This window comes from Microtus oregoni, unplaced genomic scaffold (assembly GCF_018167655.1).
Source record: "Microtus oregoni isolate MIOR12 unplaced genomic scaffold, Mior012 000018F_ref0000195, whole genome shotgun sequence".
Classification (NCBI taxonomy): domain Eukaryota; kingdom Metazoa; phylum Chordata; class Mammalia; order Rodentia; family Cricetidae; genus Microtus; species Microtus oregoni.
In genome coordinates this window covers 18,413,529-18,691,638 of record NW_024543077.1, presented here as the reverse complement: position 1 = coordinate 18,691,638, position 278,110 = coordinate 18,413,529, and the positions used below count along the sequence as shown (strand labels likewise).

At 40.4% G+C, this 278,110-nt stretch overlaps 2 protein-coding genes and 2 pseudogenes across 3 annotated transcripts; 2 read left to right on the top strand and 2 right to left on the bottom strand.

The window, feature by feature from the left end:
- Window positions 1–24,692: 24,692 nt before the first annotated feature.
- LOC121458881 (ATP-dependent translocase ABCB1-like) lies at window positions 24,693–102,684 on the bottom strand. Its single transcript, XM_041668241.1, has 28 exons — window positions 102,531–102,684; window positions 102,016–102,083; window positions 99,039–99,087; window positions 87,483–87,642; window positions 79,178–79,229; window positions 76,963–77,154; window positions 76,011–76,182; window positions 67,651–67,775; window positions 64,754–64,925; window positions 61,684–61,797; window positions 61,028–61,138; window positions 60,738–60,863; window positions 60,445–60,648; window positions 59,995–60,165; window positions 58,777–58,938; window positions 56,874–57,050; window positions 55,951–56,097; window positions 52,652–52,759; window positions 50,968–51,045; window positions 47,612–47,695; window positions 42,611–42,814; window positions 38,017–38,117; window positions 36,302–36,442; window positions 34,129–34,285; window positions 33,492–33,689; window positions 30,867–31,073; window positions 27,583–27,729; window positions 24,693–25,358 (listed from the first exon to the last, which is right to left on the bottom strand). Exons 2-28 carry the CDS (start codon window positions 102,075–102,077, stop codon window positions 25,152–25,154), a joined length of 3,828 nt encoding a protein of 1,275 aa, XP_041524175.1. The 5' UTR covers window positions 102,078–102,083; window positions 102,531–102,684; the 3' UTR covers window positions 24,693–25,151.
- A 21,341-nt stretch (window positions 102,685–124,025) lies between these two features.
- Window positions 124,026–277,681, top strand: LOC121459019 (RUN domain-containing protein 3B). Of its 2 annotated transcripts, XM_041668505.1 has the most exons (11): window positions 124,026–124,532; window positions 143,315–143,430; window positions 168,008–168,141; window positions 176,009–176,094; window positions 196,642–196,731; window positions 201,604–201,684; window positions 226,368–226,536; window positions 245,711–245,868; window positions 260,000–260,146; window positions 272,093–272,214; window positions 275,168–277,681. In XM_041668505.1, exons 1-11 carry the CDS (start codon window positions 124,411–124,413, stop codon window positions 275,311–275,313), a joined length of 1,371 nt encoding a protein of 456 aa, XP_041524439.1. In that variant the 5' UTR covers window positions 124,026–124,410; the 3' UTR covers window positions 275,314–277,681. The 2 variants fall into 2 exon arrangements, with proteins under 2 accessions (XP_041524439.1, XP_041524440.1); XM_041668506.1 differs by lacking the exon at window positions 260,000–260,146.
- Window positions 206,866–207,329, top strand: LOC121459020 (annotated as a pseudogene).
- Window positions 246,964–249,376, bottom strand: LOC121458626 (annotated as a pseudogene).
- Window positions 277,682–278,110: the final 429 nt, after the last annotated feature.

Below are 278,110 nucleotides of genomic sequence, written 5' to 3'. Positions count from 1 at the left end.
AGCCAGCAATTTCAGTGGAAGCAGCCTCAAGCAAGTGACCCTCTTGGGAACAGGCCCAAATGACTTCAGAGGTTGCAGTACACTGAGCAAGCTCCAGGATTGAACTCTGGGGTGATTGGAACCATGGCCCTGACTGAACCATGAGGAACAACTATCTGAGCCTTGGATTCACTGGCACCTGGAGAACTAGTCACCAGAGACACAGCCCCAACTACACCAATCAGAGGAAAAGATGGGTAGACAAGGTAAGAACACAATACCACAAAGAGCAATACGACATCAACAAAAAAACAGTGACTCTATAACAGCAAGACTTGAACAGCTCAGTGTAGATGAAACAGAAGAAATGATGTAAAATAACTTTAAGAGAATGTTTGAGGCCCTTAAAGGGGGAATGAAAGATTCCCTCAAAGGAATAAAGCAAAAGAAAAACAAAAAGTTGGAAGACATCAATAAATCCCTTAAAGAAAACCAAGAAAAAGCAGTCAAACATAAGAAAGAAACTATTCAAGCCTTGAAAACTGAAATAGAGACAATAAAGAAAACACAAACCAAAAAAAATTCTGGGAACAGAAAATATGAGAAAATGATCAGGACCGACAAATGCAAGCATAAACAACAGAATATAAGAGATGGAAGAATCTCAAGTACTGAAGATAAGATAGAAGAAATAGACTTATCAATCAAAGAAAACATTAAACCAAGCAAAAGCTTAGCCAAAATTTCTAGGAAATATGGGACATCATGAAAAGACCAAACCAAAGAATAATGGAAATAGAAGAAGGAGAAGTCCAGCTCAAAATTACAGAAAATATATTAAACAATATCATAGAAGAAAACTTTCCCAACCTAAAGAAAGATATACATATGAAGATACAAGAGGTTTACAGAACACCAAATAGACTGGATGAAAAAGAAAAAGTCCCCTTATCACATAATAATCAAAACACTAAACATACAGAACTAAGAAAGAATATTAAGAGCTGCAAAAATAGGCCAAAAGAAAAAAAAGGTCAAGTGACATATAAAGGCAGACCTATCAGAATTACAACTGACTTCTCAATGGAAACAATAAAAGCCATAAGTCCCTGGTCAAGCATTATGCAGACATTAAGAGACCATGGATGCCAGTCTAGTCTACCATACCAAGCAAAACTTTTAATCACCAGAGATGAACAAAATAAGATATACCATGACAGAACCAGGTTTTACCAATACCTAGCCATAAACCAAGCCCCTCACAAAATACTAGAAGGAAAACTCCAACCCAAAGAAGTTAGCTACATCCACAAAACATAGGCAATAGATGATCTCACAGCAGCAATCCCAAAGAAAGGGAAAACACACACAATAACATCACCACCACCAAAAACTAATTTAACAGGAACTAGCAATCACTGGCCATAAATATTCATTAATATAAATGGACTCAACTCACCTATAAAAAGAAAACAGAATCCATCCTTCTGTTGCATTCAAGAAACACACCTCAACCTCGAAGACAGACATCATCTCAGAGTAAAGGGTTGTGAAAAAAATTTCTAATCAAATGGACCTAAGAAACAAGCTGGTGTAGCAATTCTAATATCTGACAAAATAAACTTCTAACTAAAATCAATCAAAAGAGAGAAAAAAGGACGTTTTGTATTAGTCACAGGAAAAATCAATCAAGAGGAAATCTCAATAGTGAACATCTATGCCCCAAATACAATGTAAAAGCAAGATTTCTAAAGCTTAAATCACACATCAAACCAAAGACTAATAGTAGGAGACTTCAACCCCCCACTCGCACCACTGGACAGGTCTGCAAGACAGAAAATTAACAGAGAAATAAGGGAACTAACAGACGTCATGGTTAAAATTGACTTAACAGACATCTATAGAACATTCCATCCAAACGCAAAAGAATATAGCTTCTTCTCAGCACCTCGTGGAACCTTCTCAAAAACTGACCACATACTAGGTAACAAAGCAAACCTCAATAGATACAAAAACTTGGAGTAACCCCATGTATCTTATCAGATTACCATGGCTTAAAATTAGAATTCAACAGCAACACTAATTTCAGTAAGCCCACAAACACATGGAAATTAAACAATGCTCACCTGGATTATCAATGGGTGAAGGAAGAAATAAAGGGAGAAATTAAAGACTTCTTAAAACTCAATGAAAATGACCACACAACATACCCAAATTTATGGGACACAATGGAAGCGGTGATAAGAGGAAAGTTCATAGTACTAAATGCCTACATAAAGAAGCTGGAAAAACCCACACAAGTGAATTAAGAGAACACGTGAAAACTCTAGAACAAAGAGAAACAAACTCACCAAGGAGGGTTAGATGGCAGGAAATAATCAAATTGAGAGCTGAAATTAACAAAATAGAAACAAAGAAAACAATACAAAGAATCAATGAAATACAGAGTTGGTTCTTCGAGAAAATCAATAAAATAGACAAGCTTTTATCCAAACTAACCAAAAGGCAGAGAGAATATCCAAATTAACAAAATCAGAAATGAAAATGGGGACATAACAACAGACATGGAGGAAAGCCAGGAAAACATCAGGTTATACTTCGAAAACCTGTACGCCACAAAATTTGAATACTTGAAGGAAGCGTATAATTTTCTGGATAAATATCACTTACCAAAATTAAATCAAGACTGGATAATCAAATTAAATAGACCTATAACTGCTAAAGAAATAGAAACAATATAATCAAATTAAATAGACCTATAACTGCTAAAGAAATAGAAACAGTAATCAAAAATCTCCCAACCAAAAAAAAAAAAGCCCAGTACCAGATGGTTTCAGTAAAAAATTCTCTTAAGATTTTCAAAGAAGAACTAATACCAATACTCTTCAAAGTGTTCCACACAATAAAACAAAAGGAACATTGCCAAACTCTTTTTATGAGGCTACAAATACCCTGATAACCAAACCACACAAAGATATTACTACAAGAGAATTACAGACCAATCTCCTTCATGGACATTGATACAAAAATACTCAATGAAATACTGGCAAATCAAATCAAAGAACACATCAGAAAAATCATTCATTATGATAAAGTCAGCTTCATCTGACTGAAGAAAAAAACACCACATGATCATCTCATTGGATGCTGAAAAAGTCTTTGACAAAATACAATACCCCTTTATGATAAAGGTCTTGGAGAGAGCAGAAATACAAGGAACATACCTAAATATAATAAAGGCAATATACAGTACCCAACATAAAACTAAATTGAGAGAAACTCAAAGTGATCCCACTGAAATCATGAACAAGACAAGGTTGTCCACTCTCTCCATATCTATTCAATATAGTTCTTGATGTCCTAGCTAGAGCAATAAGACAACAAAAAAAGATCAAGAGGGATACAATTCAAAAAAGAAGAAGTCAAACCCTCACTATTTGTTGATGATATGATATCTTACATATATGACTCCAAAAATTCTACCAAGGAACTTCTACAACTCATACACACCTTCAGTAATGTATCAGAATACAAGATTAACTCAAAAAAATCAGTAGCCCTTCTTTATACAGATGATAAATGGGTCGAGAAAGAAATCAGAGAAATATCACCCTATGCAATAGCCACAAATAACATAAAATATCTCAGAGTAACTCTAACCAGAAAAGTAAAAGACCTGTAAGATAAGAGTTTTAAATCTTTGAAGAAAGAAATTGAAGAAGACATCAGAAAATTGAAAGATCTCCCAGGCTCTTGGGTAGGCAGAATTAACATAGTAAAAATGTCAATCTGACCAAAATCAAACTACATATTCAATGCAACGCTCATCAAACTCCCAGCAAAATTCTTCACAGACCTTGAAAGAACAATACTCAACTTCATATGGAAAAGGAAAAAAAAAACTAGGATAGCCAAAACAATCCTGTGCAATACAGGAACTTCTGGAGGGATCATGTTCCCTGACTTCAAACTCTACTACAGAGCTATAGTACTGAAAACAACCTGGTATTGGCATAAAAACAGACAGGAGGACCAATGGAACCAAATCAAAGACCCATATATCAATCCACACACCTAAATGGCTGATTTTTGAAAAGGAACAAAAAGTGTAAAATGGAAAAAAGACAGCATCTTCAACAAGTGGTGCTGATATAACTGGATATCAACATGCAGAAGAATGAAAATGATCCATATCTAACACCATGCACAAAATTCAAGTCCAAATGGATCAAAGACCTCAACATCAATCTGACCACACTGAAACTCATAGAAGAGAAAGTGGGAAGTACACTTGAGTGCATTGGCACAGGAGACCACATATTTCCTAAATATAACCTCAGTAGTACAGACACTGAGAGAAACAATTAATAAATGGGACCTCCTGAAACTGAGAAGCTTTTGTAAAGCAAAGGACATGGCCAAAAGACAAAGCAGCAGCCTATAGAATGGGAAAAGATCTTCACCAACCCCACATGGGACAGAGGACTATCTCCAAAATATACAAAGAACTTAAGAAGTTGGTCATCAAAAGAAAAAATAATCAAATAAAAAAATGGGGTACATACCTAAACAGAGAACTCTCAACAGATGAATGTAAAATGGCTGAAAGACTCTTAAGGAAATGCTCAACATCTTTAGCCATCAGAGAAATGCAAATTAAAACAACTCTGAGATTCCATCTTATACCTGTAAGAATGACCAAGATAAAAAATACTGATGACAACTTATGCTGGAGAGGTTGTGTGGTAAAGGGAACACTCCAGCATTGCTGGGGAGTGCAAACCGGTTCACCCTCTTTGTATATTAGTATGGTGATGTCTCAGAAAATTGGGAACAACCTTCCTCAAGACCCAGCAATACAACTTTTGGGTGTATACCCAAAGGATGCTCAATCATACCACAAGGACATGTACTCAACTATGTTCATAGCAGCATTATTTGTCATAGGCAGAACCTGGAAACAACCTAAATGCCCTTCTACTGAAAAATGGATAAAGAAAATGTGGTACATTTACACAATAGAGTACTATACAGCAGAAAAAAATAATGGCATCTTGAAATTTGAAGGCAAATGGATGGATCTAGAAAACATCATATTGAGTGTGGTAACCCAGAACTAGAAAGACAGATATAATATGTACTTGCTCATAAGTGGCTTTTAGACATATAGCAAAAATAAAAAATAAAAAAAACCCAGCCTACCACTCACAATGCCAGAGAACCTAGACAACAATGAGGACCCTAAGAGAGACATATCTGGATCTAATCTACATGGAAAGTAGAAAAAGATCTCCTGAGTAAATTTGAATCATGGGGATCATGGGAGAGAGTAGAGGGGAAAGGGAGTGGAAGGGAGGGGAGCAGAAAAAACTATATAGCTCAATAAAAACAATTTTTTTTAAAAAAGAAGAAAGTCAATGAAATGATTCCTAATGATACTCTGCTATACTGGTAGACCACAGGCTAGGATAATTGCCATCAGAGGCCTCATCCAGCAACTAAGAAGAGCAGAGACAGAGACTCACAGCCAAACATTAGGTGGAGCTCAGAAAATCCTGCTAAAGAGAGGAAGGAAGGATTGTAGGAGCCAGAGGGGTCAAGGATGCCACTAGAAAACAGTCAGCAGAATCAACTAACCTGGGCATGTAGGAGATCCCAGGATCTGTGCCAGAAATCAGAAAGCCTGTAGGGATCTCACGCGTGTGCTCTGGATTTATGTTATGATTATGTAGTTTGAACTTCTTGTGGGCCTCCTAAAAGTATGAGTGGAGGGGGGCTGTCTCTGACTCTTTTGCCTGCTCTTGGGACCCTTTCTTCCTACTGGGTTGCCTCATCCAGCCATAATATGAAGGAATGTGCACAGTGTTATCATAACAAGAAAAAAGAGAGAAACTGTCACTATGTAAAGTGAACATACGATGTGTTTGTCCATTTTCAATTAAAATAAAAGAAAAAGAAAAGGTTGTTCTAGTGGTTATATCTTTATTTGCACATGCAGGGTACATGTGAGGGCCAGGCCAGTCCTGTTCTCTAGCTGGGTCTTATCTTTCAGCTGGTTTCTCTGGGCATCAGGACTCCCCAGAGAAGTACTTTGTGATTCTATCAAATACTTGATTAGACTGTTTCTGGTGTTCAGCATAGGGTGCCATGAACTTGTGCTTAGGTGTCCCTGCTAATTCCCAGAGTGTGTTATTGTCTTCTTAGCTGACCTGCTTTGGGCTACAATGTCCATTTTTAATGTAAAATAGTAACTTTAAATGATATACATTATTTTATTCTGAGTCGAATATGAGTGACTATGGCTGGGGATGCTAATTCAAGTTACTCTGAATGACATATCCCACTGTGAGAGAAATTATGTGGACTTTTATTGGCAAAGAACAAAAGAAAGTCATAAATCAATGTATGTACAAATTCTACCAGAATGTTAGTGGGGTGAGCCACATTAAACCATGGTAACCTCTTTTGTAAGTTTTAGGTGTTAATTATAGCATTCTTAGCTTCAGGGATGTGGAAGCTAGAGGTCTGCTAAGTTTAATGATGCATTCTGAAAACTACATAATAGTTACAAGACTATCAGTTTAGACAAAAATGTTGTAGTGATGATGAAGGACCTGGGTGGCTCCCGGCAATTTTGGATTTTACCCTAGATTTTCTTTATCCACATTCATGATGTTCCAGTCAGCTATGGTCAAACTGTCTGCAGGAACTATAGCTGTAACTTCTTTAGAGAACTTCACTCTATGACTCCCATTGGCGAAGCACCACACTGTGTATGTGGAGGTCAAATGTTTACTTCCATGGAGTTGGAAAACTCATGTCTAGGATCCACAAATGAGGCCGTGTAGGCAGGGAGATGAGTGAAGATGTTAAAGTCAATTAAAATTTCCCAGAGCCTACTAATGTTATTAGCCTTTATGATCTGGTTCTTTCTTTTCTTCTTTTTCCAATCTTTACATCTGGTCTATCATTTACATGAGCCACATAGTGGCAGATTACCTAAAGTTCTGATAATAAAGAGCTTAATGTGACCCATGAGGAGAAAGTGGTGGATGAAGGACATAGGCATCCTCGCCACCCACGCATCCTCTGCATGAATCATCATATGCTTGAAACCTACAATTAAGAAAATTTCCTGGGGCTGGAGAGATGGCTCAGTGGTTAAGAGCACTGCCTGCTCTTCCAAAGGTCCTGAGTTCAATTCCCGGCAACCACATGGTGGCTCACAACCATCTGTAGTGAGGTCTGGTGACCTCTTCTGGCCTGCAGACATACACACAGACAGAATATTGTATACATAATAAATAAATAAATAAATAGAAAATTTCCTGTTTATCTTGTCATATATGATTTATGAAATGTTTTATCTCCTATAAATTCTACTTTGATAACAGAGGTATGATGTAATGGAAAGAGGCTAGAAGTAACTTTATGAAAGATGTGTGTGTGAGAGAGAAGGGAGGTGTGGGTACCTGGAGAGTCCAGTAGATGCCATTGGTTACCTAGGGAACTGGCGTTAAAGATAGCTGTGAGCCACCAAAGTGGCTGCTACGAAGCAAACTCAGATTCTCTGGAAGAGCAGAAAGTGTTTTTGACCACTGAGCCATCTCTCCAACCCTCAAAGTTTTTTTTTATTGACTTCATTATTGTAACTTGTATCTATTATTAGTACTTTTGGTTTGCTCTATTGTTTGCTATTATACCAGATCCTAAAATGTGGAGATAAATTGATAGTTCCATTATAGAAGTTAGAAAAATACACAGTCATAGACTGAATTATTTTTTCCATATGCCAAATATTATTAGTAAGAGCAAATAGAGGCACCAGGTCAGACTTCTGAGAAATTGTTTGTATAGACTTTGTGTAGATAGTCATACTTCTTTAAAAAAAAACTATAGTTAGAAGAGGAAATGAAATTCTATTTACTGTGGGTTTTGGTAACATTTTCCATGTCCTCTCTAGTGGGAGAGCAGTATTTTTCTAGGGCTGGATAACTGTGCCTGAGATAGCTTAAAGACCTTCTTACCAGGTGTGCTGGTTTAAAAGAAAATGGTCCCCAATGTGAGTGGCACTATTAGGTATGGCCTTGTTACTGGAAGTGTGTCACTGTGGTGGTAGGCTTTGAGGTCTCCTATGCTCAAGCTACACCCAGTAAGACAGATCACTTCCTGTTGCCTGCTCATTAAGATGAAAGACCCTCAGCACCAGCACCATGTCTGGCAGCACACTGGCGTGTCCCACTATGATGATAATGGACTAAACTTCTGAACTGTAAACAAGCCATTCCATCAAATGTTTTCCTTTATAAGAGTTGCTGTGGTCATGGTGTCTCTTCATAGCAATAGATACCCTAACTAAGACACCAGGGAACCCTGAGAACTAAAGTGATGTATTTTAGTTAACAAGTCCCATGTGTTATTTTCCCAACTGATGCTTTCCATAGCTTGCGTAGACCCTTACCCCATTTTTTCTTTCAGAAATTTATATATATACATATAAGTAATATAAATTAAATATATAATACATATTTAATTTTTAAAATTTTTACATACTAGCCCTAGTTTTGCTTCCCTCCCCTTCCTTTGCCCCCTCCCCCATCCATTCCTCAGAGAAGGTAAGGCTTCCCTTGGAGAGTTAATAAAGTATGGTATGCCAAGTTCAGGTAGGACCAAACTCCTCCTCCTCGTATCAAGGCTGAGCAAGTTTTCCCAGCATAGTGAATGGGCTCCAAAAAGCCAGTTCATGCACCCAGAATAAGTCCTGGTCCCACTACCGGGGCCCCCCAACCGATCAAGCCACATAACTGTCACCCACATTCAGAGGGCTTAGTTCAGTCCCATGTAGGGTTCCCAACTGTCAGCCTTTCCCCAATTTTTACATAAAGAAGAAATGACCATTGTTTCATAACCACTAGATTTTTCTGTATTGAAAAGTTTCTGTATCTCAATAAGCCTCTCCACTGACACAGCAATCCAAATCAAACCAAATCAAACTGAATTAGAAAAAGCCCAGGTTTAATGGATACAACACTCCAGAATGATTTTCCAGCCTCCAGAGAGGAGATGGGAAAGGAAGATGGGAAAACCATGCATCTGTTTTCTAGGGTGCAGTTTAAGTACCGTGGGAGTGGTCTTGAGCATCTCTGGGGGAGGGGTCATGATTTGGTGGACTTTCTGAGGTGCAGCAGGATTCAGAGAGAGATGGGGGAGGGGTTTGGTGTGAAACTTCCACCAGAACATCCCATGCCAGAGGCTGGGGTGAAGCTTCCACCAGAACCTGTATCACCATTGCCAATAGCTACTGAGTTTAAAGCGAAGGCGCTGCCACTGTTTAGTTCAGAAGTCGTCCTGTATAATTTGTTCCATACCCATGCATGCACATATATTCTCTGCGCGTAATCTTGAGTTCACAAGCATGTGTTCATACAAGTACACAAATGTACCTTGGTCATGCCTCCTACCCTCCTATTGTCTTATTTCTCCTACCTCATGTTAGTGTTCTTAGAGCCCCTAGACAGTTTGCCTTTACTTTCATGCATATGTACATATAGAGTTTTATGTATCTACATAAAACCTAGGATATACAAACAAATCATGTAATATCTTTCAGAATCAGGATTTTTTTTAACAAATGTCCCATTTTTTTCTTTTCCCCAAATAGCATTCCCTTAGATGTCCTACTGTTTGCAAAGTGAATTCTTCCTTAAAGAATATCCTTATAATTTTGGTTGTGAGCCTGCCTTTAATTGCTAACTCATAAGGGGATTTTAGGAGTAAAGTATAGAATAACCAACCTACAAGCCACAGCCATAAAGATGCTCGATAACAAGGGGAGCCCCAAAGAGGGATGCATGGATTTCCCTGGGAAGCAGATATAGAAGAGATTTCCTGGGCAAAATAAGGCTGGGGAAATGGGATATGGTGGGATGCAAATGTGAGGGAGAAGACTGGTCTGGGTGGGCTGGGGGCAAAAGTTGCATTGGTGCAGGACAGAAGGGGAGAATAACGAAAGAGACGTCTTGATGGGGGAAGGCCATTTGGAGAAACATGTTGCTAGAGAAACCCCCAAGAATCCACAAGGATAACACCAGCTAAGACTCCTAGCAATAGTGGAGAGGCTGCCAGAAATAGTTATCTACTGTAATCAGGTTGATAACTACCCTAATTGTCATCAAAGATACTGTTTCCAGGAATTGATAGAAGCAGATGTAGAGATTCACAGCCATGCACTGGGCAGAGCTCCAGGGGTCTTGCTAAAGAAAGGAAGGAGGGATTATACAAGCCAGGGGTGTCATGACAGGGAAATCCACAGAGATAGCTGACCTGAGCTCTTGGGAGCTCATGGCCTCTGGACCAACAGGTGGGAAGCCTCCGTGGAACCAGCCTAGGCCCTATGCATATGCATGACAGTTGCGTTGCTTGGTCTCTTTGTAGGGCTCCTAGCAATGGGATCACGACCTGTCCATGGGACTGAGCTGGCTTTTGTGAACCTATTCCCCATGCTGGATTACTTTGCCCAGGCTTAACACACCGGAAGGAGCTTTGTTCTGCCTTAACTTGATGAGCCAGGCTTTGTTCAGGCCCATGGGAGGCCCTCCCCTTTCAGAATGGAGACAGAGGAAGAGTGGAAGGCAAGGGGTAGATGGGAAGCAGGAGTGAGGGACTGGGAGGAGGGGAGAGAGGGGAAAATGTTACTTAAAATAAAATAAAAAATGAATGTTACTCTTCAAAAAAAGAATATCTTTATTACAAGAAACTTAAATTTCCTGTCCTAAAATTTCTAGTCCAAACTTACTATCTACAGTGAACTTTTTAGTTCTACTATTTGATCAAGAAATGATATGAATATTGTTGCCACTTGAAACTAAGTGATGGTTTTGTTAGTTTAAAATCTAGAAATTTTATCTAAAGAATACCAAATAGTGATAGAATTACGTGGAATTAGTTGTTTAAAATGTGAAGCTTTCCAAGTATAGAGACTGTTTAAGTAAGGTATAAGGTTTGGGTAAGGGAAACAATCATAATAAATTATATTTAGTGAGAAGATAAGATATTATCAGTGTTTGTAGTTTCATTAAGATCATCAACTTAATACTAGTTCATAAGAGAAATTACACAAAGCAAATCTGAAATATGTGAGGTAAGTTCTTTAAGTTTCAGATAAAGATGTTGCAGGCATCTGAAGAATGGGTCAGAAGCCAAGAGGGCTAGAATTTGACTTGGTTTCCTCTCCTTCAAATGTGTTATCTTGTCGGACATTAGTCCTATTGTCTTATTTAGTGTACGTGTTTATGTGTGTGCACATGTTCATATGCACACATGAACACATGCTCATGTCTGGCATGTGTAGATATGAGACAGCACATAGGCCCGCCCAAGTGTAGTGTGTGTTGGTGTCACAAGACAACTTTCAGAAATTGGTTCTCTCTTTCTTCTGTAGATTCCGGGGATCCGACGAGTTTGTCACACTCAAGACATGTCCTCAGAAGGCATTGGTACACGTTTGGGGTGGGAAATGAGAATTCAGGAGCTGTCCTATGAAGAGTTGTGAACACAGGTGCTCAGCTGTGCTGATTAGGATTCTTTTAACCAGGGCTGTGAAGAATCTTTGATGCCATGTCTCTTCCAACAGGCCAAGAAAAATCTCCTTTAAAGTTCCTTTAATCCTATGTCTTTTGAGTGTTGGCTTTGTAGAAATTCTGTAGTCTGCTGTTAAATTCAATTTGTGCAGTGGGTATTGACTCAAAGGCTTATATGAGCCTTATTGACAGGAGTTGTACTTTTGCAGAATTTTGACAGGCATTGGGTAAAAAGTTTTTAAAAATGAAATGTAAAACAAAACTAACAGGATCAAAACTATATACAATTTTGTAACAATTTTAAACCAAGAAATATTTTTGTATAACAGCAACAAACAAACTCGGTTATTTATAAAATAAATTTTATTTTAGAAGCTGCATAAGAAATGACTTAGAATAACTGTAGTTAAAGGCAGGATGACATTCATAATCAGGAAAGGAGTTTAATACTGGTAGCACACAACAATTTAATATTAGAATATAACTCATACACTAACACAGCTTTGATTTTTTTTTTTAGGAATCCACATCCATACAACTCCAGAACACTGAGTAGGTGCATCACACTGATGAAGGTCTGCTCAGTGTCTTTTGGATTTCTAGGAACCCTCTGGAAAACTCAAAGTCAGTTTAGACAAAAAGACCCAACTTTAGAGTTTTAAACCATAGCAACATGTTAAGCATTTGGTTAATGGGATCAGTATGCTTGAGTTAAGGTGATAAATGAACAACCACAGTTAAGGCATAGGTGCTAGCTTATCAGTGTGGCAGGCCATGGGGAAATTTCTATACTGACTCACCTTCAGCGTGGCCTTTCCTTTGGTAGCCACTACAGTTTTGGCAGGAAAGAAGTCTCTGAGGAGATTCTAGATGCTTTATTCGTGGATCCCACAAGGCAGACAAGAGCGGGCAGAGAATGCTAGCCACCACACATCCAGCAGCCTGGTCTGGCAAGAGCTGCAAACTTCATCAGGGAGGCTTAGCATAGCCGGAACTGCTCCAACCCGCCATCTTGAGGAAGATAGCTGTGCTGCACACAATCTACCATCGTCCCTTTTGGAATCATGACTGCAAGCTGAGCATGCTCAATAGTATATTCTTTGAATTGGGTATGTGGAGCAATGTGCTAACCCCAAACACGTCCCCATATGGCTGTGAAGGATACAGCTCTTGTAATAGTCACAGGGCTGTTTCTACTTACTGGTAGCTAGCAAATCTTCCTCCTCTTTTTATGTTGAAACTCTGCTGGTTTGGGCCTCATCGAGATGTAAACCCCCGAATTCAGTTACAGAAGACTTAAGTAGAAAGTGAAATCATTCATGGCTTCCTAAGAATAGCTAAAACAGGAATGCTCTTTTCAATTACTATTTAGCTCCATAGAAACATGCCTTTGATATTTGAAAATCTTTTTAAAAATTATAAGTAACTTTCATCTGTTTTTGTCACACAGAATCATTCTGGAGTTTCTTTTCAAAATACTTACACAGTTTTTTTCAAACCTCTCCCAAATTATCCAACCCCTTTAATTCTTCAGTAGACTTTTTTTTTTTTTTTCCTATTTGAGAACCATGGAACAAACTGAAGTTCCCAGCAGGGGGAGAAACAGAAAAACAGGCCACGTGTGTGTGAAAGATTCTACAAGGCTCATTGAATAATTAGAACTCAGTGACCTGAAGAGCTGGAATGTTCCAGATCTAGGAGCAATTACCCTGGGCTGCCTTTAAGTCCTTAATCCTCATTCTTTGGCCACTTCTGCGTGTGACCTAACATCCTTTTGACTATCAGGTGAAACCTTCTTCAATGTATTAATTTAGCTGCTCACTGGCTTCTACCAAAGCAAATACTGAGAATGTCACCAGATGGTCTCTGAGACCCATAGAGATTGTGCCTCTTTGTGGCAACTCAGCTTCTCAATGTCTCCACCAATGCTTGTGAAAATTGCCTCACTTGAAGTCTTGTTCAGTGAGTGTTAAAACTTCATGTGACCATTTCCATGTTAGAACATGTCATTCAGGCAATCACTCCCAGGTGGCTGAAGAGGAAACCGTTTCTTATTTTTATCAATGTGTAGGTTTTTATTTTTATTTTTTTACTTTTTAAGATATATTTAGCTTTTTAAGAAATTCCTGTTCATTCATGATTGTGTGTCTGTATGTGTATTAGGCATGAGTATATGACCTGTTTAAAGAGCACAAGGATAACCTAGGGGTTTCAGCTCTTTCTTCCTACCCTGGAGGCTCTGGAGGTCCTTGAACTCAGGTGGCCACCAGATTCTGTGACAGGCAACCTCACCTACTGAGCCATCTTGCTGGGCCCATATGTTTTAATTTTTTTAAAAAATTCAACTCTCAGAGCACACTATGACTTCCAATTTCAGGGAGAAATTTTCTGCTACAGCTCCGCCCAGGTAACTGTATATTTCTTCTCTAGTTTAAGTTTGGTCCTTTGATGATTTATTTATCAGATGTAGATGATTATCTTATTAAAAACATCTTTCCTTAGATATAAGTCTTGGACTTTGCTCTCTCCCCTTTTTCATCTGCTCCCTGCCTCCTTCTTTTTCTTTTCCCTCCTTCTCTTATTTGCTTGAGAGGGTGGTTCCTGTAGCCAAAGTTGGCCTCAAAATTAAACTCTATAGATGGATGAGTGACTTTGAACTTCTAGTCTTCCTGCTCCCAACTAGTGTCTAGATTACATGCGAACACCACCATGCCTGAATAAACCTATATTTCTTTAGTTAAGAGAAAAAATAGACCCAGCACTCAAGAAGCAGAGGCACGCAGATCTCTGTGAGTTTGACGCCAGCCTGGTCTACAGAACTAGTTCCAGGACAGGCTCCAAAGCTACAGAGAAACCCTGTCTCGAAAAAAATCAGAAAGTGGGGGAAGGTTAGATATAGTAAAATAAATTATCAGTATTAGAGCCATGTTCTTTTTTGTTTCAACTTTTACTTATTTTCATTTTATATGCTTTGTCTGCATGTGTGTCTGTGGACCACATGTGTGCAGTGCCCAGAAAAGGGTGTTAGATCCCCTGGGACTGAAGTTACAAATGGCTGTGAGCCACCATGTGGGTGCTGGGCATTGAGCTGGCATCCACTGGAAGCGCAGCCAGGCTCCTAACCTTGGGGCACTGTGGCTTCAGAGCCTTTGTTCTTTTTGACTGATCTCTACAAAACTAGCTTCTGTTCAACTATTCCTGGGGTTGATTACTATACCTAATAACCTTTCTTTGCTTTGATCAAACAATTCTAAGTGATCTTTGCTACCCCCAAACAAAAGCAATACAGCGGATAAGAGGAAGTCTTCACTGATAAAGACTGCAACATTTCTTAAATTATGACACTTGGAGTTCACGAGCAACCTTGATCACGAAGCATCAAAGTGAACAGTGGTATATTCAAGATGGATGGGTTTCTTTTGAGTGAGCAGTGCTGTGGTCTCACACGAGGCAACCTGCATTGCTTGATAGGCTGTTCAGGGATTCATACTCACCGCTGTTGGTTTTGTCTTGTCGTTTTTTTACTTCCATTTTCGTCTCTTCCCTTACACTCTGCCGTTTACTAAGGAAAAAGTTCTGAGCACCTGTCCACTTTACAGTCCCCCACAGGCTGGGTAAACTCATGAAGGAATAAGGTTGCAAGGTGTCTAGCCCACCGAGAATCTCCTTCTTGGAGAATAAGAAGGAAAAATGAGGCTTGTAAAACAGGCCAGGCGGGCTGGAGAGATGGCTCAGTGGTTAAGAGCATTGCGTGCCCTTCCAAAGGACCCGAGTTCGATTCCCAGCAACCACATGGTGGCTCACAACCATCTGTAATGAGGTCTGGTGTCCTCTTCTGGCCTACAGGTATATATGCAAACAGAATAGTGTGTCCATAATAAATAAATATTAAAAAAAAAAACAGGCCAGGCGCTTGGCTTTTGCCTCTGATCTCAATCCCTCTCGTTCACATTCCGAATTTCCAGACAGCCTCCTTCTGAACGTTGCCAGAAATATATTTGAGCAGGATGCCTTTCTGTGACGCTCAGCTGCCTGGACGGTGGCATCCTAGCACTTCTGCCTGATACGACAGCTCTGGAGCCTGACCCCACTACGTGTCGCAAGCCTCTTCTCTAGTTTTGTATCTGCAGCTCCAGGGTCTTCTGTCCTGCGCAGGACTTTGCTTGTCCTCCAGTCTGCGGGGAGTGCTCCTCTCCCACGTCCTCCTCCTAGAGATCTACCCACCCAGTCTTTTCCCGCTTCTGGGCTCGAGTGGAATTAATTACCATGAGCGCCAGGTAAGAAACGTTAGCGGTCATGGTGGCATCCATCATGGCAGAAATGACTAAGTAATAGCAAATTCACCGCCACATAAATTCGATGGCTTTAGTTTACTGAATATGCCTGGTTTCACGTGGTATTCATAGCATCCACAGGTTCTGTTGTTCTAATCTTAATTACTAATATTTATTATCAATGTCTGTCTGGGCAACAGGCAGTTTGGTGTCTGTTTAAATGTCCTGCATGGACTGAAGAAAACATGTTCGAGCCAGCACCTGTGCACGCGTCCTCACTTCTGGTGGGTGTGTCTGTCACATCTCAGCCTTAGGTGCTGTCTCCTTTAGTCCCAGCTGAAGAGGTTACATTCAGTGGGACTTGTGTGATGCTTTTTTTTTTGTTTTTGTTTTTGTTTTTTTGGACACAGTTGGTGCTGGCAGATGATGGCTGTTTACTTGCAAAAACAAATGGCCCTTTTTTCTTTTCTTTCTTTTTCTCTTTTTGTTCTTTGAGATGTAGCCCTGTCTGTCCTGCAACTCACTATGTAGACCAGGCTGCCCTTGAACTCAGACAGACCCAACTCTCTCATATGCTGTGGAATAGTCCTTCTGTACACTGTGAATACCCATCTCTCTCACATGCTGTGGAATAGTCCTTCTGTACACTGTGAATACCCATCTCTCTCACATGCTGTGGAATCGTCCTTCTGTACACTGTGAAGACCCATCTCTCTCACATGTTGTGGAATCGTCCTTCTGTACACTGTGAAGACCCATCTCTCTCACATGCTGTGGAATCGTCCTTCTGTACACTGTGAAGACCCATCTCTCTCACATGCTGTGGAATAATCCTTCTGTACACTGTGAAGACCCATCTCTCTCACATGCTGTGGAATCGTCCTTCTGTACACTGTGAAGACCCATCTCTCTCACATGCTGTGGAATCGTCCTTCTGTACACTGTGAAGACCCATCTCTCTCACATGCTGTGGAATCGTCCTTCTGTACACTGGGAAGACCCATCTCTCTCACATGTTGTGGAATCGTCCTTCTGTACACTGGGAAGATGTGTTGCTCTCATTGTTAATAAAAAGTGTATTTCTCGAAAGCTAGGCAGAATTTTCAGGACAAAGAAAATGCTGAGAAGAAGAGGAGTGGAGTTTCAGGTGTCAGGAGAAGTCTTGAGCCAGATACAGAAGAAGCAACATGGGCAGTTCATAGAGGAGGTAAATGAGCCTCGGGGCAGCACATAAAAGAATAGAAATGGGTTAATTTAAGTTATAAAAGCTAGTTAAAAGTAAGTCTAAGCTGTTGGCCGAGCATTCTGAAACAGAGCAAATAGAGAATATTAGGTCCATTAAGTAGGAAAGAGGTATATGAGACTTTAGTCAGTACTTACTAGCTCACAAATGATAAATCAGGAGACCTCTCAGCACACTCAAATATATATGTCTTAGGGTTTCTATTGCTGTGAAGACACACCTTGACCAAAGCAACTGTTATAAAGAAAAACATTTAATTGGGGTGGCTTACAGTTTCAGAAGTTTAGTCCATTCTCATCATGGTGGGAATGGTAGCCTATAGGCAGACGTGGTGCTAGGGAAGCAGCTGAGTGTCCTATGTCTTTGCCTGCAGGCAACAGGTAGTGAAGGGGGGAGGGGCATTGTGTGTGGCTTAAGCATAGATGAGACTGAAAAGCCCACCCCTGCAGTGACAGGCTTCCTCCAACAAGGCCACACCTACTCCAATAAAGCCACACCCCCTAATAGTGCCACTCCCTTTGAGGACTTTTCCCCAAACTACCACAATATACACATATTACTATCTGATAAATCAATGTCAAAATCCTATTTAGCGCTAGTATCACTATTGGCCATTTGCATCAATTAGACTTTTGTCAGCTGACTCTCACATGAAGTTCTATAAAATTCAAATATGAAAGTGTCGAAAAGAAAATAAACATACTAGAGATAAACAGAAGGGTGTTCATCACTCAGGGCTACAGAAAGCTTTCCCAGGTACTCTATAAAACTAGCAACAATACGTGTGAAAAAAATACCTTGACTACATACAAACCCAAAGTTTTTACAGGGAAGAATACATTATAAAGAGATGCAAATGAATAGTAACAAACTGATGAAGAGTATGTTGACCATATGTCACAAACATGCTAGAAAAACCAAGTACATATATCTCTCTTGTGTGTCTACAGAAATATCTTGAAAAGTATTGTCGCGAATCCTTGTGTTGTTGGGATCAAGGACAACCCCAGGGTTTCTAATGGTCCTGATGAAAGGACAAAGGGAACATTAAATTTTGTGTCCTTGTCCTGGAGCAGATGTGCAAGGTCCTCTCTGTGGCTGGAGCCAGGGCCTTGAAGTCAAAGTTGTAGTTTCCGGTGATCCAGCTCTTTCCCCCTGGGCTGTGGTTATCAAAGCTGTGTCTGAAGCATCCTGTGTTCTTTTTGCCAAAATTGTCTGACCTGGTTGTCTGCCGAACTTGGCGATTTCTCCCCTTCAAATAGTTTGTTAGAAACTGTGCACCTAGTAAACATACTTGGCATATTCTTTTGAGCAGAAGAAATCTTTTGTTTGTTTGTTTTGTTTTTTGAGACAGGGTTTCTTTGTGTTTCTTTGAAGCCTGTCCTAGAACTTGTTCTAGAGACCAGGCTGGCCTCAAACTTATAGAGATTAAACTATCTCTGCCTCCCGAGTGCTGCAATTAAAGGTGTGCGCCACCACCACCTGACTAAGAAATTATTTTTATAAGCCCAACTGTTTTATTAGAACAGTCAACAAACATCAAATTATTGCAGGTTTCTACAAAATTTTGCAAAGAATTGCCGTGGGCATCTGTACTGACCTCATAGAAGACTGAAAACGAGCATCCTGAGACCAGCAAGGGCGTGAGAAGCACTTTGAGTAAAGACACCACCACCTTACCATTCAGGAGAGTTTAAGGCAACACAGCTCAAAGCCTGAACTACTCTTTGTTGACTAGGGATACTGAAGCTACCAGGTAGCACCCGTTTAAAGACACCAAAAGTCAGTTGCATTAACCTTCACAGTTACTGCCCCAAACAATGTCCCAACTCCCTCCAAGACTTGCAGCTTCTGAGAGAGAGGCACAAGTCAAAGGCTCCGAGGGAGGAGGATTCTGATGGCCACTTAGCAGTTCTGGTTTCTTTTTCCATTTTATTTATACTTAGCTTTTGAGTAGGCGGCGCTTGGCTCATCATTCTGGAGCTTTCCGTCTTCGTCTCTATCCAGGAAGACTAAGCGGTTGTGACTCTAAGTGAAACTGGAGTGTTGGGAAATGCTTTACAGACTCTTTGTTGCTTTTGTTAGCCACACATTTTGTCACCCTTGAAGTGGGTAATAGTGGAGAGAAGTCAAATAGATGCAAAGAGGAACCAACTAGTTGAGATTTATAACTTTCTTTATTTGTTTTATTTCTTTGTGTATGTTCATGAACGCAGGGTAAATGTGGAAGCCGGAGGACAACCACAAATGTCATTTCTCAGGGGTCACCCATCTTGTTTTCTGACACTTTCTCTTTGTTACCTAGGGCTCACTGAGTAGATGACGTTGGCTGCTCAGCGTCTACCTCTCTGTACCTCCCAGTGCTGGGAGTATAGCGCATCCCTCATCTCTGCCTTCCACGAGGGTGCTGAGGGCTGACCTCAAGACTTTTCTACTGTTAGGTCATTTTTGGGTCTTCTCTAAAGTTCCCACATCCTATGCCCTGGTGCTGACCACTGGCATTAATCTCTCTTTGCTTCTTGATGGTAGGTTCCATGTGACCCTTGCTGCATGCCGCCAAGCAACAATGGCCTGTATTACCATGAATGAAAATAATCTACTTCCTTTGGTGGATTTTGCCAGGTATTTTTTTCACAACAATGAGAAAAGTAACTAAGGTATGTGCTGAATCACTCCCTTTGGATATATGCCCAGGAATGATAGCGGAACCAAATAGCAATTGTATTTTTAAAGATTTATTTATTTTATTCTATGTCTATGAGTGTTTTGTCCACCTGTATGTAAGTGCACCACATGCATGCCTGCTGTCCTCAGAAATTATAAGAGAGGGTCGAATCCTCTGGACCTGGAGCTATGGATGGTTGTGAGTCAACACACTGGTGCTGGGAACTGAACCCACGTCCTCTGCGAGAGCACCAAGTGATCTTAACCATTGAACCATCTCTCTAGCTCTAGTAATTGTATTTTTAATGTTTTCATGAAGCTATATACTGTTTTCCATGGTTGTTACATTTTCCCCAGCAGTGTATAAAGGTTTCTTACTTTCCGTAGCCTTGACAGCATCTACTCTACTCTTCTTATTTATTATAGAAAATGGTAGTCCTTTGAGCATGCGTGAGGTGGAGTCTCGGTGTAGTCTTCACTTACTGTTTTCTGGTGGATTGAGGATGGTCAGCATTTTTCATCTATTCTTCAGCCAATTTTCAGTTTTACTTTTATTAGCTTTTCAGTTGAGTTACAGAATAATGGGCTCCATGAAGATATTTCATACGTGTGTCCTCCTTTCCGCCACACAGAAGCCACACATGAGCTTCCATACATCTGCTTGTGTGAGCAACACCCCGTCTGCTTTCTCCTTTCTACCTATTACCTTATCTGGTCCTCTCTCCCTCTTTTTAGACCCCTCCTTCCCTCTCATTGCCCCTTTATCATCTCCCCCATAGTTTCATTCTGTATCTATTCTGAATCTGGTCTAGTTTGTATGACCTGCAGGTCTCCACATCCACTTTCCAGAAAATGAGATCATGTCATTCTTTTTAAATTTTTATTTGTTTTTAGAATTTCATACGAGTACTATGTCCTTTCCTCTCCCTTCCCATCCTCTAAATCCTTCTATATCCCTCCTTCTTGACTTCATATTTAATTATTGTTACTTATATATGTATACACACACACACACACACACACACACAGAGAGAGAGAGAGAGAGAGAGAGAGAGAGAGAGAGAGAGAGGAGTTCATTTTGTATTACTTTTATGTTTGCGTATGTATTAGAGCTGACTGCTTGGGGTTGGTCAACCTACTGGGGCCTCATCCCTAGAGAAGACTGTTTCCCCTTTCTCAGCTCCAATTAATTGCGTGAAGCTCTTGATCTAAAAGTGGGGCCATGTGAGATTTCCCCCATCCATGTTGGTATGTCAACTGGTGTTGTCATTGTCCAGGTTTTGGTTAAGAGAACATAATGGTGAGGTTTCATGGGTATACCTTCCCTGTCATCTCACAGCAGAAGTCTCTGGCTCCTACATTCTTTCTTCCCCTTGTCCAAGATCTCCCCTGGACTTAACACATAGGACTGTGTTGTAGATGTATCAGTTGGACTTGCACAGCCCACAGTCAGCTGCTGGCTGCATTGTGGCCAGTTGTAGAGACCAGCACTCACTGTTTCTGAAGGTGCTAATGCATGCTGCCAAGAAAGAGAGCAATCACCAGTCCTAACCAGCTGTGAATTCTGTAAATCACAAGGACAAGCCTGGCAAGCTACTCCCATACATAGGAGTCTTGCATATGGTTGTTTGGTTTTGGTTTGGGTTTTTAGAAATCACTATTTAGATTATTTTTCAATTTTTGAAATGGATTTAGATTATTTTTCAATTTTGAAATTGGATTGCTTGGTGTGTTGTTATTGCTTTTTAATGATTTATTTAATCTGGATTAGTAACCATTTGTAAAATAGCTAGAAAAGACTTTGTTCCCACTGTGTATTGTTTCTTTTTTAAAAAATTTATTAGATTTTTAAAAAATACCAATCCAAGTTCCTCCTCCTCCCCTCCTCCCATTCCCTCCACATACCCTCCCGCCCAGCCCCCTCCAGAGGGTAAGGCACACAGCTTTGGGGAAGATCTGCCTTAGCTTGCTTCTGAACTGGGTTATTTCTTTTGATGTGCAAAAGCCTTTGCATTGGATAGAATAGTACTCGCTTAGCTTTGGTTTATTTCCTGAGCTACGGGCATCAGAAAGCCAGGAGGCTGCTACTTGTGTCCACATCTCAAAGCACTTCTCCTATGCTCTCTTCAAGTAGACTCAAAGTTTGAGGTGTTTGTTATATGAAATAGTCTTTGACCTATTTGGAATGGATTTTGATATGTGAGAGATAGGGGTATAGCGTCTGTCTTTCACATGTAGGTATCCATTTGCTGCAAAGTCTCCTCCCCCCCCTTGTATGTTTTGCTTAAGAATCAGTTGGCTGGCTTTATTCCTGAGACCTCTTTTCTGCTCCAATGGTCTATGTGTTTGTTTTTATGCTGGTAACCGTGTGTTTTTGTTACTATAGTTCTGTACTATGCCATGTAGTCAATTATTATAATACTTTCAGTTTTATTATTTTTGTTCAAGATCATTATGGTTATTTCATGTCTTTTGAGCTTACATATGAGCTTTATATATGTTGCATATTTTGTATTTATTTGTGCTTCTTTTGAGAATTGTTTATTTTGTGTACTTATTTCTTGACTGATATTTTGTGTATAATTTTGTATTCATTCATCCTGTAGGATGTCTTGTCACTTTGCTGATGCTTTTTTTCCAGTGAAGAAACTTTTTAATTCCATGTAACCCTGCTTATCAATTCTTTTGATGATTATCTGTACTGCTGGAGTCTATTTCAGCATGTCCTTGCCTATGCTTATATCTTGAAGTGTTTTATGTGTATTTTCCTTTAGCAATTTCAAACTCTCAGGTTTTTACATTCAAGCCTTTGATGTGTTTTAAGTTACGTTGGTACAGAGCATCAGAGAGCCATCCACTGTCATTGTACATGAGGAAATCCACTTATTGGAGAGACTGTCTTTTGCCTAACTTGTGTTTTCTGACACCTACATGAAAAGTCACACAGGGTACCTGCATGAGTTTATTTCTGGATAGTCCATTACACTGATCCACATGCCTGTATTTGCATCAATGCGTGCAGTTTTGTTAGAATTTTCCTGTAGTATAACTTGAAATGAGGGATTATGAAACTGCAGCACTGTTATTTCTGCTCAGGATTGTTTTGGCTACTTAGGATCTCTGGGCTTCCATAGGAATTTTAGGATTCATTTTCACAGTTTCACGAAGTATTTCACTGACTCCATGATTTGGATCGTATTGAAGCTGTGGGTCACTTTTGGTAAGACAGCCAACCTTCACCAGATGAGCTCTGAGGATCTGTGCGTATGGGACGTCTTTGCTCTTCTGGTATCATCATCCAGGGCTTTCTTTAGTGTTTCAGAGTTCATTGACCAGGGTTATTCTTAGGTATTACATGTTACTGATTTATTTATTTTGAGGCTGCTATAAATAAGACTGTTTCCCTGATTTTTCTCAGCATGTTCCTAATATTGGTGTATAGAGAAGCTACTGATTGCTGAAACTACTTAGCTAAGCATTTTCCAATAGAGTCCTTAGGGTCCTTTAATAAGATCCCCCTGTTTACAGTTAGGGATATTTTCATTTTCCCTTTCACTCTGGTGGTTTCGTTCATGGCCATAACATCCTTCAATCATATTTATCCAGGTGCCCTCTTTCGTCCCATTCCCTGACCTTGTTAATCCCCTTCATCTTCTTGGCTAGTCCTCCTTTAATGTTTTGGGGATTTATTTGTGTTAGAGAGAGACAGAGAAAGAAAATGAAGGAGAGAGAGATAAACTGAATAATTTCCATTGGGGTTGCTTACAGAAACACAGGTGAGGGTCTGTAATTGGGACATGATACATTACTAGTGACTGGACCAATGAGGAAAGTGTCTTTCTCTTCCCAGCCACCCGCTAACTGCATACAAGCCCGTTGAGCGAAATGGAGCCTCATGAGCCCCTTCCCAGCCACCCGCTAACGGCATACAAGCCCGTTGAGGGAAATGGAGCCTCATGAGCCCCTTCCCAGCCACCCGCTAACGGCATACAAGCCCGTTGAGCGAAATGGAGCCTCATGAGCCCCTTCCCAGCCACCCGCTAACGGCATACAAGCCCGTTGAGGGAAATGGAGCCTCATGAGCCCCTTCCCAGCCACCCGCTAACGGCATACAAGCCCGTTGAGGGAAATGGAGCCTCATGAGCCCATTCCCAGCCACCCGCTAACGGCATACAAGCCCGTTGAGGGAAATGGAGCCTCATGAGCCCCTTCCCTCTGATGGCAGCGTGCTGACTGATCCAGCCTTCTGTAGATCTTGTGCAGACAGACAATCACAGCTACTATGAGTTCAAGAACGTAGCACTCATGTCAGGATGCTATACGTCTCCTCGCGCCTTCCTCGGCCCTTACATTCTTTCTGCCCCCTTTGCTGTAACGTTCCTTGATCTTTGGAGGCAGTGGTATCTCGTTTATGGCTGCCCATTCAACAGTTAAGTATGAGTCTGCAGTCACCGCCGATCGCTGCAAAATGAATCTTCTCTGGGCAAAACTGGTGGAAGCACTATTTGATGAATTTGATGGGCACCTCTTCTTCCTTTCTTATTTTATCTCTTTAATTTCAAACAGCCAGCATGTGTGTGTCTGTCTGTTTGTACATACACATGCATGTTATGTGTTTGCATGAGTGCACATTTGTGTATACTAGTCCATATAGGAGTGTAGGGGCCAGACATCAATATCAACATGTTCTCATTTTCCTTTCTCCTCTTATTTTTGAGACAAGGTCTCTCACTGAACCTGCATCTCCCTATTTTAGCAAGCCTGCAGGATCTGCCTGCTTCTGCCTCTAGCACTGGCATTACAAATGCATGCCACCATACCTGCTTCTGTAAGTGCTAGGGATGTGAGCTCAGGTGCGCATGTCTATGCATCAGGCACTCTTCCCATAGAGTGACAGCCCCCCCATAATAGACTACTTCTTAAGAGCTAAAGAATCGACAATATTCCAACTGATAGATATATAATTTCACATGTATTTTGGACAAGATAATTCAAAGGATATAAAAGTTTAGTTTTACTATATATACTTTATACAAGTATATAGTATACATTTACTTGTATACATATACAATACATTCCAGTAATTTTTGATACATACAATTTGTTTAGCAAGGAAATCAATTATAGTTACAAATGAGAAAGTATAAATAAAAGTATATATTATCAAACATGTACTTTTAATTCTTTTATGTATTTTATAGTGCAATTTAAATGATTACTCTCCATTTGGTGATATATCTATTTCTGTCCCTTTGATACATAGTCTCTGAAGACTCCACTCTGGACGAAATGCTTTTCATTGTGACAGGAAATAGATAACTAGCTATTCTAGTAAATGCTTTTTGACTTTGATTAAATGCTGTTTATTAATTCAAATATTAAAAAATATTTAACATCTTACATGGTCACAGTTCACGAGCGCTTTGCCCCAGTCTGCACACTAACCATTGAGAAATAGATGCCTTTCTGCGCCAGCAGCTGCTGGTGGGTGCCCTGCTCCTTGACCTTGCCGTTCTGAATCACCACGATCAAGTCCGCGTTCTGGATGGTGGACAGGCGGTGAGCGATCACGATGCAGGTGCGGCCTTCCCTGGCTTTGTCCAGGGCTTCCTGGACCACCTGTTGATATAGATATGAATAATTTGTAATACTATAGATTTTGCTTTATTGATAGAGATTTAAGGTCAATTTTGTTATATGTATATGTATTTCTGATCTTTATTAAGGTATTGTGATTGTGTAGTTCACTTAAAAATGTAATGTATATAGGTTGTTAATGGATAATAATAGTCAAGCTTGTAATCATGTTAGTTAAGATTTTCTAGAGGTACATAGATATATTTTAGATAGGCATTCTTCATATCTTTCAAAGATTATAGAATATGGCATTTTTTTTTTTTTTTTTTTTTTGGTTTTTCGAGACAGGGTTTCTCTGTGGTTTTGGAGCCTGTCCTGGAACTAGCTCTTGTAGACCAGGCTGGTCTCGAACTCACAGAGATCCGCCTGCCTCTGCCTCCCGAGTGCTGGGATTAAAGGCGTGCGCCACCACCGCCCGGCCTAGAATATGGCATTTTAAATGTTTTAATAACTTAGGACTTTTCATGACAATGAGACACTCTGCTCCTGGCAGCACCAATCTACTTCAAGAGGAAGATGGGCATCGAAGAGGCTCCTTATGGAATTTGATAGCCATGTGGGCAAAAAACTGCTCTTGCCTGGACTATTGCATAAACTGGACACAGAGAACCCATAGAGAGAGGACTACTGAACTTGCCTAAGGTGAGATGATCTTTCGGGGTTCTTGATTCATGAAAGAGTCTGCGAGACATTCTGCAGGACACAACAGATAGTGACTGAACTGATTTTGAATTTTCCTGCTTTATGGAAATGTCTGCTGGATACCATGGGCCTGAAGGCTGAAGATGGATGCCCCAACGGTACAAAAGAACTTTGGGTGACTGTCCAGGCAGCGAGATGTCTCTGTCATTTCTAGAGTCTTAAAAGTTGCTTTTTTCTTGTTTGCTTAGGTAGTATTATATCTTTCTGGAGTCTTTGATGGAGTTAAGAATAGTTAGCTATAGTTATAGTTTTCCTTAGTTATGATAAAGATTATTATAACTTTTACTTGATAACTGTTTCGTTATATGTAATTTTGCTATGTTAAAGTTAAAGCCTTTTTTTTTTTGTTTAAACCGAAAAAGGGGAAATGATGGAGGAAGGTCATTGGTTAAATAAAAAGAAACTGCTTGGCCCTCATTGGTTAGAAGATAGGTGGGAGGAGTAAACAGAACAGAACTCTGGGAGGAAGAGGAACTGAGCTCAGACTCCACAGCTCTCCTCTCGGGAGCAGACGCCTCAGCAGAGACGCCATGCCCCGCTCCCAGGCAGACGCACGCGATGAGGCTCCGACCCAGGATGGACATAGGCTAGAATCTTCCTGGTAAGCGCACCTAGGGGCGCTACACAGATGATTAGAAATGGGCTAAATTAATATGTGAGAATTAGCCTAGAAGAGGCTAGATAGAAATGGGCCAAACAGTGATTAAAAGAATACAGTTTGTGTGTTGTTATTTCGGACATAAGCTAGCCAGGCAGCCGGGGTGCTGGGGATGCAGCCCCGCCGCCCTTATTACTACAACCTGTTGACCAGTCACACAAGAGAGTTAGGATAAAGGCCATCCTCTTCCTATCGTCCCCTCCATAACCAGCCCCAGGGTTTGTACACTCTGGCCTTCAACAGTAGAGGTGGAGGTGAAAGCACAGATTGAAACCAAGGTATCAGTCTCACCACCAGAGAAGTGAACCCCAGTTTGGACGAGTTCTGAGACAAGAGAAGTCTGACATAAGGTAAGGGCAGTCAACAGAGTCCATCCGACCATTTACAAAAACTCTCTGCCCTCGCCACACAGCAGCCCTCAAGCTGGCCTCCAGTCGGCTCCACAGCTCATCAGGAAGCTGGAGCACAGGGCAAAGCCATTCGCAGCAGCAGAAACGTCCTCTGAGCATCTGCCTTTCAGACAGCGGACTCTTAACCTTTCTCAAGCTGGAAGCAGCTGTGTCCAGGGCACGGCCAGACCTCGGCCCTGTCTCCCTGCAGCTCCTCACAGGCTGCCGCAGAGACGCAGGCTGCAGGAACAGCCTGCTGCCAGCATGCAGCTTGCAGGCAGACTTCACAGAACACAGAGGGCCCAGGACTACTCTTCCTTTTATCACTTCAGGCAGGGCTCCTAAATCTCAGCTGCAGACAGATTTTAACTCCACGGGGAGCCCACACAGGCAACCATCAGCTATCTGGCTCAGCGTTCTCTACTGTAGCAGAGAAAGACTCAACTCAAATCCTTACCTTTTCGCTCTCCGTATCCAGAGCCGAGGTTGCTTCATCCAGAAGCAAAATGTGAGGCTGTCTGACAAGGGCGCGCGCTATGGCGATGCGCTGCTTCTGCCCACCCGACAGCTGAGTGCCTTTGTCTCCTACTCTGGTGCTGTATTTCTGTGAATGAAAACAGAGCTGACGACCAAGTGCAAACACAGTGTGATACAGAATATGTAATTTTCTAATATACATAATATATAATATAAAACGTGGATTTAACAGTCAAAATCCAAGTATGAAAACAAAATCTATAGCTCACTCATTATATATATATACATATGCGTGTACATATGTATACACATATTTATATGTATATATAATAACTAGAAAATTTAGTCCTACAAGTTAAAATGGTTCATTGAAGAGAACAACAAAACAGTTTTAAAATGGTGAATTTAATATCCCTGTTATTTTTATGTGTTTTTACATTGTGTTTCTGTGTGTGTGTGTGTGTGTGTGTGTGTCTGGGATCACAGGACAATTTGTAATGGTTAGATCCTCCCTGGGGATCAAAATCATGTGTCCAGCATGGCAGCAGACTCCTTTCCTTCCAAAGCGATCGTGGGAACTCTCTGTCTCCTTTCCTAGGGTCCCACTCCGTATCCCAGGGAAGTCTCACGCTACACAGACCAGCCTGTCCGTGAACTCTTCCTGTCTCTTACGAGTGTTGAGAGGACAGATGTGTGACCTTATACCTTATTTTATCCTGGCTAAAACTAGATACCTTAAAACCGTGTGCTTTATGTGAGCTGACCAAAATTTCTAAGTCTAGGAATTTTGCAGTGATGCTATCTTTCACCTTTTGGTCCCATTACGTTTAAGGACAAGATTTATGGGAAATTCAAACAGCTGTATGATATTATCAAAGCTTGTCTTATTCAGAATCTGTACTTGATGCCCTGTGAAGTATTATAAAGTAAAAAAAAAGAGAGAGAGAGATTTTTAGGATGTTAGCATTTGGATCTTTGTTTTTATGAACTGTCACCAACAAGTAAATAATGTTAATTAATTGATATTAAAGAATTATACTTTAATATTTTACCTTGAAAAGTCATTCAAAATTCTTCCTATACTGTTTCCCACCATAGGCAATCACCACTAGTCAATATGACGTAAGAGACAGAAGTTATAGGGTATTCAGAGGATGTGGCATCGTGTTCAACTAGAAAACATTCTTTTCCTATATCTGAACCCTGAATATGCTGAGATTATAATAAAAATGTGGGTTCTAATTTTTATACCTGAATTTTGACTCTTGAGTTCATGTTCTATATGTGTACTCCTTTCTTATTGGTGTGCGTGTGTGCGTGTTTGTGCGTGTGTGTGCGTGTGTGTGCATGCGTGTGCGTGCATGTGCATGTGTGTGTGCGTGCCTGTGCTGCGTTCCTTGGAAACTGTTCACTCTTTTCTTGAGACAGGGCTTCTCACCGGGATCTAGGGCTCACTGACTAGGCTAGGCTGGCTGGATGTGACCTCTGAGGGATCCTCCTCTATGTGCCTCTCCAGGGCTGGGATAAGAAGTTTGTACCCCACCTTTCTCTTTGCCTGGGTGCTGGGGATTAAACTCGGGGCCTCAGGTTTGACTGCAAGCACTTTAATGACAGAACAATCTCTCCAGCCTCTGGAGAGAAGGACCCCAGTAAGGTCTGGGCAGATGCTTGATAGGGTCCCACCCCTGAGCTGTGTCTGCCTCAGAATCGAGGTGCTCTGATGTGACTGTGGAGTCACCAGACTGCAGGAACTCAGCTGTGACTCTTGTGGGGTCCATAAAGACAGTACTGTGACCACAGGAAGGGGGAAACAGACGGGCAGAGTAAGCCAGATTCCAGTCTAATCACTGACAGAGGGGCGCTTAGAGAACAGGTTGGTCTTGAACACTGAGAATAAAAACCATGATGTCCACAGAGATGATCTGAGTAACAGAGAGAGAAAGATCCAAGGCCAGAGGTGGGGCCTTGCAGTTGTCAAATACCAGAGGACAAAATCATTTTAAGAGATTATAGCTATAGTGGTTCTGTGTTTTAGCCTGCATCAGTATTATCGCGGCTTTAAGTCCCAGAGCCTTCAGCCCCACAGCCAGAATATTCTTCTTCACCAGAGATAGGGTGGCGCCTGGTACTTCGTACTTTTAATAACTTCCTCGGTGATATTAATCCACATTCAGGCTTTGAGAGTTGGTGACTCTTATATTACTGGATTCTGTACTTTGACCTCACACTGTTAATAATTCATGACTAGACAGCACTGAGGAGAGGAAGGGGCAGGCCTCTTCCCAGGCAATGTGTTTGAGGATAGCAGTTATTTGTGAGAAGACCAAAGGACAAAAGTTTAGGGAAGTGTTTGGGCCACCTTGTGTCATACTTGTCTGGCTGGTTTGAGGCTACCAAGCCTTATTTTATCATGAGCACTTCCTGTAATGACAAACATAACTAGTGAGGATATGCGAGTGTATAATATTTATGTCAGATCTAAGAAGATATACAAGAAGGTGAGAGGGTCAATTTATCTAACTTACAGGAAGAAATGAGAGAAGTCCATAAGATAATAGCCCAGGAAAGATGTTGAGAGTCAATTCTAAGATTGTGGCTCAGGACCCTACAATGGATGGTACAGCAATTATAAATTATATAATACCACAGCCATCCCAGTGACTCAGCTCTATCCGGAGACCCTTCTTTCCGGCATGGGCAGGCGTCTCTTGTCTGGCCTAACTCCATACTGTCCATGGATCACTGAGGGGAGCTACAGAATGACTGTGCCTGTTTTCTCTGCAGAAACAGTGCAGCGTCCATGGAAACTAGATGCGGCCTGTCTACCCTTTACCTGGGAGGGGATGCTCACGTGTATTCCCAGACCAGAAACTGCTGGATCCAAAGCTAAGAAACTAAAGGACTGTTCCAACGTGTATTCTCGAGCTTATGGCCCTAAGGGTTGTCCCAGTTCTCAAAGTTCCTGTCTCTTCTGCTTGAATACATCTAATATTGTGTTGCCTCCTCACAATGACAGGTAAGAGATTGGGCAAACATAACCTCTAACTCGGATAAGAAGTATGAGTAGATGTCTCTCTACTGGTAAGATATATTTTGATTTCTAATTTCTCTTTACCTTTAGGCAGCCAGACTTCTGGGTTTCTGATGACAGGCCTAGGGGTGCCTGCAATGTGCAATGCCCTGGGTTTCATCCCCAGGATGGGGAGGGGGAGCAACAAAGAACAACTGAGAGGAGCCGCTAACTGCCAGGCCCAAGGTACATACGTTAGGCAGCGACTCGATGAACTGGTGGATGTTGGCCTCCTTGGCCGCCCTCTCAATCTCATCCTGGGACACGACCCGGCTGTTGTCTCCATAGGCGATGTTCTCGGCGATGCTGCAGTCAAATAGGATGGGCTCCTGGGACACAATGCCTAGGTGTGCTCGGAGCCACTGCACGTTCAGTTGCTTTGCTTCTTTGCCGTCTACAAACTGAGAGCGAGGGTTCACAGACCAACTTCAGGATCAGCACAATTCAGATTTAGACAATTAGCTACCATTATTTCATAGTACAAAACTCTTGGGTTGCTGCAAGATTAAGGAAAAGGCTTTCTGGTTGATTTTTTAGTTGACATGCAAAATAATGAGTTAATTATTATACTTTCATGTGTATGTATCAAGGTACTTTGATTTGTTTCTCACTACCTCTGCAACTTTACAGAGTGGGATAAGGTCTCACTCTGTAGCCCAGGCTGGCCTGGCACTCACACAGTGGTTCAGGCTAGCAATGACTCCATGGGAATTCTCCTGCCTCAGCCTCTCAAATACAGAGACTATAGGCATAAACTATCAACAGCCGGGCCTTACAACTCTTTACAAAAATATTTAATAATATGTTTAACAAAATAAATTGTTTATATTTGAGAATTTAATCAGAGTTTGAGAGCCAACATTTCACTAATTTTGAATGTAGTAATAGCATTATTTAGTCCTGTGTTCCAACATCAGTGATAAAACTGAAACCTGAAATCAGAACTCTCAGAAAATAGTTTATAGAAAGGGCAGTAAGGAAAGAACAGCGATCTTGTAACCAGTAAAGAACTGATGCAGTAAAGTCATGATGTGTGTGTGTGTTTATTTTTGTTTTTACACCCGAACCACACACACCCTCCCATCCACTTTTCTGCCTCCATTTCTCTACAGAAATGGGCAGGCCTCCATGGATATACACCAGCCTTGGCATATCAAGTTGCAGTGAGTCTAGGTACTTCCTCTCCTATTAAGGCTGGATGATGCAACCCAGTAGGAGGATAGGGTCCCAAAGTAGGTAACAGAGTCAGAGACGGCCCCTGTTCCGACTGTTAGGTGTCCCACAAGAAGACCATGCTACATAGCCGTAACACATATGCAGAGGGCCTACGTCCCATGCAGGCTCCCGGGTTTTCAGTTCAGTCTCTGTGAGCCCCCATGAGCCCAGCTTAGTTGGTTCTGTGGTGTCCTTGACCTGTCTGGCTCCTACAATCCTTCATCCTATCATAACTCTGTTGGAATAGAATAGAAAAGAGGCCAGCCTGGTCTACAAAGAGAATTTCAGGACAGCGAGAGCTGTTACCCAGAGAAACCCTGTTTCAAAAAAAAGCAAAGTAGGGATGGAGAGATGGCTCAGTGGTTAAGAGCATTGCCTGCTCTTCCAAAGGTCCTGAGTTCAATTCCCAGCAACCACATGGTGGCTCACAACCATCCGTAATGAGGCCTGCAGGAAGAATACTGTATACATAATAAGCAAATAAATAAATATTAACAAAGATTTAAAAAAAAAAAAAAGCAAAGTAGCAGTGAATACTTATTGTGGGGAAATTGAAAGAACCATGGACAGCAGGTGAAAAAATTCTCTTTTCGTCTCAGTCACTAGTGCTGCCAAGCCCTGGTCATTGCTAATGCATCTGCGATGTTCCAAGTACTCATAGCTAAACGCATACATAGTAACAGTTCGCTGCTCTGAATTCTGTTTCTTTGGCTCTTTTCCTATTTCTCGCTCATTGTAATCATTAAAATTCATTACTCCCTGTAAGATTTCTTACTCTTGCCCAGCACCTAGGATGGTTTTCCCAAAGGCTCTCAGAGTTTTGTTGGATATGGAATCCTGATTTCTCCCTCACCATTTTAGTCGAGAAGTCAAAAGGGCATTCCTCCATACTCCTAGCCACTCTGCATCTTACTATGGGAGCCCTGTACGTTTTGTTGTGCCATGGAAGATGTCCTCTGTATGGTCAGTAGTATTGTCTTATCCTGGCCTTGAAGATGCTAGGGACTCATCTTCACCAGTCCGCTGACTGCCTCCCATTCCTGCTGCTGTGCTTCCTTGCCTCTTTTACCCTGATTTTCTTCATCCCCACATCCTTCTCTAAGCATCCTTCATCCCTGCCGACCTGTTTACACTACCAACTCTTCACTGAGAGCAGAGTGAGAGGTGGAAGTCGCCCACAAATGGCCATGTTGTATCGTGACTTCTCAGTCCTCACCTTTCCATATCCTGGGTCCTTGCAAGCCACATTTTCATTGAAATACATCCTACTCTCGACTTTCACCCCATTTCCACCTCTTGCAACTCTTTATTTTTCTGGCTACTTCAGGTCTTGCCAGCTCTTACACTGTCAGATGAAATCTCACCATGGCAAGGGAGAGAGGTGGTCAGATGTTGCTTGCAACAGAGGACAGGGGACAGCGTGTTGAGGGTGAAGATGGGTAAACTGGCCAGTGTAGTTGGCATAGATTGGCCACTTGGGCTGTCAGATTATCTAACAAAGGCTCCGCTTAAAGGTTCAAAAAACCCGTGGCCAATGGTTAAACACTTCCAGCCATTTAGATGATTAAAAACCTGAAACGTTCTGAACACAAAAGTGTGCTCACCACTGTCCCGGCCCTGGGGTCGTAGAATCGCTCCAGCAGCTGGACCACTGTGCTCTTCCCGCAGCCGCTGCTGCCCACCAGGGCCAGCGTCTGGCCCTTCTTCACCTCCAGGCTCAGCCCCTGAAGCACTGGGATGTCGGGTCGGGTGGGATAGTTGAACATGACGTCTCTAAATTGCACATTTCCTTCCAATGTACTCTAAAATGAGAACAGTAACACACAGTTTGATCGCCACAATCTTGAAAACACAGGCTACCATGGGAACTCCTAGTTCCGGGTGTTGGAAGGGAGCTTCTGTCATAGTCAAGCTTCATTTTGATTCTGGAACTAAATCTAAAGAGGTAATGGTTTTACAGCATGAATTATCAATACAGCACTGATACACTCTCCCAGACTGGAATAGCTACATACAAAAAAGCCTATGAACTGGATTTCTATAGTATTATCTCTCTGTAATTTTGTATTATAAAAGCAATTACTATTAATACAAAGTATTAACATTTATTCAAATCAGCCCATCTAGGTCTTAGCAAAAACATGAAATTTTTAAAATTAAAGCCAATTTTACTATATTTCCCCTTTGCGTCTTTTCATTGAGAAGTTAGGGCTGGATCATCCACCGAGAGGACAGACTCACCGGCTTCAGGCCTTCCGTGCTATAGCTGTCAATCTCAGGAACTTTCTCAATGATCATGATGATATGCGATGCCGACACTTTGGCTTTGGCGTAGTCAGGAGCGAATGAACTGACCTGTCCAACTGCCATGGCACCGAAGACAATAGCTGAGAATACTCTGGAAAAGAAAAGACAGGCATGTGCAGACAGTGATAGCCACAGTGTGGTCAACGTGGCACTCTGTAACCAGGGAGCCATTGCAGTTTTAAAGGTGAAAGATAAAAAGCCCTTTCATTCCCTTACATGCTGTCATCGGCAGGACAGCCCCCTTCACCTCCCCTGTTACCCTCAGCTTTTTACGTGACCTTTGCTCCTTCCTTCTGAGAGTTACGAATTTGTTTATCCCTTTTTGAACCTGGGGTGGCCTTGTGCGCGGTTTCCCAGACAGGATGTGGTGGAAATCCCTGCTGCCAGCTCCAGTCCTATGACTCAGCATGTTTTCTTCCTCTATTTTTCTCTCCTTCACTGGATCTGGCTACTGAGCTCACTGCAGACAGCATCCATCACAATAGGATCTACTACGCCCTGCTCAGCTAAGGAGAACTGACCCAGAGACTCCAAGCAGAATAAATGTTTATAGTTCCATGTCACTGAAGTTTAGTTTCCGGTTATTGCACACTGTAACTGTGGCAATGCATACTGTTGCCACTATCCATTCCTAGATATCATGTGAGCCAAGCAATAAAGACAACGTTATTTCCAAATACACGGCTATGATGCCACTTTCACGAAACCACTGCATTCTTGACCTATGATGTGGGACTCATGCAAGCAACTTCAAAAATCTTGGAATAAACAATAATCAAAAGCATGATCAAATTAATGTCCCAGTTCCAGGAGTATCTGGCTTTGGTCTTTGGTCATAATCACACAAACCCCCAGGATGCATGTATGTTAGGTGAACAATTTAAATCTTGACTTAACTACAATGTATGACTAACTCAATGCTTAAGCAGGGCAGAAACGGTGTGTTAACACACTATAATACCAGGCTTATCTGTTTTGGGGTGCAATGCAAACTCTTAACAGCACTAACCATGTTGAACTATTTATTAGGGAGAAGAGTCTGGCCTGGCCTGCCGCCACTTGGAAGCTCAGGAAGTTCATCTATCATTTTGACAACCAAGCGACATATTTGGTGACATCACTAGTGCGATTTCTCTCAGGCTTCTCTTCCCATGACCAAAGTATAATGTTCAATGTATGCAGAGACACAGAAGAAAAATTCTAGTTTAGATCTTCCATTGTCATTGAAAAATTCCTTCAGCTTCTGAGGGATGAAGAGTTAGTCAGACCCCTGACCAGTAAACAAACAAGGAAAAGGGCCACTGATAAATAATAACAGTGGTAACTTCTGGATTTTCCCTTAGCCTCCTTCCCAAGACAAAAGGCTGGCAGACTTCCTCTCCTCCTGCAGGCTCCCTTCCAGCTGACCAGTGCCAGCTGGTCAGATATGGTCAAGGCTGGTCCTGGTGTGTTTAGGTAAGGCTGTGGACTTCAGCAACCCTTTGTCTAAGCTGACTAATCGGAAGTGACAAACTGTTACAAGGCCACCCATAACACTTAAAAACAAACAAACAAACAAAAACACCCAGCCCTTTTGGGGAAAGGAGGGTTTCAGCTTCTGAGTAATCTTCCCACTTTATGGGGAAACTTTCTATGCTCTCTTATTCTCTGTCTCTCTCTCTCTCTCTCTCTCTCTCTGTGCGCGCATGCACACGCATGTGGATGCATGCATATGTCTGTATCAGTATATCTGAATGTGTTTCTTTATCTTTAATGTTTCATGTTTAATAACAGTTGGCACATCACCCACCTCTTAGCTGCCCTGTCTGAAAGGTTCATCTCCTTGCTGAACATACATAAGACCTTTGTGCAAAGGCATGGCCTTCTGGAGAGCCCTGACTGAATCTACACGTCTAGGCACAGATCTGGAATGATCAGATATGTGTGAATCAACCAGGATAGAAGAGTGTCTGATGAAATGTGGGGTGTCCGCAGTGTCACACGGACTCTCAGGGGCAAAATGCCACTTTCTTCACCACCAGATGTTCTCCCTGATACTTCACCATACAATTTCTCAATCCCAGATTTACTTTCAGGGTTAAATTATAATTATGAGCATAATACTTACAACAGAACATTATCAAAAGTCATCAGTTCATGAGCCACCAAGTAGGCACCAAACCGGAAACATGCAGCATAGGAAAAATACATCATGGCCTGGGTGAAGGAGAACGTGATTCCAAAGATGTGGGCTTTCCTCAAAGAGTTTCTGGAAAGAAGAGAACCCAAATTCACCCCACTTCATTTCTCAGTCTTTCAAGTAACTTCCTGTGGGCTGGCGGAGGGACACACAAGAGGGACAGATACAATGGATTCCATTCCTAAAGAATTGGGCTTGAGCCCTTTGACTGAACCGGTTTCGTCTCTGAGATGCAGAGGTGAATCTGTCTTTAGTGTAGGACTATTACATCTTATTGGGTTTATAACCAGACCTGTAACCCTGAGAAGAGCTTGTTTTACATTAACAAATGAATGGTCCTCCCCCCCTCCCCCTACTTGGGGATCAACACTTCTACCCAACACCCTCCAGCTGTGGGTGGCAGAGCAGCAGGCCTGTCCTTGCCTGTGGGGATCTAGAGGAGGTGTACAGCAACAAAGCAGCCAGGAAGTTTAGGGGGAAGCAAAAGGCACTGAAGTGCCTGGAGCCAGCGAGGCTTTACAAAGCATTAACATTCCAGGAATGTCTGAACAAGGATCTTGGGTGTGAGGTGAGGACAGGAACAGGGTGGGGATGGGCAGCCCTTTGACCTTCCTATTCTGCTAAAACCACCAACTTTCTTCTTGTCTTTGCCTCTTACTGGATTTTTTTAATTTATTTTTTTAAAAGAAAACAAACTATTGTTTTTCATTTTACATACCAATCCCAGTTCCTTTCACCTCCCACCACCACCACCACTACCCCACCCCATCCACTCCTCAGAGAGGGTAAGGCACGTTGCTTTGGGGAAGGTCCAAGACCCTCCCTACTGTATCTAGGCTGAGCAAAGTACCCATTCAAAGAGAATGAATTCTCAAAAAGCCAGTACAAGCAGTAGGGATAAATCCTGGTGCCACTGCTAGTGGTGGCCCTTCAGTTTGCCCAAGTCATACAACTGTCATTCACATTCAGAGGGTCTAGTTTGATCCTATGCTGGTTCCTTCCCTGACCGGCTGGGGTTGGTGAGCTCCCATTAGCTCAGATAAACTGTTTCAGTGGGTCCCCATCATGGTCTTGACCTCTTTGCTCATATTCTCTTTCCTCAGAAAAAGAGGGCCTGCCATGATCATGACAAAGGTGCCTGGAAACCTTCAGAGAGGTTTAGTTCTCTCCTTGTCCTAGAGGAGGAGCTGAGACTCTGAGGCTGGGCTCGCTAGTGTCCTGGTCACCTTTCCTTCAGAGCTGTCATAGGTACTTACTGCTGGGGTACAGGGAGAAGAGAAGGTCTCCCCAGGAAAGGAAGGAGCAGAAAGTATCCTGGAGAGATCCCCTTAGTGTCCCACAACACCTCCATAGAGAACCCTCCCCCGAATACGGCAAACAGCAGGGTCATCATCCCGACTGGACACCAGAGGCGTTACCCGTGGTCCTCTTCTCTGACCTCCCCAGTGTCACCAGCCCTCACTGCTCTACCTCACAGATGCCCCTGCCTAAGCTCAGGTCTCTTCCTCTCTCTTGATAGTCTCAGGCGTTCCTTCTAGTACTTTCTTCTGTTCACTCTACCTTTTGGCAAAAGCGATCCTGAGAACGGAAGTCCTCACTAGAAAACCCCCCAGAGCCCTGGCCCACTCTTCAGGGCTTCTTACTTGTATGGTATCTGCAAGCTCTGAGCATACATGTCTTCAAACTTCTGCTCCCGAGTCAAAGAGACGACAGTGCGGAAGTTCTCTATGGCTTCAGTAGCGATCTGTAAAAGTTCACCCATTACCAGGCACAAAGTCAAATACAGGAAATGAATTCTACAACTAATAGCATTAACCTATTACATATGTACCATTTATCGATATATGTCCCATTTATCGATATGTGTACTATTTATTGATAGCCATCTTCTGTATGAAAAAGAATGATGACTTATGAAACTGAATTTTGCATCCTTAAGAGAGACCTAGTAATTTAGTCTGGCCCTTCATACAAAAAGAGAAGCTGGGGCACCAAAGCAAGAAGGATTTGTCTGAAGACACATGGCAGCTTTCAAATGAGTCTGTCTTCTGTGAATGTGATATTTAAAAAACAATTTATTGTTACTTTTTTAAAAATGTGATATTTATACATGACTTTTTCTCTGTGAAACTGTTACTCATGACAACTCCATAAAGCTTAAAAGATGTTCAGAGAGTGATGAAAATAATAATTACATACTAATATATTTTTCAAAGTAGCTTATACACGCTTTTCCTAAACACATATATCTTTAACAAAATGAGACTGAATTCTCCATTTTGCCTAACCAATCTCAACAATATTTTTCAAGCTCTTTCAATATACATTAATAATGAGTTGGGGTTTTGGTTTTTTGTTTTTTTGAGACAGGATTTTTCTGTGTAATAGCACTGACTGCCCTGGAACTTGCTGGCCTCAAGCTCACAGAACTCTTCCTAACTCTGCCTCAAAGTGCTGGGATTAAAGGTGTGAGCACCACAGCAGGCTTAATAATGAGTGTTTAATGGCTACTTAACCTTGTGGGCAGTTAGTCATTACTAACAATGGCTTCAGTTCTTTTATTAAAAATAGCATTGTAATAAATATATCCTTATATATAAACATAGTGATAAGAGGTCAAAAGCAATAAATTGCCTTTTAATAAGTATCAGATTTTTTTTTTCTTTTGGTTTTTGGTTTTTGGAGACAGGGTTTCTCTGTATACCAGCTTTAGCTATGCTGGAACTAGCTCTTGTAGACCAGGCTAGCTTCGAACTCACAGAGATCTGCCTGCCTCTGCCTCCCGATTGCTGAGATCAAAGGCATGCTAAATACCATCTTTTGATGAGCATGATATATAATTTTTTTCAAGAGTGTGTCTAATATTTAGTTGTGTTTTAATTGCATTTACTGCCCCAAGGCTATTTAGTTAGGAAAATACAGCTGTCACCGCTGTTTAAATTCTCTGTGAAGAGAAATGGAGACTCATCAAGAACATCTGGCAATGGGGAGGAATTTTTGCCTGCACCACTAGTGGACCTCACATCACCATTGCCTCTCATTTGCTTCTCTGAAAAGGGGATATGGACCAGAAGGTCTCTAAACTTCTTGTCTCAGAAATGCAAGTCTGGTTCGGATTCTGTGCCTCTGTCTGGTGGTTTCACTCATCTGAACGGATCCTAGAAAAGACACATTCTAGTAACCTAGCAATTTGCTACTTAAAAGCCATCTGTGGGGATTCTCATTTACACCTCACTGAATCTTACACAAATTATCAATAATAACAGCAAATATTTCATAATAAATTAAGTCAGTTTTGAAGACCAGAACAAAAAACTACTAGGAAAAAAATGAACAAATTTCTTAGAACACTTACTTGAAAAATTAAAATATTTTTCTCTGATCTTGACCCACCAAGAAGGTAATTAGGAAGAAAATTATTTTATAAGCTTTGCTCATTTCAAACATAATACATACTGACTTTAGAAAATCCCTGAAGTACTGATGGTAAGATGTTGGAAGAAATTATGAACTTCAATGAAACTCCCCAAAGACAATCTTCATTTATACATATTAGAAACATTTTGAATTATAATGGTTCCAAGAAAGAGAAGAGGTTTTCTGAATCAGTAATAATATTATAAAACATTATAGCTAGGCTGGGGAGATCGCTCAGTGGGTAAGGATGCTTGCTTTATAGTCTTGAGGACCTGAGTTTGAATTGCCACCACACACATAAAAAACACAACAAGGTCATGCATGCCTGTAATCTCAGGGCTGGGGCAGAGTTTGCAGTGTGAAGACAGTAGTGGCTGCACAGCACAGTCTTCTCATCCGATGCACAGTGAGACAATTAGGAAACGCCTGAAGAAGCAGCCACGTCCTGTCCTCACAACTTCAATAGAGACCCCATCATCACTAGCAAGAAGGAAGTTCAAGTTCAAAGAAGAGTAAACAGCAGTATCCTTTGAAGGGGTGGTTTACTGAGTTGTTCTGAAGACAGGAAAATGTGTGTCTCAGAAACAAACTTGTGCTTCTCTTTCTCCCCCAAATAGACTGAGGTTAAATTTGAATTCCATATTAAAATGATAAATGTGTATATTACACAAAACTGCTCAGTATCCCATGTAAATGAATTAGAACAATATCAAACCCTAGTCATAGGCACAGCGGAGCTTATCTGCATGTTCTGACATTGCACCACAAAGACAGGCTATGAGTGGGGTCTCCCATTACCCTGATCTGCTCCGGGATCCCACACACATGCACTACCAAGTGCATGGCATGGATTCCTCAGTCAGGGCCAGTACTGAGTCAGACCACAGACAGACCCCAAGATTAGCTAGTTCCCCATGGCAGACTGATGGGACCTCTCCAGAGGGTGAACTCCATAGACCCTGGCTGGAAAACACTAAAGGTAGTCTGAGCATTTCCATGAAAGAACCGATGGAAATAGAGCAACAGGTCTCAACATGCAGAGAAACCAAGTGTCTTTAGTGTCTCTGGGACCTTCCTCACCTTTCCCATCAGTGGGGTGCCTGGCTCACAGGCACCTGGTCTGGAAACCACAGCCCTCTCACCTGCCTGAACTCCTGCTCTGTTTCTTGGTACCTGGAATGCCAGGGGTCAATCCTGTTCTGACCTCTCATTTCTGCAGAAGGCATATGCCATCTCACTATGCTCCACCATAACAGAACTTGGATTTCTAGCTAATAGGTGCACCATTGTCTGAGTTTGAATCCTGGTTCCAGGAGTGACTGGCTCTAAGGCAGCGTGTGCTGTGTGTGTGTCCCTCAGCCTCACCTGAAAAAATGAGGTAATAATAGAATATATCTGACAGAGTCCATGTAAGGAGTAAAACATTTTCCAGGGAACCAAGTGAATGACACACAAATCTTTGTTGAGCTATGAAAAAATAAAATAGCTGGGTGTGCAGAACAACAGGATGAGGGGAAAGAACACAGACGTGAGACAAAGGGAGGACGCACGATAAAGAAGAAAGCGAGGGTGGCAAAGGATCTGGGCTGTTTGCGGAGAAAGCAGCTCTGGGGCCAGAGCAGGGATATAACATGGGATGAGGTTCCAGAGGAATTCTGAACTAACTATATTAAATAATCTAAAATGGAGAGAAAAAATACACTTGGGACTTTTCCACTTTGAATCTCCCCAGTCATTCAGAATACAAGGATAGTTTTAAGCCTGGTTGAAAGGAAGACAGAAGAATAGAGGGGAATGTGTGCGGACTAATTTATGTCAACTTGACACAAGCTGGAGTGATCAGAGGGGCAGCCTCAGTAAAGGGAAAGCTTCCATATGACTGGACTGTAGGCAGGCTTGCGAGGCATCTTCTTAATTACTGATTGACAGGGGAAGCCCAGCCCATGGTGGATGGTGCCATCCCTGGGATGATGTGTCCTGGGTTCTATAAGAAAGAAGGCTGAACAATTCATAAAGAAGTAAGCCAGTAAGCAGCACCCCTCCATGGCTTCTGCATCAGCTCCTACCTACAGAATCCTCCTTTGTTTGAGTTCCTCCTCTCAATGCTTTTCATAATGAACTGTGAGTAAAATAAATCCTTTCCTACCCAAACCGCTTTGGTCATGAGTCTTTCATCGCAGCAATAGAAACACTAGCTAAGAGAGAGAGAGGAAAGAGGTGGGAAAAAATGATATAAAGAAGAAAAGGAGTGGATGAGAAGGGAGGAATATGAAGACAAGACACTGGCCACTAGCTTCAAACAAACAAAACCCTGAAAAACAGGTGTCAGAATTTGAAACTTAAGATATGTTTCTAACTGTTCTTCAAATTCTAATCTTGAGATAAGTATAATAAATGTTGTCCAAATGGTAGCTATTAAAATACTATCGTAGACTGAGGAGATGGCTCTGTTGGTAAAGAACTTGCCTGGCAAACACAAAGACCTGAGTGTGACATCTAGAACTTGGGTTAAAAACATCTCAGCTATGCATGGTGGCATATGCTTGTAATCCTGGCGCAGGAGGCATAGGGGTGGTCGGAGAGACCCTATCTCCAACAGCGAGAGACCATATCTCAAAATGCAAAGTGGTCCATACCTGGGAAATAATGCCCAGGGTGTCTCTGATCTCCACACAACATGCACATACATGTTCACCCACAGGAACCCCCCCCCCCCACACACACAGACATTGTTAGAACATACTAACAGAGAGTAACAACACATCACTGGAAAGTATATTATTTCTACTTAGGTAACCAATCATACTTAGTTTAACTGACCTTCCCAGAACCTTCTAGTTCCTTCTTATCTTTCAGTGCTTGTCCAGACAACATTTTCATCTCTACCACTCCTGCTATGGCAATGATGGGTACAATTGCTAAAAGCAGAAGAGTCAACTGCCAGCCGTAGATCAGGGATATAATAATTCCTGTGCCAAGATTTGCTATATTCTGGGTAATGATAGCGAGTCTGGATCCTGTAGCCTGAAAAAGAAGAGAAAATCAGGGACACGTTTTATATTCTAAAATATGTTCTAGTACATTTTTAAGGATAGTAACTCATCTTCATGAAAATCTTCTCACCTATGAAATAAAAGGAAAGATGATGTACTTGTAGGAAGGTTTTGGTTTCTAGAATGAAGATTTCCATGATTTAAGAATACTGAATGTAGAGCGATAATTCAAAATGCAAGTACATATTTCTATCTATTTTAATCTCTCAGTACCAAGAAAATGTTTCTGTACTGAAGCAGATGACTAAACCAAACCCAGCAATCAGAATGGTAAGAATCTGGCAATTCTATTAAACTGGTACTGGTGGTAGGTATAGCTTAGGTATAAAACTGCTTATAATTTAAGGAAGGTATGTGTCAATAAAGGTGTTCAAATATATTTGGGCCTATTTTTTCCTTTTGTTTTGTTTTGTTTTTTCGTGACAGGGTTTCTCTGTGCAGCCCTGGCTGTCCTGGAAGTCAATCTGTAGACCAGGCTGGTCTATATACTCAGAGATCCATCTGACTCTTATTTGGGCCTGTTTGGAACACTGATTTTCTTGGGGGGAAAATGAACATTTGAAAGTTAGAAACCATGGTGTAGAGGAAGCAGAACCTTTGGTAGAATACGGGGAGGGTCGTGATGCGTGGCTTTCATAACTATGTAGCAGTTTCCAGCTCTAAACCAGCAGTTAATCTAGTCAGGTAAGCACAAGTGCAAGTGGTGTAGTCTGTATCTACTCTACTTGGAAGTTCTCTGGTAACACATACAATCTCACGTCCCTGCTGTGGCTTCCACTCCCAGTTTCTCTGCAAATAGCACACATCCTTTACTAGTCCTAATTTTTTTTCCCCACTTCAGAAGCATGGCTGACTAGTCTCAGTAAAGATTGGCCCTCTCTGTCACTTTTGACAAATATCTTCCAATTCCAAAACTGTGCAGATTCTTTGATTAATAACCACAGCCTCTTCTCCATTCTGAATTCTGGCACCACCCTTCCCATATCATTTAATACCTACCTGACATAATCAGTAGATGGGACTACAACTCCCATGAGCATTTATAAATTTTTAGTAGGAAATGGAAAGCAGGCTGAAAGTGATAACATGGATAACACAGCATAATCCAGCATCTACAATCCCACACAGAAGCTACTGAAGGACTGAAGTACTCAGAACATCGACCCTGGACTCGGTAGAGACAGTAGAGACAGTTCCCTGGGCTTGTAAGTTTTTAGGCATATGCAGGCCTTGCTTTGGAACACACACACACACACAAAAAAAATCAAAATAGTTCCAGAGATGATAAATTCCTTGATGTATAGGCAAAGTGAACTAAATGTTTTAATCAAACAATTTTGACAATTTAAAGTATACAAAAAGTAGAAAGTAAACTTTTCATGTCTTCTTCTGTTAATATGTAAATATGGCTCTTTCATATTTTGCCCAAAGTCTTCCAGCCATATGTCCAGCTGTGATCGTTGTCTTTGCCTTTCTCTGAAGACCGGCCTATCAGGCTTCTACTCCCACCAGTCCTTGGGTCAAGCAGCAGTGCCCCGTGTACCGCCTGTCAGCTCTCTCCTTACCACACTGTCTTGGTTTCACTTCCAGAACACCTATCTTATCTTCTCTTTTTGTTTTGTTTGTTGAGACAGGGTTTCTTTGTGTAGCCCTGGCTGTCCTGTAACTTGCTCTGTAAACCAGGTTGGCCTCAAACTCTGAGATCCTCCTGCCTCTTCCTTCCCTACTGTTGGATTAAGGCGTGTGCCACCACCACCAGTGACATAATTCTTCTATGTCCTTGTGTCCTGATAGTCTCTGCTCATCTTCAAGTCCCTGAGACTTAAGAACTCAAGACTTGCTCTTCACATGATTTATTTGCCATCTTTTCATGTCTTTAAAAGCTATCGTCTCACTGGAAAACAATCTCCAAGTGAGTATTGGCAGACCAGACTTCTCTGCTAAACTCTAAACACACAAACGTCCCATCTTACTGACATGTCCAATGGGCCATCCAATGTGAACATCACAACTAATCAAGTCACACATAAACCTCTGTTCTTCCCCAACCCTCATGCTCCAATTTCTTTAAAGAACAACTTTGTGGGGTTTTTTTTTTCAGTTGTGTAGGTCAAACATTTTACCTCTCGAATCCATCATCCAATCTAATCAACAAATTCTGTAGGTTGTACCTTTAAAATATATCTGGAATCAGCTACGGCCGCTCTAGGAGACTTCTAGATGACCTCAATAGCGCCTCTCTTCCTCTTCTTGTCTCCTTTGGCTGTTAGCCACACGACAGCCACATAACTCCCACTTTTAAACCTTAACCAGTGCCTTCTTATCCAATTCCTGATGCGATGCTGACCACAAACTAGGGCTCTTCCTCACACTTCCATCTGGTGTTTTTATGCTGTGAGTTGTAGGAATGGTCTAACCTCAGGTCCTTTATCCTTACTCTTCTGATTGCAATGCTCCTTTAGAGGCAGGAATGCTTCCTTTCTTCCTTGCTTGATTATACCACATCACTGAAGGCTTTCTTCCTTAAAGGAGGCTGCCTTTGGTCCTATAGCCTCCCTCCAACCCGTACCAAGTTACCTTTTGATAATATGACCTAATGTGTAGATTCTACAAGAGCAAAACAATTGTCTGTTTAAGGAAGTTCTAAATTCATTCAGTGTCCAGTTTGTTTTCTTAAGTTTATACACCTGTATCTATAGCATGGGTTTGTCAGTTGTTTGCTTTAAGTGAAAAGAGCTGCACAGAACAGTAATTCTTAAGATTTGTGCTGCAATTCCACAGTTATGTGTGCTTTCAAATATCATATTCAATTTCAAATGAGACCTGCAATTAGGTCCCATCTATTAGACAGAGGAATCTGTATAGTTCTGCTTTTCAGGAAGGCTGAAACAAAAGGGGGACAGGGCTCAAGCCAGATTCACACAGTGGAGACCAACACCATGTTACAGACTTTTGCATGAAAACTGTAGCTAGAGGAGAACCTGTCACTTCATCCAACAATCAAAACCTCATTGTTCAACAGTTTGTATTTTCATCTACTGGGCCTGAGTTAACAGCACGTTTTCAGGTCTATAATTTTTGCAAGTTTCTTTCTGCCCATGCTAGTTTTAAAGTGATTTACATTTTCTTTGATGGATTTTCAGAATTTTTTTTTGTTTCCTACTGAACTGTAATGTCCCCTAAGCTTAAGATAACAACTACACTATCCCTTTTCCTTCCAACATCAAATCAAACATTAATTGAGCATGAAAAACAGAGATCCTGGTAGGAATGCCAAGAATTTTTCCTTCCCTAAGTAAGTATTCTCTAGTATTCATCTATACACTATATGGTATATAATCATCTATACACTTTATGGTATATCATCTATACCCTATATAGTATATGATCTACACACTATATGGTATATGATCTATATACTATATGGTATACAATCTACACACTATATGGTATATAATCACCTTATACTACATGGTATATGATCCACTCACTGTATGGCATATGATCTATACAATATATGATATATAATCTATACACTATATGGCACATAATCTTTATGCTATATGGTATATAATCTACACACTATATGGTATGCAATCTATATACTATATGGTGTATAATCTATGCACTACATGGTATATAACCCCCATACTATATGGTATATATAATCTATATACTATATGGCATATAATCTTGACACTATATGGTATATAATCTATAAACTATATGGTGTATAATTTTTGAATTTTAACATATTTACTGTAAAGAATTTGATACAATTGTGGGATAGAACTTATGGGGGGTTGAATGAGAAATGTCCCCCAAAGGCTCAGGCATTTTAACACTTGGTCCCCAGCTGGTGGTACTTGAAGGGTTTTTAAAGAAAATAAATCTCTCTGCCAGACACAATAATCCAAATCAGACTAAATCAAACCAAATTAGAAAAACCCCATCTTTAATGGATGCTAGCCCTCCCAGGTGGCCTTCCAGTCCCCAGAGAGGAGATGGGAAGAAAGACAGAAAAACCATAGAGAGGAAAAAGGAAGACTGGGAAAACCACGGAGAGGGGAAAGGAAGACCAGAAGGCCACGTGTTTGTTCTCTGGGGGACAGTTTAAATAGCCTGTGGGAGTGGTCTTCACCCTCTCTGCGGAGGGGTCACTGTTGGGCTTTCTCAGAGGTGGAGTCTGGATTGAGGCAACTCCCAGAGGAGGAGGCTGCAATGGAACTTTTTTACCAAATATTTCAAGACTCCTTGGATATAGAGGTGCCCAGGGGCTGGGGTGAAGCTGGACCCAAACATTCCAGACTTTTTTGGGTATAAGTATGTTAGGGGCTGAGGTGATACTTCCAACCAAACGGTACTGTTGGGAGAGCATTATGGGAGGGAGGCACAGCCTTCCTGGATGAAGTTTATCACTGGAGGGGGGCTGCGAGAGTTTAAATCCTCCTACCAGTTCTAGGTCACTGTCTCTGCTTGTGTCTGCAGTTAAAGATGTGATCTCCCAGGTCCTGTTCCTGCTGCCATGCCTACCACTTGCTGCCACCCTTCTCTGCCATGATTTATTCTTATCCCTCTGGAACTTTAAATCCAAATACACTCTTTCTTCTATAAGTTGGTTTTAGTAATGGTGTTTTACCACAGCAATAGAAAAGTAATTAATACAAATATCTAGTAACAGTATCTTAAAAATGGTTACCAGGAAGCCAGTTTCATGCTAAGCCTAAAACAGCATCAAGAGGAACACCCACAGAAAGGAAGTACGCACCCCTTTAACTTGAGCAGCGTCATTGGCGAGCCTGGTGGTCAGCGCTCCAGTGGTGTTTTTAGGATTATCAAACCAGCTCACATCCTGCAACACAAAGAGATTTGTAATCTTAAAGTCCTACTTATGAGACTTTAGCTCTAGGAGGAAGGTGACAGGGACACTTTTGTTTAACATTCATATCCTCTTCATTTGGCATTCAGGATGTAACAGTAAATAGACAAGAAAGGGATTTAAAAAACAAACAAAAAGGGGCTCAGTGGTTAAGAGTATTGCCTGCTCTTCCAAAGGTCCTGAGTTCAATTCCCAGCAACCACATGGTGGCTCACAACCATCTGTAATGGGGTCTGGTGCCCTCTTCTGGCCTGCAGGCATACAGACAGAACATTGTATACATAATAATATTTAAAAAAAAAAAACAAAAATAGGTTATTCCAACTGCCCAAAGTATGTCTTAGTCTCAACGTTGTTTAAAGCCTGAGCAATGAACACTAACGGCAAAGTTGCTGGTGTCTTCAAGACTTCCTTCTAGGGCTGGAAGGCACACAGAAATAAGCATACACTATCTCAGACAGTAATGAACAAGGTGGAGAAAAAGAATGGGGTGAGAAAGGTGCTGCTTTACAGAGTAGGGAAGAGACAGGGAAGTTCTTTCCAAAACCATGAACAGAGACCATAATGAAGGAAGGGATGAAAGCATCAAAGAGAAGGAAGATTCAACACTTGCAAAGGCCTTGAGGCCGAGGCATTCTTGATCTGCTCCCACAAGTGAATTTCATCCTGCGGGTAGTCTAATTTGTCCTGCTGGGATTCCCCTAAGTCTCTCCTCCCCAACCTTTGTGCAGTTACCTATGGTGCCCTGAAGATGACCTCTGTGATGTGGGTAGGGGATGCATACCATGCATGGCCTTTGGCAACTATAGAGACTCTCCCCTGGAAGACCCAGGCTGCCTCTAGACTGGGATGAGGAAGGAGTTAACGAAACCAGCTAGGAGGCTGACGCAGAATGAAACAAAGAGGAGAGTCATCAAGATCTGAGTCTGAACAACTGGCAGAGAGACATAAAGAGTAAGGAGGTATGGCACTGGGTGTTGGTGGCGCACGCCTTTAATCCCAACGCTCTGGAGGCAGAGGCAGGCGAATCTCTGTACAAGGCCAGCCTGGTTTATAGATTGAGTTCCAGAACAGCCAGGTCTACACAAAGAAACGATGTCTTGAGAAAAAGAGAGAGAGAGAGAGAGAAGACATGAAGTGGTGAGCCTTTCAGGGCAAGAAGAATAAAAAGTTCAAGTTGGAAAATATTAAAGTGTGAAGCATTTATTAGTATGAGAAGAGAAAAGGTAAACCTGATAGGTATCACTAGTCAGGGCAGAATACATCAACTGATTTAAAAACAAATCAAAAGCAATCTAGGTTTTAAAATGCACATACAACAAGAAGAGGAATTTTATTTGTAAAACGTCATATATTTTCATTTTTTACATTTATTAATGACTGATTGTATGTCACGAACTTGCCATGACACATGTATGGAGGTCAGAGGACAGTTTATGGGAGACGGTTCTGTCCTTCCAAATCACATGGGCCGTGGGGATCAAATTCAGGTCAAGCACCTTTAATGGCTAAGCTTTCTCACATCCTCATATATTTTAAAATAAACATTGTGATCTTCAATTATGAATTTATGTCTGTCACAACTAGCTTTAGATTCTAAGATGTTACCTGAATTCACAATTTGTATTAAGGAAGTTACTACCTTTTTATTTTGAAAACCTAGAAAATGGCCCATTATAGTCTGTATCAACTGACTTTTTAGTACTCAGGTACTTAGGCGTTCCACCACTGGAATGTGATATCCTTGAAGAAAGAGGCCATTTAGATTTGAATGCCTTGCAAAATTTAGTGCCATACTTCATAAGCAGAGGCTGTGATATGCCTGCTCCTCTGAGTAGTCTGTACTGTTCCTACACACCAACTGCTCAGCTCTCAACACATAATGAACCTGACTGACAGCTAGCCTGAAGGCTGATGGGGTAATAGGGCATTTGGTGCTGTAGCGAGGTCAGCTTTGAGATTGTTTAAGTAGAATCTAGGTTATAAATACAGCTTGAAAGCTTGTGATTCCAGAACTTGGGAGATGGAGTTCAATATTATGCTCAGCTACATTGTGAGTTTGAGGCAAATTTTGAAAAAAAAATGAGAGGATATATATGACCTGACAGAAGAGTCCAGGGGAGGGACTCCCATAAAACGGTGCTCTCTCACCCATCAGATTCTGCTTCAGCTGTGACTATCACTAGCTAGCTATTTGAATAAAGACTTATTTCTAGAAATACGTAAGTGGTTGCAGATGAGGTAAAAAAGACTGTCTTCTAGAAAGTTGAACACACAAAAAAAACCCTGGCATTTTTCATTCTTGGTTTCTTTCTTTCTTTCTTTCTTTCTTTCTTTCTTTCTATTTTTCTAGTGCTGGGACTGAGTGAGCATGACAGATTCAGGTTCAACCTCTGTGTTACATTTTAGTCTCGTGGGACGGCTTGTGGATATATCCAGTCTATAGCCCACGAGTCTCATGCATCTTAGGATGCTATTAATGTGGTCCAACAAGTTTGTAGATAACAATACCACATTTTAGTGTAAAAATGTTGGACACCTTTATATCAAGAGCATGTTTTATGGAGGTAACCAGTCATTTTGAAAAAGAAAATTTAAGGTCACATATAACATTTTCATGATGGCTAAGGTTTCAAAGGGACTACTAACAATATTGTCGGTTGTTGGGGAACTGAATGTACAGAGCAATAGGCACTCATACTAAGTCATAACCAGCTAATAACAGTGTAACTCACTCAAATTATTCTTCTGTCTTGCCTCAGCAAAGAATCTCAACAGAGAGGGATGGGCCCTGAAAACAAATCTGAATTTGGGCAAGAGGAGTGCAAACTATCTCCAGGTTCAGAGAGTCATGACAGGATGTTCTGAGTGTGCAAGAAAGAGAAGGTGGCAGAGGGGCACAAAGCATAGAAGATCCTTCCTAACACTTCTCAGCCTTCGGGCTAAGACAAGGTATAGAGGACCATCTTGACTCCTGCTGCCTCTCACTGCTGAGATAAGAGCTGATGGAGAGTTATTAGGAGACACAATAGACTCAACTCCTGGTTCCTTGTGCCTGCCTGCACCAAACTGCAGCGCCACAGCCTGCATCTGCAAATGGCTCAACAGCACCTCCAGAGGAGGCTGAGGGAGACCCATGCAGGATCTCTAAGGAACTTGACAGCACTCCTATAATCTGTGTCCATGGAGCACAAGAGAGAATTCCTACTCCCCCGACCCCAGGGTGCAAGCCACAGCAGCTGTACCTGTCTCAGCATGGACTTGAACACGTGGTATCGGAGTCGCTTGGTGAGGATCTCTCCAGCTTTGCCAAACGTGAAGCCCTAAGAAGAATGAGAAGGCGTCACACAGAAGGCTGGCCAAATACACAGTGGGAATCAAGGCCTGTGAGAGTGTGGAGCAGGATGGGACCCAGTCTGAGCTCCTGTTCTCACTCAGCTCCCTGCCTGTCTCTCAGATGACCAGCTGGGCAGTCTCTGCTTTCCAGCTGTATTTACACGTTGGAAGTCCGCGAATCCTCTGCCTGCTCTTAATATGTTTGCAGTCATCGGAGACAGTCTCAGCACCATAGCCAGAGCGGATGGAGCTGCTCTCTCTCCTGTATTTCACCATCCCAATTGTCAAAGCAGAAGTGACCAACTTAAAGCTGCCCCACTTCCAATCTCTTACCACAGTCACGTGGAGCAACTGTTCATTTTTACACACCCGCGACACTCTTACTGGCACTGTCGCTCTTAAGTATTTGGTGACGGAATACTATTTTTCTTTTGTATTCCTATGTTAAGAATAGTGTTTTCTTTTTCTGTTAAAATAGTAATATATCAGAATGTATTAAATAAAGTAACTTATTTAGTTCCAGCTGAGCTTATTTTACATGTGTGTTGTTAAAATACTAATATAAGCCAGCTGGTGCTGGTGCACACATTTAACCCCAGCACTTGAGGCAGAGATAAGTGGATCTCTGTGAGTTCAAGGCCAGTGTGGTCTACAGAGCAAGTTCCAGGACAGCTAAGACTGTTACACAGAGAAACCCTGTCTCAAAAAACCAAAACCAATCAACCAAACAAAACCCCAATAACCCTAATAATATTTAGAATGCGTTTAATAAGGAAATCTATTTAGTTTCAGCTAAAAATATACATGTGGACTAATTATTGATGCATTAAGTGATTACTTAGATTTTTACTTAATAAGTAGTAACATAGTATCTCAAATCAATCTGAACACTTGGTCACATGAGTTCTCTTAGTTATCAAGAGGCAACATTGCCCCCATTTACAGATAAGGAAACGGAGGCTTAGACAGTCTAAATTACTAGACTGTGTTTATGTGCAAAACATGTCTGTAAACATGTGTCTAACACTGAAGTCCATACTTTATGCTTTTCCATGATACACTCCAAGAACATTTGGTTCATTTACAATTATATTTGAGCCAAATGGTCTACAGGCTGCAAAATACCTTGTACGCATTTCTTAGGATTTTTAAGACCATAATTTTTCCATTCTGCTCTTGCTTTTCCTTTTGTGAGTTTGAAAAGCTTTTGAAACAGTTTTAAATCAGTGTGACCAGCTTAGGGAGTTTCATTTGTTTCTTTGTTTTGGAATACAGGAAGACATTTCTCCAACTATTCAAACTGACCAGCAGAATGTACTTAATGTACTTCCAAACTCATATTCAGGGCTTACCCCAAAGTCTGTACTTGGGTCCTCACCTTCCATTTCCATACTAGACAGAAGAACCTGTGCAATATATTACATCCCTGTTTCCATTTGGGCCATGGTTGGTTGGGAAAGAGTAAGTGAGGGCGCAGTCAAAGGCTAAAGACAATCTGGCTATCATTGGCCATGGTAAAAAAGGAATAATCTTATGATAAGGACAATTCATGTTTCTAAACATGAGTGGATGAAGTGAGAATAACACACTTACCTGAAGAAAAAATGTAATAAAAGAAATGATCCCAAGGACCAGAAACAATAAGGAAAACAAGTTGCTTTCCTGCCGTTTGGTTTCATCATCACTTGGTTTTGTAAAAACCTGTAAAAAGTATTTGAAGGGTGGTTAGTTCCACACTAAGAAGACATTCCACATCTGCCCCCATTTCACAGATTGTTCAGTGTAGAAGCTGGGACAGTCTTTGGACACTGGGATAGCGCCGGCTTCTGACATAAAGCAGCCTCCAGCGCACCTGCACTCGGCTGCTATTCACAAATTCACCCAGCAGTCTTTGCACTCGTGTTCCTCTTAGAGAAACAGGTGCTTTGTAAGAAGACATCAAGCACATACTCCCCTCCTGACTTTCCTGTAACAGATTGTATGTAAGTCATGTCTGTCAGGGTTAGCAGCTGTGTATGGAGGACGAGGGTCAAGCTGGTACGCGGCTGCTGAGGATTTTCCACTTTGTGTTTCAGATTTTCTTATTTTATTTTTCTGTGCATGAGTTTTTGTCAGCATGTATGTATGTGCACCATGCATGTGCCTGGATCCCATGGAGATCAGAAGAGGGTTCAGATCCCCTTGAACTGGAGTCACAGATGATTGTGAATCACCAGTTGAGCATTGGGAACTGTGGGTCCTTTGGAAGAGGGGTCATGGCTCCTAACCAAATCTCCAGACCTTCCACGTTGTTTTGTATGATGGTATTTCTCACTGAACTAAGGGCTAGAATGACTGGCCTGCTTGTCCTGGGATCCTCTTGTCTCCCAGCACTGGAATCCAAGTGTGTGCATCACCGCCCCTGGCTTCTAGGATGTTGGTGCTGGGGAGCAAACACAGGTCTGTGTGGTTGCACAGCAAGTGTTTTACTGAGTCATCTCTACAGCCCCAGCTCAACTATGTGGACACTTCATAGTATTTCGAGGTATCTGGAGAGAATATATTTGTGTGTTCTTGCTAATGAAAGGGTGTCATCCGTCCATTCAGCCTTTCAGAGAGAAAGGTACCGTTCCCAGTATATCTTGTAGGAGATATAGTCACAAAGTCAGGTGTCAGTGGCAGCCAACTGACTGGGGCCTCACACGGACCTTTCAAGAGATGGTTAGAAGTGCAAAAAAGATGTTTGGAGCTGAAAGCATTTATAGCACAGTCACTCAACAGGGAAAGAAAATATATCATTCCTTCTAAGGGTCAAGTCAGTTTTTTGAGAGTGACATTCCTAAACCAATTCAGAAAACTTTATGCTTAAAAAAAAAAAGGACAAAATAGTTTCGGAAGACATTAACTCAATTATTCTTGATTAGTCATTCAGACATTGTACTATGCTAGGCACATGTACTGATCCTTCCAACTGGGGGCATCTGTTATATTACTTTCACCATTTTACAGAGAGAAAGTGAAGCAGAGACATATATTAACTTACTCAAGAGAGCCAGGAAAAGATGGGCCAAACACAGACACCCAGGCCTTATGACCCAAAGGCCACTGTTTGCAGTGAGGCAGATGGCTGCCTGCCTAGCTACTGTCCTAGAGCTAATGTGCTGGCCATCAGTCACCAGATAGATCTCTGCAGGAAGAATGAGGAAACCCAAGCACCACTGTTGGTTGCTTTTTTGGGTTGTTTTGTTTGTCAAAAACGGGCAAAGCCATTTTTAACTTACCTTTATTTGCAGTAGAAATCACATGACCAGCAAAGGCTAGAAATGTTTTCTCTTCTTACACTTTACAGAACATGTTTGCTGGCCTGTGTTCTACAATGTATTCCATAGAATCAGATGTTTTTCCTTCTTTGTAGTATTTTCATAGCACATGAAAATACCTCACACAAACTGGACAGTGAGCAAACACTTCTCGAGTGACATGTTAAACATGAGTGTTAATCTAGAAAGGCACAGGTAGACTAGAAGAGTTATGGATTTTTGGTTGTACAATGAATAGTGCTTGTTTTATCCTTCTTATGACGATGTTTCTTTCTGCAAAAGATTCTTAGCAGTAAGGCAAATGTGTCTTCAGTACAATGTCTCACGATTTGCATCTGTCACTAAACCAAGAACATGACCGTTTGGACTTTACTGCTATTTGAATGCTGCTGTTAAGATTAGCTAGAGCCAGCCTGTGAGCTTCTACCTCAAGGATCCTGTTAGAGTTTGCATATGAAGTCTCCCCACAAAAGGCTCATTTGGTCAATATTATTCCTTAGCTGGCGGGTCTAGTCATTGATGGGTGATTAGATCATGAGTGCTCAGGCCTCATCAATGGCTGGAATAACTGGATGTGCATTATGGGAAGATAGGACCTGGTTAGAGAAAGCAGATCACAGCACAGGGAGGGAAGGAGTCCTGGGAAAATATGCCTTGTTCCTTGCTCATTCCTATCTTCCTTTGGTTTCCTGGATGCCATAAGAGGGGCAGCTTCTGCCACATGCTCCTGCCCCTACAGTGCACTGCCTCGGGCTCACAACAATGGATCCAGATGACTTTAGCCTGAAACCTAGGAAATGGTGAGCAAACTAAAACTCCCTTTCTCTTGTACTTCTTCTCTAAGAATCCAGCATAGTAACACATGTCTGAAACTCTAGGACTGAAGCAGCAAATCTGAGGTTCAAATTCTGCCTGGGCTACACTCAAGCTTGGTAGCTTAGAAAGACCTTGTCTCCAAATAAAAACAAGAAATGGCAAGGGTGCGCTCAGTGGTGCAGCACATGTTTAAAATATGTGGATCGTGGGTTCAGTCCCCTGTGGTATGAAGAAAGAAAAAGCCCTCACCTGTGCTCCAGAGATGAAAAGCTAACTAGCGTTGAGCTGCTTCCTTCTGTTTCAGTCTGAGGAAGTAAGTGTAGTCTAAGGGCCTGCTCATGTCCTGGCATGTGTGGATCTTACACAACAGGTCATTGTCTGCCCAGTTTGTTGCCCATTGGCAACCTGGATCAATCAGTTAAGTTCATCAGATCAGTTCATGACTTTGGCTCAGAGCTCAGTGTTGGCAAGCATGGGCGATTAAGTTCCCTGGTTCCATTGATTATGTCAGTGAGTGGGTGCCCAGGGCACTAGAATAGAAACAATTAGGGACCCTAGATAGAAATTCATATAAAAGATGTTTACAACATTGTCCTTATAAACCAAACTTCAATTATACTTTCATCCGAGTTTGTTTCATGTAAAGGGAAATGCTTCTATGACATGAGTGTGTCTGTGTGTGTGAGAGAGAGATGTGTGTAGATGTGTGTGCATTGAAAATAGTTCATTCACTTGTCTAGAGTCATAAGTAATGTAAAAATGAATATAATCACTTACCCCTACAACCTTTGAGAATATTACAGCAAATGCTGGCTGCAAGCCTCCATTTATTATGGCACAAAGTGTACCAACCACAAAATAAGGCCATTCGGTTGAATTCAACTTTAGGATCCGCCAGAAGGAAACCGGAGGCACATCTTCGTCCTAGAAGACACATGCATTACAACAAGATAGTTTTATGTTTTTAAAAGACATCCTCACTGATTTCTCACTGTGGAGGGTTCTGGTGAGGCAGAGTCTCATGGATTTTAGGCTGGCTTCAATGTCTAATCTTGCCTTCACCGTCCAAGGGTTGGGCTTACAAGAAGATGGGTACAAGTTTTTAAAATAACTTTCACCCTATTTTTATTCCTTAACAGTTGATGGATATTTGCCATCAAACACAATAACACATTATAGTGCCTATTTATTTATTTATTTATTTATTTATTGCTTTTCGAGACAAGGTTTCTCTGTAGTTTTTGGAACCTGTCCTGGAACTAGCTCTTGTAGACCAGGCTGGCCTCAAACTCACAGAGATCTGCCTGCCTCTGCCTCCTGATTGCTGGGATTAAAGATGTGTCACCAATGTCTGGGTCCTCTTTATTTTTTAAGAAATGAATGATGCTTCCACAAAAATTTAATTCTTGGCATTCAGCAGATGATAAGAATATTGACCAATAAGGATAACCATAATAGAAACAGTAATACTTAAACACCTCTCATAGTCTCTATTTCTAAACATCTTGGTATTAAATTTTAATCTTACACCTAAACTAACTATAAAACATCACCATTTCAGGTTTTTAGAACACCGTGGAGAACAAATCAAAAAGATTATAAAAAATATGTTGTTTTTCCCACTCCTTCAGCTTAAGCACAGTCAACTAGGAGGGCTCAAGAGGAGGATTTGTAACATAGCATTGCATCTTGGTCCATACCGGGGTCTCTTTGATACTGAGTTTCCTGTCTTGGTCCTGCTGTGCACGAACACTTCTGCGAGTTGATCTTCTTCTTATCAGACTGGATCCCGAATCTTTTGAAGACATGTCTAAATTATCAGTTTCATTTTTAGATTCACAAACTTCATTTCCTAGTTCAATTTCATTTCCTGCTGTCTAAAATAAATAAGAGATATGAATAGTTTAACCTCGAATAATGGAAATTAACCATTGAAAATAACTATCAAGAAAATACTGAATTATTTAAATCAAAGGAAAAGATGAAATTAAACTACTAGCCCTTCATGTATGATATGTTAGGAGAAAAAAAAACCCTAACATTAATGATTTTTTGTGAATATGCTGAATTAAAAATGGCAAGCCTTCTGCGTATTTTCTCTGGTCATCTCTTCTCTGGGAATACATGGCTCAATCAACTTCGCATTTGAACCAGTGTGCGAATAGAAACTCAAAAGAGATCGAAACGTTTTAGACTATTAATAAAACGTTATTTTTTAAATTTATCATTTTTTGTACTAAGCCTTCAAAATTTGGTGTACATTTTCATTGTTCAATGTTTACAATCACAGTGGCTATTAAGGTTAAATAGCTATCACATGTGGCTAATAAAGTTCATAGGTCAACTTAAATTTTTTTCCCCACTTTTCCTTAATTATGCTTCTTTGGTTCCTCTCTTTTGCAAAAGAGAAAAATTAAAGTAGTTCTGGATAGTGTTATATAAAAATAGTAAGGCAGCAGCATTCCATTCAGAAAGAAAACTGAAACATTCCAAGGGTCCTCAAGGCTATGCTTAGCCCTCAGGGTGGGAGGAAGAGAATTAGACAGAACAATGCAGTTCATGGAGATCTAAGTATAACCGGGCACTAAGAGAATCTTCCCTTTAAAGTATAGAGGGGAGCTTCATTGTGAATGAAATTGAGAGAGAGGGGAAGAGGAAAGAAGAGGGGGGGAGAGAACTCACATTCAAAGTACCACCCCCTGAGGAGTCTTGGACAGGTCCAAAAGGCGAAAAAAGGATGGAGTTTTCAGACCCTTTAGAAGTGGCAAGGACTTTATATGACAAGACTTAGTTCAGCACAGTGTATGGGATAAGGTGCGCGGAGGAACCTTGCACCATAACTTGAGAATCATCAAGTTACAGTACAGTGCTTCTTTGTTTTTATTTGTTTACATGGTTTTAAATGTAAGGCCCTTTATCAAAAGAGAAAAGCCACAAGATGAAAATGAAGGCAATGGAAAAATTCAACTTCTCACGACCCAAACAATTATCACATCCTTAAAAAATAATTTTCAAAAGTATTGTATAAGGTATGTTGCAGGTTTGCATTACATTAACCAAGATTGTGCCAATTAATAATTCTGAATAAATTTATTTAGACGTGAGGCTTTAAAAATAATTTTTAATATAAATATATTTATCCCCTACATATGTTTATTCTTGCACTTTGGGGTCCCGAAACAAGACTAGAGTATAGCTTACAGACTTATATTGCCATTGAAGTCTTTGCTGCCATAGTTATTTTAGGTTTTATGTGTAAAAGAGTCATTGACAAAAAAAATTTAAAAAAGAGTCCTTGATTTGTTCAGGGCTGGGGAAATGTCTGCAAAGTGTCTTGAGTTTGTTTATTAGAAAGGGATGCCTTGAAGATCTAGAAGTACAGCACTTCCTAACACTGTCCTCAAGACAGCGAGGGGGTAATGTGGCCTGGGTTAAGCTATGGGATCAGACCTAAGGTGCAGGCCCATGTTCTAACAAATCCCAAAGTACTCTTCTCCTATGTCCCAAGATTATACAATAAAGTAACACTTATCTATAAATTGAAAATACTGACACCAGTGAATGAACAAAATAAATTAGTGCGTTTCCAGAGTTCCATTGTACCTGTGTCATGACAAGTTTGAAGTAAATGCCCTTCTCTTTCATGAGCTCATCGTGATTTCCTTGCTCCACAATGACACCACCATCAAAGCCAGCAATGACATCAGCGTTGCGAACTGTAGACAAGCGGTGAGCTATCACAATGGTGGTCCGGCCTTCCCGAGCCTGGAGACACAGAAACCTGGTTTTCGAATCATGAATAATTACAACAGAAAGCACTGCCTTTAATTCCAGCATTGAGGAGGCAGAGGCAGACAGATCTCTGCATTTGAGGACAGTCTGGGGTTTAGGGCAAGTTTCAGGACAGCCAGGGCTACACAGAGAAACTGTGTCTCGAAAAACCAAAGTCTGGCCATTGTCACTGATATTGCATGGACCAGAAGGTCTCCAGCCCCATCACACAGTGCACCCTCTCCTGGAGAAAGGGGCTTTGCAATTCCATAGTCTTCAAGTGGCATTAAGCGACTTCTATTTGTATCTTTCTTTTGGTTGACACTGAAAAACCAGATTAATAGGGCTATTTCTCTTTTCAGTTCCATAGTCTTCAAATGACATTAACTGACTGCTACTCATATTTTCCTTTGGTTAACAAAACTGTAAATTCTCAAAACCAGATTAGTAGGGTTATTTCTCTAAATTTTCATGATCAAAACAAAGACTAATTTTTACTTGAGCCTCCATTTTCCGTTTTTATTAATTTTCTGTTTTTCATTTTTAATTAAAAGATATTGACATGCCTTTTGATGACAATTTATTTATTGTATTTCAGAAAGAGAGAGAGAGAGAGAGAGAGAGAGAGAGAGGGAGAGAGAGAGAGAGAGAGAGAGAGAGAGAGAAAGACATGAAGTGGGGCTGGAAAGATGGCAGTAGTTAAGAGTGCTTCTTGCTCTTGCAGAGGTTCAGACCCAGCACTCCCATTTGGTGACTCATAACCGCCACTGACTCTATGCTCAGAAGATTTAACATCCTCTTCTCATGTTTTCACACACATGAAAACACACACAGTGACACAAACATATAAATTATAAAATAAATATTTTTTAAAAGATATAGAAGAAGCAGAAATTGGACAACAACCAAAACATTTAGGAAGTCTGGTGCTTTTCCTTAGTAACAGGTATAGAAGCTATCAAAAGTTTCTGTTCTAAGGCAAGATTAAGAAGAATGAACAATGGAATACTATTATTCTTATAATTCAACCTTTAATTATAGCTGACCCACCTTATCCAGAGCAGCCTGAACCACAGCTTCACTTTCTGTGTCCAAGGCTGACGTCGCCTCATCCAACAAAAGGATCTTGGGGTTGCGGACCAGGGCACGAGCAATGGCAATTCTCTGTTTCTGTCCCCCACTCAGCTGCGCCCCTCTCTCACCAACCAGGGTGTCAAATTTCTACAATTAAAATGATAAAGAAACAATTAAAGTAACAGGAAATGTAGTAAGGCAATAAACTACCTCAGCTCTCATTTCAAATTGGGACGTAATCATCAATGGAGCCTGGCCAGCAACACAGTCCAGTTCTTGGCAAGAAGTACCTACCACTAGTCGATAGGGTGAGCGATGGAAAATCCACAGTAAACTGGAATTCCCCTCTAAGGAAGTTCATCCAACTCACAGGAGTTTCCTGAGTTCACATGAGCCTCGGGGTGACAGAGGGCAGGCACAACTCACGTGGGGCAGTTTCATGATGAAGTCATAGGCGTTGGCTTCCTTGACTGCTCTCTCGATCTCATCCATGGTGACGTTCTCTCGGCCATAGCGAATGTTTTCAGCGATCGTGGTGGCAAACAACACAGGTTCCTGACTCACCACGCCAATGATTTCCCGCAGGTACCTCACATTGATGGTCCTGATGTCCTGGCCGTCGATACTGACCTGAAACGGAATGTGTGGTTGTCACACTTTAGAACCACGGAGTCAGAACGATGGGCAAGGGTAGCGCTGCTGGCTGCACGACCACTCACCACGCCCTCCGTGGGGTCGTAGAGCCTCTGCAGCAGCTGGACAGTGGTGCTCTTCCCACAGCCACTGTTGCCGACCAGGGCCACGGTCTGTCCACTCTGCACCTTCAGGTTGAGGCCCTTCAAGATCTGCCAAGACAGACGAGAAGCTAGTGTTAGGGCAATTCCCAGGCAGAGAAGCATGTAGATTCTATTTGCTGGCATTTCAATTCGGTAGCATGCAGATTTTACAGACACGCTTTTCTCTACAACCGGTTAGAAACTTTCCACGCAACAGAAAACTGTCACCATACCTGAACTTCTTTTCGAGACGGATAACTGAAGTGAATATTTCTGAATTCCAAATTTCCTTTAATGTTGTCTGGTTTGTGCCCATTCGCTGAGAAGCTGTCAATATTGGGTTTCTATAGAGATGAAAATTGGCAGAGGTTATCACGGCTCACCTAGGCCAGCAAGGATGACACAACACCAGAGCTCTTCCTGCTGCAGTTTATTCAGGACCTTTTTTACAATGCCTTCTCTCTCTCTCCTTTTCCCTCTCTCTCCTTTTCCCTCTCTCTCTCCTCTCTCTCCTTTTCCCTCTTTTTTCCCGGGCAAGCCTCTCCCAGCCCTTAAATAGTCATGGGCTACCAACCCTGGATTGCCAGGTGGGCACTGCCCATAGGTCCACGCATATGCAAGCAGCTGACAATCATTGTGTGATAATAGCGTAAGTCAGGCCTTATCCATAATGGAAGTTGATTATCAAAGAGAACACTCGCTTTCAGGATCGCGGAGGGTGGGAGCCAGTACCATCAGGTGTGGCTCCACGCAGCTCGCTACAAGGGGTCACTGAGTGACAGTAATGGCTTCATAAAGAACTTTTTGATGAGCTAAGATAAAGTGATAGAGGAACTATCTCAGCTGGAAACTCCTTTCTTAGCAGGCTAAGCTGGCAGGCCAGACTCACATTGTCAATTATCTTGAAGACTTCATAGGCAGCTCCTCTTGCACTGGCGAAGGCCTCGATATTCGGGGACGCCTGGCCAATGCTGAATGCCCCAATCAATACCGAAAAGAAGACCTGAACGTGTGAAGAAAAACCATCCTGTCACTTCGTTTACCACAGTCCTCTCCTATTTCCTCTCTCCTCCAGTACAGCTAATTCCACTTCTAAATGTCAACGCAACGTAAGAATACCAGGTGTTAAGAAAAATCTTAAAATTTCATCATTGTAAATTTCAAATATATCACCACCAAAATGTAAAGTGAAGAAACTGAGATTATTTAGCTTCATGTGATCACTTCACATTGTACACATGTCAAAACCTCACACTATATTCCTGAAAGATAATACATATTTTCAACTGAAAAATATAAACATTGACAATGTGAAAAAGTTTTTAAACTTTCCATAATTTCATTAAGCCTACAATGCAGAATTAATCTCACCTTTTCAGTGAGGCAGCAACATACAAGCTCTGAGTATTACAATAAAACATTTTTCTACTTTTTCAATGACTAACAATTTTTATTTAGGTCATAAGGGCTGTGAAATGGAAACCAACACTGAAGAGCAAGTGAAGAGACCAAGGTGCACACCCTAAGTTAGTATTACCAGTTACACATCTGCAGGACATTCTCTCGGAAAATTCAGTCTTCCATTTCATGGACAAAAACAGAAAAGACTATTTGTTCTCTCCACAGTTGTATCAGATGACACCGGCTGTGACAATACTTTGTAAGTTACAAAGCACAGGCCAAGGGCTGATTCTTTATGGGGTCTCATCTCCCAAGTTTTGGAGTTACTTTAATAAAAATATTTGTCTGTAAGGGCTTAGCATTATTTACCTCTGTTGGAAGACGATGGGAACTAACATCATCCATTATTTCTAGATCATTCAGGAATTATTTTGCTCAATAATTTGGAGGAAAGAGGCTTTTGCTAAGTGAGTCTGTATTCGTTACTCTTTATAGCACTAACAAGCAGGCCACATGAATCCTGTCACACATGTGGCAGAAGGCGTAACAGAGATTTGAAGAGTGTTAATGATTGTTCAAACCTTACAGTTGGTAGGTAGTGTAGTTGGAATTTGAACCCATTGGGTCTGATATCAAATCCTGCAGTCTCCGTTCTAAACGCTGTTTGTGAAACAGCTTTAGACTCCATGAATATGAGATTGAAAGTACTGTTCCTAGAGTCAAGGCTACAGACCCGTGGTACAAACGTATGTTAGGCAATATTCAGTAAAATAAAGTAAAATCAGATTCTTTATATCAAAATTAAGCAGTTTATATCTTATTGCAATTTAGGTTTATCCAGGTTCAGTATCACAAACAAAACAAAAACTATCTTGGTGAAATCTGTCCATATCTAAAAAGCTTCACATATAAAGCACAGTTCAAACAACAATAAGAAAAACAACAACAACAAAAAAATAAGGAGTAACTATGAAATTCATGTTACATATCTGAATCCCAAGAAAGGGAACTACTTTAAGGGATTCAAAGAATTATGGTTTGTCGTTAACTCTGTCTCTTTGTGGTTAGCCTGAGACAAAGAAATAGAATGAATTTTCTAATAAGATACATATTCAGTTTGGTTGCAAATAATTTCAACACCTTAAAATAAAATAATGTCAAGGGTAAAGTCTTTTACACTTGCTTAAATTCTAAAATGCAGAAAATAATTGTGATGGTTAATACTGATTGTCAGCTTGATAGAATCTAGAATTACCTAAAAGACCCTGCCCACTGAAGGCCTCAATCCATTTGAAAGGAGAAAGCATGAACGGAAAATGCCACTGAGGGGTTCCCTGCTTGAAACCAACCTCCTAGGAGAGTGTGTCTCTACAAACAGCCTGAAAGGTATGCGGAGGTCAGTAAGTGCAACTGTGGTCCAAAGATGCTGAGTAAACCGTGAACTGGGAACAGACTTGATAGCATCATCCACAGGGTGATGGATTGAGGGGTGTGAAGGTTTCAGAAAGTCACTAAGACAAAGCAGTGTGGAGCAAGTTTGGGTTCCTAGCGAGGAGGCCCTGAAAGATCGCGTGTAAAGCTGTAAGTGAAGCCTGACTTGAAATGGAGACTCCAAGACATTGAAGATGGTAGGACTGTTACACAGAGAGGGTGCAAGAGATAGGTTATGAGTACCACAGAGAAGAAACCGGAAGGATGGGACGACCCAAGGCTTCGGGGTCAAGATGATTTCATCAGAAGGCCCAGATGCCTCACATAGCAATGTGGGCTTTGATATTTTCTCTATTTGGGTTCAGGCATGTGATCTTTCTTTGCTATCTCCATGCTTTCCTTTTGGAATATGAACATTTATTCTGTGCCAATGTATATGGAATATGTAACTTAAAATATGATGTAATAGGGGCTCAGATAAAAGACTGCCTGAGTCTCAGAAGAGACTATATTTATACTTTTGAACAGATATTGCTGGGACTAACAAAGACTATTGAGACTTTCAGACTGAATGTCTTTTGTATATGGGACAGCTCTGAGCCTATAAAGACAAGGAAGGGAATGTTGTGGCTTAAAAAATTATATATTTGGGTATCAAGTTGGCAAGGGGTAGAACTGTGATGGTTAATTTTGCCAAATTGATGGGATTTAGAACTCTTACAGAGTTTGAGTATAAATTCAACCTATGCTTTTCTATGTGTGAATAGTGAATTAGAAAAAAGGTAAAAAACTTTAGTAGCAAGTTTGATACAAAGAAAAAAATTTCATCAAATGAAAATTCAAGCTGCAGAAGTTGGTAATGTTGATATTTAGGGGTTGCAATTCCAAAGCCTACATTGCTATGTAAGAGATCTGGAACTCCAGATGGAAATGGCACTAAGGTTAATATTTAGGCCATAGTAGAAATTGTACAACAGATCTACAGGCAAAATTGGTGCATTTACTTTCCTTTCAACTCTTTAACCTAAAATGTATATCTCTAGCATTTAACACTTATTCAAAGTATACTTTTTTCAATACCACCCAGTTGCATTAGAACTTCTTTTTTTGATTCATGTGTAACTTACAGTGAGCACTTGTCCAATAGAGTATTCTTTTGAGATGACCAAGGAAGTCCCGTACCAGAAGGCCAGAGCATATGATGCGTAGATAAGCAGGAAAGCTGCGCCTATGGAAATGTTGGCCGTGATGGCTTTCTTTATCCCAAGCTTTTTAGCTTCTTCTAAATTGTTATTGTACCTGGCAGAAAGAAGGGAAGTAATTATGTAGACTTATAAACCTTATGGAAATGTGTTAGTGTAACATGATTGCTATTGGTCAGTTGGAATGTGCCCAACCCTATAGGACACATGTATTTTCTCCACGTACTAACATTATGATATGTTATTCCTATTTTATCCTCTTCTTGTAGAAAGTGATATTGGGGTGTGTAGAGAGTTTTTTCTTGTGGAAGTCTTCTAAAAGTTTCTTCCTTCCTTCCTTCCTTCCTTCCTTCCTTCCTTCCGTCTTTCTTTCCTTGGTTTTTAGAGACAGAGTTTCTCAGTGTAGCCTTGGCTGTCCTGGAACTCACTCTGTAGACCAGACTGTCCTGGAACTCACAGAGATTCACCTGCCTCTGCCTCCAGAGTACTAGGATTAAAGGTGTGCACCACCACTGCCTAGCCTAAAAGTTCTTTTTATGTGAGCCTTAGAAACAGTGCAACCAATGAAGTGTTTAGCTAGCTTCTAGAATGTGTATTATTTCATAAATAAGAGAGAAGACACAAAAAGCAATTATTTTTCATTCAAAATATAAATTTTTAAAAATTAATTAATAGAAAAGATTGAATGTTAGAAAATCCTAAACACAAGAAGATCATTTAAGTTTCTACAATTTTGGGAAGCTTTTGGACAGATTGCTTCCTAAATTGTCTCCTTCTGGAATTATTGAAATGATTGATCACAGGATAATACATGTAAGGGCATATTTAAAGCTATGAAATGCTCTACAATATTTTTACATTTAAATAACCTATAGAAATTTTCTTTCTCCCATAGCTGTTTTTACTAGCAGCCTCATCTTTTATACTTTGTACATATTGCTTATAATCCTTCCTATGGATGTCCCCTGTTGTGTAAGGAAATGTAGGATGGTAGACTATAACAGGCATCAAAGACAGAAAAAAAAGCCTGTCAATAGCTCTGTAACCTATTTATGGGTCAAATCTTAGAGAATACCTTAAGACAGTGTTTCTCAACCTTCCTAATGCTGTGATTTAGGGAACACATACAGATACCAGGTAGATACAAATACCAGATAGATACAGATAAATGAAAATAAAGGGATAGAAGAAGAAATAAACAAGCATTACTGTGTTTACATGGGTCTTTTTAAAGATTAGCTTGTAAATGAACATGTCACTGATGTGAAGCCAGGCATAAAAACCATCCATTCATTAGAGGCTCTAGCAGGGAAATGATAATTAAAAATGAATGTGTAATTAACAAAACAGTGCCTAGAAAACATTCTCAATTATCATGAAGAAAGTGTTAATTATGCAAGGAGCTATTTATATAACTGTGCAAGTAGCACTTTTGGTTAAGCAAACAAATCAGTACCAATGGAAAAACATTTATAAGAAACAAGTGAGGAAAAAAACATGCAAACAAATTTTGGGTGTGGGAGCATTCTTTGTCAAGGTCTTATTTACAGCTCAGGGTGGCCTGGAACTCGGGGTCTTCTCGCCTCAACTCCCCAAGTGCTAGGGTGATAGGCACAGGCCACCATACCCAGAAAGAAAGCACTTTTTGAGAACAACACTGTGCTATTGAATTAAAGGCCTTCACAATTATAGTTAAATCTTTATTACAAAAGAGGTAAATTCCTCATCACCAGCTATTTTGAAGAGAAAGTCAGACAAAGACTGATGCTGAACTAGAAAGAAAATCTAAAGATATATATGTTTGCTTTAATAATAATCGGTGGCCAGCAGGATGGCTGCTGCCTACAAACTTGCCAACCTGAGTTTGATTCATGCAACCCCACGGTAGAAGGAGAGAAGCAACTCCTGCAAGCTGTCCTGTGACTCTGGTGTGCACCCGTGTGTATGTTCAAGCACATACCAGCTCACTCTGACATGCGCACCCCACAGCGAATGAATTGAAATGTAAAATTTTAAAAGTTTACAAAATCTTGTCAGTTCTAATTCTGAGTTCAATTCCAACTCCCAGAGCTTTCCATCACCGTCTTGTCCCTACCGCTAGGCCAGGTTAATAACCATTGTTGTCTGTGATCCCACCCTTTGAATGTTCTCATCTACTCACCAGGACCCGTCCAGACAGAGGAACAGATGTATAAACTCCTCAGATTCACACCTTAGGACAAGCCCATACCCTTGGTTGTGGGTGCCACAACTGCCCGGCAACACTCATTTACTCTTAAGAGACTCCAGATTTAGTATAAAGGGACAAATAATGATCATCAGAGACATAAAACACATTTCAGCCTTAGGCACTATTTTATGGCACTAACCATCTAGAAAATGTTAGAATATTCTTTGAATAGCAGCTATAAGAAGAATATAAGTACAATGGTGAGTTTTCCAGAATTTTACTGATGCATATATATATATATATATATATATATATATATATATTGACTTAAGAAGATGATGAGGCTGGAGAGATGGCTCAGTGATTAAGAATCATGGCAGCTCTTCCAGAGGACCTGGGGTTCAATTCCAGCATCCACATGGCTCACAATTGTCTATAACTCTAGTTCCCAGGGATCAGACACCCTCACACAGATATACATGCAGGCAATACACCAATGCACATAAAATTAAAACATAAATAAGTAAAATGAAAAAATTCTAGAGACTTTAAAAAAGAAAGTAAGAAAAATATCATATTTAACACTGCCATCCTAAATGGCATGTGGAATCACAAAATTAATATTTCTATCAACTTGAAAAAAACTTCAAACCTTTCAAGTTCTTTCTTTTGTCCTCCAAATGCAATCACAGTTCTGATGGCCGCTAAGACTTCTTCGGCAACTGCTCCCGCTTTCGCATATGCTTGAAGCTCTTTATCAGTAAATGAAGATAATATCTGTTTAAAAATGCAACTTCAGATTATTAAAATATTAGCAGTTATAAATAAACAAATGCTGGTTGAATATTAATACTTGTAAATAATTAAAATCTTTCAGTTGTCTTTGGCCATGATATTCTATTAGTGCATATGTGTGAGTGTGTGTGTGTATGTGTATACATCACCATTAAGGTATCCCAAGTTCCTTTTTCTTCCATTATTTTTTTTTTTGACAATGAAGATATAAAACAAATTAGATGAACCACAAAATTTCCTACTGAGTATTTCATGGATAATCATCAAAGCAACAATTGAAACTTTGGGAGATGTTAAATTTCAGAAAAGAAAACATTTACCATTTACCACAATATAATCATAAGCCATTATAGAAAATGGTTTTATAGCTAGGACATGTGTTATTCCCAGCAACTCTTAGCAATACCCTGTTTCAGAAGTGTTAGGGTGGGAGACTAGAAGAATGTAGAGAACCAAGCTACAGTTTCCTCTGCTGGTGATGCCTGGAGAAAGAGCACATTGTCATCTACCAGGAACGTTTTTTTCTTTGTTTTTTTGTTTTGTTTTGTTTGAACGATGCTCTTTGATCTGTCTGTTTGATTCCTGAGCACTTAGAAACACACTCCTACTTGCCTCAGAACATAGGATCTCATTTAGTCTTTGCAATTATAAAGGGAGATGGGTTTTCCTAGCTTATATAGAAGGAAATGGAAACTTGACAGGTTAAGTAATTAGATAGCAAGTGGAATGTCCAGGATTCAAGTCTGAGTGCATGTGGTCAAAGCTTGAATTAACATCTGAACTATTACAACAGCTTAATCAGTTTGTATGGGGAAAGGACCAAGGTTACCATCTGGACAGGAAGGACAAAGTTATCAGCCATCTAAATAAGTATTGTGCACAACTACTTCACCAAGTTCTGACTTAACAGCATTACACCCTTTGGGTATGCAATTTGTTCTCACTATTTAAGTAATAGGAATCAATTCTTTCTTGTCGGCAAAAGACTCAAAGCCTTTTTATTTTCATAGTGCATATCTTCTTTTCTTGTGTGTTGAAACAAGGAGCAACCATAGACATAGGAGCAGGGTGATGAAGGGAAATGCACATTTAGCAATAATGTCTATATGTAGATATTATCCTAAAACAAGACGAGCAACCATAGACACAGGAGCAGGGTGATGAAGGGAAATGCACATTTATCAATAATGTCTATATGTAGATATTATCCTGAAGGTATCTGTCTTCATCGATGCCTGAAACAAATCCCCCTGATTATCCAGACCTTGAAGATGTCCCAAAGTCATCCTGTTAGGGCTGCCCCACACTGTTGAATCTTTGGAAGTTCTGGATCCGAGGTAGGCTGGTGAGCACTGTCCCCGAGCAAGCAGGTTTGTAGAATGCATGGGCTCACATGACATGCTTTAGGGATGCTTCTCCCTTTCTCTTTACTCCCTGTGGCACTCACAGCAGAGGCCGCCACCAACAGCGTTACTAATATTTTTGAATTAGGCATTAAATTGAGCTATTTTAATTTATTAATCTTTCTAAGATATTTCTTGATTCAAGAAACCTTTTTCCACCTATGCCCTTCCTTAATTATATGGAGACATGAATATAAAAAAATTAGTATAAATCTTTTTCCTCATAAGAGATCATATCTGTTAAGAAAAGAAAACATTTTCTTGGGGAACCCCATAGAAGAGGAGGCAAAAAGAGTTTAGGAGACAGAGGGGATGGAGCGCACCAGGAGAAGAAGACCCTCTGAACCAGTGTGGCCAAAGCTGATCTGAGCTCACAGAGACTAAAGCAGCATCCACAGTGCTGGCCCAAGACTGCGCCAGGTCCTTTGCATATATATGATGGCTTCCAGTTCAGTGTTTTTATGGGAATCCTGAATCTGTGAACAAGTGGGTCTCTGCTTCTTGTGCCTTCTCTTGGACACGTCTTCAGTTTGTCTGCTTTGTCCAATTCCAATGTGTTAGATTTTATCTTATTACATTTTATTATTATCCCTTGGAAGCTTGTTTATTTTCTAATGACAGTCAGAAGCTAGGAGGAGTCAAAGGAGGGGAAACTGTAATCAAGATATTACGTGAGGAGAAAAGCTATTTTCAGTGAAAGTCAGAAAACTTTTAATCTTTTCTCAGGAATACAAAAATCCACCTTCAATTAACTTCTAACATAAAGCAATGGAAAGTTAAAAGGTGTCTAATATAGGTAATTTTATATTCAATTTAATACATTCAAAAACAATATTTTAAACTATTACAGGTGCTCTGACCACATTTAAATCCAGTATTTCCATTTCTTAATGTACTCTTTTGTTTTACTGTTTTACAAATACCTTGGGCTCTTTAATGACTCTAAGACACTTATGGGGTCACATGTAGAAAGCAATACATTGACATTACATATGTCCTCTATCCAGTGTCCCCAATAGTAACATTTTGAAAATTACAGGAATACTATCACAACCAGACTTTTTTTTTTTTTAAGACAGGGTTTCTCTGTAGCTTTCGAGCCTGCTCTGGAACTTGCTCTGTAGACCAGGCTGGCCTCGAACTCATGAAGATCTGCTTATCTCTGCCTCTCAAGTGCTGGGATTAAAGGTGTGAGCCACCACTGCCCAGCCACAACTAGGAATGTAACACTAATATACTTCAAAATTATTCACACTAACCAATTTATACACATGTGACTTTATTCCTAGGAAACATTGTGACCTACATAGATCAGAGTGACTGTCATTTAAGTCAGCTGCTTTTATAGCCCCCACCACCTCTGTCCTTCCTCTCCTCTTCCTAACATCTCTAATTTACAGAATCCACTAATTTGTAGTCATCTTTATATCATTTAAGAATGTTGTAGGTGGTATGTGCCTTAAATCCACACACTCAGGAGGCAGAGGCAGGCAAATCCCTGAGTTCAAGGCTAGCCTGGTTTCCAGAGGGAGTTCTAGAATAACCAGGGTTACACAGAAAAACCATGTCTCAAAAAAAAAAAAAAACCAAAAACAAAAAGAATGTTCTATAAATGCAATCAAATAGTATGTTACTCTTGGGGCTAGGATCAACTCACGTGACATAATTCTTTGGACTACACAGCTTGCTGCATGTATGAGAAATACTTTGTTGGTGGCATTGCACAGTAGACACGCACTGTTTGTCTAATTCATCCAGGCAGGGTTAATATGAATATAGTAGCTACAAACTATAATGTCTAGGTTTTATGTCAGCATCCCTTCCTTTCCTTGCAGATAAACGCGTGGGAGTGTGGTTGCTAGGTCAAACGATAGCGGAGTGTTTGGTTTGATAAGAAGCAGTTGAGGGGCTGAGGAAATGCTCCATGGTTAAGAATATGTACTGTTCTTTCAGAGGCCCGAGTTAGATTTCTAGCATCCACACCAGGTAGCTCACAACCAACTGTAACTCTAGCTCCAAAGACTTTTGCATCCTTTTCTGGCCTCTGCCGGTATCAAACATGGTGTATTTACCTTGTGGTGGTTTGGATGAAAATGGCCCCCTTGGGCCATAGGGCGTGGCGCTTTAGGAGGTGTGGCCTTGTTGGTGGAAGTGTGTCAATGGGGATGGGCTTTGAGGGTTCAAAGGCTCAAGTCAGTCCCAGTGTCTCTCTCTTCCTGCTGCCTGCTAATCCAGATGCAGAGCTCAGTGCCTTGTCCTGCACCATGTCTCCATGCAGGTCACCATGCTTCCTGCTATGACTATACTAGACTAAACCTTTGAATCCATAGGGCAGCCCCAATTAAATGTCTGCTTTTAAAAGAGTTGCTGTGGTCATGGTGTCTCTTCACAGCAACAGGACTAAGACACACATTCAAGCAAAGCACTTACACACAATGGTTTTTTTTTAGGTCTTAAACAATAACAAGATTAGCTTTTAAAGTTGTGCCACCACTCTTTGAGTGATCCAGTACTTGGCATTACACATTTCTGTTTCAGCCACTCTGGGATAAGTTCAATGATATGTCATTGTGGTTTAATGATGCTTAGCAATTTTCCATCTGATATCCCTTTCTCTGTCTCTGTCTATATATAATACATACAATGTTTACAGAAAGCATAATATATACATTGTCTTCTACAATACATATATGATCTCAGAGGCTTGGGCATGGGGGTGTAGCTCACTGGTAAAGCACTTGCATAGCTTGTGTTAATCCCTGCACTCAATCCTAAGCATCAGGAAGCAAAATTAGCTGGATATTTACACAGGTCTGTTTCTTGGTTTCCTATGCTCTGTGATCTGCTTGTCTAGTCTACCATTGATTTTAGTAATGGCAGAGTAATTTGCAATATCAGGTGGACTTCTTTCTGCAATTTTATCCTTGTCAATGTCATTTTATCTCTTTTACTGCCCATGAATTTACTTGTAATTTTTATGATACACTCACTTGCATATGGCTACAAAAGTCCTTAGTGAAATTTATAGAAATTGCCAACTTATAAGTTGGTTTAGAAAAAAACTGATAACTTTTTTACACTGAGTTTTAAATCATGACTACACTATGCCTCTTTGTTCAGTCATCCTTGATTTCCTATAAACATTTAATAATTTTCAATATGCAGATCCTTTTTTGTTTTTTGTGACCGGGTTTCTGCGTAGAAGCCCTAAGACATTGCTGTCCTGAAACTAGCAGACCAGGCTGCCCTCAAACTCACAGAGATCTTCCCACCTCTGCCTTCTGAGTGCTGGGATTACAGATGTGCACCACCATCACTGCCCAGCTCAGGATGCAGATCTTATATTTTCAAGAAATTACCTAAGTTTTATATTATACCAGAATGATTGTGAAAGGTATTATTTCAGCATCAATTTCTACACGTTCATCACTGTCTGTGAAAAAAATGCAGTTGATATGGTATTCTGTGACCTTTCTATACAGTTTTTATGTAGGTTACTTTGTAGACTCCTTGGAATTCTATGGAAAATCATGTTATCCATAGTTTTATTTCTTCCTCAGCAATCTATATGTCTTTTTACTTCTCTTGCCTGATGGCAACAGCTAGAATTCCTGTATTGAAAATCTGTATAATCTGCCCTACTATATGCTAAAGAAAATAAGTGATCATATCATCTAGCAGAACATTTGACATTATCCCTCCCTCTGCCTCCCGAGTGCTGGGATTAAAGGCGTGCGCCACCATCGCCAGGCTCCTTTTGGTTTCTATTGTAAGATAACTTTTGGTTATGATGTAGTCTGTTACGGATTTCTTTGATTTTATCCTTCTTAGGATCAGATTAATTTCTTACATCTGATTATTCCAGGGTTTCAATGAAAAAGAAGTCAGAATAGATTCCCTTGTTTTATTCCCAATCTGGTGGCAAAGATGTCCTTTTACCATTCAGGTATCTATGGGGGTTGCCTAAGTGGCCTCTACAGGACTGAAGTGACATTCTTCTATTCTTACCTGCTGAGAGTTAACATCAGGGAGTGCTAGATAATGTCAAATGTTCTGCTAGATGATATGATCACTTATTTTCTTTAGCATATAGTAGGGCAGATTATACAGATTTTCAAGTGCCATATTATTATTATATAGCTGAAATAAATCTCATGCGGTCATAATACATAATTATTTTTATATACAGCTGGATTTACCTTGCTATCAGTCAAATTCCTCAATGCAGGATTATTTTTTTCCTTCTTTGATTTATCAAAAAACATTCTTATTCCTTTTGATTTTATTGTTTTGTTGTTGTTGTTGTTGGTTTTTTTTGTTTTGTTTTTGTTTTTTTTGTTTTTCGAGACAGGATTTCTCTGTGGCTTTGGAGCCTGTCCTGGAACTAGCTCTTGTAGACCAGGCTGGTCTCGAACTCACAGAGATCCGCCTCCCTCTGCCTCCCGAGTGCTGGGATTAAAGGCGTGCGCCACCATCGCCCGGCTCCTTTTGGTTTCTATTGTAAGATAACTTTTGGTTATGATGTAGTCTGTTACGGATTTCTTTGATTTTATCCTTCTTAGGATCAGATTAATTTCTTACATCTGATTATTGTGTTTGTCAGTCACTGTGTCTGCAATTCTTCCTAAAGCTCTACGCTTTTCCATTTCTTGTGAGACTCATGGTGATGATATGAATATTTTGTCTCACATGACCCTGAGGCTCTCTTCATTTTCTGTCTTTCAGACTCACTTATTCCAATATTCTATACTCTATAATTTCCTTTTGCATAGATTGAACCAATTCTACAGCATAACTCTTTTTGCTGTTATCTCTCTCAGTTCACTAACTTTTTTATCTTTTAAATATTTTCCTATTTTTTAGCTGGTGAGTTTTGGCTGCTGCCTTAAAGGAATTTAAACAAATGAAACATTTTTATGGTAGTTATTTTAAAATCACACTCTGATAATTCAAGTATCTTATTCACCTCAGTGTGTGGCTCAGTAAAGTGTGTGGGCGGGGGGTGTTTATGTGCATTCCCTGGTTGAGGGCATGACAGGGGCCTTTCTATCACATTCTAGACATTTTGTCATATTAGGGAAGCAGGACACATATACTTTTTAATATGGTCAAAACCCAAGATTAAAAAAAATGCAGAAAATCATATCAAAAGATTATCAAAGAGCATAGATAAAAATAAAAGTCTCAACAGATAACCAAGGGCTCCTTTTATTAAATAAATAGTATCAGAAGCAATGCAAGATTAATTATTAAAAACTAAGTAATGGTCTGCTTTCCCAACTAAGAGTAGATATCAGTATACTTTAGTTTTTCATTAAGTTCTGTTGTGAAGAATTTGCACCTAATTTGATCAATGTTCTACTAAACAGAAAAATCAATTAAGACAAAGCAGCTTTGCCAGCTTTCGGCTGATAACTATCGGTAACACCGTTTCCATCGTGTTCCCGAGTAGGAAATCAGCAGCATTCAGGACTTCAGTTACTCTGTCTGCTAAATGAGCAAATGCCTATGCTTCAGCTGTATCTGGTGAACCTAGAAAATGCCTAATAAAGGGAGCTACTGTTTGCAATAACAAAGCAGCACCCGTTAGAAAGGGGGTTGATCCAAAAACTCACCAGTTACACCCTGACTTACTATGTGTAAGGTATCATTTTGGTTGGATTTTCATTTCTTATAATTTTTATTACATGTAACCTCACGAAAATCTAAATACTGAGCCAATCTCTCCATCACATAGCTACACTTACATCCACTGATTTCATAAAATAAATTACATGCTGACCCAGACATGGAAGATGAACCACAAAATTATGAGAGGCATGTGAATGGAGTGAAGAGAACGTCTGTGTCTTCATGATGGAAAGAGATAATTAGAGGCGAAAGATTTACATGTTTCCATGGCTGGACAGTACTTCCACCAACTAGTTGTACTGCAATGGATTTAAATATATATATATATGTAATTTATATATATATATAATTTTATATATATTTACACACATGCATATGTATACACAATCATTTGTACCTATGACAAAAAGATAAAATCCGTTTACAGAATAAACAAATCTATATACATACAAATTCTAAAACTGAAAACTGAATGAGGCATTTAGTCTTCCCTGAATTTGAACCTCTATTTTCTGAGGAAAATGGCACTATGATACTTCATGATGGTGGTGGTTTAACTGAGAATGACCCTAATAGGCTCATATATTTGAAACCGTGGTACCCAGTTGATGGAACTGTTTGGGAAGGGTTAGAAGGGGTGTTCTTGTTGGAGGAGATGCGTCACTGGGGGTAGATTTTGAGGTTTAAACAAACCATACTATTCCCAGTTAGGGCTCCACACCCCACTTTGCCTTGTGTTTGCAGATAAACATGGAACCCTCAGCTCCAGCTCCAGCACCCAGCTCCAGCGCCATGCCTACCTGGCCACTGCCAGGTACTCCGCCATGATGGTGATGGACTAACCCTTGGAAACTGTAAGAAAGCCCCCAACTCTTCCTTATATAAGTTCCTTTGGTTATAGTGTCTCTTCATAGCAATAGAAAAGAGACCAAGATTGGTGTTTACAGACTTTATGGGGTCACATCTTTTCCCATGAAGGTCAAGGATAAGCTTAAAATTTCCTTCCCTCTTTTTCATTTCTTTTTACAAATATTCTCATGGCCAAGGGCAGCATGAAGCACTATGGGGCTATATCAGCTTAGTCTGCTGATGTTTTAACAGAAAGTGCAAAATCACATATAAAATTCACAGCCATGGGTATTATGGAAAGAGCTTAAAATCTGGACTCACAGACTTCACCTACCTTTGCCCAAATGCCAGCTGACAGTCCAAGAACAGGGCTAATGGCCAAAATCACAAGAGTTAACTTCCAGCCACGAGTAAATCCTATTATAAAACCACCAAAAAATGTTGCCATTGCCTGAAAGAACATTCCAATTTTGTCACCAATGCCTTCATTAATTTTGGAGACATCACTAAAAGAAGAAAGATTGTGTTACAAGTAATGTCAGAACTGCAAACACAGGATTTTTCTTCTGAGACTAGTGTTGTTTTGTTGGGAAGGACCACATTAACTTGTGCCTAGGATCTTTGTATTTGCCTGGCCCTGGGCAAATACATCTGGGGAGCCGTGATGAAGGAAAGCTGTCATTTCCAGTGGGAGGTTTGTCCTTAATAGTATTTTGTGCCCAACGTGACCTCAGAATATAGACATGGGATGTCTAAGACAATTCACTGTGAGATTTCAAACTGCTCAGAGATGTGTGTATATGGCACTGTTCTCTATGAACACAAATCGTTCAGTTCATTGTGTCTTCTGTGAAGCAGAGGCTGACTGACAAGAGCTCCCTCCTTCTTTCCAATGTCTTCCAAGGACACCATGGAGCCCCAGCAGGATGGTACTCAGTGGGGCTGGACAGGCCACACTGCTGCTCCCTGCAACCACTGCTCTGCTCACCATGGAGCCCCAGCAGGATGGTACTCAGTGGAGCTGGACAGACCACACTGCTGCTCCCTGCAATCACTGCTCTGCTCACTCTGCATTTGACTCTGCCAGTCTGGTCCCTCATTGAGTGCCAGGCAAGCAGCAGCTCCGCCCCCCATCTCTGCCAGTGCACTGGGAACAAGAAGCTGTGTAAGACACAAGGCTTTACTCTGCTCACTGACACACTGACACTTCTAACAGTAGCTGGTATCTACTTCACAGCATTGAGAACAAAAGTGTATCTGACTTCAGCATAAAACTAGGTACTCACTCTGTGAGCCGGGTGTTGAGCTCCCCAACGTCATGCACGTCAAACCAGCCTATCTCCTGACTCATTATCGCATGGAAAAACTTCTGTCTAATTTTGTGTATTTGTCTTCCAGCCGCCAGGCACCAAAATGAAACCTGAATGTAGGCAACTATGAGCACACCAAAACCAATCCCCGTGTAATAGTAGGCGTACCTGAAAAACAAGAACACCGTAGTGCTGTTTGATGACCAGTTCCTCTCTCAGAACACAACTGAGCCTTACTTCTTTAGCTCTCTGGGGATCCCACCATCCTTAACAGACAGGAAGGGGCTGTAAGGAGCAGAACTGTTATGTCAGCGTGCAACTACGTCTGTACTAATGTAGAGGAATGGTTAACAGTTGTCGCTGCACTGGGGAAAATCCCAGCTCTTCACTTAACTACAATGTTAACTTAGGCTGGCTGCTTAATAACTCCAGCTTCCATTATATTATGAAAAAAAATAGAAGAAATACAATATGTCTGAAATGTACTTTGGCCAGGGTCTGGTGCACTGTAACTACTCAGAGGATGCCAGTGATTTGGAAAGATCGCCAGTGTACAGGCGCATAATTTAACATGAACAGTTGGAGTCTTGTCTGCTTTTATTACATCAGTATCAACTGATGAAGCCTTTAGGGTGGTCTTTGCACCTTGGGAGATGGAAAGGTGTGATGGACTTGTCAGAAAGTGGAATCAAGAGGTGGAGATGGTGTCCTGATCTTTCGAACTATAAGTTTAGCAGAACTTGGAAGACGACAGACAAATAAAATTGATAGTGATCCTGTGTTATCTACTCAACTGGCTATTGAGAGCTAATCTAAAATGTTCAATATATCAAATGGCTTCCCTCCCACTTGAAACATTTAACCAGGTCTTCTAGAAAAGCTGAGCAAGAGTTTTCTTGCTGTGTTTCTATAGCTAAAGATCCCATGGCTTCACTAAGCACTCTGAATGTAGGTTAAATAGAAACCCTGTGTCTTGTAATTGTTTTTCTGGTGCTTGTGATGGAAGCTCACATCTCATCCATGCTAGGAAAATGCTCTACCATCAAACCACACCTCTTTCAAAGCAAATATCCTAAAATTAACTAAAGGATGCCATTTGGCATATTTTAAAATGTTCTTTACTTGCCATCTTTGAATAAGAATGCTTACACCAAGTACTAGGTTTAAAAATAGATGTATAACACACAACTAGCCTTTTATGTTATGTTCGCAATTTCAAGAGCAACCTATCAGAATGTTGCTAAGCAAGTCATCATTCAAGCTGTATCTTATAAACTATACTTATTAAAGATGTTATTGGAACATTAAATTTTAGTTAATAGTTAACTGTATAATTAATTACTGTGCAAATGATAATGCAAGAAAGAGTTCAAAGCAAGTTCCATTTAACAAGTAGAACTTATACATGATGAAATACTGATGTGCTTTACTGTAATGCATTTTAAGACTCGTAAATTTTACTATTTAAGAGAGTAGACTTTCCCCTATTTAATAAAATAGACTTTCCCCATATTTAATAAAAATATGCCTCATTATAGTAAATATTTATAAGTATTTCATTTTCATCTTTCCAAATGCTATTGTATCTCGACTTTCTTTACAACTATCAAAGAAATCATAGTAAAGTACAGAGCCATTATCATCTGATTCACCAACACATACCTTTGTACATCTGTTACACGCTAGCCCACAGAATAAAAGTCAATGTGCATAAATCATTAACAAAATAAAAAGTCTGCCCATGTCATTTAAGGCCAGAGTGACTCTATTTCTTCTGGGATGTTGTTTTTTCCTATTTAGCATGAGTTTAAAGAATTTCTGTTTACTTATCTTACTTATCATTATATCATGACTGGAAACAGCCAGGAAGCAAACTACTCACTAGGGAACGATTGAAAACAATTATTGTGAATTCAAATATAGCTAAGGGGCTTTCCACTCCTCTAATTCCCCTGCATATGTTATTTCATCTTTGCAAGTGCATACGTAAGTCTAATTGAAGTTCAAACTTAACTTAGAACATTTTATGTTATGAACACTTTGCTTTAAAAAATATTTATAATGGATCTTCCAAGAAAACTAATAGTCTCAAAACTTCTAATCGTACTATTATAATGGAAACTGTATCTACATTACAGTAACTATAGCAATGCAGAAAAGAGTAATAGCAATAAGGATAATGTATAATTACGTGGTCATCTCATCCTCCAGGCCGCTAAGCATGTCTGAAAGGTTGTATGCAACTGGAACGACAGAAAACAAACACAAACACTTGATGTTTCGTCGGTTCCTATTAAAACCCAGCATACAGAAATAAACTATGATACGATAGTTTACATAAGCAACCCCAACAATTCTACCAAGGAACCTCTACAACCCATAAACACTTTCAGTAATGTAGCAGGATACAAGATTAACTAAAAAAATCAGTACCCCCCCTTGCACAGATGATAAATGGGCTGAAAAAGAAATCAGAGAAATATCACCCTTCACAATATCCACAAAGACCATGAAATATTTCTGAGTAACTCTAACTAAACAAGTGGAAGACTTGTATGACAAGAACTTTAAATCTTTGAAAAAAGAAATTGAAGAAGACACCAGAAAGTGGAAAGAAAGATCTCTCATGCTCTTGGGTAGGTAGAGTTAACATAGTAAAAACGGTGATCTTACCAAAAGCAATCTACAGATTCAATGCAATGCCCATCAAAATCCCAGCAAAATTCTTTACAGACCTCGAAAGAATGGTACTCAACTTCATATGGAAAAGCAAAAAAGCCAGGATAGCCAAAACAATCCTGTACCATAAAGAAACTTCTAGCCGGGCAGTGGTGGCACATGCCTTTAATCCCAGCACTCAGGAGGCAGAGGCAGGTGGATCTTTGTGAGTTCGAGGTCAGCCTGGTCTCCAAGAGCTAGTTCCAGGGCAGGCTCCAAAGCTACAGAGAAACCCTGTCCCAAAAAACAAAACAAACAAACAAAAAGAACAGACTCAGAATATCCAGGAAAGAGAAGCCAGTATCTGGCTACCTACGCAGACCCCAGAGTGAGACCTCAGAAATGGACAGCACCCAGAGCCTCTTGGACCTGGGGAAATTCAGATTCTAGTGCTCACAAGGGAGGGGAACAAAAAAAGCTTGAGTCAGTTCCTGTGTGGATGGTGTCAAACATCATTTGGCCTTCTTATCTGCAGTTATGTTGTGGGCTGGAGTGTACCTCAGTGGTAGAGACCGCCCATGTGCTAAGCCTTGGTTCAATCCCCATCAGTCTAGAAAACACAGATATGCTGGTCTCAGGTGAGAGCTACACTAAAACATCTAAGCTATCCTAAACAATTGCCACTTTAGATAAAGAGGGACTCAAAATTTAAATTATGTTGTATAAAATAAAAGGGTTTTTTTTTTTTTTTGCACACTTGGGTTCTGAAATATCACATTCATTATGCGAATTTCCAGACTCAACTCACAGCCCTTTGCCATTCCCACCTTCCGGAACTCTCATTCCATAGAGCCGACTTCTGAGCACACCAAGGAATTTATTGTTCTCCAATTCTGTCTACGTTATCTACTCTTTCCTCAGCACTTTTTTCATTTTCTTTCTTAACCTGATTATTGTTTACTATTTTTCCCTCCAGGAAAATACACCTCCTTCACAAAAAAGCCAAAACATGACCCCTTCTCAAATGACTTCGCCATAGCATAGTGGCTCACCCTGTCACAGAATTCCATAGCAACTGACACATGATTAAAATTTCTAAGTCAATGAAGAATGAAAGCAGGACCGCTTCTAGCTGGCCCCGCTCATTCCTCTGGGTGGAAACTGAGGAAAAACTGGGCGATGTTTGCTCTTTGTGTCCCCATGCTCAGCTAGTTGTATCACTATGACCCAGCCTGTTCCAAAGATGGGAAAGCAGTCTCAGAAAGCCACCACCACGGATGCCTTTAATCCCAGCACTGGGGAGACAGAGGCAGGAGGATCTCTGTGAGCTAGAGGCCAGCCTGGTCTACAGAGCGAGTTCCAGGATTGGCTCCAGAGCTATTAAAAAACCCTCTCTTGAAAAACCAAAATAATAAATAAATAAATAAAGTCACCACCCATGCCAGACAATTTATCAAAAATAGCTAATCCAAGAATTCTTCTCCTTGTATTGTTAAGAGTCACATAATATAAACATGATAATAATCTACCAGATTCTATGTGGTGAAGACAGCCTTTTGTAAACTCAAGTCAGACCCCAGAGAAACTTCACCGTGTACACAGCATGACTAAATGACATTTAGGGATTACATCATGTTACAGTTTTATCCAAATGAAGCACCTCAGAATGTTTAGAAATGTCAATTACTGAGCACTTAGGAAAAGTATAAATGAAAAATATGCGACTTGAATGTATATATTTAGGAATATTTATGTCTGTATGTAATAATTTATGAGATGGAGACTATAAATTTGAAAGAGAAAAAGAATGGGTCTTCCCCCCTCCATATGGGGGGAAGAGGAAAGGGAGAAATGATATAATTACATTATAATCTTAAAAATAAATATTTTAAAAATTGTAAAGAACTAAAAAGGTGGGGAAATGTGACATGAATACATTAGTAATTTTTCCTTACTGAGAAGTTGAAGTTATAGTGGAAGTATTATCCTTTTTTATTTTTGTTACTAACCATTTCATTTTTTAAATAATGAAACAATTCTCCTATTCCAGAAGCAATTTCTGAGGAGGAAAAGCTTTCCTATAAACACAAATTCAAAGGGTGTTTTTCAAGCCATCTTTCACATGGCCTAGTTTCCAGGCACTAGGGACGCCTAGAATGAGAGCCGCCCTTTCTAATCCCACCGGTCACTGTTCTAGCAGGGAGTTCGTCCTCCTTTAAGTCCCAAATTTCATGAGACAGGGTTATACTGCTGAAAACTCTAGCCAAGGTTGTCTATAAACTTCCTTTTTATCCCTTGTGTTTTTCCCACCCAAGAAGTCACAGTAGGCAAGCAGAGCGACCTCTGAACCAGGTGATCAGAGTAACGACTCCCATAAGCACAGCAGTGACGTAACTATACCACCGCTGTGAGAAGATAGATGTGCACAAACAGGTGGGTTTGGAACCACCCCAAGTCAGCCACGAGCTGAAGTCCAGGAGAGGGAGGTTTATGGGACAGGTGGGGCTGAGCGGGGCATGTCACAAGAGCCAATGAATGCAAAGTGAACGTATTACACGTTATGGGAAAACACTGGGACTGAAGTGCTTTCTGCTTTTGAAAAACTCACTGTGACACCATGCAGAGAATTGGGTAAAGGCAGGCAAGAATTAGAACATGGCAAGGCAGACAGAGCTGTGGGTGAGGAAGACGGCAGACACAGGCTGTAGCTGGGGCACGAGAAGGCTGGATTCTCACAGGGAGCTCAGCGTCGTGGAAGGTGCCAGAAGAACAGGCCAACAGAGGAGAACCCAGCTCTGGATTCCACTCTATTACTTTAAGTTTGGGCTGTCTCTTTGAGATCTTTTTCCTGGTGCGTTTTCGTGACAGATGTCACTTAAGATGTCACTGGAGAGTTTGCTGATTGAAAAGGCATGTATGATCCACAGGCCTCTTTTATCTCTCAGACATTATGATTCCGGATTTCAGGACGCTCCATCAGCCACAAGCAGGAGAAACTGGACCTTTAGCCTAGGAGATCCATTTCCCACACATCTGTCCTGAGGGGAGCCTGTCCTCAGCCCAGTGGGCTAAGTGCCAGCGACACAGATGAAATAGCAGCTACAATCTCCCACCTCTGCTCTTCTCCCCTCTGGAGAGCTTGGCTGCTGACTGGGTGCTGATCCTCTCGCCCGAGACCTAACCACCTTCCAAAGCCTCTGCCCTGCAACACGCTTACAGCAAGAGTCATGATGACCCAGTTGATGTTGAAGGACGTAAGCGCTCAGACCATAGCACTGTCCGTCCTTATACATAGGTCACTTGTGTCCTTAAAGAGGTCAGGAACAATTCATGTCTAGGTGATGGAGAAATGAAGCAATACGAGACATGATAGAGTTAGAAAAAGGACCACTACATAAAATATGACATAACATATGGCGTTCCTGAAAAAAAAAAAAAAAAAAACCTCATGTTTTGCTGGTGGAAATGAATGGGTCATGATAGCCCTAACCTGAGCTGTGGGTTAATCCACAGATGGACTCACACTTTGAAGACATTCTTGGGGAGGATGGGAATCTTAACGGGTTGGGACTAATGGAAAGAAACGGAAGGTGAGGGAAGTAAAGTCGCTGGGAGTGGGCCATTGAAGAGTATCTTGGCCTTGGGCTGGACCCTCCCCCTCCCCGTGTATCTGTGTTTGTCCCTCTATCTGCCATCTCCTGGCCATCATGAGGTGAACAGCCCACCTTCCTCATGCCCTCTTGCTACCATAATTTCTATTTTTCCTCTGCTCTAAAGCAACTGATGCAACTAAACTTAAAATAAAATCTCTGACACTAGGTAGGAATAAATGGGACAGTTCCTTCCTTTACGAGCTTTCTCTCAGGTCTTGTCTCAGCAAGGAAAATAGATGAACTTGATGTGCACACTTGATTGTTGCTCATCAGAAGTCAGTTCTTCTAGCTTCAAAAAGTCACCTGACAGTTTCTTCCCAAGCTAGGTCAAATTTCAACAAGTGAATAATTTCTTTATTGACAGCTGAGTTCAACTACTCTCCCCTCATACTGTGTCCACAACATGTCTAGTTAACACCTCTCACACTGGTCGAGCAGTGTTTGTATTTAGACTTCACAAAACACAGGGAAAGGTTAGAATGGCATAAATGCATGCATTATGTCTGCTGAACTGCTAGAGAATTCTGTAAGGGGAGATTATTCTACTAGAGGCCAATGAGAAAGCCAACTCTGCAGTTTGCTGCAGAACATAGGGTGTACAGGATCTAAAGAACTCAGAAAACACTCAAGACTACTCAAGACTTTCCTTGGGTGAATGTTACAAAGGAAATATGACATTTTGCTGTTGACCCAGGATGTTTTGCAAGCTCTTTGAATATCATGAAGGTGGGAGAAAAAGCATATAAATTTTACATTACTCAAAGCTACTATAAAAATTTCCAGCTCAGGGCTGGAGAGATGGCTCAGAGGTTAAGAGCATTGCCTGCTCTTCCAAAGGTCCTGAGTTCAATTCCCAGCAACCACATGGTGGCTCACAACCATCTGTAATGAGGTCTAGTGCCCTCTTCTGGCCAGCAGGCATACAGACAGAATATTGTATACATAATAAATAAATATTAAAAAAAAAGAAAAATTTCCAACTCAAACCATTATTTGTATTAACAGAATTGAAGTAAACTTAGGTAAACTACAGGTTATTTAAGTAATTAAATACTTAGTAAACTTAGGTAAACTACAGGTTCTTTAAGAATACAAAGTAGGTCGGGCAGTGGTGGCGCACGCCTTTAATCCCAGCACTCGGGAGGCAGAGGCAGGCGGATCTCTGTGAGTTCGAGGCCAGCCTGGTCTACAAGAGCTAGTTCCAGGACAGGCACCAAAGCTACAGAGAAACCCTGTCTCAAAAAACCAAAAAAAAAAAAAAAAAAAAAAAAAAGAATACAAAGTAGTTTCCAGAACCCAAGACAACTACCAAAGATTCCCTAAATGCCCCTATTAGTATTTACCCGCCCGTTTCCAGGGGAAAGAGTCCACAGCATGCACCAGAGACTTGAAATCCAGAAATCCTTCAAAGTCCTGGGTTTAATCCCTAGCCTTAAGTAAAAAGAAGATTCCAAATGTTGATGCTACTTTGTAAGTCAAGAACTATCAATCTATTTTCAAGGTATTTCTTTTTTGGGTAGTCCTAGGAACTGAACACAGGACTTCATGATTGCTAGGCTAACACTTTGTCACTGAGCTACAGCCTCGTCCTTCTCAGCATTTCCCCACCTGTGTGGCAACTGAGTCCTAAGTCTTGGAGTAGTTTGGTTTAGTAAGAATTCAACCCTGCTTGGCTGAGGTGACCTAAAGATTGAATCTTAGCGCTATTAACCTGTCTTTCCCAATCAGGTGTGTAATATACAAATCCTCCCGATAGTCCGTTCACTTTCCTGCTCTCATCTCAGTCCTTATGAAGCAAATTTCAAAAGCATGAGAAAACTGAAGTGTAGAAGCCTCTTTGCCACATTTAGACTTTTTGTGGTTTCAGTTTCCTGCAGCCAACCACGAGACTGTAATACTTCACGTCATCACAAGAGGAAGTGGGGTGAGAACGGTGCTGTAAGTTATTTTGAGAAAGTCGGAGAGACCACGTTCACACAGCCTTGAATGTAGCACATTGTTATAGCTATTCTATTATTACGGTTATTAATCTTATTGTGCTTAATTTAAAAATTAAACTTTATCATGGAGATGTATGTATTTGAAGATATGATATATGCAGGTTTCGGTACTATCCGTTCGCGTGGCCCGCATGGCGACCATTGCTGCTTGACAAAGGTCCAGCGTTTCAACATTGCAGACCCTTCTCCAGTACCTGTTTACTTTCAATTTTAGTGATTCTCACTATTAATGCCTTTGCCTTTAGGAGATTTTGTTCAGGCTTTGGTAAAAGATGAAAATGTGTACAATGGTAGCCTCTCTAAACAAAATAATTCTTAGGAAAAAAAAATCCCTGTCACTTTGGAATCAAGAATCCCATTATGCCCTTCTAATTAAACCAAGAACAGGAAAGCTAGAGATTTACCAGGCACGCCTGATCCCAAGGATGAACTACCTACAATCCAGATCCAGAGCCTGAGCCTGAGGCCATTAAAGCAAGAGTTCAGTTAATAAACATAGAGAATATCCAGAAATCAGAACGGGAGGGAATAATGGAAAAAGACTACGACTTCTAGATCTTCCCTTTGTGAGTTTTATGAAGGGAACAGGCCCATATGGTAAGACTAGGAGATTGTAGTATAGTCTGCTCCCCAGAAGTCCTTTTCCAAGGTCAGGCATTTGGATAAGGATCTCCATACTCTTGGGAGCTTGAGGAAAGGTTCTGCTTGAGAAAGCAGTCAGAATTTGCAGCCCTTCATTAACATAAGGCTGGTGCCCTCCGTTGCCTATTCTCAAGGTTAATGCTATATTCTACAACCCCTGACCTCAGCCACACTCCAGCTCACCTGCCCCAGTTTAATACTATGTTAAAAGTATAAAAGATGTAGTCTTTCTTCAATTTGGCGCTGTTAGCAGTCATCCTGATTCACCCTCCGATCCTGTCCTAACTTCCTTTTCCCCAGCCCCCAACCCCATCCCCAACCTCGCCGAAACAGGTCTCTGGCAAACCCTGGGTCTGAATTTACTGGAACAACTCACTGGCAAAGGAAAGGATCTGCTATCATGAGAGCTTCCTCAGAGCCCACCTCCTCATGGACTCGCCTTTGGACTCTGGCACACAATACTCTCTACCTCTTCCTGGTATTGAGGATGAACTCTTGCACCTATCTTAATCAAACATTTCCTGAGCCCAGGATCTCATGCTTTCTCACAAATCCTTTCTAACAAACCTCGTTATCCTTTCCTTGGTCCCATTTCTCCATTCCCGGATTTGCTCCTAAAGACCTAACCTTTAACAACATACAAACCACAATCACCTTCCAGATGAAACCTTAATTCTTTACTTTTACACAATCGTAATTTATAATAAAGTTTAGAGTTTAAAATGAATTACTTTAACAATAGGATACTTGGTCCTTTACAGTAGCCACTGTCTTCAACTGAGTTATTAAAGAGAATGCTGAATTTGGAGTTAGGAGATTCAAGATTGAATTTCAAATTTACCATTTACTAATTGTAGAATAAAACTTCATAAATATTCAATCCTTGTCTGGAAAATGAGGGCAATAATATCAGCCCTATCTGCCTCACTATAATATTTTAAAAGAAAAATATGATGTGTTAAAAGTTCTATAACATTTTTCAGACAAATACAAGCTATTAGTATTGTTGTCCTTGTCAGCTTAAATGAAGACCACTGAGAACAAACAAATAAAATAAATATACAAGAAAAAAAAACAAACCACAATTGCTGGCATTTACTACTGCTAAAATCTACTGAAATTCCATCTTTTGCAACTTATTTGAGAATGATGATGTTCTTCTAGCTTCTCAGGTCAAATGCTTTAGAAGCGTCCTAGAATCTTTTCTTTACCCACGTTCAGTCTGCCACAGCCTCTCGTGATAATCCGAGCTTTCCATTCAAGGGCCTGAAGAGATTTCTGTGCTTCTTCCTGAAGCTTTATGATATATATTTCAGAGATCACCTCTCAATTTCTACACATCTCTGCCAACACTTCCACTGGTTACTCTAATGCTTGTATCATCTTCTGCTGCTCCGTACAAGGATGACCAGGCGTTCACCCCCTCCACCACCTAGACCTCTAAACACAGTAGTGCACCCTTAGTAAGACCCCACAAAGAATGACTTCAGGTCAGTGATTTGTGCACGCTTCTAACACAATCAGAACCACAAACAATACTTACTTTCATCAGTAAAGTTTGGCTGCATGTTTCCTACGTTTACAAAGGAGTCTGTCATGTCTCCAAACACCAGCATCATAAGTGGGAGTGCAACTCCATGGATGATAGCAGCGAGAGTTCCCACCAGCATGTACAGCCTGTCCAGCCAACCTGCATAGCGGAACTGGAGAGAGAAGAAAACAAGGGCATGACATCGGGCATTTCCGCGAATGTTCTCCTCTACCTCCAAATCCTCTTTCAAATCCAAATGCTTTTTTTTTTTTATTTTCAGATTACTAGCTACTGGTTCAAGCTACTCTCCTGCCTTGGCCTCTTTGCCCTCTACCCTATTACTACAATAGCTTAAGAAAAAAGGGCATTTGATTCGTTTATTAAGTTTTGTCTTCATTCTTCATAGTAGAATAATCTGTCTTGTCTTTTTATGTGCGAGAATTATAAAAGTTGTTAGTGAGCTGATAGCAGAGGTATCATAACTTTGTTCTAGTTTCAAAGAGTAGAGACCACTTCATGGAAAAAAATTCTGAATGCCAAAGGTCTCCTTGAAGACCCCACTGAGGAAGCACTGTACTACTTTTTAAAAATCATTTTTGATTAAAGATCTGTTGTACAATGATATTATTATAGCTGAAAATAATTCAACATATTTGTAACAGAAAAGCACTTACTTGAATGACTATTTCCTGAGAACACTTTCTCTAACGACTACTGCAGATTCCCCAAGAACATTTCTCTAAGAGTTGAATATGATCACAGTGAATAACTATTGCAGATTTCCCGAGAACATTCGCTAAGAGTTGAATATGATCACAGTGAATGTACTGCAAATTAACACCAGCTCTCTAGTCACTGGCAAGACACAAAACGCAAAGCAAGGCTTATCTGGATCCCAGCAGTGATGAAGGCTGAACAGCATAAGAAAGAGAAAGTGAGCCTAGACAGGGTCTGTCTAGGGGGCTGTTTCACAACTGTGAATAACTCAAGAAACTGGTGCAGAACTGAAAGGGAAAAAAAGCAAGAGAAAATGAAAATACAAAGTACCGAGGCTAGAGTATGCAGACAACCCCTGAGAAAATGGCTGTCACGTGATGTGGCATTCAGCTACAGGTAGCATGTTTGTGATTATGGGAGGGAAACTGGGTAAAAAGTCTAAGTGGGAAATGAGGAAGCTTGAAGAATAGGGATCAGGTGACAGCACCAAGCTGGCTGGGAGCCTACAGACAGATTCGGAAGCAGATGGGTGTCATGTGTCTACATGTAGCTATAGTCAGGAGCTTTCTAACACAGGGAGGAAATTGGATAAACAGCCTTAGCTCTAGGCAGGAAATGTAAACAAAAGAAAAAACCAGGGATCTGGAGCACAAAAACACAGAAACTAAGATTTTAAAGCTCATATTTATTTCAGAGTGAAACAGAAACTAATCCGAAAGCCACTTAACGGTACTAAGTGAGGATAAGCATTGAAAGGACACGTGGAGAAACAAGGAGTAAAGGAGCTCTAGCTAGTACTTAGAGGTACTCCACATAGCAGGAGCCCAAACAAAAACAAGTTTTGTGAAACAATTATTGAAACCTAAGGTTTGGAGTAAAAAAAAAATGCATTAAATGTTATAGTTATTAGGTATTTGCCTTTAAATTACATCTTGGAAATGTAACCAAATGAGATTAAGCCTGGGTTAATGGCATAATTTTCAAAACATCATCTTCTTTATAAATTAAACCCTTAAGGAAAGAGTAGTGACTGGGCATATTTCATGTTTCTAAGCAACTGTCTTCTTCCTTAAAAATATACAGGAATAATCAGGCAGAAAGTATCCTTTTTAGTTTTTGTTTTTATTTCTTTTTGTTTCTCAAGACAGGGTTGCTCTGGCTGTCCTGGAACTAGCTTCGTAGACAACGCTGGTCTCAAACTCAAAGGGATCTGCCTGCCTCTACCTCCTGAGTGCTGGGATTACAGGCATGCACCACCAGTGCCTGACTGAAATTATCTTTTTTTTTTGAAAAGAATCTATTAAATACACCAAATATTAGACTCTTCAGAATAAGAAGGGAATGTGATTGATAGGCAAAACTTTCACTCATTACCACCATCCTCAGTTTTCTACCTCCAGAACTTCTCAGTGGCCAAAATCAAAACAAGGGAGGTGATGTGTGCACATATTTCCTGACTATTTAACTAAATGACAGATACAAGCTACAGAGCATATGCCAAAGATACCTAACTTCAGAAAGCTTAAAGAGCAGGAGAAAGACAAAGAAAAAAGTACCAGCAATGTACATTCTGCATGCTTTGGCAGCAAGAGTAAATAACAGACAACAAATGAGTCAAATTCTCTCCCCTGTGGAAATCCATCATAGGATAAATGGCGCTGCCTCCTAGTTTTGAAGGATGAACACGTGTTCAGAAGCAAGATGGAAGGCATTCCAGCCAGAAATAAGAGCAAGCAGAAGCAAGAAAGATTCCAGTGGGCTTTGAGAAGATTAAAGTTGTTCAAGTTTGAGGTTTGATATATGAAAGTACAAAAATAAAGCGCATTAACTACTAAGTACCCTTCATGGAGATGGGGAAAACTGGAAGAGTCGAGTGATTGAAAAGGAGAACAGGGAAGTCTCCTGAGCATGGTTTGCATTCTTATCCAAGAAGTAAAACACCACATCAGAGGCAGACCTTTACAGTGGCAGTCATAGGAGTGGATTAGCTCATGTAGTGGAGAGCGGGGAAGTCTCCTGAGCATGGCTTGCATTCTTATCCAGGAAGTGCTATCCAGGAAGTAAAACATCACATCAGAGGCAGAGCTTTACAGTGGCAGTCATAGGAGTGGATTAGCTCGTGTAGAAAGACTAAGGGATGTGTGGACTAAAGACAAATCTGGAAACAAAGCAAGAGAAATAGACGGTTAACTTTTCTTGACCTTGGGATAAAAAGAGAAGAAGAAAAGGCAACTAGAAGAATACCGTGCAAATGATGCCCTAAGTTTACAGGTAAGCCAGACAGAGAGACAAGTGGTGAAAACACAGGAAGAATGCCGTGCAAATGATGCCCTAAGTTTACAGGTAAGCCAGACAGAGAGGCAAGTGGTGAAAACACAGGAAGTCAGCAGGGGTAATAGCCTACGAAATAAAGGAAGTAATTGTGTCAGGAACCTGAGAAAGGGTCTCAGCTGTAGTAAACAAAATTAGGAAATGAAGCAAGACAGTGTCATGATGCCCTACGATTCTTTTTCATTGCTAGGGGAGGTGTATACAAGCTGTCACCACCATGTTAAACAAGTGATCAGAGATTACCTTAAACAGGTGGGGAATACCTTAACATTTGATGTCTTTAGAGTCCTGAGTGCTAAGGGATACAACGTTCCCCTATGTAATATTTTTACTAAAAATGTTTCTTATGAATGCAATAAAACATTTAGATGTAACATCTATATAGAAAAAGGCAAGCATGGAAAACTAAATCTAATGATGTCACAAGGAAGCGACATAACCAGATAAGCAGGTGGGGCATTCTATAGGCTACTGGTTCATCCCTTTCAGGCCATTCTAAAGAGAAAACAACAAATGATGTCACAAGGAAGTGCCATAACCAGATAAGCAGGTGGGGCATTCTATGTATAGGCCACTGGTTCATCCCTTTCAGGCCATTCTAAAGATGATGTCACCAACTAACTTATTTTGAACAAATCAACCATAAAACATAATTATTAGATAATTTGGAAATTTCAATATAAAAATTATAATATTAAGGAAGTATTGCTCGTTTTGCTAAATAGGGAAAATATATTTTACAGGAAAAGTTTTACAGAAAACCTGTTGAAATTAATAAAATGAGAAGGCTACATATGAAATACCATGAAACTTGTGGATGTAACTGCAACATGACAAGGCAGCATGTTAATAATCACTGGCAATACATGATGTGTGTATGAATCTGAAGTTTCCTATTCTACCCTTTTATATTAGACATTTTACATAGTAAGGCTTGGCAAAGAGAAGATGGTTTACAAAGCATGGAGAGGTATTTCTCTTCATCTCAGACTGGAATGAATAAGCTAAGAGTGGATTCTGCAACAGAGACAGAAAGATAAGTCAGCTTTCTCTAATTTCTTTGTGACTTCGGGAAGAAAGGATGAGATTTGGGGAAAGGAGTAATAAAACGTTGAGTAGAATGAAAACTTCCATCAAATGTCTCAACTTCACAACTTTTTACCAAAGAGACTGGGGGTGTGCAAGTAGAAGATCACATAGTAACCTTGAGTCTCACAGGGAACACTGCAGAGAGGGGGCAGAAGATTGGAGGAGCTAGAGGACCAGGAAATCTGCTGGGAGGGTGTGTCTCCTAGAAATGACAGGGAGACTTTACTCATGATAACTCAGTAAGACTTGCCCAAACAAGACCTGAACGAGGACAGCACCAATAAACATGCTAACATGATTGGAGAAAGTTCCATGGGGGCCTCACCTCCAGGCAAAGAACTCAGGGGGACTAAGAACTGCTGAGAGAAGGAGAATTAGTCTTTCTCAGGGATGAACCCCTAATTGATTATCCAATACTAAGTGGTCAGTCCTGAAATCATATACATGCAAACAATACTAAACGGACCCAGAAAGTTGCATTAACATATCGATGTATAATATATATAAACAGTTAATATAAAGAGGAGGTGAGGGACTTAAGGGGCCGGCAGGTAGAGTTGGACAGGGAATGGCGGGGGGGGGGGGGGACATTATGAAATTATATTATAATTTAAAGAATTTGAGCCTCAGTTTTGGTATTTATAAAAATAAAAAAATCACACAGATGTTACAAAGATCACAATGCAATGCAGAAATTTTTATCAAGAAGGTAGTATGAAAAACAAAATACCCCATCACTATAATTGGTTTGCAAACATAACAATAAGAATTTACAGTCAAAAAATAAGCAGACAAAATTGTAACATATCAGGTGCAACACAGGGCTGGATAAAGGTATTAACTGGGTGCAGCTGAGGGATTTTAAAATAAAAAAGGAGATGGAAGATACTTGGTTAGAGGCTGACAGAAAAGACAGAAAAGTAAACCATGAGCACAAAACACAGGTAAGTGGTGTGGAAAGCTGAAGGCTAATCGTCCCAGGGAAACGTGGATAGTACAGGCAGGAACACAGTTTAGATAAGAGTTACAGTGTGCTTACCAGTGTGACCTGACTGTGACCCCTGGGTTAGAGAGGAAGATCAGTGCAGTTCATTCACTCACTCAACCTTTGGAACTTGTTCATAAGGTACAAGAAGATTCGCATTTGGTTCTAAGTACTGGCAATAATGGTAGATAACATATGTCACCTGTCCTTAAAAAGCTTAAACTGTGTGCAGCTGGTAATTAGAAATAGATATGGTCGCTATTCACTCAGTGTCTCAGTACCTATTAAGTCTCTAGACACTGTTCTAGACCTTTGAGGAGCAAAAGAGAACAAAACGTAAAGACACCCCACTCTCATGAGCACACATTCAGGAAGAAGTGTCAGAAGTGAGGAAGTGGTTAAGCATTTAGAGGCTAAAACTTCAAACTCAGACAGGGACTGACAGGGTCAGTGAGTTCAGACTGACAGCTCAGGGAACACCTCCCTGAGATGAGACCTCAGTAACAAGAAGGATGTGGTTTATCGTGTGGGGATCTCTAAACAAAGCTTTCAGCCGGGCGGTGGTGGCGCAGGCCTTTAATCCCAGCACTTGGGAGGCAGAGGCAGGTGGATCTCTGGGAGTTTGAGGCCAGCCTGGTCTATAAGAGCTAGTTCCAGGACAGGCACCAAAGCTACAGAGAAACCCTGTCTTGAAAAACCAAAAAAAAAAAAAAAAAAAAAAAAAAAACCCAAAAAACAAACAAACAAAAAAAACCCAAAGCATTCAGAAGAGCATATGCAAAGATTCTTTAGTGGATTTGTTTGGTATGCATGCAAAGGTGCTTGGGTAGACATGAGTTTGGTGTCCATTAAAGAATGAACACTGCAGTAAGAACAGAAAGGGCAGAATCTCTTTCTATGATTAATTCATAAATAAGACAACTCATACCATAAGTGAGCTTGGTTTTTGCTCCCAAATTCCCCTTCAGTAGAAAGGAAAGAGCATTACCAGCCTGAAGTAGAGAAGAAAAGCATTACAACATCTGAAGGAAGGGACTGACGTGATCTCTTGTGACTCGGACAAGTAGGTCTTGAGAAGTATAAAACCGGAGCATGGACACTGTAGGAAAGAGTAGCTGAGAGGATAAAGCCTTACCAGGAACAAGAGATGAAGGAGGTTACTCCTAACACGTGTACGATCTAGCCCTGGGACCCTGTCTGTGGATATGCTCTTTCTTATATTGTTTGACATGATGAAATGGACCATAAGTGTTATGGGTTTGGGAAGATTATCCTGGGGCATCCAGGTAGACCCTCTGTAATCACAGAGATGCTTCTAAGGCAGGAGAGTGAGTGACACAAGGAGGGGGCACAGAAATGTAAGTGCCCCCTAGAAACTCAAAATGGGAAGGGAAACGCAATCTTAGGAACTTCCATCAGGAATGAAATCCTCCTGACGCCTTGATTTAAGTTCACTTCAGAACCAGAAGAGCATTAAGTTTATCTTAAGCCTACCTAACGGTGTCTTCTGAAGAAGCCCAGCAGAAAATGAATGCAGTGCCAAAAGAGAGATAATAAAGGAGAAACTCTACTCAGAAGGAACCAGACACTGTAACTGAAACTGATATATTTGATCGTGACGTTATAGACAGAAGTTTTCTTGATGTGAGATTTCCCTCTCTATGGTGTGATTACCATTGATAAATAAAGGATCTGCTTTGGGCCTATAGCAGAGCTATAGGGGAACAGGCCTAGGCAGGGAAAACTAAGCCGAATGCTGGACGAAAGGAGGCAGAGTCAAGAGAAGCCATGGAGCCGCTGCCTGAGACAGATGTGATGAAACTTTGCTGGTAGGCCACGACCTCGTGGTGATGCACAGATTAATGGAGATGGGCTAAATTAAGATGTGAGAGTTAACCAAAAAGAAGCTATAGCTAATGGGCCAAGCAATGGTTTAAATAATACAGTTTCTGTGTGATTATTTCGGGGCTGAGCTGATGAGCAGCCGGGAACCAACAAGCGGCCTCTTCCAACACTTTCTTAGAAGGAGAGGACCCAGGTCCTAACCCATAAATATAATTGAGAAACGCAGAGTATGAATGGGGATGTTGTAGCTGAGTCAAAGAATACCGAGTCTGAGGTAACAAGGTTACTAAAACAAAAGGGTGGCTGGAGTAGGTAAGTGAAGCTGACAAGGAAGGCGTGGTGTCAACTGGAAAAGAATATCCCTGTAAGTGGGCAGAAGACAGATGTGAGAGAGAGCATTCTGCACAAGGATCAAACATAATTTGGAAATGTCTGTGTAGAAGCAGATGAATGCCAGCCTCGTCCATGATTCAGGGGATAAAGGGTGAGGGACTGCTAAAAGGCGAAGGTGACTCTGGGAGGAAACCACACCATACCATCCCCGAGACAGTTTGGTGGCCAGTGACAAGGACAGTGTCTAGGACAGACGGAGTTTTCAAATGCCCACTGAACTGAGTGAGTGGTACGAATAGAAGTCAAATTCTAAAACATTCAAGCTGATTGTCAACAGAGACTGAAGAGACTTGTCATTCTAGCAAAACCCCGTTCAGAGAATGAGGATGTGGAAGAAGAAGATGATGATAGCTCTATTTGGCCTAGAAAAGGCAAACGAGGTAGGAACCGAAGTCCAAGTAAGTGATGTGTGGTAAGAACTGACCCAGGAGTGGTGGCTCACACCTATGATCGCTTACTTCTAAGGAAAAAGAAATATAAGTTAATTTCAAGGCCGCTTGGTCAACACAGCAAGACTCTGCCTAAATAAACACGCCAAAAAAATCCTGGGTATCAGCATTAATATGAAAAACAAGAGGGAACAGATCCAAGTTCCCATAGGTTTTTGAGGTGGTTAATGTCATAAAGGTCAAGGAGTGGTTATTCATATGACAATAAAAGTCACACAGTGAGTAAGAGGATCAGGAGTGGAAAGGAAGACACTAAGCCAGGTGGCAAAGTCTTCAGTGACCAGATGGTCAGAAGATAACAGCACTAACAAAGAACTCTTCAGCCTCAGAAAGGTTACATGTTAACCAAACGTAAGCTGTCATAAACAACTACAGTTTTAAAAAGTAATAGTCTACATGCAGAGCTGGGCAAAAGTTGGGCCCTCCGCTCTAATAGTTACGTATCTGTGACTCGGAGTTCAGCGCTTAACTTCTTAGTGTGCATTTTATCCAGCAATGCATCAGGGCGAGAGGAGCTCACACAGCACAGGTTGAAGTCAATTTCAGAAGGTACTTACAAATGATGGTTCCTGACACGGATGGTATCGTCTATTTAGTGCAATGGTGGTTAATGTGATGCATTATGTAGACAGCTTAGAGTAAAATCTGTCTTCATGATAGCAGCGCGTGTAATCTCTGAGGCGTTCACTTCAGGGGAACTGCAGACTACTTGCGTTTAGCCTGCTTTCGCTTTCATGTGTCCAGTTTCCCCACTTGACTTTAAGCTTATTCTACGTTTGTGTTTCTGTGAAGACTAAAACTAGGCCTGACATAAAGGGAAACCTAGTATAAAATTTTGAGGGAGTTATTTTCTTTGTAACTATTCTCTCAAGACTCCTAAACATAAATTAAGTCCGGAGGCAGAAAGAGTTCAGGAATGTCTAGAAAGAACCACTTAGATGGTTGGTACTTGGTTGCCATCTAGAACGTGGATCTGGGAAGGTTCCATCACTGCAACTGGTAACCATGGCCAGTTTGCAGTGTGGATTATGCTGAATGACTTGCTTTCCTCGTGAAGCTGCAATTTTGGTGCCTACTTGATGGAAAGATCCTTCATGCTCAGCCCCCAGTGAAAACCTTGGCCCTGTGGCTGAAGCAGTCACCGACAGAAAGCACTGCGCATCTACTGTAACCTTGGCCCTGTGGCTGAAGCCATCACCAACACAAAGCCCTGTGCATTGTTGCGACCTTGCCCTGTGGCGGAAGCAGTCACCAACACAAAGCCCTGTGCTTCTACTATTACCAACGCCCTGCTGAGGACGTGGGTGTTTGGAGTAGATAACTCCGGGAGCCTATGCCTGATTTCTTTGAACCTTGCACCAAGTGACTTTTGTCATTACTGATCTTGCTTTGCATTCTTCTGCTAATAAGTCTTAGCTGTGGCTTTTCAGGGAGGCAGTGTCATAGCCAAAGAGGTTTATCTCAGATGGGATTATTGCTAATTGAGTACATTTTAGCTGTGAGCAGGACTTTATCTTGTGTCTGAGTCATCTTAAGAAGCCATTACACTCGGGCTCTTTGAAATCCTCAATACACACAGTTTACTCTTACCCAGAAACTACTAATAAACATCATAATAGTATTAGAATTTTACCCTAAAAATTTCTGATTATATCCCTATGTTTATAGGTTTTATATAGCAGTTAGGGTCTGGTTTTCTATATCAACTCTTTGGGACAAGAGAAAGATACTTGTATTAGCTAATTTTGGTTGGTTTCATATCCAAGAAGAGGGAACCAAACTGTAGAATTGTGTCCATTGGATGCCCTATGACCACATCTGTAGGGCAAATACTTGATTGATAATTGATATAGGAAGATTTGGCCCACTGTGAGAGGCACCATCCCTAGGCAGGTGGGTCTGGGCTGTGTAAGAAAAGTATGTGAGGTAGAAGCAAGCCAGTAAGCAACTTTCCACCACGGCTTCTGTTCCTGTTCCTACCATGTCTTCCCTCAGTGATAAACTATAACCTGAAATATGAAGGAAATCCTTTCTTCCGTATGTTGCGTTTTATCAATGTATCTAGAACAACACGAAAGTCACACAGCACCTCTTCAAAAGGCTTAGGATACTTTCCCTTCATCCTCATCCTATAGGTATTTGGGGGCAAGAAAATGCTTAAGGATGAAAAAAGCTTGTATGGGAAGCAATTGTGACAATGTCTGGTACATATTGCTGTACATGTGAGATTATCACGACTTCACATGCAAACTCTTTATTTGTGTGTATGTGTCTCTGTATGTACCCCCCCCCCTTCTCTTTCTCTCTCTCATTGTGGCTTGAATTCAATATTGATAGCACTAACTCTGTATAGCAGTCAGGGTACATTTTCTGAAATATAAAAATTTCAAGTCTTTAAGGAATTATAACCTATAAACTAGAATAAATAAACTACAGTGTTAAAGATGCAGCTTTCTGGTGGTGTGTGCTTAGCACGCACACAAGCCCTGAGTGGATGCCTGCACCGAAACAGGACAACAACAAAAACCCAATGAGACAGAACTATGTTCATATCAAAGTAAATTTACAAATTAAATTTAAAAAATGAATCCAACATAAAAGTTTAGCATAAATGTTTCTTCCTGTGCAAGAATATAAGAATGAAATCTTTTTAAAGAAGAATAAAATCTAAAACAAAAAGCTGTCATTTGGTGATTCAAGAATTATTTCTGTTATGACCTGTGTGGTACGCTTGTATCCTCAGCACACAGGAGGATCACGGATTCAAGGTTATCCTCAACTACACAGGGAGTTAGAGGCCAAGATACTTGAGCCCTTGTGTCAAAACCACCAGCAACAACAATGACAAGGGCAAAAAGGGGAGTGGAGATGTGAAACCAAAGGAGCCATGCAAGAAGAAATGTAAGCAGAAGAAGACGTAGATGGTCTAAGATAACCAGTCTTCAGTTCAAGTCAGAAAACTGTTTTCCTACCTAAATCTATTTTTATATTGAATGTACAAAGACACACTTTCCACGGCACCTTTCCAGTTCTCCATACTTCATAAAACATCTCCTATGGATGGGTGAATTATAAGAGTGCTGCAAGCTCAAATGGTTGAGCACTCTCCCAGGCTCCGAGGCCTGGAACAGTTCAGGTAAGTTTGCATGGAACCTTAGAAAAAAGGAAGTGCTCCAGGAAATAGAGATAAAATAAAATTCCTGTCATATGAGCTTTTAAAAGTCTTCCAAACAACTAGAATGCAACCAGAAAAACTAAATAGTTATGTAATTCTTTCAAATTTTACATTTTTCAGCCATTCAACACAGAGGAATAATGGCATATGCCAAATCATCATAATAAATAAGCCATTGCTACTTTTTATTATTGTAACTATTGGGGACTTTGACCCTGCCAGGATGTAAGGAGCATTAAAAATGTCACGCAATGTAGCCATCTCCCATTTTTAGATGGCAAAGATCACGACAAGGAAAGATGTCTATGGAGACCATAGATCACAGATGCGTAACTCATAAGGATAATACTGAAGCTGAGACAAGAAGGTGTGTCTGCTAAGCAACAAGGGGAGCCTATGAAGTCACAATCCAGATGTCAAATTATAAACAGCCTTCCTTTGAAAACAGGAGAACTCCAGTCTAGCTTTATCTCCCCATTACTACCGTCTCCAAGGAAATCCTAAACTGATGAATTATTTCTTTTCTAGGGGACAGAAGGAGGAGATAAATTTGAAAGTATTGTAGTAAGAAATTCAAAACTCACCATTGTAAACACACTGACCACTGGTTTCTTTTCTTTCTTCTCCTTTTTACTGAAAATACAGAAGAATAATTACATAAAACTTTAAAAATTATGTCAAACCTTAAATTAGTAAATCAATTTACAGAGATTTTGCTAAACGACAAGACAAAATTCATGTCTATATTAGTCAATAAAAACTTAATAGTATGACATGAGATTTAAATGTAAATATGTCTGCATATATCTTAGAAGCCAGCATGGCTACTGGTAAAAACTGGGATCCTTGTACCTTAGACATTTATTAATTTTCCACGATGTGTATACACACACACACACACACACAACAGTAATGCTTTACTTTTTTATTCCAATTACAAAATTCTTCGTGCTTTTAGTATTGATTGCCTTGATTGTCACCTGAGTAAATTGTATCACTAGGCATCCTATCTATCGATTGAATATTATTCTTTCCTAATAGAGCAAAGCGATGATCAGATGCTGAGCACACCAGCCTGAGAAACAGAATAATTAAATCAGCCTCAGAGGAAATCTGATTGAGAAAGGGTAATGTGCAGCACTAAGTGAGCCATTATGGGAAGAAATGGGGTCTAGAAACAATGCTCTGTAAACAGGCAGAAAGCTGTCCTCAGACATAAAGGTTCAACCCAGATTCAGATGACTCCCTAACTCATTTTCAGTACACGTAACTGCCACCTAGGATGAAAAGTAAACTCACCATACAGTTTCATTATTTCTATTGTAGAAACACTGTTAGAATGGAAAGCCTTACTTTTACATGCATTTTTAAGTTCAAAAAGTAAATTTGTCTTCTCTCTTTGTTTGACAAAATGGTGTTCAAAAGAAAAACTCAGTACCTTTCGCAATCACTCTCCACTTTATTTTTCAGACACTCGCTGAATTTGGATCTTAGACTAATCAGCAATAATCAACAGTCTAATTTGCTTAGACTGCGGGTCCTCAACCTTGGGATCCCAGGCACAGATGACAAGCCTAGCTTTTTTTAATGTGGGTTTTTGTAGCTAGAACTCGAGTCCTTACACTTGTATGGCAAGCATTTTACAGACGGAACCATCATCCCAGTGCTAAAAAAAAAAAAAAAAAAAAAAAATCTTCCTAAAGGGAAAGGTCAGAGGTCATTTGCATTTCGTTTGAGTTAGATGTCCATGGGCGGACTACACATAAATATCTTCATGTTTGATTTCACCCCATTCTCTCTACAGGCATATTCAGTATCCCGGAAACCAGAAAGAGACGAGAACAATAACCATAAACAGCCCAGTTTTAATTCCATGCCTTTTTTGCTCCCGTTCTCTGAAATCGATGCTATTTGGGGATGTTATACTAATATCCCAGGCACTGAGTAAGCATCCCCCACACAATGTGTAAACAATTCTGAGGAAGGCAAACTTTTTTCTCTCAGGGAGGAGAAGATTGCAGAAGAATGAAATCCCACAGTGGGAACAAAACCCAAAACTTAAACTTCCGAGTTACAGGGCTGAGCTCCACACTGTAAGATACTCTCAGACTTTTAGGATATTGTACGGTTTTACAGCAGTTCTCAGCCCTAGACTATTCTCCACCCCCATCAGCACAGTCTTTACAGAGGTATCAACCATTATTTTAGAGCACTTGTATAGAGTGCGCAGGGCCTTGGTTTTGAACAATACTGTGAAACAAACAAAAAACAACAAATAACTATTTGTGAAGAATGTATGTAAATGCATATAATCCAGGTAGTACTATTATTAGTTCTCCATTTTCTATCAACAAAACTGTCAAGGTTAGTATATAATTGACCTAGATTCATAAATTGCTAATATTCAACTATTTATCCATATAAAGTGTTTGTGTTATAAATTGTTAAGATTCTGCAAAACTATTAAGCTGAAAATATTAGAAATATTAGTAGAATATTCAGACATTCCACTATCATTACCATACCTAAGAAACTTAACCTCAATGCTGAGATGACTTTGAATCCAACCCACAAAGTTCTCGAGTGTGCTCTCTGTCTTCACTGAACTCCGACTTAGCGCTCACACAACACATTTCTTTAGTATCTCTTAAATAGAATCCCCCTTTTGTTGTGACACTGGTTTTTCTTAAGGGACAGCTGTACTGTGGTTGTATGTGCTTCAGACTGAGTCCAGATAGAGGTGAGCACTGAGTAATGGAATTCACAAACTGGATATGTCACTAGGAGAGCTTGTCTCTGATCTCCCTTCTGATGGGCTGAAGAGGAAGAGTCATGACCAGCGCACTTCAGTGTGTTTGGTGGGTTCATCAGGCAGTCAGTTCTCGGTCTAAGAGGGTATCTGATGACATTCTAGGGTGTGTGTTAAGGGATGCTTGGGATCTGCTTGGCTAAGACAGTTGTGGGAATGATAGGCAGGCAGACAATGAGGGTACTATAGGGGCTGAAGACTGCCTAGGATAATTTGTGAGCAGGTTCTAGACCAGCAACATTCCTACCTCTCCCCATCCTTGGATTTCTAATCAGTTAATCAGCCTTCGGAGAATTCTGAATGCAAGACATAGCTTCTTTCTTTCTGTGGTAATACAACCACTTTATATAAAAACAGCTATTGGCAGCTAAACAAAATGTAACGTTTGCCTCTCTTTCTTTTGCCACAAACAGGGGATTTCTACAGAGTTTCTTTATCAGAAGCAAAATAATGGACCACGGCAGAGACCCAAGCAGCATATGGCACAGGTGCACGAGTGATCCAAAGTGCTCATAAAGCTGAGGTTATAAAACTAAAAGGGTGTGAGTGGTGCCAGCCTGGAGGCTGAACAGGAGCCTCCTTCGTCACACACACCTGAAGGGCTGCTCCAAACAGAGGAGTTCCATCCAGGGACCGGTTTATGTTTCTGGAGGTTGAAATACCAACCACTAATCATTTAGGGCAGTCCCGGAGGCTACAAACTAATTGCTCAAATGTACAAGATATGTATGAAAGTGAAACAATCCTGCTACCTCTTTTTGCCCATCTTCGAGTTCTTGTCTGCTCTTCCGTTCAGGTCCTCTTCAAGCTCCATCACAACCTGGGGAGAAAACACAGTTCATCAGCCAAATACATGCCCGCGGGGCCCCAGAGCCTAGGCTGACCTCACTGCCCAGCTGGAGCCCAGCGGTGAGGAGGAGCCCCACCCTGATGTTCCTGGTTTGGGTCTGGAGTAACTCAGCCCCGGATCCGGGGAATTCTAGAGTCACTCACGTGGACCGTGTTATGGACTCTGAATCCTGCCGCCCCTCCTGCCCGGCCCCCTCGGCCCCAGTGCGCTCCTCCATCCGCCCGCGGCTTGGAGCCGGGCAGCAGGATCCACCGCCCCGGGCTGGCGCCGAAACACCGCCGGGGGGGGGGGGGGGGGGCTTCCGGAGCGACTTGGAGATGTGGCCACTTGTTCCCAACGGACTTTCGAGGCCCATACCCACCCCCCGGACCAGGCTCAGGCATCCAGAGCAAGGAACCCTTTCTGGGAACTGCCTACCTCTCGAGTCTCTACCTCCGCTTTCCTTCGCAAAGTCCGCCAAGACGTGGAATTTGTAAGATGCGACCCTGAGTGTAGTGGAGCCTGGGAAGGTGGGGACAGCGGCTCCTGGAAACCGCTGCCTGAGTGTGCTCGGGCTTTCTGAGGACAGGAGAGTACATTTGGTGTGCTCAAGCTACGCCCAGACACAGTCCCGCCCAGTCAGCGAGCATGACCAGGAGGTTAACTAGCTCCTGGCCCAGCTTGACTCAAGGATTATTGCAGGAGAAATTGCGAAACAGGTTGGATTTCTAGACGAAATGCGCAGCCTGGGCTCCCCTCACAAAGGTCGAGTTGACAAACTCATATCTCAGGAATCAACAGAGACACACTTACAAGAGTCGCTTCTCTACATGGGCACACACGCACCCATATAAGGAGTTAGTTGTGTACAGATCTGCACTTGGCTCTCTGCACGAGGAAACTTAAAGGACACCTTCTATGCTTAACATCCGATAGTCAATTAAACAATGCAGACCCTGCCCAGTCACTAAAATTTCCCTTCCTTGGAAAGAATCCCTGTGCGGAAGATGTTCTTTAGTATATTTCATAGTTTCTCAGGTACACCTGTTTATCTTTTATCAAAAAACAAAACCAACCAGAAACAAAGAGGAAGATTTCCAGTATATAAATGGATCATTACGGTGTAGCAGTGGTATTTGAAATTATGTGAAAATTTGAGCTTTTAACTATCAAATCAATGTTCGTGTTCCTCCAGGGCATTTGAAATTCTTACAGTTCAGTTGGATTACTAAACATAATTTTAACACATTACTTTAGTCGCTATTTCTCTCTGTGTTCACCTTTTATATTTGTTCTGAGATCTTTTTTCAAACTGGCCAGAAGTAAAAGCAATCTTCCTAATTCAAATTCACAGAGCAGTTTTCACTCCTCTGTTTCATTCTTTTGTAAAACCTAAGGAAAGTGGTTGTTTTGTAAGCCCTAACTTTCATTATCTAACTTGTACCCTTGCCTCTGGACTTGCTTCAACCATTGAGAAAAAGAAAACCCTGCCATTGTTGCTGCAGAGTGTGAAAGTGTTATTTCTTCCTTTAATATATTTCAAAGCCATTTTTTTTCCACTTTTTTACCCAAAAACGTCCTTGCTTTGACTCTTTTGGGAGGGTACATGTAACTGATTTAAAAAAAAAAAAACTAATATTGTTATAGACCTTCTAGCAGTTCACTGGTTGTTTTGTTCGTCTTGGTTTGGGTTTGTTTGTTTTAGGCGGGGGAGGGTTGTTTTTCTCTTTTCTAATTGGCTGTTCTCATGTACAGCACCTGTAGTCTACCTAGGGCAAACATATGTAAATCCTCACATTCATCTAAGCATTCCCAGTCTCGCTGGTGCTTTTGCTGTCTCACTAGAGGCTGCACTTCTCCTATGTTTGTCCTGTACACACTTGAAGGGACAAGAGTAACTAACATTTTTTTTTTTTTTTTTAGCACTGGTCACATATGAGAAACTGCACCAAGCACATCAACAGGATAAACTCATTTAATCCTCACATGAACTGATGGAGTTGTTGTTATTCCTGCTGTTCTCAGTTCCCGGGGAGAAGCAGGTCTACAGCATTTGTCAAAAAGCATCAGACCCAGGGCTTGAAGGTGCTGTGACAACTATCCTTCTTTTTTCTTTCCCTCCTTATTTTTTGTCTCAATATAGATTTCCAAATTGGCTTTGAACTTTCAGTATCCCAGTGTGAGTCACTGGAATGCTTGGCGTACAGGCATGTACCACCCCACACCTTCACCCTTATAGCTAGGACATTTTTGCCCTTCCAGTTTGAATCTCATGAAACTTTTCACCTTAGGACTCGGCTTTGGAAATGCTATAACAGCCTCTTACATCCCATCTAAGAAGTTATTAGGTTTTAAGGACGGTAGCACAGTCGTCTTTCTACTCTTCTGCCTCACCTCCTTAGACCATCTCCCCCAACACATCTATGCTCGTTCCATTTCAGCCAGTGCACTGTACCTCTTGCTTTTCCTACATGTGAACTCCCTGTGTTGAAGACCTGGACCCAATGCAGTAGGATTTAGAGGCTGGGCTTTGGAGAGTGGTTGGGCCATGGAGCTCTGACCTAAAGAGTGGATTGATCCAGTGGTGAATTACTACTCTACTGGGCTATTGGGGTTTCACTGAAATTTAGACGGTGGAACTTAGTTCCAGGAAGGTGGTCTATCCTCATAATTATGTTTTTCCTAGTCTCCCTTCATTGCCTCCCTTTGTTTCCTGAGGGCCATGATGTGAACAGCTGTGCTGTACCACATAATCCTAGCTATGATGCTCTTCAGCCTGGCCTGTGAACTGACATCTTGAAAATCATGAATCAAAATAAACCCTTTCTGCTTTGAATGTTTCTCTGGGATATTTCATGACAGCAATGTAAAACTAACATGTGTTCTCCTAAGATTTCTAATTATTCAAGTTCTTCTCATGACTCTCTTGTGAATTGTGTCTCTTTCCTTGATTTCTATAAGAATTAATTTCCTCTTCTCCTAGCTCTTCTATTTCTACTTTGAGTTCAAATTTAATATATTCTGAAAGAGGAGCAAAGTTCACCTTGATGAACTTACTTGACTTGAGAGTAAAAGACTATCACAAGATCCCAGTGCAAAGCAGATGATTCACTTGTGCTAACAATAAAGGATTCACAATATTACAGTGTCCACCCATTTCTATGTAACTGACTTTTATCCGTGAAAGACATTCGACTATCTAAGTGACAAGGACATTGAATGACTGTACCCTAACTCACATCACCATCATATTGCTTTTAAAATCCTGCATTAGAAAAATCCAAACTTTTTTTTATTGATATTTATTGAGCTTTACATTTTTCTCTGCTCCCCCCTCTACCTCTCCCTTCCCCACTTCAACCCTCCCCCAAGGTCCCCATGCTCCCAATTTACTCAGAAGATCTTCTCTTTTTCTACTTTCTACTTCCCATGTAGGTTAGATCTATGTAAGTCTCTCTTAGTGTCCTCATTGTTGTCTAAGTTCTCTGGGATTGTGGTTTGTAGGCTGGCTTTCTTTGCTTTATGTTTAAAAACTACCTATGAGTGAGTACGTGTGATAATTGTCTTTCTGTGTCTGGGTTACCTCACTCAAAATAATGTTTTCTAGCTCCATCCATTTTCCTGCAAAATTCAAGCTGTCATTATTTTTTTCTGCTGTGTAGTACTCCATAGTGTAAATGTACCACATTTTTCTTATCATTCTTCAATCGAGGGGCATTTAGATTGTTTCCAGGTTCTGGCTCTGACAAACAAAGCTGCTATGAACATAGTTGAGCACATGTCCTTGTGGCACGATTGAGCATCCTTTGGATATATACCCAAAAGTGGTATTACTGGGTCTTGAGGAAGGATGTTTCCTAATTTTCTGAGAAATCGCCAAACTGACATCCAAAGGGACTGTACCAGCTTGCATTCCCACCAACAATGCAGAAGTGTTTCCATTTCCCCACAACCTCTCCAGCATAAGTTGTCATCAGTGTTTTTGATTTTGGCCATTCTTACAAGTGTAAGATGGAATCTCAGAGTTGTTTTGATTTGTATTTCTGTGATGACTAAGGATGTTGAACATTTCCTTAAGTATCTTTCAGCCATTTTAGATTCATCTGTTGAGAGTTTTCTGGTTAGGTCTATACTCCATTTTTTTTTTTATTGGATTATGTGATCTTTTGGTGTCTAATTTCTTGAGTTCTTTGTATATTTTGAAGATCAGTCCTCTGTCTGCTGTGGGGTTAGTGAAGATCTTTTCCTACTCTGTGGGCTGTCGTTTTGTCTTGTTGACCATGTCCTTTGCTTTACAGAAAAATCCAAACTCTTGGCTGGGCAAGATTTCCCATTGGGCAAAGGTACTTCCCACCCAGCTGACAACATGAGTGGAATTCCCAGAACACGCAGGGTAGAAGAGAACAACTCCTGCAGGCTGTTCTCTGACCTCTCTATGTATGCTCACAAACAAACAAATAAATTTGGATTTTTTTTAGTTTAAAGAAAAATCTAAACTTTTAAATTTGGTAATTTCCAAAGAGGTTGTCTTACTCTCATTGGGCCTATAAAGCAGCAGTCACAACTCAAGTAAGACGGTGATAATTGTAAAGTAACTTAATTTAAAGTTGAAAGATTCATAAAATATTCTAGGCAGAGATGATTTCCACCCTTCATCCACTCCTAGTTAGCTTTGTTTTTAATTTGGTAAATACCAGAATTTTATCTGAGGATGGGTTTTTTTGTTATTTGTGGCTCACATAAAGATTGCATATATTATTAAAATACCATGTGCTGAGGGCGCAGCATTAGCAACAGCTTACTGAAGTTGGTCTAGTAGGTTAGCTGCCTGCATTAGCTTTAGCTTTGTGAAGTTTCTGTCACCAAACATCTCCTCGAAGATCCTCTAGTATTATCTTTCAAACTCCACTAGGAAATCATCTCCCTGAGGAAGGCACTATCTTCTGTACCTACTATAAGACTTTTAAGACACTGGTAGAACAAAAGAGTAAGTTTGGATGGGGCTGAGAATGAAGTGGGCTAAGGAAGGTTTAATTCCAGTTTCATCACTTGTTGCTGGATAGCTCTGGACAAGTTACCCAGCCTCTAGGTGTGTGGATTTCAACATTGCTAAACCAGAGGCAAATGGATAAGAATAATACAAAGACTCAAATATAACTGGGAAAAAATAAAAATAGGCAATGCATATATAAAAGGAATTAGTACACTAAAAATTAAAAAGTTGAATACTGAAATATTCATGATAGCTACAGAGAAGCACAAATTAAAGCACAAATGTATTTTGAAAAAGTGTGGCTATAGAATGTTCATAAAAGTAGAATAAGATGGCATTAAGATGAATAAAGAAACAATGTAGCCAAATATATATCTTAAATATGTTTGATCCATTAATTCAATTTGAGGAAATTTATCTTAAGTGATTAGAAGTAAAAGATTAAGGATAAAGCACAGATACGTCTATTTCTGCCTTATTTTCTTCTGTTAAAAATGAGAAGTGGCATCAATATTTAACCACATGTGCAAGGCTGAGAAAATAACAATCTCTCTTTTAAACTTTGTTCTTTTGTTATGTATGGGCGTTAGTATATGGTGTCTGTGGAAGAGAGCGTGCATTACGAAAGCCAGAGGGCACTTATATTGTTGGTATTCTCTTTCAAGTTTTCCAGAGGCTCCGGGGATTGAACTTGTGTTGCCAGGCTGGCATGACAAGTGCCCCGATGTGATGAGCCACCTTGCCTTCATCTGATACGGTCTGTTAAAGAGAGTAGGAATATAAACATCACTTATAGAGTTTGTAATAACACCGGAAAATACCCATGCTAATGCTGCCAGGAAAAGGGCGAGGAGAAATTGTGACAGCGTAATAATATGAACTATGTGAAGTGAGCCAGTCTCTGCAAAACTAGAAATAAACACACTGAAACATCAAAGGCTCTTCCTTTCTAGTGGTGGAAATTAGATGACGCTTTCAAAATTTAAACTTATTGTATTTTGAAGTTTTCCTGCACTAAAAGTGTATTTTTTTTTCGTAATGGAAATGGTAAAGATGATTTTTTATAAAGCACACGGAGAAGGCAGGGGGCCAGAATCCTACCCGTTGTTTCTCAATGCAGTTTGCTCGTTATTAAGAACCACTCATATCTGGAGAAGGCCAAAATGAACAGGCTAAACTAAAACAAGTGACACAGAATTCCGAGGATTCTTTTTCCTAGAAATTTTCATGCACATTTTTCTCATCATATTTCTAATAAAAGGAAGGGAAAGGGACAGAGCTAAAGAGAACTGTGTAGCATGTGAAACAGGATGACCGAGGTGGCTAGATGCCCACTGCTTTTGCCCATCAACTGCTTATATAACTTGGATGCTTTTTTTTTCCCCTAACTGATAATTTCCTCAAAGATTTAAGGAGAAGACCAAAGACCTGATTGTAACTTCCCAGAGTAAACACTGGATATATCTACTTGACGAAGATTAAAGCAGGGAAGTGCCTTAAGGAATTAATTGCCATACCTTGGAAGAGTTTAAGTTCCTAGAAGTTGGCATTGTACCCCTTTTACGCTGACTGAAAGCCCAGCATGAGCAGCTAAGTGAATGTGGAAATCAATCTCCACTAATGGCATTACTTTCCATCTTAAAATATGTCCAAGCAAACAGAAGAACTTTAGCGGGAAGCCGTTTCCTTATTGATCCTTCACTTAAAATCATTGATTTCTGTATAGTGGGGACTTTGTTAGGTGTTGATGACACAGACAGGCACAAATGCCCTCAGGCTCTGGTGAGGTGAGGAATTTAGGGTTTAAAATCATTAGGATAATGTTAGCACCTGGGCCAAGAGTTTGGTTTTTGCAAATCAAACTGAATTTACTCATCTAATTTACTATCCATTTAATTTACTATCCATTTCAGAGTAAATATTCAAGGGAACTCTGCCTGTTGATGCCAGTGATGTCTGTCAAGGAATAAGACCGTGTGTGTGTGTGTGTGTGTGTGTGTGTGTGTGTGTACATGTGTGTGTGTGTGTGTACATGTGTGTGTGTACGTGTGTGTGTGTACATGTGTATGTGTGTGTGTGTGTGTACATATGTATGTGTGTGTGTTTTCAGAGTCTACAGAGTTGAGTGATGCCAATAGTAAAACTTGACTTTTAGTAAAACTTTCTAAAAGGTTGCAGACAAAAGACATTCTAACATGCTAGTAGGCAATATGGATGTCAGCATCAAACTGAATTCAAGAGTCTTGGGTCTTTGGATGGCTCAAACTCCTTGGTTCCATTGACCCTTATCCTTTAGTTTCCAGAGTAGTTGAAGCAACTGGCAACAGAGTAGCTAAGTTATGACTCTCAAACACTGGAAAACTTACTTTTCCTGAGATTCAGATTTCTCATTTGTAAACTAATGTACTGAATGAAAAGCAGTTCTTTAGTATTTGAAGAGTTAAATTTGCAGGTGGTTGTGTTGTTACCATTGTGAATATTCTAGGGAGTACTTTAATTAAGATTTTCAACTCAAAATGAGATGTGAGTTGGGCATGGTTGTGAACATTTATAACACTTAGGAGGTAAACTCAAGATCAAGAGTTCAAATCCAGCTGGGCATGGTGTTGGCACACAACTTTAATCCCAGCACTTGGGAGACAGAGGCAGGTGGATCTCTGTGAGTTTGAGGCCAGCCTGGTCTACAGAGATAGTTCCAGGACAGCCAAGGCTTCACAGTGAAACCCTGTCTCGAAAAAAAAAAAAATTCTCAAAGCCAGCTTGGGATACATAGCAGAATCATGTTTCAAAAGTCATGACTAATAAAATAGTATACAGAGTTTTCTTACCCCTTACCAAATTTGTTCTCAAGATGACTGTTAAAGGGACTTTTTTAGATTTCAATTACCATTCAGTTGTAGCAATCCTAGTGAATAGCCATTTCATTCTTATCTCAGTTTATAGCCAAACCTTTTACCCTTAGGCATCATCACTAAGAAATTCCTGATGTAAATATAACATTATCTTTAAAAGTTATATTTTTACTCCTGGCAGCCATCATAAAAACATCATTTCCTGTTTAGTTTTTCAATTGCTTTATGATTCATAGACTTTGAACCTGCCTAATCTCAAATGAACTTTCTCTTGAGAGTAAGGTCAAATCAGTTCAGTGAGCCAGTGTTTGTGCGTTTATATTTTTCCAGGTTTTTATTATTTAAGATGATATATTTATTTAAAATATGCTTCCATAAGTAACAAACATTGTTCTAGTATATAGATTCATTATTGGTTACATCTCATTTTATGATTGCAATGCGTTAGTAAGCACTGTTCTGAAAAGGTTTGTATGAGGCGCGCAGTCATTCGCTCCACAGCGCTAACCGCTGAGTAAGCACCTCCTAGGTTTTTTTATGCTGTCCTAGACTGCACGGCAGTGAATGAAAGCAAACGCAAACCTCAGCTTGGCTCTCTTGGTTTTTGCATCTGGGCCATCAGACCGAAGCTTAATAAGTGATCAGTGTGTTCAAAGGTGGAAAGTGCTCTGGAGACAAGGAGGAGGGGGAAGGAGTCTGGCCGCAGTCGGGAGGTAGGATGTCAAAGGTCAATAGTAAGGACAGGGAAGACCTCGCTGAAGGAGTGACATTTAACCGAGCGAGGAAAGGGCGGCCGGATAGTTTGAATGGTGCAGTAAACATTTTAGGAGTCTTCAAAGGTGAAGACTTTTAACCTTGTTTAGCGTGGTTTCTATGATAGGGTGTTTCTCACAAACCAGTGCTTGTAGACGCCTGGACTCGCATACAGTCCTTCATTTCACTGAGTCCCTAAAATGCTAAAGAACCAGGGCCACACAGTCAGGTAGGAAGGTGGCCGTGTTAGCAACATGGGTTCTCTGACGTGGAGCTTGGAGGTCTAGTGGTCAGCTTTCAATCAGGCAAGCGTGGGGTGCATGCTGTAGGGACAGGGTAGTGCCCTTCTGCCCCCATTTCCTCTTCCCGTCGAGTTTCTCTCACCTTGATTTTATTTTTGCCATTGACCAGCTAAGCCAGCCCATTTTCCTTGTCACTCCCCAGGGTCTGCTAGAGAGGCAGTCAGTAGGAAAAGGCAGACTATAAGGCAGACAGTGTATTCACCTTTCTAGTGTCTCCCTCCATGTACCTCGGATTCCAAGTCTGGAGTTTATTATAATGCACAATACTTGAAATAGAGTGAAAGAAATCTTGCTCGTTATAAGTTGCATTTTTAGTCTAATGATAAATTATCTCCAAAATACACAAAATAATATTAACATAGAAAATGAATGATGATGCTAACAGTACACTCTAAAATAAATTATGAAACTGGGGTCCTGGATAAATTCTGATTGTTATCTTTCCAAGAGGAGAGTTCTGTAATTTTGCCAAATATTTAGGTGTGAAGCCTTTATTATTTGACATAGTGTTGCTATGATTTCATTGCTCTTGCAGTCACACTTACTGTATATCAAACTGCAGTGTATTCATGTAGGAAGAAGCTTTAATATACAATGGATATTCTGTCGTGCTAAGTTTGTTCCTTTTATTTTCCTTGACCGTTGCATATTACAATCAGATAGTTTTCACCAAACCTGCCATGTTGTCCTTAAAGTCAGCTTTTCCTTATTCTCCATCAACCTTGCTGTTGTTTAAAACAATACAATGTACAAGTTCTGATGTATGGGGCTGGAGAGGTAGGTACCTTAGTCAGGGCTATTGGCTGTGTAAGAATGAGAACATGACTTTGGTCCCCACACTCATGTAAGAAAGCTAAGTGCAAAACGGGCTCCATGCTCTCAGGTTACGTTCCGAAGCCCTATATGATCTGCCTCCTCCTTGGTTCTCCAGCCTCCGTCCATTTCTCGCCTTCTTCTTTCAAGAGGCATCCACCTATCTTTAGCCAAATCACTGGAGTTTTGCTGTGTATTCTGTTATTTTCTCTCTTCTCTCCTGATCACACCTTCCTGTTCTTTCCTGTTACTCAGCACGTTTACTCTGTACACACACACACACACACACACACACACACACACACACACACACCATGCTAGCCTTGAACTCAGAGACCCTCCTCCCTCTGCTTTCTAGGTTCTGAGACTAAAGGCATATGCAACCAAGTCAGACTGTAAGTCTTTGTCCTCAGAGCAGTGTCTCCTGAACTAGAGAAACGAAGGTAAAATGTTAATAATATTGACTGTATAATAATTGAGTATTTTCTTAATTTAATCTTGACACCAATTATGATTTTTTTTCATTTTAAATAAGGAATTAAGATCCTGAAATGATTGAAATTTGAGGCAAGTATCACACAAAAATTGTAAACTCTGCAGCCCTTAGCTTTAGTTACTTCCTAATGTTTCTTTGGGTTCATAATCACAGTTGAGATTTTTTATTTGTAACATGGTACTTAAGGCAGAACCATCTGGACTCTGAATTTCTCCTTTTGACATTTTCCTCAGATCATTAAAGATTAATTTAAATGCTTCTATATTTGTGGTGGTTTGAATAAAAATAGCCCCCACAGACTCCTAGGAAGTGGCATTATTGGAGGTGTGGTCTTGTTGGAGTAGGTGTGGCCTTGCTGAAGGAAGTGTGTTACTGTGGGGTAGGCTTTGAGGGTTCAGAAACTCAAGTTCTCTGTCTCCTCCTGCTGCCTGTGGATCCAGACATAGAACTCTCAGCTCCTTCTCCAGCACCACATCTGCCTGTGTGTCACCATGCTTCCTGTCATGATGATAAAGGACTAAACCTCTGAACTGTAGCCAGCTCCAATCAAATGTTTTCCTTTATAAGAGTTGCCATGGTCATGGTATCTTTACATAGCAATAAAACCCTAACTAAGATAATATTGAAGTTTGAATTTATAGTGTATCGCTTTGTTGTTGTTAGGCCAAAATTATCTCAGGGCCTGTAGGACAGAGAAAAGCCTGGCTAGAGTTTGAGGGAACCGAGTGAGGAGGAGACAGCAAAATCTAGGTTGATGCCCCTCCAACCAGAGGGAGGGCTTGGCTGTCTCTCATTGGCTGGAAGTACCCCCACATCACACGATGTCACTTAATATATGTAAGCTGACTCTCACAGTAATAAACTGACTTGAATCCCTATCGCATCTGATTGTCCTGCTTTGTGGGGCTGTGGAAAGGGCAGATAGGCACTCACCTTTCCCTGGGGAATAAGGAGACTAAGGAAGCCTAGCAGTTGTTGGAAAAAAAAAAAAAAACTTCAGTTTTTCTTCATCAACACGCCAAGGAAAGCTACTCAATAGCATGAGGACTTCAAACCATCCTGAAAAAGCAGTTGTTATCTTCCAAAGTAAACTTTGACCTGTCACAATTAACAAACATATTAAAATAGTTTGATGAGCAGGTTTCTGAGTTAGTTATCGAATGACTCAATACTCCAGGTGGCCTTGGGGCCTGTTAAGATGGGCCAGTCCAGAAAGGTGTTGTTCTAGTTTCTAAAGGCAATGTGTGTTTAGTAGCAGTCTGGAGTGAGGTCATGAACCTTAGCTTAGGTGTCAGGCTTGTACAGCCTCATATAGTCAATGACGTTCTGTGGAACAAAAAACAAGATATAATGCCTTCTGTGCTGATTCATGATCCAAAGTATTCTAGTTCAGTAGTACGCCGATCTAAAGACACACCAAGACTTACAGAGCCAGTGGAAAGATACGTATATATCACATTTACATTTGGTGGACAATCACATGTCCTATCTATTGCATAGTGGGCAATCACTTGCTGTTGTGGGGATAAAGGTACTGTGGTTAAGGGCATATCTCACATGAATGAGTCTCCAGGAAATACTAAAAACACAGAAAAACCATAAAGCTTTTGAGGCTGATCAGTCCAAAATCTGTTTGACTTACACCTTAGGTTTTCTGCTGTTTTAACATATACTGATCCTATATGTTTACTCCTGGCAATCCTATGTCATAAAATGTTCTAGAGTATTTACATTCTGATCCATTGTCTGTGGGTTTGAAATAAACTGTTTGAGGACAGTCTAATTATTGGTTCACCAGGCAAACTTTACCTTAGCTCTTTGGAACAGAGAACAGCTTCTTTCAATGGAAACAATGCCCAGAAAACTTCAATATTTATGTTTTCTGTTTTATTTTGACGCTTTTGCAGTTTATTTTTTTAGAAATGGCTAGACTGGGTTAAAGAAACCTTATTACTTTAAAATTTTAAAGTTTTATTTTACCAGCTGCATGGTAGTGGCACACACCTCTAATTCCAGCACTTGGGAGGCAGAGGCCTGCAGATCTCTGCGAGTTCAAGGCCACTGGTCTATAAGAGCTAGTTTCCAGGACAGGCTCCAAAGCTACAAAGAAATCCTGTCTCGAAAAGCCAAAAATAAAAAAAAAAATTGCCTCAGATATAAAAAAAACGTTTCCTTGGTAAAACTAGCATCTCCAAAAAGGAAATTATCAATGTAGAGAAAGGTTCCTACTTTTCTATGATCTGTGAAAATTTTATTTCTATAAACTTAATACTGAGATTGTGACAAAATTTAATATCTTTTCCTTGCTCTTTGTTTTGATCAAACAATTCTAAATAATTTTACTTTATGAAGCTAGACATCTGCCCCAAACCAAAACCTTAATAAATGAAAACTAAAGTGTGATATTGACGTTTCACAGATTGCAACATTTCTTAGTTTATGTCATTTCAAAATTCATGAGCAACAAGGTATCATAAAATATCAGACCAAAGATATTCGAGGTATTTGTTAAGTAAGCAAGTGCTGCAATCTAACATAACATGTGTTAGGCCCTTTTCGTCCTTTTAGTTTGGTTTCTTATCTGTCACACTGTAACTCAATAGGGAAAGAAGCTCAGTACCCTGTCCAGTTTTATAATCCGCAAAAGTCTATGCACATAATATAGGCCCTCATAAACACTGTCTGAATTAAGTTCTATAGTATGGCTGGTTGACAGAAAGTTAACAAAGGCCTAGGAATTAAGTAGGTAAACGCAAAGTATTTCTAGAACAATCTACCTTATTAAACTCCTTGCCTGCTACCTCAGTTCCTTTTCGTTCAAAACCAAGCCTTACTTAATACTAGAAGAACAATTCTGACCATGGACTATTTCAGTGATGCCAGGGGAAAAAAATAACAGAAAATAACATGTGGTCCAATCTACACATAAACTTCATTGCATCTCTTTTCCAACCCCTCCTTTGTTTAGCATGCCATCCCAGAGACCTTAAAGGAAGGACAGAGAGGCCACCATGCGGTTGAGCATTTTACTATATCCCCCAAACCATCCTCTTTTACTCAAAATCTTAAGGTTTTCAAATAACCAATAAAACTGTAATTTACCATATATAGGAGACAAAGAAGCAGGTGCCCCGGTGTTATCTGTCCAACTGCAGTTCCAATACCCCCTGTGCTTCTTTGCTGGTGCTGATTGTACTCTCTGATTGAAGCGGGGTTTTTCTCATGTCCACAGGTGACCCCTGTGCTCAAGGAGTCCTTGTTTCTTTTTTTTAAACCTATGGTATCCATCTAAAACCAATAATGCCCTCTTTCCCACTTAAACGTATCATGGATGTGAAGAAATGATGCATGTACTTGTTTTTTTTTTCTTTTTTTAAATCAGGATTTCCATCTTCTGAGTCAGTGCTGGGAGCACATTACTCCGCTACCACACCTGGTTTATGAATACTGAATCCATAGCCTTGTGCATGCTAGGCAGGCGTGAACTCCACCAACCTGGCCACACCTCTACCCTGTCATCGGTGTTGCTAAATTATTATGTCAGTGTTTGTGCTTCTCACTTGGCTACCAAAACTTCAATGGATGAAAGTATTTTATTCAATTTTTTCAAGCACAATATAATATGTGCAGAGTAAATGATGAGCACATGAGATAAAAGAGGTAAAACTGGGAAAGAAAATCAAGGTTCATTTCACTGATTCAGGAATAAAAATCAAACACCTTTCATGTGTCAAGTATGTTTAGTACATTCATGACCAAGACATGAATCACTCTCTGCAGGAGTCTAAATATTAGTGAGTAAAAAGTGAATAAATACATGTGTGAAAAACATATTGAGATGTAGATAAGTGTTATTGGGATAAAACAATAAAAGAAAATGAGGACAGCCTTACTGTTCTTTATCTCCCCTACCCTGATTAAAGCCTCCTCTTTTCATATCCTCATTTGAATCACTTGTACCTAAAGAGCCCAGGAATAAGAAAAATTGTATGCCTATAGCCTGACAATGGCCTTAAAACAGCTACCTGGCCCTTTGCCGTACATTCTCCCTGATATGGAAGAGCAGTTAAAACAGACCCCAGCAATGTAAACATCTTGAACTAACACCCTGTAATCAGAGTTTGTAAATCACGACACCAAAAAGCACTTCATAAGAGTTGGAGACCCCAGGCCTTAGAAGGCCCTAAATCACGATCTGTACTCTTTCCCCTGTGTATAACCTTGGACCATGAAAAGACACTTCATCCCCTCGTCAGGGTCACAGAGCCAAATAACTATTCCATCTATACTGGCCCCTGCCATGGTCTCTTGTTACTTTCCTAATTTCCGCAGTTGCTTCAGGATATATAAACACTTTGGAAAATTTGGACGTAGGAACTGCAGATAAAAGAGACCCTGCAATAGTCTTTCAGGATTTGGGTTACCTCCCTCAATATAATCATTCCTAGCTCCACCCACTTACAATAGCGTGTCTTTTCCTCTTCCTATGTCCTGTAGGATAATGCCTGTATTTTCTTCTGGTGGTTTCATTTTTCACATTTAGGTTTTGGAGTCATTTTGGGTTACTTTTTGTGCAAGGTGAGAGATATCTAGGGTGACAATGTTTCCCCCCCGAGAGCCATAGATGATCTTAAAAAAAACAAAACAAGACATTAAAACCAGGCATGAGCAGCCTCTTTTTGAGATGTTGATCAGGATTGTCCAAGAGATTTCCAAAACTTTATAGACTATTGCTGTTGCTTTGATTGCCTCTCAAGATTGAAAGTAAGTCTCTGTTGCAGGAGACATCATGTTCTTTGGACATAGGACCTTGCGGACCGGAGCTGGATCAGACCTGAGAAACAGCCTTCGTGATGCCAGCAGTACCATGCAAGTTTCCAAGAGAGGGCAGCAACCAATAGTCTACTCAGCTATGATGCTCATGAACTACAACACTGACCAGGGCAGCATAATAACCCTAAGGGTACAAAACTGGCACACATACCTTGGCAGTAACTAGCAGGTTTCTAATTAGACTTGAGGCCCGCTCAACAGGAAAAAGTACTGTGCCTAATATTAGAAACCTACCCAGCTATCCAAGGCTACTGCAGCCAAGGATCCTGGGGAAGAATCTAGAACGGCCAATATAATTCCTAACTGCATTCTATTTACCCTCATACCCAGAGATAGTATAAGTCTCACCCTTCATCAAAGAAACATCTTTTTGCAACAGATTAAGAACATTACAGAAAATCACAGCTGATTAAAATGCCAAGAACAAGTAACTGCGTAATGCCCAGCCTCAACTGATACATCTACAACATAACTCAGGCTTAGGGATCGCAGCTGAAAAAGCGGTGGGAAAACTGCATGAGACAGAAGAGCAGGAAGGTTGCTGTGAGGTTGCTTCTCCAAGAAATGTGAGAGACCCTACATCCATGCCATGCCATCAACATGGCTACCTAGACAAGAACTGAACAAGAAAGACACCAGTACCCATAAAACCACGAAGGAACCTCATGGGGCCTTAACCCTTGACAAAGAGCTACAAGCAGCTAAGGAATTCTGAGACCAGGAGACACACGTTCTGTAGCATGTCTAATAAAAACCCAGAGACAGATAATGGGGTTCAACCTCAAGGTCAGAAAAACAAAATGGCCAGCCACTGGCTCTTACCTCTACCTCAGTACAAAATGGCGATCCTGCCTCCAGGGATCCTCAGGATGAGACTGACTGACAGCTGTCTCTTCCCATCTTATAGTCCTCTCTAGTGCTGGAATTAAAGGCATGCACTCCTACCACCTGGTTTCTATAGCAAACTAGTGTGGCTACTGGGATAAAGGTGTGTGTTACCTCTGCCCAGTCTGTAAGGCTGACCAGTGGGGCTGTTTTACTCTCTGATCTTCAGGCAAGCTTTATTTATTAAAATACAAATGAAATATCATTGTACACTTTCCCAAGGAAGAGGTCCCCAACTGATTATCCAATGTCCAAATGATCAGTCCTGAAATTATATACATATAAGTAACATTATAAATATTGAACAGATTGTACTTAGGAATACACACACACACACACACACACACACACACACACACACACACACGGGGGGGGGGGGAGAATAGTGGCCATGCAATTGAGAAAGAGCAAGGGAAATAAATACATTGGAAGAGTTGGAGGAAGAAAAGGGAAGAGGAAAATGTAACTATATTTTTATTTTGAAATGAAAGGAATTCAGAGGAAAGACATTTGCAATTTAAATTGCGTTCCAGAGTAAGTGACTCCCATAGATAAAAGAATGAGCCCTGTGGGTTCTTTACAGTAGACAGCTCAAAGGCCCTGAGGCGACAGCCTCCTAGTCACATTCAAGGATGAGTAGAAACCCAGAGTGACTGAAGCCGAGGGGCCAAAGGGAGAGAACAGGAGATGATGTTAGAGAAGGGATGTGTCATTAAATCCTGTAGAGCCTGGTCAGTCATTGCAAGGGCTTTAACTCTGAAGGAAAGAGAAAATGCAGATTTGGGAGCAGAGGTACTGCACAGTTTACCTTTGCTGTACTGGCCTCACATGCTATCTAACACAAGTTGCACATTTGAGTAACAGCTGTTAAGATAACCTATTAATAACTCACAGTCAAAACCTATTAATAAAACACAGTCAAAAGGGGGAGGTGAGCACGAAGTCATGCCAGATTCTTCTGTTTGGAGACTTGACAAAGTATAATTATTTTTACACTGGAAAACTATTTTGGAATATAAACTGTAGAAGGTAAATATCTAGAAAACCATACAGAAAATGGAGTAAGCAAAACTAATGTTATCTTTTTAACTGAAGAGAGGCTAACAATTACCCCCGTGTTTGGCTTTGATAAGTATGTTCGTAGTAAATTAACTAGCAAATGAATACTCTGAACTAGTAAATTAGCATGTTGGCCATTGCAGTACCAATGTGACAAGTTTTAAAGAGAGTGGATTGTGTGGGGGGGGTATGTGCGTGTTTGTGTGTGCATGCGCGTGTCTCTGTGTGTTGGGCACACTGTTGATGTCAGGATGCCTTTCCCGGATTCTTCCTCTTGGTTTCTGAGACAGAATCTCTTACTAAACCTAAGATTTCTATCTTGGGCAAACTAGCTGGCTAGCTAGACCCCCTGGGATCTGCCTGAATCTCCCCTCCAGAGTTGGAGTTACTGTCATGCACTGGGCAGGAGGTGCTAAGTTGTATAAGGAGCAGAGACCAAGCCAGTAAGCAGTATTTCTCTGTGCACCTGCTTCGGTTCCTGCCACCAGGATGCTGCCTTGAGCGCGTGCCTTGGCTTCCCTAATGGACTGTGACCTGGGATATTTAAGAAGAATAAACCATTTTCTCTCCAAGTTTCTTTGGCTTGTGGTGTTTTTTTTTTTTTTTGTTTTTTGGTTTTTTTTTATCACAGCAATAGAAACCTTAAGTGAGATAATTAGTAAAAGAAGTTTATTGAGATCTTACATGTTTGCTATTTTTCATTTAAGTGAAAACGCAAACATAAGGAGGATAATTTGTACCCAGGCACTCTTGTTAGTCTTTAGGGCCAGGCAAGATCATACAGTTTCAACCACTGGAGAGTCTGATGCATCAGGATATCTTGGACACAGGAGCTGGCAATATAGAGACAGCCTATCTAGCAAAACAAACAGACCTCAGCTATACAGGAAATTACTGTCTTTTCTGAAATTTACTCTGGGTTTTTAATTGAAAGTAATGGCTCAGGATTCTAAAACTTTGATGAGATGTGTGTCAAGTGGAGATTCTCACGCGAGGGACAAATTTCCCAGTAGCTTTAGCTGTTCTGAGTCAGAAAACACCTAACAAAGGCATATGACCTTAAGACATAAAACCACAGCCCTGAAAGGCCGCAGTTTTCAGCACAACTTGGTGTGCTCTGAGAGACGGCGCAGTACAGCAGCCTGTTATCAGGAAACCACCCAGGCTTGTAAGGAAGAAAGTTTCTATCCACAGAGATAAAAATCAACCAAACAACCAAAAATGAAAACCAAAACCAACCCAAACAAGCAAAACAAAAACAAACCCTGAGGTCATCAGTGAAACTCTAACGAAGTCACACATTTGAGGACTGCCACATCATTGTGAGCTGCACTGGCCTGCCTCCACATCCGCCAGGGTGCCCATCTCAATGTTCAAATCTGATCCCGTTATCTTTCTGAGCATCACAAAGACTGCGCCTTACTCTTAGGATGGTGGTGAAAATGCTAATGTGTTCAGTGAACCTCTCTCTTAGCCCCGTCACCAACCCTCTCCATTACCACTTCCATATTAACCCCAGGCGGTGTATCTCCTCCAGCCACAGGCCATTTGCCACAGGTCTTTTGCCTGGATTCGTTCTCTCAGAAGCTCTTCCTTAGTTCATTCTCCCTTCTCCTTTTCCTTGGCTCAACCATCAGCTCCAGCCTGCCACCCCAGCAGGGCTATGGTTTGTTAAACTTCCGAAGCACTGTTGACTCTGTTTTTCCCAGAGTGCGCAGATAAAAACAGCTCAACTGCCACCTGGATTTCAACCTCAGGAGATTCTGAGCAGCTGCAAACCAAACTGTACGTGCCTGACCTCTGACCTAGTGAGTGGATGTGTGTAAGAATTTAAACTGGTGAAACTTGGTATAGGATACAAAACTAACAACCATAACGCAGCCTTCCCAAATCTGCCAAGAAATATTTCAGAAGATAACATTCTTAATAAGGCAAAGTTTGCGAGCCAGGATGGGGAAAATCTCATGAAGATTCCGGAGCCAGCTCCCTTTACTTAGATTCGCTAATTGACTGAGAAAAAAGGAAAATATACTTGGCTAAATGTCTAAGTTGAGTGATGTAATTAGTCAATCTTGGGACACCAATCAGAGAATTTTATGGATATAAGTACATGTATAGATTTATATGCACACATATGTGCATATTTCTGAATAAATTGGCCCCAGTATTTCAAGAAAGAATCATTACTATCATAGTCCTGCATGTAAGCTTGTATATACTAAATTTACTGTGGACATACTAGATTTAATACTAAAATAAAAGTTTATTCTTTTGATTTTTATAGATTTCTCAAGAATTCTCCCCCCCCCCCAGTTTTTTGAGACAGAGTTTCTCTGTGTACCAGCCCTAACTGTCCTAGAATTATCTCTGTAGACCAGGCTGGCCTCGAACTCACAGAAATCCTCCTGCCTCTGCCTCCCGAGTTCTGGTATTAAGTGCACTACCACAGTCAAACCTCAGGAATTTTCTTAAACATTATGTTAAGGTAACAATGTCTCATTACGACTAAGTCATACCTTCTTGTAGCGTGGCTGAAAATCCCACCTACAAATTGATACTGTTAGTTTCCCTATTTTTTTTCCTATATGGTTGCCTAGGTGACATGTTTGCTTCTAAGATTAAAAAGTAAATTATGGTATGTTTGATAATCACTAGCCTACAGAATTGTGCTTGAGGACTTTTATGTGCTATATTTATAACTTTATTTCTTTTGATGAGAAGGAGAAGATTGGAGATAATGGTATACACGTAAGAATGCTGTATCCATTAGCATCATAGGATTCCTAGAGGCTGGATTTAGCATTGTGTTTTCATAGGGCATCTTATTTCTAGTGTGTATGTGTGCGAAAGTGCCGTTTTATGTGAATGTGTATGTGCATTTGGAGGTCTGAGGTCACTCTAGGTATCCATATGTCTGTAGTTCCTCAGGGACCCTCTACATTTTTGTGTTTAATAGAGGTCAATTGATCTAGATTTTGTCAATTAGCCTAGGCTGGCTTGCCATCAAGCCCCAGGATCTGCCTGTCTTTACTTCCCCACTTTTGAGTTTACAAACGTTCCATTAAACCAGGTTTTAAAAATATGAGTCCTGGGGATTGAACTCAGGTACTTTTAAAAGATTTAAATATTATGCAAATGTTCAAATAGTGAGTTGAGATATTTACCAAAATAAGTTAAAAATTGCATGAAAACTCATTAAAGTTTGATAGTTGGAGTATAATATATGCTAGATATAACTGATTTTTAATCTCTTTTATTGCTTATACCCACGTTAATAATCTGGAACACACTCCGAACATGTCACTCATGGTAAGCAAGGGGGGAAATGTTATCAAATGTGACCCCCAAGTGGCAGTTTAATGATAACTGTCTATGTAAAGGTAAGTGGATTTTTATGGTAAAAGGTTGTTAAGCAAGTATTGGTGCCAAGCAAATCCACTAAAAGCAGTGGAAATGAGCATTATACCCTGACAGCTTGAGGTGAAATTCTACTGTTTGTAGTCAGAAATACAACTTTATAGTGCAAACAGCATGGAAGTGCACCGGACGCCAGAAAGCCAATCTCACTTTCCTTGTTCTCAAATGACTACTGCCTTTCACCGTCATATACGCTTCCCTTCCAAGCCTACCAAACAAGGTCGCCTGCGATTTGCTTCTCATCTCTTTGAGACAGGCTCTTACTGTCAGCTTAGCATTCACTTTGCATCAGAAATATTCCCCAGAGGCACAGGTCTCAAATGCTCTGTCCCCACCTGGTGGCTTTAGTTTGGAAGATGTGGAATCTTTAGGCAGTTGGACCTTCTTGGAGGAGACGGGGCCCTGAAAGAAGGCCCTAGAGTGGTCTTATTGATGGTGGATTTCCTGTCACTCTACATCCTCTCAGATTTGCGGTCAACTTCAGTGCTCTCCAAGAGCCCTCCATGACGTGGAACTTCTCAAAATGGACCCAAACAAACCCTTTCTCCCTTTAACTGTCTCATCACAGCACGAAGCAAGGTCATCAGAATTCTGGGATTACAAAAGTATGCCATAATCCTTTGCTCTAGAAGTTTATTTTGTTTTATGAGGCAGGGTTTCTCTGTGTAGCCCTGGCTCTCCTGGAACTTGCTCTGTAGACCAGACTGGCCTCGAACTTACAGAGATTCATCTGCTTCTGCCTCCCAAGTGCTGAGAATTTTTTTTCCCTAAGACAGGGTTTTGCTGTGTAACAGCCCTAGCTGTCCTGGAACTAGCTTTGTAGACCAGGCTGGCCTTTAACTCACAGAGATTTATCTGTTTCTGCCTCCCAAGTGCTGGGATTTCCAAGCTGTGTTTTCAGGCCTCCAAGGCAGCATTTCCCTCCGACATTTGTCAATCCTCTGCAGGGCTCGCTAGCTGCCAGCCAGATCAGACCTCACTGCCCTGGACATACACACTCATACAACACTCTCTCCTCTCTGACTGTAGTCATGGGATGAGGCGAGGAGAATCAAAAATTCAGACTCATGTGACGCGAAATGCCACGGGCACATTCCCTGATGCCATTGTGTCGCTGTTTGTTAGGCTCGAAGAGGGCGTGGGGACAAAAGGAACTCCTCTCTTCTAGGTGGCATTCTCCTGCTGGGACTACCGAAGCGCCAGGACCAGGAATCTGAGAGAAAATCTGAGATTTAGCCTTGTCGGGGAGGGAGGGGACTTCGGACCAGAATCGCTGTGGAGCCGGCGTCAGTCCGCGCTAGGCCACCGGCTGAGTCGTCGCGTGCCCACTGGTGCAGCACGAGCCGGGTCCCGGTCTGGTAGCGGCCCACGCGCCAGGGCGGGGCTGGGGTGAGCCGCTTTAAAGGCGCCCAGGCTGGTCCCGCCCCCCGCCTCCCGTCATTGGCTGTCTCCGGCGCGGCCTCGTTCCCATTGGAGGAGGGGGCGGGGCTGCGCGTGACAGGCGTGGGGCCTCACCTCCGCGGCCCCGGCCCCGCTGCGGAGCTGGCAGGCTCGCCCGCGCGCTAGTGCCGCGTCCCCGGGGAGGTCGCGCAGCGCCTGACTCCCACCCCGCGCGCGCTTCTCCGGTGCACGGCGGCGGGCGGGCGGGCGCGCGCACGAGGGCGGAGGTGGCCCGTGCGTGCGTGTGTGTCTGTGTGTGTGTGTCTGTGAGTGTGTGTGCGTGCGTGCACGCGCGCGTGGAACCGGGATACCGGGCGCGAATGCCCCATTGCCTTCCACACCCTGCCTGCTTCGCGGCTCCTGCCTCGGTCCCTCGCGCACCCGGGGGTGGCGTCCTGACAGAAAGCCGCGGGACACAGGTGTGCCAGGCGTGCGGGACCGCCGGAGACAAAGGGGGCGCGGAGGGGAGCCCGCCATGGCCTCCCGGAGCCTGGGGGGCCTGAGCGGGAGCCGCGGAGGCGGAGGCGGCGGTGGTAAGAAGAGCCTCAGCGCCCGCAATGCCGCGGTGGAGAGGAGGAACCTGATCACCGTGTGCAGGTGCGGGGCGGCGGGCGCGCGGGGGCGGAGGGGGGAGGAAAGAAGGGAGGGAGCTGCTGGGGTCCGCAGCTGCGGCCTCTGCTCTCGTCGCGCCCCGCGTGTCTGCGGGCGAGCCGGGCTCCGTGGCGGGGCCGGGAGATGCTCTCCAAGATGCCGGGGACCTGCCTCGGGCTCTGGACCTCCTGCGGGAGGCTGCCTGGCCAGGGCCGGGGCGGAGCCGGGGAGAATCTGTTTTGACCGTGCGCTCTAGTGTCTGAGTAGGAGGGCGGAGGAAGGGCCAGCCGCGGCGGGAGGTCCTGAGGTCGCTCTGTTGCCCCCAAATCCGAGTGCGCTCTGCTCTATGGGTTTCTCTCGTCGGCCTGTGGTTTTGACGCCTTTCATTCCGCGCATATCCGTGAAGGATGTTTAAGTCTCATCAACTACAGTGCCGGTGATGCTTGGGCGACTGTGGAAGACACAGTCCCTTAGAAGATCTCCAGTCATTTTATTCGAAGATCTGCCCTTCCTTAAAAGCTTCCTTATTGTAAATGTATCCCTTCCTCTAGGAAATATAGAAACAAATATCCACCGTCTATAAATTTAGAATTCAGAGAGAACTGATCTTGAAAAAGCTGATAAATTTTAACACTCATAAAATTTTAGGCATCCATTTCTTAGGAACCACTCAGCCAATAAGCTCTGTGAAAATTATTTTGTTCCTTCATCCTTTTAATCATCAACCGGTGATACTTTTCTGATTATCAGGTAAATGATGAGATCTTTCCCTCCTCTGCGGTTTATGCATGAATTTCAAATTTTTTCCTTGTTTAGAATCATGTCTACCATTTTAAGCAGATTGTAGATATATGTAGTAGGAGTTATACTCAATATTTAATCAACGTTTTAAATGTTGGATTTAATGACTGCTCATCTATCAGGAAGACCTTCACTCACAGTTTGCATTATAAAATAATAATATGGTAAAATAATATGGACTGTATTTCTTATTTGTGCTGTATAGAAAACAACCTTTTGGGACAGATAGGCTTTTTAAATTGAGGGAAATTTCTAAGTTAGGCACATAGAAAAATAAGCTAGGTGGATAATTTTGTCTTTAATAGATCTTAAAACGAAAAAATTTTTATTTTAAAGAAATGAGGGTAGTTCCAAAGCAGTTTTCAACTTAAACTGTGCTTCCTGTCATTATCAAAGCTCTGGCTGAGTTAAAGTTCTGGATAATTTGACATTGGAGATTGGAAGAAATCGCTCTAGTGGAAGTGTAACTGAGTTCAGAGTAGATGCTACGGTTAACTAGTGTGTTTGATGCCACCTCCCCATTTTCCTGTCATGGTGATAGAAAAGTATTGTAGCAGCTACATGTGTCAGATGCTCTGGAACTGGAGTTACAAACAATTGTGAGCTGCCTCATGGGTGCTGGGAATCAAACCACAGTCCTCCGGAACAACAGCCAGGTCTCAGAGCCATCTCTACAGCTCAAGCTTGTGTCTTTCCAGGCTGATGGAGTTCTTTCATCTTAGTTCAAAATGAAAATCTTATTTCACCTCTCATTTATAATGTTATATAAAATACTAAAATACACATTTTTAAACATTTGTCAAACTTTTTTTTTTTTTTTTTGGTTTTTCTAGACAGGGTTTCTCTGTGGTTTTGGAGCCTGTCCTGAAGCTCTTGTAGACCAGGCTGGTCTCAAACTCACAGAGATCCGCCTGCCTCTGCCTCCCGAGAGTTGGGATTAAAGGCATGCGCCACCACCTAAGTCAGTTCTTTCACTGCCTAGTTTTATGTCAGCTTGACCCAGGCTAGAGTCATCAAAGAGGAGGGAGCCTCTATTGAGAACAGTGCCTCTCTAAGATCCTGCTGTAGGCAGTCCTGTAGGGCATTTTCTTAATTGCTGATTGATGGGGGAGAACTCAGCGTATTGCGTGTGGCGCCACCCCTGGGCAGGTGGTCCTGAGTTCTATAAGAAATCGGACTGACCAAGCCGTGAGTAAGCCAATAGCAGCTCCCACCATGGCCTCTGCATCAGCTCCTGCCTCCAGGATCCTGCCTTGTGTGAATCCTGTCCAGACTCTGATTAGTGTAAACCAAATAAACCCTTTCCTCCCAAACTTTCTTTTTGGTCATGGCGTTTCACTGCATCAATAGAAACACCAACTAAGGCAGTAGTTAAAAGGCACTTCTCGTACAAAAAAAGTAATATATTTCCTGTCTTGTGGATAAAATTACAAGGGTGATTTAAGAAGATGGTAGAGATGGCTCAGCGGTTAAGAGCACTGCCTGCTCTTCTAAAGCTCCTGAGTTCAATTCCTGCAACCACATGGTGGCTCGCAACCATCTGTAGTGAGATCCAGTGCCTTCTAGAAGAGACCTGTTCAGTCGTCATCATCAACTTAGACCATGAAACCCAATATGGACAAGTTCAACAGAACTGCTTATACGGGCTGCTCGTGCATGCTTCAGCATTGCCAGGGCATAAATTTCATATTTTCAACTTCATATAATAAGTTAAGCAGGTTAGAGACAAATGATGATTTCATAATTAAAGTACTTTAATAACAAAATAATATTTTCTATAGGTCAAATATTATTTCACACCGGTATTATTTCAAATTAGAACAGTACCACATTTCTTAAGTGTGGTCAAGGAATCAAGAGTTCATATTTTATATGTAACTAATATCCACTTTCAGCTTAAAATTCTTACCTCAACTGTACTACTTCATCTGTCAGCACTTACTATGGGATATAGTCTTCTATATAATTAAGCTTGTAAATTAAGACACAGTAAACAGTGGTTAGACATTTTAGATAAATGACTTAACAGAAGAAGCAATCTGCTTTCTTTAGAGAAGAATGTAATAACTACTGGTACCTATCTTCTGGATGAATGCATGCTCTGTACAGTGGCTGTCCTTGGAGACTCTTTAGGTACCTTAGTTTGGTTTCCTAAATGGCCCCATAAGACCTGTGCTTAGAGTTCTTTGTTTTTTGCCACTTGCTGTTTCTTCCTATTGATTTTGCTGTTGTTTCTTTAAGGTGTGCATCCAGAATCCCTTTTCTGTACACGTTACATCTTGACTTGCTGACTATTGTTGTTGTGAACCGGGAAAGGGGATACCTAAATCTAAGCCCAGAGGCACAAGTTAGCTGAGAGAACTTTAGCAGTCTTAGCATTTTAGATATTCGTCAATCAATGGAAAGGTTTTTGCTCTTGAACTTTGTAAGTGTTCAAATGTAGGTATATGAACTTTTCCTGAATATATTGACAGCAATATCCTTTAATCACAATAACCTATTATTTGTTACTATTTGCTTGAGTTATGCACTGATTACTTCAGTTTTCATTGAGAGTTAAGATAAGCAATCACAGAGGCTCTTCTTGGTGCTCTTATCAGGATCAATGTGTATCATAAGTGTAGCTGAATTTGTGAAGACTTCTGTGAGAGAAGGACCGGTTTTATTTCTATGTCAACAGTTGCCTAATTCTAGGCAGTTGGCCCATTGGCATTTATTGGGCACAGGAAATGTAACTTACAACTTTATCTTTGTCTTAGATAGCTGATAGTGTTGAATTTGTGACCAATTTCTAAAAATATATGTGAACATTGTGATAATTCATTCAGCTCCACTATACCTCTACATTTCAAATGTAATTTAATGTATGTCTCTGCATGTGTGTACAAGGTCAGTCTCAGGTGTCATTCCTCAAATACTCTCTACCCTTATTTTGTGAAATAGGGTCACCAAGTAAGCTAAACTGGGGGGCTAGTGAGCCTCAGGGATCTTTCTGCCTCTGCCTCCCTAGCCCTAGGATTACAAACACACTGTGTCATGCCTGGGATTTTTGATTGCTTGTTTGTTTTTAACATGATTCTGCAGGTTGAACTAGCATGCTCTTGCTTACAAGTCACATACTATACTGACTGAGCTAGCTCCTCAGCCACTGAAAATTGTGTTGACTTAAAATATGCATGTTCAAAAGTTTGCATAGCATAAGCATAGTACTCAGTGCATTTTTGTTCCTCCTATTTGTTGACTTTTTTAAACTCTACAATACGAAGAGAATTCCTTAATTATAAAGCCGTCTGTAAATTTCCTTCATGCTTAATTCTGACCAGTTTATTAAGTCTGCTTCCTCCCAAGTGATCAGATACTCTCATTTTCTTCTAAACCTCTGTTGTTTTGCTTTAGGCATTTATATCAACAATCCATTTGTAGATCCTTTGTATTTGTGGTGTTAAATGTGGGGCCCAGGATTAAATATTGTCCTTAAAAAATCAGTTGACCTAGTACCACTTATTGAAAAGATCATACTGTGTCTAATACCTTCAAATGTTACTTTTGCCTTAAATTAGGTCATAGGACCTTTCTGCTTCTGTTTCTGGGCTCTGTCTCTCATTTCATTAATCTATTTGTTTCTCTTTGAAGTTATATCATACTCTCTTAATAACTACTGCTTTTTGATAATCAAATTTCTAGCTCTGTGTTTGAAGATCATCCTACTCTTAGCCCTTTGTCAGCTAAATTGTGTAGTCTACTGATCAGTTTCCATGAAAAACAATCTGGGTGTTTAAAACTTTACAATTTTTAATATGCATATAACACATTTTAATCATTTCATGTGCTTCCATTACCCTGTCATATCCCTCTCATGCTCCCCACAGAACCTTCTACCCAAGAAATCCCCCTTGCGTTTATGTCATTTGTTTGATTGCTTTTTTTTGTTATGACTCATTAATTTATTTTTTTCTGGTTTGTCGAGACAGGGTTTCTCTGAAGCTTTGGTGCCTGTCCTTGGAACTAGCTCCTCGTAGACTAGGCTGGCCTTGAACTCACAGAGATCCTCCTGCCTCTGCTTCCCTGATTGCTGGGATTAAAGGTGTGCACCACCTCAGCCTGCAGTGACCCATTGAATTTAGTTAAGATTGCTTTTATAAATGTGGATGGGCTGTAGTTAATTTGAATATGGACATATTAGCAATGGATTGACCACTGAGGAGAATGATACCCCCTCTCCCAACAGCCATGAACTACCAATAGGAATCTGGGATTTTTCTTATGCTTGCACTTATTCGATAAATCATTTTTTTGGTAAACTTTTATATCTATAAAATTAAGACATATATATTCAATAAACACAGTAAATGCTTTTCTATATTTAAATATTATGTTTCTCAGAAATAGATATGACGTTAGGATATATAGGCATGATAAATCTCTTGTCAAATTTATTCTTGTATACTGGATATATTTTTATATTAATATAACCAAAACCTTTTGCTGGTATGAAGACACACAATTGTTCTTTAAACATAACAGACTTGAATCCATGGTCTCCACCAGATTTACTTATTAATTCTAGCAGCTTTTCTGCAGTTTAAAAAGACTGGCACGTGTCAGTTCCTCACTTTCAATCGTTCTCCGCTTTCCTGATCTCCATCCTCACCGCACTGGCTAGGATGCCTCACAGTCTTAAGAGATTTCATGGCTTCAGTGGGCGTTCGCAGCAGATTTTCCTTCTCTACTATTTCTAGAATCCTAGGATTTTAAAGTAGGTACCGAATACTATGTTGTTGTCAAATGCTCTTTTTTTTTTCCCCTGACAAGATTAAACACGATGCCTACTCCTTTTTCCTGTTCATGTAATAAATTCTGTTGTTTGACTTTTACATGTCAGATTGCTTTGGAATAAAGCACCAGTGGGTAGATTATATATTTGAAATTTCTGTGCATTTAGCTGAGGTAATATTTGGGTTTTTACATATTTACTCATGGGAGAGATTGGTCTATACTTATCCTTTCTTGTTATATGGTCATCTAGTTTTAATAAGAGTACCTTGTCTTTTTCCCCCTGTTCTACATAGTTTTTGTAAGGATGATATTCTTTAATATACAGGACAATTATCTAGACCACAAATTTCTTTGTGGAGATAAAAAAAATTCTGTGGGAAAATTAGTAACAGATTTACTTTATTTGATAGGTAGTAACAATTCAGATTTTTGGTTTCTTTTCATCATTTCTTGCAATTTGGGGGGGGGCGAAATAAGTTTCTGTATCATCACATGTATTCGGGTTTCTCTTAGTGTCTTCTTATTTTTTCTGTTTGAGGCAGGACGTTGATATATATATGTATCCTAGGCACCTTAGACTCGGAATCTGCCTGCCTCAGGATCTCCCGAGTGCTAGAGTGCTAATGCCTTGTTATTGTTTAAACGTGTGTAGAGCTTTTCTAGTTTCAATCCTGAAATGGTATCTTCCTCGCTGTTTCCCTGGCTAAGGCTTTATAGATGGTATTGATCTTTTTTCACAGAATCATCTTCAGATTTTGTTTATTTTCTCTGTCCTATCATAGATTTTTTTTAAAAAATAGTTCTTTAATTTTTCAGGTAAAGTTATTCTAGTTACCTTTCACCAACTGTTTTAAACTTAATTCTGTACTGAAAATACTATATTCTGAAGGACTTCAAGCATTTGGAATTTCATTGGTGGTTGCGTTATGACCTAACATATGGCTGGTTTCCATGAGTGATTTCTGTGTATTTGCACGTTCTGTTGATTGTTTTGTACACGGCATCTATGTCTAGTGTGTTGTGCCATTCATAACTTGCCTATCCTTACTAGTTTTCGTGTACTTAGTAATATGGGAGAGGTACCTGAGTTTATATCTATTTTTCCATGTTACACACACACTATATATATACATATATATGTATATATGTATGTATATGTATATATGCTGTATTACTATATATTTGCTGTATTACTGGGTGTGTATTTAGAACTGAAATTTTAAAAAAAGATTTGTGTATTTTTATGTGCATTAATATTTAGCCTGCATGTATGTCTGTGTGAGTGTGCATATCCTCTGGGACTGGAGTTACAGACAGTTGTGAGCCGCCATGTGGATACTGGAATTGAACCTGGGTCGCCTGGAAGAGCAGTCAGTGCTCTTAACCGCTGAGCCATCTCTCTAGCCCTAGAATAGTGAGTATACTGTGTTTATAATTCTAATCTTTTCCTTGTTACTTGATGCATTTGTCATCAAGATATATCCCTTTATCTCTCTAACAAAACTATTTCCTTCATGGTTACTTTGTCAATTGCTAAAATTGTCATAGCTGTAGTTATGATTTGTATATCTTTGTCTGTACTTTTACTTGTTCTGGTATTATATTTAAAAGTTTTCTTGTAGGATGAGAAAGTTTTGTTTTTGTGTGTGGTGTGGGGCGTCAAGAAGCTATGTGAGTGCTCCCAGTCTGAACTGACTTCCAAGCTTAATGAACAGCATACGATGGAATTCCGCATTTTATCTAGTCTGGTAGATTTTTATGTAGGGTTCTTAGCTTACTTACATCTAATGTTATCATTATATTTGAATTTTTAAACTTTTTTATACTTTATCTTTCATATTAGTAAAGGACTTTTAGAGTTCCATTTGTCTACTGCTGTAGTTTCTGTCAGCATGTTAGTTACATGTCATTTTGCCTTTCCTATGTATATATTTAATTTACATTCCTTTGGAATGAATATTAAAACAGCTTAAAATTTTAATGCATTTTATAAACCCCACAAGACATGTCTGTCTAACATCAGATGAAAACACATGACTTATTTTTAGGGTACAGTAACAGACTAGATGCCCCCCCCCCCCCCCCGAACTCCTTAAATGAGAAGAGTCAGAGAGGTAAAGGGAAGCTAGATCCTGAAGGGAGAAAGAAAGGATGAGACAGAACAATGGTGTCCATCACTCCAACTTGACCTGGGGAGGAGGACAAAGTAGAGGACCTCTGGGGAAAATGGACAGTGCCATTTCTACCTCAGTTCTCAAAAGCCTTAAATCTAGGGTATGTGTCTCGGGAGCGCTGGGGTTGGTGTGTGACTCCTGTGGAGCCAGTGTTAGAAAAGAGGTGGAGTGCATCGATTGTCGTCTATCTCAGAGTGTTAATCAGACGCCGTCTCGCGAGAAGGCCTCTGATCTGAGAATGCCCTTTGCTGGGACCTGAGAGGAGTGAGCAGTCAGGTCAGCAGTCTGACACCCTGCCACAGCGTTCGGTTGAGAGACTGCTGCGAGAGGCAGTCTTAGAAAAGGGAAGGTTTGGACAGGGATCATCTCTCCATAGCAACTCCACCCCTTCGGACTGAAGAGCAAGGTCAGTGACTCCATCCAAAGATTAGCACAATATACTACAGATTACTGTGGAAACTGAGAGCGTCACGCCTGCACCTAGTAATTGCTTTCCTCCAAAGCTGTCTCCCTGTTACTTGTTTGCTTTGAGGAAGGACTGTGAGCTCTATCCCTTGTCCAGGGGGTTGCCCAGTATCTCATTTCCTCCTAGATGCAGGTGGACACTGAAAGAACTGATACTGTCTTAGGATTTCTGTTGCTGTGAAGAGTCACCATGACCACAGCATGATGCCACACAGGCCGACATGGTGCTGGAGAGGTAGCTGAGAATTCTACATCCAGATTGGCAGGCAGCAGGAAGAGACAATGAACCAGGCCCGGCTTGACCTTCTGAAACCTCATAATTGACCCACCAGTGACATACTTTCTCCAACAAGGCCACACCTCCTAATAGTGCTTCTTCCTGATGAGCAAGCATTCAGTTCTATGAGCCTATGGGGACCATTCCTATTCAGACCACCACATTTCAATCCCTGGCCCCAATGGCCTTGTAGCCCATAATGAAAAACTGCATTCAGTCCAACTTCAGAAGTCCCTGTAGTGTATAACAGTCTCAACACTGTTTAAAAGTACAAAGTTTGTTTTGTTTTATTTTTGTTTTTCGAGACAGGGTTTCTATGTAATTTAGGAGCCTATCCTGGAACTAGCTCTTGTAGACCAGGCTGGCCTCTTCCTCCCGAGTGCTGGGATTAAAGGCGTATGCCACTATCGCCCCGCTAAAAAAAAAAAAAGTACAAAGTTTAAAGTTTCTTCTGAGAGTCTTGCAGTCTCTTAATTCTAAACCCCTCCAAAATTAAAATGAAAAAGCATATAACATACTTCTAACATATGATGGCATGGGAGATATACATTACCATTCTAAAATGTAGAGAAGGGAGCATAATAGCAAGCAAATACTGAATAAAAGCAAGACCAGTTGGGCAAATTCCAAACTCTGCATTTCCATGTCTGACATCAAAATGCTCTCTCTCTACATCTGCAACTCTGTTCAGTTTGTTGACCACAACACACTTCTCTCTCTTGGGCTAGTTCTGCTCCCTGTTAGCAGCTCTCCTTGGCAGGTATCCTATGGCTGGCATCTCCAACATCTTGGGGTCGCCAAGGCAATCCAGATTCATTTTCATAGTTTCACACAATGGTTTCTCTGAGCCTCCATGCAGGAACATCCTTGACACAGGCCTGGCCTCAGCAATTTTCCTTAGCCTTGGAGGGAGATTCCATACCTTTTTCTTGTATCCTGGACTCTAAAGCCAGAACCCTGTGACTGGACCTCCCAAGTTCTGCTGCTTGCTGGGGCTGGAGCATGGCCCCTTCATTCAAATACATTTTCACAAGTTTTCTGTTTTTGATGTTTTTTTTTTTAAATTTATGTACTTTGCTGCCTAATCTTGGCTGTCCTGGAACTTGCTCTGCAGACTAGGGTAGCCTTGAAATCAGATCTCCACCTGCCTCTGCTTCTTCACGAGTGCTGGGATTAAATGTGTGAGCCACCCCAACTAGTCCTAAACTTTCTTTAATTTCTTTTTACAAGTAGGAAGCTTATTTGGGAGGGGTCTGGCCCTGAGGTCACCACTCCTTTTATTCCTTCTAGTATCAGGCTTTTCTTTAGACATTTTATCTCTTTGAGCACTGGACTTATCTCTTCTTCCGGTGCTCTTTTTCTCTTTCTCCTGTACATTTTGTATTTTTCCTTGCTCAGCATGCTCCTGATCATTATAGGTGTTCATAAGAGTAGCCATTAATAGTCACATGACAGAGTCAATACTAAGCTCTCTTGATACCTCCTCTCCCAAAACTTTTTTTTTTTTTTTTTTTGGTTTTTCGAGACAGGGTTTCTCTGTGGCTTTGGAGCCTGTCCTGGAACTAGCTCTGTAGACCAGGCTGGTCTCGAACTCACAGAGATCCTCCCGAATGCTGGGATTAAAGGTGTGCGCCACCAACGCCCGGCCCAAAACTCTTCAATTTGGCCTCAGACAGATTTTTTTTTTTTGATAATAGCAAAAAGCAAACATATTCTTCACCAAAATATCATAAGAACTATCTCTGGGCCACTTATTAATATTCTTCCCCTCTGAAACCTTTGCGCTGGGCTGTCATAATCTACATTGCTCAAAACACCACTGTCTTCCTTGCTTCTACTAGTATGTCCCATTAAACCCTGCTTAAAGCATTCAACTGCTTTCCTAATCCAAAGTCCCATAGTCCACATTTGACCAACAAGGAACATAGTCTGGCCTGTCGTAGAAACACCCCACTCCTGGTACCAACTTCTGTCTTAGTGTCCCCTTGCTTGAAGAGACTTTATGACCCTGACAGCTCTTATAAAGGAAAAGATTTAATTGGAGCTGGCTTACAAGTTTGGAGGTTTAGTCCATTATCTTCATGGTGGGAAGCATGGTGGCCTGCAAACAAACATGGTGCTGGAGCTGAGAGTTCTACATCTGGCAGGTGGCAAGAAGAGAGAGACTACTGGGCTGGGTTGAGCTTTTGAAACCTCACAGCCCACCCACAGTGACACACTTCCTTCAACAAGGCCACACCTCCTAGTAGTGCCACTCCCTGGTGATCTAGCAATCAAAACGGTGAACCTACTGGGGTCATTCCTATTCAGACCACCACAGGACCACAGAGAGGTAATATGGTAGATTCCAATTTTAGCCCCCCACATTTCATCTGGTGAATTCCAATATTAGACACAGAAGTGTCTCTAAAATGTTAAACTTTTTGGTATTTTTACTGTACTTTTACTTTTTTTTTTTTTTTAAAAAAAGGATTTATTTTTGTTTAATGTTTCTGAGAGAAGCAGGCAGAGAGAGACAGAGGGGGAGGAAGAGAGAGAGAGTTAGAATGAATGGGTGTGCCTGCTATGAAGGCCAGAGAACTCAGAGAGAGAGAGAGAGAGAGAATATGAAAATGAGAATGACAATGAATGGGTGTGCCTGCTATGAAGGCCAGAGGGGAACTCCCAGAGTCTTTTCTCTCCTACCACCTTGGTTCCGTGGCAGGGTCTCTAGTTTCTGGCTAATTCTCCTGTCTCGGGCCTTCCATTGTAGCATAGGAGTGCTGGGGCTGGGATTACAGAGGTGAACCATCAGGTCAGGCTGTTTTGCATAGATGCATTTCATTGGATGCTGGGGATCCAACTTAGATGTCAGGGTTGAGCTGTCTTGCTGATGCCTTTCACTATTTTTAAAAAATATTTTAACGGGAGGTGGAAGATGGCTCAGTGCTTAAGGGGATTTACTGTTCTTGCAGAGGATCTCGGTCCAGTTCCCAGCAGCCACAGAGCAGCTCACAGCTGTCTGTAACTCCAGTTCTAGGGATCTGACACCCACTTCTGGCCTCCGTGGGCACCTGGTGTGCATGTGGTACATATATACATATATATGCATGCAGGCAAAATGCTCATATCCATAAAATAAAAAAATCTTTAAAAAGATTTCATGTTTAATATTCTTAATTTATATACTTTTCCTTTATTTTTTGATTTCTTGGTCCTTTCCTTGTCCTCAACATTCTTTTCCTTTTCTTTTTTCTTTTGTTTAGTGCTGTTTTATATATTTCCATTTTCCTATCTCTTCCTTGGTTTTGTTTTTTATTATTAACACTTGTACATTTATTAACTTTTAACTTTATGGTGTGCATTATTTTTCTACTTTTCTGTGGTTTTTGGTATCATAGTGGCTGTAATAAATTAAAAAATTGTTAGTGATACATATGTGTAGTGCATGCTCACATGTGCCAGGCCCGTGTGGAGGGAGAAAGATGGCAAGTGTTCTGTGTGTGATACATATGCGTATGCATGCTCACATGTGCCAGGCCCGTGTGGAGGGAGAAAGATGGCAAGTGTTCTGTGTGTGATACATATGCGTATGCATGCTCACATGTGCCAGGCCCGTGTGGAGGGAGAAAGATGGCAAGTGTTCTGTGTGTGATACATATGCGTATGCATGCTCACATGTGCCAGGCCCGTGTGGAGGGAGAAAGATGGCAAGTGTTCTGTGTGTGATACATATGCGTATGCATGCTCACATGTGCCAGGCCCGTGTGGAGGGAGAAAGATGGCAAGTGTTCTGCTCTGTGGTCCTCCACTTCATGCGCTTGGGACAGGGTGTTCCACGGAGCCTGGAATTAGACTGCCACCAGCAAGCTCCAGAATCCTGTCCTGGCTTCATAGGCCCAGCTTTAATGTGGGTGTTGGTATCCAAGATCAGGCTCTCTCATACTTGAGCTGTAAGTGATTTAACCTATTTAGCCATTTCTCCAGTAACCTAACCAGGTTTTTGTTTGTTTGTTTGTTTTTTGTTTTTGTTTTTGTTTTTTGAGACAGGGTTTCTCTGTAGCTTCGGAGCCTGTCCTGGAACTAGCTCTTGTAGACCAGGCTTGTGTCAAACTCTTAGAGATCCGCCTACCTCTGCCTCCCAAGTGCTGGGATTAAAGGCGTGTGCCGCCACCACCCGGCCTAAGCAGTTCCTCTTAATAATATATACTTTTTTTAATTTTTGAAATTATAATCATATCATTTCCCCCCTCCCTTTTCTTTCTTCAACTTCTCTGTGGACTATCCTTGCTCTCTCTGGAATTCATGGTCTCTTTTTCTTTAGTTGTGTGTTACACACACACACACACACACACACACACACACACCCCTAAATGCATAACTACAACATGCTCGGTCCATACAGTCCATACTTCTATATGGTCTCTGGACTGGTCATGTGGTATATGTTTTCTTGTATTCCAATTCTAAGTTTGCCTTGGAGGTGTACTATGGTAATTTGTTTTTTCCACTTTGAGTGGTACTAAGAATTGAAGTCTCGAAAGAAGAATGTTCATTAAGCGGAGCCCCAGAAGAGAAACCTATCCAAATAGAGACATAGAAACAGAAAAAATATAAAAACAGAAGGCGCTGACTATTCCAGTATGTCATAACACTTCAGTAATTGAATCCAAATAGATAGGAATGAAAAACGGACAAAAAACTCAAAAGTCTGATTTAAAATAATCAGTTAACTCAAAGTCACATGATATATATAATCACATGAATATAGAAGTCAATTGGAACCTTTATGAGAATTTCAGCAATCAGGATGAGAAATAGAATATTCTAAATGACAAAGATGAGAAAAGATGGTCGCAATATTTATGTGTCTGTGTTACAATGAAAGCTTTTTGAAAACCAGAAGCAGAGGACTGGAGAGATGGCTCAGTGGTTAAGGGTGTCGCTGCTCTTGGAGGGAGAAGACCAGGGTTCGATTTCCATCACCCACATGATGGCTAACGGTTGTATATAACTCCAGTTTCAAGGTATCCTCTTCTGGCCTTCTCATGTACTAGGGGCACATGCAGTGCATATCCATACATTCATGTACATAAAATAAAAATAAATCTTAAAAAAGTCCCAGAGATCTTTTCAGTTGAATTTAGCATGTGCATTATAGTTTGTTTATCTCTGCTTAAGGGATACGTGGGAAGCATGTTTTCATCAAAATCTTTTTCTTGGTAGATTAAAATAAAAAAAAGTGGCAGAGAATTCTTAACATTGTTGCTTGAGGAGGAATAAAATGGGAGTTCTTAGATAATATCTGCCATGAAATATAAAAAAGGAAAGTTAGCTGTATTTGAGCAGTTATCTCCAGGTATTATGCTTACTGTTTTATATTAGTTTGCTGTGCTTTATAGCTTGTCATCGTGTATGTGCACGAGTGTAGGGTGTAGTGCATATGTGTGCATGTGCATATGGGGGCCAGAGACTGAAGTCATGTCTCTTCTATTGACTGAAGTCAAGTGTCTCTTCTATTGCTCCCATTTTTTAAAAAAATTATTAAAGAAAAATGCTCTCACAGAACCTGAAGCTTAGCCGTTATGTTAGACTGGCCCGCAAGCCCCAGGGGTCTTCCTGTCTTTGCCTCCTAGCACTGGGATACAGGCATGTATGACTGCGCCAGGTTTCACATGTGGACGGGGGGTCGAACTCAGGTCTTCATGCTTGTGTGGAAAGCACTTTACCCATCAAGTCTCTCTCTAGCATCTCTCGACAGCCATTTCCTTGTTGATTATTTGAGAGTGGAAATTGCTTTTTTCCAAAAGAGGCTGTAGTTACTCTGCTTGTATGAACTTCAGGAAATTTAGTATGAAATGGTAGAAGAAACAACTCTTATCTTTGAATTTGTACACCCTTTATTAATAGTGACAGTCATGGACGTGTGAGATGGCTCCCATGGTGAAGGTACTTGCTGTCTGGAGAGCAATAGGGGAAGTTCATCAAACTGTCAGAGATCAAGCTACGTTCTAATCCAGCTTCTTGGTGAAACATACCTTATCATCATTATTTCAGAATGTGTCCAATTGGCTCCATGGTGCACGTTACTGTTTCAAGTGACATCCTTTTCTTCTACTCAAGTCAGCAATGGGGCAGAGGTGAGAGGCAGGGGAAAGGGTGGCGAGATGCCATTTCCTAAGTATGGCATGGCCATGCGATTGTAAAGACCCATCAGTTACGCCTACTGGCCTTGGTCACATATACCTAACAGATTCTAGGAGAGGAAGTGTTATTTCAGATTGCGTGCCCACCAGTTCTAAACCATAAATCTGGAAGGAGATGTGGGGAATAAGAGGGGCTGGCGAGGGTGGGAAGGAAATAAGAGAGAGTGGGGGTGGGTAGTAACCAGAACGCATTATATACATGTATAAAAGAATCAGAAATTCTGTTAATAGAGGAAAGATAAAATAGCCGCTTTCCAAGATCAAGATAAGCACCTCTAGGAGCTTAGCAGAGGTGCATGCATTAATGTCACCGAGAAGGTGGTTCTGATAGAAAAGAGGGAGTTGTCCCAAAGGAAGTGACCCTGACAACACTTCATATTAAGGACCTGTCAGAGATGTTTCATTGGAGTAAGGGATGCAGGGTGGAGAGTTGCCGCCCGTCGGGTAGCTGACTTCATCTGGTTTAGCACTAGGTGTTTGTGCTGAGTGGAGATGCTAACTCGGGGAGAACTGGTGTGGTCGTTATGGGATCTTGCTTTGTCGATCGGTGCTCGTGAGAGATGCCAACATTACAGCATTGCCACCTCACTTTCAAACACTTTTGTAACTGGCAAACACGACAAACCCTGTCTCTACTTTATGGAAAGGGAATCCCCTTCATTATTGCTGAAGAGAGGAGACACTAGCAGCCAAACAGTGAACGAAATGGTCTCTAAGTAACGTGGGAGAGAGGATTCTACTCTTTACATTAAGTCTCTATAGCATATGCTTTCGAGTGTTTGTATGGCATTCAAGAGAAAGACCTGATTCAAATACAGAAGGGAGTAGGAGAGTTTACCAAGGTCAGACAGGAGAAGACCGAGACAAAGTAAGGAAATTTAATTCTCAGTGTTTCCAATATTTTAAGTTACAATATTCTATACTAAGCGATTTTGCTTTTCATTTTTCTATAATTAGCTAATTAGAGAATTTTTAATAGTTTGACAAAACAAAAATTTATAAAGATCACAGCAAATGTAATTTTTTTTTCTACTAAGATGATTTCTGTGTGGTTTCTGCTTTTTCTTAGCTAGGGTTATGAGAAAACAGCATGACCAAAGCAACTCGGGGAATAAAAAGGGTTTATTTCAGCTGACAGCTTCACATCACGGTCCACCATTGAAGACAGCACAGGAACTCAAACAGGGCAGGAAACTAGAGACAGCAACTGATGCAGAGGCCGTGGAGGGGAGCTGCTCACTGGCTTGCTCCTTATGGCTTATTCAGCCTGCTTTCTTATAGAACCCAGGATCAGCAGCCCAGGAATGGCTGAACCAGCAGTGGACTGGGCCCTCACCTCGGTCACTAATTAAGAAACTGCTTGCCTATAGGCCAGCGTGGTAGGAGCATTTTCTTAGCTGAGGAGCCTTCTTCCCAAATGACTCTAGCCTGTGCCAAGTTGACATAAAACTTGCCCATACATGCTCACACTCATTTTTGCAGCTTTCTATCACTATGCTAAGAACAAGTTTTGTTTAAAAAAATTGCTGTTTAGTTTTTTGAGAGTATCATATAATTACTTAATTTTCCCATTTCCTCTCTCCAACACCCCCCCCATATACCATTCCTTGATCTTTTTCAAATTCATGAAAATGTTGTCAATTAAAAATTCATCTGTATTAGTTACTTTTCTATTGTTATGTTGAAACACCATGACTGAGGTAACTTATGAAGAAAGAATGTATTTGGGCCTATGGTTCCAGAGTGGAGGCATAGCAGCAGAGCCGGATGCTAAGGAGCTTCAAGATGCAGGGAACCCAGAGAGCTTACTTGAAATGGTGTGGATTTTTAAATTCTCAAGGGCCACCTCCAGTAGCATGTTTCCTCCAACAAGACCACACTTCCTAAGCCTTTTCAGACAGCTCCACCAACTGGAGATCACATGTCTGAGACTCCGGGTTTTCTCAAACTACTATGTATCCCTAGACAATAAAATACTATAGCCTGCCTGCTTTTCCAAACTGCTCAGAATATTTCTGTTCATGGCAGTTAGGCAAAATCATCTAACACTGTTGTTTTCTAAGGAATAGTCTTAAATACTTAGGGTCGTGAAGCAGCTTAGTGGATGTAGGCACTGGCTGCTGGCTGTGATGAGCTGAGTTCAGTTCACAAGACCCCTGTGATCGAACAATAAAGCTGACTCGTCAAGCTGTCCTCTGACCTCCACATGCGTGTTGTCCTGTGACCTCCACATGCGTGTTGTCCTGTGACCTCCATATGCGTGTCCTCTGACCTCCACATGCATGTTGTCCTCTGACCTCCACATGCATGTTGTCCTGTGACCTCCACATGCATGTTGTCCTCTGACCTCCACATGCATGTCCTCTGACCTCCACATGCGTGTTGCCCTCTGACCTCCACATGCGTGTTGCCCTCTGACCTCCACATGCATGTTGCCCTCTGACCTCCACATGCGTGTTGCCCTCTGACCTCCACATGCATGTTGTCCTCTGACCTCCACATGCGTGTTGTCCTCTGACATCACATGCATGTTGTCCTCTGACCTCCACATGCATGTCCTCTGACCTCCACATGCGTGTTGTCCTGTGACCTCCACATTCATGTTGTCCTCTGACCTCCACATTCATGTTTTCCTCTGACCTCCACATGCGTGTTGTCCTCTGACCTCCACATGCTTGTTGTCCTCTGACCTCCACATGCATGTTGTCCTCTGACCTCCACATGCGTGTTGCCCTCTGACCTCCACATGCGTGTTGCCCTCTGACCTCCACATTCATGTTGTCCTCTGACCTCCACATGCATGTCCTCTGACCTCCACATGCGTGTTGTCCTGTGACCTCCATATTCATGTTGTCCTCTGACCTCCACATTCATGTTTTCCTCTGACCTCCACATGCGTGTTGTCCTCTGACCTCCACATGCGTGTTGTCCTCTGACCTCCAAATGCGTGTTGTCCTCTGACCTCCACATGCGTGTTGTCCTCTGACCTCCATATGCGTGTTGTCCTCTGACCTCCACATGCATGTCCTCTGAACCTCCACATGCATGTTGCGTGAACTGCGTGACCATGTGTACACACAGACACACCAACAGAAGTAAATAAGTAAATAAATGATTATAATAAAAAATCATTATTTTTGTTTTGGTTTTTTGAGACAGAGTTTCTCTGTGTAGCCTGGAACTAGCGCAGTAACTGGCCTCGAACTCACAGAGCTCTGCCTGCCCCTGTCTCCCGAGTGCTGGGATTAAAGGTGTGCATCACCACCACCCAGCCAAGAAAAATTATTTAATGCAATTTATTGAATAATATACTGAGAATAAAAACAGAATAATTATACAGCTACACTTTAGCATTGTCATAAAGTAAAAAAAATTGTCAGATTTTTGGTTTTGTTTTTTTTTTCTCTATGTAACAGCCCTGGCTGTCCTAGAACTCACTCTGTAGACCAGGCTGGCCTTGAACTCAACAGAGATCCACCTGCCTCTGCCTCCCAAACATTGGGATTAAAGGCATATGGTACTACCTCCCAACTCAGATATTTTTATAGTATTAAGAAAGACTAAATTATAATTGTGTCATACTTTAATTCTGGTTTCAATAGCTGTATTGTACAGACAGAAAATTATCCCAAATTCTTACTTTAAGCAAAAGGTTGTATCTTAGTCCTTTCAGCATGCTCTGACAAGCTGCCCTCAGACTGAGTAATCTTTGGAAAACAAATGTATTGTTTCCAGCTTTGGAGACACCACCGTCAAGGGGCCAATTACTACAGGTACACCAAGGGCCCCTTCTCCTGTTGGCCTTTTATGTCATTTCACAGCAGAGGAGGCTGCCAAGCTCCCCTGAGCCTCTTCTACAAAGATGCTAATAGGACAGCCCTTCCTTCTTGAAGACCTAGCTGTTGACCTGGCTCCGCAGCACTGTAGATTTTGGAGAACTCCAGCAGTAACTGCCATATGGAAGCCTGTCTTCTGTAAAACTTTCGAGTTACAGAACACATTGGATAAACAAAATTTTCAGGATTCTTTTCCAAACACCTTCTAACTCTTTTATACTTAAGCAAATGGATTTACTCTCTCTAAAACTAATAATCATCTTTTTTTTCATAGATTTTCTGTGAAGACTCTGATTGATCGGTCTTGCTTTGAAACAATTGATGATTCTTCTCCTGAATTTAATAATTTTGCAGCTGTTCTGGAACAAATTCTAAGTCACCGACTAAAAGGTAACAGCATTACTATCTTACTCATTCTACCTAACAAATTCCTTGCAGGGAAATAAACTTTTAGAAATCTTGCAGTCTGTTGTGGTTTAGGTAGCGATCATGCTACACTTAAAAAGCAGCAGCATAAATTTGACTTCTTAACATCTGATCATTAGGTCAATGTCATTTAAAAGGATCTGTTTTTAATATTTACACTCATTTCTAGAATCATTGCTAATGTTGAGTATGGATATGGTGTCACATGCCTTTAATCTTAGCACTTGCAAGTGGATTTGTGTGGGTTCGAAGTTGGCCTCCTCTATAGAGGGAGTTCCAGGCCAAGCATGGCTGCCTTAGTGTGACCCTGTCTCAAAACAAAGCAAAGTGTGGTGATGGAGAGTTTGCTCTGCAGTTAAGAGCGTTTGTTGCTCTCACAGAGGACCTGGTTTTATCCCAGCACTCTTATGGTGACTTAAAAACATCCATAACTCTGATTACCGGCGTTCCACCAGGCATAAGCATGGTGCAGATACATGCACGGAGGCAAAAGCATTCATATACGTAAGGTAAAACAATTAAGTCTAAAAAATTTTAAACGAGTATATCCATTGCCTTACACAAGAACAAAGCCTCTTGTCAAAGTATTCACACTCAAAGCTTGAGTGCTAACATATCCTAAGCTTACTTACTGGTTTTAAGCATTAAATTGATATGTTTATTATCTATTCCGTAAATTAGATATAGTTGAAAACTTCAGCAATAAGTATCAAAAAGTTTGATTTTGACTTTGTTTTTTTAATCAGTAAGCATGTTTATATTCTAAATAGGACTCTTATAAAATCTGAAGGGCAGCAGTGTAGTTAGTAGTAACTGCCCTTGCTCAAGTAAATAACCTGTACCCATGTGTATTCGAACAACCCTGGCCCTAGTTAAATGCCGTGGATCACACATAAAACAAAGCGAAGTAGGAAAGTGAAGAAGGGATTTGGTGGAAAAGGGATAAAAGAGAGTAAAGGCGGGATATGATCCAAATATATATGCGTGGAATTGTGAAGAATAAGTCATTTTTTAATTTTTTTTTTTTTTAAATATTTATTTATTTATTATGTATACAATATTCTGTCTGTATGTCTGCAGGCCAGAAGAGGGCACCAGACCTCATTACAGATGGTTGTGAGCCACCATGTGGTTGCCGGGAATTGAACTCAGGACCTTTGGAAGAGCAGGCAATGCTCTTAACCACTGAGCCATCTCTCCAGCCCTCATTTTTTAATTTAAAGGGTTTATGGGAAGCATTGTCTCAGAAGTCACATATTTTAAATTGAAAACTAATATCTAAAGCCAGGTATGGTGATGCACGCCTTTAATCCCAGCGCTCAGAAGACAAAGGCAGGTGGATCTCTAAGTTCGAAGCCAGCCTGATCTACATAGTGAATTCCAGGCCACTTGGGGCAACGTAATGAGGCCCTGTCTCAAAAACAGATAGTATCTAAAGTATAATTAATGAAAACCAAGAATTATATAGTATGCCTTAATAACGAAAAATAACAACTTTATTACATCAATTCCATTATTTAGTCTTCAAAAAACAACTTGGTTGCTAGATGGGATTGCTTTAGTTTTCACTTTTTAAGAAGTCTTAATGATATAGTTTTACGTTTGTAACCACAAATTGCTCTGGTAGTTTACAGAAACTTCGAATTGAAGTCTGAGGGTTAATTCTGTTCTGTGCTTTTCAATGCTGGTGAGAAGTTTATGCTGAGTTTTACATCATTTGAGGAAATGAATTAACATAGGAACAAAAATTCTAATTCATTTAGAATTGTGCAGTTAAAATGGAGCCCATAAACTCATCACTGCCTTTTCTGTTAAACTTAATTGTTTCTTGGGTAAAAAGTGTTACTACTTTTCATTTTTACATTTCTCTATTTCCTCAATTTTCTGCCATGAAAATATTTTAATACAAATTATGTTTTTATGAAAGTGAAAAATATGGATGTATTTTGAAATATTGTTAGAATTTTTACTTGTGTGGTAATCATTTTTAATACTAAAATTTATGACTAAATAGCACATGAAATAAAATATATTATAATAGTCACAAGTATTTTATCTTATGAATGTCCCCCATTTGTAGTATGATTGTTTCACAAAATACATTTTAAAAAGCTATCAGTAGAGCTGTGTAGTAGTAGCAAATGCTGTTAATCTTAGCCCTCAGGCAGAGACAGGCAAATCTTTGAGTTTGAGGCCAGCCTGGTCTACAGAGCGAGTTCCAGGACAGCTAGGACTACACAGAACACCCTGTTTTGAAAAACAACCACCAAACAAACAAACAAACAAAAACTATGAGTAGAAAAATATAAGGGCATCTTGAGATTCCGTGTTGATTAGTGGTCACGCTCACTAATGTAAGTGGACTCCTTTTATATATAACAAATAGATGTTTTCTGAGTTGTACTGCGGTAAAATATAGATGATGAATGTTCAGAACTGATACCATACAATCAAATCTGTTGCTGTTATTTCTGGAAAATGCTGTAGTAAGACTATAAAATCTAGTTAATTTACCAGTATAAATTTTAGTGGTATAAATAAGGAAGCTAATATAAAGTTGGGGAAATAGCTCAGTGGTAGGGTGCTGTATGAGCAGGTACAGGGCCCAACTTCAGTCTCCAGCTCCACAAAACTCAAAAACAAAACCCCGTGGACATAATAAAGTATTGCAGGTTTAAGTTGAATGAGATCAGTAATTCACCGCATACTTTTAAAGTGTTAATATAAATCAACTTTGTGGTTGTTAATAGATATGGATCATGAGATGATTTTTGAGAAATATTTGAAAGCCTCAAGTACCTAGAAATTTTGTTTTCCTATTTATAATAATGTAATATAATTTATATTTTGAGAGGTTTTGTATTTAATTGTACACTGTAAATATTTACTTAAATTTTAGTTTTATTTTAATTAAAACTCCTAATTTTTGTTTTGTTTTGGTTTTCAAGACAGGATGTCTCTGTGTAGGTTTGAAGCCTATCCTGGAAGTTGCTCTTTGCAGCAGGTTGGCCTTAAACTCACAGAGATCCGCCTGCCTCTGCCTCCCAAGTGCTGGGATTAAAGACGTGTGCCACCACCACTAGACATAATTTTTTATGTAAGTGCAAATGAAAAGGATCTTATTGTATCAGATTATAAGATTTATTTTTTTATCAAGCTACTACTTGTCTTTGAAATGAAGAATATTTGGCTTATATATTAAATTTTCTCTAGAGAAAGGTAAATATTTCCCTCAAACATAGTGTAGGCTTGCTGCCACAGGTAAAATGAAGAGCTGACAGAATTATCTACTTTTAATTCATTTAAAAAGTCTCATAATTGGAAAAAAGGAGGCTTTTAAAAATCTGTCTTGAGTATTATTTGCACTAATCCCTTGATCAAATGATGGTTTTGTTTTCTCTAGAATATAGTTGAGAAGGGAGAATTCATCACGGGATATTAAAAATAGTAGGAGACCTTAGTTCTGTCTCTTCCTCTCCATAGTATTTAAACTGTAGTCACTTTAAAGAAGTCGAGCAGAGCAGCCCCTCTCTGTAATCCCAGCACTTTAGAAACTGAGACTGTGAGATTGAGGCCAGCCTGAGCTCTGTAGTAAGACACTTCCTCATCTGGTTTGTGTCTTTGAATAAAAACTACTGCAGAAGAGCTGCACGCATGAGTGTTCTGCTCAAGTCCAGCTTTTCAGCCTTCTCAGCACTGAGGGCATCCTCACCATGGGTTTCCATAGCACTGCCTCAGTCAGGACAGGGCACCATAGGCTGAGAAGTACCAGTCCTTTGTAGTCTAATGAAGAAGTGCGCTTAGCAGTCCTTCCGTCCATCTGTCCGTCTTCCTTCCTTCCTTCCTTCCTTCCTTCCTTCCTTCCTTCTTCCTTCCCTCTTTCTCTCTTTCTTTCAACAGGAACTTTCTATGTAGCCCTGCTGTTCTCACTTTATTGACCAAGGTGGACTCTGAACTTACAAAACTCAGTCGACCTCTGCCTCCCAAGTGCTGGATTAAAGGTGTGCACCACCACAGCCAGCCCACTCAGTAGTATTTCTAAGTGGTAGATTTATAGACTTTTGTTTGAACACATCTGGTCTCTGGGAACTAGTAAGGCAGGTCATCAAAGTTTGGGATAGTTTAGGTAGTTAGAAAATTCTTTTGTTTATGAGTCAGCAAGATGGTTCAGGAGGCAAAAGTGTTTGCAACCAAGCATGTCTTCCACACATCCCCCCTCCACACACAAATAAATACAATTTTAAAAATTAAAAAAGAAAATTCTTATGTATGCCAGGTCAATAAATTTGTGTACTTTGACTCTTTCTGCTAATTTTTCAAATGTGATCTTAATAACTCTTACAAGATTAGTATTATAAAACACTTCTCTCGGGCTCTCTTCTTGTCACCTCTGGTAGACGGCTGTCTGTAGTCCCTTGAGTCTTTGGAGCTACTAGAGGATTGTTTTTCTTCCTGTACATCGCTGGTTTCTTACTTTTCTCTTAGAGTCTAGCCCTTGAGACTGTGTAAAGTGACTCCAATACTCTAAAGCCTGTAGTACTCTTAACTTACGATTCTACTAACGTTTAAAATTTCCCACACCACATATGTGGTTCATATTCAAATTAAAACCAAAGTACAATCCCAAGGCTTTTTAAAATACTACTTACTTTATGTTTTATGTCACTGAATTAATCTGAATGAGATGAAGTTTCTTAGTGGTAAATGCAGTATCTTTGTTATTTTTTATTGATTATATTTCTGTTCTATAAAACACCATATACTGGAAACAATTTAGAAAATGAAGGATTTGTTTGGGCTTGTGACTCCAGAGGGATGAGTCCATCTCAGCTGAAGGTTCACATCTGGAACCACAAGCAGAAAGCAGAGAGAAAAAACAGGAAGAGTGTGAGACCTTAAGTTCTCAGAGCCTGTCCTAGTGGTGAATGTCTTCCAGCAAGGTCACACCTTCCAAACAAGGCCAGCAACTGGGTACCAAGTATTCAAATACCTGAGATGATGGAGCACATTTACGGTTCAAGGTACCACATACAGTTTTATTTACCTTCTCACCTACTTCAGAAATAGACAGGATGGCTATAAAATTGCAGATATTGTCATACATTACTATATAATGGAATTGTGTTCTAAGAAATGCATTGTTAGTCAGCCTTGCCACTATATAAATCATAAAGCATACTTCCACAAATTGAGGGGACTACATCACTAGCCAGTATAACCTATGGGACTTGCCTGTGATGTGAGGTCCATGGTTGACTGAAACCTTGTTGCATGGCACCTTATTGTAAACGGAAACTATATCCTATGTTTATGGATTAGAGTATTAAAGATTATTAACCTATACATACCACCCCAAACTACAGATTCTGTCAAGTTTAAATACCAGTGGTTCTCAGCCTGTGGGTTGCAAGCCCATTTGGGTTGAATGGCCGTTACATAGGGGTCTCATATAGATAGCCTGTATATTCGATATTTACATTATGATTCATAACTGTAGCAATGAAGTAGCAGCAAGAATAATTTTATGATTGGGATCCCCACAACATGAGAAACTTTACTGAAGTGTTAACAGTGTTAGAAAGGTTAAGAACCTTTCCAAGGTATACGATCAACTTAAGTATCTTCTTACTGATAAATGGATAAAGAAATTGTATTCTTTGTATTTAATGGAATACCATTCAACTTTAAAGAAGTAGGAAATCCTGTCATTAGCAACGATATTGGTAAACCTAGAGAACATGTAACTACTGAGTAAAGTAATGTAGTTACATAAAGACAAATACTGCAAAGTGTCCAACACCCTCTTCTGGGCTTTGTGAGCAGCAGTACTCACACACGTAAATACATGCACATAATTAAGAATAGTAAAATTCTTTAATATATATGGATCCTTCATGATCATAGACACTAGAATCCTTAATAAAATATGAACAGATGATACTGTAGAAGAATGTTTCATTGTAGTGATAATTTATTTGTATCTTAACAAATAAAGCTTACCTGATCAGAGTGAAGAGCTAAGCCACTAGTTAGCCACAGAAGCCAGAGAGTGGAGGCACATACTTTTAATCCCAGCACTTAAGAGACAGAGGTAGAGGGATCTCCATTAGTTCAAGGCCACCCTGGGCTACATAAAAGGTAATCTGTCTAAAAGAGAAACAGAGCTCACACAAAGGTGATTCCAACACTTGGGATCCCACACCTTTAATCCCTGCACTAGGGAGGTGGAGACAGGAGTGATAAGGCTGGGCAGAGAGGAATCTAAGGCAGGAGGAGACAGAATCCGTGCAGTCTGAGGTTTGGTGGAGATAGATGGAGTCTGGAGATGCAGTCTGAGGACAGGATCGCCCCTTCAATCTGAGCATTGGTAGAGGTAAAAGATCTCTACTGGCTGGTGCTTTGTTTCTCTAATCTTTAGCATTAACCCCTGTATCTGAATCTGGGTTTTCACTATTAATACCAGTTTGAATTCAAGATACATTTCATGGTTGAAAGTGTCATTTTATTTTATATTTATTTAATACATATGTAAAATTTCAAGGAATGAAAACACAGGATCATATGAAAAGACTCATTAAAAATATTTGATGAAATTCAATGTTCACTTGCATTTTTTAAAAAAGTTTCCACAGAATAGTTGTGTAAAATAAAAGACTTCTTTCAAGGCCAGCAGAAATTCACAAATGACTTAATCAGCCCTAACATACTAACTTTGTTGATAGACAATTCTTCATTATAGTTCAGAAAGCTATATAAGATAACAGTTCTTTTCCTTTTGATCTATAGATTCAATGTAATACCAGTTTGGGAAATGTGTTTGTTTTTTTGTTTTTATTTTGTAGACAAAGTGATTCTAAGATTTATATGACCAGGCAAAGTAATTAGAATAGGTCAAGTGGTTTTACAAGGGAAAGTTAAAATCAGAGATTCAGTCTATCTGATTTCAAAATTTAGTATCATGATAACAGCAATCAGTGTGCCAATAAAATCTTGCACACATGTCAAATTAATGGAATAGAAAATTCATAAATAAACCCAATAAAAATCTTAACTTTTTTGTTTTGTTTTTGCCTGTGCAGACCATTCAATTGAGAAGTTAACAGATAATGCTAGAACAATGAATATCCATGAGAAACCTTTTAATCCCAGTATTTGGGAGACAGAGGCAGGCAGATCTCTGTGAGTTCAAGGCCAGTCTGGTCTACAGAGTGAATTCCAGACCAGCAAGGGCTATACAGAAGAACAAATGAGTTTAGATCCATAGCTAGCTGTTAATCTACTATCCCATCTTCCATCCCTCCATCCGTCCATCCATCCATCCATCTATCACCTGTCTGTCTATCTATCTCAAATAGTATAAAGTGAAAAAGGTTTAAAACTCAAACAAAATTAATATACGTATAATGTCAAGAACAAAATTACAAGCTGTAAACAAGAAGTGATAAAATATAGTGTATTTTAAAGCAATAACAACAGTCATCATAAAATCCCAAGAAAGCCCTTTTGTCTCACAAAGAAAAAGTTAGTTAAGACAGCAAGGCAAGCTGGGCAGTGGTGGCACACTTTTAATCCCAACACTTGGGAAGCAGAGGCAGATGGATCTCTACGAGTTCAAGGCCAGCCTGGACTACACAGTGAGTTCTAGGACAGCCAGGGTTATGTAGAGAGATCATGTTTAGAAAACAAACAAGGAAACTTTTGTTCTGAGGGTGCCTCGGGATTCACAGGCTTTAAGCAGAAGTCTGTTTAGGAAAGCAAGCGCTACAGAGAAAACAAACGCCTATGACACAGTGATTCACTAAGAATTGTAGATTCTAATAAAAATTTCATGAATGTTATTAGAGTGGATGGTGTATACATGGGGACATGGTAGGCTGTATCTCCCTTTAGGGGAATTATTCTCTCGATCCACTAGAAAAGTGTGCAGTGAGGGTGTTGAAACCACGATTTGACGCAGAGCATACTGAATCTGACTTCTTAGAGCATGTGTGGGAAATGTCCCGGCACCTTAGATTTGGCTGTAGGGTGAACACCTGTTAGCAGTCCCACACATGTCTAACCGCACAGGAGCGCTCTGACTGTTAGAGCACGGCTACCAAGATAGAGCTGTTGTTTTGTTGGTACCCATGTCTCACTCCTTTCTGAGACTGTTCGAGGCCTCAGGGCCGAGCTTACAGCTCTCTCTTGCTCAAGATATTTTGTGATGTGGAAAAGTGAAGTTTGACAGTGAAGACCGGGTCAGAGTACCGATAAACCCACAGGGCTCCACAGAGAATCCTGAAGCAGCTAGGATTCCCTCCCAGCTTTGGATTTTCTACCTTCCATTTGGCAAACCGCAGCACGCCTCCTCTGTGCACTTTGCAAACTGCTAGATGCATGGGGAGGAGCTAGAGCTGATATACATTGCTGACAGCAGAAAATGCCACACAGCTTCTTTATGGGCACTTCTGAGTCTTTTATAAAGATAAATAGAATTTTATTTCCCAGAAATCCTGGGCCTTTACTCAAGAGACTTGAAAACCTATGTTCTTGCAAAATCTATTTAGAGCAGCTTTATTTATACTTGTCAGAAACCAGAAGCAACTCAGATATCTTCAATGTGATAAATGGCTAGTTATCATGCTCAATGAAAAAACTCAGTAATCGAAAACATATATCTACTTACAACATGTATGAATATCAAATGAATTATGGTAAATATGTGAAGCAAAGTTATGACAATTTGGATAGTGTATGATCCATTTATATGACATTTTGGAAAAGGCTCGACTGTACTGTCTAAAATGTGATTGATGGTTACAGGTTAGCACTTTGATGCTGAAGGGTTTTCGGGTGATGGAGTTGGTATGTGTCTTTTGTTTATAGTGTGTGTCTCCTGTGTTTCCCAAATTTGATACAAATGTATAGGAATAATGAATTTATTCTAAAGAGCTATAAAATAGTGCTGGCATACCATATATTAAAGAAAAACTCAAGATGTCGTGTCATTTCTTCTGAATTAATCTGCTCATTGTTCTTACCAACATTGGACCTAAGGACTCACATCCAGTTGAGAATTTTGCAGTGATCCTGAATATTTTCTCAGTTTCTCTGTGTACAGTTAATCTTTTCTTCATCCGGAAGTTACCACACTGTCCTTAGCCTTTCTACCTTTCTGGCTGTACCAGGTACTTTCCACCAGACAGTCATTGCCTGGCTTCCTAGAGGCCCTCTTCTTCTATGTGAATGCTCTACTCCACAATTAAAAACTCCCCAGTGAAGTCTACTCCATTCACAATGCTTAAAAGTATGAATCATCTTTCCATCTCTTACCATCAACCCACACTCCTGACATCTTTTTTCTCTGCATTATTTTCAAGTCTATTAACATATTGCACAATTTACTCATTCTTATTTGTTCTTCTCTTCCAGGTCTAAAACTTTGTCTCACTGTTGATATATTCCAAACATCTGTTACATTGACGGGTATTCAGTGAAAATTTGTAAACTCAACAGTTACTGCAGATATAATAATCCCACCCCCTCCCACAAATACCATTTGAATTCAGACATTTAGAAAGAGCTAAAACGCCTGTGATTTCTGTAATCCTACTAACTGAACTGTTCTGATACCTAAGCTTTGGCTTCAACCTCAAAGCGCTTCCTGTCTTAGCTGGTAAATAGTCACCTCCCTATGAGGCCATCTTTTGAAGTGAGTATAAACACTCTTAGAAACAATAGGTAAAGATAAACCTGTCCATTTGGCTTTTGAGTTTTCTTTGTTCATTTCTGACAGCTTTCCAACTTTTGACTCCTGGTTTGCACACAAAGTGAGACTTGAATTGTTTCTGTAGTAATATGAACACGTCATCCAGTAAGAGCCCTTAGACTCAGGCAAAAACAAGATACCAGAGATAAGAAACTGCCCCGATTGCCAGAATTTAGTGTTTAGACAATGGACAAGGTCACTCTGAGAAATGCCCTTTTAAGTTAAGTGCTTGGAAATTTAAGAAAGTCTCAGTAGGTGGGTTTGCCCCTCGTGGTCCTGACTTGCTCATCTTCTCCCTCCTTCCGCTCCTCATTGGGACCTTGGGAGCTCAGTCCAGTGCTCCCACCCACTGAGACAGTGGGGCTGATCTATTGGGAGCTCACCAAGGCCAGCTGGACTATGACTGGAAAAGCATGGGATAAAACCGGACTCTCTGAACATGGCGGACAATGAGGGCTGATGAGAAGCCAAGGACAATGGCACGGGGTTTTGATCCTACTTCATGTTCTGGCTTTGTGGGAGCCTAGCCAGTTTGGATGTTCACCTTCCTAGACATGGACGGAGGGGGGAGGACCTTCGACTTTCCACAGGGCAGGGAACCCTGTCTGCTCTAAATAATTTCTGAAGATAGGGTTCTATGTTCTGTGGAAAATTTGATTTACTGTCTTATATCTTAACAAAAATCTTACAAAAATAACTATTGATGTGTCTTAGTAAACGTAAGGTTTAGTTGTTTAACTGTAGATTCTGAAAGTAGAAACTTGTAGATTCTAAGCCAACTGTAGAGAAAAAGGTCAGTCACTGGAAAAGATGTCACTAAGTTTCTGTGCTTTTAACATACTATTTTGAGTACCCGTTATATTCCTGTGCTTCCTTTATTCAGTGTGTAGCTGTCAGCATTCCTTGTTTTTCTGATGCCTGTTGGGCTGACTCTTGACAGTGAAATGTCACTCCGTTACTATCATATGGATGCATGAATTTTTTTTAAAAAAAAATTCTGTTAAAAGTAGAAGGAAAAGTACGAGGGAAAAAGGACAAAAGATCATGAGTCTTAGCCTTTTTCTGTGTTTCCTTTGGTGGTGCCAGTTTCTCTTTTGCCTTTTTTTTCCCCCTACCATTCATAAACAAGGTGCATCATTCAAATATAAAGCTGTAATAATATGAACATGTTAAGACTTAGCAAACATAAATTACAGTGTTGTGTATTTATCACCGTAGTTCACGACATAAATACACTGTTCCAATGAAAGTCTACTTGTCATTGGATTTTGACATCTTTGCAGTTATGGAGGTATCACTGATGTCACTTCCAGAACCCTTTTATCAGCCCTAGAAACGGCTCCTATCCACTAATTACGTTGTTACCTGTCTTCTCCACCTTCCTCCATTAAACTGCCATCTATGCCAGTGTATTTATTAATTTATTTATTCTGGACGTTTCATGAAGTATGTGTTCTTTGTACTTGGTTTTGTGTGTGCTTTCTTTGACAGCAGTGTTTTCAAACCAGGTTATTGTATATCAGGCTTACATTCTTTTTTGTGATTAGATGATGGTCTATTATATCGATATACTCCCTTTATATCCATATAATATATTATGTGGATTTTTATATATCCATTCATTAGTTAATGGACATCTGCATTGTTTATGTATTTTTGTTGTTGTAAATTATGCTGTTAGATGTATCCACGTACAAGTTCTTGGTTCTGCAGGTTTTCAATTCTTGTGAATATTATTGTCATTTTATTTTATTCTTGACAAGTACATAATATTTACTGTGTGAATTATCAGCAGTTGATTTCTTCTGAGAATTTCCTTTCCGGGCATACTATGTGTCAGTGAAATCTATTTTTGCACAGTACTTTAATTTCTTCAATGTTATTTCCTAATGACAGTCACTAATGAATTGTTGGAATTGTGGTATTTGAAAACAAAGTGTTTATAAAATTTTAATTTTATATCTTGCCAAATTACCTACCAAAAAGGCTTTTTATCAACAGTAACGTATGTGATTGCTATTTTCTGATATCTCATTTCATTGTTATTGTTAATGTTTAACTTTTTATTTCATGGAGAATAAATATTTATATAGCATTGACAGTCTAAAATTCTAAAACAGAACCCCTGTGTGTAAGGGGCTTGCTTTTGTTTGGATCCTGTGACTGTTGTAGTACTAATAGCACTATATTTGGGGCCTGGAGGAGGCAAAAAGCAAAATCTTTGTCTCAAATATTTGTGTTTGTTAAGAGATAGAGTTAAATTGCCTTCATATTTAACAACTAGGTCACTGAGTCATTTTAATCTGTGGATTTAAAATTTACTTATTTGAAGAGAAATTTTCAGGAATATTTATTTTTTATATTTATATTTTCTAGAATATTGTATAGTAATATCACTTTTAAAATCCCAAGAAATCATAGAATTCAAAGAAGAGATGTATTCTATCACATATGGGGGTACTTATCATTTATTGATGGTCTCTAATAGTACTTTGTGTTTATTTTTATTTATTTGTAGCTTTTTGAGTTTTCACCAAAGGAATTGAACGTTTGAAGTTACTTGCATAAAGTATTTTGCAGTTTTATAAATCATCAAAGAATTTACATTTTATTTCCTTGTAAATTTTATTATATAAACTTAGTAACAATTTTGGTTACTTTATTGCTCTGATAGTTCCTCTTATAATAAACATATCTTATTTTGTAAAACAGAAGATTATAAAATGTAGGAGACTGTTCACAGGGTGTCCTAATCTGAATTCTATAGTTTTCTTGCTTTCTAATCTGAGTGAGGTATTTGTCTTAAATTATTGGTAAATTTGTGGTATTGTTACCTATTTCTCTTAAAAATAGAAGCCAACTACAAGTCCTCTACCAGAGGACTAGTGCTAAGTTCCCATTGTAATCTATAACCCGATTCTTTTGACACTGTGATGGGGTAGTTAGCGTTTGAAATGTCTGCTGTGCTTGCATTTATACTATACTTTAAATTGTTGAATTGCTTTTACAGCTTTCTTGATGCTTTACATAAAACTGAAATGACTGTGTTCAGTTATAATTTAGAATTGTTTTGATCATACTCTTATTCGTAAGTTCAAATACTTTAGTTTTATGGGAAGTATTTCCGGTAACAGTTGAGTCTTATATATTTATTTATCCAGTTGTCATTGTTTATGTAGTCTAATCTATATTGAAGTTATATACTTATTCGTTCTAAGAAAATTTTTATTTAAAACTTTTAAGAACATTTACATGATTTAAATACAATTTTTAAATTGTTGGGTCCACAAACACTTCTCTTCACAACAATATACCAATACATAGCATGTTATATTATATATATATATATGTTATAATATATTATATATGTGTGTATATAATTTTATTTTGCTTTATCTTTTGAACACAGTGTCTAACTTTGTGTTCTGGCTAGCTTGACACTAAGTATGTAAGCCAGGCTGACCTCAGACTCACAGAGGCCTTGCCTCTGCCTAGAGAGGGTAGGATTAAAGACATGCTCCTCTGTGCCCAGCTTGCTTTTTTTTATGACAGCCTTCTTCTCCACCATTCATGCTGGCCTTGAACTTGCTAAATAGCCTAGGCTTTCCTAAAACTCAGTCTCTCTGCTTCAGCCCCTTGTATACTAAATCTAGATATGAGCCATCACATTCAACCTATAAATAGCATTTAAAAGCAACCTTTTAACAGTTGAAGAAAAGTTGTGTATATACATTTTAAGATCACAACCTATGAAATGATGAAAATGGCAACATAGATTAGCATTGCTTTATTGTTGGCTAAATGGCAGTGTCAGCTCTCACCCTATCTCTCACCCCTGGGTACTCTGCCACTTTGTGTACCACCAGGTTCTTCTGCCCTCTTCTGCAACCCCACTCAGCGCTTCCTTCCTGCCCATTTCCATTCCTTTGGCACACTTGATGACCCTCAGAAATACTTTCTACCAAAGATACCCAGGAGCTGTACTAGGCTGGGACTGAGTTAGGTGATGTTCCGTATCTTTTCTGTCCTTACTTTAGTCTCTCCTGTTTGTTGTCCTGCTGCAGCCTGCCAGGAAAAACCTGTCTTCACAGCCTATCTTCATCCCCTAAGAACTGAGCGTCTTTATATGGACCCAGGGAGCCCCTATTCTTTCCCGCCACTCTTTTCAACCTTTCTCTGTAGTACATCTCTATTCCTTTGTGACTGGCCAACCCTAGAAACACTCTTTACCAAGGACCCCATAGACAATGGCAAACAGCGAAACAGAACACCAATAAAGATGAGATCAGATATCTACCAAGAACATGTCAAACATCATACTAGGTCCTAGCACAAATACACAGACATGAACACCCAAGATAATATGCCTTCTCTAGAAGCCAACCACCCTATTGCTGTAGACACTTACAGAGCGATTTAGTTGAAGCACAAGACAAGAATCTCAAAACTGTAATTATGAATGTGGTCAAGGACCTTAAATAGGACATGAATCTGGGAGAACACAAACAGTTCCATGGAATAATGAAAACACTTCAAGACATTAAAGTAAAATTTAACAAAGAAACAAAAACACTCGCCAGGCAGTGGTGGCACATGCTTGTAATTCCAGCACACGGGAGTCAGAAACAGTGGATCTCAGTGAGTTTGGTCTACAAAGCAAGTCCTAGGACAGCTAGGAATGTTACACAGAAAAATCCTGTCTTGAAAAACCAAAAAACTGGGGATCCTGGGCATAGAGGGGACAGACCTCAACATAATTAAGGCAGTTTAGAGCAAACCTACAACCAGCATAAACTTGTGTAGAGAAAAACTCAAAAAATTTCCACTGAAATTAGGATGTGCACTCTATCCACACCTAATAATTATAGTCCTGGAATCCTAGCTACAGCAGTAAGGCAGCTGAAAGAAATCAAGGGATTGCAAATAGAAAATGAAGTCCAAGTATCTTTTTTGCAGTTGATAAGATTTCATACATGAAAGAACTTAAAAACATCACCAGGAAACTTCTAAAGGTTGATAAACACTTTTAACAAAGTAGCAAGATAGAAAGATAACATGCAAAAAATAAGTAGCCTTCATATACACATACATGTATATGTATATGACAAGCATACTGAGAACGAAGTCAGAAATATTACCTTTCACCATTGCAACGACGACAACAAAATCTTGGAATAACTCTGAGTAAGTGAAAGACTTGCATGGTAGAAACTTTAAAACACTGAAGAAAGAAATTGAAGAAAACACCAGGAAATGGAACAATCTCCCTTATTTCAAGTGGAATATAGGGCTATGGTAATTTAAAAAAAAACAATCATAATGCAGGAATACAGACAGACATGTTGACCAGTGGAATTGAATTGAAGATCCAGATGTAAGAGAACCTGGGGAATAAGCTTTAACTCGTTGAAAGTACTTTCTGAACAGGACACTGATAGCATAAGCTCTAAGACCAATATCATAAATGGGACTTCATGATGCTGAGAAACTCTTATGTCAAAGGACACCATCACGAGAGCAAAGTAACAGCCTACAGAGTATGAAAAGACCATTACCAGTTATATATCTGGTGTGTAGTTAGTATCTAACATATATAAAGAACTCAAATCCCTGAACATCAAGAAAACAGACTAACCAATTTAAAAGTGGGTTACAGAATGAAGCAGAGTTCCCAAAAGATGAAACACAAATAGTTGAGAAACTTTTAAATGGTCAGCATCCTTAGTCATCAGGCAAGTGTAAATTAAAACTACTTTGAGATTTCATCTTACATCAGTCAGAATTTCCAAGACCAATAAAACAAATGACAGCAAACGCTGGAGAAGATGTGGATAATGGGAAACAAGTAGTCATTGCTGGTGGGAGTGCAAACTTGTACAGCCACTGTGGAAATCAGTGTGGTGACACCTCAGGAAACTGGGGATCTTCCTCAAGATAGCTGATACTGCTACTTCTTGGCATATATCCAAAGGATTCGATCCCTTTTACAGAGATAATTTATTAATCCATGTTCATTTCTACACCATTTAAGTAGCCAAAAATTGAAAACAGCTTAAATGCCCATCAATTGATGACTAGGTAATGAAAATGGGGTTTGTTTATACAGTGGGGTATTATTGAACTGTTGAGAAAAATTAAATTATGATATTCTCATGTAAATTGATGGATCTAGAAAAAATCATCCTGATTGAGCTAAGCCATACTTAAAGACAAATATTGTATGTTTCCTCTTGCATGTGGATGTTAGTTTTTAAGCTTTCCATATGTCTGCTAGAATCTGAATAACCACAAAGTTGAGGTACCTCGTAAGGGACCTGGGGAATGAGAGAATCTCCAATGGAAGGGAAAATAGGTTATGGGGATTAGATAAAGGGAACTAGAATCCGAGAGTTAAGTAGTGAGGGACATGGGAGAACAGGATAAAGGAGGGAATACAGGGAGAGACAACTAACACTAAAGGTTATTTGAAAAACCTACTGTAGAAGCTTCTGAAATACATACACATATGAAGGACATCCGAATGAAGTCAGCATATAATGGAAACAATGTCCCCAACTAGACATCTTAGGCCACCAAAAAAAAAAAATCTCTCAGTGTCAGGAATTGATTAAATTCTACTGAGTTTTTGGTTTATGGGGTCCTATGGAATCCCCCAAACTTCATTCACAGGGTATTACTAAGGCTACTGGTTGCCCTTCACAACCTGATGTTAAAACCCCACTGCTAAAGACAACACTTATTTATGTAGTCAAATACAGAAATCCCTGCTGGTACCTAGCTAGATGCTTCTCCCCTGCTGACTAATGCTCATAGTCTGGAAGATACTCTGTATACTGTGAGAGGAGTAAAGGAATCATCAGTATCACCCAAATATAATCCATATGACCTTCAACAGCGAACTGCTCCCAAAATATACTGGTGCAATAGTAGCACAGATATTATGAAAGTAACCAACCTCTTTTTTGAATGGATTTAAGGCTTACTCCAGGAGATGCACTCCATTCCTAACATTGCTAAAATGGTCAAGAACCTGAAACTAGATAGGTTATGACACTAGGAGAAGCCTACTGTTCATCTGCCAAAGGGACATATTAATATGATGACTCCTAATGACATACTGCTATACCTATAGAACCTTCCTCAACCCTCATTGGAGAAGCTTCTTTTATTCAAGAGATGGGACCACAGAGACCCACAACTGGACAAAATGCAGAGAGTGAGAGACTGAGTGGAACTCTCAGTCCTAAATGAGTTGTCTTCATTGAACCCTCCTCTCTAGTTCCAGGGATCTGTGCAGAAGAGCAAACAGAGTGATAGGAAGAGTCAAAGGTGATGGATGGATGGATGGCTCACTGGAACAGCTTTTTTCAGATACAATAGGACTGATCCACATATGAACTCACAGACATTGTGGCAACATTTTTTTTATTATTTACAGGAGACCAGATATACTAAGTATTTAAATGTTATGTGAGAAATTCCCAGATACAGAGTATTTCCTTGTCCTCCCCCCCTTCTTTCTTGGGGCTGTCAGTGAGAATTCAAAACCAACAGGAAAACCAATGAGCCAATTCTCCTCCGTCTGTCACACCTATGATGCCAGAAGAAAAATAAATACCTGGTTGTGTGTGAGCCTCTCTTTTTCTGTTCATCAAATGAAAACACTGGAGACTTGTCTACAGATAGCAAGGAATCTAGTGGATTCTTGTTTGGCCTGTATGCTTCTGTTTGCTTTTGTTCTGTCTAGAATAAGATTGTTAATTATGATTAAGACATTTGGGGCTGGAGAGATGGCTCAGTGTTTAAGATCACTGGCTGCTCTTCCAGAGGACCTGTGTTTAATTCCCGGTACTCACATGGCAGTACACAACTGTTTGTAAAGTCAGGATCTAACACCTTCACATATAGGCAGAACACCAATAAAATAAAAATAATTTTTTTCAAAAAGTTCAGGTAGTGTTAGTCTTTAATCCCAGCACTAGGGAGGCAGAGGCAAGTAGATCTCTGTAAGTTTGAGGCCAGCCTAATCTACAGAACAGATTTTGGGACAGCCAGGGCTACACAAGAAAAACCCTGTTTGAAAAAATCAAAATGAAACAATAACAGCAACAACAACAAAAAAATCCCAAAACACCCCCAAAAAACAAATCCAAAAGTTTCTGAGCCAGATAGTTCAAACAGCTTCTCTTAATCAGCCCTACAAATTCTGACATGAGAAGTGAGCTCATGCATTCGGGCTCCTGCTCACTGTGGAGGCTCGCCTAAGTTCTTGCATTTGGAGAGAGTGGTGCAAGCGAAAGGGCGCCCTTGCTGCTTGTTGTGAAGACTTACAACAGCCCAGTAGCGCAGGCCACAGGCAGCAGCTTAGTGTTCTTCCTAGAGGAGCATCTGATGTACTGCAGAGGGCTGTGTCGGTTAAGTCATCTTTTCTGGTTCATTGCATGGGTTGTGGAAAACTTCCAGTTTTAAATTCAGAGGGTCCAAGTGTCTTTCTCTAACTTTTAAAATTAAAATCTTGTTTTAGACTAATTTATATGAGTCTATTCTTCCTTTCCCATATGACTCCGTATATTTCCATTGCTTCCTTCTTTAGTCCTGGTTTTATTAGTTGTACATATTGTGCAGTTATATTTATTAGAACTCATAGTGATAATTGTCAGGTTATTATTTCTCAACATCTTAAGTGCTGTATAATAATACTTGATGGTATGGAAACTGTAGGTTCAAGGAAACGGCATGAAATTCCCAGTCACGCAACAAAACATACATGAGTTCTATCAACAGTAACTGCTCTGCATCCATTCACCTTTACCAGGAGCATATTTCTTAGTTTCTTTTCTCCCTGTTAGATTGAATAGCTTTATTTACTCACTGAAAATATACTAAATTTCCTGCCATATGCAAATGATTGTTGAGCCTCTGCTTTTTTGTGTGTGTTTTTATTTTTGTCTTTTGAGACAGGGTTTCTCTGTGTAACAGCCCTGGCTGTCCTGGAACTCACTTGATAGACTAGGCTGGCCTCAGACTCACAGATATCTGCCTGCCTCTGTTTCCTGAGTGCTGGGATCAAAGGTGTGCGCCGCCACCGCCCAGCTTTGTTTCGTTAGCCTCTGTAATATGAATTAACATTTTTTCACATGTTTAATTAGGAAAGTTATTTTTTCAAAGGTTAGAGCAGGACAAGTGATAAAACATAGACAGCAAGTATATTTTCATTTTCTTAATGTGGATTCCCACATGTAATCATTTTAAACAGTTACTTTGTCTTATGTGCTGTATGTATAGCCATAATCACAATGGACATGGGTTACGTTTTATTTCTTTAGGACTGACATTTATTTGACCTTTGAAGTCCAGGCTGGCCTCTGACTCTTCAGTTTTCTCACCTCAGCATCCATAAGACTGGGATTACAGACATGCGCCATACAGCCAAGTCATGTATTTAAACCTTATGCTAACGATGCCACTGACAGGAAAACACAAGCTTGGCACTATTTTTGGACAGGCAGCAAAATTAGTAAATAAAAATTCATATTAGCAGTAATTCAGTTATTAGCTTTTTAATGAAACATTTTATTTTGTTTTAGATGATTAAATTGACTAAGTTATGTTTTATATATATTCAGATATTTTTATATTTATGCTTATAATTGAAAGTACATATACACATAGTCATCAAAAACTTCTAAAAGATAACTCCGGCTGGGTGGTGGTGGCACACACCTTTAATCCCAGTACTCGGGAGGCAGCAGCAGGCAGATCTATGTGAGTTCGAGGCAAGCCTGGTCTACAAGAGCTAGTTCCAGAACAGGATCCAAAGCTACAGAGAAACCCTATCTCTAAATAAATAAATAAGAGTCTATCTTTAATATTTAAATAACAATGAACTAACTGGACTTGTTTCTTAGAGTTAAATTTATTTTTGTAGCTTCAGAAATTATTTAGATAAAATTTGAGAATATGTAGACAGCTTGTGTAAGAGCTTTGTTTGCGACTCTAGCAAGGGGTTTATCTTCTATTTCTCTTGCTCTTTTTTTCTTTTTCAAGAGAGGGTTTCTCTGTGTAACCTTGGCTATCCTGGAACTCTCTTTATATACCAGACTGACTCTACGCGCCTCTGTCTGCTGAATGCTAAAATCAAAGGTGTGTGCCACCACTACCCAGCTGGGAGTTAGCTTCTCTTAAAGTCGATGCTTCTGCGTGTGAAGTTTCTTGTCTTGCACCCAGAGTCTTACTTTGGAGATGTTGCATGTACCTGGGCTGAGAAAGAAGGAAGGCAGGCTTATCTTGTGTGCTGAGTTGGTTAAACTACTATAAAGATGCCACAGCTTTATTTAAGGCCTTTCGCATCATAATAACATGCTACCCCATGAATAAGTTCTCAGTTCATTGTACAGGAAATCTTCATTCTTTTAGGCAAGTCATTTAATTTCCTGCAGAATGTTCATTGTAGTAATCTGTAGGGCTTAGTGTCCACTCTGCTGCTGAATGCAATTCTAGTTCTGGTTTTCTAGGTCTTTGTTTCTCTTCTCAACGGGGCTCTTCTAAAGTTTGCACATTATTTTCCCCAGCCATGCGAAACTCTTGAACATATACGAAGGTTTATAGCTGCATATTGAAGAACAAATTAGGCCCTGTGCAAAGCGTGCTTCTCTTGAATATCTCCTTGCAGAGGAAATTCTGCATCAGTACAGACCTTTATACGCCATCTTTCTTCATGGTTACCGTCTACAGCCTGTCAAATACAGTATTGCCTTTCTCTGCCTACTTTTCTAACTTCTGTTTCCCGTACTTCCTTGTTAGGGAGATTGAGAACAAAGCGAATTGTTGTACGTTTTCCCCTCTGCATCATATGTTACTACAGTTAAGAGAAATTAGACACTTGTACCTTCTGAATTCATAAAATGATCTCAAATACTAGGGGGCAAAGAAAAGTGGCTGAGATTAGAAACATTTTGAGGAACTTTAGAAAGGTTGTTTTGAAACTTCTTTGGAACCTAAGGAAGTAATAAAAAAAGACTCAAATTTGCATCCCATTTCTACTTTGCTTTATGATACAAGAACTTACTTCCCTTAACTGTGTATGGTTAACAGTGGCAATATTAGCATCTATGTAGTACTTAATATGAAATAGGTTCTGTGTTACTTGTGACATATACAGGATGTGCTGGTATGACCCTCAATGCTATCAGGTAGGTATTAGCATGACTCTACATTGACAGAGGAGCTCAGACATAGAGTGAAGTTAAAATAGTTGTTCAATGTCACATAGCTAGAAAGCGATCTCAAGATCCACGTGTCTCAAAAGCCCCCAGCCTTCTTTGCTTCCCTGTATGTCATACTTTAGATGGCTAACAAGTTGATGACATGAAAAGTTCCTAAAAGACAAACATACAGAGTCATTATAGAGAAGCTTTTTAAACACAAGTATAGGGAGCAGATGACGGAAACAGGGCAATTAGGAAAGTCTAAGAGGAGGATGAAGATTATAAATATCCCTGCATATTTTTATTTGTTGGTAGTAAGATTTTATTTTTTAAAGAGACATTGAATTTTAGAGCCCTTTGAATAAAACTTTATAGGCACCTTTTTATTTTTGTTGACATATAGTAAGAATGAGTTTGTATAGACTAAGCAGAGGTAGAGTTCTGATTGCCTGAAGCAGAGAAAAGTGAGTGAAACAGGGTGTGTTGATAGTAGGACTAGCTAGAAAAAAAACACGTGGCGTATTGAAGAAAGGGAAAGGCATCATAAGTGTCCTGGACATTGAGTTACAAGTTGTAGAACTTCTGCTAGTTGATTGTTGCCTGAGTCCTCCTCCAGGGATCTTGATTATTCAGTAGTGAGGAAGGTCAGACATGAGTTTGTTTTTAAAACCGTCCAATTTAGTAGCCATGGTTGGGAGTTATTCAGATATTTTAGACATTGGACTCCAAACTGCAATTTATAAAACACCTGTAGAGAAATAATTACTAGAGCAGGGAAGAGCTCAGACCAATACCTCAGTCCAAATAAAGAAGCACGTATTTAAAGTGTAAAAGCAAATGTTTCTGTAGTGAGATTAAACAACTTCCTGGGTAAGATTCATATTTCCAGGTAACCAAAGTAGATGTTTCTCACGTTCCACTTTAGAATACTAAGTGTGTATAATTGTGTACACGTAACACTAAACAAACTCAATGGATTGTATTTATATATGTGTGCATTTATATATTTGTATGTAGCAATAATAAAAAGAAGTTATTAATTTCAGGAGTGGGGGCATTGGAAGGGGTTGGGCAGAGGAAAGGAAAGGGGAGAAATAATGTAATCATATTTAATTAAAATAAAAAATAAACACACCGTACTATACAAAGAGGCTCACATATACCTGAGACTCTTGAGTCCTATTTAGAACTATTAATTTACACCAAGTAGAATGTCTTTTCAGACACAGCCATGTAATTATCCAAATATAAAAGATGAGGTTGGATAGAGGAGCTTCTTCCTGAAGCAGTGTAAGAGCCAGAGGGCAGGGAGAACAGAGAAAACAGGCCCTCTAAATTCACATGAGCAAGCCCGCATGAGCTCAGACTCTGAGGCAGCGTGCAAAGGGCCTGCACGGCTCTGCACCAGGTCCTCTTCCAGCATAGTGTTTTTATGGGATTCCTGAGTGTGAAAGAATAGGACTTTGTGCCTTCTTGTGCCTTCTCTTGGGCTCTTTTTCTTCTGTTTGTTTGTCTAGTCCTAGTCTGATATGTTGGTTTGTGTTTTTTCTTAGTATATTTTATTATTATTCCTTAGAAGCCTGATTGTTTTCTAATGAGAGACAAAGGTAGATCTGGATGGGAGATGAGGAGAACTGAGAGGGAAGGTAGGGGAAACTCTAATCAGCATATAGTATGTGAGAAAAAAATCTATTTTCAGTAAAAGGAAAAATATCAAATGGAAAAAAGAAAGCATATTTAACAAATGGTGCTGGCATAACTGCATATCAACATGTAGAAGAATGAAAATAGAGCCATATCTATCAACCATGCACAAAACTCAACTTCAAATGGATCAAAGACCTCAACATAAAGCCAGCCACACTGAACCTTATAGAAGAGAAAGTGGGAAGTACACTTGAATGCATTGGCACAGAAGACCACATCCTAAATATAACCCCTGCAGCACAGACAATTAATAAATGGGACCTCCTGAAACTGAGAAGCTTCTGTAAAACCAAGGACATGGTCAACAAGACAAAACGACAGCCTACAGAATGGAAAAAGATTTTCACTAACCCCACATCAGACAGAAGTCTGATCTCCAAAATATACAAAGAACTCAAGAAATTGGTCATCAAAAGAACACATAATCCAATAAGAAAATGGAGTATAGACCTAAACAGAGAACTCTCAACAGAGTAATCTAAAAATGGCTGAGAGACACTTAAGGAAATGCTCAACATCCTTAATCATCAGAAAAATGCTAATCAAAACAACTCTGAGATTCCATCTTACACCTGTAAGAATGGCCAAGGTCAAAAACACTGATGACAACTTATACTGGAGAGGTTGTGGCGAAAAGGTAACACTTCTGCATTGCTGGTGGGAGTGCAAGCTGGTACAGCCCCTTTAGATGTCAGTGTGCTGATTTCTCAGAAAATTAGGAAACAACCTTCCTCAAGACCCAGTAATACCAATTTTGGGTATATATCCAAAAGAGGTTCAATTGTGCCACAAGGACATGTGCTCAACTATGTTCATAGCAACTTTGTTTGTCATAGCCAGAACATGGAAACAATCTAAATTCCCCTCGACTGAGGAATGGATAAGGAAAATGTGGTACATTTTCACAATGGAGTATTACACAGCAGAAAAAAATAACGACATCTTGAATTTTTCAGGCAAATGGATGGAGCTAGAAAACATTATTTTGAGTGAGGTAACACAGACACAGAAAGAATTATCACATGTACTCACTCATAGGTGGTTTTTAAACATAAAGCAAAGAAAACCAGCCTACAAACCACAATCCCAGAGAACTTAGACAACAGTGAGGACACTATGAGAGACTTACATAGATCTACATGGGAAGTAGAAAAAGACAAGATCTCCTGAGTAAATTGGGAGCATGGGGACCTTGGGGGAGGTTTGAAGGGGGGAGAGGAGAGGGAGGGAAGGGAACAGTGAAAAATGTAGAGCTCAATTAAAAAAAAGGGGGAAAAAAAGAAAAAAGTTAAAGGGATATGGTTGAATGCAGATAAGTAAAAGTGCCATAAAAATGAGGATGTTGTATAGCTCAGGTTTTCACAGGTCGGTGGCTAAGTGACAACCAGCGATGACTCTCGAAGGAGGATTTTGTGGGGACAGGAGAGTGTGGTAGAAGAGTGTGACTCTCCAGTGGATGCGGAATGCTCATTGGTTTTATTGCTTGTAGAGTCAATACAGCCTTTTAAAGAGGAATAAAAAATACCCATCATTTACTTTCTGTTCTTCACCAAAGAAAAGGTTTATAATCCAACTAGTCCCACGTAAAGGAGTGCTCACCCAGTGTCCAGGAAGCTCGGGAAAAGCTTCCTGTGCTGCAGTGAAAACCTCAGACAATGAGATATTTTTAGTGTCTGGTTCCTTTCCATTTCATGTGAATAATAATTCAGAATTAACTATGTCGGATTTCAAAAGTAACTCGAGCAAATGTCGAGTGAGACTCTAAGATTTCTCCAGACCGCACACTCTAGTATCATTCACTACTTGGAGTTTTACTGCTCGTGCCTTTTGACTTTTCTGGACTAGCGTATTTATTCTGTGTTACAATTATCTCCTGAAGGTCAAGTAACCTGGTTTGGTTATGAAAGTCCTCGTAGCTTCTGGGACTATATCAGAGTGGCTTGCCGGAAAGTTTCTCAAAACTGTATCTGCAGCATTGAAAATATGGAAAATGTCAGTTCCTCCAGAGCTAAGGTAAGGCTTGACAATCTGAACTATGTCTGATCTAATTAGAAGTTATTTTACTTGGACAGAAAATATTTGAACTCTGTATTAAAAAAATGTTTCCTTTTTTTGTGAGAATTTGCGCATTACTCTGGTTAACTTTTAGAGGCTTTACTTTTATTTCATTGTGTGTGCTTATTTTATAATACTGTCTGTCAAATTGTCACTGTCGCATCTTGAGTAGCGGGAGGATATGAACCTACTCACTATAAATCTTCTGTTAAACAGTTTTAAAGTATATCCTCGGCAAGCTAGGTATGTTACTGCTTGCCTGTAATACCAGTACTTGGGCGGCAGAGGCAGAGGCAGAGGCAGAGGCCAGCCTGGTCTACATACAGAGTGAAGTCACAGAGAACCGTGGCTACACAGAGAAATGTTGTCTTGGAAAACCTATATATGTATGTATTATATATATATATATATATATATATATATATATATATATATATATTCCTGAGGAATCCCTAGAATCTTCAGAGGCCTCTCTTTGGGTGTCTGTAATCTCCAAACCAACACATCGTGTTCCTTTTCTTTCCTCGGTGTTAACATTTACACTACTGTGCATAAACAATACAATAGAGACCAGACGTGCACAAATGAAGGTGGTGGCATCAAATGAGACTGAATGCTTTCCTACCATGCAGTATATACATATTATATAGACATAGATATATTAATATGTATATATAAACAGTTTTACTTCAGAATGTCTATGGAATGACATAGTAAGAATTGATTCTTCAATTTAAGCTTTGACTAGGTATTGACCACTCAATTTAGTATGGCAATGTGTAACATGATTGGGCGTGATTATACATGCCTGTAATTTCAGCACTAGGGAGGCTGAGGCATAGAGTAAAGATTGAGGGTTTGGGGCCAGCTTGGGAAACATAATTAGTTCCAGCTAGGCTAGATGTTATAGTAAGCTGTATCGGAAAATATTTCTGTGTGTATCTGTGTGTGTGTGTGTGGGGGGGGGTGTATGCTGTATTCAGATGCACAGATTGCACATTTGTGAATGCACATACAGAAGCCATAGCAGGATATGATTTCATCACTCTTTACTTTGTTGCCTCAAGTCAAGGTCTTTTTCTAACTGAAAGGCTGCTAGTTTGGGTTGGGCTGGCTTGCTGATGAGCTGGAGAATCTCTGGAAATGACTCTCTCTCCCCCAGTGCTAGAATTACAGTCATGCTGGCTTCTATGTGGTTTAGTTGCTCATGCTTACAGGGCAAATGCCATTGAACCCTCAAAACATATCCATTTACTGAGGTTCAGAATGTTAGGTATAGGAAATATTAATAGATATAGTCTAACTAAAAGCTTTCTTTGGGTCCTCCATAATTTTTAAATTTGTATAAACAAATCAAAAAAGATTTTTAAAAATGCCTAACATGCTAATGTAAGGTGTTTTAACATTAGTTTCGGAAATATTTTGTGTTTTATTGGACTGTTCTAAGTAGAAAAATAACAATTTACAGTTTGAAGATCAAGTTAGTTCATTATTTTAGAATTCTAAAATTGAAATTAGACCTCAGTTGAGTTTCTATCAGTTTTGCTTTTAGCTTTCCTTATGACTTAGGAATGGTATCTCAATTTGTTTAGGTAAAAAGACTAGTTGTATTTTTGATGAACCGAATCTATACAAGCAAACCCTTGTAGCACAGAAACTTTTTTTATTTTCGTAAGATTTTTTTCACTGTCTGCTTGAGATTGCAATCTGATAGCTTTTACTAAAATCGTTAAACCTGCCACCCCCCCCCATTTTTATTGTAAATAGGCTTTTTTTTTTCAGAAAATAAACTCTGATTGTGATTTTCTCTGCTCATTGTCCTCCCAGTTCCTCCCTCTATTCCTCCCATCCAGATCTACACCTTTTCCGTCTGTAATAGAAAACAAACAAGCATCTAAGGAGCAATAATAAAAATAAGACAAGACAAGACAAAACAAAACGGTTCAGAATAAGACAAAATAAACAGAAGGAAAAGCTCCAGAAACACATATAGATGCAGAGGCACATGTGTTCACACACACAGGAATCCCTGGAAAGCTCAAAACTGAAAGCCATACTGTATAACAAAGAAGTAGAAGTTATACAGTAGAAGTTCTCGTCTTCTCACACTTCTATGAGGAAAGTGTGTTTTAGAATCGGTTGTTTTCATAAAGAAGATCTTCGAAGATAATCAGAACCTTTCAAACACGTAGTTCTCCGGCGTTACTCTCCTCCAAATCTCATGATGTTGTCTGCGTTTAAAAACCATGTCTGGGGTTCATTCAGATTCAGCTAGAGTCACTCAGGTTGGGGGAAAGACGCCTCCGTAAATCTCAGTTTCTGATTTGGTAAAGGGAATAATGACTCACATTGCCAGAGTCTTTCTTTTAGTTTGTCATGTTTTTAGTGGCCTTCTAGACATTAAATGTCAGTATGAGACAACATTTGTAATGGAGAATCACTTCTTCACATTCTCCATAGTTTTAATTGGACGCCAAAATGAATATTGTTGATGATCTTAATGGCTTTGAAAATGCAATAAATGGCAAAGGCAGTTGGGCTTCGACTGCAAATTTAACAGAAACAGAATTGGCCCATCTGGTGGTAAAATCGGAAACCTTCCCTCAGTGGCTGGGATAAGACTGAGAACCAGAACATGAAAATGCTGATCACTTCCACAGGTTGAAAGTGGACACAACCAAAGCCACGAGGACAAGAAAGGTGACGTCAGTTGGCAGCCTGCAGGAGCTGGCAGCCCGCAGGAGCTGGCGTGAACTTGGATGTAGATCTCTCCCTGTGGCCCCCTTTTGTGTGACCCTGGGCAGAAGGTCCTGGTGTGGCCGCGGACTCATGACTAGTGAGACACGGAGTCGATGTCCTTCACAGCCTCTAAGTTTGCAACTCACTGCTCAGCAAAAGAAAACAAATGCAGTTTCCTATAATCAATCTAGTCCCGCTCTCCACCTGGTTGCATATGAGCAGCGCTTGTTGCCTTTGTTTCCTCAGCACGGCATACGCTCTGTGTAACAGCTGCATACAGAGAGGATTATTTGGCTTGAGTAAGTCTCTCACAACAATTGAATGAAAAAAGTTTTTATAAGTTTCCAGTATTGTATTACACAGATTAAGTCATTTTTAGAAGTGCGGTAATTTGCTTCTTGAAGGGCTTCCTGCATCTGGGATAGCTCCTTTTCTACTGGATGATGAAATCCCCAGATTCCAGTAAACATATTTTATGGGAGAAATACTTAATCATAGTGTAAGCACACAGACTCATGGAGAAGTAAAACAAATTAGTGTTGTAAAGTTGTTGAGTCATTATGAAGGATTACTGTTTATAATTTATATAATTTATGTTCAGTGACATGTACATTGAATATATATCTATTGACTTACAATGGGGAAATTGTTCAAGTGAAGTTACATGAAACATGGATTTATAAAGAGTTTAGCTTGGTAACAAAACACTGGATAATATAAAATAAGAAACTAACTTTCTAGTTTTCAAATTTAAATTAGGCAACATGCACATAAAAGGTGTTGTAAACTCCTTTAATACAGGCTAGAATCATATGTACATAATTGGCTTGTCCCCAAAATGCAGAAAGTAATTGAGGTGACAAAAACAATAAGAATTATAGCTTTTTAATACAAAATTACTTTTCAGAATGAGCCTTATTTTAAGAGAGAACTTGATAACCACAAGGGCCATCATAATGTAGCCATGAAATCAGAAAGAATCTGAAGAGACAGCATCAGACTGTCAGCAGGAAGATGGGGCATTGAAGGGAAAGAGACTTTTTCTCAAATCCCAAGAGGAACTACATAAGAGAGATAATCACCATGCAGAGCATGGCATGCCCCTTCTGAAAGGAGAGACGTTCCAGAAAAGGGTGGGTGGTGTTGTGACACGAACAGGGTTTGGGGGTGAGCAAATTTCATACCACATCTATCATGGCCTGACTTGCATCCCAGTGGACATATACAAGGTAGAGCCATAAATTTACCATGCAGGAAGAGAGAGAAGGGAATGGTGGAGAGGGATATGGGGAGAGGCGGAGTCTGATTTCTTGGAGAAAGGGGAGCAGTCAGATGGTCTGTGAGCTTGTATTAAGCAGCAGTTAACTGACTGAAGATTTTCATTTTATTCTGTAGAAATAAGAGATTAAGTTCTGGAAAAACTAGGAAGTATGTTTTGTAAATACTCCAGACAGTTCACAAGGATCAACAGAAAAAGGTCTAAAAGTGATGCCCTTCTATATGATCCCCAAGGAAAAATATTAGCTGTGGAGAGAAAGGAATAAGTGCTCCAGGTTATTGTTAACAGCACCTGTTATTAGATCAAATTAAGCTTATCAAGGACATCAAGCTACGTGTGGTGGTACGAGCCTGTTACCTCAGCTCTCAGGAAGCTGAGGAGGATCCCAAGGTCAAGGCCAGTTTGGGCTGTGCAGCAACACATAGTTTCCAAAAAGAAAAGAAAAATATGACTGATACCAAGAAAACTACAAAAGAAACCGAACTATGGGTAATAAATGTGATAAACTCTTAAATAATAGCAATGACTAAATAAATGGAAGCAAAGATGAGTATTGGGAAGCTGAACATTTAAAAGAGCTAGCTATGAAATAAAATTCTCGTCAAACTAACCATTTGCTGAGCCTAACTGATCTCAATGGCCTCCAAAGGACTCAACCACATAAAGTAGGTTCTGTAACCACTGTGGAAGTAAGCTGGACTCGGTACCAACAGAACAACAAAATGCTTTTATGAGTGAAAATTTGAAGGACCTCTAAGTACTGATTGGTCAAAGAGGAAATAATAATCAAAAGACTTAAGAAGGCTTTTGTGTGTGTTTGATTAACGAGAAATGCTAGAAATCAGTTATCAGAGATTTCATTTCAAAACGCAAGCACATAAGTAGTAATTGAGTAGAAGGAAAGAGAAGAAAGAGCAACACTCCAATCACGTTGAAGCAGGTTTATCCAGAACAGCAAACTAAAAGCTGTGGGTCCTTTTTGACGGTTGGTATAATTAATAGATTTCAGCAAGTCTCTTAATGAAATAGAACAGATTATAAAATATCCAGAATGAAGACAACACCAACCCCATAGATCCCATAGACCAGTGGTTCTCAGCCTGTGGGTCTTGACCTGTTTGGGAGTAAGTATCCTGCATAACTGGTGTTTACATCATGATTCATAACTGTAACAAAATTACAGTTATGAAGTGACAATGAATAATTGCGTGGTTGGGGTCACTACAAGATGAAGAACTATATTAAAGGACCGCAGCATTTGGAGTGTTGAAAACCACTGCTGTAGACAGTAAAATCTGCAAAAGTGATGGAAATTGGAAAATTCTTTGAAAAATAACTGCTTGACCGACCTGAAATAGAGAACATTTGCATATCCTGACAGGCTGAACTGTAACTAAACTGTGCTCCTCCGTGCAGATCCATTTGTAATCTGGTGGAGATCTGTGTGAAATTTAGACTGTCTTTTGTCAAATGTATCAAGGCAGATACCTTTACTCTTTGATGTCTTTTTTCTCTTTTAAATGATGACATCTCCTTCTTGGATGAGACAGGAAGGTAGAGCGCATAGATGGGTCTGTTTGGGGATGAGATGACGGGTTTTTTTTTTCTTTACTAATGGCATTTTTTTTTGTTTGTTTGTCTCATCATATAGTAAAGTAAGGATAATATTATAACCAAACACACCAATTTTATGGCGACTATTTTAGTATACACAGAAATCTTTCAACGGAGTCTTACAATACTGTCCTTAAGAGCTATCTATGTTCATGATTTTTTTTTTTGAAGTCTCAGTGATTTGCCATTGTCAAGGAATAAAGTATAAGTTCCATAACATCGCTTTAGGCTTTCTATATCTTTGTGGCCAACAGCTTTCATAAGTCTTGTTTGTTTTTCCATTCTACTAAAAGTTCTTTCATTGAAAAAAAATAAATCATTAAAATTAGCACAATTTGTTACCACAACAGAGAGCTCCACGCAATTCAAGGACAGGAAACTGAGTGCAGCCCAGCTCTGTGTGGACTGGAATTAATAAATCAGGAAGCAGGGCTTGCCCCACATTCTTATCTAGCCACAGCACAGCCTCCTGTGCCTAATTTTCTCTGGACGGTGCCTTCGCTTACTTCTGTACTTGTGACAGGGTAGCCTTTTGATTCCACAGCCCACTACTCGCTTCTGCATCTGTTAGACTGTTTCCAGTGAGAATCTGGGGACTCTTGGGCACCCAACAGCTTGCCTTTTCCTTCCTGTTTCAATCAGCCCCACCTCATGTGGGTTCCTCCAGGCTCACTCAAAAGGAACAATGGACTGAGTGCAGGGCAAGCTAAAAGTCAGGGGAGTAGGAAGCTTGGCTTGCAGGTAATCCCCATTGTTGATTTTCTCCCCAGCAGCATTGCCGTTCTCGCCTGACTGTTTTTTATCACTTCCTAGATTGGCTCCTTGTCCATGAGTAGCTGAGTTCATATATCTGTAGACATTTCCATGCCTTTCTCCAAGTCCTCTGGTTGAGCATAATATACATATTGATTATGATCTTTACTCCCATTGCTATTTTAGTGCTATTGCTTTCTGTGTTAGTTAGTTGTTATGAATTTTCCTGGAGATTTGGGAAGGACTAAGTAGAAATGAAAGTAAATGATACTTAAAATCTCTCTAGATATTATTTCTTATATTCTTTCAATCTAAATAGGCTACAAAAAGGATTGGAGAGATAACCCAGTGAAGTAAAGTGTTTGCTGCCCAGGCATGATGGCTTGAATTCGAATGTCCAACACCCCCCCCCCCCCCAAAATCCTGGTGTGGTTGCCCTGGTCTATAACTCCAGGTCAGGGATCTGGGGGATTAGAGCAGAGACGGGTGAATCCCATGTGGCAGTCAATCTAGCCAGAACAACCAAATGAACCCCAGGTTCAATGAGAGACATTGTCTCAAAAAGAAAGAAAGAAAGATATAGAGCAATAGATAAAGAACCTATAATTGACTTCTGACCTCCACACATAGACAGGCAAGTACAGCCACATACCTACACAGAAGCCTATACATCTGTAAGGAATATTTTGGAGTATTAACAAAGACTAGCTAATGCCAGCTACTAAAAAGGGTTAACACTTTCTTGTATTTGTTAAATGATTCACAAGTCAGAATTGTCTCCATGATGCTTGGCTGAAATGTGCTGACATCTGAGTTGAGCTTTGTTTCTTGTTTTTGTTTTGTTTATCAGTGGGGTGGAGTTAAAACCAGAGCCTGGAGCATGCTATACCAATGCTGTATCACTGAGCTACATCCCCAGTCCTTGGCGTTTTGTCGTTTTTTTTTCTATTTTAAATCTATAGTAGCATCTTTACCAACAGATTTAGTAGCTGTTGATTTCGGCTTGTGATTGATCATATATTGTAATTTATTGTTGGTATGAAAATCTCTTCTTGGGGCATAAGTAGAAAATTGTCTCACACGTGTTGCTGGAGGAACTACTGAAAGACTCTGCTTCATGTGTTTATAAGGGTCTCATTTTAACTAGCATGTTGCCTTTTGACATGAAGTAGAATTCTATATAAATGTACTTTATGATTTAAAATACATCTCTGTCTAACCCAAGTAGCTTATTTTCATCAGAGGACATAGTAGTAGATTGATATGTCACATGTCTTCTGAAAAACAAAATATATGCTTAATATTACCAAAGTTTTCTGTTTTATCTTAGTCATTCTTGATTTTGAATTGTGTGTTCCATATTGTTAATATGCATATATTTGACAGTGTATAGAAAATATTCTTTAAGTTTCTTATTTGATCCTTTCTTGTTCCTCGTAGGGTAGAGCCTGGATCAGAGTAGCACTCATGGAAAAGCATTTGTCTGAATACATCTCTACAGCTTTGAGAGACTTCAAAACAACCAGGTCTAACAGTCCTTTCAACTTTCTAATGTTTATGACTTGAAAAACCAGAATGAAGAGGTAGTCTGAAGTTCTCAACTTTCAGGTCATCCATTTTTCTTACTGCTCAGATAAGTCTCCTGCCCTCTTAGGAAAGTGTGGTTTGTTACCTGAATGTACATTTGACTCGCTGATTTGTGTGGAAGGGACTCATGGTGCCTCGGTGTCTTTTCTTTGAGCCATTCTGTCAGTCTTTCAGTGCTCCTATAGGCTTTTCTGTGGCACATTTGAAGGAGGTTCTCAGTATGACATTCTTAGATATCTATCTCTTTCTCCAGGGTAATGCTTCCGTATTTCTTTGCTGGGGAGGACTATAAATAGATCATTTAGTTCTTTTGCTCACGTGCAGAATTATTGGTGGTTTTGTTGTCTTTTCGGTGTACTCTTTGTAGATATTAATTTTCTAAGGTTACATAGGTTTAAGGAATGACCTGCTGTGTGTTCTGTAAAAATGAAGACCTTACTGCGTTTTAGTTGGTGGTGAAAAGGTTCATAGCAGGACATCAGTCATGAAAGTTTAGTTCTTGTCTGGTGATCTACATTTGTTGCTGTTGATAACACTACTTCCCTCCATGTCAGAAGTATTTGTAAATGAAGACATTGAGTGATTTCATTACATTAGACATAAACTGTATAACACCAAAGGCACAAGATGCTATGTAAGATTAAATTAATTAGGATTATATAAAATTCCAAATTTAGCTGTTTAGTTGCCATAACACATTTCTGGTACTTCATATACGGCAAGTTGTAGAGCATTTATTTCCCCTCTCACAGAAAGTTCTGCTAGCGCGGGCTGCCTTAGTACTTCTGAGTGACTGTACTTATTTAACCCCATCTTACTTCTGAAAAGATGGCAAATGACAGCTGCAAAATCAGTTTGATAACTAAACGATTAGGTACAAAGAACTCCTGAATCTGACACACCAGTTTCCAGGGTGTAGTGTTTAACGTTGTAGATTTTAAGAAAACTTTGACATTTGCTCTGGTGTTCTCTTAGCTAGCTAATTGGTTTGGAGCTTTTCTGAGATTTTTTTCATTTTTGTAGGTAATAAAACAGTAAGCTTTTAATTTGGCAGACACAATTATAATAATAATAAATTTGATCAGGAAAAAGACTAATTATGAAAGTGTTTTCATAAGATAAATATGATATGTATTTATTGAGGATATTTTTAGCAACTTAATACTCTTGGCGTATATCTAAAGATGGAGAGTGAGATGATAAGCTAACACTCTTTAAAATGAACCTGACAAAATGAAATATTTAGTATCACAAAGAGACAAACTTACTTATGAAAAGAGATATTGAGGGTACAAATGCTTTGAAAAAAACTAGAGCGTGGTCTCAGAATCTAATATGCTAAATCAAAAATCCTAAATTAAAACTAAACCTGTACAATGATTATCTCTTATGTAATCGTAATATTTCATCTTTTCTAAATAAACACTAAAACATCTCTCTTAAATTGTTAGTCCTATTTCTTAGTTGAAATAATTGGGTGTGGTAGAAATAACTTTGGAATAGATTGTTTTTGGCACAAGTAGTTTAAATATTAAAGGGAACCGTTTTAGCCTTGTCTTACACCTACCTGTACTCTGATGAAAAGGAAATGATTCAGCTCTAAGCACGAAAGTCTCTGAAATAAAAAGCCTTGTAAAAATATACAAACATTCTGTTCAAAACAGAAACGTGACTTAGTGCTTATTATATGCACGTATGTATACACAAACAGATCTGCCCTATCAAGGTGCTTACATGTAAATACAGTGACTTCATAATTCACAAGAAGGAAAATAAGCACAAAGATATTTCAGAGTTCTCTTCCTAATAAATGAGAAAACCCAGAACATTTTTCTTTTCACTACTTAATGTTATGATTTTTACTGAAATAAAACCAAGTAAACTTTTTATTAAAAATTATTTTGAATGTAAATCTTGACCCACAAACACATTTGGAAGAGTGAGTTTGTCAACATAAGGAAAGTACTGGAGAGAATAATTGTACATTACCTTTTACTTGGCTGCTTCTTGATGTGAGTGCTTATAGAAGGAGAAATGAAGCCTCTGAGGATGGGAGTATCTGGAGCAAGTGGATTTCTTCTTCTGTCTGGCTTCACAGACAAAGAGAAATGATAGTCTTAAAAACAGTGGCAATGTGCTTATCCCAGGGCCAGGGGAGGAGCTAAGGCAGGCAACTTTGAAGCCCTAAGCTGTGACCATCCAAGGATCTTTGTGGGTGGAGGAAGGGTGGGGAGCTGCAGTGCACATTCTTGGAGAACACGACTGCCTTCAAAGTATTAAAGAATTCCGTGTGAACTTCTTGCTGGGGTGAAAAGTATCTTGAGGGGCAACTGGAAAAAAAGTGAAAATAAAAACTGTGTTTTGCGATGTAGGAATTTGGGTGTTACTGATAGGCGGCCAGAATTGGGAAGTGATAGAGTAGACTCTCAAGATTTGTTTTTAAAAGAGGAAAATTGGCTTTGGTAGATAGCATCCTGGGAAAAAAAACTCAAGTGAAAAGTTAATTTAAAACTGAATTAATTTGTTCAAAGTTAATTTCTGCCTATCCAGAAACTAATAGTAATTAGAAACAATAAACTAAGTTTTATAAATGTCATATTTGAAACAATATTGAAAATATTTTGGTGATTTTAAGTAATAAATAATGCCAAAAATAAAATTGGAAAATAGAAAAATAAAATTAGCTTTATGGAAACTCACATTTAGCTGCTTCAGCATTTACTTTATAACTGTAAGTTATGTTATAAAGAAATGTCAGTTTTTACAATATTTGGTCTAAATAAGGGAGGAATTACAGTATAAAATAAAACTGTAAATTCCCAAACAGTCCTTAAAAATAGATAAAGTTTCTTATTTTAGGAAAGTAAATAAAATAGTGATAAGTTGCTGAATTTTTCAAGAACCAAGAAAAAGTTTTAGGATCTACAAATAGTAATAAGTGTTTACATTAAAGTTGTTCTTCAGTATCTGTGAATTTGCTTTCTCTGGTTTCTTTTACTCATTGACTGGGAAAGTTTGGAAGTAATGGATACATTTTATATGACTTGTCTTACAGGTTGTTATTAATACCTTCTTTAATCTAGTGTTACTGTTAATCTCTCGCTGAAGTGGTTTATAAGTTAAACTTGACCACAATGTGAGTATACAGCTGCTCCTGGTCTCCTGCTGGCTTCTGTCTGGGGAAACTCACGGTGTGCTGAGATGCCATCACTCAGAACCACGTTTAGTACACCAGCCTGGCAGCGTCAGAACTTAGCCTGTTGCATCTCAGTGTTCTCTACCGTTACAGCAGGTCGGTTTATAGAGACGAGGTGTGATGGCATGGCTAACTGGGTGCTCTAGCTCCCTGCTACTGACCAGCTCCCACCTTGGCAAAGAAAACATTTCAACATCTGAAGCCCAACTGTTGTTGAATTCCCAGTTTTCTCAGTAGTGTTAGGTTAAAAAAAAAAAAAACTGGAAGCCAAACTCACTTATTGACTGCCTGTACAGATTCAGTGGAATATTTTCGGATGTTCTTCATAGGTGAGGAAAGCTCCTGTATTAAGATGAAAAAAAAATAAATATTAAAAGTTGCTTTTGGGTTGGCCTGTCTCATGACTTATACAAAAGCTCCATTTATGTCAGACTTAAATACAAAATTATTGAAAGAAAACATAGGTTTAGATTTTTGATTAGTTCACTGTTTCCTTGATGTGATATCCTATGTACAAAGACAGAAAAAGATAAATTGGACATCAATATTTATAACTTGGTCCTTCAGTGGACACCATCAAGAGAGTAAAGAGAAGAACATAGACTAGGAAATCACATTCTGATAAAGACATGTATCTAAAATATATATAGAACTTTTGCCACACATTAATAAAAATAACCAAATTTTTTTTTTTTTTTTTTTTTTTTAATTTATTTATTTATTAAGAATTTCTGCCTCGTCCCCACAACCGCTTCCCATTTCCCTCCCCCTCCCCCGATCAAGTCCCCCTCCCCCCATCTGCTCGAAGAGCAATCAGGGTTCCCTGACCTGTGGGAAGCCCAAGGACTGCCCACCTCTATCCAGGTCTCCTAAGGTGAGCATTCAAACTGCCTAGGCTCCCACAAAGCCAGTACGTGCAGTAGGATCAAAAACCCACTGCAATTGTTCTTGAGTTCTCAGTATTCCTCATTGTCCGCTATGTTCAGCTAGTCTGGATTTATCCCATGCTTTTTCAGACCTAGGCCAGCTGGCCTTGGTGAGATCCCAATAGAACATCCCCATTGTCTTAGTGTGTGGGTGCACCCCTCGTGGTCCTGAGTTCCTTGCTCGTGCTCCGTCTCCTTCTGCTCCTGATTTGGACCTTGAGATTTCTGTCCGGTGCTCCCGTGTGGGTCTCTGTCTCTGTCTCCTTTCATCGCCTGATGAAGGTTAATATTCCTGAGGATGCCTATGTGTTTGTCCTTGGATTCACCTTATTTAGCTTCTCTAGGAACATGAATTATAGGCTCAATGTCCTTTATTTATGGCTAGAAACCAAATATGAGTGAGTACATCCCATGTTCCTCTTTTTGGGTCTGGCTTACCTCACTCAGGATAGTGTTTTCTATTTCCATCCATTTGTATGCAAAATTCAAGAAGTCCTTGTTTTTTACTGCTGAGTAATACTCTAATATGTATATATTCCATACTTTCTTCATCCATTCTTCCGTTGAAGGGCATCTAGGTTGTTTCCAGGTTCTGGCTATTACAAACAATGCTGCCATGAACATAGTTGAGCATATACTTTTGTTGTATGATAGGGCCTCTCTTGGGTATATTCCCAAGAGTGGTATTGCTGGATCCAGGGGTAGGTTGATCCCGAATTTCCTGAGAAACCGAAACACTGCTTTCCAGAGTGGTTGCACAAGTTTGCATTCCCACCAGCAATGGGTGAGTGTACCCCTTTCTCCACAACCTCTCCAGCAAAGGCTATCATTGGTGTTTTTGATTTTAGCCATTCTGACAGGTGTAAGGTGGTATCTTAAAGTTGTCTTGATTTGCATTTCCCTGATCGCTAAGGAAGTTGAGCATGACCTTAAGTGTCTTTTGGCCATTTGAAGTTCTTCTGTTGAGAATTCTCTGTTCAGATCAGTGCCCCATTTTATAATTGGGTTGATTAGCCTTTTACGGTCTAGTTTCTTGAGTTCTTTATATATTTTGGAGATCAAACCTTTGTCAGTTGCAGGGTTGGTGAAGATCTTCTCCCAGTCAGTGGGTTGTCTTTTTGTCTTAGTGACAGTGTCCTTTGCTTTACAGAAGCTTCTCAGCCTCAGGAAGTCCCATTTATTCAATGATGCCCTTAGTGTCTGTGCTGCTGGGGTTATACATAGGAAGTGGTCTCCTGTGCCCATGTGCTGTAGAGTACTTCCCACTTTCTCTTCTATCAGGTTCAGTGTGTTCGGACTGATATTGAGGTCTTTAATCCATTTGGATTTGAGTTTTGTGCATGGTGATAGATATGGATCTATTTTCATTCTTCTACAGATTGACATCCAGTTTTGCCAGCACCATTTGTTGAAGATGCTCTCTTTTTTCCATTGTATACTTTTAGCTCCTTTATCGAAGATCAGGTGTTCATAGGTTTGTGGGTTAATGTCAGGGTCTTCTATTCGATTCCATTGGTCGACTTCTCTGTTTTTATGCCAATACCAAGCTGTTTTCAATACTGTAGCTCTGTAATAGAGTTTGAAGTCAGGGATGGTAATGCCTCCAGACAATCCTTTATTGTATAAGATTGTTTTGGCTATCCTGGGTTTTTTGTTTTTCCATATAAAGTTGATTATTGTCTTCTCCAGATCTGTGAAGAATTTTGATGGGATTTTGATGGGGATTGCATTGAATCTATAGATTGCTTTTGGTAGAATTGCCATTTTTACTATGTTGGTCCTCCCAATCCAAGAGCAAGGGAGGTCTTTCCATTTTCTGGTGTCTTCTTCAATTTCTTTCTTCAAAGACTTATAGTTCTTGTCAAGTAGATCTTTCACTTCCTTGGTCAGGGTTACCCCAAGGTATTTTATGCTATTTGTGGCTATCGTGAAAGGTGATGCTTCTCTGATTTCCCTCTCTGCTTCCTTATCCTTGGTGTATAGGAAGGCAACTGATTTTTTGGAGTTGATCTTGTATCCTGCCACGTTACTAAAGCTGTTTATCAGCTGTAGGAGTTCTTTGGTAGAATTTTTGGGGTCGCTTATGTACACTATCATATCATCTGCAAATAACGAAAGCTTAACTTCTTCCTTTCCAATACGAATCCCCTTGATCTCCTTATGTTGTCTTATTGCTATTGCTAGAATTTCAAGCACTATATTGAAGAGGTATGGCGAGAGTGGACATCCTTGTCGTGTTCCTGATTTTAGTGGGATGGCTTTGAGTTTTTCTCCGTTCAATTTAATGTTAGCTGTTGGCTTGCTGTAAATAGCTTTTATTATATTTAGGTAGGACCCTTGTATCCCTATTCTCTCCAAGACCTTTATCATAAAGGGGTGTTGAATTTTGTCGAATGCTTTTTCCGCATCTAGTGAAATGATCATATGGTTTTTTTCTTTCAGTTTATTTATATGGTGGATTACATTGATAGATTTGCGTATGTTGAACCAGCCCTGCATCTCTGGGATGAAGCCTACTTGATCATAATGGATAATTTTTCTTATGTGTTCTTGGATTCGGTTTGCCAGTATTTTATTGAAAATTTTTGCGTCGATGTTCATGAGTGAGATCGGTCTGTAATTCTCTTTCTTGGTTGGGTCTTTTTGTGGTTTTGGTATCAGGGTAACTGTAGCTTCATAAAAAGAATTTGGCAATGACTCTTCTGATTCTATATTGTGAAATACATTAAGGAGTATAGGTGTTAGTTCTTCTTGGAAGTTCTGGTAGAATTCTGCATTGAAACCATCTGGTCCTGGGCTTTTTTTCGAAGGGAGATTTTTGATAACCATTTCTAATTCTTCGCGAGAAACCGGTCTATTTAGATCATTCACCTGGTCTTGGTTTAGCTTTGGTATATGATACTTATTTAAAAAAATGTCCATTTCTTTTGTATTTTCCAGTTTTGTGGCATACAGGCTTTTGTAGTAAGATCTAATGATTCTCTGAATTTCCTCTGTGTCTGTGGTTATGTCCCCCTTTTCATTTCTGATCTTATTTATTTGCGTGTTCTGTCTCTGTCGTTTAATTAGTTTGGATAGGGGTTTGTCGATCTTGTTGATTTTCTCCAAGAACCAGCTTTTTGTTTCATTGATTCTTTGGACTGTTTTCTGTGTTTCTATTTTGTTGATTTCAGCCCTCAGTTTTATTATTTCCAGTCTTCTACTTCTCCTGGGCGCGTCTGCTTCTTTTTTTTCTAGAGCTTTCAGGTGTGTTTTTAAGTCCCCAATGTATGCATTCTCCGTTTTCTTTAAGTGGGCACTTAGTGCTATGAACTTTCCTCTTAGCACTGCTTTCATTGTGTCCCATAGGTTTGAGTATGTTGTCCCTTTATTTTCATTAAATTCAAGGAAGACTTTAATTTCTTTCTTGATTTCTTCCTTGACCCAGGCGTGGTTCAGTAGTTGACTGTTCAGTTTCCATGAGTTTGTCGGTTTTTTGGGGGCAGCGTGGTTGTTGCCTTCTAACTTTAATCCGTGATGATCTGATAAGACACAGGTGGACACTGAGATTTTTTTGTATCTGTGGAGGTTTCCTTTGTTTCCGAGTATGTGGTCAATTTTTGAGAAGGTTCCATGCGCTGCAGAGAAGAAGGTATATTCTTTCCTATTTGGGTGGAATGTTCTATAGATGTCTGTTAAGTCCATTTGCTTCATTACCTCCAATAATTCTCTTAATTCTCTATTAGGTTTCTGTCTGATTGACCTGTCCCTTGGAGAGAGAGGTGTGTTGAAGTCTCCTACTACTAGTGTGTGTGGTTTGATGTCTGCCTTGAGTTCTAGTAATATTTCTTTTACATAAGTAGGTGCTTTTGTATTGGGGGCGTATATATTCAGGATTGAGACGTCCTCCTGATGAATTGTTCCTGTTATGAGTATAAAGTGACCGTCTCGGTCTCTTCTGATTGATTTTAGTTTGAAGTCAGTTTTGTTAGAAATTAGTATGGCCACACCTGCTTTTTTCTTAGGACCATTTGCTTGAAACACCTTTTCCCAACCCTTTACTCTGAGTAGGTGCCTGTCTTTGTGGTTGAGATGTGTTTCTTGCAAACAGCAGAATGTTGGATCCTGTTTTCGTATCCAATCTTTTAGCCTGTGCCTTTTTATAGGTGAATTGAGCCCATTAATATTAAGTGATATTAATGACCAGTGGTTGTTTACTCCGGTTATTCTTATTGCTTTTGGTAGTAGAGATTGTGTGTCTCCTTTCTTTGAGATGTGCTCGTGAAGGGCCATTAGATGCCTGGGTTATTGTAGGCAGTGTTGGCAGTGGTGGATTCCTTGGGTTGCGATTTTCCTTCTATTACTTTCTGTAGGGCTGGATTTGTGGCTACGTATTGTTTAAATTTGTTCTTATCCTGGAATGTCTTGTTTTCTCCGTTGATAGTGAACGATAGCTTGGCTGGGTATAGTAGTTTGGGTTTGCATCCATGGTCTCTTAGCTTCTGCAGAACCTCTATCCAGGACCTTCTGGCTTTCATAGTTTCCATCGAGAAGTCAGGTGTAAGTCTGATCGGTTTACCTTTATAAGTTACTTGCCCTTTTTCTTTTGCAGCTCTTAATATTCTTTCTTTAACCTGTATATTTTGTGTTTTGATTATTATATGGCGAGGAGATGTTTTTCTTTGATCCAGTCTGTTTGGTGTTCTGTATGCTTCTTGAATATTTAAATGAATATCTTTCTTTAAGTTGGGAAAGTTTTCTTCCATAATTTTGTTGAAAATATTTTCTGAGCCTTTGAGCTGTGACTCTTCTCCTTCTTCTATTCCTATTATTCTTAGGTTTGGTTTTTTTATTGTGTCCCATAGTTCCTGAATGTTTTGTGTTGAGAATTTGTTGGCTTTGCTGTTTTCTTTGATCTGTTCGTTTATTTTCTCTATGGTGTCCTCAGCATCTGAGAGTCTTTCTTCTAGCTCTTGGATTCTATTGATTATGCTTGTTTCTGTAGACTCAGCTCGTTGGCCTAGATTTTCCATATCCAGCTGGTCCTCAGTTTGTATTTTCTTCTTTGCCTTCATTTCAGTTTTCAATTCTTGAACTGTTTCCATTACCTGTTTGATGGTTTTTTCTTGGTTTCCCAGGGTATCATGTACGTATTTACTCATTTCTTCAAACTTTTTGTTGTACTTCTCATCCATTTCTATAAGGGCATTTTTTACATGTTGTTTAAGGGACTCTATTATCTTCATAAAGTCGATTTTTTCCACTTCTTCTGTGTTAGGTTGTTCAAATACTTCTGTTGTAAGATCATTGGGTTCTGATGTTTTCATGTTGTTTTTCGGATTATTGGGTGAGTTCTTGCCTTGGCGCCTGCCCATCTCACCCTATTGATCCTATCCAATGGATCCTTTAGAAACCGGATCAGGTTTCCCTGCTGGCCAAGGGCTCCGCTTACAAAATGCCCTCACTCTCTTTTGTGGTTCCTGCTGCAGGCCAAGAACCCTCTCACCCCTCCGAAGGATCTTCAGGACAGGACCAGGCTCCCCTTGTGCCAGTGACCTGGCCAACCAAAGGCCTACCTCTTTGATTCAATTGTAGTAGGGCGATCTGCTCTCCTTATTGCAGCCTGTCCCAGCTGCTTGGGTCTGGCCACCGCTCAGCCGCGTCTGGCGCCGCCGCCGTGCTGCCGCCGCCGCTGCGCCGCGTCTGGCGCCGCCGCCGCTGCGCCTCTGTGCGTCTGGCGCCGCCGCCGCTGCGCCTCTGTGCGTCTGGCGCCGCCGCCGCTGCGCCTCTGTGCGTCTGGCGCCGCCGCCGCTGCGCCTCTGTGCGTCTGGCGCCGCCGCCGCTGCGCCTCTGTGCGTCTGGCGCCGCCGCCGCTGCGCCTCTGTCAATAACCAAATTTTTATCTGATGGAGATCCACAATTTTTTTAAATAGTAGAATGAAACCTGCATGGATCATTTTCATTGTCAGCTTGACAGAACTTGGATCTCTGAACATACCTTTAAGGAGGTTTCTAGAGATCTGTGAGCGCTGGTGACAGCACTCTATCAGTGGTGTCCCAGACTGGATAGAAACGCAGACATGAGAAAGCCAGATGAGAAGCCCCTTCTGTGTTTCTGAATCTGTTAAATGTGAGGACAGCCTTATGATGCCACCAAAGGGACTCTACATGTCTCCTTCTCTATGGTGGGTTATAGCCTTAAAATGTGAGGTTTTTTTTGTTTAATATAAGCACCTCTATTAAATTGCTTCTTACCAGTTATTTGGTTATAGCAGCAAGAAGTGGTTAGTGCAAAGCTGGGCATCTTTAGCTACCAAGAATACAAATCTGAGGTATAATGATATACTATCTGATATCAAGTGAGATGTATGTATACAGAAGAGTACATGAAAACAAATGTTGATGAGAATTTGGAAAATTTGGATCCCCAATACATTGTTTAAAAATTAAAATGGCATATCCACTTTGAAAACAGTTGGCAGTTCCTCAAGAATTTTAATATTACTATTAGAGCTGTCATCTGACACCTGTGGGTGGTGTGTGCGGATGTGAGTGATATCTATATGTCAATCAGGTATATAAAATTGATGACATAGTTATAAAAGTGGACATCTGTTTATAGCAGCATTATTTATAATAGCTGAAAGAAGAAACAACCCAAATGTCCATCACATGATAAAGAAACAAAATATATTGTATCCATTCATTCACCCAAAAAAATGTTTAGAGTACTGAAACATATTACTTAAAGATAAACCTTGGCAACATGCAAAGCCAAAGAAGCCATTCACAGAAGACTAGATAGTATGTAATTTCCTTAATTGGAATGTCCAGGACAGCTAAATAAATACATAGGACCAGGAATAAGGTGAGGGTATATAAACTGGGATTGGGAGAATTGTTGGCATAAGAGTTGGAGGGAAATGAGAGATAACAGATAGTAGGTGCTGTGCTGTCTAGTATTTTGTCAAGTGGACACAGGTAGGGTCTTCTGGGAAGAGAGGAAAAAAATCTTCTGTCACACTGGCATGTAGGCAAATCTGTGGGTCATTTTCCTGATTAGTGGTTGGTACCAGAAGACCTGGCTCACTGTGGGCAATGCCATCCCTGAGCAGGTAATCCTTGGGTGTATAAAAAAGTTAACTCAGCAAGCCAGGGGAAGCAAGCTGCTAAGCAGCACGCCTCCATGGCTTCTGTCTTGGTTTCCCTCAGGAATGTGACCTGGCATATGTAAACCAAAGAAACCCACTCCTCTCCAAGTTACTCTTGGACATGTTGATTATTTACCACAGTAGTTAAAACCAGACTAAGATAGGCACTGTGATAGTTGATCTTCACTGTCGATTTGACTGGATTTATAATCACCTTGGAAACACTCCTAAGGGTGTCTGTGAGGATATTTTCAGAAAATTTAACTGAGAGGAAAGATATAAGCCAAGTGTGAGCAGCACCATTTTGGGGTCCTGAACTGAAAAGAGGGACAGAGAGCAGTATACCAGCTCCATGTTTCTCTGTTTCCTGAATGTGGGTGCCCTAAGACCAAGCGCCTCACACTGCTGCCACCGTGCCTTCGCCTGTGGAAAGGCTAAACTCTCTGTAATGGCTCTTTTCCAGTGTGTTCTATCTTGCTTTCTTCTTCAAACATCCTAAATGCTTCTGTTCTCTGGGCTCAGTCTTGCATGATCTTTTATTTTTCCTCTATTCATGTTTTTTTTTCAGGAATTTTATTCCCTTTCTTGACTCTAAATATCATTTATATCATCCTGAGTCCACATTTAAATTTCTAGATAAATAGTTCATATATGTGTTCCCCTTCTAATAATACTGTCATTGTTATCAAATAATTTCTCTATGTACAGATAGTTAAATATGTTGGAAGTGTAAAATTCACATTTGATTTTTCCTTTGTCCCATGCTTATTAGCGAGTCTTGTTGATCCTATCTTTAACTTATTTGAAATCGCTCTCTTTACCCTCCAAGAGTCTTAGAGTAATATCTCCGCCAGAAGCCCGCTGACCTATCTTGAAAGTAAGAAACCTTGTCAGTTTTTCTGTAGAACATTTAAATGACTGCTTATCAATAGAGGTGGCGTGTTTTTTTTTTTTTTCTTTAACTGCTGGCTGGATGGGGGACTTGTAATGAATTGCTTGACTTCTCTGGAGGATATATATAGTGAAGCAGTCTTTCTCTTAGGCTCCCAGCCAGCTCCCAAATCGAGGTACAGAGATCTGTTATCAATTATGAAGGCTTCTCTTATACTTGTCCCACTAGATCTTATAACTTAAATTAACCTGTTTCTGTTTATCTATGTGGGACTTTTTACCTTTCTTTCTTTATATATGTCCTATTCTTTGTCTGTCTGGCAGTTGCCTGGCTGACTGGCCCTAGGCAACCCCCTCTCTTCCTTGTTTTCCTTTCTCTCTTCTACTTACTCCCTCTGGCTTCCAGCCCCACCTTATCTCTCTACTAGCTAGCTATGAGTAGAGGTCAACTTTATTTGACCAATCAGATGCCCTAGGCAGGTAAGGTGAAACAGCAACACATCTTTCCATAGTTAAACAAGCGCAGCACAAACAAAAGCAACACACATTTACAAAGATAAAGTAATATTCATAAACAAATGAAATGCATCTTTACATAATTAAAGTAATATTCCACAACAATATAGTAGCAAAATTAAAGAAAACAACATGAATAAAATAGTTATATTGTGCCCTGTGTTCTATAAATATAGTTCACTATTATTGTAAATGTCTCACGGCCTACAAAAGTTTCTCTAGTTAGACGTATGTAGTCCAGTGTTTCAAATTAAACACTTGAGTGTGCCATTCTTCAATGACTCCAGAAGTGTAATCTCATCTTTCCGTCAACAAACTGGTTACTTACCTTTAAGTATTTACCACCATCCATATGGTCTTTTTCCTTTGTTTATTGCCTGTCAGTTCCCTGGGACTTTGATATGCTCCAGAGAGAGGGGCTGCTTCTGGCTTGTTCACTAGTATAAATGCAGTAGCAGCATCATCCTTGTCACATAGAAGGACTTGTTAGTCATTGGAAAAATAAATATGAATCTCACATTCTTAAGACCTTTGTAGATTTATATTGTGTCTCTGCTTCACATTCATTTTAACTCAAGCAGAGTATATTGCTTATTTATAATGTGATCTTTATTTACCACAAGGGAAGACTGTGTTCCTTACAATCCTTTGTATACAGATTAAACTGGAAACAGGAAAGAAGAAAGTCAGTAACTAAATTTCTGCAGCTTATAAGCTCCCTCTTATTTTAATAATGTACTTTCAGAGTAAAACTTACCTTTACAAAAGGCTAATTTGAAGCATGATAGTGTACTGGGCTAGCTATTTCAGTCCCACCCAGAGGTTATTTATGGTCTGCCTACCCGAAAGGCCTTAACGAGGCTTACAGAATGAATACTCAGAAGGATTATAGGGACTTATTTTAATTACAGCTAGTGTATGTGATGAATAAAAGTATAAATATGCTACACACTGCTAGTCACTAGCATCTTCTTAGCCGACACATAAGTAACTAGAAGGAATGCATCTAATAAAAATACAGCTCACAATAATATAAAGATTGGCCTTTAAAATTTTTCTTGCATCTAAAATATTGAATGATATACTCTTTTATTTGTGTGGAAGTTTTATGTATTTTTACCTCAGTACTTTAAATATTTATCTTCTTGGAATTCAGTGTACTGTTTTTGTTAGTGTTCTCAAAAAATATTTTCTTTAGAACAAAAAATATTGTTAACAAAGGAGTGTTTTCTTAGTGTATGCTTGCTCCTCTCGAGTTCGCTGTCTCAAGCTTTATACTCGGCTGTTCTACTGCATACTTAACAAAGTTTTTCTGTTGCAACTTTTCTGTGAGACAGTGTTAAGTGCTCGAAATTTTATGATCTCTTGAAATCTTGGAAAGCGATGATAGAAGCCTTGTTAGGGTAAATGTTAATTTCCTTCTACCTCTTTCATGTACAAATAACAAACGTCTTTAACTAATGATAAAGGCATAATTTCTTCAGATTAGTTCAACTTATTGTGGTTTTGCTATATTACCTCAGGCTTAGAGCTACATTTCTGAAATGTATCTTCATGCAGAAACAGTTAAAACCATGACAGGCAGCCACGTAAGGAATCTTTCTCTTGTATTTGTTCTCTACACTGTTGGATTATATTGTCAGGCCAATGAGATGTTGGATTGAATTATGGTTTGACAAGAATAACTTGTATCTTAAAAAAATCATTAGCTTAAAAACTTGGCTCATTTATTAATTAGTAGATCTAAACCCCCATTTCATTAAAGTAAATTATATAAATATGAACATAAGAGACCCCTGACTCTCATAAACAGTTCTCTAAAACCGGTTAATTTTTTGTCTTGGTTTCTTCAGCAGCCCATAGTACAGTGTTGACAATAGGAAACAAGTAGAATATTTCTTTTGACTTTAAACTGTAATTTCAAGCTACAATTGGCTCAAGATGGGGATTTAAAAAAAAAGACTTTTCAGGGCTGGAGAGATGGTTCAGTGGTTAAGAGACTGTTCTTCCAGAGGACTAGCACTTGCATGGTTACTCAAACCTATCTGTAACTCTAGTTCCATGGGATCTGATGGTTTCTTCTGGCCTCCAAGGACCTAAGGCACTCAAGTTGTCCATGTACATACATCTAAGAAAATACTCATACATATAAAATAAAAATAAATAAATCTTTTAAAATATTTCCTATAAGAAAATAAAAGGCTATTGGATGATTCCCATTAAGTTAAATAGAGTCTTCTTCTGAGTAATTTAATTATTTATTGTTATAATTATTGTAACATAATTATTATTCGTTAATAGAATTGAATTATCTAGAACCACTGAAAAGGTGGTAGAGTAAGGACCAGTACTAAGGTCCTTACTAAGTAAGCAGGACGCAGAGGAGGGAGTCAGTTAGGTGAGTGTGACCTGCACCCAAGCTTCAGAAGAGAGAGTGAGTGCTGTGCTCTCATTGGCCTGTGTTTTATAAAGTGCGCAAATATGCCTTTTGCAAGCATATTACAGAAATCAAGCATAATGCGTTTAACATCACATTGGTTAGATAAAAACATGGATGGGTGGGTAGAGTCTGCAAATATGTAGATGCCGGTCTGCAGAAACTGACTCATCAGGACAGTATGCAGAAAGGGAAGTCAGAGGGACTGTTCAGGAAAGACCAGCAAGAGAAAAAAACTGTTTCAGGGAAAACAAATACAGCAGAGCGGACACAAGCAGCACCAGGAAATGGAGGTGGTGGCAACACCAAGACACTTTGGCCCACTTGAGGAAAAGGATACATGGGTAGATTCGCCTGTCGGAATGAAAAGATTTCATGTAAGGATGGCTACAGAACTTATAACATGGCGTGTTAATAACTGAGCCTGGCTTACCAGACAAATCCAGTTTTTTTTCAACCTTTTTGTAAAAATGTGGATTCCATTCTAGGGGACTTTACAAATGATAGGAAGTCTCAAGAAATACAAAAATTAAAAGGACTATGATGTTGAAATTGTGGCAGGGATAAAAGAATGCTTCCACGTGGTGACACAGGGTGTACTATAAAGAAATCCTCTCAGATTACCCTCAGACCCATGTCTCAGGTAGTATGGGAGGCCACACCAACTGGGTATTCACATAAATTAGAATGATGTTGGCCTGCTCACTTGTGAGCGAGATCTTTTTGTGCTATTTTGATATCTTTGCGCTGAGATCTCTGCTGTGGTGAATGATGCTGAGAATGCACTGTCTTTCCTGACTACTGGAAAACACAGCAAGGGCGCCCGCTCACATGTTCGCATCTCTGTGAAACTCCTCTGTTGTCTGTGGTTCTCATACACAGATGATGATGGGGCACTCGCTCACATGTTCGCATCTCTGTGAAACACCTCTGTTGTCTGTGGTTCTCATACACAGATGATGATGGGGCACCCGCATCTCTGTGAAACACCTCTGTTGTCTGTGGTTCTCATACACAGATGATGATGGGGCACTCGCTCACATGTTCGCATCTCTGTGAAACACTGTTGTCTGTGGTTCTCATACACAGATGATGATGGGGCACCCGCATCTCTGTGAAACACCTCTGTTGTCTGTGGTTCTCATACACAGATGATGATGGGGCACTCGCTCACATGTTCGCATCTCTGTGAAACACCACTGTTGTCTGTGGTTCTCATACACAGATGATGATGGGGCACCCGCTCACATGGTCGCATCTCTGAAACTCCTCTGTTGTCTGTGGTTCTCATACACAGATGATGATGGGCCACCCGCATCTCTGTGAAACACCTCTGTTGTCTGTGGTTCTCATATACAGATGATGATGGACTTTAAGTATGTTGGTAGTTAGCAAAAGTAATGGTTTCTGTTATCTTTTAGAAATTTATTAATATTTCAGAGGACAAAACAATAGCTCTGGTATGAAATGACACATCCATACATGTATGCCATTGGACTTTGCTCATGTTTACCATTTTATGCCCCCCTTCCAAACATTCTCCTTTATGCTTCATGTCTCTCCTATATAGACATACATACACGAAGAGCATGCATATGTATGAGAGAAATACATATGTATATAAAAGAGAAATTTCAGTGTTTGAATTTGACTTTCTTAGCACAATAATCCTCAATTCCTCTCATTTTTTAAAAAAAGAACATAATTTTGTTCAAATAAAACCATGGTTCTAATTTTCTTTCTGTTGCTGTGGTCAACAGTGTGACCAAAGGCAGTGGAGGGTGGGGCTCTTTGGCTTACTTCCAAGTCATACTCTGTTGTTTAAGGAAGTCGAGGCAAGAGCTCAAGGAGAAACTTGAAACAGAACCCCTGGAGAACACTGCTTGATGGTTACTCAACCATAGCTCATGATTAGCTGGCTTTCTCATACAGCCCAGTACTACTTCTCTAGAGATTATGTCATCAGAGTAGGCAGGGCCCTCCGGCGTCAGTTAATAACCAGCACAGATCCCATAGACGTGGTCATAGGCTAGTCTGTTTCAGGAAGTATTGCAATGAGACTTCAGATGATTATAGGTTATGTCAAGTTAACAATTAAAGCTAACTAGGACACTGTGTGTGGGGAGAGAGAAGTTTCTTCATCTCTGATGGTGGAAATCTAGGCTGGTCCCATATCTTGGTTATTGTGATAGTGCACTATAAATGGGATGTGTGGGTGTCTTCGTTGTATACTTAGGTTCCTCTCATAAATGGAGAAAATACAATGGATCGCTGTTTCTCGTACCTGTTCTTTTATTATTTTCATTCTAAAGTTACTACCAGTATATCCAGTGATACCCTCTAGAGTATTTCTCTGCCTAGTTAACAACGCTGCTTTAAATTGTTGATGGTTCCATTATTTGACATTATACACTTTTATAATAGAGTAAAGTTGCCCCCCAAGAAGAGAAATATCTTAGTATATGCAAGACCCTGGATGCAATCTGTAATACTGAGAAAGAAGACACAATTAAAACAGCAATATAATAACTTATATATTAACAAACTTAAGGATAAAATGTTCTAGAAGCATTAAGAAGTGCTAAAACTTTCAATATAGCCTATATCCCTGGAAGTATGCATCCATTTGTGCAGTTTTATGGATTTTATCTGATGGTTCTTTAAAACAATTTATTTAGAAATTATTTTTGACAATATTCTTTGCCCTCTGCAAGTTCTTCCAAGATCCTCCTCACCTCCCTGCCCACTCAACCTCTTGTTTGCTCCCCCCCCCACATGCCCCACTCCCAAAAACAATAACCAAAAACCAAGAAACAGGAAAAACAACCAAACTAAAATTGAAAGAGATAAGCAAACTAAAGAAAAGAAAAAGAGAAAGTAAATAAGACAAAAATAACAAAACAAAAAGTGCACACACACACACACACACACACACACACGGAATGGACTTGGTTTTGTGTGGTTCAACCACTCCTGGGCCTAGGGACTGCCTTGGATTGTTGTTAATATACCCAGTGACACATTGAGGAAAACTGGTTTTTCCTTTCCCAGCAGGTATCCATTGCAAATTGCTTCTTGGCTAGGGGTGGACTTTGTGTTCACTTACCTGGCATTTTGTCTAGGTTGAACCTGTGCAGGTCTTGTGTGTACTCTCTTGATCTCTGTGAGTTCATGTCTATCAGTCTTGTGTCTGGAAGACACTGTTTCCTTGATAGTCTCTTCACGTCCTCTTACACATAGATCCCCCAGCCTTGAGAGGCGTTTGATAAAGATTTCTCATTTAGACTGAATTTGCCAGTCTCTCATTCTGTATATTGTGGATCTCTTTGTTAATTATCAAATACTGCAACAAGAAGCTTCCCTGATGACAGTTGAGTGATGTATTGATCTATGGGTATTTTATTGACATGCTCCTTTAGTAGAATAAATTACTAGGTTATCCTCTGCACCCATGGCCTCTCTAATCTCAGTTCCTGGCCCCTTTAGCAGTGCCCTGTGGCTTCCTTCTCATCCGGGAAACTGGAGTTCAAGGATTAAGTTGGGATGGGGTGGAAAAGAAGAGTAAAGAGGGGATATGGGGAGGGACGACTGACACTAAAGGCATTCTAAACATATGGAAACCCACTACTGTAGAAGTTTTCTAAAATGTACACGCAAATGAAAGGAATCTTACATGTAGTCACCATATAATGGAGGAAACAATACCTTAAGTAGACATCTTATACCACCAGGTCAAACCTCAGTGCCAGTAATGTGTTACATTTGTTGAATCGCTGGTCAAAGGGATCCTAGAGATCACCCCACTCTATATCACAGGTTATAGCCAAGGCTCTTGGTTATTCTTCATAACCTGATGGTAAGACCCTATTGCTGAACATGCAACTTCTGTATGTCATTAGATACAGAGATATCGAACTGGTGCTAAACCAGTAGCTCCTGATAAGCGTTGATGGTGCTGGGAGGTACTTAGGAGAAAAGTGCTCTATTTCACCCAGTTTAAAACCCTGTGACCTACAAGAGAGACCTTCCTGTGACGTACACTGGCACAGTGGTAGCACAAATGGCATCAGAGTAACCAGCCCCTTTCGGAGTGGATTGATTTTATGGTTATTAAACCATAAAGCATTTGGGGTTTTTGGGCCCTATCATTTGCAAGTCATCACTCTTGGTATCTTCACACAAAACTGTTAAAGAGTTGTTTTTTCTTTGTGGCTAGTACTTACCAACATGATAGACACAATTCATTGCATGGCTACCATTTGCTAGAATAGTCAGTCTTTTAGGAATTGTTTTAAGAGAAGAAGCATTCGGAGTAGAGTTCTTCTCGTGTCTCTAATGAAACACAAGACAGGAGTGGGATCAAAATCAGATACATGATCTTATCTAAATGTCTCTTTTGTAGAACACTTTTTATGGAACTTATAGAAACATCACTAATCTTTGTTAGACTAGACGTTTTTACGTAAAGCAGTGAGAGCAGTTCTCAGAAGGTGCAGAGACACAGATAACATTTGTTCCAGCCTTGTCCCCGGTGGCGTGTTTGTAGGTGTACACCGGTCAGAGAGTGAATGGTTGGCTCTCGTTTTCCTCTTCTTGCTTTTTATTAATCAAAACTTCCTTATGAACTATAACATGGTTAAAAATTTTTTAAATATTTTTGTTTTAAAAGTTGTGTGATTTAGTAGAAAGAATTTAGAGTACTGAGTTACCTGCCTAGCAACTCATAAATACGAAATTCAGCAAATTGTCTTGACCTTTAATAGCTGGTACATTCCTTAATATTTTCCAAAGAAACTTTAAACAAGCATTAGCCAGAACAGGATGGCTTGTAGGCATGAGCAGAGGCAGAATTACACTCACAGTTTTGTTAGGGATTGTGGTTTCTTTCACATACGACACCGTGATGACCATCTGCTCCAGTCTCACAGCAGTGTTATGCAATTACCAAACACCATGCTTTCTAAGTCGTAAACTTGGTTAGTAATGCTTAGAGTTACAGAAAGACAAAACTCTTCCTGCACATAAACAACTAATGTCTACACTGTTTTGGAAACAGACCGAGAATTGAAACTAAATTTGCTGCCTCTCACTTGACATTTATATGACTTTGTATTAAGGAAATTTCTGGGCATCTAAGGTCCATTTTAGAGATTCTTTTTCAGAGAGAGTGAAAAAACATTTAGGAATATTGATTTTATTTAGGATAATGAGTTTGAATGTTCTTTGTTATTTTTATTGGGGTTCTAAATATCTTTGAGACTGCAGTGGTCGATTTTTAAAATATGCATTCAACAAAATTGAGCTCTTCCTGTGTTACTTTTGATTGTGATTTCTGCAGGCCAAACCTGAGTTTGTTTTTAATCCACATGTATTCACTGCATTTTTTCCAGGAGGTTTTATGAAGATGGAGCCATTGTCTTAGGTGAAGAAGCAAATATGCTTGCTGGCATGCTGCTTGGCCTCAATGCCATCGACTTCAGGTACTCGGCGTTCAACAAAATGAGTTCGGTTTTTAAGTGATTATACCTAACAGTTTCTACTCGTGATTTTTCTTTTGATTTGCTAAATAAAGCACTGTTAGACTTTGGTACTGGATTTTTATTGCTTTCAGAACAACTAGTTTTCCGATGTCCTAGAAGAAAGAAAGTGAGGTGTTTCTAACTTCACAGGCCTACTCTCTTAAGATGAGTGAAAGGAAGAGTAGCCTGTGTGGGCTGCAGCAGGACTCTGCTGACAGGGAGGGAGATTTCTGTCTCTTGTTCTTGATATTTTCAGCTACTGCTGTAAAATGTAAAGAAGTAGACTCAAAGCAGATTTAAAATAAGCAAGAGTCTTCCTTCCCCAAATCTAGATAGACAAAATTCTGGAAGGATGTCTTGGGTACTTTATACATCTTGTATTATTAGCATTAATTTGGAGTGCACAATATTGTTCATTTTTCCTTTGGTTCTCACTAAGATGAACCAGTTGCAGACTGATCACAAATGCTAAAAATGGTTGTGGTTAGATTACTTTCAAGATTCTGAAAGCATCATTTTGCATTTAATTTACCTCAAATTGTACGTTGTATTAAAAGTAAAAAGTTGTCTGTAAGAAAACTCAAAGAAAAGAATGAAGGAAGAATATTTTATGAACAGTTCAAGAATATTGATACTGAAATGACTTTCAGGTTTAACTTTAAATAGACTCCTATAATTTTCATTGAGGTTATTTTTTTCTAGTAACTTACTTTCTCTTCAAAATATTTATCACTTCATAGGTTCTGGATTTCCCCTATTTATAATTTAATAAGCAAGTAATAGCTTAATTTTTAGGATGAACATCATAAAGTCTAAATGTTTGAGGTTTTTATTGCAGTTATTTAATTTATGTGTGCACGGTGGGGCACATGTGAACGTGGGGAACAGGACGGGGTGCTGGCCTCTCCTACCGTGGTGGTCCTGAGGACTGCATTCACAGCACCAGGATTGATGGTGACCTTTACTCACTGAGTTGTCTTGCCAGCCTGGAGATTGTCTTTTAACCCTTGAGTGTCGTTAACTCTTCATATAGGTGTCCCGTCATGTTAGGCCTATAAGTCTTTTATGTGTTTCGGGTTTTTTTTTCTTTTAAAGTTTTATTTTATATTCAGCTCACAGTATTTTACCCCTGACAGCGATATACTCATGGCCATATCATGGTACAAAATGTATATAGTCTAACTTTTAAAGTTCCCACAGACTTAAAGGGTCCTGCCACTGTTCAGACGTCTCAAGATTGAAGTGTCTTTTGACTGTGAACCACTATTGAATAAAATATAAATTACAACCGGTTGGTGGTGGCACACGCCTTTAATCCCAGCACTTAGGAGGGAGAGGCAAGCGAACTCTGTGAGTTTGAGACCATCTGATCTACAAGAGCTAGTTCCCTAACAGCCAGGGCTGTTACACAGAGAACCCATGTCTCAAAAAACCAAAAAATAAAAAATTATATGCTTTCACTGTAGCACAATTAATAAAAACTCAGAGACAGATTTGATGTTCAACCTGAAGGTCAGAAAAGCAAAACAACCAGCCACTGGCCCTTACCTCTCTATCTCAGTCCAAAATGGTAACCGTGCCTCCAGGAATCTCAGAATTAGACTGTGTGTGAGAACTGTCTCCTCCAATTTTGCATTCCTCTCCAGTGCTAGGATTAAAGGCATGTACCACTACTGCTAGATTTCTATGGCAAACTAGTGTGGCTGCTGGGATTAAAGTTGTGTGTCACCACTACTGGTCTTAAGACTTACCAGTGCAGCTGTTTTAGTCTCTGAACTTCAGGCAAACTTTATTTATTTATTAAAACACAAATGAAATATCACTACACCCACTCTGAAAAGGAAGAATGCAAGCATGCTGAGGTTAGACCAGAGCAGGAACTGCAACAGGGCAAACACCAAATCCTGTGGTTCCATGTCTGCGGCTTTAGTTTCAAAGGGTATAGATGGATCCATCCTTCCATCCACCTTGCAGCCTACAATATATGCCACTCTCTCTGGCTGTTTTCACACCTGGTGTGCAGCCCTCCTAAGAAATATATTTCATGGCCCTGACATCTCCAACATCTTAGAATCTACACTGTAACCCTGCTTTCACCTTCACAACTTCATGCAATGGCCTCAGAGGCTTCTTTGTAGGTACTCCAGCCCGGCACAGTCCCAGCTGCCTGCCATCAGCACTTTTCTGAATTTCCGGAAGAAGAGCCCCTGATCCACTCATACGTGCATCTTTTATGCCACCAAACTAGACTCACGGCCAAATTCTGCTTCCAGCTTGGGAGGGACCCCGGTCTCCTTGGAGCTCAGTTGTAGCGGTTTCAGTACGCTAAACGTGGTCAAAATGTTCTGTATACAGTCACTTCCAAGAACAAGAAAACTATCCCGCTCTCTCCTTTAAAAACTTGGGGCCTTTGATACTGGGGTCTTCCTCAGGGTATCTTTCCTGTTGCTCTGTGCAGAGCAGAAGGCTTCTCCTTCAAGGCAAGAATCTATATAGCAATTAGAGTCTTTTCTTAGCAGCTGCCTTGACTGTAACCATAGCTTCCTAATGCCCCTTTCCTCTCCAGATTGTACACTGCCCCTTTCTAACTCGTGTTCTTTTTCCTCGTAGAAATCAGTAATGGTTATGCCACCCCACTAAATGTTGTGCTGTCTTGAAATTTCTGCTGCCAAGGAAATTAGTCCATTACTTTAAAATCTGATCTCACATAAATTCTCAGACTATGAGCCAAATGCAGCCAGATTCTTTGCCAAAATATTGCATTTGTGATAGAATCTTTGTTCCTCACGGAAACCAGTGTCTCTGGGTTGCTGCTACTGGGTTCTATTACTGCTGCCTTCAAAGGCTCCATCAAGTGGCCTATTAAGCTCTGCTTACAACATTCAGTGGCTTTTCCAGCCAGATGTCCAAAATATTCCACACTCCTTCTGTATAATAAAGGTCTAAAACTACATGCTTGGGTTTTTCAGAACAATGGCCCATTTCTAATACCATTTATCTGTTAGCTTCTTCTCTGTGGCTGTGATAAAATGCCCTGATGTGGACTTAAGGGAGAAGGAGTCTGTCGTGTCAGAGGAATAAAATCCATCATGACACACAAGACATGACAGCACTGGTAGGGATGGCATGGTGACAGAAGCAGGAAATGGGAGATCACATGTGTCCCTGCTCAGAAAGCAGAGTGAGAATAGTGGGGTGGGAGTGGGGGACAAGCAGTAAACCCTCAAGCCCTCCCTCACTGACATAATTCCTTCATAAAGACTCCATAACCATCTCAAACCGTACCATCGGCTGTGAAACACGTGTTCAAAACAACCATTAGGGATTGAACTACAGTCACCAGACATTGACAGCAAGTGTCTTTAACTGCGGAGGCATCTCACTGACACTGTGTGGTCGAGTGAAAGCAGATACCTAAACCATGTGTTAGTAATGTCTGTGAAAATGGAGGCATGTGTGTGAAGTGGCACCACTTTAATTTTGTCCTTATTTGAACCTGGAAAAGTAAATGCATACTTTTTGTATGTTTAAATGAATATTTTGGCAGTCAAACTTTGGAACAAAATCAGAAGGTGAGAGTTCACAGGTGATTTTTTTTCCTTTGAAATATCAATCTGATTTTTTATAAGTGTTTCTGCATTTATATTTATGGAGGATGTGTTTTTTGGTGTTGTTGTTTTAGTTGTTTTGAGCAACGTTTTGTTTAAAACTGGGACAACTGATGTGCATCACTGCACCCAGCTCTAGAAGATGTTTTTAACAATAGCTATCATCACTGCGCCCAGCTCTAGATGTGTTTTTAACAATAGCTATCATCACTGTGCCCAGCTCTAGAAGATGTGTTTTTAACAATAGTTATCGTCAGCCAGACACCTTCTTATCCTTCTGTCTGTGTTATACAAGAGTGGAGATCTGGATTAGGGGTCAAGAGATTTAGATTTCCTTTATTGGCATTGTGAGTGAGCATCACAGCATGCCCCCGAGCATATTGCTTAACCATTTCTATGACCTTACGGTCTCAGAAGAAGCTATTTAGAGAGTAGAGGATTTCCAGCACCTCTTGAAGGTCTAAGATCTAAACTTTTTCATTTATTGAGATAGTTTAGAAGCTTCTTCTTTGCTAATCAAGCAGACCTTTCTAAGAGATCGTGTTACCTGAGAATTTGTATTTAAACATGGAAAGCAAACCTTTTTTTTTTATTCTCTAGTGATATTTTGAATGACCGATAAAAATCAACATATTGGCAAATAGCGTAATAAAGTTTAGATTGTGTGGAGTTTTGAGGAATAAGGGTCTCCACAGACTCATATATTTGAATGTTTAGTCACCAGTTGACCTGTTTGAAAGGATTCCATGGATTAGGAGGTGTGGTCTTGGAGGGAGTGTGTCACTGGCATTGGACTCCGGGGTATCAAAAGCCCATGCCAGGACCCTCTCTGGTTGTGGATCAGGATGTAGCTTTCTGCTGCTTCTTCAGCCTGCTGCCGTACTTCCTCCCGTGATGATAATGGACTAAGCCTCTGAATCTGCAAGCAAAGCTGCCAATTAAATGCTTTCTTTTTTAAGAGTTTTTGTGGTCATAGTGGCTCTTCACAAAAATAGAACAATGATTAAGACCTTGATTTCTCAGTAAATTTTATTGTTGCTTTATGAAACATTATCTAATATATTAATTAATCTGTTGTATAATGCTTGTTGTTGATATTGAAAATTAAATATTTAAGATACTTATTTGTAGCAAGTAACAATTATATTATGAACAAAGACATTCCTGTGCAGTTGGAACTTTAATATTAAGTACTAATATGAATATTTATTGTCTGCTTTCTTAGCTTCTGCCTAAAGGGAGAAGGACTGGATGGCACCTTCCCTGCTGTAATAGACTATACACCATATTTGAAGTTTGAGCAAAGGTACTTGCCATTTGAAAATATGTTGTTGAAATCTTAATTGTAACTTTGAACAATTTTTATCTGATTTAAACTTCTTATGTAACATTTGTTTCTTATCAAAAATTATTAGTTAGAACTAAGGAGATGGCTCAGTGGATAAAGTGTTTGCTTTACAAGCATGAAGTCCAGTTGGCATCACCAGAACTCATGTAAAAGATGGCCGTGGTGGAATGGGTATGCAATCCTAGTTCTGGGCAGTCAAGCACAGGGGGCTCTACAGAATTCATGGCCAGGCAGTCCCGGTGAGCTTGAGCTGGAGAATCAATAGAGACTTAGTCTCACAAAGTAACATCGAGAGTAGTACAGAAAGACACCCAAAGTTGACCTCTGACCTCTAGCCTCCAACACACACACATACGGGGTGGGAAGACTATTAGTGAGTTCTACCTCCAACTTCACTTCCAATATTTATGAAGATATAGTCTTATATTAATCTCAGTATGCTGTTTGTATAAAAATATCTATTTATATTGCTAAAACCATTGTAAAAGAATACATGCTCCGAAATAAGCCATTGAAATTTCAGAACTGTGATTCATTAGATTGGGTTCCATTTTGTAGAAATAAATTTTGCTGAAAATTTCACTTATTTTAGGTAAATTCAGTGACAAGTCTACTGATTCTTAAATTGTACACTTCTAAAAAATACCTAGCAATGAATCCCACTGCTAGTCTGTATAACAATATTCTGTAAGAATTCTAGAGTTTTATAACCTTATTGAAAATTAATTAGCTGAAATTCTGTAGGTGTTTTTTGTGTTTTCCTGAAAAAAAAAATGATCTTGTGAATAGCATAAAATTCTATCATACTTAAATACTGTAATCAGGCCATCGTTATAAGGTACTCTGTAAGTTCTATATACATGTAATATATATACATAATCATTCAAGGTATATTTGATGCATACCTAATCTAGGAAAATCAATCTTTGTCTCTGTCTGTCTGTCTGTCTTGCTCTCTCTCCCCCTGACTGTTCTGGAATTCACTGTGTAGGCCACGCTGGCCTCTAACTCACAGAGATCCACTAACCTCTGCTTCCTGAGTACTGGGATTAAAGGTACATGCCATTATCCCCAGCTTAGAAACACATTTTCTTAAGTGCCAAGTGTGTGTGTGTGGGGGGGTGGGGTGGAACATTAGAAACGTCTGAATAAAAGTTCAGCTCCTGACTCCAAGAAAACCACCATCTAATAAAAGATTTCAGGCATTCAAGTAAAAATATCCATGGCTTTTTCTGGGTAGTGACAGATGAGAGCAACCTCTGCGTTTTGGGGGGTTAATTTCGTGAGTGTACAGGAGGGGCTCCTTACAGGAAAAGGGTGAAAAAAAGGCGGCTGCACCACAGAAATGGCCATGTTGTTATGGTAATGACTCAGAAAGATGCACCCCTTGAGCCCCAGGGAAAGAATCTCCCTCCCACAGTGGTATTCACTGTCTTTATAGCCCAAGAGAGGGTTTGTGAATTGAGGAACTTCTGAGCTTCTGGAATCTGGTAACATGAGCTTGTCCTTCTTTATGGCTGAAAAACATTCAGTTGGGTCTATGTGCCAAGTGTTGATTCTGTGTCCCACTGTTAGAGGACATGCAAGTTGGTTCCAGAACTTGAGGTCCCTAATAAACACGGATGTGCAGATCCCCTTGTGACACACTGACTTGGAGCCCAGGAGTGGTTTTTCTGGTGCACATGATAAATCCAGCATTAGTTTCTTGACATCCAGTTGTGCCAGCACCATTTGTTGAAGATGCTTTCTTTCTTCCATTGTATACTTTTAGCTCCTTTATCGAAAATGAGGTGTTCATAGGTTTGTGGGTTAAAATCCGGGTCTTCTATACGATTCCATTGGTCGACTTCTCTGTTTTTATGCCAGTACCACACTGTTTTCATTACTGTAGCTCTGTAATAGAGTTTGAAGTCAGGGATGGTAATGCCTCCAACAGATCGTTTATTGTATAGGATTGTTTTGGCTATCCTGGGTTTTTTGTTTTTCCATATAAAGTTGATTATTGTCCTCTCAAAATCTGTGAAGAATTTTGATGGGACCTTGATGGGGATTGCATTGAATCTATAAATTGCCTTTGGTAGAATTGTCATTTTTACTATGTTGATCCTCCCAATCTAAGAGCAAGGGAGGTCCTTCCATTTTCTGGTATCCTCTTCAATTTCTTTCTTCAATGCCTTAAAGTTCTTGTCAAATAGGTCTTTCACTTCCTTGGTTAGAGTTACCCCAAGATATTTTATGCTGTTTGTGGCTATCGTGAAAGGTGAAGCTTCTCTGATTTCCCTCTCTGCTTCCATATCCTTTGTGAAACCTTTGTACTGACTTTTATCCGTCTGAACTGTTTTACATTTCTACCAAAAGCATATAAGCCTTCCCTTTTATTCACATCCTTGCCGGCATATGTTGTTATCTGTTTTCTCTTTTTTTTTTATTCATTATATGCTGTATGTATGTACTAGCTGGTTTTATGTCAATATGATGCAGCTAGAGCTACCAAAAGGAAGGAGCCTCATTTGAGGAAATGCTTCTGTAACATCCAGCTGTTAGACATTCTCTTAGTGATTGATGGGGTGGGCTGTTGGTCCCAGGTTCTATAAGAGATCAGACTGAGCAAGCCATGGGGAGCAAGCCTCTAGGATCCTGTCCTGTTTGAGTTCCTATCTTGACTTCATTCAAGGATGAACTCCGCTGTGGAAGTACAGGCTGAATAAACCCTTTTCTCCTCAGCTTGCTTTTTGTTTGGTCATGAGTTTAATCTCAACAATAGAAACCCAGACTAACATGTATGGTCTCTTCATTTTTTTTTGTGTTTTTATTTTTAATACAATATTTTTATTATTTCAAAATTCCATACTTGAATAGAATGTATTTTGATCATGTTTATCCCCACTCTTCCCCTTAATGGCTACATTCACCCCCTACATGCTCCCTTTTAAGCTTCAAGTCCTCTTTAGTGTACTAAAACCCTCTGAGTCTAATTTGTGAAGGCCCTGTAACTCACAGCTGTGGACTATCCGCTGGAAACCACACCCTAAAATATTGGCCCCACCTTTGCCCACGAACTGTCAGCTATGCCTGCGTGCTCAGGAACCCCTTCTCTCTCTCTGCTGGGTTGTTTGCTGGGTTGAGACGGAGCAGGCAGCTGCACAACCATAAAGTATATGCAGGATCTGTGCTTGCTGCTACAGTCTCTGTGAGCTTCACTTAGTTGCTTCTGTAGGCCATGTTTCTGAGGTGTCCTTGACACCTCTGGCTCCTACAGTCCTCCCTCCTCCTCTTCAGTAGGATTCCCCTGGCTCCACCTTGTTTGGCTATGGGTCTCTACATCTGCTCTCATCAGTTGCTGGATGCGGCTTCTCTGATAGGCACTGATCTATGAGTATAGCAGGATGGCATTAGAAATCTCTTCATTGATTTTTTTTTCCTCTTTTGCCAGTAGTGTTTGGTTCTCCCTGGGTCTCTGAGCCATCCAGCTTCTGGTTCCGAGTCATCCAGGCAGCCAGGCATGTGCTGTCTCTCACGGCATGGGCCTCGGGTCGGACCAGTCATTGGTTGGCCTCTCCACAAGTTCTGCCCCACCATTACTCCAGCACATATTCCAGGCAAGACAGATTATAGGCCAAAGCTTTTAAGTCCAGATTGGTTTTCCAGTCCTACTGCTGGAGTCTTGCTTGCTTGGTTATGGAAGATGACCAGTCAGGCTCTGTAGCCCCCATTCCTAGGAGACTTTACTGGGGTCACTCTCATAGATTCCAGGGAGTTTCCACTGAACTTGGTTTCTGCATAGGCCCCCAAGTGCCCGCAATTCCCGTCATTTCTCCTACTACGCTCTTCCTCTAGCCCCTCCTCCCCCCTGCACTTGATCCCTTCTGTTTGCATCCCCGCTTGCCTGCCACCAGTCCACCCACAATCAGTTCTGTTTCCCCTTCCCAGGGAGATACATGCACCCCCCACTTGAGTCCTCCTTGAAATTTAATCTCTGGGTCTGTGGATCAGAAAGCAGATTTTTAACCCATGTAACATTCCTGCCATGATTGCAGCCCTGGGCTTATCTTGCATGCCAATTATTCTTTTCTTAGTATCAGTCAGACTAGGGTGAGAATGAATATCCCAGTGAAGTTTTTATTTCATTTCACTGATGCCTTAAAGATGCTGACATTTTTTCATGTCCAATCGCCATTTGTATTTATTAACGTCTTTGATTCACTGACAATGATTTTTGTACAGGGCAAGAGACAGAGATCCAGACTTGTACTCTGCTTATATAGTTTACAACTCAGTTTATGGAGGAAACTGTCTTTTATTATATATAATATAATATTATGGCAAAGATGCCAAAAATCTAATGGCTATAGAAGTGTAGGCTTGTATATGGAGCCTCTCTCCGATTTTGTCACATCCATGTCTGTATTACGTCAGTATCATGCTGTTTTACTACTGTGATCCAGCAGCATAACTTGAAATCATGTAATATAACATCAGCATTATTCTTTTGCTTAGGATTGCTTTGGCTATCCAGAGTCTTTTGTGCTTCTATATGAATTTTAAGATTTTTTTTTTGTTCTGATTCTGTGAAGAATGGTTTTGGGATTTTGACTGGAATTGTATTAAATTGATATGTTGCTTTTGTTAAGTTATTCATTTTCATAATAGTTATTCTTCCAATCCATGAGCATCAGAGACCTTTCTGTCTTCTAGTATATTCTTCAGTTACCTTCTTTAGTATAGAAAAGTTTTATTATATAGTACTTTTACTTCCTTTTTTTCTTTTGTCGAGGCAATTGTAAGTAGCATTGTTTACTTGATTTTTTTTCTCAATGTATTTATCCAAGTTGTATGCAAATTTCTAGTGTAAATAGCCCCTCATTGGTGCTCTGTATGTAAACCAAACGCATTATTTCATCAAGATGGACTTTGGCCTACATGTACTTTGATATGTCATGTGTGCCCTATCTGGAGTGAATAAATACTTGTTCATCTCATCCCAGAAAAAGCTAACACAATGGTTTATCAGCTTAGAGTTTTCTGGTGGGCCGTTTTGTGGACGCCAGGGAAGCTAGAGCAGGTGCAGGAACAGATCCCGGAGGGCCTTGATGGAGTGTTGGGATTTGAGCTTCAGCTTTTCAAACCCAGGATCTCAAAATGCAAAGTGATTCCTGTCCTTTAGATTGTTAGGTGTGTGCAGGTAATCTTGGAAACAATGAAGCAAGGCTGAATTAGAATGGGCTTTTGGCTATTATGGACGGCTCTGAAGTGTGTGGGTTGCTCAAAGCCCTCCTGGCTTTGCTTTTGTTGAATTTGAGGATCCCCACGATGCCGAGAGCTGGATGGAAGAACACAGTGGCTGCCCAGTAAGAATGGAGCTGTCGAAGGGTGAGAAAAGAAGTCGGAATTGCGCCCCCCTTTGGGGTCGTCTCCCTCAAGATGATTAACTTAGGATTCCTCCACCTCGGTGAAGATCTCCAGGGAGAAGCTTCTCTAGAAGCCAGAGCAGGTCACTTTCTAGAGATAGAAGACAAAGGTCTCTGTCTTGTGAGAGAAATCACAAGCCATCTCGATCCTTCTCTAGTTCTCAAAGCCGATCTCGGTCAAATGAGAGGAAGTAGAAGAATAGTTTGCAAAAGAAGTGATGTACAGGAAGTAACTTCATTTGACAGGACATTTAAACTTTTGAGACTTCATTAACTTGGTACATTTTTAAGATTTTTTGCTGTTCATGTTCCCTTAAGCAAGATTGAATTTGCTTTGAACTTTAGTTTTTCATAAACTGAAATAAACATAGATCCTGCCCCCCAAAAAGAGTTTTCTGGTGGAGTCTTTAGGGTTCCTTATCACAGAATATCTTCTGCAAATAAAGATCTTGAACTTCTTGCTTTCCTATTTATATCCCTTTTTGTTTATTTTCTGTTTTGTCTTACTGTTCTACCCGGGACTTCAGGCACTGTGTTGATGGAGTAGAGGGGGCATGTCTGTTCTCCTCTGTGTATATTCTATACTTTATTCCACTGTAGTCACGTAGAGTGCAAGAGATTATTTTGATTTTCATGCTTTTAATAATACTTGCTTGGGTCCTGTTGTGTAATCTATGATTTTTTTCTTTGATTTCTTTAAACATACTTGCAATCATTCTCTTAAATTCTTTGGATTTCATTTAATACACTCTCACTGGAAAGCCTTTATTGTGGAGTCATCATTTTTGGAGTAATGTGTGTTTTCATGTTTGTTGTCCTTTGGTTTATGAACTTGTCCATCTGGGGTTGGATTGTCCTAAATGTGGTTTGAATGAGAACTATCCTACATAGGCTCACATATCTGAGTAATTGGTCCCAAGAGGGTGGCATTAGTAGGAGAAGACAGGGAACATTTAGGAGGGAGAGTCTCACAGGAGGATGTGCTGGGACGGCTTTGAGAGGTTATAGCCTTGCCCCGCCGCCAGTTCTTTCTGCTTCATACTTATGCTTGCAGATATGGTCTCTCTGCTTCCTACTCTGGTCACCTGCTCCCGTGTCTTCCTTACCATTATGGACTCTCTAACTCAAACTCTTACTTCTGTGAGTTGCTTCTGTTAATGGCTTTATCACCGGAGCAGAAAAATAACTAACTCTAGTTGGTACTAGAGAGTTGGGTTATTGCTGAGACAAATGTGACCATGTTGTTTTTGGAGGAACATGGAAGATTGACACTTGAGACAAGGAAAGCAGTTGGATGCTGTAAACAGAGCTAATTGGCCATTCTGGTGGGAGCCCATAAACAGATGCTGAGAGAAACACGGAATGCAGAAATCAGACTCTTGAAAGGGGAGCAGGGTCTCAATTAGCAACTGTGCTTAAGGCCGTCTGTGTGATAGTTGGCAAGGAATCAGGCTGCCATCCCCCTTGTCCTAAGAACTGCTTGAGGCTAAATATAAAAGTTACGGACTAGCTTTTGGTGGAGGCTATTTCAAGGGCAGGTAACACCGGGTCAGTGGTATGGCTGTCACTCATAGCTCTGCAGTGGAAAAGAGCAAGGGGGCAGAAAGAAACACAAAACACACAGCTGGAAGTGAAAAGGAGCTCCAGGAAGCTTTATGTTGTAGCCAAGGCATGTGCTGGAAGAGAGGCTTTAAATTCAGGAGGTAATACCATTAAACTTCTGCACTGCCTAGCTAAGCTTCCAAACTGTGAAAAGGGAAAGCCTACAGTGTTTCTTGTTCCTAGACAGCAATTGTTTCAACCTAAAGGGGCTGCTGCTAAAGCGGCCCAGGGGTGAGAGCCCATCCCTAGCTAGCACCTGAGCTTCACCATGTCGTTGTCACGGCGATGCAAGAGGGAGGGGCTCTGCTTTCTTTCTGAATGGTCAGAGAACACTGAGGGTGTGGCGGTGCTAGTGTCACTGTCAGAAGAACACCCCAAGATACCATTGTATGAAAGCTGGGTTCCAGTGGAGATTCCTGAACTGTGAAATGTCTACCAAGGAGAGCTGCATCCAGAGCGGAACCAGGCCAGCAGAGCGATGTTTGCTGTAATCAGCAAAGCTGGAGGGGCTGTGCCATGTAATCCCTTTGGCAGAAGACATAGACCTGCAGTATTTAATATTCCTCCTGCTGTGTTTTGCTCTTCCTATGCTCAGTTTTTCCTCATTTGGGCCCTCATGCCTTTGGAATGGAAATATATGTTCTGTGCTGCTGTATGATAGAAGCATATAATTTCTTTTTTTTATTTAATGGGGTCATATAAGAGATTACTTTGGGTCTTAAAGGAGGCCTTGGGCTTTGAAATGTTGGTGAGTCTGTCAGAGACTGTAGAGCCTTTTAAAGCTGAACTAAATGCATTTTGCACTATGACGTGACTATGAGCCTATGGGCCCAAGAAGTGGAGTGTGGTGGTTTCGATGAGATCTGCTCCTTTAGGCTCACGTACTTGGACACTTGGTTACTAGATGGTAGTCCTGGGGGTAGAGCCTCTCTCGGGGAAGTATTTTGCTAAAGTAGGGGTAGTGGTTTGAATGAAAGTGGGCCCCCTAGACTCAAAGAATTATTGGAGGTGTCGCCTTGTTAGAGGAAGTGTGTCCCTGGGATTGGGCTTTGAGGTTTCAGAAGCTCAAGCCAGGCCTAGTGACTCACTGTCTCTTCCTGCTGCCTGCCAATCCAGATGTAGAACTCTCAGCGACCTCTCCAGCACCAGGTCTGCCTGCACACCACCATGCTTCCATCCATGATGAAAATGAACTAAACCTCTGAACTGTAAGCCAGCCCCCAATTAAATGTTTTCCTTTATAAGAGTTACCATGGTCATGGTGTCTCTTCACAGCAACAGACATGGGGCTTCGAGAACTTACTCCCTTATCCGCTTTTGTTTGTGACTGAAGATGTACTCTCTGCTTCTATCTCCAGCATTTCCTGCCACGCTGCCCCTGTCACTGTGGACCCTTTGTGGAACTCCAAGCCAAATAAATGTCCTTCTGAGGTTGTTTCTGGTCATGATGTTTCTCACAGCAGCAGAAAAGTGGTCCAGCTGAATGTTTTTAATTACCTTTTAGTGGGAGTGTTATCAGTGTTCATAGTATAGCTGTGCTGAGGTGTAACTTCCTCTGCTAGACTGATATTGGGGACAGCAGGACAGATTTCGAGTGTTCGGTGAGAGTAGAAATGAAGATGAGGGAGATCCCTGGAAGGAGCAGCGGTGGAGACTGCTTAAGGTGGGCTGAGGTAGTGAAGGTGGGATGAAAAGAGAAATAGAGATAGCAGTGGGATCCAGCTCACAGTGACCCCAGAAACACAGGCTGTCTCCCTGTTCTTGGAGAAAGCCAATCAGAAGGAAAGGGAAGAAGGGGGAAGGAAAGATAGGAGGGAAAGGAATAAAAGAGAAAGCAAAAAGAAGGGGGAAAGGATAGGGGCAGGGAGGAAAAACAGAAGAGGGGGTAGAGTGCGGCCATTGACTGCCATTAGCCAGTACCTAAGTGCATACGGGGAGAGTAACTGAAGGGGAGACAGAGCGCAGTGGGGCTGCAGGCCGTAGAGTGTGAATGCCATGTAGCCCGCCCATTGGTTTTAACTTTACATCTCTCAGTTTCTCTTCCCCGGGCTCCCAGATGCCTGCCACACCCCTCCCTTCTCAAGACCGAATTTCAGATTCTGGCAACCAGTGACCTGGTCTCTTCACAGGTCAAGTCACAGATGCTGGTCACACCTCTGGGCGCTGTGCTAGGAGCACAGTTGAGACTGCCAGCCCCACCTCAGGGTTGTCCTTTCTAAGGTTGAGTCATGGATGCTGGTTCTGGGTTCATGATTATGGTTGTGATTGCTGTCCCACCCTTGGGAGGTCCTTCCCTGTGCCTGTGGATACGTGCTTGGAATCTGAGTCTGTATTCCCCTACAGGCTCTGCTTCCAACCACGCTTCTCCCACTGGTTCTTACTCAGTTTCTTCCCCTCAGACTAGAAGTACTCTGCAGGCCTGGTTTTAGTGTATGGTCCCGATTTGCTCAGAGTTTCCTGAAGATGCTGTTCACAGAGAGTCTCTGGCCACTAGATTACTCAGGTAGCAGCGGCAATCTCTTTAAAATGTCCCATGCACGGCTGTTTTAGCTTTTCCTGGCAGGGGATACGTCCAGAGCCCCTCGCCACGGCTGCTGCCAAGCACCTTCTATCTGGCTCCTCCCTTTTTTCCTGTCCTTGGAAATATCTGCTCCTAAAAAGCTCAGTGTGGCTTTTCTGAGTTTTACTCACATATGCCTTGTGCTCCCAGCACCTCCTCACAGTAGAGGAGATAATTCCCCAGCGTTAGCCCAAGGATCTTAATGTTTCAAGGACGGCTGCATTAGTTACTTCCTTGTTTTTCTGGCTAAATGTCTGGCCTAAGCAAAGGAGGAAAAGATGGGTGTGGCTCTCAGTTGCAGAAGGTCAGGCGTGTGGTCATTTGGTGTCTTACTTGGGCACAACCTCATGGTGACAGAATTAGGTGGCAGAGCCACCTCCCACCAAAAGGCAGAGAAGAGACAGAGAGAGAGGAAATGGAATGGTATAATCTCCATAAACATGCTCTCAGGTACCCCCTTCTAGAAGCTATGCCCCCTCCTGAGGTGCCTGCCTCCTGGGGCAGCAGTTCCCCCGGCTACATGCCAAGAGCCTAACACTGGTGCTTGTGTGGATGCTTCACGTTGGAGCTGTACCATGAGAGTCTCTCCCTCTCCATATTACCGCTTTTAGGTTAGTTAGAATGAGACATCCACTGAAAAAATTAAACCACAGAAAGGTAGAAAGAATGATTCTGTCACTAATTTTCTGCCCTCAAGAAACAGCTGTTTGAAGCATTTCCAGTCTTCTCCAGGCACAGAAAATTTTCTTTAATAAATACAAATAATACACATTTTCTTTAATAAATGCAAATAATACACATTTTCTTTAATAAGTACAAATAATACACATTTTCTTTAATAAATACAAATAATACACATTTTCTTAATAAATACAAATAATATACATTTTCTTTAATAAATACAAATAATATACATTTTCCTTACTAAATACAAATAATACACAGACATACTGTTTTCTTCTGTTAAAGCCATATAAGAGCCATTTCACATGTCATGAACTGTCCTATAGCATCATTTACTGAATTGCAAACATTTTAATAATTATGTTTACCTGATGGACTTTTAGAGTTTATTAATTACTGCTTACAGTTATGTAGCAACATGCTTATAAAATTTTTATCATTTTATACAGAACCAGGATTTTCTCTTACATTTAAAGAATTACCAATGAAGGAATTCCTGGGATAATTAGCATTTATATTATTAAAGTTTTCCAAATACACTATAAAATTGCCATTCGGAGAGTTTATTCCATTTCAATATACAGCTATATATGAGCATACCTTTGCTTACTCTTTTCAAATAAGTATTAAAAGTGTGACCAATTTATAAGAGAAGTTTTTGTCATACTGTTTTGATGCTAGTAGAGTTGGTTTGTTTTTCTGAGACAGGATTTTTCTGTGTAACAGCTCTGGCTGTCCTAGAACTCATTTTGTATACCTGCCTGGCCTCGAACTCACAGAGGTCTGCCTGCCACTACTTCCCTAGTGCTGGGATTAAAAGCATGCACCACCACTGCCTGACTTAACACTGAGTATTGTACAATGCCAAATGAAATGTCTTCCTTTAAATAGAGTTTATGAAACTACAATATGAAATAAGTAAATAGAAAACATCTTAAAATATATTACATATTTAAATCAGTGTTTCCAGTTATATACCAGTGAGAAAATAGTTGCTTTTATCAAACTGCTATTTGATATAACGTTAATCATTTTTTTCACTGAGTAGAGTGCTTCATACCTAAGGGTCCCAGCATGTGGATGACTAAGGCAGAATGGTCTCAAATTCAGGGCCAGCCTGGACTATATATCAGAACAGGAAAAAGTATATTTTTCTTGAGTATATCCTACACTGAAACTTCTAGTAGGTAGTAATCGCTTTTCTTTTATGGTGCCTTCAGTTTTACTATTTTCCTTCCATCTCACAATTTCTCCATCCTTTTTTTTCCAAGAGAGAGTCTCATTATGTAACAAGGGTAGCCTAGAACTTACTCTGTACCCTAGGCTGGTCTCAAACTCAGAATCTCCCTGCCTCAGCCTCCCAAGTAGTGCAGTTACAGGCTTTGTCACCACGCATGGCTTCTGTGGGTTATGCACTTATTTTCAAAAATTATTTTACATTTTTGTGTATGTATGCATGCGAGTATTGGTATGCATACATGTATGTGTTTGTGCGTGTGTGTTTGTGTGTATGTGTGTGGCTTTCCATGCCATAGCAAGTGCCTTTATTCACTGAGCTGTCTTGCTAGCCTCAGTTTTTACTTTTAAAAAGAATGATATCAGCATCTTTTCTTTAAATATGATTATTTTCTATATTTATCTATATTATTTTCTATAATTGCCTGTAAATGTAAATATCTAACTATCTAAATAAATATATGTATTAGATAAATTTGCCTAAATAATCCAAGTATCTATAAATATAAATCTATATTCTTGTTTTATAAAAATATCATTCTTTTCTTTAAATATTATTTCCTGGAGAGTTGTTTTTCCACATACAGGGTTACTCAATCAGACGTTGTCTGATCACATATGCTATTAAGCATCCCTTCCTAGCCTTAGAATCCCAAGTTCTCTGCTTCTTTGCTCCTCTTAGTGTGGTTAATGAACTGTTTCCCTTTGACCTGTGAGCTACATCTCATCCTCTGTTAATGTCTTTGTTCCAGCAATTGTTCCCTCTCCTTCGCTATCTTTTTTTGAGATCCTCCCTCATTTCACAGCTTGAAAGACATACAGGAAAGCATGCTCCTTACTTCACAGTCACAACCCAGATCACTTCTGGTGACCTGGAAATGTAGGGATTTCTCTCCGTCAGCAAGCAAGCGTGTAAGTCTGCAGTGGACAGCAGCAGTGTGTCTATAACTCAGTTAAATTCCTGCACTGTCTACCTTCTTTACGGCTCAGTGAAGCCTGCCTTCCTCCCAGGCATGAGGAAGCCTTCATCTGAAATAGGATGTTTTCAGCCATGGTAGGTCAGGGAACTACTCAGAGGCCAGTTCTAAGGGAAAAGGCAAAGGGTAAAGGTAAGGTATAACCTGTGGCCTGCTTTAAGGAAGAGCATTTCTAGTCTAACAGATGAATAGGGTGACAGGGAGGGAGGGAAGGATAGAGAGCTGGAGAGGCAGATGACAGGGACAGGGATGCTCGGTCTGTTTCTGAGACTCCCGGTACCCCGTGTTAGAAGTCCAGCCTTTCATGTTTGTTGCTCTGAAGCTGTTCCAGAGCTGCTTCAGGAGCCAAGGACAAAAGGCCAAATAACATTAACCTTATTGTTCTAATCACTTAGGAAAAACAAGGACAATGGGAGTTATAAGCCAGTAACTATGGATGGAAATAAGTAAACAAGAAAGGGTTTGGGGTTCCTTCCTCCTCTGAAATATAGAGCCTTTTTTATGAGGCTCCAAGTTTGACTATTCAGAAAGTCACCAAGCCCAGCCTATCACAACAGCACATAAACAGAAGCACCTTAATTTTCCCCACCCTGAAAATCAGAAAAATATTCCTGGACCTTACGTCTGTTCTCTATCCCCTCCTTTTATAGAAGCAGTTTCTCAGACCTCTGCCATAGTTTCTCTTGACCTATTTCAGCTTTGATACACACACCTAAAAACCGCTGTTGCCAGTATCAGCAGCCATGTGTTTTGCCGCATGTATCTAGGATTTGGTGATGGGGCGTTTCTCCTCAAAGATCTGTGGCTCCCCCATGTTTGTTCTTTCTCTCTTTCCTTTAGAGGTTTGTCCTCATCTCTGTCCTCTGTTATTTCATGCCTCATCCCTGAACTGTCTTCTCTGCTGATGCCCTTTCTCCCGGTCATTTCTCATCCAGTTTCTTGACTTTGCATACTGTATGTGTGCTGCTCCTTTGTAAGCATGTATTTTCACCTGGGAAGCCACATAAACTCTAGACTTACCCATAGAGCTGCCAACTGCACACTTTGGGAGGTAGAATAAGTATCTCAAATATGCCATTATGAAAGTGAACCCCTAATTTCTCCCAGATAAGACTTTTCTTCCTTTAGGTTTCTTTATTCTGAAGATGAAAGTTCTATCATTTATAGTTATAGTTATAATTGCATCAGAGCTATTCTTCAGTTCTCTGGGTCATCACCCACATAGCCTCCATCAGCAAATCTTACCAGCTCCGCTTTAACCTACCCCTGGACATTTGCAACGTCTCCCTACCTTAGGCTGCTGTAGTTGGTTCTTGACAAAGCAGCTAGAGTCTTCTTTGGACATGTGAGGCGTATCATTGTATTCCTCTTTAGAAAACTTCTTTGACTGTCTTTTAGTGTAACAGTCTGGTTTCCGCTGCATCTGTGACCTCGCCTGTGCTGCTGGCCCTTCCCACTGAGCTTCGGCAGGCACAGCTCTTGCTTCCCGAGCATGCTAAGCACACTTGCCCATTGTGTCTGAGTCTTCTCACCTCGCGCACTGAGAAAGCAGTCTCTCAGTTATTTTTTACCCTTTTCTAGACTAATTACAGGAAACGAGAGAATGAAGAGACTAACAGTCTGTATGCCAGAAAAACTATAGAAAGACCGTTTCCTCTCCATCGTGTGACTGTTCTCTATGAAACACCAAGACCTTTATAAAAGCCGCAACCAACATTTTCCATTGACACTTGGAATGAGGTCAAAGGTAAACTTGTGGAAAGTAGTGGCTTATTTGGTATCAGTTAAAATAAGTCTTAGGGAAGGAAATAGGAACTGGAGCTCCATTAACAGTGGCGATCAGCATGCTGCGATGTCAGAACACTCTTGGTTTGTATTAAAGCTTTGCTGGATACCACATTGCTCACGCAGCCTTCACTGAGCTAGCTGCCCTCCTGCAGTAACGGCCCACCCATCCAGACTGCCTTTCCTCCTCAGCTCCTTTTCACACTGTTCATGTTTGATATTGGCTATATTATTTTCTTGTTTCCTCTACTAGAACAGAAGCTGCCAAAAAGCCAGTCAATCTTTTTTTTTAAAGTTTGCTCAGGTATATATTTCACGTTGCGTATACCACCCCCACAGCCTCTACTCCCTTTTCTCGCTCCTCCCCTCACTTTTGCCCCCTTGACCTAGTCGGTTTCCAATCTGCTTTCATGTATGCGTACATAATCTTCTTGAAACGGCAAATGAGAGAAAACATTTCGGTATTTGCCTCTGAGACTGGCTTAATTCGCTTACTGTGATTGTCTCCAGTTACATCCACTTTCCTGCAGAGGCAAAAGACCAGGGCTTTTGTTATCCTTGGTACACAGCACACATGTGCAGTAAATACACTTGGAGATTTACATAATGGATCTTCTAGATTTTTTCTAGTGTTTATAAGATTAAAATATTTATTTGAAGAAGATAATACTCGTAGAAACTTCAATAAAGCTTACCAGGTTAGATAACTTATAATCTATTTTGTATTTGTCATGTCTTTATAGAACTTAAATTTTAATTCATAAAGAAGTTAAAAAAGAATCACTACCCTCTAATAATTATAAATGGTAGCATGGGGGAGAGACCCAGCCCATCAATGCCGGAGGCAGATGGGAGAGTTGTCCCGTTAACTCTCTGTCACTTGGCAGCAGGAGCAGGAGAGCAATTACCCGCCCGCATCCTGCCCTCTGCCTCAGGTGGGAGAACTGGCCCTGAGGTCGCAAGAGCTGGAGAGCAATTACCTGCCCCCCCCCATCCTCTGCAGCCCCGCCCTCTGCCTCTAGTGGGAGAACTGGCCCCTTATCAGCTGCTTCCTGCTTTGCTTGGGAAGAGAGCTCCAAAGCCTCCCTGTGGGAGAACCTACCCTGAGGATGTGAAAGCAGCAGAACCCCGCCCCACCCCTTGCTTGGCACTGTAAAGGGTGAACTCGCCAGGGAAGGCTGGAGAGCTCATCCTGGTGGTGAAGATGGGGAGAGCTCGTGGGTTGGCCAACCCAGAAACTACCCAGGCCCAGACCAGGGTTGTGTGTCGGCCCACCCCAACATCCACCCCTGTGTGATCTGCTGAAGCACAGGCTGGGATGGGGGATGCGGTCTTGTAAACCTAGGGTTACAGGATCTCCATGACACAGGGCAGCAACGGAATGTCCAGAAGTCGTGAGGGCCCAGTGTCAATGGGGTAACAGACCAAGGGCTCAAGGCAAACCATCGATTCTTTGCAATGTTTCCTGCTTGTAAAAATGTATGGATAAAGGTTTACTGCGGGACTCACTGTGTCAGACTGCAGCTTCCATGACGAGATTTTCCCTTTTCTTTTTTTCCTTTTTGCCCCCTTTTTTCTCTTAAATTTTATTTTGTGGGGAGAGGTTACAGGGGCAGAGGTTGGATGGGAAAGTATGGGAAATGGTGGGATTGGGATGCATGATATGAAAGACACAAAGAATAAGTAAAAAAGTTAAAAAAATAACAAAATATTGTTATTAAATGAAAATCTTTTGTATTAAAATTCCATTCATTCTTCAGTATAAATTCCTAATATTTTTTACTTATATTGAGATTGTTTTTCTTATTTATTTTGAGGGGGCATGTTTTACCAACATCTATGTTCACCATGTGCACGCTGCCTGCATTGGGCAGAAGAGGGCATCAGAGACCCTGGAACTTGAGTTTAAGATGGTTTCCGCTGTGTAGGTGCTGGAAACCAAGGTTTCCAGGAGAGCAGCGAGAGCTCTTAATCACTGAGCCATCTCTTCAGAGCCTTATTTTGAAAATTCTTAAATCTGATTTTCTATTAAAACATTTGAAGAATTTTTGTGTCTTTTAGACTAAAATATACTTTAAAGAATTGTAAATTAAATATACTGATAAATTAAGTATACTTCATCAAAGCTCACAAATTCTCCCAAAGTTTCTATCAACTTATACCCTATTTAAATTTTTTATTTACTTATTTCTTTCATTTTATAGTATAATTACATCATTTTTCCCTTTCCTCCCTCCAGTCCCTTCCATGTCCTTTTTTTTTTTTTAATTTCTCACTCATTCAACTTATTTAAACGTTTGAAGCTTTGGCCATTAAAACATTGAAAGAAAATAATATATTGTCAAGAGCCTGTTATGTAATACCATTTCTTATTAGGGTGACCTTGAATGAACTACTTGGTCTTGCTTTCTTCCTTTGTAGGATTAATGTTTATTTAAAGAATTCACTAATGATTCTTGGTGCAGTTTTAAAGAGAATTGATAAAATGTTATGATGTGTATGTAATGCTTGAATAAATGGAAAACAGCATGGATTAAATATTTCTCTTTTTTATCCCTAGAAAGAACTTTATTGTTATCCTTCCTTTCTATTTTTATGTATAATCATTTCCTGAATACCTAGAAAATTAAGCATTTGAATTTTAATGTCCTTACATAATTATCTTCCTGGTTATTAATAGAACTACTATGTTGGAAGGGGATCTACATGTCTCGTTTCTATTTTTAATGTTAGTATTTAAAATTTTTTAATTAAATTTATTTTATCTTGTCTGACTCTGGGAGTGGCAAGAGAAAGAGAAGAAAGTACAGTTGCTTAGGTCACAGCACGTACATGGAATTCAGAGGATGTTTTCTTGGTCCTCTCCTTCCTCTGTGAGAGTCCTGCAGGGGAAATCAGCTTACAGGCTTGGTGGACCTGCTGAACCATCTCACTGGCCCTGGTTTTATGTCTAAGGTAAACTTACACTGCTGCATATGATGCAAGGAAAACTGCTCATTAATAAGTCTTGTGCTTGGAGTTTAAGTTTTTTTAATTAATTGTATTTAATTAAAAGTGATTTTTTAGAGAGGGACATAAAAGATTTTAAATTTAACACATATATTTATCTTGTGATTCTACTGAAATAATGCTATCAACTACACATATAAATATTCAGAAACAAGGGGTATAGGAAAGTGGCCATTGGTTGGTAGGAGAAAAAACACTATCAGTTGAAAGCTTACTAAGTTCTAAGCCTTGTTCTAGCTGTTGAGGAAAAACCTGTAAACAGCACAGACCAAAATCTGTTCCCACTCTCCTTTCTGCAGCAGAATATTTAGGGTATTGATTGCAGTAAATGTTATGGCATAAAATAGATGAAAGAAGCTAAATTGATGTGTTTGGTTAAGGTGTAGTTTGAAATCAAGTGGTGAAAAGCTATGCAGGGAGGTGGAAAGAGAAGGAAAGAGAAAGGAATGTTTCCTGGGGGCAGATCTGGCGCACATACTACAGAAAGCACGTTTTTCATCTGGGAGGGGTAGCTCATACTTACGGTCTCTGAACTGAAGGGTAAAGGTAGTAGCATCTGGAATTTGAGGCTAACCTGGGCTAGAAAGTGAGATCCATTTTCAGAATCTAACAAAACAAAAACAATAAATTTTTTGAAAGAAAATAATAAAATAACTACCTCATAAGCACAGGATTTGAGGAGGGCAGAAGTGGGGCAGGAGACTGGAGCCTTCGCTGTAAGACAGTGTGTCTAGGAGGGGCGTCTGATGTGGGATCCAGTCACTCACCTAGATTGACACCGCAGCTCTGTTGGTGTAAGTGAAGATTTGGAGCTCATATTTCCCCCTCCGTGATCATTAGCATGATCTTAGAACATCTTTTTCGCATCCTGAGTTTCTCACCTGGATCTCACTTTCAGGTCTTTAGGGAATGTTTTCCCCTAGAGAACAATGGAGGATAATTATTTTAATCTCTTTTATTGATAAAAAGTTTATTCCACATAAGTAAAAGGAGGCAGAACATAAATGAGTATTTACAGATGTAATTGGATATTATGTAAAACTGATGGCACTTCCATATTACTTATTCAATATTTCTGAACCAAAGATAAAGTGTCAGTAACAAAAAGTGATATTTTCATAAGTATTCTATGGTATTGCTTCAGTCAGATCACAAAATAAATGCATGCATTAAAGCCATAACCTCTTACAAGTCACTCTCTAGGTTAGACAGCCTTTCAATGACACTGAAGCCAGCTTAGCAGTTTGAGGTTTATTTACATACATAACTTAAATGTACAGATAAATTTCTCACATGCCAAAATCGTGTTAGTGCCTGATGTAGGTGGGTCTCTATCTATCTGTTGCTTTCATTGGTTAATTAATGAAGAAAACTGCTTGGCCTAATAGGTCAGAACTTAGATAGGCTGAGTAGACAGAACAGAATGCTGGAAGGAAGAAGGCAGTGAGGCAGACGCTATAGCTCTCCTTTCCAAGATGGACGCAGGTTAAGATCCTTTCCGGTAAGCCATCACCTCGTGGTGCTACACAGATTACTAGAAATGGGTTAAAGCAAGATGTGAGAATAAGCCAATAAGAGGCTGGAACTAATGGGCCAGGCAGTGTTTAAAAGAATACAGTTTCCATGTAATTATTTCGGGGCAAAAGCTAGCTGGTGGCCAGGAGCTGGGCAGTGGGAAGCGGCCCACAGCTCCTTTTACATGTGCCTTTTTAAGTAAATGTATATCTCTCTAGCATCATCTTACAACACTTTATCAATAGAAATTTGAATCCATGATAACTTTAAAGTTAATCTCTGGGTTTGTGTTTGGTGCTGAGGCTTGAGACCAGGGCCTCATACATACGAGGGACAAACTCGATCACAGAACTGTACCACCAACCCCAGTTTTCCTCTGTGTTCTCTGTCTTGTGGGCCTGAAGATGTACTCCTTTTATTTCACATTCAACATTTCTGACAGTGAATGGCCTTGCATAGTTTTAAGCAATACTTTTTCTTTCTTTTATTTGATGTTGTTCTTGGATGTATAAAGTAGAGGACAGCTGTGAAGACTTGCATAGTTTCTCAGAGTCACCCTAGTTACGAAAGTCCTCGCTCCTGGTTCTCCTTCCAACCCACACAGCCCTCACAGAGGTTTGCCAGAAACTGTAAGTGGATGACCTGTTTACATTTGTTTGTTATTTTTTTCCAGACAGTGCTTCACTGTGTAGCTCTGACTGTCCTGGAACTTGTTTTGTAGACCAGGCTGGCCTTGAATGTGAGCGATCTGCCAGCCTCTGCCTCCCCAGTGCTGAGATTAAAAGCAGGTGCCACCACCATCTGGCTCTTTTTAGATTTGTTTAACCTATTGCATGAAGTAAAACTCTTTTAAAAAATAATTTATTTTTACTTTATGTGCATTTGTGTATTGCCTACACATATGTCTATGTGCGGGTGCCAGGGCCCCTAGAAATAAAGTAGGCAGAATGTGGTGATGCCTACCTTTAGGCCTGTACTGGGAGGTAGAAAAACATGGATCTCTGGGATTTGTAGGCCAGCCTAGTCTACAGTGAGTTACAAGATAGACAGGGCTAGACTGTGTCCCAAGAGACAAAATAAAAAAACAAAGCAGCAACAGCTCACAGAGAAGGTATATGAGACAGGAGCATGTGAGATAACAATGATCAAGCATACACTGAATCCTCATTTGCACAGGCAGAGAAAATGTCAGTATTAGGAAAGTCTGTTGTTTGTAGCCTTTGATCACAACCCGTTAGCCACTGAAGAGTCTTCCCTCTGACATTGTCAATAATCATTTCATGTCCTCTAAAAATTGACTTAACTCATAAATACTGTAGTTACACTTGTGTGTTCAGGTGTTTTTATATAACATTGTAAGACTCCTTAAAGTTCCTTAGTGTTACTGTATATAGATGCCACTCATCTCCACAGCATAATGATATTTTGTTATATGATACAACAAAATATTCTGTATCTATTTCGGTTTCAAAAGAGCAGTGTCTCAGTGTAGAACAAGGTGTTTAATGCACCTATGGATTTTATGTGTATTTCCTCATATGCTTTGCATACACATTTGTTAATAAAATTGCCAGAACCAAAAGTATTTACCTTCAACTCTACTGCATGATGTGGAATATTTTTTGGAAGTTTTGTAATGACTTAGACTCCCCATGCTGACACTCCTCACCATCAGGTGTGGGTATGATGAATCCAAGCCTGTGGTTTCGAGTGAATGTTCCTAGTTACCAATGAGATTGAGCACACATCCATGTACTCATTGGCTCTGGAATTTCTGTTTCTTGTGAATTGTATACTCAAATACCCCCTCACACATACTTTGTTGTTTTTCTTTTCCTTACTGATTTATGGGAGTCATTTATGTGACTGGACAAGAATCCTTTGTTTATATGTATTATATTTTCCAAAGCTAGTTCTCGTTTTTTTCCCCTCTATCTGATGGTAGTTTTTGATGTGTAGGAATCTCTAATATAAGGTTGTTTTGAAGTCTTCAGTGTTCAGTTTTTCTGAATAATCTTTGAGATCTTTTCAATGAAAACTGTTCTTTTCATCACGGTCTGTTGTGTTACATGGATTGTGTAATCCTCGATTTTTTTCCTGGTGTCTATAGATAAATGACAGTTTCCAGCTAACTATGTTCCAGTAAATACATTGTTTTCAGTATGTTTCATAGATTTTCCTTTTTGACTATCAATGCTATGTTACCCTGTAAACAAATTTAGAATTATCATATTATTTACTGCTGTCATGTACACTTTGTAGGGAGGTGATGTGCATGTTTGCACCTGTGCGACAGGTGCACCTATACTTGCCGGTGTGTGGAAGCCAGAGGTCAACCTTTTAGTTTTTTGATTCAGGATCTCTCCCTGGAACTTTGTCAGGCTAGGCTATCTGGCCAGCAAATCTCAGGGATCTTCCTTTCTCTACTTCCTATTCCTCCTGTGCTACAGTGCCCAGTTATTTTCCATGGTTTTGGGTGCCCAGACCCTGATCCTCAGGCTTGTGCACCAAGCACGTTATCAACTGTGCTGTTTCTCCGTCCAGCCACTCACGGCTTTCAACACAATGGTAGCTGCTTTCCATGAATTTAACCCTGGTCTTTTCTTATGTTAATCTGATATATATGTTTTCAGACTTTTTTCAGCTAGCAAGATTGACCTCTGCTGGACTTTTAAATAATTTAACATTTTTAATTGATTAGTGTTGTGTACATGATGTATGGGGGAGTATATGCATGGCCCAGCGCATGTGCGAAGGATACAGGACAGCTTTGTGGGGTGATTCTTTCCTTCCACCCTACATGGTTGCAGAGCTCAAACTCAGTTTATCAAGCCATGGATTATATTCTCAACACTCCTCTAAGATGTTTGCTTCCGAGGGGACGCTCGTTAGCTGAGGTTAGTGACGTAATCTCCAGGTCCATAGAAAAAGGACATATGGAGGAAAATGCTGCAACCGGTTGAGCACATAGCGAGCAAATCAAGTTCTCAAAACCGAGTAGACACAGTGGCACCAGGATCGCCTGAGCTAAACAGTGACGTTCTGTTCGTGCTGAACCTGGTGACACACAGATATAATCCCTGTACTGAGGAGGCAGGGCCAGGCTGAACTCTACCTGAAGACCCTGTCAGGAAAGAGAGGGGCAGAAACAGGAGAAGATGGTAGAGGAAGGAAAAGAAAGAGGGACTCTTATTTGAAGTAGGAAAGAGGGAAGTGAGAAAGGAAGAAAGGAAGGAAGGAAGGAAGGAACGAACGAAGGAAAGACCAAAAATCCCTGTAACAAACAAAAAAACAGCCCTCAGTCAGAAGCACATCGAAGGTCAGTGTGAATGATCTGAAACTACCCCTTAGGAAACAAACCACTGGAAACAAAAGCAACCGTATGCTGTACCTAGAAAACGAATCTAAAGCATATTCTTAACGTGTTGCTTAAAAGAGGTTGTTTCTCTGACCTCCACATGTCTACGCATGCACATACTTCACACACATCCACACGACACATACTTACACACACGCATCCACACCACACACGCATCCACACGACACATACCACACACACATCCACACGACACATACTTACACACACATCCACACCACACATACTTACACACACATCCACACCACACATACTTACACACACACATCCACACCACACACATCCACACGACACATACTTAGACACACACATCCACACCACACATACTTACACACACACATCCACACCACACATACTTACACACACATCCACACCACACATACTTACACACACACATCCACACCACACACATCCACACGACACATACTTAGACACACACATCCACACCACACATACTTACACACACATCCACACCACACATACTTACACACATCCACACCACACATACTTACACACACACATCCACACCACACATACTTACACACACACACACACACACACACACACACACACACAGTGTTTTCAGGTCAACAAGACTCCTCCACAGGTAAAGTATCCTGCCCTTTGCTCTTGTTTCTGATAGTGGTGGTTGAACCTGGGTCTTCATGAATGTTAAACAAGTGTCCATCCACTGAGTTACACCTCCAGCCTGTGTATTATCTTTTAAACTATTTAGTATATTTCATTTTATGTGCTTTGATCAGTTTTTTATATACATGTATTTTATTTTATGTATTTGTGAATGAAATTGACTTTTTTTATATAATATTGCCATGTGAAATAAAGTTATATTGGAGATATCATAAAAATTTTTCTTTGTTATCTAAACTTTTATTGAATTACAAAAAAATCAACATCGTGAACATTTGATAAAAACATGTTTGTAGAAATTGTTTTTATTTCTTTTATTTTTGAGATTATAATTATGTCATTCCTCCATTCCTTGTCCTCTCCCAAGCCCTCCCATATACCTTTCCTTGCTCTCTTTCAAATTTGTGGTTTCTTCTTTCATTGCTTGTTCTTATGTGTACATATGTAATATGGGCATATATGTAATATGTACATACATAGCTAATCCTGAATAAAACATGGTCAGCCTGTGTAATGTTACTTGTATGTGTGTTTTCAAGGCTGACCATTTGTTTTTGGATAAGCAGCCAGTATGCATTTCTCTAGGAAAGACTATTTCTCTGGGGGATTTTTTAAATTACTGATTTACTATCACTCCTAGTCGTATGAATGTTCAAGTTGTCTATTTCTTCTTCTTTTTTATGTATTTTATGTGCATTGCTGTTTTGTCTACATATATGTTTGTGTGAGGGTGTTGAATCCTCTGGAACTGTAACAGACAGTTGTGAGCTGCCATGTGGATGTTGGGAACTGAACCCAGGTCTTCTGGAGGAGTAACCATCTCCTTAAGTGGTCTTCTTAACCACTGAACCATCTCTCCAGCCCCCCTCCCCAAGTTTTCCATTTTTTCCTGAGTCTATTTTGGCAAAGTAGTTCATTAACATTTTCAAAATTTTTATATCATGATCTTCAAAGAACTATTTAATATTGTAAAACTCTCTATTTTTTTCTTTCTTTTGTTTTATTTTTCGAGACAGGGTTTCTTTGTGTAAACCTGGCTGTTCTGGAACTTGCTCTGTAGACCAGACTGGCCTTGAACTCACAGAAATCTGCCTTCCTCTGCCTCCCGAGTGCTAGGATTAAAGGTGTGTGTCACCATCACCTGACTTTAAAATTCTCTTAAACTGGGAGATGACATTACTTTTTGTGTTTAATTTTTAGCTTTGCTTTTGCCCAGTTCGAAACCCTGACTCAGATATTTAGAATTTTCCTTTCCACTTCCTTTCTCATCCCTCATTTTCTCGCCTTACTGTGTTCACTTCTGCCACACAGGTACCATGCAGAATTTTAAATAGGGATTACAATGGGCGTGCTCTCTGTTTCTGTGCTTGTCCTGCTACAGATACTGAGGAGTGACTGGTTCTTCTGAACTTGATTTCCCTCTGACAGAGCTGAGCTGCCCTTGGTGACCTGTATCCACAGCCATTAGCTGGTGTAGAGAATGGATGAGCAGTGGTGGCCTCGGGCATGCCCAGCTTCTCTGGAGTTTCTCACGTTCTCTGAGGAGCTTTTTCTTCTTTAGGTATTCTGGTGTGTTTTATGATAATGCTTCAGATTTATAAATCTCGCTTTAAGTGTAGCTAAGTAGACTTGACTTTGTGACCAAGGAGTCAACAAGCTCTGCTAACTTGCCATTTCTAAGACATGTAAGTCTTTATAGTAGAATTATTATAATTCTGTCTTTACTACTGAGTATTTAAGAGTTGTCCACCAGTGCTTACAAAACAGAAGTGTTAATTTTAAGAATCAAATTGCAATATGCCATTTCACTTTCTTCTTTTTGCCTTTGATCTCCCTAGTTCTGATAGTATTAGCAGTGATGAGGAGGAACTCAGGACTTTCGGAAGCAGCGACAGTGAAAGCAGCACTCCAGAGAATGTGGGCCCACCCCTCATCATGGATGAGAACAGCTGGTTCAACAAGTGTAAGAGAGTTAGACAAAAATACCAACTTACCCTGGAGCAGAAGGTATTTATCTGTTCTCAAAAGTCACTTCATTTGGCTCTGTATTTTACCTTTGGATTCTCACTATTCAAAGATCTTTTAACTAAAGAAAATCCTGTACTCATTGCTATATCCCCTCTATTTCTGAATTTAAATCTTGCTTAAAACCATAGAGATACAAGGCGGCAGGTTAGGGGTACCCAGCAGAAAGCCCCTACAAGACACAAAACAACTGAGGGGGCTGGACATGATAGTACAAGCCCGTAATCTGTCAGCATTTAGGAGAAGACAGAAGGATGAGATTTGGGGACTAGCCCAGGCTACATAGCAGCAAGAACCCATCTTAAATAAAAACCAAGGGCTGAGTAGGGGCAGCTTATTGGTAGAGCATTTACCCTGCATGCACCAATCACCTGACTCGATACCCAGCATGCCAAAACAGCCCTCTGGGAGAAGCTGCTTGAAGACGTGACTGTAAGAAAACAGTGAAGCTCAGCACCATGCATGCCACTTGGAGAAACCCATGCACCTTCATAGCGAGTCAGCTTATCAGCACTGATTGTGGAAGGACTTGGAGGTGAACGATAAAGAGACCCAGTGAGCACAGCTGCACTGTGCAGAGGTGCAGTGGGAACGCAGTGACCCAGACTGAGCAGGATGACTTGGCACTAGAGAAGTTCTCTGCACTTTCCAGCGTATGTTTGGGAAGCTATTTTTAAAAAGTCATGCCTGAGCTTGCATGCCAGGAATCAAAGTGCCTTCCAGGAACTGGCAAGAAACATGATTATGCTGTCTGAGTTGGAGCCTGGGAGACTCTGTGAAATGAACTGAATGAGAATCCTGTTCAAAGTGAAACCTTTCTGAGTACAGTTCCACTTTAAGACTGCCAGCTGATTCTGCTCATGAGATAAGCAGAAACACTAGAGCCCTGGGCATTAGCAGTGGCCGGCAAGGCCCGTGCTGCTGCAGCCTGTGTTGACTTATAACCTCATGTCCTCTCACAACCCTCTGAGTGGCCATCACAGATAGTGCCAGGGATCATGATGCTCACAGCACCCTCTACACCCCCTTCGCCCCATGAAATATGCAGAAGCAAGTATTTCCAGAATAAACCTCCAGAGGGGGTGGGGGCTGTGTGCTAGCTAGCTCTGGATCTTACTCTAGCGCAGTGGTTCTCACCCTTCCCAATGCTGAGACGCTTCAATACAGTTCCTTATGTTGTGGTGATCCCAACCATAAAATTATTTTCGTTACTACTTCATAACTGTCATCATGTGAACGATTCTGGTGCTCTTTGTTGACTCCTGTGAAAGGGCCATTTGGCCCCCAAAGGGGTGTGACCCACAGGTGTGACCCACTGCCCTAGAGCAAAGGCACTAAAGGTTTTTCAGATGCTGGCGCCACCTACCAGGAACAGAGTGGAACGAGGAACGGAGTGAAAAGGTTCCGGATTTGCTCTCCTGGAGGGGCACATAACTAAGAAACCCGGGAAGAAACTGATCACAGAGAGTGCACATCTGCACCTATCCCTGCAGCTGGGATTGCTTTAGTGGAGAGGAAAATTTCATTTTTCTTTTAAAAATTTTAATTTTTTGATTGTTAGTGTGTGTATATATGTATATGCATCCACATGTATGTAAGTGCCGCAGCGTGCGTGTGGAGGTCAGAGGACAACTTTGGGGAGCAAGATTTCTCCTTCTTGCATGGATTTCAGGGATTGGACCTAAGTGACCAGGCTTGAGCAGCAAGCACGTTCACCTGCTGACCCATCCCTCTGGCCTTTCGTAGCTGATTTGTTTCTATTTATTCTTTTGTTGTCGTTGTTTGTTTTTCTGTATCTGTGTGGTTCTGAGGAGCAAGCTTAACATTTTGATCACATTTGCTTGACTCTCTATTGCTAAACTAGGTTTCCCAGCTCACCCATTAATGTACCCATGACCCACTGTTGATTAAACCTTGGTAGAACAGAGGATATAGGCCCCCAGCTGATGACTTAGCTGCAGGTAGACATGGCTGCACTTAAGATCCGTTCCTAGACATCCATCCCATAGCAGCAGCAGAGAGAAATTGTTGTAGACACTGTACCTGAAAGCCCTCTACATGGGTTTTCTCCGTATCCTGTGTCCGACTGTCCCTTGCTTAACAAATCTGAAAAAGTAGGCACAAAGCTTTTGGTCCATATATCAGATATTCTACTGTCCATATTACACCACAGAAAACCCACCCTTCTGAGGCCTACAGACTCTAAATTAGCATACATTGTATACAAACCCCATTACCAAGCAAAGGAGCTGCAGGGAAGCTGAACATCATTAAAATAATCCTCCATTAAATCTACCATTAAAGTACACAATTAAATCAAGCTCACTATGCAGACCTCCTCATAACAACTGTGTTAATTCATCGCTGTGACAAAATGCCTTACTTGAGAAATAATTTAAAGGAAAAAAAATGTTTTATTTGGTTTCCAAGTTCAGAGTTTTGGGTCTATATTTGGCTTAGTCCATTGCTTCCATGGTGGTCAGTCAGGCAGAGCATGGCTATGTCATGAGCCTGTAGCAGACAAAGCTGCTCACCTTATGGTGATAATAAAGCATGTAACTCCCAGAAGCATGTATTTGCCCTCTTTTCTTAACTAGACCCTACTTTCTTCAGCTCCCAGTGGTTTCCAGTTGTCTATTAAACTAAGTGGATTATCTCAGTGAATTTTGTGTCCTCATAATCCAAAATTCTCTGAGCAGGGCTATATTGGGGACCATGCCTTTAATGAATGAGCCTTTGGAAGACATTATATACCAAAAGTATAATAAAAGTGGAAAAATATCCATCTCAATAGGTGTTTATGAATAAAATTCAGCATACAAATAGGAGAGATTAGTGCAAAAGGGATGATTCCTTTAAAAGTTCATAATTCTCTTGTAATTGATTCTAAAGATAACAAAATGAAAAATATGCTGAAGAATTTAAAAAGAATGCTTTTTAAGAATACTTAATAAACAGTTATAGTTTCACATGAATTTAATCCAAGCACTCAGGAAACTGAGACAGGAGCATCACTGTGGGTTTGAGACCACCCTGGGTTACTTAGTAAATTCCAGGCTAGCATAGGCTACATAGTAAGACCCTTATTTTAAAAATGAATAGCTGTTCTGAAAAAGAGCCAAACAAATTTCTGGGGAATGAAAAGCTTGATAAGAGTGTTTAAAATGAAGATGGAAGCCCCGCCCCCTAGTGTGGATCAAGCAAAAGAGAAGATATCCGGGTTTAAAGATGCACACGTGTGTGTGTGTGTGTGCATATGTATATATGGGTATATGTGTCTGTGTGTTCATGTGTATATGTATATGTATGTATTAGGTGTGTGTATGTGCATATGTATATATGGGTATATGTATGTGTGTATTTGTGTGTATATGTATATGTATGTATTAGGTGGTATTAGGTGGTATGTATTAGGTATTATGTGCATATGTATATATGGGTATATGTATGTGTGTATTTATGTGTATATGTATATGTATGCATTAGGTGTGTGTGTATGTATGTGTATATGTATATATGGGTATATGTATCTGTGTATTTATGTGTATATGTATATGTATGTATTAGGTGTGTGTATGTGTATATGTATATATGGGTATATGTGTCTGTGTATTTATGTGTATATGTATATGTATGTATTAGGTGTGTGTATGTGTGAGTGTGTGTGTGAGATCTCTGGGACCCCATTAAAAGGCTAAAGGTAGGTAGGTCAGTAAGTCGATGTGTGTATAGACTAAACATGTATATGCTGACTAGACATAGAAAAGAGGCTAAAATTATAGAAAACCCTTTTAGTGAAATAGTAAAAAGTTTGACACAGAGAAGAGTATTTATGACCCCAAGTAGACATGGCCATAGGATAACCTCTTTGTGACATAGCTGAGCTGCCAAAAGTACAGAACAGCCACAAAAAAAAAAAAGAGAGTATTAGGAGCTGAAGGAGAAGCTTCAACTCACAGTTAAAGGCAAACCTGTCAGAATAGCAGCAGCCTTCTCAGCAGAAACTCAGAGCCAAGAGGGCATGGAGTAGTGTGTCTGACATATGGGAGAAGAACGATGCCAGCCTTACTTACGGTGCCTCCCAAAGTTAACCTTTAGGGAAATAGACTTCCCCAATAGCATACGCTAAGGCAGTTCCTGACCACTAACCCAGCACTGGAGAAGTAAGGACTGTGGCATCTTGCTCAGATGGTGGGATGCTTGGCCAGTATACACAAAGTTAGAGAAGGTGGAGGAGATGTTGGAGATATGATCAAACTGTGTCTATACATGCATAGAAATATCTCTGTGAAACCGACCAATTTAAACAACATTTATTAATAACTAGTATAAAAATAACAGACAAGGGGGCTGGAGAGATGGCTCAGTGGTTAAGAGCATTGCCTGCTCTTCCAAAGGTCCTGAGTTCAATTCCCAGCAACCACATGGTGGCTCACAACCATCTGTAATGAGATCTGATGCCCTCTTCTGGCCTGCAGGCATACACGCAGACAGAATATTGTATACATAATAAATAAATAAATATTAAAAAAAAATAACAGACAAGTTTTAGGAGAGGTTTCTGTTAAACTTTTCTTCATTTTTTGTTATAAAAATGAAACTTTTAAAAAGTTTATATTTTTTTATATATTTGAGATGTTAATTCCTGTGAGAAATTTTATGAAATATTATTTATGAAATTCAGTGATTATCTTAGTGCATAGATGTCTGCCTTTCAAATTTGATTATTTTAGCACTTCTTGTTTCCTAAGGATTGAACTAAGTAAAGCAGATGAATGACAAAAAGAAATAAAAAGGAAAATAAGAAACATGTCTACTCCTAGGTATGCTAGAGGAAATGGTTTATTGTAGATAACAGTAGACATAGTCAGAGGCAGGGACATCTGGGAAAGTCCAGAGTGAACATATCCAGTCTGAGCTGTGCCAAGTGGGGTGGAAGGGAAGAGAGAGGGGAGAGAGGGACCAGGTACAGCAGCCAGGAGACCCAAAGATACAAAGAGAGTGAACAACCAACACGGTTGCATTATATAGGGAAGAGCAGCCCAGAGCCCTGGGCTAGAGGATTTTGGGTAGTGGGAGAGACCGGGATGCAGGGAGAACCTGGCTGCCAGAGTCTACTTTGCTATGTTAAATAGGCACCTAAGCCATTTATGTGTGTTAGCTCTGAAACCTAACAGTGGACTCTATAATAGAAACTCAACCTCAAGTCCATTGAGTTTGTCACCTTCGCTTTTTAATCACATTATGTTTTCTTTTATTCCTTCTTTAAATTTGACAGTATATGTAAGGAAATCTGGAGAGAAGTTGCAATAGAAATATTAGAACAATAAAAAATACAATCAGGAAAATGTTGACAAATAAATTTACAAATATAAATAGATTTTTATTCATTTTTTAAAAAATTTTTTATTTTTATTCCGTTTCTTCCTTTCTTGTATACATTTATATTTTTACATCCCTATCAGTTTCCCTTCCCTCCTCCCCTCCCAGCTCCTCTCCCCTACCTTCCCTCTGCTCCCCATCCACTCCTCCTCCATTTCTATTCAGAAAAGGGCAGGTCCCCCCATGGATATTAACAAAACTTAGCATACCAAATTGCCATAAAGCCAAGCACCTCCCTGCATATAAAGGCAGGACAAGGCAACCCAGTATGAGGAAAAGAGTCTCAAAAGCTGGCAAGACTTGACCTATGCTCCAACTCTTAGGAGTCCCACAGGAAGACCAAGCTACACAACTGTAATACAGATGTGCAGAGTCATGTGCCTAGGTCAGTCCCATGCAGGCTCCTGGGTTGTCAGTCCAGCGTCTGTGAGCCCCTGAAAGCCTAGATTAGTAGGTTCTGTAGTCCTATGCAGGCTCCCGGGTTGTCAGTCCAGTGTCTGTGAGCCCCTGCAAGCCCAGGTTAGTAGATTCTGTAGTCCTATGCAGGCTCCCGGGTTGTCAGTCCAGTGTCTGTGAGCCCCTGCAAGCCCAGGTTAGTAGATTCTGTAGTCCTATGCAGGCTCCCGGGTTGTCAGTCCAGTGTCTGTGAGCCCCTGCAAGCCCAGGTTAGTAGATTCTGTAGTCCTATGCAGGCTCCCGGGTTGTCAGTCCAGTGTCTGTGAGCCCCTGCAAGCCCAGGTTAGTAGATTCTGTAGTCCTATGCAGGCTCCCGGGTTGTCAGTCCAGTGTCTGTGAGCCCCTGCAAACCCAGGTTAGTAGATTCTTTGGTTTTCTTGTGACAGTCTTGATGCCACTGGCTCCTACAGTCCTTCCTCCCCCTCTTCCCTAAGGTTCCCTGAGCTCTACTCATGGATTCCATCGGTTGCTGCATGAAGCCTCTCTGATGTCCGTTGGGCTAGGCACCAAGCCCAGCACATCCCATAGTTAGGACAGGCTGTAGGTTGAAGGTTATGTGGCTGGGTTGGTGTCCCAGTCCCTCCACTGGGTGTCTTGCTGGGTCAGAGGAGCTGGCCAGTTCAGACTGTATATTCCCTATTGCTAAGAGTCTTAGCTGGGGTGATCCTTGGAGATTCCTGGGAGTTTCCCTTGGACTAGGTTTCAACCTCACCCCAAAATGCCCCCCTTTTCCCAATCTCTTTCACTACTTTTGCCTTCTATCCCCACCAACTGATCCCCCATGTTCTCATCCCCACCCCTACAGTCCACCCACAAAATCTCTTCTTCCCTTTCCCAGGGAGATCCAAGCATCCCCCATGAGCTCTTCTTGTTTCCTAGGCTGAGTCTGTGGATTGAAGCATGGTTATCCTTTACTTTACAGCTAATACCTGCTTATTAGTGAGTACATACCATGTTTGTCTTTCTGGGTCTGCGTCACCTCCTTTAAGATGATTCTTTTCTAGTTCCATCCATTTGCCTTCAAATTTCATATCATTGTTATTAACAACTGAATAATACTCCATTGTGCAAATAGACTACATTTTCTTTATCCACTCTTTGACTAAGGACCATCTAGTTGTTTCGAGGTTCTAAGTAATACAAATAAAGCTGATGTGAACATTCTTAAGCAAATGTCCTTATGGTATGATTGAGCATCCTTTGGGTATGTGCCCAAGAGTGGTATTTCTGGCTCTTGAGGGAAATCAATTCCTAATTTTCTGAGAAACTACCATATTGGTTTCTAAAGTGAATATATGGTTTGCACGCCTACCAGTAATGGGGGAGTGTCCCCTGGTTCCACATCCTGTCCACAGCTGTCACTTGTGTCTTTGATCTTAGCCGTTCTCACTTATGTAAGAGAGAATCTCACAGTAGCTTTATTTGCATTTCCCTGACAGCTAACAATGTTGAACATTTCTTTAAGTGTTTCTCGGCCATTTGAGATTCTTCTGTTGAGTGTGCTTTGTTTAAATTTGTACCTGATTTTTAACTGTTTAATCTGTTGTTTTTTTTTTTTATCTCACAGACTCCACCTACTCTCTCTCTCTCTACATCCCTGTTTGAATTTCCCACCTGGCTTTATTCTACTAAGCCATTGGCTAAAAGCTGCTTTATTCATTAACCAATAAAAGCAACAAATATATAGAAGGCTTCCCACACCAACTCTTTGTTTCATTGATTCTTTGTATTGTTCTCTCTGTTTTTATTTTATTGATTTCATTTCTCAGTTTGATTCTTTCCTATCATCTAATCCTCCTGGCTACATTTGCTTCTATTCTATTCTATTCTATTCTATTCTATTCTATTCTATTCTTCTCTTCTCTTCTCTTCTCTTCTCTTCTCTTCTCTTCTCCTCTTCTTCTTCTTCTTCTTCTTCTTCTTCTTCTTCTTCTTCTTCTCTCTCTCTCTCTCTCTCTCTCTCTCTCTCTCTCTCTCTCTCTCTTTGTAGAGCTTCCAGGTGTGCTAAGACCTCTCCAAATTCTTCATGAAAGCACTTAGTGCTATAACTTTTTTCTTAGCACTGCTTTCATTGTGTCCCAGAAATTTGGGTATATTGTGCATTCATTTTTGTTGAATTCTAGGCAGTCTTTAATTTCTTTTTTTAAAAAATTTCTTCCTTGACACAGTAGTCATTCCGTAAGGAGTTGTTCAGTTTCCATGAGTTTGTAGGCTTTCTGTTATTGTTGAAATCCAGCTTTAATTCATGTTAGTCTAATAGCAGGGGGTTATTTCAATTTTCTTGTTATCTGTTGAGACTTGCTTTGTAACTGAACATGTGGTCAGTTTTGGAGAATGTTCCATGAGGTACCTGGAAAAAAGTGTTTTTCTTTGTGTTTGGCTAAAATGTTCTGTAGAAATCTGTTAAGTCCATTTCTTCATAATGCCTGTTAGCTCCAGTATTTCTCTATTTAGTTTTTGTGGATGACCTGTCCATTGGTATGAGTGGAATATGGAAATCTTCCACAGTTAATATGTGAAGCTCAATGTGGGATCTAGGCTTTAGTAGTGTTTTCTTTATAAATGTGGGTGCCCTTCTGTTTGGGGCACAGATGTTCAGAACTGAGATGTCATCTTGGTGGGTTTTTCCTTTGGTGAGTATGAACTGTCCTTCCTCATCTCCTTTGATTAAGTTTGGTTTGAAGTCTATTTGATTTGATAGTAGAATAGTTACAGCAGCTTGTGTCTTGGGTTCTTGGGTCTGTTTGCTTGGAAAACTTTTTTCCATCGCTTTATACTGAGGTAATGTCGGTCTTTGGTGTTGAGGTATGTTTCTTGTATGTAGCAGAAGGCTGGATCCTGGTTTTGGATCCATTCTGTTAACCTGTGTTTTTTATTGGTGAATTGAGGCCATTGCTATTTTGAGAGATATTAATAATCAGTGATTGTTAATTCCTGTTTTGTTGTTGTTGTTGTTGGTGGTGGTGCTGTTACTGGTGGTCGTGTGGTGGTGTGTTTGTGTACATGTGTTATTTCATGTGTTATTTTCATGGGTTACAGTTACCCTCCTTACGTCAGAGTTTTCATTCTAACATCTTCTGTAGGCCTATGTTTGTAGATAGATACTGTCTAAATTTGTCTTTGTCATGGAATATCTTGTTTTCTCCATCTATAGTGATTCAGAGTTTTGCTGGGTATAGTGGGTAAATAGTGGGTATAGCTGGACTGGCATCTGTGGTCCCTTAAGAGTCTGTAAGACATCTACCCAAGCCCTTCTGACTTTGGAGTCTCCATTGAGAATTTGGGTGAATTCTAATAGGTCTGTGTTCATATGTACTTGGTCTTTTCTCCTTGCAGCTTTTAATTTTGTTGTTGTTGTTTCTGTATATTTAGTGTTTTGAGTATTATGTATCGGGGGGGGGGGCTTTCTTGCTCAATCTATTTGGTGTTCTGTACCCCTATAGGAATCTGTTTCTTTAGATTAGAAAAGTTTTCTTCTATGATTTTGTTGAAAATAGTTTCTGTGCCTTTGAAATAGGATTCTTCTTCTTCTATTCCTATTATTCTTAGTTTGGTTTTATCATAGTGTCTCAAACTTCATGACTGTTTTGTGTCAGGAACTTTTTTATATTTAACATTTTCTTTGACTGTTGTATCAATTTCTTCTATTGTATCTTTTATGCCTGAGAGTCTTCCTTCCATCTCTTATAGTCTGTTGGTGATATTTGCATCTGTAGCTTGTGTTCACTTATCTATATTTTCCATCTCTAGGGTTCCCTCAGTTTGTGTTTTCTTTATTGCTTCTCTTTCCATTTTCAGGTCTTGGGAGGTTTTATTCATTTATTTCGCGTGTTTGTGTTTTCCTAGATTTCTCTAAGTTATTTGTTGTGCTTCTGCTGTGTTCGAATATCTAGGGCTTGTAGTAAGATAATTTGGTTCTGGTGGTGCCATGCTGCCCTAGGTGTTCTTACACTGGCCTCTAGTCATCTGGGTTTTGGTGGTATTATCAGTTTAGGTGCTGATTTCTGAGGTTATCTTTGTTGGATGGATACATTTTGGATGTATTTCTCCCTTGCTTCCTGTTTTCTCTCAGGTCTTCTGGCCTGAGTGGCCTGTGGTTCTGGTGACCAGCGAGTCTTCAGGTCCAATAGTGAGTCTCCATGGTTCAGGTCCAATAGTGAGTCTCCACAGTTCAGGTCCAATAGTGAGTCTCCATGGTTCAGGTCCAATAGTGAGTCTCCACAGTTCAGGTCCAATAGTGAGTCTCCACAGTTCAGGTCCAATAGTGAGTCTCCATGGTTCAGGTCCAATAGTGAGTCTCCATGGTTCAGGTCCAATAGTGAGTCTCCACAGTTCAGGTCCAATAGTGAGTCTCCACAGTTCAGGTCCAATAGTGAGTCTCCACAGTTCAGGTCTACTAGGGTGTCTCTCACTGGGGCTGTGGGTGCTCCTTTTGTTTATGAGATTCTGGGGTTCTGGATACTGCTGTGGCTTCTGGAGCTCCATGAACCTAGGCTTTCTGGAATTCCTGGTAGCTGTGTGACCTACAGTAGAACAGGAGTTATCTTCCCTTACCCAGGGAAGAAAGTTCTTTGGGGGATGCTGGGTGGGGCTTAAGGGATACTAGGGGGCATGTCTTAACTGGGGCTCCTGATACAGGCGTGGCCTCTGGGGATTGTGGGCAGGGATAAGGAGCCAGGGAAATGGGTGCTATTGGAGACTGCTGGGCAGGGTTTAGAGGTATTAGAGGGTGGTGGGTGGTGTCTTACCTGGAGTTCCAGTACTGGCGTGGCCTCCAGTACACTAGACTGACCTCACACTTACAATAATTTCTCTGCCTCACCCTCTGGGGTGCTAGGATTAGAGGCATAAGCTTCCATGTACGGTAATACTGTCTTTTAAATATTTTAATTTTGAGAATTCATTTATGAGTAGTGTAATTGTATCATCCCCATTTTTCTTGTCCCCTCCCGCTCCTATTATGTTCCCCCTTTCCCTCTGAAATCCATGACCCCTTCTTCTTTAGTCATTATTGTGAGACACATACATGCACATAATATGCAACCTACTGATACTGTCTGTTAAAAAGGAACAATTCCCAAGAATATATAATAATGTTGAATTCATATACATCTAATAATATATCAATAAAATGTGAACCAGAACTTAAGAAAATATCCAGAAGAAATAATCCAAAATTATGGTTACTTTAATGACTTTCAGAGTAATTTTTGAATTAAGTAAAGATTAATAAGGATGGTGAACTTTAACAAAACAACTAATAAACTTAATCTAACATATATTAAATTCTGATGGCTAGAATATTATTAATATTTACTAATTAATGTAGTGCACCTTCTTGTCAAGCACCAGTGGAATGGCTGTATAACTTTCAATAAGCAGAGGAAGGGGGCGATGCTGATATTCCAAATGTCGACTAGTGATCACAGTATCCATGCCATAAAGGCAGACAGCAGTTCTTAGGAATCTTCTCCTTGCTGTCATAAAATACTCTGGCCAAAGCTACTCCGGGGAGAAAGACTTATTTTGTTTTGCAGTGTCTTGGCATGCAGTCCATCATGACGAGAAGAATGGCAGAGGTGTTGAGAGGACCGTGAAGATAGTCAGATTGCATCCAAACTCAGAAAGCAGAGGGTTAACAGAAAGTGGGGCCAGACTTCAGAACCTCAAGTCCTGCTCCCGGTAACCCACCTCCCCCAGCAAGGCTTCACCTTCTGAAGGTTCCACGGCCTTTCCAAATTGTACCCCCAGATGGGGATCAGAGGTTTAAACACACGAGCACAAAGTTCGTTACCACCCACATTTATCACTTACTTAGGTTAAAAAGCCTTCTCAAGTATAGAGCAAGTAGAAGTGGACGCAACTGAAAACAATGCACAATCTCAGTTATAAATGGCAATTATGTAAGATTTGTAGCATTTAGAAGAATTAAATTAGGAAGATAATTATCTGAAGTGCAGGCAGAGAACAAACAATTCAAAGGAAGGGGAATAATAGAATAATTGATATGGACAAAATAAAAAAAGAGATGAACAGAACCAAATGTTGATTATTCGCCACATCCAGTGAAACAGAAAAATCTTCAGCAGAATAATTTGTTCTAAAAAGTTAAGATACATATAAACAGTTTTTAATAAAGAGAGTAGGAAGTATAACTAAAAAGTGGCCAAAATCTTACCAGTTAATTAGATAGTAATTGTGACAATTCCATGTCATTGCCTCAGAAAACTGAAATGAAGAATTTCTTAAGTATCTCTTATCAAAACTGATAGAGTTGCATACACTTGTACGCTTTTGAAAACTAAGCTTTTAAAAATCATTTCCCAGAATACCTTGATTGAGGGAGCCATTATAGGGCTAGCAAGAAAAGTGGCACTAGGGAAATTTCCAGGAATCCACAAGGATGACCCCAGCTAAGACCCTAAGCAGTAGAGGAGAGGGTGCCCGGACTGGTCTTGCCCTGTAATCAGATTGATGACTGTCTTCAATGTCACCATAGAACCTCCATACAGCAACCGATGGAAGCAGAGGCAGAGACCTGCAGTGGAGTACTGGGCTGAGCTCCCAGAGTCCAGTCGAAGAGGGGGGTAGCAAGAATATGAGCAAACTGGTCAAGACCATGATGGGGATACACACTGAAACATCTGACCTGAGCTAGTGGGAGTTCGCTAACTCCAGACTGACTGCAGGGGAACTTGCATAGAACCAAACTAGGCCCTCTGAATGCAGGTGATAGTTGGGTAGCTGGGACAGTCTGTGGGCCATTGGCAGTAGGATCAGGTTTTATCCCTAGTGCTTGAACTGGCTTTTTGAAGCCCATTTCTCTTTGGAGGGATACATTTCTCAGTCTAGATATAGGGGCAGAGGGCCTTGGTCCTGACTCAAAGTGAAGTATCAGGCTTTGTTGACTCCCCATGGGAAGCCTTAACCTGTTTGAGGAGTAGATGGGGAATAGAGTGGGCAGGAGGTGGGGGGAAGGAGAGGGAGAGGGAACTAGGATTGGTATGTAAAATGATAAAAGATTGTTTTTTAAAAAAATAATAAAAAGAGGGAAAAAAATCATTGCCCAGAACTAACTAATGAAGTCATCAGATTCGTGGTTTGGAGACACACTCTAGCAACTATTGTAACAACGGTGCTCCCTACTGTACAGTGACTGTCTCTAATACCAGACAGAGCTGAGATACTCTGTTGCAACAACAGTGCTCCCTACTGTACAGTGACTGTCTCTAATTCCAGACAGGGCTGAGATACTCTGTTGTAACAACCTTGCTCCCTACTATACAGTAACTGTCTCTAATACTAGACAGAGCTGAGATACTCTGTTGTTAACAACGGTGCTGCCTACTATACAGTTACTGTCTCTAACACCAGACAGAGCTGAGATACTCTGTTGTAACAACCGTGCTCCCTAATGTACAGTGACTGTCTCTAATAACAGACAGAGCTGAGATATTCTGTTGTAACAATGGTGCTCCCTACTATATAGTGACTGTCTCTAATAACAGACAAAGCAGAAACATTCTCCAGCAGACTAAATGAATCCAGTATACCATTGATATCTGTGTGAAGACATAGAAGTATAACCCATGGTAGGAATGAGATTAGTATAAAGTATAAAAACATAGTAAAAACAATTAAACATCTGACTATGCCTATGCCCCAGCAGTTCTGCCTCTCAGAACAGTGTGATGTGTGGTCCAAGAAACATATAAGTGTGTTCATAGCGTTATTGTTAGCATCAAGAAAATTCTGAAATAATTCTAATGGCCATTGACTGGACAGGGATTAAATTGTAATATACAATATTGAAAGTCAATGGATTGTTGGCTAAACTCCTCAATGTAGATGAGAAAGAATGTTTCAAAAGAATGCATGTAGACAAAACTCAGGGAAACTAAGCAATATGTTAAGACAATATTTGTGATAAAAACCAGAGAGAAAAGGAGATAATAAACACATATCTCAATATACTGCCATTCCTGCAGATTGTAGATAATTATATTGGCTCCTACTATAGTGGTAATTAATTGAGATAATGAATAATGTATTCTTTAATTACTAATGCTTGAAAATATCTGTATATATTTTGTACTAAAACATACAAAAAGAAAGATTTGTTTATAAAATTACTTTCAATCATTGAGATTCGATTATGAAGTGGATATATGAAATTTACTATGGAAAACAATCTTCAGGGGCAAGTAATACTAGCCCTTTTAACAGGTACGATGAAGCTAAAAGAAAGGAAGCAGTTTGTTAATGTCACAAGTGAGGCAGCATGTACTGTGATGAGGGACAAAACTAGACTATGACAGCAGTTCATGGCGGTTAGCCTGTAGTCCTGTGGAAGATTGATACTGCCCCCTGCTGTTGGGCGAAAATGTCTATGTGATTTTGAAAACTGATCACATAGAGTCAGTTTTCTAATAGATCTATATTTCAAAGCTGGGACATTTGTACCTGCCACTGTTAACAAGACTTAGAAATTTTAAAGCAAGGTTTGCCTTAAATTGTGTATAAGATTTCTCAAACTGAAAAAACAATAGTTTTAGGCACTAGGGAGATTGCTCAGTGTTTTGAGTACCTACTGCTCTCACAGGGGAATTAAACAATTAATTCCCAGCACCCACACGGCAACTCACAACCATCTCCAACTTCAGTTCCAGGGATCTGAAGCCCCCTCCATGGGCACCAGGCATGCACATAGAACACACATATGTGATGCAGTCAAAACACCCATCGATAAACATAAATAAAAATTAAAGTTTCTCTAAAATAGCTTCAGCGCTAGAGAGATAGTTCAGTGGTCAAGAGTGCCTGCTGCTCTTGAGAAGATCCAGGTTCAGTTGCTAGTACCCACAGCAGGTAGCTCACAACCATCCCTAACTCCACATCCAGGGGATCCAATGTCTCCTGGCCCCTGTGGGGAACCTTCATGCACAGTGGTACCCATAAACTGACTCAGATACATGTACATACACATGAATAAAAAATAAATCGAGGACCTGGAGCACCAGAGCATGCGTCAGGGACAGAGGCAGGTTGGGAGATCCAAGCTGCCAGAGCAGCTCTTTTTCAATGGTTTCTAGGTCCTGTGGCCATAAGACAATTAAACTCAGAGATGAGCCTGGCATAATGGTACATACCCTTAATTCCAGCACTCAGGAGGCAGAGGCAGGCAGATCTCTGAGTCCCAGGACAGCCGGGGCTACACAGAGAAACCCCGTCTTGAAAATCAAACGACACCTCCCTGAGGGCCTAAGAACCTCCGAGGTTTAACCTTGACTACAGGAACAATAATCTAGCAGAGAACAGCAAATGAATTAATAACACTGAGGAGAATTTAAACGCAGGGATGGCTGGCTTACCAGTGTCACACATTAGAACTGACCCTTGAAGGCGTTGTGCTTGTGGAGACTCACCTGCAGGAAAGAAGGCAGAATTTTATTTGGTCAGAGAAAATCTAGCCTCGTGGTGGCAGAGTGTGACTGTTCACTGTTTCTCACTTGAGAACTGTGAGGTAGAGCAAGATGTGTGTGGATCCAGTGCCTTGGCTGGCCCAGTTCTTTGCACCACATTGCAACACTTCCTACTTGAAGTTGTTCACGCTGTTGAACAGCTTATTGCAACGAAGTGAGAGGCATCCAGACTTTAGGTACATCCAGATTCATAAATGCACAGAGATGTTTCTTCCCATCATGAAAGGACGTTTTGAATACCTTTGGGGGCAGCTGATTTGCAGATAATTTTGAAATTTTCTAAAACATCCTGCTTCCTGAAGATAAATGTCAGGAGATTCATCCTCTTAGTGAAGAAGAATCACAGCTTTCCCAGAAAGGAAACTGCAGAGATGCAGGAATGTGCAGCAAATGCTGGAACTGCAGAGATGCAGTTGTGTGTAGTGAATATTGGAACTGAAGATACAGGAGTGTGCGGCGAATACTGAAGCTGCAGAGATGCAGGAGTGTGCAGTGAATGCTAGGAATGCAGGAGTGTGTAGCAAATACTGGAACTGCAGGGATGTAAGAGTTGCAGCAAATACTGGAGCTGCAGAGATGCAGAGAGTGTAGCGAATACTGGAGCTGCAGGGATGCAAGAGTGTGTGGCTGAATACTGAAACTGCAGAGATACTGACCGTGGTAGCGTGAATGTAATTGGCTCCAAAATCTCATAGGGAGTAGCACTATTAGGAGGTGTGGCTTTCTTGGAGTAGGTATGGCCTCATTGAAGGAAGTGTGTCACTGTGGGAGTGGGCTTCCTCAGTGTCACAGTTAGTTTCCTGTTGCCCACAAGATGTAGCTGTCTCAGCTCCAGCACCATCAGCCACGACGCTTCCACTGTGATAAAAATGGTCTGAAACTATAAGCCACCCCAATTAAGTGCTTTCTTTCTGAGAGTTGCCGTAGTCATGGTGTCCCTTCACAGTGTTAGAAAACCCTAAGACACTGAGTATGTGGCAGAATTATGTACTAAGCAGGCATTTCTTTCAGAAGAAGAGCAAAAAACTGGTCCAGCCAAACTCAGAAACTTTATCTGATGAGCTTGAAATTGGTGCCAAGATCATGGAACTAGTGATTTTAGGGAGAATTTGGTGTCCCTGGTCCAGAACTCCTGAAGACTCCAGAATATTAAAGACAACCTTATAGAAGAGAAAGTGTGATGTGCACTTGAATGCATTGGCACAGGAGACCACTTTCTAAATATAACCCCAGTAGCACAGACACTGAGAGAAACAATTAATAAATAGGACCTCCTGAAACTGAGAAGCTTCTATAAAGCAAGTCAACAAGACAAAATGGCAGACTACAGAGTGGGAAAAGATCTTCACCAAACTCACATTGAACAGAGGACTGATCTCCAAAATATACAAAGAACTCAAGAACTTGGTCATTAAAAGAACAAATAATCTAATTTTAAAAATGGGGTACTAAGCCGGGCGGTGGTGGCGCACGCCTTTAATCCCAGCACTCGGGAGGCAGAGGCAGGCTGATCTCTGTGAGTTCGAGACCAGCCTGGTCTACAAGAGCTAGTTCCAGGACAGGCTCCAAAACCACAGAGAAACCCTGTCTCGAAAAACCAAAAAAAAAAAAAAAATGGGGTACTAGCCTAAACAGAGAACTCTGAACAGAGGAATCTAAAATGGCTGAAAGATACTTAAGGAAATCATCAACATCCTTAGTCATAAGAAAAATGTAAATCAAAACTCTGAGATTCCATCTTACACCTGTAAGAATGGCCAAGATCAAAACGCTGATGACAGCTTATGCTGGAGAGGTTGTGGGGTAAAGGGAACACTCTTCCATTGCTGGTGGGAGTGCGAACTGGTACATCTGCTTTGTAAATCAATATGGTAATTTCTCAGAAAATTAGGAAACAACCTACCTCAAGACCCAGCAATACCACTTTGGGGTATATACCCAAAGGATGCTCAATCATACCAGAAGGAAATGTTCAACTATGTTCATAGCAGCATTGTTTATCATAGCCAGAACCTGGAAACAACCTAAATGCCCCTCAACTGAAGAATGGATAAAGAAAAAAAATGTGGTACATTTACACAGTGGAGTACTACACAGCAGAAAAAATGACATCTTGAAATTTGTGGACAAATATGATCTAGAAAACATCATATTGAGTGAGGTAACCCAAATCCAGAAAGATGAATATAATATGTACTTACTCATAAGTGGCTTTTATACATAAAGCAAAGAAAAACCAGCCTACAATTCACAATCCCAGAGAACTTAGACAACAAAGAAGACCCTAAGAGAGACACATAAGGATCTAATCTTCATGGGAAGTAGAAAAAGACAAGATCTCCTGAGTAAATTGGAAGCGTGGGAATTCTAGGAGAGGATAGAAGGGGAGGAGAAAAGACAGGAGGGAAGTGGAGAAACAAGTCAAGGTGAAAGGGGCCTGGAGAGATACCTCAGTGGTTAGAGTCCTGCTCTTCCAGAGTACCTCTGGGTAATTCCAAACACCCACAAGACCTGCCAGATGCTCCAACTCCAGTTCCAGGAAACAGGTACCAGGCATGCACATGATGGATAAACATTCGTAGAGGCAAAACTCCCACATACATAAAAATAAAGGCAATGTGGGAAGGAGGACAAATATCTTAATTTCTCAATAGTAAAAGACACGAACTTTTTAAAGTAGCTTTTCTTTGCTTATGTTTGCTTCTGTTTTAGTCTTCATTTCTGAAGTGTTTACACAGGGCCTTGAACTAGTCTTGAAAACATCTGTCCATGAGGTCTCTACCCAATATGTGGGAAGAAATTCTTGGTTTGGCAGTGCCTATGATTTGGGTGTGCCTAAAGAAGTGAAGGTAGAAGATACTTGTAAAGTTATCCTTTGGTCATGAATGTTTTGTGGCCTCCGTAAAAAAAAAAGGGTCAAACAGGTAACTCCTTCACTACCCAGTCACACTGTGTGCCAGCTAACACAGACCTTTGTTTTTGCTAGTCACTAATAATTTCATTTGTAGGAGGAAGTTTATAAAAGGTTGAAAGAAGGAAGTAGCAAAAACCAACGTTGGTCTTTGATATCAAAGAAAGAAGTTGTTTCTGGTCCCAGAATAAGTATTTTCAACGAACAAGCCCCGGGTAGTGTAAAGCAGTTAGCCTTGGAGTCCATCAGGAGAAGATGCAGGACAAGAGAAGCAGATCCCAGGTGGAGCGGAAAGTGTGGGCATGCATACCCAGAAATGAAAGAGTGTTTTTAGACTCTTGAGTTTACACCAATTTGTTAGTGGTATAGTTAGTTGTGAAACCTGCCTTGCACCTACTACTTAATTTACTTTTTGGTTAACTTCTGTAAGTATCAAATATATAGTGCCCAGCAGTCCAGGAGAACATCAGTTATTGCTTTGAAGCCATCATCTGCCATCTGTTTCTAATGAGTGGGATCTGGAGTTGGTTCCTTGTATACAGAAAGTATACAAGTATTGAGTATTAGAGTATTGATATTTGTAATTAGATGAAAACCTGTGTTTATCATCACAAAGTCCTGTTTAGGTCCTGTGCATTAAGTAACCCTTTCACTCTGAAAGGGAGAGGTGAGGGCAGGAGGTGAAGTTCAAGGTCATCTGAGACTATATAGTAGACCCCACCTCCCATTCCATTTCCCCAAATAACAGTCAAAAATGCAGAGTGCATATTAAGCTTCCTTGTTCAATTAAAATTATTCATCAGTAGTATTTTGAGATGTTTCGTTATGAAATAGATGGACATACTGCTGACGGTGTTCATCATTGATCTTAAGATGTCTTAGAATTTCTACAGTTAACCTTACCCTTGCGCTACTGTGTCTCCAGGGTTATCTTGAAGAACTCTTACGGCTTCGTGAGAACCAGCTTTCTGAATCTGTCTCTCAGAATAAAGTGCTGCTTCAGAGGATTGAAGATTCTGACCTGGCCCACAAGCTGGAGAAGGAACAGTTAGAATACATCATCGTGGAGCTTCAAGATCAGCTGTAAGTGAGGTTCTTTCCTAAGAATGGCGATGCGTAGACATGAGCGTGGAGTGGGCTCTGCTACACAGTCTAATTCCAGACATCTGCTTGCCACTCAGAGCTTCTCGCTCTTTGTAAGAAAGTGGTTTTGTTCCTTACTAGAAAAGTCATCTGATTTCACTGTGGGGAAATTAGAAAACACACGGCGAAAATTAAAATTCCCTTCAGTTCTTCTGTGTAGTACGCACTCGAAATACATGATTTCTACTTAAGTCTCTGTTTCTGCAGGCTGGGCCATCAAGCTTACTGACGCACATCCAGCCCTTAAGTCTCTGTTTCTGCAGGCTGGGCATCAAGTTACTGACGCACATCCTCAGCCCTGAAGCACTCGTGGAGCTGAATTAGTTACTGATTGACTGCAAACATTGTACCTTAGACCAGTATTACTCAAGTGCAGTCCTGATGGATGAAGCTGAAGGCAGGCTCTGCCGCGGCATCACTGTGCACATTTAATGCAATCTCCTCTGGAAGAATTTTGCAGCAGGCAGTTTTTAGATGAGCACAGCTATGGTGTGTGGAGAGTTGCCTTCTGGTATGAGCTCCTTCGCCTGTCACTGCTCAAAGCACTCACCCTAATGCTACCGTTTTGTCAAAATTATGTTAATTTTTTTATAGTGAAAATTCTCCACATAATAGATTTTACTCTTAAAGGATATTTTTTTTAATTTAAAGCAACTATATTTATATTTGGGTGACATTCAACCTTAATAGAAATATAATCATTCCCATTATGAATCATTCTGCTTTGTGATTCATCTCCGTGTTATTCCCACCCGATCATAAGGAACAAAGCTACCTTGCAGTCCAGTTAACAGGAGGTGGAAGGGGGAGAGCTGAACTCAGGGGCGACTTAAGACCATGCTAGTCACATACCACAAATAAGTAGTAGACTTCTCGAGTCTGCTTTCAAACAACCTATTAGTCAGAGATGTGAGCCGAAGCTGCGGCCGGCCATGCTGACCTTCAGTGAGGGAGACAATATTCTTTTGTGAGCACACACTCTGGTTGTCAAAGGAGTCCTTTGTCTCTGTCCCTGCTGTCACTTCCTGTAGAGCCTTACCTGGGGTAGTAGGCTGTGTAGTTCATGAAGAGCTGCAGTGCCCGCTGGGCAGTGTGTGGTGGAGGGCTGCAGTGCCCTGGGACTCTGCTGGGCACTGTGTGGTGGAGGGCTGAAGTGCCAGGGACTCTGCTGGGCAGTGTGTGGTGGAGGGCTGTAGTGCCCGGAGACTCTGCTGGGCACTGTGTGGTGGAGGGCTGCAGGGCCCAGGGACTCTGCTGGGCACTGTGTGGTGGAGGGCTGTAGTGCCCGGAGACTCTGCTGGGCACTGTGTGGTGGAGGGCTGCAGGGCCCAGGGACTCTGCTGGGCAGTGTGTGGTGGAGGGCTCCAGGGCCCAGGGACTGGAGAACAGAGACGGCTGATAAATGGCAGCTTCAGTAGGAATCACGGCTGCAGAAGCTGGGAATGTGCAGGAGGAGACAGGCATGTGACTTTCATGGCAGCGGGGATAACCATTTCGATTTAAAGTGCCCCCCATTTGTACAAAGTATATCTCCTCAGCTGAACACTGAAAGACTGACACATATCTCACCTTCATGGTTTTTTTTTTTTCAAATGATACTTCTATGCAGCCATGAATGCTCTGTCTGCAGACTTCATCTGGGTAAAGGCATCTCCTGATGGGCGGCCCGGGTATTCAATACCATGGGAACCCCATGCATTGTCCAGAATGCCCTCTACTGTGGCAGTGTAGGGAAGACCTCACACATATACAGTCTCTTACGTTTGTGGGGAGCACACATTGCTGAGGTAGTACCAGGATAATGGGAGGGCTTAGATGTGGAATCAGGGGCTGAGGAGAACCCATTCGGCTCCTGTTGCACTTGGGCGGTACTTCTGAAAAGCTCCATGTATCTTTTACCAGCAAGTAATTATGCTTCCGCAGGGAATTCTGAGTGTATTCCTCACAAGCAAAGAGCACAGAAGCATCTCCTGTCGTTCTACCATCAGGATGGGTGACAAAGAAGATGCCTTCCTTTCCCCCAGAGATGGGGCAATGCTGTCCTAGGAAGGCTACCGCCCCTTCAGCTGTGGCTGTGAAAGGGAGCATGCGGGTGATGACTTGCTTTTCCTTGGAGAGGAACTAGGCTACCTCATTGGATGTCTCTCCAGCAATCTTAAGAAAGTCTTCACCCATTGCTTTGTAAACCTCGAGGTACCAATTCCCATGGTTCCCTGTGTGATGTTTGTGCCTCTGTAGAGCTTGATCTCTGTGCTCCTCACTTACAAACCTGACCAGAGCGTCTCCATCGCTCCACTCCTGAGCATGCAGACAGAGTGCTGCACCTCCCTTGGCGATATTTAGTGCTTTGAAGAACCTTACAATGTCTTAATCAAAAGACTGCCAGGGCAAACCTTGAGCCCTCACGACCTACCGTGTTGTCAGCAGTGAGCTCCATCTTGCATGTACCACTTTCAGATTGTAGCTTACTCCCTCTGGATCTGAAATTTGTGATTGTAAGGTTCTGAGATCATCGCTAAAATTATGTTCCCCATATTTTCAACTTGAGACGTTCCACATCAGGAGACAGGGTCGTTTTACTCAAAGGTTAGGCTTTTCGCCATCGCTGCTAGGTCCAGCTTGTCAATATGAGGTGAGCCAAGGCAATATTTATTGAATTCTCTTTGAAGATCAAAAAAGGAATAGAAGCATTCAGGTAGTAGTAATGCATTCTTCTGGGAAGCCTCAGGATGCAAGATTTCCCTGACATGAAGCTGCCCATCAGTACACAAACAGAAGGAAGTCCCTACCCCAGTGTTCAGTTCATTGCTCGCTGATGGTTAAACTGTCCGGAAGGTTTGGTCCAGCTGTGGCATGAAAGACAGGTTTTAAGCATCTATTTTAGTTTCTTCTTTGCAATCCTCCGTCAGTTCCAACTGATCCAGTCTAACTAGTACTTTGTGCAACTGTCCCACCTTCTTGTTGGCCAAATCTAGGACTTTCCATAACAGCAGGATCAGCTCCTTCTCATCCGAACCTGGCTTGGCTTTTGTGGCCCCAGCAGTAATCCCAAAAAGCACCCGCAAATAATCCAGAGAGCCATCATGCCAATAGGTGGGGAAGGGGAGAAGGGGAGTTGGAAGTGAGAACAAGAAAACCTGTGCTAAAACCCTCTTCCAAGAGAGAAAGCACCCACCCCCGTCCTCACAGCCGCCAGGGCAAAAGGCAGTATCCAGCAACCCAAGCCCCTGGCAGGAACTCCACACCCAGGGCAGAAAGGGGATGGATAGAGGGAGCAGCAGGCTTGCCCTTGCTGTATCCAATTGCTGGTGCGTCTATGAGAAAAGCCGAGGAGCCGGTGGTACCCCCTTAAAGGATAAATTTTAAATATTAGACTTTCAGAAAAATTATAAGAACTAGTACACAGAATTTACATACTTACGTTCCAGGATTTATCAGATTTTAACATTTTGTCTTGTAATTCTCCCTCTCCTCACACATGCATGCAGATTTTTAACCATGTAGATGCTGTTAACATTATCATGCCTTCTGCTTCTGTGTGTCTGAGATAGCCAAAGTTCGTGAGTCAGTTTTAACAGGTCAGATTGATTTCGTATTTCCGTTTCATTGACTGTTCTGAAATCTTCCCTCGGTGCACTTCTGTTTCCCTGTCACCAAATCCAATTCAAGTCCGTGTGTTCTATTTGGTTCCATTTTTTCTTCAGTCACTTTAACTTGGAGCAGTTTCTCGGTTTGTCTCACATGAGATTGATGAGGATCAGAAATTCAGGCCAGGGATTTTTATTGTACTGTAGTGTTCCTTGCGTTTGCTTTGATAAACTTGTCTCCCCTCTCCCCCCTCCCCCCCACAAAATCTAACAGAAGTTACTTTCGCCTTAAGGGTTTAATATATGTCAGGCAGTGGTGCACACCTTTAATCCTAGCACTCGGGAGGGGAGGCAGAGGCAGGCAGATCTCTGAGTTCAAGTTCAGCCTGGTCTACAAGAGCGAGTTCCAGGACAGGAACCAAAGCTACAGAGAAACCCTGTCTTGAAAAACAAAACAAAGCAAAACAAAAAGATAGTAATGTAGGAGATTGACATCATCAATCCCATAGTTGTTTAAAGAGTATCATATATAATAGAATAGTTTGCTAACAGCCATGGATTTAGACCCTTGGGTATAAGATTTGCTGTTTAAACAATCGTAAAACATGTACTGCAAACCTCAGAAATAGAGACCCATAAAACAATGTGTAAAATCTGAAAACCTCGTCCTATTCAACACCAATAAATATGAAGAATTCTTAACAACCCTGATGCATTTTTTCCTTTAATGACTTAAAAATTTTAGTAATGGTAAATGTTCTGTGTGGTCTTGTGAGGGAAGGAACTGAAGAGTCTAAACAATATAAGAAAGAATCACTCATTGTTGAAGTAATTCAAGAACCTACCACATAGCTGTGAATCACAGTAAATACTGATGTTGCCATCTATCAGCTAGCAAAACAAAGTCACTGATGGTTCACAGTTTAGGATGAGTGGTGTAGATACCGGCAAGTGCGAGCGATGATGTCATCGTGGTCTACTTAAAAATGGATGTTGTGACCTGTCATAATCATTTGGTCATCTGTAATTTAGCAGATGATACTTGTTAATAAAGTTTAACTTAGAATCGTGTTATATTAACACAGTTGCATACTTCATTGTCCATATTAGAGCAGATACTAAGAAAATGCAGCGAGGACTAAGGAGATGGCTCTGTTGGTAAAGTTCTGACCTGAGTTTGATCCCATAACCTATGTGAAGAAGCCAGGTGCGGTGACACACACTTGTCATCCCAGCACTGGAAAGGGAAGGCGAGACAAGCCAGTTCCTAGGGCTCGCTGGCCAGCCCTCCAATCTGCTTGGCAAGCTCCAGGCTAGACGTAGATGCTGTTTGAAAAATAAAAGTGGTGGATGGTGCCCAGAGACCAGTACCAAAGGTTGTCTGGTAACCTATAGACGTGTGTTCAGATACAGATGTACACACATAGACATAAACACGCAGACAAAGAAAGCAGAAAAGAAAAAGCGCAGTCAGACTAGAAAGGTAAACCACGTTGCATTACTTCTTTTGAATATTTTTGGGAAATTCAGTAGAATACTAAATTTTCAAAGATAACCATATGATATGAATAGTACTCCATTGCTTCTTCACAGGATATATACCATTAAAATGCATATTCTCCTATTATTATTTTCAGCTTATAACACTGTATTTTATTTTCACATAATTTGCAAGATTGATGCATTTAAAAGGTTCTAGTTGTGGGCAAAAAAATATTTAAACATGTCATTTGTAGTATTGATAACTGGTGAGTGAGAACAGATTTAAAGGAGGAGAGTTCTTATTTTAATGAAGTTAAGTTGATATAAATTCAGATCAGAGCATTATAATCTTAAAATGTTAAATGTAATCTTTATAGTAACCAAAGAAAATATAGAGTATATGTGAGAGGAAATAAATTAAAACATTGTTTTACAAAAACATGAAAGAAAACAAGAATACCAGTAAATGAGGGAAGATAGCTTATAGTCATGAAAACAAACACCAAATCTATCTGAGTCTCTATGTATTAGAAGTTAGGCTCTCTAAGAAACAGATTGGAAGCATAGGAGAAGAAATCATCTGGTCCAGAGGAACACAGTCTACAAGAGACTGTAGGCTCAAAGACAAAGAGGGGAAGGGTAGTAATTAATAGAACAGGTATAGTTACACAAGAGTCAGAGGAAATAGTTTAAAGCTGCAGAATTATGACTCATATAATAAAAGCTCATATAGCTATACATTAATTGATAGAGCATCAGAATTTATGTAGAAAAATGAACAGAATTGAAGGCAAAACAAGTTACATAATAATAGTTTGAGAATTCACTGACATTCTGAGCAATGACTATAAGAAGAAAGGAAGCAAAATATTTAAGCAACACATGAAGTCAGGTAGCATTGTACCCAGCATATACATTCTCAAGGGCCGTTCCAAGACATTATGTCTGTGAGAACACAGTTCTTAATAGATTTTTAAAGATAGCATGAAGTGTCTCCTCTAGCAAAAAGAAAGCAGAATGTGATTTATGGATAAAATAGAATACTATCTAGCTTAAAATGGGAAGAAATTTGTGATACGCTACAATAGGGATGAAGGATATGCTACAGGATGTTATTCCTGCCAAGTGAAAAAAAACACAAAAAACTGACCCCACTTACATGAGCAATATTGATCACTTTTCTCCTTGCTGTGTCCAAATAACCGAGAAGCAGCAGCTTCAGTGGGAGAGGGTTTTATTTTGTAGTTTAAGAGGATGAACTCCATCATGGGAGCAAAGTGCGGCTGCAGGATTGTGAAGCAGCTGGTAGCAGTGCGGCTTTCAGAAGGCAGAGAGCATGAGGAGGGCCTGCCTACCAAACCTCAAGTCTGCTGCCACGGAGTCTCTCTCTCTCTAAAGATTCTACAGCCTTCCACAAAGTGGCACCAGTTGGGAACCACAGCTAAAACATGAGCCTGTGGGGCATAATTTATAGTTGAAACAACAGTGAGTCAACATAGTAAAGGCACAGAGACAGAAAGTGGAATAGCCGGGCATTGCAGCACAGGCCTTACTATTTTCCTCCTGTTTTCATGGTGTGTGTGTGTGTGTGTGTGTGAGAGAGAGGGGGGGGGAGAAAGGGGAGAGAGAGAGGTTGATTTCAGGGATGACAGGGTTTTTTTGTTTTGTTTTGTTTTCAATACATACTGACTGTATTTCTGCTCCCTGCCCTCCTTGAGCTCACCCCTACAACCCAGATCCACTCCTCCATTTCCCTTCAGAAAAAACGCAGGCCTTCCAGGGATATCAGTCAGACATGACGTAACACGATACAAAGCCTCATATCCAGGCTGGATAAGGCAACCCGGTAGGAGAAAGGCGATTCCAAGAACAGGCAAAAAGAGTCAGAGACACTCCCACTCCCACTGTTAGGAGCCCCCAAGAATACCCAGTTACACAGCCATAGCATATGCAGAAGGTCCTTGCTGCTTCCGTCTCTGAGCCCCTATGAGCTCCGCTTAGTTGATTCTGTGGGCCGTGTTCTTGTGGAGTTCTCAACCACTCTGACTCCTACAGTTCTTCCTTCTGATCTGTAGGGTTCTGTGAGCTCTGAGGGGAGGGACCTGATTGAGATTTCCATTTGGGCTGTCTCTCCATCTAATGTTTGACTGTGGGCCTCTGCTTCTGCTCCCATCCACTGCCAGCAGAGGCCTCTCTGAAGACGAATGGTGTAAGCACTAATCTGGAAACCAGAAATACTCAAGTCTTTAGACGGATTCACAGGCAATAGCCTACAAGATACAAGTGTAGGAAATAGGAAAGGATTTTCTGCTAGGACTCTATTTGCTGAGGATTAAGACCTAGATTGACAAGTGGGACACATAAACCTAAGAAGCTTCTGTACAACTAAGGAAGCAATCATTATCAGTTGTGGAAGAATCCCACGGAGTGGGGTATCTTTACCAGCTGACAAAGAATTAATAGAACATGCAAATGTCTTTAATCCCAGCACACAGGAGACAGAGGAGGTGGATCTCTATGAGTTCCCAATCAGCCAATATTAAAGAGACCTTGTCTCAAACAAAACAAACAAAAAACACAATATAGTAATGGTTTCTAGGGCTGGGGAGAAAATCACTATTGCTGCATAATGGATAGATCTCATCTCAGGTTTACAAGAGCAGAGAGGACAGGGCCTGGTACTCTGCAGGCTCAGACAAGGGGATGATAGATTCCATTTGCCTACTCTGCAGAGTGAGTTCAAGGCCAGCCTGGGCAACGTAGTGAGACCTTATCTCAAAATGAAGAGACAAAAGATAGCTAAGGCCACACCACCAACCATACTAGACCCAAGCATCTATCAGCCAACAAAAGAGGAGGAAAGAACAAGAAGTTGATAATGGCTCTTGGTTTCACATCCTGTGAATGTGTCAAATATCACCAAGTATGGCACCAAAACTGGCAAGATGTTTTATAGTGTGTGAATTTTACCATGAAATCATTTTAAATTTAAAACGTATCATTTGGTGTCTATAGCTATTAATGTTTTCATCGAGAAAGTGTCAGGTGTTTATATAAGAGTGACGTGAGCCCAGTTAGCCATTGCCCAGATTGGTCAGTTTCCTTTTCTTTCCTGAACTGTTTCTGAGGCAAGTCATGTCCTTTCATTCCTACATTCTTTACTAGACATCTCTTAAAACTAGACATTTTCTCACATACTCACAGCCTATGAAATTAGAAGCATTTTTTATCACTCAATCTTCATTAATAACAAAATCCTTGCAGTTGTCTAAAAATATCTTTTCTGTAGTGTAATTTATTGAATCAGAATTGATTCCTCTTCTATTTCTATTAGATAACCTCTGTGTGCTCCTTATTCTAAGTCACTGGCTTCATTAGCATCAGCTCTGGGTGGGTTATCAGACTCCAGCCTTGGCCAGAACCTGATTTTAACAGGCTTCCCAGGGAGTTAAACGACTCATTAAAGTTTGAGGCATTCTCACATTTTGTAAAGCAGATTCTTGCATCATGATCAATGAGTTCTGGTTGTTACGAGTCACATGTATAAAAAGAACGTGAGAAGGAATGGAGACCAGGAGAGAATATAAATATCACATTAAGCCTGATCTACTCTGTAAGTAGCCAGCATGTGTCCAGATAGATGGAAGAGGTGGAAGAGAAAGTAAATAAATGTTTGGCCATGGTAGAAAAGGTAGAGAGATACTGATGGCTTGCATTAAGGTCAAAAAATAAAATACTAAAGGTAAGTGGGTGATTGTCTGACTTATTCCCGCTGAGCTAAGAGCTGTAAGATCTGCTCTTAGTTTCACTTCTCACAGGTCCCCAAGCACGTCTTGTTCTGGATTCCCTTGAGAATTTGTTATGTCAGATTCCTGCCTCTTACCATCCTTCCCTCCCCTCTATTCTTCTCTCTGCCACCCTGTTTCTCCCTATTCCTTTACCCCTTTGTTTTCTTCTTTGTCTCTGATGTAGTTGTTTAACATAAACCTTTTTTTTATGTGTAATGGAAAAAATATAACAAGACAAAAAATTATACAGGAACTGAGACTTTCCAGTTATTGCTTTAGTTGGTGAGAGGCAGGATCCAGACAAATGTATACTAAAAAGCTTTCCTGGCATTATATATTCAGGGCAGAAAATTGCTCTCAGGGGGCTCATGTAAGTATCCTATAGGTAGTATGTATTTCAGTTCCTATCATGGCATATTTGGGGAGCGCAGTGGTGATCTGTTTTAATGATCATAAGAATGGATATTGGATTCAAATGGTAACACCTGACTTCATGCCATCTGCCATCTGATGACTTGAGCCATTGGTGAACAATACCTAAAGCTTTGATTCATTGATTAACTGGGGTGTACACAGTGCTGCTACCTCACTGCTCTCCTTCCATACCTATTGGCTAGAATTGTATATGAAGAACTTTATTGATTGGGGCTCTTTGATTTCTATAGGACATTCCATGGATAAAGATATAGAAATCCTCATTACTTTTGCTTGTACTTAATGTTTGTCTTTTTAATGCTCTTGCATTTGTTTGGTAAGTACTAATTGAAAGTAGTGTGATAAGCCAGGCCCATTTCCAGGTGCTGATGATAGAAGGCAAGTAAAACTGTCACTGCCTTCACAGGGTTATCTTGGTTCAGAGCAGTGACTAGCAGTAACTAGTATCTGGAAGATGGTTCTGTTTCTTCCTGTAATAGTAATTCCTAATTGCTTCATCTTTGATGACTTTCTCTTTTTTAGACTTCATGTCTCTTACCGAGATGCCCTGCATTAAATGCATAAAACTCTGTGTTGTTATAGTTCTAATATGTTCTTTAATTTCATAAAAGATTATAGCCCAAGATTTTTTTTAGTCTGCCATGTCTCAGAGCACCCAAATACACCAAGAATTGTGTCACATTAGACAAGTAACGGGAAATCACAGGTTTGCTGTAGTTCTGTCTCTGTTCATTCTCTGATGTTGTAACAGAATACCTGAAATGGTAATTTGTCAAGAACACAGGAAGTCCTAAAGCATGGCACAGCATGTAATGAAGGTCCTTCTTGTGCTGTCATTGCACAAGGACACAGGAAGGACAAGTAAGATGTCTACATCCAACCACAAGGATTAGTCCATGTGTGGGTTAAGTGGCACTCCTGTGTCAGTCTGTGACTTGAATCCCTCCTCTGAGCGTTTAACACTTCGCCTTTAGAAGTAAGTTTCCAGTAAATGCTTCTGGATGGATGCATTCAAAAAATAGTCAGTCCTGGTGCAATTTGATGTTCACCTTTAAAACATACACCTGGGCTTCCATGAAGCAACTGTTTTGTTTTATCAGTATTAAAGATTGTTTCATGTTGCTGGGCACTTGGCGGTACACTTTAATCCCAGCACTCGGGAGGCAGAGGCAGGTAGATCTCTGATTTTGAGACCAGCCTGGTCTACAAAGCTCCAGGACAGCCAAGGCTACACTGAGAAACCCTGTCTCAGAAAAACAAAAACAAACAAAATTGTTTCATGTCTTGGACCTTTTGAACTTTTTGAACTTAACAGAGGTTAACTCCCTTAATGCAAAGGATCATAAGCCTTATACATAATATTTATCCACCAGACACAAGTATGAGGTCATCATGAGCATGAGCATGGCCTCTGGTCTGAGAAATGAGCAAAGTAAGGAAGAGCGGATGACCCTTCTTAGAATGCATCAGACATCTGAAAATTTCCATGGGAGAGGAGAATCAGAAAGGGAAGTTGATCTTGAGGAATGGGCAGAATTTGGATTTATAAAAAGTTTTTTTCATGTATGTGTATATGTGTATCTGTGTGAGTGTATGCCACATAGGTATATTGCCCTCAGAGGCCAGAAACGGGCATTGTATCCCCTGGAGCTAGAGTTACAGGTGGCTGTGAGCCCCCCACGTGGGTGCTGAGGCTTTAGCATCAGATGTGTCCGAATATGGTTAAACTTGATGGAATTAATCTAGCTTAAAATTTAGTTTGGAAGTGGCTGTAATTGATTCATGGCTACAATAAAATTTAATCTTTTAATCTTTGTATTTGCTAAAACTGAATTATGTTATTTTGAGGGATAAAATTCCTGAGTAATTCCTGTTAAAACTCCAAAGACAAAGGAGCTTATATTAATTTAGAGATAAATACCACAGAAAAGTTTTCAAATGGAGCTGATAATATATTATTATTACTTAATCTGTTAAAATTTTTCTTTATTGAACCTTTCTGTAGAACCTTAGTGTGAGTGATAATTTATTTCCATCACAATGAATGTTTTCACATTTAAATTAGCCAATTAGGTTCAACACTAGTTAGCATTCTCAGTAAAATATGAAATAATGCATATTTATCTCTGATTTAACATGATGAGTGATTATTTGGTAATTTAAGGTAAAATCGATTTTAGGCTGAGCACAAATAAGAAAAATGCTCTTGTTTTTACTGACCTCTATTGAGTTACTTTGCATAGGTCTTGCTATAAATTTGCTATAATTTTTAAGGGAAGTAATGGGATTGTTCAGCTTGGAAGCAACTGTAATTGATTCGTGGCTACAATAAAATTTGCTAGGAAACTGCTCCACGTTTACAGGATAGAACGGAGCAGGAGGTCTGGTGAGAGGTGGGCTGCTCACAATTCACAGGATAGAACAGAGAAGGAGGTCTGGGGAGAGGTGGGCTGCTCACAATTCACAGGATAGAACGGAGCAGAATGGAATTTTTAATCTATCAACTCATTTGCCTGCTCTGTGGTGTCTCTAAGAATGGAAACCTAGCTACAGTTTCCTGTGGAATTCTCCAGGGATCGATCTGTTCCATAGGGGTAGGACAAGTGCCAGGGTTTCTTATTTGCACATTGCCCATAGAAAGTAGGTACACCATGAACCAAAACCATGGCTGTTTCACCCTCTGAAGTCTCTTAGCTTATTTCAAAGGATCATGCTGCTGTGCATAGAAACAGTATCTTTGGGATTTCTAAAGACAAGGGTCTAAACATAATACTGAGGACCAGCGAGATGGCTCAGTTGGTGAAGGTACTTGTTGCCAAACTTGATATCCTTAATTTATTTCCCACAACCCACATGGTGGAAGCAGAGAACGACTCCTATAAGTTATCCTTATACCCCTATGAACAAATACACTAAATAAATAGATTTAGCCTAATTCCTCAATTTGATTTAGGCAAAAGTTCTCTCTGGACAGTTGTGTTGTTACCTTTGTGGCAGCACTTCTGCAGTATGCGGTCTGAGGCTGCTTCACTCTACCAAAGAAACTACATTATAGACTGGAAGTTGTGATGTTACTACCCCTCGACAAACCCTGCCAGTGCCGGTTATTCAGAGATACTCAGTTGCATTTCTCACACTTAGTGATAAGGTTGCCTAAGATCCACCCCTGACATTCAAGTTGAGTTTCCCATTGGTTTTCACTAGAAACCTCCAATGGAGCAAACACGTAATAGAGAAAAATCTACTAGAAAAACCCAAAATAATGCAGTGTATTGTGGTAGATTATCAGGCCAATAATCCTTATTTCTTCTTTTTCTAACAATCCTAGGATTTCTGTAAAGTTTTATTTGCAGTAGGTAAACAATGTGAAAGCCTTTTAAATGAGTTTTACGTTTTTTTTTTTTTTTCCAGAGATAGGACTTGTGGCAGCTGCCCAGGGTACCTTAGTAAGATTCATTCTCACCAACTTCTTAGCTTAATGAGACAAGATCTAGTGTTTGTACTAGATGATGTTTCTTTCTGCATATAGTGACACATATTCTTAAATTCTGCAGTTATTATACACTGTGTAAAATCAGAAGTATACCCTTGATCATTTAAACAAGTAAACTGTAAACGTGGTTATTTTGTAGACCCTGCTGGCGGTTAATCTTTAGTGCAGGACTGTGCCGCCAGCTACGCACCGTCCCCTCTCTAGACTCCAGAATGGGACTATGATTTGTGGAGGTTAGTAGAAGGCATCCATCACCTCCTGCTCCTGATTGATGACTCGGAATCTTAGTACACAAAAATCATAAGCTCCTGTTTGAGAATGCATGCAGCCAAGATGTTCTATAAGAATTTTAGAGATACAGTAAGACCATTGCTTTTAAATTCTCTTTAATCAGTTCCAATGTTGAATTAGTCTCATGACAATAGTCAATTGATTTGTGTTAATTGAAATTTTACCAAAACTCCAATTCTTTTTCAAGTTGTTCCAGTCAAGTAACAATTCTATAATAAGTCAAGAAAAGCATGGTGAAACATCGCCAGTTGATTATAGCAAGTGTTACAGATTAATATTGATTTCATTACTTTCATGAAACTGTTAGTAGTCATTTCTGTCAAAAATATTATGGGTCTGCAGAGATGACTGGGCAGTTAGAAGCAGCAAGCACTGCTCATGCAGAGGACCCGAGTTTAGCTCCCACCGTCCTCATCAGACAGCTCCAGGGAATCAGAAGGCTCTTCTGGCCTCAAAAGGCACTGTATTCGTATGTACATACCACATGCAGACACACACATACAGACACAGTTAAAAATTTAAAAATTAAAAGGGAAAATAAGTAAAGGATAACTTTTAAATGGAAATATTCTTTTAAATATATTGCATGAGTTTTTAATAGTCCTATTTTTAATTGATTTAACTGATCTTTTTAGTTGAATTAAATTGCTTTCAGTTATTACTCTGAGTTATTATTCCTTAGACATGGAATCTATATTTTAGCTAGCTTCTGATAGTCTATGTCTAGAATACTGTTGCTTTGGATTTAGGTTTAAAGTGCTGATGGACCCTTTAATTATTGGCAGCACCTCACTTTATCTTAACCAGCACAGAAAGTCTGAAAAGCATGTGCTGCGGGAGATGAAAGAGTCCGAGGCCCAGGCAGCCTTGCTGTTCCTGCTCAGTCTATAGACATACCATTTGTAAGTGATTACTCAGGGGCCAGTTAGGTTCCCCGCCATTGAGGGAATAAAAGAGAATAAAGACAAAAGCACTCACCATCTTAATATTCACAGGACTGTGCTAAAGAATAATGATTTAAGATCAAGACAAGAGTTAACTGCCCACCTCACCAACCAGTGGCCTTCCCCAGGAGCTCTGGATGTCAATGCTGTTGCCTTGGATACGTTGCTTTACCGAAAACACAATAAACAGTGGTATGAGTAAGTGTAATATTTTTTTCCAACTAATTACATATTTAGTTGTACCAAAACATGTCCACTTTGGCATCTCGGTTATTTTTCTGAACTTATTATTTAGCAAAGATAGGCTTTAGGACTCCTTTGATGAGGCTCCCTTAAGACACAGGCAGATGTCTGAACATTTAAAACCAAGGCGCCCTGGGGAAGCGGGATATCTGAAGAATTCCTAGGTAGTGGTGTTGGACCCGAAGCTCCTGCTTCTGTTGTATTTCTGGTCAGTCTTTCACTGTATCTATAGATTTGTTTTCATGATGCATTTATTTTTAAATGTTAGCTTTAGGATGTAGTAGCCTGGAATTAATTTTCCAGATTGTTAAAAATAGTCCATCTCCTAAAAGTATAAAGTTACAGCTCTCAGTGGGCCTGAATTTTGCTAATTTTAATCCATCTAATTTTTAGAAGCTATCATACAATCACTCTACCTCTGGGCTGAAATTTCTTTGTCCTAATCAGCCTTTTCTTTGGTCAGGATGTGTCAATATTGAGTGGACTGCAAAAATCTCAGATAATCTACATTTTGAAAAATCAAGCTCTATTATCATCTTTTCAGGTTTACCACTTTTCTATCTTTGTCGTTTGTTTCTACTGTATTTCTTCTTCATTTATCTCTTTCCCACCTATGTCTCCCTTTTGCTCTTTTTCTTTCTCCCTCCTCCTCTCCCTTCTTCTTCCCCACTCTCTTTATCTGCCTTCTGTGGAGCCCTGAGCTGAGAAGTCACTGGCCCCACACATTCTCACTTCTGCTTCTTAGGATGCCCTACGAGCTAGTGAGTTACCTTAGTTTCTGTTTGTCTGTTCGTCTGTCTAGCAGTCATCTAGATTTTCTGCATCTTGTTTTAGCAGAAGCATGACTTCCACCTTCTTTATTCTCATGATGTTGGGGGTTGTTGTTTATCAAGGTTAGGGTACAAATTAAATTTGACCTTTTGTTAATTAAAAGCAGTACTAGACACTTGAGCTCTTTCTTGACTCATTGATTGTTAGAGGCAAGTAGAGGTGAATAAACTCTTTGTGGAATAAATCAGAACTCTTATCTATTAAATAATTTTTAGTATGACTCAAGATGTTGGCTGTGGGCATTCTATAAACCAGCATAGAGTTCCTTTATATACTTATATAAAAGTTTGCAGTACCCTGGCAATGGTGACACTTGCTTTTAATTCCAGCACTTGGGAGGCAGAGACAGGAGGATTTCTGTGACTTCAAGGCCAGCCTGGTCTACAGAGCCAGTTCCAGGACAGCCATGGCTACAGAGAGAAACCCTGTCTCAAAAACAAAACAAAACAAAACAAGAAAGTTTACAGAGCTATAACCTATGCTGAGTATAATTTTACCTTTCTTTGTCATAATGAGTTAATAAAAACAATATTTGCATAATATTGATAAATCATAAAAACATAATTTATGATTAAAAGCATGCTTTATAGAAATATGTAGTATACCTATTATATATGTGATGTGAGAAGCTCTTAAATTTACAGAGATGAGCTGGAGGCATTCTCTGTTGATAGACCACCTGTGGAAGCACAAGGACCTGAGTTTGGATCTTCCTCACCAATATATAGGCCAGTAGGATTACATATCTGTAATCCTAACACTAGGGAGGCAGAGAACCCACTGGCCAGCTGGACTCCATGTTCAGTAAGAGACCCTGTCTGAAAATTATGCATGTGAACAGTAGTGCACCCAGACATGGATGCACACCTATCTATGTATCATACACATGTGCTCACTATTGTGACAGGACAGTGGGCAGAGCACAGTCATTACAGTGTAGAACGTTCCAAGCGTGAAGACCTCTGTTTCATCCCTAGCTCCCATGGAAAAAGCTGGATATGGTTGGCCGTACTTAGTCTGGGGAGGCAGAGTCCGGTGGATCCCTGGAGCTCTCTGCCCAGGCAGCCCAGCATAGCTGGGAAGCCTTAGGTCTGTTTTCACAAAACAAGGTGGACAGCTCCTGTGGAATAGTATCCAACCAACCTTGTGTGTATAGGTGTGGTACTGACACCCACACACATAAACATGAACACATATTTGGGATTGCATTAAATCTGCTAAATTAAGACTTTCTTTATAATATCTACATTATTGTGAAAAGGTAAAATATTTTCAACAGAATGTGTGTGCTTTTATCAGTCACATGATACCTATTGTAGTCAATAAAGAACCCAAAGTGGGCCTGGCATAGCCGTGAACCCATACATACACATACAATAGTAGTAATAAATGAAAGTTTAAAATGAAGAACCACAGTGGCATGTTTATTACTAGTTTACATCTGCATGTATAATGATGACTTACTTACAAAGCAATATCGCAGCAGTCCAAGAATTGCAGTCTTGAAACAAAGGCAGGAGGCCAGCCTGTCTATTCAGCACGAATTTAGAGTTTGTGCTTCTTGACTCACAACATCAACTGAGGATGCAAAGTACCCTTTTCTAGTATTATCCCATTAACTTGACTTGCCCTCATTATGTTCTTACTGTTTTTAGATGACCCTGTTATCTAGTGCAGGTACAGAGGAGTCAGGACCTGGAGTTCAAACATAGTGATTGTCAATAACCACTCCTCATTGATTACTTTGTGATACTGAATGGTGCTTCCTTTCCTTAACTTTCTCTTTCTGTACATATAATACATAATCCCCATCTAACAATTAAGTGCATTGACTGTCACTTAATAACTTCTCAGCAAGTATTAATAGATGACATGATCTTTTCTTCATTAATCTTCCATGCTGAGGAGTGCATACCTATCTCACATTCAAAGATCTGCTTTCTGAATCTTATAGAAAATTGGTTTATCCATAATAGTTCTGAATATGTAATCCCAGTTACTTCACTTTTAGAGGTTAAAGTATGGATTTCCAGGATAGGGAACTTTCTCTAAATCATGTTTGAGATTAAGTAGACCTTTCCATCTTTGATGAGAACCTACAAATTATGGAGGGAATGGCTAGTTCTCTTTAACAAGCATTATCAGCTCTCTTGATAGCTGGCCCTACAGTTCAGTAGTTTTGGTGTTAAGTTTCTCCTGCAAAGGATGCACATGCCTGGGAGAGTATTCTACCAACTAGCCTAAGTTGTATTCAATAAGAAGGTTTCAGAAGCAAGCTTGGGTCAAGTTGGGGCTTAAACAGCACTTACTTGAGCTACCAGCAAATTTGTGAATTAGGCAGCACTAGGACCAAGTTCAGAGAACACTCACCCCACAGCAGAAGAAGTGGCTTTCATAAAGCGAGCAGAAAACACAGTAGAAATATGATCTGAGTGGTTCTGGCTGCACATGAACCTCCCTTGAATGCAGAGGGAAGAGGGATTGGTCTTGTTTGGGGGTGATATGACGAGGGGACCTCTGGGGTTGGCTGACACTTGGCTTGTTGTTACTAAATAGTATAGGCCTGAGTTAGGTTTCAGTTTGATTACGAAACTGGCTATTACAATTTGTAGAAACCAAAAGAAAATGGTGGTACTGTTTGTGTGCATTGTGAGCATGTGTGTCTGTGTGAGGGTGCCAGATCCCCAGTAACCGGAGTTACAGCTGTGAGATGCCATGTGGAGGCTGGGAACTGAACCTGGGTCCTCTGAAAGAGCAGTCAGTACTCTTAACTGCTGAGCCTTCTCTCCAGCCCAACAATTTTATTATTTAAATATATCCCTACAAAAAGCAAGAATTAGAAATAACTTCTATGTGTCCATGTGCATATGCATGCCTGTGAATATCCCGCACATAATTTTTTCTTCATTCTTCTCTCATACAATATATCCCAACCACAGCCTTCCCTTCCTCCACACCTCCACTCTTTCCCAGATCCACTCGTTGCTCCTCTGTTTCCCATTAGAATAGAATTAGGCTTCCCAGGGACATCAAGTGAGCATGGCATAATAAGATGCAGTAAGACTAAACACATAACCTCATTATTAAGGATGGACAAAGCAACCCAGTATGAGGAAAAGGGTCCCAAAAGCAGGCAAAAGAGTCAGAGATATCTCTCCCCCACTGTTAGGAGTCCCACAAAACCCCAATATAAGCTGGGTGGTAGTGGTGTATATCCAGCACTTGGGAGGCGGAAGCAGGTGATCTCTGTGAGCTCAAGGCCAGTATGATCTACATACAGAGTGAGTTCCAGAATAGCCAGTGCTACACAGAGAAATCTTACCTTAAAAAAAAAAAAGCTAAACAAGCACAACATATACAAAGGACCTAGCATAGACCCATGCAGACTCTGTGATTGCCACTTTAGTTTGTGGGCCCCTATGAGCCTGCTTAGTTGATGTCTGTGGGCCTTATTCTTGTGGTGTCCTCTACCCCTCTGGCTCCTACAGTCTTTCTTCTCTCTCTTCTGCAGGGTTCCCCAAGCTCTGCCTAATGTTTGTCTGTGGGTCTCTACATCTGTTCCACTTAACTGCTAGAGGAAGCCTCTCTGATGATAATTGGGCTAGGCACCCATTTATGAGTTATAAGCAGAGACAAAACTTTGATTTCAATTGCCCAGACCTGAATAATCACACAGAAACTATATTAATCACAACATTGTTTGATCAATGGCTCAGGCATATTCCTAGCTAGCTCTTACATCTTAAGTTAACCCATTTCTATTAATCTATGTATCATCACAAGGATATGGTTTACTGGTAATGATCTGGCATCTTTCTCCTTTGGCAGCTACATGACATTTCTTTCAATTGCACCTATTCTCTCTCTGTCTCTGTTCAGATTTCCCTCCTGGCTTTACTCTGCTAAGCCATTGGCCAAAAAAGCTTTAATCATTCACCAGTAAAGGCAACACATATACTGAAGGACATCCCATGTCATACCTCTTTTTCTGTCCAAATTAATAAAAAGGTTTTAACTTTAACATAGTAAAATTACATATAACAAAACAGTTATCAATCAAGAATCATAATTGCAATATTTATTTCATTTATATTTGGCAAATTAAGGAAAATATTTTATCATCTATCCTATCTTTGCGAGTCTAAAGTTTTATACCTAATTTGTCTTTTATCATAACTAAGGAAATCTATAATTATTACTATCTGTCTTCCACTCCATTAAAGAACCCGGAAGGAGATAATATTACCTAAAAAAACAGGAAGTGCATTATAAGCAACTTCCAAAGTTCTAGAAGTGACAGAGAGATCTCGCTGCCTGAACAGTCATGCAAAGTTCTTTTGTAATGTTGGAGCATCCATCTTCAAGCTATAGACTTATAATATCTGACAGACTTTTCAGTGAATCAGGAAACTTGAAAATCTGTTCTGCCTTGAACTGACAAAGTTCATGAGTTGCTTTCTTTTGTGTCCTGAAAAATTTCTGGCAGTTTCTTTTTTGAAACAAGACTGCTGAAGGACCATTCCATCTTGTAGGTCCTGCATGTCCAGACCCTCCCTGTGTATTTTCCATCTTTTTATGGCCCATGATGATTTTTTTTCTCTTTAAGAACCTCAGCTTAATATCCTTAAATTATTTTTTATCTATGACTCTAAATTTTATCCTCTCTGTATGAAGCCCATGCACCTTTATTAAACTTACTGTGGCCCGTTAGAGGCCTTTTTTTTTTTTTTGTCTGAATCTGTCTTTACTGTGAATCTGTAATCCTATTCTGAGCAGGAACACTTTTTAAAAATGCTAAGCAGGTGTGGCTAGGTCTAATACTGCAGCTTTGCCTGTTGCCTGTCCTGTGCAACATGGCAGAGGTATGTTTACCACTTTTGCAAGCCATGCTCACCACTCCAGCTCCAGGGACGCAGTGGAGTCTATGTTGCTATTAAGCAACTAGTAACATGTTAATCACAAACCCCATTTAAGTGCTCCATAGCAGGACCTCCTGAAGGAGCCAAAGCCATTTGTGCCACCAACATAAACCAGGAAGCTCTCTCTTAAAGAAGTCGTTGCTCAACCATGCAACTGTCAACCACATTCAGAGGGACTAGTTTGGTCCTATGCTTGTTCCTTCCCAGTCCGGCTGGAGTTGGCAAGCTCCCATTAGCCCAGGTAGCTTGTTTCAGTGTACCCATCATGGTCTTGACCTCTTGGCTCATATTCTCATTCCTCCCACTATTCAACTGGACTTCGGGAGCTCAGTCCAGTGCTCCAATTCGGGTCTCTGCCTCTGTTTCCATCAGCTGCTGGATGAAGGTTCTATGGTGATATTTACAATATTCATCAGTTTGACTACAGGGCAAGTCAAGATAGGGCCCCCTCTCCTCTATTGCTTAGGTTCTTAGCTGGGGTCATCCTTGTGAATTCCTGGAAATTTCTCTAGAGCCAGGTTTCTTGCTAACCCCATAGTGGCTCCCTCAATCAAGATATCTCTTTCCTTGATCTCATCTTTGTCCTCCCTCCTTCTTGACTATCCCATTCCCTCAAGTTCTCCTCCCTTTTCCTTTCTTCCCTCCCCTTCCCCTTCCACTCTCCCTTCTCCCCCCACCCCCATACTCCCAGATTTGGGGGGGCATTGGCAGTGGCACAGGATTTATCCCTACTGCATGCACTGGCTTTTGGGGAACCTATTATCTTTGGATGATACCTTGCTCAGCCTATATATAGTAGGGAGGGCCTTGGACCTTCCCCAAAGCAATGTGCCTTACCCTCTCTGAGGATTGAATGGAGGTGAGATGGGAGGGTATGTGGAGGGAATGAGAAGAGGGGAGGGAGTTGTAACTTGGATTGGTATGTATAATGAAAAAAAGATAGTTTGTTTTATTTTTTAAAAAACTTTTTTTAAAAAAAAAAAGTCATGCCTGCAGAAAGCAGAGCCTATCTGAAAAACTGCAGCTACCAAGAAGCTGCAATTGACTCCTGTTTTTGTGGTTCTAGAAGTATTTTTGTTAAAGCTTTTTTAGGCTTTATATGGATGTGCATTGCCCCATGTGGAGTGCCGTTACATAAGTGGAGTTTGTCCTTTTGTATCCCAGCCTCCCAGACCTGAACAATCACACAGAAACTATATTAATTACAACACCGCTTGGACAATGGCTCAGACATATTGTTAGCTAGCTCTTTGATCTTAAATTAACCCATTTCTACAAATCTATGTATTGTCACAAGGCTGTAGCTTACTGGTAATGTTCTGGCATCTTTCTCCTTTGGCAGCTACATAGCATCTCCTTTGACTGTGCCTATTCTCTCTCTCTCTCTTTCTATCTCTCTATCTATCTCTATCTCTGTTTAGATATTTTCCATCTGGTTTTACTCTGCTAAGCCATTGGCCAAAACAGCTTTATTCATTAACCAATAAAAGCAACACGTAATATACAAAAGGACATCCCATATTGTCGAGTATAGCAGACTATCATTAGGTATCAATTTATTGACTCCCCATCCTCCACCCCACACCTCTTTGGCCAGTGTTTGGTTCTACCCTAGGTCTCAAGGCCACCCAGCTTCTGGTTCCTGGCCATCTACGCAGTGTGGGGCATGAGCTTCCTCTCCTGGTGTGGGCCTCAAGGTAGACCAGTCTACCAAGCTCTGAAACAGCATTGCCTCAGCACATGCTGCAGCCACGACAGAAGATTGAAGGTTTTCCCAGTCCCACCACTGGAACTCTTGCCTGGTGGCAATAGATGTTTGGTCAGGCTCCGTACCCACATTACTAAGAGTCCTTATTAGGGTCATGCTCATAGATTCCAGGGAGTTTCGGAAACTGTACTGTTTCCATATCTTCCCCCATATGCCCTGAAATTCCGGTCGTCTCTCTCTCTCTCTCTCTCTCTCTCTCTCTCTCTCTCTCTCTCTCTCTCTGTGTGTGTGTGTGTGTGTTCTCTCTACCTCTCTCCCTCTCTCCTCCACCTCATTCCTCTTGTTCTTGTCTCCAGCTGCCTCCAGTCCACCCACATAATCTATTCTATCTCCCTTCTCGGGGAGATCTGTCCATCCCCCAGAGCCCTCCTTGTTACTTAATGTCTCTGGGTCTGTGGATTGTAGCAATCCTGCTCATGATTTCTCTTCTCCCTGTGGATAATACTTCCCTCTGTATTACACAGTGTGCTGCTCACTGACTACCAGATAACACAGATTACTTACTTTAGAACATCCTTTGAGAAAATTTATAATATAAAAGGTATACCAATTGTTTCTAATCATTGACTGAGAGATTACCCATGACTTATGACACCGTTCTTGTTTGTTTTGGTTTTTTTAAGACAGGGTTTCTTTGTGTAGTCCTGGCTATCCTGGAACTTGCTCCATAGACCAGGCTTACCTCAAACTCACAGAGATCCTCTTGTCCTCCTACTGAGTGCTGGGATTAAAGATGTGTGCCATCCTTGCCCAACATGACTCCAGTCTTACCAATTTAAATTATATTTAGTGACATAGTAACATGTATTAAACTACAAGTTCTTGTGTTACAGAAGGTGTGCTTCTTGCTGCCTTGGATTCTCATTTTTATGACCTTAAACTACTTACATTTTAAAAATTCTGTTCTGAGAAACAGCAGTATGTATCAGTTTATGTGTCTCTCTGGATACATTTAAATCTCATGATGTTAATGAATCTAGAATATTCAGGACTTAACTCTGGCCTTTCAATGGCAGAACTTCCATAGATAGTTTACTACAAACCTACAAATGTTTAAGAGAATGAGTCTTTTTAGAAATTGGGTAAGAACATATAATCTAAACATCATTCATCATCTGAAGCTAAGGTCTCCTTCCTGCTGGTGGGTTTACACTTGTCTTCAATAAGGAGGTAGAGTGTACAGTAAGGTACTGCTATGCATGTCTTGTGAATAAAGGTTTAATTTCGGGGTGGAAGTATTTGTTGTTGTTTAAAGCATCATTGTTTCCAAATTCTGTTTCTATATTCATCTCCCTTGATTAAGTAGCAACTATAAACTCAAGGATTGGCACTAACTGGGAAAAACTAAAGGAGTTTCAGCATCAGTCCCTCTGACTTCAGCTTCAGGGGAAGCTCATCTGACATTGTTACAATGGCATCTTTCACAGTTCCCTTCCTCCAGCAAGCAGCAGACCTGTAGACTGTTGTAAACAGTGCTGGCAACTCTGTTATGGTATTCAGTACATTCCTGCCTTTTGTTTTGAAATGTTTCTGCACATAAATTTTAAATTAAAAATATCAACACATTTCTTAGCATGAAAATAGTGTCAGAAACTCATCTTAAGCCACCAGTCTAAAAGCAAGAATTCTGCATGTTAAACATAGAAAATAATTTGTAAAGAAATGTTTAAAATTACTTATTAGAAGGCAGTGTCTGGGCCAAGAAAATGGCTTAGTAGATAAGAGTGCTTGGTCTGTAAGCATGAGGGCCTGGGTTCGAATCCCCAGCACCCATGTGGAAGAGCTGGACATGGCTGCTTGTAGCAGAGATGGGAGGGGCGCCAGCTCACAAAAAAAAATAATACAAAGACTTATATTAGTTACGAAAGTGCAGTTGATAGCCTAGACTTGTTTCTAACTAACTCATAACTAATTAGTCCCTGTTTATTCATTCATTTTCTATCTCATGGCTTTATTACCTTATCTTCATATTACCCATCCTGGTTTCTCTGTGTCTCCTGGCATCTCCTACCCTTCTTCCCAGCATCTCTGTGCCTGGAAATCCTGCCTAACTATTGACCATTCAACTTTTTATCAAAGCAATCACAGTGACACATCTTCACACAGTGTAGAAGAATATTCTCTAACAACTGCTCATCTCTGTAACCCCAAGCATAGGGTGAGGCTGGATCTCAAGAGTGAGCTTCGCTGAAACAGCCAGCCTGCATGTCGGGGAGCAGCCTCACCTCAAGTAATGTGGAGAACAATAGAACAGAGTTGAAGGCCGGCTCTGGTGTGTGCACGTGCACAGGTGTAGGCATGCATACACACATCAAAAACGGACCCCCACATTCTTACCCTCCCCTATAACTCACAACATATGACTTTAATGAAAGCCAACTGAAATTTACTGGGACAGAATAATTTAATACAGTTCTCAGCAAATGGCATAGGATGGCAGGTTCTTCTGTGATGCCAGAGTGGAGGTGGAGGAGCTAGAGGAACAGTCAGCTGCCAGGCCAAATGGTCAGTTTACTCTTTGTGAGACCCTGTTCCTTTCAACGAAACAGAGATAGTAATAAGCTAAATCCTAAGGTACTGCTCAGTACTAAACAAAATTTTATATGTGTGCATATGCTCATATGTGTGGCATCATATACATTTAATTTAAACGTATAGCCCTGTATTTTAACATGTACCAAGTGCTTTATAAATATTGGGTATCACTTTATTGTGTAACATGTAGCTTATAAATGCATTATCTTCTCTATCAGAGGTTTCCTGATTTAAAATTATGATTAAGGACTTTTGTACACAAAACATTAAAGAAGTCATCTTACTACAAATTGAGAACACGGTTCTGTAAGTTAGTAAAGCCATTCTGCCATCTCATTCTTCCCTTCTGAGAGAGAAAGAGAAAAAAATGGATTCCTCATAAATGTATTCCATCACTATGGCAGCCTATAAAGTTTTATCTTAATAAGATTGATGGGAAATAAATACAAAACCAATTTATAGTGCTATTTTTAGTAGATTTATTGGTTGTTATTATTAATGTAATTTGTGTTCAAGTTATTATTAACATACAATCTACTTTTAGTAAAGGAATACTTTTCTTTTTCCTCATTTAGTTAAGAGCCCTAACTAGCATAAGATAATATCTGGATGTAAGCATTCCAAACTTTTTTCCTTGAGACAGGGTCTCACTGTGTTGTTCTTGGTGGCCTGGAACCTGCTGTATAGACTAGAGTGGCCTTGAGCACACAGAGATCCGTTTGTTCTGCCTCCCAAGTGCTCAGATTAAAGGTGTGTGCCACCGTACCCAGCTTTCAAAACACCTTTAGTATATACACCTTTGTCAACGCTGTGGCCACGTCTGCATATGACAACTATAAAAAGAGGTCATTTGATTCATATGTGCTTTCCTGTAAATATTATAATAAAATGTTTATTTGTGGATTTTACATAGGATCTGACTATTGTATGAAAGACATTCAGCTTGAAAAACCTTTTCTTAGTCCACTTATATTGGTAAACAGTGATCAATTCTGATTTTACATGGGCTACAAAGGACACCAAACCTGATTTTATCTTTATTGGCCTTATACTGAAAACTGAATTTGAGGAAAGGCTAATAATAATAATCATTCACTAACTTTTGATTTCTAACTGAAATATGCTCTGATATAATTAATTTCTAAGTAATTAGCCTAATACAAGAGGGTCTTGAAACAGATGAGAGGAGATTGATTGTCTTGATGGTATATTAATACATAGCTATTTATTAGTCAGCCTTTTTAACTTTTAAATTGCAGGAGTGTACAATAACTATTTTGTTGCAGAACAGCTGTTTGAAGGCACTGAAGAATCCTGAAGCACTTGAAATGATAGGTCATTATTAAATTATGCTATTTGTTTCTTTTGTTTGTTGTTTGTTTTGTTTTGTTTTTGAGACACCATTTCTCTGGCTGTCCTGGAACTCCCTCTGTAGACCAGGCAAGCCTTGAACCCAGATTCAGCTACCTCTGCCTCCCAAGTTCTGGGATTAAAGACTAAAGATGTGCGCCACCACTGCCTGGTCCCATTTGTTTCTTTATTGGTAGTATTACTTAGATTAGAAGTTCCTATTTTAATTGTCTAGATAATAGATAATTAATTTGATAATGTTAATTTGCTTGGGAAATTATTACTCTTTTCTGTTTTTCAATGAACATAGATAAGCTTCCATAGTAGATAGGGAGAAAACTATAATGGAAATCACAGAATCCATGATGAAGGCAGAGTTTAGGGAAGATGTTGTGAGGAAATGAGTTACAACTTTAAGACATGACACTGTCGAGGACGGTCATAAGGTCTGCTCTGTAGTGAGAAGAAATTTTAATAGTTTTTTATCCTTATTTTCAGTAAGAGTTACCAAAGCCTTGACCAGCTATCAGCAGAAGTTAGCCTTTCTCAGGCCTCGCTGGATCCCAGCCACTCACAAGACGGAGATGGGAAACAGGACTCACTGAATTTCGTCGGTGAAGGTAAGTGTGCTGGCTAGTTTTACGTCAACCTGATACAAGCTAAAGTCATTTGAGTTTTAACTCAACTTGACCCAAGCTAAAGTCATTTGAGAGGAAAGAATTGCAATTAAGAAAATGCCTCCATAAACTTAAGGTGTAGGTAAGCTTGTAGGGCGTTTTCTTAATTGGTGATTGATGCAGGAGGGCCCAGCCCATGGAGGGTGGTGCCATACCTAGGCTGCTGGTCCTGGGTTCTGTAAGGTGGGCTGAACAAGCCGTGGGGAAGCAAGCCAGTAAGCAGCAACCCTCCCTGGCCTCTGCATCAGCTCCTATCTCCAGGATCCTGCCCTCTTTGAGTTACTGCCCAGACTTCCTTCAGTGAGGAACTAGGATGTGGAAGTGTCAGCCAAACAAACCCTTTCCTCCCAACTTGCCTTTGGTCATGGTGTTTCATGCTGCAATAGTGGCCCTAAGACAGGATGGAAGTGACTTTGGTATTTGTGAGATTAACATATCTGGTCTCTTGAGAACAAAGCGTTCTTCGGTAGCCCACACCAGCCTTAAACTTAGAATCTTTTTGACTCTGCCTCCCGTGTCTGGGATTTACAAATATGTCTCAAACATGCATATATGCAAATCATGAAATATAATTAAAATGTATTTATTCTTAATAAATTGTGCTCATTGACAATTTCATACATGTTTTAATACATTTTGGTTGTCCCTTCAGCCTCTCATTTCCCTCTCGTACCTGTAGGCCCCTCCTCTTCCTTACAAATATTTTTCTCATATTCATTACTGTTGTTTTGTGTCTCACAAAGTTTAAGTAGGGCTGTCTGTGTGACCCTGTGGGTATAACTATCCATCAGAGCCCTGTGTGCTCACACTGGAAGCTATGGTCCCTGCTCTTCTCCCTGAATCCATTATGTCGCCAGAGATCAGCAGTATGTGGTAGGGCCCTGTGAGCTTCTGCCTTTCCATGGCTGACTGTGCAGGTCCCACCTTGCGTGAGCCCAGTGCCGGTAGGAACATTTGCTCAGGGTTGCTGTGACCGTGTTGTGACTAGAAGTTGGCATTTCACAGGCCTGCTCAGTACCTTCTGGTTCTTACATACTGCCTGCTCTCCCTTCTGCAAATGTCACTTGACCTGATGTGGTATAAACGTCTTAGTCAGGGCTGAGCCCTTAATTGTTTTTTATTCTCAACGTCTTGCACCGCCGTAGATCTCTGCATTACTTCCACTCATCGCGAGGAGAGTTGCTGTCATTAAGCCTGAGAATAGCCTTTGTCTAGTCTGTCCTGAGTAGGCCACCAAGAAAAAAAATTGCTTTTTGTTTTTCGAGACAGAGTTTCTCTGTGTTGTTACAGCTCTGGCTATCCTGCTGCTCTGTAGACCAGGCTGGCCTCGGAGCTCATAAAGACCTGCCTCCCTCTACCTCCTAAGTGATGGAATCGAAGGCTTGCATCACCACTGCCTGGCTTATCTTAAAAAAAAAAAAAAAATAACTGTGTATTTATTTCATTATTTTGTTAAATTTACTTCTACGTATTCCATTCCTTTGGATTATATTATAAATCAAATCACTTTTCTCAATTTCTTTTTTTTCAGACTTTTTAATTGCTTCTTTTAGATTTTAAGTATACATTTTTTTAATTGCTCTTTCCCCCTATCTACCTGTAAAAAATAATAAAAGTGACTTTGGTTGTTCATAGTATTCTCAGAATATTTTATTTTATTTATCCATTTATGTATTGTGTATGTATGTACATGTGTAGTTAGTTAGTTAGTTTTTCGAGATAGGGTTTCTCTGTGTAATCCTAGCTGTCCTAGAACTCAGGCTGACCCCAAACTCACAGAGATCTGCCTTCCAAGTGGGATTAAAGGCATGGACTACCACCACCCGGCTTTTAGTTTATTTTTAAGACAGGATTTCACAGGTGTCAGGCTGCTGAGAGCCTTCCACACTCGGGCCAGGGATGAATGCTTAATGTAGAACTTCTTCATGCTCAACTTTTCATTGGGGATATTTAGGGGAAAGTGAGAACTAACTCCTGAAAGTTGTCTTTTCATACACTCTTTGGCACATATACATAAGAAATTTAAAAATATATAATATGTATTTTTATAATTACATATAAAATACATTTATTTAAATATTTATAATTGAAATATACATGTAATACATAATATAATATATGGTTTAATTTATATATAACATAAAATTATATAATTAAAACATGTATATGTGTGTTTATATGTAATTAAAAACTTAGCCCCCAATGCATGTGAAGTGAGCATTGTCTGATCAGGATAGTTTGGTTCTAATGCCCTTTTTTCCTCCCTGAGACAAGGTTTCTCTGTGTAGTCCCAGCTGTTCTGGAACTCACTCTGTAGACCAGGCTGGCCTTGAACTCACAGAGATCTGCCTGCCTCTGCCTCCCGAGTGCTGGGATTAAAGGCATGCGCTACACCCTCCCAGCTATGCCCTTCTTAATGTATATATGGCCTTCCCAAATCTCTCTGGCTTGGCCACAGTTAGTGTTGTTTAGCTGAGGATTCTTCTTCCTTTACTGGATGACTGAGTGTGAATATATTGTCAAAAACAGAGGGGGAGGCATGTGAGGTAGAGGATCTGTGAGTTTGCGGCCAGCCTGGTCCACGTAGTGAGATCCGGGACAGCCAGGGTGGCCTAAAGAGATCTGTCTCAGGAAGTAAGCAAACAAAAGACGAGCGTTCCATGTTTGCTCTGGAATGCATCATCTCGAACATCTATGCCAAGACATTTTAAGAGAAGCTCAAATATGCTAATGCTTTTAAAGGTGAAATTAAAAATTGCAGAAAGGTGAAGTATTTTTAGCCACGTGGATACGTCTTCACGCCCTCAAAAGCTGTGGGAGTTTTCATGGTTTTATGATCTCGCTGTGTGATTCATGGAGGCTGTTACATTTATGTGATTTTTGTCTTAACTTCCAGGTAAAGAAGATACCCCCTCACTGCTTGGTCTCTGTGGGTCACTAACATCCGTGGCGAGCTACAAGTCCCTAACGAGCCTAAAATCCAATGACTGCCTTGCGAGCCCCGCAGCCGAGATGGCGAGCCCAGGCCTGACTCCATCCTGAAAGACTACACAAAAGCCCAAAGTTTCTGATTGTAAATATTCGGTTTCCATAAGTTTGGCTGCTTGGGGAGGTCTTTGAGATTTTATATTATTCTGGTACATGTGTGGCATTCTGATGTTTGGGGTTTCAGCCCAGCCTGTGTAAAGTCTGAGGGGAAAGCACAGTAGACCTGCTGTTTTTCTTTTTAAAATCTTACATGTGTCATTGAAGATGTTAAAATTGAATAGGCTTTAAAGAAACAAAGATTGTTTGAATCCATTGTAAACTGTACAAAGTTATTACTCAATGATTTTTATAAATTTGTTTAAATGCTTCTTGGTGTGTAAAAGTTGAGCTCGGATTTTATTCGAGACTTAAAATGAGTGTTTTCTTTCACTCCTTTATTTGGTGGTTAAATTTGCACAGAAGGAAACTGACTAATTTCATTAAGTATTTCCTAAGTTCCAGTGTCCCCATGATGCGTCTGTACCGGAGGAGGCGCTCAGCCACAGCGGCACAATGGCTCCGTTAGTGATTCTTTTATCATTTATCATGTGGTAACAACTTGTAGCATTTCATAAATTTTGTAGATATGTACCTTTTTAGGCATTTGCTGACTTAGGAAAAGCATTTTATATCTAAGAAAAGAAATCCATTTCTTAGACTTACTCTCTCAGGATTTTCTTTTGAAATTACCAATTTTTAAATGTGATCAGGTGTGCCTGAGAAGTTGGAAACACTCCAAAATGCAGAACAAATGCTGGAAAGGTGTTACTTACATCACAACTTTCGAGTTTAAGGATTAGAGAAGCTTTTAAATGAAGAGCTTACGCGTGACCAGCATACCTGACTGTGATTGTATGTCAGAGCTACACTGCTGTCTGCCCCGTGTGCAACAGTGAACTGTATTGTGGATGCTTCGCACCATTTACCATTATACCACGACCTCATTCTTAAACTGCTCCTAGTGTTTAAAAAGTCTGTACATCTGTGGGAAAAGTTTTTTTTTTACAGCCGTGTTTCCAAATCTGCAGTTTTTGAAACAGCTACACGTGTCCCTAAAAATTCCAGCATACTGAAAATAAATGAAGTATATTTTCTATAGTGCGTGAGATGAGGAAAACAGTGTGCCAAAGAAGTTTTCTATGTTGTTTACAAGAAGTCACGATCCTTACTGGGGACTTCACGTGGCGTTTCTGTTTGTTGATTTTTACATTTAAACCTAGCAGCTGTGATGTGTAGGGAGCGGTTCCTCCTAGAAAGCTGTCTGAAGAGAGCTGAACTCACATGGCCGTTTCTTGTCCAAAGTGTAGGGAGTCCTCGGAAGTGCTCGGTGCTTAGTCTCCTGTTGTAAAGTAATTAATAGTGCTGTGACCAGTCCTGCAGCGGGGCAGTACAGACAGGCATTTCCAGGGCAAAGGAGGCATTTCTGGAGCAAAGGAGGCCTGGAAGCTCATAACAGACTTCATATCGGATGTATCAGAATACACCAAGACTTTTCTTCCTAAAGCTGAAGGCTTTACTACTTGTACAAATGCATACATTCTTTAAAAATGTACACTGCATTAAAACAGACAGGCCGTAGTGGTGCACTTGGGAGGCAGAGGCAGGCAGATCTCTAAAAGTTCAAGGCCAGCCCGGCCTACAGAGCTAGGTCCAGAACAACCCAGGCTGTTACAGAGAGAAACCCTGTCAAAAAAAAAAAAAAAAGTAGTGTCCAAAGATGCTTTTAATTATTGTGAGGAAGAACAAAAGAAGACCATGGGGCCTGAGGGAGGGTACATGAGGAAACAGACGGTCAGGAGAACTTTGGGGATCTTAGGCTGGCCATGGGCACACCTCTACCTTCCTAAGAACTATCTGAATGTTTAATGCTTTATCATCATGACTGCTCTCACCTGACATTTATGATTCTTTCATATATTAAAACCTTGTTAAGATCTTTTCATACATTTTTTACAAAGTAGAAGGAAATATAAGATTCCCTAACTGGTACACTTTCTCAGATTTGTCTGACAGAAACACTAGCTTGTGCAGGTAGCCCAGGTAACCCTGCTGCACGCTGCAGGCTGACACCTGACACCTGAGGATGCCTCCATGCCCGGAGCCCTTGTCTCAGATCCATCCGCTGCTATGGCATCCAGGTTTCTGCAGTTCACGTCAAGCTAGGGCAGCTTATAAATGTTTGCATGAATAAGCAGCGTGTGTCTCATTTGTTCATTTTCAGAACCCCGCAAAGAGTGCCGGGTTATGTCTACTTTTCCACATGTGTGTTTTCAGTGGTAGTCTTCATTTTCAGAACCCTGCGGAGAATGCTGGGTTATGTCTATCTTTCCATGTCTATTTTCTTGCCTTGATGTACTATATTTGCTGCATGTATATTAAAGGTTTTTAATAATACAGTAATGGTCTTATTCCTTGACGAAAAGAATTACACGTTTCAAGTGTTCGCTAACTTCTATTTCATCAAATATTGGGAACAGTGGGGATTAATTATACCCAAAATATTAATGAATGTGATCTGAAGAAATCCTTTTATTCAAGCCGAATTACTTTAAAAAATACTCTTTATAGACCACATGGCATTTTGAGAATTGTTGAGTACATGTAGGACAGTGGTCCCAGGGACTAAATGAAGATAAATTCCTATCTCTTAGTGACATCACAACTCCTCCAGTTGACAGAAAGTCTGACATACTCTAAATTTATCAAGCACCAAAGGATAGGGGAAAGATAAAGTTAAATCAATTAGTGGTTTACAGGCATCCTCCCCACCCAAAAAATTATAGTCATCTTCCTGAAATCACGCTGATAGGTC

Bases quoted from the DNA above. Each gene is read 5' to 3' on its own strand.
- LOC121458881 (XM_041668241.1), bottom strand. From the start codon at position 102,077: ATGGAGCTTGAAGAGGACCTGAACGGAAGAGCAGACAAGAACTCGAAG. The intron at 60,864-61,027 runs GTATGGTGACAG...CTGTCTTGGCAG, and splicing joins CGTCTCGAAAAGAAGTTCAG to ATCTTGAAGGGCCTCAACCT. The intron at 34,286-36,301 runs GTAAGTATTATG...TTTCTTTTCCAG, and splicing joins ACTTTTGATAATGTTCTGTT to AGTATTCTCAGCTATTGTCT.
- LOC121459019 (XM_041668505.1), top strand. From the start codon at position 124,411: ATGGCCTCCCGGAGCCTGGGGGGCCTGAGCGGGAGCCGCGGAGGCGGA. The intron at 176,095-196,641 runs GTCTAACAGTCC...CATTTTTTCCAG, and splicing joins AGAGACTTCAAAACAACCAG to GAGGTTTTATGAAGATGGAG. The intron at 272,215-275,167 runs GTAAGTGTGCTG...CTTAACTTCCAG, and splicing joins ACTGAATTTCGTCGGTGAAG to GTAAAGAAGATACCCCCTCA.